The 275,741-nt window shown below is 47.2% G+C and overlaps 17 protein-coding genes, 2 long non-coding RNA genes and 6 other non-coding genes across 59 annotated transcripts in view; 9 read left to right on the top strand and 16 right to left on the bottom strand.

Annotated features, from left to right (window-relative positions):
* Positions 1-1,815, bottom strand: part of manba (mannosidase, beta A, lysosomal) — an 11,321-nt gene extending 9,506 nt beyond the window's left edge. For all 6 annotated transcript variants that reach the window (XR_009798398.1, XR_009798400.1, XR_009798399.1 and 3 more), the window contains exons 1-2: positions 1,346-1,815; positions 1,141-1,235 (exon numbers count right to left, since the gene is read on the bottom strand). Coding sequence is in view for 3 of the 6 variants with exons in the window: in XM_061843535.1 (XP_061699519.1) it covers positions 1,141-1,235; positions 1,346-1,540 (290 nt within the window). In the remaining 3 variants the exon portion in view is untranslated. The remainder of the gene's footprint in view (positions 1-1,140; positions 1,236-1,345) is intronic.
* A 687-nt stretch (positions 1,816-2,502) lies between these two features.
* LOC133513538 (ubiquitin-conjugating enzyme E2 D3-like) lies at positions 2,503-10,165 on the bottom strand. The gene is made up of 7 exons (XM_061844413.1): positions 9,725-10,165; positions 7,493-7,556; positions 6,429-6,460; positions 6,255-6,332; positions 5,474-5,579; positions 5,288-5,381; positions 2,503-3,278 (listed from the first exon to the last, which is right to left on the bottom strand). Exons 1-7 carry the CDS (start codon positions 9,746-9,748, stop codon positions 3,233-3,235), a joined length of 444 nt encoding a protein of 147 aa, XP_061700397.1. The 5' UTR covers positions 9,749-10,165; the 3' UTR covers positions 2,503-3,232.
* Positions 9,955-12,518, top strand: LOC133513539 (uncharacterized). Its single transcript, XR_009798512.1, has 2 exons — positions 9,955-10,074; positions 10,175-12,518. It is a non-coding gene; the product is annotated as an uncharacterized LOC133513539 (long non-coding RNA).
* A 149-nt stretch (positions 12,519-12,667) lies between these two features.
* On the bottom strand, positions 12,668-33,049 carry zmp:0000000662 (RING finger protein 145). Of its 6 annotated transcripts, XM_061844408.1 has the most exons (13): positions 32,929-33,049; positions 32,550-32,824; positions 24,098-24,207; positions 20,168-20,460; positions 19,005-19,113; positions 18,751-18,842; positions 17,470-17,696; positions 16,725-16,891; positions 15,907-16,047; positions 15,561-15,743; positions 15,095-15,242; positions 13,619-13,975; positions 12,668-13,055 (listed from the first exon to the last, which is right to left on the bottom strand). In XM_061844408.1, the coding sequence occupies exons 4-13, from the start codon at positions 20,334-20,336 to the stop codon at positions 12,852-12,854; spliced, it is 1,797 nt and encodes a 598-aa protein (XP_061700392.1). In that variant the 5' UTR covers positions 20,337-20,460; positions 24,098-24,207; positions 32,550-32,824; positions 32,929-33,049; the 3' UTR covers positions 12,668-12,851. The 6 variants fall into 6 exon arrangements, with proteins under 6 accessions (XP_061700392.1, XP_061700393.1, XP_061700390.1 ...); XM_061844409.1 differs by lacking the exon at positions 24,098-24,207; XM_061844406.1 differs by lacking the exons at positions 24,098-24,207; positions 32,550-32,824; positions 32,929-33,049 and adding an exon at positions 20,614-21,033.
* cpxm1a (carboxypeptidase X (M14 family), member 1a) lies at positions 22,949-35,102 on the top strand. The gene is made up of 13 exons (XM_061844404.1): positions 22,949-23,174; positions 27,489-27,598; positions 28,094-28,233; positions 28,357-28,441; positions 29,292-29,442; positions 29,928-29,992; positions 30,067-30,190; positions 30,253-30,449; positions 30,512-30,691; positions 31,288-31,582; positions 32,909-33,048; positions 33,627-33,729; positions 33,808-35,102. The coding sequence occupies exons 1-13, from the start codon at positions 22,985-22,987 to the stop codon at positions 34,140-34,142; spliced, it is 2,115 nt and encodes a 704-aa protein (XP_061700388.1). The 5' UTR covers positions 22,949-22,984; the 3' UTR covers positions 34,143-35,102.
* Positions 35,103-37,404: 2,302 nt separating this feature from the next.
* Positions 37,405-42,303, bottom strand: wdr32 (WD repeat domain 32). The gene is made up of 7 exons (XM_061844412.1): positions 41,654-42,303; positions 40,985-41,098; positions 39,974-40,171; positions 38,964-39,166; positions 38,799-38,876; positions 38,580-38,725; positions 37,405-38,506 (listed from the first exon to the last, which is right to left on the bottom strand). The coding sequence occupies exons 1-7, from the start codon at positions 42,052-42,054 to the stop codon at positions 38,135-38,137; spliced, it is 1,512 nt and encodes a 503-aa protein (XP_061700396.1). The 5' UTR covers positions 42,055-42,303; the 3' UTR covers positions 37,405-38,134.
* Positions 42,304-50,008: 7,705 nt separating this feature from the next.
* On the top strand, positions 50,009-56,883 carry akap12a (A kinase (PRKA) anchor protein 12a). The gene is made up of 4 exons (XM_061844387.1): positions 50,009-50,509; positions 52,160-52,235; positions 52,324-56,717; positions 56,878-56,883. Exons 1-4 carry the CDS (start codon positions 50,426-50,428, stop codon positions 56,881-56,883), a joined length of 4,560 nt encoding a protein of 1,519 aa, XP_061700371.1. The 5' UTR covers positions 50,009-50,425.
* A 6,862-nt stretch (positions 56,884-63,745) lies between these two features.
* LOC133513382 (uncharacterized) lies at positions 63,746-67,341 on the top strand. Its single transcript, XM_061844126.1, has 2 exons — positions 63,746-66,099; positions 66,207-67,341. The coding sequence occupies exon 1, from the start codon at positions 63,747-63,749 to the stop codon at positions 66,060-66,062; it is 2,316 nt and encodes a 771-aa protein (XP_061700110.1). The 5' UTR covers position 63,746; the 3' UTR covers positions 66,063-66,099; positions 66,207-67,341.
* A 267-nt stretch (positions 67,342-67,608) lies between these two features.
* Positions 67,609-76,053, bottom strand: rmnd1 (required for meiotic nuclear division 1 homolog). Of its 5 annotated transcripts, none has more exons than XM_061844662.1 (12): positions 75,895-76,053; positions 74,499-74,874; positions 74,326-74,431; positions 72,952-73,027; positions 72,191-72,230; positions 71,972-72,072; positions 71,783-71,889; positions 70,734-70,798; positions 70,583-70,659; positions 70,153-70,273; positions 68,556-68,672; positions 67,609-68,413 (listed from the first exon to the last, which is right to left on the bottom strand). In XM_061844662.1, the coding sequence occupies exons 2-12, from the start codon at positions 74,829-74,831 to the stop codon at positions 68,381-68,383; spliced, it is 1,176 nt and encodes a 391-aa protein (XP_061700646.1). In that variant the 5' UTR covers positions 74,832-74,874; positions 75,895-76,053; the 3' UTR covers positions 67,609-68,380. The 5 variants fall into 5 exon arrangements, 4 of the variants coding, with proteins under 4 accessions (XP_061700646.1, XP_061700645.1, XP_061700647.1 ...); XM_061844661.1 differs by having other exon boundaries at positions 75,353-76,051; XM_061844663.1 differs by having other exon boundaries at positions 75,856-76,051.
* A 942-nt stretch (positions 76,054-76,995) lies between these two features.
* Positions 76,996-169,231, bottom strand: syne1b (spectrin repeat containing, nuclear envelope 1b). 11 transcript variants are annotated; one of them, XM_061844652.1, is made up of 145 exons: positions 168,781-168,795; positions 167,461-167,629; positions 159,493-159,554; positions 155,852-155,947; positions 154,992-155,075; positions 153,079-153,171; positions 152,723-152,889; positions 152,428-152,624; positions 152,212-152,321; positions 149,937-150,044; positions 149,729-149,866; positions 149,066-149,230; positions 148,740-148,852; positions 148,496-148,664; positions 148,321-148,417; positions 147,898-147,918; positions 147,409-147,611; positions 146,757-146,921; positions 146,021-146,173; positions 145,342-145,485; positions 143,730-143,900; positions 143,508-143,666; positions 143,263-143,427; positions 142,518-142,652; positions 142,277-142,435; positions 141,998-142,206; positions 141,653-141,761; positions 141,401-141,565; positions 141,102-141,269; positions 140,858-141,034; positions 140,625-140,765; positions 140,359-140,519; positions 140,138-140,288; positions 139,194-139,421; positions 138,683-138,781; positions 138,385-138,572; positions 138,136-138,259; positions 137,887-138,053; positions 137,080-137,233; positions 135,887-136,512; positions 135,569-135,748; positions 135,290-135,440; positions 135,049-135,207; positions 134,695-134,877; positions 134,223-134,324; positions 133,785-133,988; positions 133,501-133,708; positions 133,322-133,434; positions 132,843-133,048; positions 132,508-132,657; positions 131,519-131,810; positions 131,215-131,387; positions 130,657-130,966; positions 130,140-130,304; positions 129,656-130,012; positions 129,458-129,594; positions 128,846-129,023; positions 128,351-128,533; positions 128,135-128,278; positions 127,033-127,188; positions 126,505-126,669; positions 126,046-126,218; positions 125,522-125,675; positions 124,890-125,033; positions 124,523-124,687; positions 124,103-124,420; positions 123,882-124,037; positions 123,431-123,601; positions 123,023-123,349; positions 122,644-122,796; positions 122,410-122,577; positions 122,064-122,240; positions 121,840-121,986; positions 121,575-121,700; positions 121,135-121,311; positions 120,762-121,027; positions 118,062-120,222; positions 117,635-117,972; positions 117,185-117,329; positions 116,616-116,834; positions 115,914-116,182; positions 115,490-115,655; positions 115,164-115,319; positions 114,934-115,086; positions 114,654-114,836; positions 114,147-114,284; positions 113,819-114,004; positions 113,255-113,377; positions 112,985-113,167; positions 112,768-112,911; positions 112,490-112,684; positions 112,133-112,264; positions 111,529-111,642; positions 111,292-111,453; positions 110,857-111,066; positions 110,268-110,435; positions 109,227-109,418; positions 108,877-109,008; positions 108,685-108,785; positions 108,101-108,254; positions 107,898-108,011; positions 107,484-107,642; positions 106,748-106,957; positions 106,317-106,418; positions 106,107-106,226; positions 105,730-105,930; positions 105,255-105,428; positions 105,044-105,175; positions 104,654-104,850; positions 104,450-104,582; positions 104,191-104,373; positions 103,741-103,890; positions 102,979-103,155; positions 102,750-102,905; positions 102,510-102,665; positions 102,266-102,436; positions 102,054-102,187; positions 100,815-101,019; positions 100,475-100,657; positions 100,058-100,204; positions 99,836-99,990; positions 99,355-99,502; positions 99,173-99,267; positions 98,368-98,602; positions 97,982-98,176; positions 97,654-97,779; positions 97,404-97,559; positions 96,830-96,988; positions 95,623-95,789; positions 95,129-95,291; positions 94,287-94,474; positions 94,013-94,163; positions 92,665-92,847; positions 92,293-92,430; positions 91,019-91,210; positions 90,511-90,832; positions 88,392-88,483; positions 87,887-88,013; positions 84,960-85,171; positions 84,585-84,785; positions 84,381-84,509; positions 84,039-84,251; positions 83,728-83,823; positions 81,740-81,798; positions 76,996-78,749 (listed from the first exon to the last, which is right to left on the bottom strand). In XM_061844652.1, the coding sequence occupies exons 2-145, from the start codon at positions 167,513-167,515 to the stop codon at positions 78,518-78,520; spliced, it is 26,196 nt and encodes an 8,731-aa protein (XP_061700636.1). In that variant the 5' UTR covers positions 167,516-167,629; positions 168,781-168,795; the 3' UTR covers positions 76,996-78,517. The 11 variants fall into 11 exon arrangements, 9 of the variants coding, with proteins under 9 accessions (XP_061700636.1, XP_061700637.1, XP_061700642.1 ...); XM_061844653.1 differs by lacking the exon at positions 147,898-147,918; XM_061844658.1 differs by lacking the exons at positions 147,898-147,918; positions 168,781-168,795 and adding an exon at positions 169,184-169,231 and having other exon boundaries at positions 143,508-143,900.
* Positions 169,232-170,918: 1,687 nt separating this feature from the next.
* On the top strand, positions 170,919-173,827 carry myct1b (myc target 1b). Its single transcript, XM_061844161.1, has 2 exons — positions 170,919-171,027; positions 172,906-173,827. The coding sequence occupies exons 1-2, from the start codon at positions 170,973-170,975 to the stop codon at positions 173,376-173,378; spliced, it is 528 nt and encodes a 175-aa protein (XP_061700145.1). The 5' UTR covers positions 170,919-170,972; the 3' UTR covers positions 173,379-173,827.
* Positions 173,828-174,498: 671 nt separating this feature from the next.
* tulp4b (TUB like protein 4b) lies at positions 174,499-192,195 on the top strand. 4 transcript variants are annotated; one of them, XM_061844475.1, is made up of 16 exons: positions 174,499-174,881; positions 175,349-175,563; positions 177,060-177,329; positions 177,913-178,041; positions 178,177-178,338; positions 179,251-179,431; positions 179,669-179,776; positions 180,350-180,507; positions 181,482-181,706; positions 181,814-182,048; positions 183,196-183,319; positions 183,403-183,547; positions 184,623-184,716; positions 185,253-185,396; positions 185,574-188,716; positions 189,027-192,195. In XM_061844475.1, exons 2-16 carry the CDS (start codon positions 175,546-175,548, stop codon positions 189,141-189,143), a joined length of 5,253 nt encoding a protein of 1,750 aa, XP_061700459.1. In that variant the 5' UTR covers positions 174,499-174,881; positions 175,349-175,545; the 3' UTR covers positions 189,144-192,195. The 4 variants fall into 4 exon arrangements, with proteins under 4 accessions (XP_061700459.1, XP_061700461.1, XP_061700460.1 ...); XM_061844476.1 differs by lacking the exons at positions 174,499-174,881; positions 175,349-175,563 and having other exon boundaries at positions 177,195-177,774; positions 189,027-192,194; XM_061844477.1 differs by lacking the exons at positions 183,196-183,319; positions 183,403-183,547; positions 184,623-184,716 and having other exon boundaries at positions 174,500-174,881; positions 189,027-192,194.
* A 335-nt stretch (positions 192,196-192,530) lies between these two features.
* slc18b1 (solute carrier family 18 member B1) lies at positions 192,531-201,836 on the top strand. Of its 3 annotated transcripts, none has more exons than XM_061844482.1 (13): positions 192,531-192,759; positions 193,016-193,140; positions 196,199-196,294; positions 196,394-196,467; positions 196,542-196,719; positions 197,356-197,512; positions 197,713-197,951; positions 198,020-198,111; positions 199,435-199,530; positions 199,627-199,701; positions 200,078-200,171; positions 200,349-200,398; positions 201,647-201,836. In XM_061844482.1, the coding sequence occupies exons 1-13, from the start codon at positions 192,729-192,731 to the stop codon at positions 201,699-201,701; spliced, it is 1,362 nt and encodes a 453-aa protein (XP_061700466.1). In that variant the 5' UTR covers positions 192,531-192,728; the 3' UTR covers positions 201,702-201,836. The 3 variants fall into 3 exon arrangements, 2 of the variants coding, with proteins under 2 accessions (XP_061700466.1, XP_061700467.1); XM_061844483.1 differs by having other exon boundaries at positions 192,532-192,759; positions 196,572-196,719; positions 201,647-201,834; XR_009798518.1 differs by lacking the exons at positions 200,349-200,398; positions 201,647-201,836 and having other exon boundaries at positions 199,435-199,545; positions 200,078-200,094.
* Positions 201,837-201,862: 26 nt separating this feature from the next.
* On the bottom strand, positions 201,863-215,971 carry ahi1 (Abelson helper integration site 1). 2 transcript variants are annotated; one of them, XM_061844481.1, is made up of 24 exons: positions 215,458-215,971; positions 214,806-214,912; positions 213,169-213,581; positions 212,991-213,061; positions 211,873-212,062; positions 210,613-210,805; positions 210,406-210,501; positions 209,342-209,527; positions 209,078-209,233; positions 208,721-208,853; positions 208,520-208,643; positions 207,617-207,846; positions 206,756-206,859; positions 206,440-206,558; positions 205,938-206,209; positions 205,528-205,691; positions 205,354-205,387; positions 204,693-204,721; positions 204,183-204,275; positions 203,787-203,831; positions 203,538-203,700; positions 203,397-203,458; positions 202,998-203,086; positions 201,863-202,829 (listed from the first exon to the last, which is right to left on the bottom strand). In XM_061844481.1, the coding sequence occupies exons 1-24, from the start codon at positions 215,465-215,467 to the stop codon at positions 202,646-202,648; spliced, it is 3,267 nt and encodes a 1,088-aa protein (XP_061700465.1). In that variant the 5' UTR covers positions 215,468-215,971; the 3' UTR covers positions 201,863-202,645. The 2 variants fall into 2 exon arrangements, with proteins under 2 accessions (XP_061700465.1, XP_061700464.1); XM_061844480.1 differs by having other exon boundaries at positions 215,462-215,971.
* An 811-nt stretch (positions 215,972-216,782) lies between these two features.
* Positions 216,783-223,745, bottom strand: LOC133513522 (ensconsin-like). The gene is made up of 16 exons (XM_061844385.1): positions 223,676-223,745; positions 223,479-223,593; positions 222,858-222,916; positions 222,408-222,482; positions 222,153-222,316; positions 221,045-221,144; positions 220,805-220,921; positions 220,270-220,604; positions 219,905-220,032; positions 219,632-219,840; positions 219,350-219,515; positions 219,115-219,283; positions 218,213-218,317; positions 217,469-217,519; positions 217,173-217,368; positions 216,783-216,917 (listed from the first exon to the last, which is right to left on the bottom strand). The coding sequence occupies exons 1-16, from the start codon at positions 223,743-223,745 to the stop codon at positions 216,907-216,909; spliced, it is 2,070 nt and encodes a 689-aa protein (XP_061700369.1). The 3' UTR covers positions 216,783-216,906.
* On the top strand, positions 217,206-253,582 carry LOC133513574 (otoferlin-like). Its single transcript, XM_061844474.1, has 44 exons — positions 217,206-217,343; positions 224,801-224,932; positions 227,211-227,265; positions 228,380-228,446; positions 229,337-229,454; positions 229,528-229,582; positions 230,005-230,136; positions 230,838-230,900; positions 231,007-231,091; positions 231,761-231,920; positions 232,011-232,197; positions 233,130-233,316; positions 233,983-234,206; positions 234,327-234,435; positions 235,502-235,676; positions 235,751-235,871; positions 235,944-236,044; positions 236,129-236,219; positions 236,625-236,741; positions 236,812-236,964; positions 237,650-237,857; positions 237,966-238,090; positions 238,235-238,369; positions 240,252-240,413; positions 241,185-241,304; positions 242,461-242,622; positions 243,491-243,653; positions 243,903-243,976; positions 245,057-245,083; positions 245,158-245,289; positions 245,358-245,430; positions 245,807-245,928; positions 246,001-246,138; positions 247,364-247,489; positions 247,631-247,758; positions 247,843-248,013; positions 249,200-249,360; positions 249,449-249,591; positions 249,678-249,766; positions 249,841-249,939; positions 250,014-250,255; positions 250,382-250,560; positions 250,971-251,071; positions 253,135-253,582. The coding sequence occupies exons 4-44, from the start codon at positions 228,401-228,403 to the stop codon at positions 253,313-253,315; spliced, it is 5,385 nt and encodes a 1,794-aa protein (XP_061700458.1). The 5' UTR covers positions 217,206-217,343; positions 224,801-224,932; positions 227,211-227,265; positions 228,380-228,400; the 3' UTR covers positions 253,316-253,582.
* On the bottom strand, positions 251,234-251,315 carry trnas-gcu (transfer RNA serine (anticodon GCU)). Its single transcript has one exon. It is a non-coding gene; the product is annotated as a tRNA-Ser (tRNA).
* trnas-gcu (transfer RNA serine (anticodon GCU)) lies at positions 251,596-251,677 on the bottom strand. Its single transcript has one exon. It is a non-coding gene; the product is annotated as a tRNA-Ser (tRNA).
* Positions 252,338-252,419, bottom strand: trnas-gcu (transfer RNA serine (anticodon GCU)). The gene has a single exon. It is a non-coding gene; the product is annotated as a tRNA-Ser (tRNA).
* Positions 252,671-252,752, bottom strand: trnas-gcu (transfer RNA serine (anticodon GCU)). Its single transcript has one exon. It is a non-coding gene; the product is annotated as a tRNA-Ser (tRNA).
* Positions 253,583-254,910: 1,328 nt separating the features above from the next.
* On the top strand, positions 254,911-268,901 carry LOC133513111 (uncharacterized). 2 transcript variants are annotated; one of them, XR_009798394.1, is made up of 4 exons: positions 254,911-255,288; positions 258,021-258,128; positions 265,444-265,522; positions 268,763-268,901. It is a non-coding gene; the product is annotated as an uncharacterized LOC133513111 (long non-coding RNA). The 2 variants fall into 2 exon arrangements; XR_009798393.1 differs by lacking the exon at positions 268,763-268,901 and having other exon boundaries at positions 265,444-267,065.
* trnaa-agc (transfer RNA alanine (anticodon AGC)) lies at positions 255,018-255,090 on the bottom strand. The gene has a single exon. It is a non-coding gene; the product is annotated as a tRNA-Ala (tRNA).
* On the bottom strand, positions 255,195-255,267 carry trnaa-agc (transfer RNA alanine (anticodon AGC)). Its single transcript has one exon. It is a non-coding gene; the product is annotated as a tRNA-Ala (tRNA).
* On the bottom strand, positions 255,363-263,903 carry mapre3a (microtubule-associated protein, RP/EB family, member 3a). The gene is made up of 7 exons (XM_061843498.1): positions 263,746-263,903; positions 262,222-262,349; positions 260,847-260,992; positions 260,593-260,749; positions 259,476-259,618; positions 257,575-257,727; positions 255,363-256,727 (listed from the first exon to the last, which is right to left on the bottom strand). The coding sequence occupies exons 2-7, from the start codon at positions 262,340-262,342 to the stop codon at positions 256,659-256,661; spliced, it is 789 nt and encodes a 262-aa protein (XP_061699482.1). The 5' UTR covers positions 262,343-262,349; positions 263,746-263,903; the 3' UTR covers positions 255,363-256,658.
* dpysl5a (dihydropyrimidinase like 5a) lies at positions 267,214-275,041 on the bottom strand. Of its 4 annotated transcripts, none has more exons than XM_061843495.1 (13): positions 274,885-275,041; positions 272,747-273,017; positions 271,502-271,660; positions 271,133-271,312; positions 270,830-270,898; positions 269,938-269,982; positions 269,766-269,841; positions 268,836-268,992; positions 268,237-268,378; positions 268,008-268,150; positions 267,679-267,886; positions 267,433-267,601; positions 267,214-267,365 (listed from the first exon to the last, which is right to left on the bottom strand). In XM_061843495.1, exons 2-13 carry the CDS (start codon positions 273,005-273,007, stop codon positions 267,280-267,282), a joined length of 1,695 nt encoding a protein of 564 aa, XP_061699479.1. In that variant the 5' UTR covers positions 273,008-273,017; positions 274,885-275,041; the 3' UTR covers positions 267,214-267,279. The 4 variants fall into 4 exon arrangements, with proteins under 4 accessions (XP_061699479.1, XP_061699478.1, XP_061699480.1 ...); XM_061843494.1 differs by lacking the exon at positions 274,885-275,041 and adding an exon at positions 274,410-274,533; XM_061843496.1 differs by lacking the exon at positions 274,885-275,041 and adding an exon at positions 274,199-274,354.
* Between the last annotated feature and the right edge of the window lie 700 nt (positions 275,042-275,741).

The raw sequence follows: 275,741 nt of genomic DNA, 5'->3' as shown, positions 1-275,741 counted from the left end.
TCCATTTTCTTTGCCGCTTATCCTCACGAGGGTCGCGGGGAGTGCCGGAGCCTACCCCAGCTGTCAATGGGCAGCAGGCGGGGATTTTTGAAATGTGAAAAAAATTGAAAAAACATTTTTAAGGCATTTTTGGTCTCAAAGAGCCGCACTCACAATCACACCTTGGGGCAATTTAGTGTCCAATGAATGTTGCGTGTTTTTGGAATGTGGGAGGAAACGGGAGTGCCCACCCGGAGAATGTATTCATTTTAGATTTTTCCCGAAAATATTTGGTATTTTTGATCCAATATTTCTTTCAAAAATGTTTGGATCCAATGTTTGTTGATTTATTTATAAATATCTAATGCTTGGGTATTTATGTATCTCCAATATTTTGAAACCCATTTATTTTGGTGTATGTCACAGTTTTTGTCCACAAAGCTTAACTTTTTCCTGTATAAAATATATTCAGATTTTTGAGGTGCCTGAAACTCGTACGGTTTAGCTGTAGTTCATGCGGATTTTGAGGTGAATCTTGCGCGTACGGCCGCACATCACAAATCATACGGATTGTGAACATTTCCGAGAAAAGAGAAACGTTCACGCAGAGTTCGCTCCAGAAACACTGACAGCATTATTGCAACGCAAAGTCAAGATGGAGGGATGCTGTCATTTTCGAGCCGAAGGGTCAGCATTTCGAGTTGGTGAAGAAAGTTACACGTGAATACAATTCTGACCACAGTAATGCCACTAAATAGACTTTGATAATTAGACATTAACTTCAGATATTATCATTATGGAGATCTACAACAAAAATCATTGAAAAACTTTGTGGGTTTTTTTTTTTTCCCCCCTCTGTTATTTTGACAAATAATTTGCTTCGGTATGTTATAATGATTTTTTTTTTTTTTTTTTTTGGGGGGGGGGTAGTTTATACAGGTTGGCGCTCCGAAAAGTTGACAGGTATGACTATTCACTGGATTTATTATCGCTTTGGGGTTTTGTGCGACTCGGTTTTGATCGGACTTTCTGGAACGTCTTAATCTCAAAAAAACCAAAGTTCCGCATTGACTGTTTTGTTCTCTGCCCATCTGTGAATACGTGACTGTGAGTGAGTGAGTGTTGTTGTTGTTTTGTTTCACTGGCGTTCTGTCTGCTGACCTGAGCTCTTTGGACACAGCAAACGTGGTGGCGTACGTCCAGTTGTCCAGAGAGATCCACTCGTAGAGGAGGTCATTGAAGCGGAAGTAAGGATCCTGCATCAAAGTTGAGCTTGATACATTTTAGCACTGCTCATTCTCAATTGAATGAAATGTCACGTTAACCCAAAGGTTGGGGATAAGCGGCTCCGCGAGCGACCTCTGACCTGTATGACCCCCCGCTCCTCCAGCGCCGTGTGGACGCAGCCCGGCACCCGAGCGGGGAGCGACAAGGACTTGTTGGCGTTCCACAAGTTCCACTCACCGTCCAGACTTTGGACGAGGCCAGAAACACCATCATGCCTCCAAACTCCCAAAACTCCAAACAATAAAAGCGCGGAGAGAAAGACGCGTAGACTCATCTTTTCTCCATCGTTGACGTGGGAGGGAAGACACTTACTTCCGGTTTGTCATGTGACTATTTGGTCGACTGGGAGGTTAGCTAGCTCGACGTAGCGTGACTTGCCAAGCCACCCCACGGCATTAAAAACGTCCAAAAACGACGAGAAAAAATTATTCAGCGAACCTATGCGCTTCTCTCGTTTTGTTTTTGCGACAAAGTGACGCGAAAGCGCATTTCTCGACTTCACAGGTGGCTGCGGTCAGCGGTTGCTTCCGCTGCACTCAAGAGTTGAGACTGCGCAGGCGCGAAGTCCGACCAGGCCCAAATGTGTTATTAAAAAAAAAAAAAAAAAAAAAAAACATTTTCAGGCGTTGAAACGATTAAATAAAATTTTAGAAAATGAGTTCCATTTTACTTGAGTTAATTTTGAGAGGCTCCTCTTTTCCTTCCTGTTCCGTTCGGGGTGGCAGCTCCCTGGAAACGTTTAAAAAAAATAAAATTAAAAAAAATTCCCCAAAACTTAAAAACATATTTTTAAACACTATTTCTTCCATTGTGGAGAGGAAAAAAACGACAAATAAAATAGTACTGCCGTATGACAACTGTCTAGTTTGCATTGCTACATTAAAAATGTAAAGACAAACTGGCAGAGTAATTGTACAAAAGAGAATTAGAATGCCAGTAATAGATTTTAAAATGAATTTAAATTCTAAAAAAAAAAAATCTCAAACTGAATACAGCACTTCCTTAATGACTTTATGAAAGCAGTACTAAATAAAATGACTAGATACAAAATGTACATATTGGAAAGGTCGACTCTAGACAAGTTGAACATTTTTTTTAAATAAACATTTGGACATAAGCTTTCAAACTTTGGTGGAGGCCACTATTTCTTTAAGACTTGATTATTTTTAAAGATGCACCATTATACAGGTTATTAAAATCAATTTTTTTTTTTTTTTTAAAAAATGAGACCAACAGCACTTTTATGGTTGAACTTTATTGAAGGGGAAACTAAAAACAGAGCCACAAGTTGATGATCAACTGCCAGCGTAACATTATACATACTTTGTGGGGGGGTACAAGAAGTGTGTGTGGGGCGCAGGCCAAATGCTCATCTATCTGGCTTCTAGAGATAAAAAGAGGGTTGGGGGGGGGGGGGGGGGGGGTCATCCAACGCCTCAGAGTGGGCAACCAAATTCTTCCGTGTATTGAATATAGTAGCCTAAGACTTTTTATTTTTTATTAACATGCATAAAATACAACATTGAGGTACTTAATATTTTGATCTCCAGACTGCAGTGCTTCTTCTGTACGTACACGCTTCTTCCCGCAGCTAACGGCTTCCTATGCTAATGGAACGACGCGGCGGTCTGGTCGCAGGAAGCCTGGTTCTCCTCAGGTATTTTTTTTTTTGCCAAATTAATGTCATTAATGAATCCGATTTTGTGTGCGATGGCTAAATGGTGCATGCTCAAAATGTTTGCAACGATGGAGAAGAAAAAAAAGATTCCTGGGAAAACTGTCACCATGTGTCCTGAGAGAAAACCCTATTTTATTAGTGCACGAGTGAAGGAGAGAAGAACAAATAAATGAGAAGAGGGGTGTAAAATGCTCTGGATTAAACAAAAAAATGAGTGAAAAAAAATGTTTTTTTCAGTCTGAACCAAAGAAATGCAACCCCCCCCAACCAACAGATTTTTTTCCTCCATCACATTGCATATTTTTGAGTCCATTCTTTCGCCATTTTGGTGTACCTGCAAGGAGAACAGTTTAGCATTAGCAATGTTAGCATCAGGTCTGGAAAGATGCCAACAAAAGGCAGACATTTATTTGAAATAAACATGCACGGATGCACGTCGGCAAAGACAACATCGTCACGTGACAAGAACTTTCCTGCCGTCTTGACATGCCTGCCCTCAAACTTTTGGGTTTACACGCAACATGAATCAAAATCTACCAAAACGTACAAGATGTGGCATTGGTGTTGAATGTACGCCTATGAGAGGCGTGGCCAGGGAAGTGACATCAGCAACAGGTGGTCTGTATGTGAGCACCTGGGTGTGAGTTGTGGCCTACAGCAGCGCCATGTGGGTGCATTCACCCACATGCCGGTACATAACTGCAAGCCTAAATGGTTTGGAATGTGTAAAAGCCAAGTTGGGGCACCCATAAGGCAAAGTTTTCACTGCATTTAAATGACTTGTTTAACAATTATTTTCTTGGACTCCCCCCCACATAGGCGAATTAACCCTTTGTATAACTGGACACTTGAGAATTTCAGAAGGACCTCCGACGTAACTACACAGCTAGCGGCCCGGATCAGATCACCGCAGAGCAACCTTCAAATATGCAAGCCCAAGGGATGCTGTCGTGCTCGCAATCTCTTTAAAAATAAATACATAAATAAATGATTCAGCGTTACATGTTTATACACCGAATATCATCTACACATGCACCTCTTGAGTAGCCTATTCAACATATACGCACCTTGAATGCGCCACATTGATATATTTAAACATCTAAACTTGTAGTTTGGATTTCCAGCGGATGTTTAATACATATCCAGATTGAGCTTCATTCGGTAGAAGGGCCTGAAAATGATGAAATGTATGCAATCCCGTACATTTCACCATGAAAATGTTGAGAAAAACTTGAAGCGTGCAGTGAAAACCTCGCAGATTAGTGGCATCAAGGACACTGACAGACATTCAACTCCATCCACAGATGATGAGCAAGAAAGCAAGGCACACGCCGCCTTATAAATTGGGTCCGATTTGAGCAGAAATCTCGGAAGTATCATCTTCACCGGTTATCTTGTAGTGTGGGGCGGTTGGCTGGAACAATCACACGTGATAAACCTTTTCAATATTTGATAGCGCTCCAAACAACGTCGTGACGATTCGGATTTACTTTGCGAATCCCCATCAGATTTTTTTCCATTTCAATCATAACGAGAAAAGAAGAAGAAAAAGGTTTTCCTCCCTAAAGTACGTTTGACGATGTAACCACTGCACTATTATCCAGTTTCAAAATTATCCATCCATCCATCCATCCATTTTCTTTGCCACTTATCCCCACGAGGGTCGCGGGGAGTGCTGGAGCCTATCCCAGAGGTCAACGGGCAGGAGCCGGGGTCGACCCTGAACTGGCCGCCAGCCGATCGCAGGGCACATAGAGACAAACAACCAATCACACCTTGGGGCAATTTAGAGTGTCCAATTAATGTTGCGCGTTTTTTGGGATGTGGGAGGAAACCGGACCAGCTGATCCACCGTGCCGCCCTTCAACATTATAAGTATGCTTAAATATAGAAAATGACAAACTACACGATTCAATCAGAACAGATTTCACATAAAACTTACTTTAAAAAAAAAAAAAAAAAAAAAAAGGGGTCGAAATAAATCTTTACAAACGAACAGTTCATGAACGCAAATGTATCGAAAAGCTCAAAGTTAAATACAACTCAACTGTTCACGTTTCACACGGCACACTTTTGTCTTCTCGTCACGCACGCGACGTCTCACTCTCAAAACCGAGACGGGTCAAGATGCTGAAAAAGGCTTTGTCAATCTCAGAGTGCCAGCCAAGATGCAGCCTCAACTTCTTACCCCCCACTTTTTCGGTTTTTTGTTTCGTTTTAAAGCATGGCATACTTGGCTGTCCACTCCTGAGCTAGCTTATTGTACCTGAGAGTGAAAGTTGACAATTTTTGCTTTTATATGGATGTTGCTACTCATTTTTTGGTTTTCTTTTGTCGACTTACTTGGAGGTATCTGTTTTGTAGATTCGTGCAATCTCTGGCACTAGCGGGTCGTCTGGGTTGGGGTCACATAGCAGTGAGCAAATGGAGAGAAGAACTGCAGCGAGGGAAAGAAACGGCCGTGTCATTCCGGAAGGATCTTTATGACGTGCGATTTCATAACTCAATATTGGCGACGGATGGAGTCACCTTTAGAAATGGTAAGTGCTGGAGACCACTGTGATCTGAGAATGTCCAGACAGATACTGCCGTTACTGTTAATATTTGGGTGGTAGATTCTCGTCGTGAATGCAACCTGGAAGAGAAAAAGGGAGAGACGTTGCCGAGTCATGCTACCGTCATCTTCATTTAAAAAAAAAAATAAAAAAAAAAATTGAATTGACAAATGGAATTTCAGGTATGACTTCAAGCGGCGGACGAGACACCGGGAAAAAAACGTGTTTGCATGCGCCTGCGTGGGTTTTCTCTGGGCACTCCGGTTTCCTCAAACGCCCCCAAAACACGCAACATTAAAACCCTTTCTGGGCAGGGGTTGCAAATTTGCAACAGGTTTAATATATTCCAAAATTTTAAGTCCAGAGTATCATTTTCTGAAAGTATCAGATTTTTCTCTCTGCAAAATTTGATTTGAATGGTTCAGAGAGGATTAATTGGACACTCAAATAAATTGCCCTCAAGTGCCAGTTCAGGGTGTACCCTGCCTCCTGCCCGTTGAGAGCTAGGATAGGCTCCGGCACTCTCTGCGACCCTCGTGAGGATAAGCGGAAAAGCAAAATGGATGGATGGATATACGGTGGTTAACTTGTTTCCATCTGTGGCGATCATCAAGTCTTTGTTAAGGAAAAGTCTTAACCTGCGAATGAATTATTCCACGTTTATGTTTAGAATAATGGAAAAATGGTTTTTGAATGCAAACAAAAGCAAATTAAGAGCTTGCGCTGAAAAGGTGGACGCGCAAAGGTTTGCTTACCTTGGGTGGTTTGAAGGGGTAGTCTGTTGGAAAATGAATAGTCAAGAAGAAAACGCCTCCCTGATACGGACTGTCACTCTGAGAAAACACACAAAAAAAAAAAGTCAAAAATCCTAATCCTGCATCTGTTAAAACAAAACAAAAAAATGTACATTAAAGAGGATTATGACTTACAGGGCCCATGATTGTGGCTTGCCAGTGAAACACTGCAGAAAGAAAGCAAAAATCGGTCAACTCTACATCTTATGAATGACACAAGTGGGGGGGTTGACGCCACAGACTTCCGTCTTAACATTTGGGCCGACCCATCTGTTTCAGGTCGCCGCAGCGCCTACGCCATTCGCAGATATTTGGAAAGAGAATCTCCTAGTTGACACTTTAGCACCCTCGCGGAAAAAAAAAACAAGTTGAAGTTTCGGCGATCGAAAAGCACGAACGTAAACCAGCGATGTGTACCTTACATGCATTTATCGTGCCTCGGCAGACGAGCGCGGCCCAGCTGAGCGAAATGATGAGAACCTTTCCGTTTGTATAAAAGCCACGCAAACGCAAAATATTTCAACCTATTTTCAATGAAACTTCGAAGCTTCCGAATGATTCCACGAGGTCGACTTGGAGCCGGTCACAAAGAGTCGTGCCAACCCTGCATTCAACTTACTTTTGCGGATGTGCCGCCCCAATTTCGAAACGCAACAGTAAACAGGATGGCCACACATCAGTAATTCCAATTTTTGATATTCTCACAACAGATTCAAAATATAAAAGGAAAGATGCCAACAGACGTGCATCTAATCTTCTACCTCGATTGCAAAAGTCGGACCGGAATACTGTGGATTCTGGCACAGATTACGGTCAGAATATTGCAGAAAAACGGAGAGCGTGTATATATATATATATATTTTTTTTAACCAATGCAATTTAAAACGACGGACTTCCGACTGTAAACGGAAAAAAAAAAAATCACGTCTGCGACAGATTTGAACCTGTGGCTGTATATGATGTTGAATATTGGGACGGTTCTTCGGACGGGAATGACACCATTAAATGAAAGAGGATCAACATCACATTGTCAACGTACAGTACATATGATATGACCTGTTGGACACATCGTTCATCCAAACCACCGGAATTTCCCTTTACGTGATCTTGCAAATGGAGATAAAACTGAGCTGGGCAGAAATCGGCGGCATAAACCCCAAAGCAGGAGTGAGTTGACTCGTACTTGGACAAAAACTTACTGTCATCGCCAACGGGACCCGCGGAGCACTGTGCTGGTGGGTCGCGAGCTAGGTCGTGAAGCTCCTAAAATGAGCAAAAAAATAAAAAATAAAAAAATCAATAAATTCACTCAACGCAATAAAACACTTGACACGCAAAATTGGGTACAAGTTGGTTTGCGTCTCGTCGCCTCTTTTTGTGCTGCTCTGAGCATGAAAAGTGCTGCAGACAGGTTTAATTATATATTTTAATTTTATTATCCTTGTGTTTTTATTCATACACTCGTATGACAAGAATATTAAATACTACAATGTTGCCTTTTGTTAACAGGCGAACATTTTTAATTTTTTCAATGCAGTGATTAGTTCGGCTGAGTTTTGTTTCATTACACAATTTCAGTCTTGTAAAACAACAAATAAGGGAAAGTAGTTTTGGTTTTGTATTGTACACTAGAAAGAAAGTCAGAAATGTTCAAATGTTATTTAAAAAGTTGCCTAAAGTGTTAGAGGCTGAGTTGCTGCCCATTTTAGTTTTTAGCTCTATTACACAGCATACAATTTATCTTATTTCGCAAATCTTCAGGGTTTAATATGTTAGAATTAATAAAGGAGGGAAAGGGGCGATTTTCCCATTACAAACCAAAACTACTTACTGAAAGATTAGTAACGAACTGTTAATTTTTGCTTTCTTTTTGATAAATCCTGAAACAACCACTTGTCAGTAAGAATATGGATGCCGTGTCACGTCTGTGTATTGATAACCACAAAGAAAAAACTAAGTTAAAGAAAGACAGGACTGTTTCTTGAGAACAGTCCAACTTTTATAATGAACGAACGCACTTATTAGTTAAAGCGACGTCGACTTCTGGTTTCTCGGTTGGGCACCCGAGCGGGGCATAACTTGCCGGCAGCTAAAAGAAAGCGTTGTCGGACGGATTTACTTCAAAGTATCTGACATGGCTCCTACAACGTTGCTGAAGTAATGCCAGCGTATAGTACAAGTACTTTAGAGGCATACAAAATCTGCACTTTTATCAGTAGAACCTTAAAAAAAAAAAAAAAAACACTTGTCTTTTACACAACACATTTCAGAGTTAGATTTTTTGTTTAAAAAGTAAAAGTCAAACTTCTTCTTTAACAGTTTATAGTACTGGCGGGTTTTTACATGAACAATTACAGCACAGGTTTATAGTATCATCAGTATTAGTATTGATGCATCTGCAGTAAAACTTGTCATTCTGAAGATGAGGTGCACTTAAAATATTCAACCATTGGAGTCAGGCTGGTGAAGTGGGATTGATTTATAGTACTGGTACACATTTATGATTATTATGAGTATTATATCGGTCAACAGTATTGGCACCAGGATAGGAATCAATGCATTCGAAGTTCGCTTTTATACTTGGGTACATTTGAGTTTCTACTTTTTGTTGCTGTTCCACAAGTATTTGTACTCATCTGAGCACTTTAGCCATCCTTGCCGGTGTAACCCGCCTCGTGCAAGATGAGACCAAAAGCATCAAACGCGTTTTATTTTTAGATCTTCTGCTATTTCGAAGCTAGGAGGGTGCCGGGTGGGGGTTTGCCCTCTCCACCCGTTGCCCCACCCGACCTCCTCCAGGAAACATTTTTTTTTTGTTCCTCTCGCTCTCTCTCTTTTTTTTTTTGTGTGTGAAAGAAGTTATCCTGCCTCATTAATTAAATTAACAAGGGACGTTTCGCAATCAAATATTGAGTCCTGGGGAGCGGATGAGGACATGGGCTCATCATCATCATGCCACAGCAATGTTTCACCACGACGCTATTGACGTGAAATATGACTCATGCTTTCTGGTTAAACGCCGCCTGTGCGTGCGTGTTCCGTACGGTGTCCGTGTTACACAATGAGTTAAGAACCAACCGACACGACGCTAATATTGGACATAAATCCAGCATGCGCGCGGACGGACCTGTTTATATAAGCAGTGTGCGGTGTCGGGGCCCTGCGGACTCCGCTAACTAACTAGCTAGCAGCAGCAGCAGCTAGCGTCAAACACATTTCAACAAAAATCCAAACGAAATGTTGGTCAAAAAGTGGTGAACGTGCCAAATATGCGTGTATCTATTTTCTATGTGAGAGGCGTGTTAAAAATGAAACAAAAACGATCCTGTTTCGAGAAGTTATGATAAGGAGAGAACCGGGGAAAGATGGGGGGGCTAAAGCGAGCCCGCTAGCCCGGGCGAGCTAGCGAGCAGTTGGGCTGGAAATGTTACCTTGTTAATCCGTTTCAAAGCCATCCTCCCGTCGGGTTGCTGCCGCTTGCTGGTAGTAGCCGATCCGAGCGCCGAAGGCCGAGATGCCGCTGGGGCCTCGCTCCCAAAATGAACCGCTCACGCACACAACGCGACGCCCGGGGCCTTATCTTTGCCAGCGAGCTCAAGTTAGCCGACGAAGCTAAAAGGAGAATTACGTATGCGCCAAACACAAGAAGAAGAAGACACGCAAAAAAAAAAAGAAGAAGAAGAAGAAGGAGCGAGGAGAGAGACGCGGAGCTGGGCGACTCGGAACCAGCTTAATTTCCTCGCGACCGCCGAATTGTCTCGATTGTCGTCCCCGTCAGACCGTAGGTGTCGTCGGGGTAAAGGGGGTGGTAGGTAAGGGGGGAGGGCGCGGAGAGAAACCCGGACCGCGAAGCTAGCCGTGCCGAGTCGATGTGGTTCCAGAGCCAACTGGCGGCCGGCCGCGTGCGAGGGAGCCTTTATGACGACACCCAGAAGGAGGAGCGAGGCGGGGCGAGCGGACATCCCGAACCGACACCGGGCCGGGATGGGATGGGATGGGGACGCTCCGAGCACGCCGAGCAAGCCGGACCTGAGGGCCTCTGCAGTGAATGATGTGCTCCCCATTTTAAGACCAAACAAATGAAAATACTCTATCAGACAAACAGAAAAATAACACAAAAGGCATTTTCAGGGGGAAAAAAAAACCATCTATTGAAATATTTATTCATGACCAAAAAAATCTATTCGGTAACCTAAAACAAACCCTCCCTTTGTTAAATCATGAATTAAATATGGATAGGCAGCACAGTGGGAAAGCGTTGACCTCACAGTTCTGAGGTCTCGGGTTCGATCCCGGCCCCGCCTGTGTGGAGTTTGCGTGCTCTCCCCGTGCCTGCGTGGCTTTTCTCCGGGTGGGCACTCCGGTTTTCCTCCCACATTCCAAAAATGCAACATTAATTGGACATCCTAAATTGCCCCTAGGTGTGATCGTGAGTGCGGGTGTTTGTCTCGATGTGCCCTGCGATTGGCCGGCGACCAGTTCAGGGTTTACCCCGCCTCCTGCCCGTTGACAGCTGGAATAAGCTCCAGCACTCCCTGCGACTTGTGAGGATATGCGGCAAAGAAAATGGATGGATGGATACATAATTATGGATAACTATGTTTATCAACTACAAAATCAAGTTAGCCAAAAGCTTCAACGAGCCCTAGAAAGTCAAGAACAGATGAGAAATAAAGTCTTGAACATTAACGAAAAGCAATTTCTAAAGCTTGAGGGCTCCACTGAACTATGGAGAAAATATGGAGCAGCCTACAAAAATCGCCCGAAAATCTTTTTGGGCCATCAGTTGGTAACCTCAAGCTGAGGGTTCTTCACCGGGACAACGACCCAAAACACAATTTAAGTTAACTTCATGTTTTGTTTTGTTTTTTTAAGGGATGGTTTTGACATGGCCTAGTCAAAGTCTGGACTTGAAATGTTGTGTCGTGTCTTGAGTTTGTCCAAGGAAGAGTGAAGCAAACACACATGGGGAAAATTCTCCTTGCCGGTGCCACGACAACAAAATGCTGGTCCAGGGTGGCCAAACCAGTTCTGAAAAGTTTCAGAAGTTTGGGAAACACATCAGCACTAAAAAAAAAAATGTCGTCACTTTCAATCTGAGTAGAAATGGTGACTGTTTCTCTCTTTAGGATATTTAGTAGGTACATACCAAACCGATTATGTATTTTTTTTCATGTTCACATTTACAAATTGATATACTTCTGTTTTTGTGTTGATAAATATTCCAGTGTTAAGATGGTTTATTTTGAAGTTATTTCATGCAAATCTTTTTGACATAACTGATTGGGTTATCAATAAATGCATTTAATAAAAAGAATGATAACATACACTTGCTCATTTTAACAAAAAATAATTTATCAAATTTAATTATAATAAATGAACTTGTCACACTAGGGTTTAGCATTTAAAATGAATATATCCCAATTCCTGTACTGTACACATGCATTGTTATATGGATTCAATAGCGACCACTCCAAAATGCATTTTTAAAATTATTTTTTTTATATCAGAGCCAAATTCAAGCTTTACAACAATTAGTAGCAGTGTCAATTTATTATTTATTGAAACTTCCACACAGAATGTATAATTGAGTTTGTACGTAGAAAAAGCAATCTGAATAATTTTTTTAACAAATTTTTATTTCAAAGAACCAAAATTCAAAGTCGCTCCAGATTTAACATTTACATTAGCAAAGAGATTAACAAACACATGGAAACGTCCTCACACATTAGCTGATATTTCGAGTTATTTTTGAGAGAATCAAGTAAAATTAGGAAAGGACACCGATGTGAAAATTATTGACTCTGCTCTGTTGATATGTAATGATTAACACCAAAACAATAAATCTGTCTCTAACTTAATATTTTCATAAAAATACGTTTCTCACAAAATGACACATTTTCCCTCCTTAATACGGAAAAAAGAAGCTGACTCCACATCAATATGTATCGACTCCCAAAATGTTTTCAAGACAATCAATAGCAAGCCGACTCGACAGGTGGCGCTGTCACGCCCGGAGCGAAGCAAACAATATCGACTATTATTGCACGATGGCATTCAGATGAGTGCAAATGACTCGCAAAAATGTTTGTCAGTTCAAATGTTAGCGTTCAAGAGATGCGGGAAGATGTGATTGTACAATTTTTGATTTGGGACAGGCGAGGGAACCGCTTTTAATGTTGCGCAGAAAAAAAAAAATGCCCCAAATAAAATAAAACAGTTCCACGTTTGTGTCTTTTTGTTGTTGGTTGATTAGCACGCAATAGCTTCTGATCCAGGCCTCGGGAAGCTGATGATTTCCAGTGTCAATCAAACTGTACCAAAATAATAATGGCGATAATAACGATGGATTTCTCAAATACAATTAAAAACAAAACAAAACAAAAAAAATCAGTTTTTCCGTTTGCGTGTCAGCATGTGACCAATCAACGACGAGCGCACTGCGCCGTTCGCAGTTCTGCGCGCCGCAGTCGGGTTTCAGCGTCAGTCAAACGGGCAACGAGAAAAGAAAATTTCCTCCCCGGTTTGTGAAAAACGGAAAGGAAAAAAAGTCACAAGTCAAGTCTCCTGGTCCGGGGCGTCATCGGGACCCTCCTCCGGGTCGACGTTTTCCTCCAAAGGGGCTGCGGCGTCCGTGTCCTGGCTTTTGGGCGGGATCGTCTGGTGGCACATGGGGCACGTCCCCTGCACGTGGAGCCACTTGCTCAGGCAGTTGGCGTGAAACAAATGCTCGCAGGACGTGACCACTGCCGACTTCATCTCCTGTCAACACGGACGGCATGCGCAAATCGCCTTCACACTCGGTAGAAGTGATTACCGTCATTTCTGGCCGATAAACCGCAACTATTTTTCACACGCTTTCAACGCTGTGGCTTGCGCGGTGCTGCGGCTAATTTTTGCATTTTTTTTTTCTAACGGCTGCAAGCGGGCACTGGAGCAGAAAAGGTTAAGAGTGAGTCTGGTGGAATACATGTGCCGAGGAAGTGACTTTTACCGCTATGTTTTTTTAACCGGCCCTGTTAGCGCTGTGCTAGTGTGTCGCTGCTGCGTTACTGCCACACCTCAGTGATTTTTACCGGTATGTTAGCACTGCACTAGCCTTTAGCGCTTGTGCTAGCGTGTTGCTGCCGTGTCTCAGTGATATTTACCAATGTGTGTTTTTTAACCAGCCCTGGTAGCGCCGCGCTGGCGTTAGCTAGCAAAAAAAACCAAAAAAAACGTTTTTGTGCTTTTTGTAGTCAGAAAGGCACGTTATTACATCACGAGTGCTAAGGAGCCATTCAGCTTTTTGCGGCGGATATTTTTCAATTCCAACAGGTACCGACCAGGAAGCAGATGGCACAGACGTCGTCGTGGCGCCGCAGCTGCCGCGGCGTGGCGCGAGGCAGCGAGTTGATCTTCTTGACCGCCTCCAGCCGCAGGAGGAAGCTGCGCCAAGCCGACTGCGCCCGCAGCCACACGTTGCAGTACGAGTGGATGACGATGACCGAGGCGCCCATCCAGCTCCACTCGCCCAGCAGCGATTCCCAGGCGCCGTACGCCACCACGCACAGCGCCACCGCGAACTCCAGCGCCCGGCTCACGGCGTTCACCCAGTAGATGACCTCGTCCAGGTTCTCCACCGGCTCGCCGCGGAACAGCTCCGCCATGAAGAGGGCGTAGATGAACAGCGTGCCCGTGACCTGCGCCGCCAGAACGGACGCCGTGTTTGTCAAGTACAAAATTTGGATCAAAAACCACACCGAAGAGTAGGGATGGGCTCGGCAAAGGTGCTGATGTGCCCTTCGATCGGTACGCCGGGACGACTGGACACTTGCACTGAAAATTGGAAAAGCTAGCGTTGAAAGTTGGCCCTTGAAACAATCCACGCCCCTTCGAAAACCGCAAAATGTCTAACTTCCTGTGTCTTTTTGGGGATGACCTCTTGAGACTCTTTCGTGAGTCCCCTCATGACGGACATATCCCCAGTTATTACATGTTGCTACCTTTAAGGACACAATTTCCAGAGAGGCGCTGTTGAACCAAAATGGACGCTTCCGACTTCCTGTGAGCCTTTATTCTGAGTCTGCTAAATTTGATTTTGGCTTCTGCAGCTGAAATTTCCAAGGACACTTGAGAGGCAGCTCCTTGTAACCTTCTTTCTTGACGTAATCCCGATGGAAATGTCTACGTTATCTCATGGTGCTTCACTCCAATGGCTGCAGGGGCTGAATTTGTACCGTAATTAATTTTTTGTTGTTTTTTTTTTTTTTTTTTTACATGCTTTCAACCCTGCGGTTTATGCGCTGATGCGGCTAATTTGTGCATTTTTTTCTAACGGCAGCAAGGGGGCACTCGAGCGGAAAAGGTAAGAGTGAGACCGGTGGAATATATGTGCCGAGGAAGTGACTTTTACCGGTCCGGCCCCGTTAGCGCTGCGCTAGCGTGTTACTGCCGTCCGTGTCTCAGTGATTTTTACCGGTATGTTTTTCTTTTTTAACCGGCCATGTTAGCGAGGCGCCGCTAGCATTAAACTCTCTGCGCACCGTCTTACTTTGTAAATATCCCGTGTTTCGATGTGGGCACTTGCGCCTTTCACACGACTGCGGCGTATGTACGTACCAAACGGTATTTCCTTTCGAAATGTACTGGGTGAGGCTTATAACCAGGTGCGCTCTGTAGGCCGGCAATTCCGGTATCTTAATGTCGTCCAATAGTCTTGTCCTGTATACGTGGTTCAAACTTGATCGCAATCAGACAAAATCTCCAGGAAGAGTTTGTCTTTGGAGAAACAAAGAAAAGATTTCAAATGGTCCAGCTACCTGGAGGGAGGTCAGCATGCAACCGGCCACCAAAATGAGGAGCCAGAAGTCCATGTGGAAGAACTGTGAGATCTTATAGGCCATGAACACCGGGAAGACCAGCAGAAGGAGACACATGCTGAGCCCCCGCAAGTGCTTGCACACGCTCCTGCAAGAAAAGACCAACTAGGTTGAAGTCATTTCAGGAGTTTCATTCGGACAGAAAAAAAATCGAGTTTGGTTGCTATCTTGAGGTGGCTCGCAAGGTTTTGACAGACTGCGTTGAGGAGTTTAACAAAAGTAGTGTGGCCGCGCATATCGTATATCTCAGGAACCAACATGAAGTGAGTTGAGGAGCTTCGTCGGTTGCCTTCATCAGGCGGCGACACACCCAGTCAATAAGTCGCGTTTTTGTCTACGTAGAAATTGATTGTGTGCGCCATTGCAGCACGATAGCGGAGAGACGGGTTCCGTCGGTCCGGAGAACCTGTTGCGGGAGGCGGCCAGGGCCAGGACGACCGGGTGGGTGAGCTCGCCCATGGACTGGAGCGTGGACGTGGCCACGATGAAGAGGATGATGCTGAGCAGGAAGGTCCGCTGCATGCTCTGCATGCCCAGCAGGCCCGTCTGCAGGGCGAGCAGCAGCAGCGTCACGCCTTCCGTCACCCCCCTGAAAACCACACAAGATAAGCAGGACCCTCGATCGCTCGCTCCAGTTCAACAGCGACGTTCTCTGTCGCCTCGGAGACGGCGCAGTATCTACACTGCCTTGATTACCAAAGCAGTACCGGGCTTAAAATACTAAAGATCGTTCCACAAGGCTAACGGGCGACCTTTGCATGACGTTGTCGTTGCGCACGGCGTCGTAGCCCCCCAGGCACAACTTGCAGAGGTTGAGCAGGCCCAGAGCCGAGTAGGACACCACGAAGGTCAGACCCAACAGGGAGTACGGCGTGGCGCAGCATTCGGTAACGCTGCCGACGCACAACAGAACAACTTCTACCTCAGGGACAAGTAAAACAAGTCCAAGTCAAGTAGAAATGGCTAGAAAAGAGCACGACAACCACCAAATGTTTGACTTGATAATTCAGTACACGACATTGTACTTTGTTTGCTTCAGTACTAGGCTATTTTTTTGTTCTTATCTGAAATTCTACTTAAGTGTCGAGAGTGCAAACTGATCCACAGTCACTTAGGTGCCATGGAACTACGTTGGCTTGAGTTGAGGAGATTCATTCAGACCAGAAAGAGTGGTGTTGAGGAACTATTTTTAAGTGAGGTGAGGAATTTCTTTTAAAGAAAAACAGCGCAACGCTCCCGTCGTGCGGGATTTTGGTGCTGAGGAACGATGCGGTGCGAGTTGAGGAGTTTCATTGATAGCAAAATACCCGTTTGCCACGATCTTCTTGTCAAGGAACTATGTTGAAGTGAGTTGAGTAGTTTCATTAATACAAAACTAGTTATTTTCCACCATCTTTGTGGGATCTCGATATGAATCAACTGCAAATTTGAAGTATTCGCAGCAGGGCTGTGTCTCCGTCCTACGTGAATGGCGGAGGTTTTGCTGCACTTTTGCCACATCCGTGCCAGGTACAATTTAAGTTTGTGACACACAAACACACAAATACAGAACCAACGAGCGCTTCCCCACCCTGTGAGGAGGAAGAACAGGACACCCTGATGGGCGGCGCCGGACCCCACGTTGGAGCACAGGTGGACTGCGAACAGGACCGACCAGAAGACGCTGAAGAGGACCGGCACGGCAAGCTGGCTCCACAGGGAGATACCCAGCGCCAGCAGGCGGGACAGCGCCACCACCTATGCAGTATATTTTCATATTCGGTTAAATTGAAAAAGAAAAGGATGGGGGGGGGGGGGGGGCCTCGACTTACGAATGACCCGATTTACTTACAAGCTGATATTTTGTCTGGATTTCTGAGTAAAAACTAGACGCTGGAAGGAAACGCCACAACGGGCAGCCATTCGTCAACAACTCTTCCAAAAAGAAGCACCGTGTTTAGCCAACTTACATAACTTAGCTCAATGCTAACGCAAAAGGCCATAGAGGGGCTAACAAACTCGTATCAATGTTGGATATTTAAACTCTGTTTAATGCACGTTCATAATAAATACTTGAAAAACTAAGAAATAAAAGTTGGGTGCCTGTGAGCAAAGCTCTTTTCAGAGGCAAAGTTACGTGGTTTGATTAAAAAAAAATGCATGTAATTCCTTTTATTTTATGTTTAGTTTGACATTATACCTCACTCGGGAAGGGCAATCTTGCGCCCAAATCAAGCCGGCTCGAATCTCCCAAAACGCAAAAGTGGAATCATTCGCGAGCAGAGCTACGACTCGAGCGAGCGTCAAAGCGAAAGTGAAAGAAAAACACGATGCACCTCCATCTTGAATGACAGCGCCGCCTTGGTGAGGCGGTAGAGCCCAAAGAGCAGGAAGAGGCCGACGGCGACCTCGGAGAGCGTCGCGGCGAAGCCGGAGACGGCCAGGAGGTCGGACGCGTCGGGGGTTCCTAGGCGGGCCAGCAGGGGGAGCGTTGGCGCCGAGAAGAGCCACACTTTGCGCGTTTTCATCAGGAACGCGCAAAGTGTGCTCAGGATGAGCTGAGCTGAAGGAATACAAAGTGCGCTTGTGATGATGGAAAGGCACAAGTTTGAAGACAGAAGCATGACTTGAAACTGAAATCATAGCCCTTTTATATAACCATCATTCGAAACCCTCACTTTAGGTTTGCCCTGTTTGAAACCCTGGCCGGAAACCGGAGTACCCTTGTTTGAATCGCCAACCTCGTCTTCACCCATTTTTGGGACATCCTCCATTTTTCCCCTTGAAAAATATATCCTTTAATGAGCAAGGTCCTATTTTTGGGACGATCTACTAAGAAAAGCAAAAGTACCCTCTCGTGGGCAGCGTCCCATTTTGGGGACGAGATTGTAAAGGAGTTAAGTTATCATATAACTTAACCATAAACGAACAAGAAATGTTATTTCCTTGATTGTGGCCTGTTGGGAGACTTTTATCTCAATAAGGCAAAAAATTGCCTCCCTGCGCATGAATGGGTTAAAAACCTTAAATCCTAAAAAAAAAAAAAAAAAAAAACAATCTTCAAACCCGAATTTGAAAAGCTCGACTTGAAACCCCAAATGGCTCTTGAAATCCTATTTTGAAACCCAAATGATCGTTTGAGACTGAAATTCAATATTTAACAAAATTTGAAAGCCTAATTTAAAAACTCCATAATTTGAAAGTATAACACTGTCTTGATAACATAACTCTAAACGTGACTGGAAAGCCCAATTTGAAACCCTCGCCCAGGCTTGAAACTTTTAACAATGTTTTTAAATAATAATTTGAAAACCTGACTACTCGTTGGAAACGCTGATCTGAGTTTCCAACCGTAATCGTGTTTTTTTTTTTTTTTACATTCACCTGAGTATTAATTTAATAATTCATAATAATAAATAATATTTATAATAATAATTTATTGAATTTTTATTGTATTAACTAATTGTTAAGTATTATTATTATTAGTAATATTATCTGTATAAATATTAACAATCTATTTTCAATGACGTCACTTGAAACAATTAACAGCAAACGTGACGACGTGACGCTCCAGCGGGTGGGAACGCGTTCAGTGGTGCTTGGTTCCCAGAACTCACGTATCAGCGCCCAAAGGAATCTTTCGAAGGCACCGAGGTCGTCGGAGAGCGCCCCCTGGCGCCGGGCCTGCAGCTCCCCCAGGACGTACTCCCTGGAAACGGAAGGACAAACGGCCGCGGCCTTCTCAGTACAACATCGACGCAATGAACGAATGAACCTGATCGACTTTAAAACGCACACCTCGGCTTGAGCCCTTCATTTGAAAGCCGGAACCTCGCGATCCAGTTTCGGAGATGTATTTGCACGTACGTACTTTGAGAGTTGGTGTCCCACGAAGAGCAGCATGGCGGCCAGAACGTGGAGGTAGACGCTCACGATGTGTCTCAGAGGCAGCACCAGCAACACGCTGATCAACAGCTGACCTGAACACACGTTTACAGTCGCGAGCAAGCTAAATGGAAATAATGCTCGTACACGCGTTTCCACCAACTTGCGCAGTCCAAAATCCACGGGTTGGGGGGGGGGGGGGACGACGACAAACTGTGGTTTAGAGCACCAACATTTGTTTGAAACTCTAAACCTGACTTGAAACCCTCATTGGAAAGCCCAACTTTTATTTGAAACTGGAACGCTAATTTGAGACCCGAACCCTGTGGAGACAACCAGATTTAAAATCCCAACTCATTTTATTCACAGACTACAGTCAACCCCAGAAAAAAAAAAAGTCCAGTCTGTCGCCAATAGCCAAAATCCACACTTAATTGAACCCCACAATGCCACAAGATGGTGGGAAACTCCTCACTTCACTTCGACATACTTGGCACCAATGTAAAACAAGATGGCGCCAGTGAGTTTTCAAAAAATAACGGACGAACATGCAGTATGACAAAAACGCGGGAAAATAGATGGAAAACACGAAAATTAACTTAAAAGAAAAGCAACCTATTTGCATGTTTAAAAAATATTAGATAAAGAAAGAAAAATACCATTAGAATATTAAGTAGCAGAGGATATTGGAAAAAATGTGAAAAACACAAAACTATTACTAAAATTACAACCTTGGTATTATACTATTACAAAAAAAATACACAAACAAGGAAAATAATATACATTTGAAAGAAATAAGAAATGTACAAATATTATTTTGCCATAATATTATCCATCCATTTACTGAGTTGCTTATGCTCACAATTTTGATGCGAGAGTGCTGAAGTCAAAGCACTCCCGCAACCCTTGTGAGGATAAGAGGCTCATGGATTGTGTGCTGGAGTCTATCCAGCTAACTTCAGGAAGGAAGTTCAAGTACACCAAAGTTTGACTAAAAACAAATATTAAACGAAAAGTTTTTACAACCGAAATATTAGTGGAAAATACAAATATTAATACAAAAATATCAAATGAAAAACAAATAAAAATACAACATATGAAGGAAACTGTTTGAATATTAAAAGAAGAAGAAAAAAAACATTCACTCACCAATGTAGAACATGTCGCAGATGACCCATCGGTACTTGCAGAACATGTGTTCGTTTTTGGCCCTGAGGTGCTCCGTTAAGGCCACAATATCATATTTGTATAGCATGTCCAGCACGAGGATGCACGGCACCCTTAGGGCCACGTTCGCCAGCTCTTCTAGTCGAGCCATCCCCACAGATTAAATATTTAAAAAAAAAATAATAATAATAATAATAATAATACTTTTGGGGGGAGAAGAGGAAGCGGTTCGGATGGTCACGTAGCGACCATTTCGTTCACTTTCTTTCGTTCATCTGAAACAGAAAGCAAAACTCCCGATCAACTCTACAGTTAATGCACACCGATACTTTTACATGTAATATATTACAGTCTACATTCAAAAAATACACGACGTGAGCACATCTTAAATGAGAGTTGCGAATAATCGGTTAGGAAGGAGAATTTACGTTGCAGAGGACCTACCCTCCTCGTTAGCAAGCCGAAAATAAAGAATGGGAAGGAAAAAAAAAATCTTTACATGTCGGAAGTTCACTTACAAACTCCCGGAAGTAAAAGTTTGCATGAAAAAAAGAATTATTATAGGATGATTTAAAGTTCGGTAAGCAGGACGTAAAACCAATGTTATGATTCCGGTGGTTGTCGCGGCCACTTCCTGTATACGTCAGAGCAGAACAGGCCAATCAGAAAGCGGGAAACTTGGATTATTTTATTGAAACTAAACTATTGAAAATGACTATACGTATTTATAACGAATCAAAACCACCGTAAAGTGACATTTATAACAAATAAATAAAATAAGAGCTACGAGATGATTTAAGCAACTGTGGCCACTTCCTGTAATCGTCACAGCAGAAGGGACCAATCAGGAGGTACTTGACATTTACAATGAAAAGTATTCATTTTTTTACGAATCCAACATGAATATAAGACTGTAAAGTTGTGAAAATGTAAATAAAAACACGGGACGAAATAAATGCAAGAACATCGAAGCAAAGTCATGATTGAATTTCATTATGACACAAAATATTCAATGAAGAATCCACAACTACTCAAAAGTAAAAATGTGTAATTAAATATTTAAATAATAGTTAATATAAACTTTTAGGCAATGTTACATGTATAAAGTACGAAGCAAAAACAGCCACCCACCGACTTTCTGAGCCGCTTAACCTCACAAGGGTGGCTGGAGTGCTGGAGCCAATCCCAGCTGCCTTCGGGCAGGGGGCGGGGCACACCCTCAACTGGTTGCCAGCCAATCGCAGGCCGCATAGAGACAAACAACCAATCACACTCACAATCACACCTATGGGCAATTTAGAGTGTCCAATTAATGTTGCATGTTTTTGGGATGTGGGAGGAAACCGGAGAGCCCACCCGGAGAAAAGCCACGCAGGCAGTGCAAACTCCATTCGGGTGGGGATGGGATTTGAACCCCAGTCCTCAGAACTGCGGGGCAAAATGCTCTACAGCTGCCCCACTGTGCCACCTAGGCATATAACATATAAATTGCAAATATTAGACAATATCAAACAAAAAATAATAATAGGCGAGTATTACAAATTAAATGAATTATTAGACGATATATTTGAAAAATACAATAGCATTGTAAATATCAGCAAAACAACATTAAAAGAATAAGATTAAAAATCCAAAAATGTGAGGAAAAACTTAAAAAAAATAGAAAAATATGCACATACTGGATGTAAAAATACTAAAAAAAAAAAAAAAAAAAAGAATTGTATAGAATGACAATTTTGCTCTTTACCAATTAAGCTTTTATCTCTGTGAAGCATTTTGGGTTGCAGTTTTTTTATGGATGACAAGTGTTGAAGAAATAAAACTTGATTCATCGACTGACTTTTAGCGATGCATATTTAATCATCAGCCGCAGCATAAATAAAACAGTAAGTTTTCATATTCCCAGCGTGAGTGGTATTCAAGTGCTGAGTGGGCGTGGGTGTTTGTTATTTTTTTTGTTTTTTTTTTTTAAACAGGATGTGGTCTGAATTTCGGAGAAAATTGTTGGCGGCAAGACAGGCTGCACACAACAAAGAAAAAAAAAATGAAAGGGGAAGCAACATCGGATCCACGCACAGCCGCTTGCTGACGAATCATCACACTAAAAATGCTTTTCAGGCACAAATAAACGTGACGAGTCCCGAGGATGGGAAAGTCCAAATTGACCTCTCGCTGGAATGAGTCACGACATAGTAATAAGTCATCCGATCAAAAAGACTTCCAGACACTACTTTAAAAGCTTAACCCTGAAACTCTGATCCGAAAACCGAACGCTAGTTTGAAACCGTCTTGAGGCCCCTTTTACTTTTTCATTATGTGAACCCTACTTCGAAATATGTAACTCGGGCTTGAGACCAAAACCGGGTTTGAAACTCGTCCTCCGTTTCCAACTCTGATCTGAAGGCTTAACGCCGTCTCGCCGCCCTTGAAAGTTGTGACGCCGGCTCGAAAGCGTGAACGTCCGCCGTGATGATCCTTTGACCTCCCGTTTGAACTTTTGGGCCGTTTGCCTTTGGAGGTTCTTTGAATCGACTTCATTCAAACACGTTCATTGATCGCAAATGATTAGAATGTGCTAACGTGACATCTTCGGTTTTCTTTTCGTAGCATTTTCGAGAAGACGGCACTATGTCAGTTTTCCATGTTAATCTTGTGTAATCGATGTAGATGATATCATTTTTTTTTTTCTTCAGCCCCTCCCCCTTTCTGCCTCTCGCCCTCCCCCCCCCCCCGTCCGTCTCCCCTCCTAAGCGTGCGTCCTCCCCGCTCATTCCCCGCACATGCAGCGCGCAGAGCAGGATGAAAAAGTCAGCGTCGGCCTTCGTCGTCGTCCTGGCCGCGACATTTTGGGCGGCGGGTGACGCCGGCGACGACACCGAGACCGCCGCCGGCACCACCGCGACCCCTGGGCTGACCTCCACGGCGAGGTGGACGACGACGCTCGGAGCGGAGAGGAAAGAAAACGACGAGAAGGAGAAGCTGGCGCTGGGTATGACCGACCAGACCGCGAACAACCTTGACTTAAATCCCCTAATTTGAAAGAAAAACGCTCGTTTAACGCACTAACCCTGTTTTAAAATTCTAACTCTGACTTGAAAGGTTTATATACACGAGTCCAAAACCAGAATTTAAAACCCTGACATACTAGTTTGAAACCTTAACCTTGGTCCGGAACCCCCAATCCGAAACCCTAAAGCTATCCTGGAACCTTCACCCTGGGTCGATACCCTGACCACGACCCGCTCCTCCCAAAAAGTGACCGCCAACTGTAATTTGACATCATAATTCTTCTCTCGATACCCGAAGATGATGGAAAATCCTCATTTGAAAGCAAAACTCTTCTTTGAAATGCCACCGCTGTCTTAAAACTGACTTAATTTGGTACCTTGGAGTTGTCTTGAAGCCCTGATTTGAAAGTCGAGATCAAAAGTGTCATTTGAAACCTTTGTCATGTTTATGTTGGCCGTGTTATCAGATGTGGTTCAACCCCCCCCCCCCAAAAAAAAAACAACATTTCGTTCTGAGGACAAGCTGAGCTTTATGAAACGTACAGTTGAAACCAGATGTTTGAGCTCAGTTACAGCAAACAAAATTGTTTCTTTGCCAAATGCCAGAATTTTTTTTTGGCCAGCTTTTACTTCTTTCTTAAAGGAGGTTTACGCGATGATATTACTATAATATAATTTAACAATACCCAATTGATGATGTAATTTCTTTCAAAGCTTTTCATAACTTTACTAATAACATTTGTGTTATTTAGAGGCACACCTCCAGATGTGCGTCTTTAAAATAGGCACGCATGAACCACACTATTACTTTGTCTACCAATGGAAATCAGCCAGGAGGAGAATTGTGGACTCGTCTGATTCATCCTTGGGTGCAATTTCCAGATGTCTGATGGTGCCGTGTTACCTTGTGAAGATGCCGGCTGCAGCTGCTGTGACCGTGTCATTATCCATAGTGGGAACAAGTACTGCACTTCCACGGGCTGGAAAAAGGCCGCTTCCTGGAAGAAGCCTTTACTGTAAAAGATGTCAAAAAGACAGATGACAGAAAATGGCACAGGGACATTCCTGGGGCCTTACAAAAGTCAAATTTCATTGTCAATTATGAGGGAAGAAAAGAGGGAAGCTTGCAGGCCTCTGAGAACACCCACCCAACTGTGAAATAGGAGGGTGGCAGCGTCATGTTGTGGAGGCTGTTTGGCTATGCAACATTTTAATACATCAGCCAGTAATTTCAACTCAGGCGCAAATGTGACATCCATCTATCCATCCATTATCTACCGCCTTTGCGGGTCAGATCGCAGGGGAAGTAGCTTCAGCGGGGATACCCAGACTTCCCTTTCCCCAGCCACTTCTTCCAGCTCTTCCGGAGGGATCCCGAGGCCTTCCCAAGCCAGCCGAGAGACATAAGTCTCTCCGGCGTGTCCTGGGTCGTCCTCGGGGTCCTTTTCCGGTGGGACGTGCCCAGACGACCTCGCCAGGGATCCGAATCAGATGCCCAAGCCGCCTCATCCGTCTCCTCTCAATGCGGAGGAGCAGCAAGTCGACACTGAGCTCCTCCCGGATGACCGAACTTCTCACAAATTCTCTAAGGGAGAGCCCGGACACCCTGAAGAGGAAACTCATTTCGGCCGCTAGTATCCTGGATCTTGTTCTTTCGGTCACGACGCACAGCTCATGGTTGGAACGTAGATCGACTGGTGAATTGAGAGCTCGGCCGTTCCACTGAGCTCCCTCTTCACCACGACGGACCGACACAAAGTCCGCATCTCTGCGGACGCTGCACCGATCCGTCCGTCCGATCTCCCGCTCCGTTCTTCCCTCCTTCGTGAACAGGACCCCGAGCATTACCGCCAAACTGCTTCCGAGCGCCTTGTCAGTATTTTGGAGTGACAGTTGCAGAACCTTGATCTCAATCCTCTTGAAAACTGACCAGCAGACCCAAAAAGGCGAGTCCGAGCAAGGCGGCCGACGAACTTGGCTCCGTTCCGCCAGTTCTCCCTGAGAAACTTTTGCTCTACCAGGAGGAATGGGCCAAAATTGCTGCCAACTATTACCGTGAGAACCTTGTGGAAGGGTATCCAAAACGTTTGCCTCAAGTTATACAATCTCTTAATACTAACGAAAAGTTTGCTTCCGTCTGAATCCTTCTCTCGTTATTCTGACATTTGGCAAAGAGAAACAATCCAAATTGACGCGCAACAGGAAAACTTTCGTCGGATTTCAACCGTAAATCCGTCCCCGCTGGCCGCAAGCGCGCGTGCGCTTCGACCTCTGAAGTCGAGCGAAAAACGCAGCCTCGACGTTCACGTGTTGTCGTCTTGTTCGGAAGTCCGAGCAGCTGGAGAGTTGGCTTTTACACTCGACCCCGTCTCTGGTTTCACGCACCAATCGCTTATCTGGGCTTCTTCCTCCTCCTCCTGCCGCTTGCGGGGCCGAGCGAGTCAGAAAGTGGGAAAACGGGCCCCTCCGCATCCCGCATAGCTGAGCTGAGACGCGCTCCGATTACATCGAGCTCGCAGTCGAGGACTTTTAACCCCTCGCCGGAGCCTGCGGAGCTCCGTCCGCCCCGTGCGGTGCAGATGGAACGGTAACACAAGACCCTTCTTACGTAAAGTACAGCAACAGGCCTCGTTTGTCATGTAAATTCTGGACTGAACGCAGTACGTAGGGTTCGATCACTCCGTTCAGGATCGACCCGTCACTTGGTCGCCGGTTTTGGGACAGTTCAAAATTTCAATCGCAGTTGCACGGTTCATGGAAGTCTCGCACAAAAGCACTTTTTAAATCCGGACCACCCTCGCAACGTATAAATCACTTTTTTTTTTTTTTTTTTTTTTGTCCAACCGTCCATTCCACTTTCTTAGCCGCTTATCCTTACAAGGGTCTCGCGGGGAGTGCCGGAGCCTATCCCAGCTGTCAACGGGCAGGAGGCGGGGCACAGCCTGAACTGGTCGCCAGCCGATCGCAAGGCACCCAGAGACAAACAGTGGCACTCGCGATCACACCTTGGGGCAATTTAGAGCGTCCGATTAATGTCGCATGTTTTTGGGATGTGGGAGGAAACCGGAGTGCCCACCCGGAGAAAAGCCACGCAGGCACGGGGAGAACGTGCAAACTCCACACAGGCGAGTCCGGGATTGAAGCCGGGACCTCAGAACTGGATTCTTTATAGAACTTTTACAGGTATTATGAACCTCCCCAGACTCTCCTCCCGATTGGAGGCGAGCCTTTCGAGATATCCCCCACACCACTTTTTCAAATTTCCCCCGCATCGTCTCTGGAGCAATCTTTTTTGGGTGTAATAAAAGTACAGTATAGAATACGTGGAGCCTCAAACGCCGGTAAAGTCTCAACCTTTAATGTCGCAGAGCATCCAGAGATGAAATTGCTCCATGCACCGATATGAGCCGCCAACTGTCATTTGCGCTTCAATCGGATTTGAACGCACGGTGCAGCGGGGCTAACATACGGTAACGCTCTCGTTTTTCCACCTGACATAAAGATATGTAAAGGCAGAGTCCCTTATCCCTGGCCCGTTTTGCCTCAACCTCTCCGTGGAAGGGCTTTTCGGCACATCCAGGTCTTCGTCTCGGGCAAACTGGTCAATTTTGTCCTTGGGTTTGGGTCGGCCGGCCCGCAGAATTCTGCTGCTGCCGCCGCACCCGACACATTTGAAAGGCCTCCAGCGGCCTCGTTCGCAGTGCTCTACTTTTTCGACATTTCGTTATGTCATAATGGAATCCTTTTTTTTTTTTTCCTGAGACACAGCAAAGCCCAGAAAATACTTTCCGGATGCAGTTTTCACTGGGATTAATCCCCCCCCCCCCCCCTCATTTTGTGATAGCGTTATTCCAAAATGTTAAAAAATATAAAAAATAAAGCAAGGACATATTCAAACCTTCCTATAAAACACCAAATGGAGCTTAAGGCGTAGTTCAGAACCTCCGACCCTGCCGGAGAACCCAACTTTGAAAGCATAACCTTTGTTAAAAACCCGTATTTGAAAGTCAAAGCCACTAAAAGCTCGACTTTGAAACTCAAACCTTACTGAAAAGACAAAACACAAACATTTGTTCAAAACCACAACCATGTCTTAAAACTGTCATGTGAAACTCTATCCCGGGTTTTGACATCCTAACCTTGATGTAAAACCTCAATCCAGGTTTGAAACTCTTGTTTCCAACCCTGACCCTAGAACGAAAGCCATGTTCAGAACCCAAACTCTGCCTTCAAAAGGGAATTTTGTGGCTCTCTCGTCCGTCACTGATGCCAAACGTGTTTTCTTGTTCCTCCAGCTTGTCCTCCCCTGGGTCTGGAGTCCCTGAGGGTGGACGACACCCAAATCCAGGCGTCCTCCTTCCAGAGGTTTGGTCTGGGTCCTCACAGAGGCAGGCTGAACATCCAGGTTTGATTTCCCCCCAAACAATAAAAATACCATTCTCTGTTATCGTACGTTATAAAAACTATCCAGTAATTACATCGTGAAATACAATGTAAATAATTAATACTTTTTTCGCTTCATTTCAATGGCTATTGTGCTGCTCCTTCTGGGTGTAGGATGACGGAGACATCCGGATAGAACGGCACATGGTGACGTCGCAACCATTATTTTTATTTGTGGTGGATATTTAGAAGAAATGTAGTTGGACAGAACGATATTTTGAGAGGGGACCGACAGAGGGGGCGGGGGGGAGCCCCCCCCCCCCCCCAAAAAAAAAAGCCCAAGAAAGAACCAAATAACTTTGGAACAATGGTCGTACGAAATGGTATGAACTGGGCCAGGGAGTCTGAAAGCAATTACGTGTCACTTTCCAGGAGCCAACAAGTTTGCGGTTCCTCCCGGTGGTGACCTGAGAAATTCCGTGTGTGTGTGCGCTTGCAATTTTTTTCCCCCCACCAGTCGGGCATCGAGGACGGCGACCTGTACGACGGGGCCTGGTGCGCCGACTACAAGGACCGTCACCAGTGGCTGGAGGTGGACGCCCTGCACCTGACCCGCTTCACCGGAGTCATCCTGCAGGGCCGCAACACCATCTGGAGGTCAGGAAGCGGGGCCGCAAAAGCCCCCACGCACCAGGAAGTCGCGGTGTGGTGAAAAACTCAAAAAGATTTTCCTTTGTTTGTGTTTGTCCGGGCTTGGTTTTTGTTTGTGTGCGTATTTAGACGAGACTGGGTCCAAAGCTACAAAGTGCAGCTGAGCAACGACACCATCAGTTGGAAGAGCAGCATGAACGGAACGCAAGAAGCTGTAAGACTCGCACGGACCCATTTTAGATCGTCGTCTTCAGACCCTAAATTGCAAGCTTAACCTTTGCTCGAAAAACCTAAACCTACCTAGTCTTGACACCCTAAACCGGGGCTCAGCAACCTTTTTGAGGCTGAGGGCTACTTCGTGAGCACCGATCGCACGAAGGGCTACGTGACCTGTTTGCGGCAAATTTCGGACTCAGTTCATGACGCCTACATCAAATATTTTTGTTTTGATTCATTGTATTAAATGACATTACAAATTTTAATTCACGTCAGAATTTAAAGCACAAATAATGGGAACAATTTGTGGCCTGTGGTATTTTTAGAACATCCCTCGCGGGCGCCTTCTATGGTCCTCGCGGGCTACCATTCGCCCGCGGGCACCACGTGGGTGACCCCTGCCCTAAATCTTGTTTGAAATGTGAAATTGCCCCCCCCCCCCCCACCACCCTCACGCCGGAATTCAACATTCATCGCTTCGGTATGACGTAGGCTGAATCTCCGTGTCTGGCCTCGTTTTTCCTCCCGCCGACGCCACACTGACTTCCCGACCCCTCCTGCCGTCGTGTCTTGAAAAAAAAAACTAGTCGTCGATTGCAGCTTTAAACTTGATTTGAAACGCAACCACACTTAATCCTCGCTTGTTTGGAAAGGAGCGTGAAAGAGTTAAAAGGAATTGAACGCAAAGGCGGCAGGGATTGCGTAACGCTAACCGCACGAATCATTTCTCGAAGCTGCACGGCGTTCGTTCCAAAACCCGCAAAGCCACATGAATATTTCCACCCAAGTTTGTCTTCATTTTTTGTCCCATTTCCCCCGACTTGCGACGGTGTCCCAACTGAATGCAGCTCTTCGAGGGCAACGGCGACGGCGAGACTCCGGTGCTGGCCGTGCTTCCGGTCCCCGTGGTCGCGCGTTACATCCGCATCAACCCCCAAAGTTGGTACCCCGATGGAGACATCTGCCTCCGAGCGGAGATACTCGGATGCCGCCTGGACGGTACACACACGAATTTTTCTTTTAGGGAATAGATGAGCTAAACTGGAGCCGAGATCCTAAATATTACCTTGGGGGTGTGGGGGGACCAGAACACCTCGATGCAATCCACGTTTGAGGTAAAGGGGGACCAAAAACACAAAAGTGCATCCTGGTGGAGAACAAAAAAACACCATCTAACGATGTATTTTGCTGCACAACAACCACATTTTTTGGTCACCCTACCAAGACAAAGTTTCCAGGTATGGGTTGCCCTCCAATGATTACTTTTCCATTATCATGTAAGTCTTTGGTCCACCTTCACGGGTGTTTTCTGTCCACATCTTAGGATGCACGTTAGTGTTGTTGGTCACCATCGTAGCATTCATTTTGCTCCAGACTGCAAAGTGCTAACAAGTGTTTTAGGTCCCCCGCCTATAACATAATGTTAGCGTGTTAACTGACAAGTCGTTGGATCCTTCCACTGACCCAGGAGAGCTATCTTTCAGAACCAGAAGCCAGACCAAAGGATAAGTTGGATTTCAGGCACCACAACTACCAGGAGATGCGAAAGGTGACCCTTCATGACCAGAACCTTGGATCTGATCCCGTGAAAAACTCTAACCTCGCTCTCTCCCACTGCGGAAGCTGATGAAGTCGGTGGCGGAGGAGTGTCCCGACATCACTCACATCTACACCATCGGGAAAAGCCACATGGGTCTCAAGCTCTACGTCATGGAGATCTCCGATAATCCGGGCAAGCACGAACTCGGTGAGTTCTACGTTAAATCCGAGCACACTGGACACTTTGTTACGACGACGCTTTACGATCAGGCGAGCCAGAGTTCCGCTACGTGGCCAACATGCACGGAAACGAGGTCCTGGGTCGCGAGCTGGTTCTCAACCTGATGCAGTACCTGTGCCACGAGTACAAGAGGGGCAACCAGCGCGTGGTGCGCCTCATCACCGAAACTCGGATTCACCTTCTTCCCTCCATGAACCCGGACGGCTACGAAGTGGCTTACAGCAAAGTACGTCTTCCTTCTCGACAGGGAGTGCGAAAACCCGAAATGAAACTCTTGGCGTTCCTCAGGGCTCCGAGCTGGCCGGCTGGGGCGAGGGACGGTACACCTTCGAAGGAATCGACCTGAATCACAATTTCCCAGATCTCAACACCATTATGTGGGACGCCCAAGAGGTGGCGGAGGACCCGTCCAAAGTGCCCAACCACTACATTCCGATTCCAGAATACTACACTAAAGAGGACGCCTTGGTAAGGGAACACATTAAAAACTAGAGCATGCATTGTAAATGTGGAGTGAGGTGGGGGGCTGGGGGATCAGTTAGCTTTTCACTTTGGGCCATTGTAGAACAGGGATCAAAGACCATCAAAATGCAACCAAGAATATGAGTCAAGATACACCAAAATGTTTTCTGGACGAAAAACACTGATTTAGTATACGACAGACAAGAAACAAGAAGATACCTTCTAGGAGAGGGACGATTAAAAAAAAAAAAAAAAACAAAACAAAATAATGTACCATAAATGGAGGACCGAACGTATCAAAATGGATTCTGGGAAGGTGACCAAAAACTCAAAAATGCATCGCAGGAACAGGATTGAAAAAAGAAACGGCAAAAAAAATATCCTGGGGGAAACCAAAGTCATTCCGGGAAAGGGGACACTAAAACACTAAATCCGTCTCAGATGAAGGATACAAAAATGTTAAAGGGTGGAACATACCCGTCATCCTCTCCACACGGTACAGGAAAGTCCACCCGAGAACGGGGACCCAAATTATGTGAGAGGGAGATGGGAGACTAAAGGCACCAGTAAGATGATTTGTGATCTGGTCGGCGGTCGTTCAGGTGGCCTCGGAGACACGCGCCGTGATCAGCTGGATGCAGGACATCCCGTTCGTGCTGGGGGCCAACCTGCACGGGGGGGAGCTGGTGGTCACGTACCCGTTCGACGGCACCGAGGGCTGGGCCCCGCAGGCCCACACGCCCACCGCCGACAACGCCTTCTTCCGCTGGCTGGCCACCGTGTACGCCTCCACCAACCTGGCCATGGCCAATCCCGAGCGCCGCCCGTGCCACTACGAGGACTTCCAGGTGCACAACAACATCATCAACGGCGGAGCCTGGCACGTCGTGCCCGGAAGTTAGTCTGCGCACACTTTCACGTTGCACGATGAAACTTTTGCTTGGCTCGGAAGACCGTTTTGAGAAAATTCAGCCAGTTTCCCTCGGTAACATCAAATTTGGTTGGCATGTCTTCCACGCGTAGACCATCCATAAAGTCTCAAGAAGCTATGCTATGCTATGCTATGCTATGCTAGACAGCCATTTTGCTTTGATCGATATCCCTCTCTTTTGCACTTCCTTCATGTTTCTAAGGATTCAATTCTAATTCATTTTTATTCAATGTTACGTAGAGGTCGTGCACCTACGTCACCGAAATCACGTGACTGGCCGCAAGTGGCGGTCAAACAAAGCATTGTTCGTTGCCAAGTCCGTTGAGACAAAACGAAAATATGTCTCCCAGAGTTTTGTCCGATACCGTTTAACATTTAGAAGAGGATAATAAACGAAGGAAAAATGAGAGACACTTGGCATCGAGGACCCATATTTAGTGCCAAAGTCGATGTTTGCGCCGATAAGAAATTGGACTCTTAACCCGCTTCTGCTTGTCTTGGCCAACTGGATCTACACATGGATCTGCTGAGTAAGTTTGGAAGCGTAGAAAAGTCTGGACGCATACAAATACTTTGTTGCTGGATCGGTTCTCAACGGGGAGACGGCTCGTGAAGGCGGAGGCGTGTTCGGCTACACGTTAACCATTGCCGAAATCCAGCGATCTTTTCAGCTAGCATTCAATACAAATACCGATATTTAAATGAATGACCCCTGGTTTTACACAAACTCGCATTCATTAATTACGATTGGAAAAAAAAAAAGAGGACTGGGAGTCGGCTCCTCTGTACACAGACGCGTATTGCGGCTACACACACACCTCTAAACTTCTCTGAGACTTTTTTTTTTTTTTTTTAAATAAGCATTGTTCTCAAATGAGTAAATTTGGAATTAGAAATACTTCTTCATAATTTGAGATGAAGAATAATTCCTACCTGAAACGAACCAATCGGTACACAGGCACGTTTCACCGGCGGAATCCGTCGATCTTTTCAGCTGCTGTTCCATAGAATGACCTCTTGGAAGATCGGTCTCGTCTGTTGCGACAACCAACCGCGATACAGGTCTGGGTATTGGAAATATTCTCTTCCGGTTCGATGTCGAGCAGCTCCTTTTGACCGGCAATACGGCGCCGTGAAAACGGTGACGTCACGTGCACGAGCTCTATAAGAGGTGCGCTGGCGGGGGCTGTCGGGAATTTGTCTTCCTCCTGGGGTGGGTCAAGGGTCAGAAAAGCAATGGAGAAGAACTGCTTCACACCCAGACTTGACGACGGTCGCGTCCTCGTTGTCAGGCATGAACGATTTCAGCTACCTGCACACCAACTGCTTGGAGGTGACGGTGGAGCTTTCCTGCGACAAGTTTCCTCACGCCACTGAACTTCCTGTCGAGTGGGAGAACAACAAGGAGTCGCTCCTCCTCTTCATGGAGCAGGTCGCTTAACGTCGCACTCGGGCCACAGTAGAAAATGCTTCATCGTCAGAACAATCGTTATAGCATTTATTCACGGGTTATGATCCCTTCTTGTAAATTATGGCCACAGAAAAATATAACTTGGTTATCAGATGTATTTAAAGACAAACTAAATATTCTTTCAAATATTATTTTTCATGAAAAATTAAGACGATTGATAAGATATTCTCTATATATTCTAAGATAATTCTTTTACAAATTTCTTTTTTGAATTGATTTTTTTTTCTTTTTAGGGCGTTTTGACCACAAAATAGTTTCATAAAATTATTCAGCAAAAAAAAAAAAAAAATTAACAAAAAAATGTAAAATACATCAAAACTTTGCTCTTGTTGATTACTTTATTTAAAAAAAAAATCCAACTGTGGATAATTGAATGACTAACTACTTTAGACTATTCTTAGGATTTTTTTTTTTTTTTTTAATATTTCTGGTCAAAATGAAGATTTTCTCCTCCCAAATGCCGACGTTGGAATCCTGACGTTTTTCCCTTCGGACATTTTTGACGGTCTTGAGCATTTTTCCTCTCTCGCTACGTCCAGGTCCACCGAGGCCTGAAAGGGGTGGTCCGCGACAAGGAGACCAAGAAAGGAATCCAAGACGCCGTGATCAGGGTGGAGGACCACGAGCACGACATCCGATCGGGTGAGGCGTGAAAACCGACGACGGGCCTCGACGGCGACCTTGGCGCTGACCTCCCTCCCTCCCTCCCAACTCCCCCAGCCGCCGACGGGGACTACTGGCGCCTGCTGAACCCGGGCGACTACAAGGTGGCGGCGTGGGCCGAGGGCTACGTCCCGGCCGTGCGCCACTGCCGCGTGGGCGCGGAGCCCCGCGCCACCGTCTGCGACTTCACGCTGACGCGGACGCCCGCCCAGCGGCTCAAGGACATCCGGGCCAAGGGCGGCAAGATCCCGCAGGACCTGCAGCTGCGCCTGCGGGCGCTGCGTCTGCGCAAGCTGCGCGCCAGCACCAAGGCCATCAACCGGCGGCGAGAGGGCCAGCGGACGCAGCCGCGGCAGAACCGGAAGGCCCGATCCTTGCCCTTGGCGTTCTGAGGTTCGCTGGGGGGGCCACATTAGGTTTCATCTGATGATGCTGTCCGAGTGTACGGTTACTTTTTTATTTTTCCTAATTATTAATTCATGGAGGACTACTAGGGCCAGGTTTTTCAATACTGTATTATTTAGTATATTGTAAAGGAAGAGGTTTTTAATTGAAAAAAAAAATCGTCTTGTGCGTACCATAAAAAAAAAAAAAAAAAAAAAAAACATCTTATACATAAGGACATTTCTCTAAAAACACTTTTTGGAAAAAGTACTTCGATAGGCTCAAATCTCATACGACGAGATTTCAAATTCTTTGCTTTTCTTGTAAATTCCAAATCACAGAAAACTCAACGTTTTTTTTTTCTTCAGGAAATCTCAAAAAATGAGCACACGAGATTTTGCGAAAAAATGGAATCCTACGACAATAAAGCAGTCTTTTAATCAATACAGATGAAGATGAATGTTAATATTTAAAAATAAATCAGACTCCATGCTTAATGTGAGAGTAAATATTACTATATTAGTAATTTCATGACATCTAGCCCCTTCTTAAACGATTTCTTTTTTTTTTTTATATTATTCTAAGAATAACAACGTAATCTGCATAATTTTGCAAGTAGAATCTCATTGCATAATTGTACTTTATGGCCGTAATATTCCTTCTTTGGAACTGTGACGAACGAGTGAAAGCAGACAAAGCGAACGTCGTCCACGCGTGACGTCGACGACAAACTGTATGAACGTTTCGTTGTTTTTTTTGTTTGTTTGTTTGTTTTCCCCTGTCAAAAAGTGTCAGCTGGTCTGATGTACAATTGTTGTTTTTTTTTTTGTTTGTTTGTTTTCCCCTGTCAAAAAGTGTCAGCTGGTCTGATGTACAATTGTTGGTTTTTTTTTTTTACATTGATTCACGTCTAACACGACCACACTGGCTCAAATAATAATATTAATAAAAATATTCCTTTTCACGTATTTGACTGGACTAGAATCATTTTTTGCTTTTTGGCAGCGGAACAACAAATAACAAAACCAAGCAAACTACATTTTTCATGACAAAGTACCTTTTTTTTTTTTTTTTTTTTTAATTCATAACTCAGGATGGGTTGATGTATGAATACAACATGGCCGCCCGCCCGCCCGCCCACCCGTGTACAAGGACACACGAGGAGCAAAAAAAAAATTTCCGTTGAATTCATATTTTATGCTTACTTCAGTCTTACAATTGGAGAAAAGCGGGCGAACTTCACGTCCAGTTCGGGGAAAAACCCAAAGACACACACACAACGCACACACACACACACACACACAACCCGCGCAAAAGACGACAATCGGAATTATGAAGAAATAAATAAGTCGACAAACGTTTCCCTGGCTTGGCAAGCGAATGACTTGGAAATGTACCGTGAACGCGACAACAAATTTTGCTCGTTCGGATGTCATAAATATTAGGGCCACACTGGAAAGAAAAAAAAAATGGCAGAGAATAAAGTCATAATTTTATGAGAGGGGGGAGAAAAATATTCTGGACTCCTTCAGAGCATCCCATTAGAAGTGTTATCATATATATATATATATATATATATATATATATATTATATATATATATATTTTTTTTTTAATAATAAATCGGCATATTAAAGTCGGCGCTTGACGAGAAGAAATGTCTCAGTTTTACAAAAAGTTGTAGAAATTATTTCTTTTCCAGAAACTCCGAATATGAACGTCATCGTCAATTGAAAAAGTGGATTTTTCTTCCCCTGTAAAATTGGAATCCAAACGCATTAAAGGTCACATTTTGGTCAAAATTTCTTTAAACAGAAACGTTTGAATTTTTCAGAAAGTCAAAATAGCAAAATTGTTGTTTGTCAGGAAAAGATTGCACTTATATTGTATTCCAATATTAATTCTGGGGGCAAAGTATGGATAGTTTGAGAATTTTTCCCCTTAAAAAAAAAGAAAGATTTTAATATCGCTTTTTTTTTGTTTTTTTTTTTTTTTTTTTTAAAAAAAGGAAAAATGGGTGATAATATTCCACGATTGAACTTGTATTTACTGAAAAACGTTAGCGGTGACACGATGACGATGAGTCTCAAGTCGAGAAGCTGCACGGTGACGATTTTGGATTTTCCCCCGTCCAGCGTGGCCCCGACAGCCCTTGTTGATAACCAAGTTTGGTTGGTGTGCATAATACTTCACACTTGGCTTTTATCGTTTTATTTTTTTTTTCTTCAAATCGTGATCAGTTTGGAAATCTTAATCCCCCCCCCCCCAAAAAAAAAACAAAAACAACAATTGATGGATTCGAGGGAATTTCTTTGGGTGTTTTTGTGATCGTGGATTTTAGCAGCGTGCAAAGTGTCGTCACGTTTGAACGGGAAAACCTTCGTTTGCATTGAATTGCAAAAAAAAAAAAAAAAAAAAAATGGTCTCCTTCCTTTTTCATACACACAAACACATAATTTCGTCTTTGATTCACCTAAGAAAGCTTTCTGTCAGGGAAAACATTTTTTTTTTTTTTTTTGGGTTCGGGGGTAATTTTAAGAACGTTATCGTTTTATTAATTTTTTTTCCCTCAAAAACGTTAACTTTCACAAGACGGTTGGAACATTTCCTTTGGTCTAGAAAATATTGAATATTGTGAGAATTAAATGTATTTTTTTAAACATTCTTTGGGCGGAAAAGTTTTTTTTTTTTTCAAGGGTTAGTGAAAAAGTTGGAATATTACAAGACTGAAGTCAAAGTCCCGTTTTCCATTTTTGTGTGTGAAAAACGGCATTTGAAAAAGTTGGAAGACTAAAGTAGGAGTTCGCCCGTCGGGAAAAATACATATTTCAAGGAATAAAGCTGTATTTGTTTTTATTGTTTTTTTTGTTTGTTTTTTAGAAAGTCTGAATATTTGCCATCTTTTGATGAGAAAGAAGTCGATGTATTCTGAAATTTAAGCAGAATTGTTTTCAGAATTTTGATGCCAAAGGTATAGTTTTCCCCCCAAAGATAGCCCCTTTGAGAGAATTTTTTTTTTTTTTTTTCTCCCAAAAGAAGCCCCCCTTCTGATGGCCTCTTTTTTGGAACGGGCCCGCCGGCTCGGGCAAAACCCATTTGGGGTCTTCATTCGACCGAGAAGAACTTTTTGCCGAGAACATATTTTTTGTGTATAGAAATGGCCCCCACCCCAAGCCCCTTTTTTTCCTTTTTGAAGAAAGTTTGAATGTCGGTCATCTATGTCAATAAAGTAGTAACATGATAAGTTTACATTTTTTTTTGGGGGGGGGGGTTGTAGTGTTTCAAAAAAATTTTTTGAAAAAAAGTAACATTTTTTCCACCCCAAAATTAACTTTTTTTCCAATAAAGTCAGAAGATTTAAGCGACTTGAATATTTCAAAAATGAAGTTGTTTCTCTTGAGAATTGTCCTCCCCCCACCCCAAACCCCTTTTTACCTTTTTTTAAGAAACTTTGAATGTTGGTCATGTTTTGTCAACAAAGTGGTAATATCATACGATTATTATTTTTTTTTTTTTGTATTGTTTCCAAAAAAAAAAAGAGAAAAAAGTAGCATTTTTTTCCCCCCAAAATGGACTTTTTCCCCCAATAAAGTCAGAAGATTGAAGTCACTGCTTTTCAAGGAAAAAAACAGGCATGAATATTTCAAAAATAAAGTTGTTTCTCTTGAGAACTGTCCCCCCCCCTCAAGGCGCACCCCGCCGACAGCAGGACACACAAAGACAAACCCGACTTTCCCGTTTTCAAATCATCGCCGCCGTCGTCGCTCGTGTGTGTTTTCGGAATGCGGGAGGAAGCCGGAGGAGCCGGAGAAAACCCCACGTAAGCGAGGGAGGCGAGATGAGCCCACCCCGCAACCCAGAACGCGCCGGCGGTCCGGATGAACTGGAACATCCGTCGTCGTCGCCGCTCGGGTCGGAACGCCGCCCCCCCCGCCGGAAAACAAACGTTCCCGCACAGAAACGTGTGCATAGAAGTCGCGGGCGTACCTGGGCGCGGTCCGCTAGAACTTGGGCTGGTAGAGCGCCACGCGGCCGCTGAGGCAGCCCGAGGCCAGCTGGCAGTGGGTGGGCGAGAACTTGGTGGTGAGCACCACGTCGCTGTGCGAGTAGATGGCGCGCACCTCGCGCAGGCAGCCCGTCTGCACGGGCACGCAGTCGGCCAGCTCGCCGCAGCTGCCGTCGAAGGCCAGCAGGCGAACGCCGTAGCCGTACGGCGAGCAGATGAGGCGGCCGTCCGGGCTGAAGCACAACTCCTTGATGTAGCCCCGCCCCACGTTGGCCTCCTCGATGTAGTGCGTCAGGCGCAGGGAGCAGCGCGGGGACACCGGCGGACGGGTGGGGGCGCCCTCCTGGAACTCGTACACGCAGGTCCACTGCGGGGAGGGGCGACGGTTGAAAAGCGAGACCGGGGCGGGGGCGGCGGCGGCCGAGAAGACCGGCGCTGACCTCGCGGTCGTCCATGTTGCTGGAGCAGCGGATGAGCGTGGCCCAGCCTTTGGGGTGCAGCTGCAGCGACGTGATGCAGCTGCCTCGGTCCCGCTCGCCCGGGATCTCCGGGGTCAGAACCTCCAGGCTGTTCCTGGGCGAGAGGCCTGCGGGAAACGCCGTCGAGGTCCGCCGGGTCAAGAAAACGGAGAAACGGAGGAAAAAAAAAAAGTCTCTCACCTTCTCTGTGGGGGTGCAGCTTGCCGGGCTCGTTTCCGTGGCGAGGTCCGGCCGAGCGGGACGCCAGCGCGCCGCCGTCTAAGCGAGAAACGCCAAAGAAAGGAAGGCCCGCGATTGGAAGCCAGCAACGGAGCGCCGGCGGAGGGAGGGGGCGCCGCCACCGACCTGACGTGAGCGGGGTGCGCCTGGCTCGCAGCATGCGGTAGCTGCCCACCTCCAGCGACTGCGTGAGGTCCAAGTCGTGCAGGATGAGCAGGTAGCCCGACGACGTGGAGATGAGCATCTTGGAGCAGTCGGGCGTCAGCCGCATCCTCATCAGGTAGCGCGTGTGGAAGAACTTCTTGTGCGGGCAGCCGTCCTCCGTGAATCTGCACACCGAAACGCTTTCTTTTGTTCCACTCGTTGCGCCGCTGAAATGACTGCTTACGAATATTAATTCAGTTAAACGTATGGGCCCTTCTGGTGTTTCCGTCAGGGACGATGTGCACAAATACAAAAAAAAAAAAAGGCAGAAATTTGAAACGAGGAGCGCGTCGTAAGATGCAGTAATAATTGTCGTTTTTCCACAGAGGATTAAAAAAAAAAAAAAAAAAAACATTTCTATTATCTGTACACATGTGTTGCTCCACCAATAGTGTTCAAATAGCCATCACTTAGAGGATGAACGCACAGGCACACCGACAGCATTTGTTAGCACTTCTGTGGCGTTTTCCACATTGGTATCAAACTGGGGGGGGGGGGGGGGCTTCTTCAGTACAAAAGTGTGATTACGTTTAGCACGACGTGAAACTTCAAGTGGGCGTGGCCAACAAATCAAAAAAGAAGCTTGAAGCCCTCTTTTAAAAAGTCTTCGCTATCTGCCAAGCTGCTGCTTGCTGTGAATTCAGTTTTGTTTGCTAGTAATAATTGGTGTCAAGGATTTTATACCGGTTAAGGTAATTTCTTGAATATGCTTCACTGCCTATTACCGTTTTGAATGACTACAAATACTCAAAATCTCAAGTTCCGTGATTTGTTTATGTTCATGATTCAACTCGGCTGGGTTTTTCAACGTTGGATTTGATTATTGAGATGCTTTATGCACAAATCACGTGAAAGTCCTAAATTCTCCACGGTGATGTCACTATTGAGCGGTTCGAAACAAATCAAAGCTCTAAAAATGCGAGCGCGGTCACCTGTTGGTGTCCCACGTGATGACGTTGCCGTCGAAGCCGGAGGTGACGAGCAGGCGCGTGTTGGTGTCGTATTCGATGTTCTTCACCCAGCTGGCGTGGCCGTGCAGCGAGCACACTTTGGAGTTGAGCTTGCGCAGGTCCCACAGGGCGATGGTGGTGTCGTCCGAGCACGTGGCGAAAAGGCGGTTGTCCAGGAACCTGACCGCGAGGTACCGAGGCCAGCGGGGGCGAGTTTAACCTTCATCCACACTTTAACATTTCCAGAAAATGCCCTGGAGTTAACTCCCAACAAGCTCTTCCTAAGCAAACATTACGATACAGCGACCAAAGCGTCGACGGTCTGAATCCCGTCTCCAAATGTCTGCTGTTGAAGTGCCCTTGGGCAAGACACTGAAACTTCATTTGGAAGTGGGTCCGCTGCCGCTATTCACCTGTTGCTGTCGGATGCGGCCACCGTGATGGTGTAGTTGCAACATGAATACATATACAGTGGTACCTCGGTCTTCGAACGAAAATTTCCAGATTTTTTGGGGCTTTGGTTTTCAAACAAAAATCGGCATTCGGACGGCCCGGCCAGCTGACCCGCGCCGATTAGTTATTGCGCTTTCGAAGAAGGCGAGCGGTGCGTAAAACTGTCGATTTCAAGAAGGATTTGATAGCCGAATGCAAATCAGGTGTGCGTGTTTCTGAGCTATCGAAGAAGTATGGCGTGGCGAAATCGACGATCAGCACCACTCTGAAGGTTTGGAACGCATTATTTTATTTTCCATTCATTGTAATGGGAAAACGCGCTTCGGTTTTCGAACGTTTCACTTTTTCAACTGGCCTTCTGGAACGCATTGCGGTCGAGAACCGAGGTAAATATTTCAATGAAAAAAGATACTAATGTAATACTAAATATTGACCGACCAAAGTATTGTAATGATGGGGGGGGGGCGGGGGGGGGGGTTTCAAGACTGGCTCCTCCTTTACGGGAATTTCTTTTGGCGGATCGAAATGAGCTCGAGTCACCTTATGTTGTTGACACAATCCTCGTGGGCCTCCGTCAAGGTTTTGATGTGTCGGGAGGAGACGGGGTCGAACAGGAGGACCTCGGTCTGCTCGCAGGCCACCGTCAACACAGACCTGGACATCGCACACCATAACATCAAAATACACACACAAAAAACATTCAATATGACCACTTCCTTGCATGTGTACGATGAGGCAAACATTTGTTTTTAATTTAGGGTGCATAACAAAAACGTCAAGTTGGGCTTTGAAGCCAGGGTTAGCGTTTTTCAATTTAGGGTTTAAGGATGGGTTTGGGTTTCAAATTCCATTTTTTTTTTTTTTTTTTAAACCACAACAATGGTTTCAAACTGGAAGACATTAGCACTTCAAGGGGGATTTTGGATTTGCAGCAAAGATCAGGTTTTGAGCAAAGTTGTGTGTTTCTAGACTGAGGTTATGTTTTAAATTTGGGTTTTAAGTCAGAGGTCAGGTTTTAAATTATTGTCAGGGGAAGTTCCATAAAAGGGTTAAATTAGGGCTTCAGTTCGGGCGTTGGTTTTCAAATGAAGGTCTTGAGATTTTCATGACAAATGTCACACATGGGCTGGAAAACAACCGGAATGTGTACGACGAGGCACGGAAGGCCTCCGCATCGGAAGTGGGGTGACCCGGACAGGGAGGCCTCACCCGTCCGGAGAGTACTCCAGGTTGAAGACGGCTCCGTGGGTCTTGGTGCTCAGGTTGACCGAGTCGGCCGCCGGGTTCATGGAGCTGTACAAGCTCGTCATGATCCGAAAGTTGTCCCGGACCGGGTCCACGAACACCCCCCGCCGAACGGACCGGTTCTGAAGCCAGGAGAACAGACTCTTCGGCCGGCCAGCGTCGCACCCCGAACCGCCGACAGCCGGCCGAGCCCCGGCGGCTGGCTCTCCGCGTTCTTCGGAAGTCGGGGAAGGAGGGCAGCTCCGGGGGAGGTCGCCATCGTGGTCCGAGGCGTCCATGTCGGGTTCTTTGTCGGAGCCGCCGCCGCCGCCGCCGCTACTGCTGCTGCTGCTGCTATCGGGCCTGTCGGCACCCTCCGAGCTCATGGTGGCCTCTGGAGAGTTAGCTAGGCCAAAGATAAGCGGGCTCCAAAGCGGGGCCGCCTCAACTCTGCGGCGGGGCCATAGCGGCACGAGGAGCAGCGTGAAGCGGACCTTCGAGGGGCACAAACGTCGGCGGGTGTTGGACTTGCCGAAGCCGGACGGCCGCGAGTTGAAGCGGAACAGCTCGGTCGGTCCAGAAACGGAAAACCTAACGGGAACGCTTTCACAATAAATGTAGTCAAGTGCCGAATCCCTCCGTTCCGCGTTTCAGAATGAAAATAATTACACCGGACACAAACAAAACTTATAAAATACAACATTTTATGATGGCAACTTGGTATCTTAGCCACATATATAAAACGTATCAAAAAGATGCAGTTTACTCTGAAGTACATCACCAAAAGTAGTTTGTATTCAATTGGTCAACTTGACTTCCTTTGGTCGCCGTAAACAAAAATGGCGTAATTCCGCTTCCGCCATTTTGCTTGGGCCCCAACCAAGTTTGTTGCTTCCACCTTCTGGAGGGACGCCGCCTGCCTGCACAACACTTTCTATTTTCAAATGTACTTTTTTTTTAATTGTTTTCACAACAATTGAGGGTTTAGTTCACCATTTAGATTAATTATTGGAGATAAGATCTCTTCGCACTCAACAAAATTTTATGTAGCACAATAAGTACCACAACAAAATGCTGTAAAAAAAAAAAAAAACTACCACTCAAACATAAGACAATTTAAATCAGAAATTAAATTATAAATAATAATGTACAATATATATATATACAATATGTAAATAATTAATAAATAAATTAGAAACAAAACAATAATACATTTGGAACAGTCAAATAAATAAGACAAGGAGAAAATATTAAACTATTTTACAAAATAGAATGTAATAATAAAAAAATGGGTTTGAGGTGGCTTTAAAATTGGATTGGTGGAGAGAGAGAGAGAGAGAGAGAGAGAGCGAGAGAGAGGGAGAGGGGGGTGCTGGTCTGATGTGGATTGGGAGGTCGTTCCAGTTTTGGAGCAGCAATACAAAAACTTCCGCTTTCGACTTTGGGACCGAAAGGAGCAGCTGTTCGGCTCAGCTGAGGCGCCGGGATGGAGCAGTTCAGCAAGATCAGGTGTCACAAGACTACTTTGGGCTTTGAAGACAAAGAATTATAATCTCAAAAAGAAATGTGAAGTTCACAAGCAGCCAGAGGAGCGAGACCAGAACATGACATTTGCGCTCCCTCTTACGTGTTCCAGTTGCAAGGCAAGTGGCAGAATTTTGGACTGGCTGCAGACGATTGAGGGAGGACTGTCGGAGGTGATGATAATATTCCCCAGTTTTGCTCTTTCCTTACAAGTAAAGCACATTAAGAGTACAGAGAGGTGTTCAAATAATCGGAGTGCTTTAATAATCTTTTAAAAGTACACCACACATAATTGTCCTGCAAAACGAGCGCTGACTCAAGTGACACGAGTTCGTTTGCGTGGCAGCGACTGCGCTGGACGCCGATGCCAAAACAAAAAAGGAAGGAAAGGGGAGTGAGGCTAGCCACTCCCATTCCCCTGATTTCACAATTTTTCCTTTCCAAAGGTGTGCCATTGTTATGATTTGATTCCCGTCCGCCTCAATTGGATCTCGCTAGCATGTGACACGCACGCACACACCAAAATTCCGAGGACTATTTAACTGAAACTCGGCCGACAAGGACGAAAAAGTTCCATCAAATAAACAAAAACATACCGACAGAAAAAATCAAAAACAAATATAAACTCAGCAAAGGTGATCAGTTCGACCAAGAATCTGAAATTACCGTAGTTCCTAAAAAAATCTTAATGCCGTCTCGACACCCTGATCTGAAACCGTTTTATCTAAAACCCCAACCAACCATTTTTAGCCTGCGCTAACCCCAACCATTGTTTCAAACCCAAACTGCGACTTCTGCCTGACCTTCCTCCAGGTTTGAAACTGGAGTTTGAACACCTGACTGTGGCCTGAAAGGCTCATCTGGAACCCAAACCCTTCCTTTAAATCCGAATGCAAGCTTGACACCTTCATGTGAAACCTTGTTCCCATCTTGAAAGCACAACCCTCAAACCCTCGTCTGAACCCCTCTTTCAAAACCTCAATTTGGGCTCGAGACTGTCATTTGAAACCCTAACCCTCACCTTGGCTTCAAACAGCAACCAAGTCTGCAAGCCCAATCCTCGTTTGAAAGGCTACCACACGCCTCTGGTGTTCGCTAACGTCTTGTTCCGGTCTGCAAACACGGACGACGACACAGAGCCTGACGGGAGATTTGCAGCATTTATTCATCAAAAGAGCTTTCAGTAAATTTCATAACTGATTAGTTGTTGATTCGTTGCTGCGCCTCAGTTGTTGTCCTTATTAAAAATGGATGAAACCATTTTCACGCATTTCAACAAGGAAGAGATATCGCGAGCGTCGTCGGCCACTCTAACCTGTCCGCGCGACGTATCGCGATCCACGCGGCGGTTACGGTCGCCGCCCTCCCCCACCCCCACGTGATCACGTAACTTTACAGTAATCGCCGGCGCAAACATCAGCTGCTTTCAGTTAGCCAGGCAGTGACTCCAATTAAAGCTCTCTCACACACACACACACAAGCGAAAGCCTTCTGTTTGAAAAAGTGTGTGTTCGGCCGGCAAATCACGTTACGGCCGGCGGAAAAGCTCCCGTCACGGGTTGCGCGTTCCCAAGCCGCGACGCGTCGGAGGCCTCTGAAGCGGGTCGGCGCCGAGCTACCCTTAAAAAAAACACAAACAAAAGTGGCGCGGTGCGGAGGACACACTCCGAGGTTGGCTTCTTTGTTGTTGTCGGCTGGCGTCAGAAACGGGAGGACCTCTTACGTAAGGAAAGAGATTTACAACCGGTGTCGATGTTTCGCGTACAGTGACGGGCGAAGCAAGATGGCAGAAGCCACAATCAACCGAGAAGAGACGTGACGCGGAGGTCGTGGTTCAAAGGTTCATCTTCTTCTCCTTTCGGCTTGTCCCGTTCGGGGTCGCCGCAGCGTGTCGTCTTTTTCCATCTCAGCCAATCTCGTGGATCTTCCTCTCTAACACGGACTGTCCTCATGTCCTCCCTCACCACATCCATGAACCTTCTCTTTGGTCTTCCTCTCGCGTTCTCTTCCTTGGCAGCTCCATCCTTACCAACCGCCTACCAATTTGCTCACTCTCATGTCCAAACCATCCAGGTCTGCTCTCTCCAACCTTGTCTCCAAAACATCCAACTTTGTCTGTCCCTCTAATGAGCTCGTTTCTAGTCCTATCCAACCTCCTCACTCTGAGCGAGAACCTCAACATCTTCATTTGTTCTGCTTCCTGTTGTTCCTTCAGCGCCACCGTCTCTAATCCGTCCGTCGTGGCCGGCCTCACCGCAGTTTTATAAACTTTGCCCTTCATCCTGGCGGAGACTCTTCTGTCACATAGAACACCGGACACCTTCCGCCAACTGTTCCACCATGCTTGGAATAAGGTTCGTAAGAGGTTCAAAACAGCAGTGGGCATCAGTCACAATGTCCTTCATCAACTTTTGAAACGATGATATCAGAATGAATCAGATGGGTTTTTATACCTGGTTGCAGAATTTCCAGTTGGGAGCTGAAAACTGACACGAAAATCTGCTGGAACGGAGAGTGCAGGTGGTGGTACGCACGGTGAGCAGATCGGGTGGTTTCTTGCCAATCACAGGAACACGCGCTAGTGAATTTAATTAAGGAATGTGACCTACAACTTGTCAAAAATTTCAAGAGGGAAAGTAAAAATAAACGACTGAGCTTTAAAATGGGCTCGCATGAGTTTGGTCAATTCTGAAGATCTTCAGTTATGAGAGTGTGCACACTTATGCAACCACATTAACTCTGTTGTTTTTGGTTTTCTTCCTTCCCAGACACAGAGCCCGGGACTCAAGCATCAATTTTAATTCACAACATCACTTACCGTTAAGTGTCCTACAATTCCTTACAAAACAAGTGAAATGAATTACTCAAAGTCAAATGTATTTAGTACGGTCTAGTCCTTCATCACAAAAGAGTCTCAAAGGGCTTCACAGGCGGACACTTGATGAAAATAGGCGGCATGCCCCGATCTAATACCAAGCATGGAAAAACTGAGAAAGAGCAGAAGAAGAAACCTCGAGAAGGAAATACAGATGGAGGCCTCCCCCTTCCGGGATCAGCAATGGATCCTGCCACGTAGAGAGACGAGGTGGCCTTGAAAAGGGATTGGATAGCTAGACCGATCCATCGATCGATCGATCGATCGATAGATAGTATTCTTCACATATTGTGGTAGTGTACAGTAGTGCTAGTAGTAGTACAGTGAGTCCTCGGTCTACGACTGAGATCTGTTCCGACAGTAGCGACTTAAAAGTCAGCTTCCACCATTAAAGTCAGAATTGACATCAAAATGCTTTGTATAAAAAAACAAATACGTCGAAATAAACAAGATGATGTACTTAGCGCTACTGGAGAAGAAGATGGGGAGGCTGGAACCTGGTCCTCAATCCTCTCCATCTTGTCTCAAAGAACCTAGTTTTGAACGGAACCCTACACAAGCGCCAAAATATGGGTTTTGCTTTTAATAATAGTCACCACGGTCGACCGACTGAAGCCTTGCTGGTGTTGGGGTCTCTCCTTCCTCCGATCTTTTCATGATCTTGAGCCTCGTTTCCATGGTAATGGATTGCTAAAAGACACAGCTTTCTTCTCTGGGGCGATAATGTCGAAAGGGGGGGGGGGGGGGGCGAAAAATGCGACGATACAAACACGGGCAAGCATTAGCCAGACAAAATGGCGTAAAGTCGAAAAGTCTTAGGTCGAGACCGTCTTAACCCGAGGACTCCCTGGACTTATCCGAGCAACAGGGACAACATTCAACAGGCGGGACCACTAAAAACATACTAAATGTCATATCAAAATAAAACACGTTTCCGTGTAGTTTTAATGCAAAACGTAGATTAGGAAAATCTTGTTGATTTCTTGAGGAAAATGTGGCTTCAGTCTGTGATTGCAGTCATAACATTTCCAGTCAGAAAAAGTGAAGTCACAAGTATTTGGCACTGTACTTTCAATTCAATCAACTTCCGAAGACTCGGGAATTATTATGAGCATTTATCAGAATCACCCGTAGTCCATAACAGCGCAATGTCACATTTTCAAATTCATCCCGCGGGACCAAACCGGACCCCTCAGTGGGCCGGTTTGGTCCCGCGGGCTTTACGTTGGTCACCACCGCCGTAGACCACGCACGTCAGTCACATGTTGCGGCAGAGCTTTCCGCGCGTTCATGTTGGGATGCCGTTGAACCAGAAGGAGACGTTTTTTGGACGCACGTCCGCACCCAAAATGCAAGTCAAATGACCGGCACGACGAAGCACGATTGCAGCAAAAACACATCTAACGCGATTAAATACGATCAGGAGGCCCCGCGGATGAAAAACACGTTTGCGCGGCCGTGCAACTTTGCGGGATGACGACGGCGGCGGCGTTCTCACGTGTCCCCACCGGACCGTGGCCGAACGATGAAATGTGAAAAAGAGTCTCGTGTCGGGACTCGCGCATTGACGTGAAATGCGGATTTGAAGCACCGCCGGTCGTTGTTGTTTTTCAGATCAACGCGATGAAGTACACTTGGAACACTCAAATATTCAGGGGGGGATTTTTGCAATATATTTGTTTGAGAAATCCCAAAAATAAAAGTGCAGTTTTTGCTGTATTCACAGCGACTCACTTAAAACACCAGCTGACCTTGATTTGATTTCATTCTGAGCACAGCCACATGTTCACTTCTAGGGAGGAGGGTGTGCACACTTATACAACCACAGTTATTTTTAATGGCTCTTCCTTCAAGATTGTTTTTTTTTTTTTTAATTCAGTTGTAGCGCTTATGGGTCACATTAATGGTGGAAAAAAAGCTTTGAAATCTTTTATTGTGGTTTCCTTTTTTTAATGTCACCAAAGCCTGGCATTTGTACAGGGGTGTGTAGACTTATATAGAACATTTTTGAATTTTGAATTTTTGTTTTGATAATGGCGGAACGGTGATTCAGCTGGTAAAGCGTTGGGCTCACAGTTGTGAGGTCTCGGGTTCGATCCCGGACCCGCCTATGTTCTCCCCGTGCTTGCGTGGGTTTCCTCCGGGTACTGCGGTTTCCTCCCACATTCCAAAAACATGCGACATGAATTGGACAATCTAAATTGCCCCGAGGTGTGATTGTCCCTATGTGCCCTGTGATTGGCTGGCGACCAGTTCAGGGTGTACCCGACCCGCCTCCTGCCCGTTGACAGCCGGGATAGGCTCCGGCACTCCCCGTGACCCTCGTGAGGCTAAGCGGTGAAGAAAATGGATGGATGGATGTTTTGACAATTGGGAATGTGATGCATATTTGACAGGATGTCCTGAATGACTTGAACAATTCAAAATTGGAACGGTTTGAATCGGTCAAGAAACGGAATTTATTGAACTGTTTTGGGGGAAATGGAATGGAATTTTCTAGAAGGTGTAAAATACCGTCATTTTTGGCCTACAAGCCGCGACTTTTTTTTTTCCACATGCTTTCAACGGTGCGGTTTATGCGGCGCTGACGTTAGCGCACCTAGCGTTAAACCCTTTCTGTGTATAACCAGGTGCGCTCTGTTGGCAGGGAATTCCGGTAGTTGCCCAAAATGAGGGAGGATATGTTTACAAGTTGAAATGTTTTGGGGGGGGAAATGGAATGGAATTTTCTAGAAGTGTAAAATACCGTCATTTTTGGCCTACAAGCCGCGACTTTTTTTTTTCCACATGCTTTCAACGATGCGGTTTATGCGGCGCTAGCATTAGTGCGGCGCTAACGTTAGCGCACCTAGCGTTAAACCCTTTCTGTGTATAACCAGGTGCGCTCTGTTGGCAGGGAATTCCGGTAGTTGCCCAAAATGAGGGAGGATATGTTTACAAGTTGAAATGTTTTGGGGGAAATGGAATGGAATTTTCTAGAAGGTGTAAAATACCGTCATTTTTGGCCTACAAGCCGCGACTTTTTTTTTTCCACATGCTTTCAACGATGCGGTTTATGCGGCGCTAGCATTAGTGCGGCGCTAACGTTAGCGCACCTAGCGTTAAACCCTTTCTGTGTATAACCAGGTGCGCTCTGTTGGCAGGGAATTCCGGTAGTTTCCCAAAATGAGGGAGGATATGTTTACAAGTTGAACTGTTTTGGGGGAAATGGAATGGAATTTTCTAGAAGGTGTAAAATACCGTCATTTTTGGCCTACAAGCCGCGACTTTTTTTTTTCCACATGCTTTCAACGGTGCGGTTTATGCGGCGCTAGCATTAGTGCGGCGCTAACGTTAGCGCACCTAGCGTTAAACCCTTTCTGTGTATAACCAGGTGCGCTCTGTTGGCAGGGAATTCCGGTAGTTGCCCAAAATGAGGGAGGATATGTTTACAAGTTGAACTGTTTTGGGGGAAATGGAATGGAATTTTCTAGAAGGTGTAAAATACCGTCATTTTTGGCCTACAAGCCGCGACTTTTTTTTTTCCACATGCTTTCAACGGTGCGGTTTATGCGGCGCTGACGTTAGCGCACCTAGCGTTAAACCCTTTCTGTGTATAACCAGGTGCGCTCTGTTGGCAGGGAATTCCGGTAGTTGCCCAAAATGAGGGAGGATATGTTTACAAGTTGAACTGTTTTGGGGGAAATGGAATGGAATTTTCTAGAAGGTGTAAAATACCGTCATTTTTGGCCTACAAGCCGCGACTTTTTTTTTTCCACATGCTTTCAACGGTGCGGTTTATGCGGCGCTGACGTTAGCGCACCTAGCGTTAAACCCTTTCTGTGTATAACCAGGTGCGCTCTGTTGGCAGGGAATTCCGGTAGTTGCCCAAAATGAGGGAGGATATGTTTACAAGTTGAAATGTTTTGGGCTTTTTTTTTTTTTCAACTCTGGGGAGAAATGTGGAAAGGAACGGTGAAGATTGGCAGAGTAATAAGACGTCCTTAAAGTTTTTGGGTGAGAGCAACTCATGAGCCAACCTGACGCTGATTTGCTGGTCTACCGCGCGGGTGTTTTGGGAGGTTCCGATCCAATGAAGTCCAGGTTTTCATTGGCGGTCTGGCCCTAATTGCGCTAATCGTGCGTCTCCGCGTCCACGTCAGGACTGTTCCAGCGGCAGATTGAGCGTGACGGCGTCTTCATGTGATCCCCGCGCCGCTCGTCCTCCTCGATCCCTCCCACTTCCAAAAAAAAAAAAAAAAAGACTTTTGCGCGTCCAGCGGCCACCATTTGCTCACCGCGACTCCGCCGGCCGGCCTTTGGGAATATTTTCCCCAGCGGAAGCGTTTCCGGCACTGCTTCTTGGTTTTGGCTGGGATATGGGGGACACGCAGTCGGCGTACGAAGACGACGAGCCGGGCCAGGACGCGGCGGCGTGCCGAGTGGACTGCGGTGATGACGAGGTGCCCGGTCACATCTTTATTAAAAAGGCTTTTTTTTTTTTTTTTTTTTTGCGTTCCTTTTGTACAGTTTGAACAGTGCAGACTGGTCAGCGCGTCTGCACCGCAGTTTTGCGGACCGGGTTCAAATCCCGGCCTCTCCTGGGTGTAGTTTGCATGTTCTTCCCTTGTTCTGCCTGAGTGGTTCTCCTCGCGCATCCCAAAAACTTGCACGCTAGATTAATTGAAGAGTCGAAATTGGCCATCGGTGCGAACGTGAGTGCCAAGTTTTGGTGGAGAAGAAGCAACTCAGATTACGGATGGATGACATATTTTGCCCAAAACACAACAAACAATAGTATCTCATATTTTTTTATACCACTGATATATTTACAATGGTGCATTTTAATAATTTTATGAACAACAATTCACTTTTAATTTGAATTCGAAGAAGAAACGAGCATTCCTATTATAATATAGAACATCTATCCACTTTCTGAGCTGCTTATCCTCACGAGGGTCGCGGGACAGCTAGAGCCTATCCCAGCGAGGCAGGAGGCGAGGTACACCCTGAACTGGTCGCCGGCCAATCGCAGGGTGCATCGAGACAAACAGCTGCACTCGCAATCACACCTATGGGCAATTTAGAGTGTCCAATGAATATTGGGACGAAACCGGAGTGCCCGGAGAAAAGCCACGCAGGCGGCCACAGGGGGGCTGGGATTTGAACCCCAATCCTCAGAACTGTGAGGCCACCGCTCTATCGCTGTTCCACCGTGCGCCCCCCCTTCCCCGTCACGTCCCCTCAAAATTAAGATATGCAAATAGAATCATATGCCAAATTTCCAGCACCACGCCAGAGTGCTAAGCCATATTTCTGCTTCCTAAGACAGGTGGAAATTATTTTACGCGTCCCTGCTGATTTTTGTGCGTCTCAGATGTGGGACGCACAACAAACAATATTGCCGAATATCGCTTATAACAACATGGATATGTTGCCCCACCTCCCCTTGTTCTGTCAAGCCCGCATATGATCATCGTGAAGCTGCAATTAAAAGAAAATAGAAAACAAATAAAATTATATTTTTATGGTAAATTGGATTTTTTTTCAGGAATTTTTGCATATTCTTATTAAACTATGTATTTAATATAATAAGTCATTTGAATCATATGTTTATATAGCCATTTTTGCTAAACCCTCAATCATGAATTTTCTATAATATAATAAGTCCTGCGTATGGCAAATGATACATATTTACAGGTTTAATTTTGGCAGTTGTAAAGAGTAAATAAAGTTATAGATGGAGTTTTTCTTTTGCCGCAATTAGCGATTATTAGCGTGTAACAGGATCACAAGGGTAAAAAAAAATCGTTTCTATCATTCACCAGCATGTAAAAAGCTCTTTAATCGAGTTAGCCAATATACTTTTATCCCCCCCTAAAAAAAAAGTAGCAAAGCACATGATTGCGTCTCCATTAAGATGTCAAATGATATTTATTTACTTGCATTCCTCAGCAGAAAATTCACTTTACTGTTGGTGGAATGGTATGCAGGACTCAGCTGGTTTTGTGTACAAAAAAAAAAAAAAAAGCAGAATTCGCTTTGAAAGTTCTCACTTGTGTTCAAAGTGACAATTCGCTGAAGCCTTTTCGGGTTTTGCGATTCGTTCGCAGCGTCACAAAGACGACGTTGCTGGAAAATCCGATGCCCCGCTCAATGGTGTCTGCGAAGACGACATCAGTCCTCAAGGTAGGCGATAATCCACCTCAGATTTGTCCCAACGGACACGACTTCACGCGGTTTAATGTGACTTTCTTCCCTGCTACCGTTACTTCAGGTGGGGAAATTTCAGAAAAGTCGCCTCAAGAAGTAGAAGCGCTGCTCCGAAATGTTTTAGTGAACCAGGAGTCAGTCAAAGAAACAGAAGAAGAAATATCCTTGGACGTGACTCAAGTGGAAGCCAAACACAACGACGTGAATGACGGCTTTAAGACCTTCTTCAGTAAGGTTGGCGTGAAGTTCACGCTGAAACCAGGCTCTCGAGACCACGGTGAAATCGGAAAACAAGACCCCGAGTCCACTGAGGTCAAGGACCCCGCTGACCGAATCCACGACGACCGAACCCAAGTGGACCTACCGCCGGAGGGTCAAAACAACGAGTCAACGTGTCCGAACAGGGTGGAAACAGGAGTCCGAGAAGATTCCCAAAACAAGGAAGACAGCCCTGACAACGAATGGACGCACCTCGACATGTCGTCGGAACAGGAACCTTCGTCTCTGTCTGATGCTAAAGAGGATGTGACGATGTCGCCTATTAAAAAGTTTTTTACCACGGGAATCTTCGCCGGATTGCAGAAAAAGAGCATCTCCTTGGAAGATGAGGTCATGACGAGAGAGCTGCTTGTGCAGGAAGTCGAAGAGACGGCAAAAGAAATGACACGAGACCAAGAGGAGGACACAGATAATTCTGCAGTAACAGTAGCGGATGATGACCAGAACGAAAATCCACCAGCAAACGTGGTGAACGAATCTGAAAGCCCCAAAGAGGTCGAGGCTGTTCCGTCAAGTCCTCTGAAGAGGCTTCTGTTGGGCTCAAGTCTGATGAAAGTGAAAAGACAAAAAGACACAAAACAGTCCGAGGGTGAAGACTGTAAACCATCCAGTGACTCGCACCATCTTTCGTCACCGACGGACACGACAGAGAACGACAAAAAAGAGAGTCCTGCAGAAACAACTGGAGCAGAGGAGGAGAGTCCCTGGGCCACGTTTAAGAAACTCTTATCTCCCAAAAGGCGAGTGAACAGGTCCGCCTTGAGCAATGACGACACCCAAACCCCGGTGCCCAAAGACAAATCGGAGCTAAACCAAGGAGATGAAATATTGGAGCACACCGTCGACGAGGGCAAAAAACGGAAGGATTCAGCCATATCCTGGGATGCTCTTTTATGTGGAACAAGTCATACCGCGTCAGATTCTGACCATGAAAAACCAAGTGAAAATGTGCAACCACCACAAAACCTTGACAAAAATGCTGAGCTTTTAGCTGCTACCACCAAAGGGGTTGGAAGTCCAGCTGAGGGCGATGTAGAGTCAACTTGGAATGCTTTTAAAAGACTTATGAGCCCAAAAAAGAAAGCCAAGCCTGAAGAAGAAAGACAACAAAGTCTTGAAACTGATGACGTGCAAGAAAACTTCTCATTTTCGGCAAAGATTTTCCCGACCTGGAAGAAGAGAAAGTCCCTCTCAAAAAAAGACCATGAAGCACCTCCGTGTGAGGTGGATCAGGAGCTCCTGCCAGATGACCTTAATTCACCAGCAGTTTTTCTTTCGTCTAATTCTGACACTGTTACAAAAGACCCAAAAGAAGACACTGAAGCGTCTGTAAAAACTGATTTTCAACTCAACCAAGATTTCCTCCCCGAGGCAATTGAAGCAGCTCAACCTTTGGACGAGCTGCAGATCCAGGACACCCAACGTGATGTTGATGCCTTACAAAATGAAGCCACTTATGAAGACCTAGCTGATCTCACAGAGTTTATCGGAAAACCACTGAGTGATATTCTGGAGGAAGGTGATTTTACAGAGAGCGCCACAGCAAACGAGCCCGTCGAGGTCACATCCGAGGCCGTCACTGCGGATGCCAGCCTCGGGGATGATAGTGAATTGATATCTGCACTCTCCCACCTGGCAGATGCGACCACAAGAGTTGGGGCAGAATTCCATGTCAAGAAAACAGAAGAGTTTCTGCAGCAGGTTGTTGAGAGCATCTCTACTAATCGGGAGACAGATCTGCTGTGTTTGGATAAGATCGTTTGTTCTGCCTTGAGTGACACTCTTCAAACCTTTGGGGAGTTTTCACAACTACGTGAAGTCCAAAAATTGGATCTAACTCCAACCAGAACAGATGTGGTTGTAAATGAAATGGAAGCAGCAATGGATACAACAGAGACCACAGAACTTACACCTCCAACTCCAACAAAGGAGCTCGATACCCAGAGAACTACAACTCAAATCTCGACAGAGGAACTTGATACCAGGGAAATCACAAGTTCCACTCCTAGGGAGGAGTTTGAGCCACAAGAAATCACACCTCAGATTCCACTGGAGAATTCCGGCACCAAAGAAATCTCCCCTCAGATGGCACCGGAGGAGCTTGACAAAGAAATCACAACTTTCATTCCCACCAGGGAGCTCGACGCGCAGAAAATGGCAACTCCGATTCCGACTGACAAACTTGATGCAGAGGAAATCAAAGCAACTTCTACCGAGGAGCGTGACACACAGGAAATTACCCCTCACATTCCAACGGTGGCACTTGTATCCCACAAAATCACAACTCCCATTCCTGCCGGCAATCTTGACGATGTTGAAACCATGGAAATTACAGCTCCCATTCCTGATGAACAAATTGGCAGCAAAGAAATCACAACCCTCATTCCGGACAAGGAGCTTGACACACAGGAAATTACACTGCCGATTCCTGCCGAGAAGATTGACACCCAGGAAATCACAACATCCATTTCTGACGAAAAACTTGACACAGAGGAACTGAAACCTTCCACTTGTACCAAGGAGCATGACACTGAGGAAATCACAACTGTCATTCCTACCAAGGAGCTTGACACCCCTGGCAAGGAGCTGGACCCCCAGGAAATCATGACTCCCAATCCTCCTGAGAGACTTGAGACAGAGGAAATCAAACCTATTTTCCCCGAGCAGCATGACACTGAGGAAATCACAACTGTCATTCTTACCAAGGAGATAGGCACCCGGGAAAACATGACGGCCATTCCTCCTGAGAACCTTCACGCAAAGGAAATCAGACCTGATTCTAACGAGGAGCATGACGTAGAGCAGGAACTTACACCTCGTAGTCCCACGATGGACCGTGACACCATGGACACAGAGGAACTGAAACCTGCCACTTGTACCGAGGACCATGACATAGAGGAAATCACACCTCAGACTCTGACAGAGGAGCTCGACACAAGGGAAATTGCATCCCCCATTCCTACGAAGGACCATGATACTGACGAAATCGCAACTGTCATTCCTACCAAGGAGCTTGACACCCAGGAAATTTCACCTCCTACTCCTGGCAAGGAGCTGGACGCCCAGGAAATCACGACTCCCAATCCTCCTGAGAGACTTGACACTGAGGAAATCACAACTGTCATTCTTACCAAGGAGATAGACACCCAGGAAAACATGACGGCCATTCCTCCTGAAAACCTTTACGCCAAGGAAATCAGACCTGATTCTAACGAGGAGCATGACATAGAGCAGGAAATTACACCTCGTAGTCCCACGATGGACCGTGACACCATGGACACAGAGGAACTGAAACCGGCCACTTGTACCGAGGAGCATGACGTAGAAGAAACAACACCGCAGACTCTGACAGAGGAACTCGACACAAGGGAAATTGCATCCCCCATTCCTACGAAGGACCATGATACTGACGAAATCGCAACTGTCATTCCTACCAAGGAGCTTGACACCCAGGAAATTTCACCTCCTACTCCTGGCAAGGAGCTGGACGCCCAGGAAATCAGGACTCCCAATCCTCCTGAGAGACTTGACACTGAGGAAATCACAACTGTCATTCTTACCAAGGAGATAGACACCCAGGAAAACATGACGGCCATTCCTCCTGAAAACCTTTACGCCAAGGAAATCAGACCTGATTCTAACGAGGAGCATGACATAGAGCAGGAAATTACACCTCGTAGTCCCACGATGGACCGTGACACCATGGACACAGAGGAACTGAAACCGGCCACTTGTACCGAGGAGCATGACGTAGAAGAAACAACACCGCAGACTCTGACAGAGGAGCTCGACACAAGGGAAATTGCATCCCCCATTCCTACGAAGGACCATGATACTGACGAAATCGCAACTGTCATTCCTACCAAGGAGCTTGACACCCAGGAAATTTCACCTCCTACTCCTGGCAAGGAGCTAGACGCCCAGGAAATCACGACTCCCAATCCTCCTGAGAGTCTTGACACTGAGGAAATCACAACTGTCATTCTTACCAAGGAGATAGACACCCAGGAAAACATGAGTCCCATTCCTCCTGAGAACCTTCACGCAAAGGAAATCAGACCTGATTCTAACGAGGAGCATGACATAGAGCAGGAAATTACACCTCGTATTCCCACAATAGACCGTGACACCAGAGACATAGAGGAACTGAAACCGGCCACTTGTACCGAGGAGCATGACGTAGAAGAAATAACACCGCAGACTCTGACAGAGGAGCTCGACACAAGGGAAATTGCATCCCCCATTCCTACGAAGGACCATGATACTGACGAAATCGCAACTGTCATTCCTACCAAGGAGCTTGACACCCAGGAAATTTCACCTCCTACGCCTGGCAAAGAGCTAGACGCCCAGGAAATCACGACTCCCATTCCTCCTGAGAGACTTGACACAGAGGAAATGAAACCTATTTTCCCCGAGCAGCATGACACTGAGGAAATCACAACTGTCATTCTTACCAAGGAGATAGACACCCAGGAAATCATGACTCCCGTTCCTCCTGGGAAAAATGACGCAGAGGAAATGAGACATAATTTTACCGAAAAGCAGGACACAGAGCAAGAAACTATACCTCGTATTCCTACGATGGACCGTGACACCATGGATGCAGAAGAACTGAAACCTGCCACTTGTACCAAGGAGCACGATGTAGAGGAAATTACACCTCAGACTCTGACAGAGGAGCTTGACGCACAGGAAATTTCACCTCCTGCTCCTGGCAAGGAGCTCAACGCCCAGGAAATCACGACTGCCATTCCTCCTGGGAAACTCGATAGAGAGGAAATCAAATCTATTTTCATCGAGCAGCATGAAACTGAGGAATTCACAACTGTAATTCTTACCGAGGACCTTGACAGACAAGAAATGTCCCATCCTACTCCTACTGAGAAGCTTGACAACCTAGAAATTACGACTCGCATTCTTCCAGAGAGTCTTGACACAGAGGAAATCAAACCAATTTGTATCGAGGAGCGTGACACAGAGGAGGAAATTACACTTTGTATTCCAACGATGGAGCGCGACACCCAGGTCATGACACTGCTCATTCGTACCAAGCTCAAAACACAAGAAATGGCAACTCCCATTTCTCCAGAGAAACTTGACACAGAGGAAATTGCTACTGTGCCGCCGACCAAGGAGCTTGACACCCAGGACGTTACGCCTCCTACTGTGAAGGTTGAGACCCAGGGAATCATGACTCCCATCCCCCCCGAGAAACTTGGTACTGAGAAAATCAAACCTATTGTTACTGAGGAGCATAACGTCGATGAAATTATCGCTCAAATTCCAACGGAAGATCAGGACACCAAGAAAATGACACTTTCTATTCCTACCGAGGAGCTTGACACTGAGGAAATCCCAATTCCCATTCTTCATGAGAAACTTGACAAAGAAGAACTCAAACCCATTTTTACTGACGAGCATGAGACAGAGGAAATCAAAACTGTTATTCCTACCAAGGACCTCGACACTCGGGAAATTTCACCTCCTACTCCTACTGAGAAGGTTGACACTGAGGAAATAAAACCTCAGATTCTGACAGTTGATGTCAAAACAATGGAAATTACAATTCCGATACCAAATGAGATTGACACCAAAGAAATCACAACCCCCGTCCCTACCAAGGAGCTCGACATCCAGGAAATCACAACAACCGCTCCTCCAGAGAAGCTTGACACAGAGGAAATTACACCTGACGTTCCAACCAAGGAAATGACAACACTCATTCCTTCAGAGAAGCTTGATACCGAGGAAGCCAAATCTACTTCTATCGAGGAAAATGACACACAGGAAATTACACCTCAGACTCCAACGGAAGAGTTTGACAATAAGGAAGTTTCAACTCGAATTTCTACTGAGGAGCTCATCAAAACTCCCAGCCCGACCAAGGAGCTCGACACTGACACCAAGGAGATTGGACTTCCTCGTCTTGTTGAGGAGCTAGACACCCAAGAAATCACACTTTCTACTGAGGAGATCCATACCAAGGAGATCACAATTCCCATTCATTTCAAGGACCTGAAAACTGAAGAAATCCCACCTCCTACTCTTATCGAGGAGCACTGTGTGGAAATTACACCTTCTGGTTCTACTGAAGATCTTGACATCGAGGAAACTGTATCCTCAATTATTAGAGAGAAAATTACAACCACAATTGAAAAAGAAGAGGTTGACACCGAAGAAATCACTCATCCCATTCCTACCGAGGAGCTCGAAACTCGACTTGTAATTCCGACCGGGGAGCTCCACACCAAGGAGATCGCAGATCCTATTCCTACAAAGGAGCTTGACACGGAAGAATTGACAGTTGAAACTCCTACAGAAGAGCATCACACTGTGGAAATTACACCTCCCATTCCTACAGAGGCGCTTGACACAGAGGAAATTATACCTTCAATAATTACACAGAAAATTAGAAGTCAAATTTTTAAAGAGTTCGACACCAAGGAAATCACACCTCCCATTTTTACTGAGGAGTTCTACATTGAGGAAATCAGACCTACACTTTGTGAGGAACATGACACAGAGGAAATTAAACTTCCCATTCCTTCCCAAGATCTTGACACCAGGGAATTGACACCTTCCATTCTTACTGAGACCCAGGAAATTGTGCCTCCTAGTTGTACCGAGGAGCTCAACACCAATGAAATGACAATTTCCATTCCTACTGAGGAGCTCCACATGCAGGTAATCAGACCTCCTCCACTAATTGAGGAACACGACACAGAGAAAATTAGACCAGCAATTCCCACCGAGGAGGTCGGCATCAAGGAACTCTCAACTCCCATTCCTACCAAGGAGCATCACACAGAGGAAATAACACCTCCAGTTTCTACCGAGGTTCTCAACCCCAACGAAATCACACATCCCTTTGCGAGAGAGGATTTGGACACCAAGGACATAACTTCCATAGTTACCAAGGAGCTTGACACAGAGGAAATCACACCTCCCATTCCCCCAAGGGAGCTCAATGCAGAGGAAATTAACCTTCCCATTGTTCCCAAAGAGCTTGACACGGAGGAACTGGTGCCGTCAATTTCGAGTGAAAAGTCAGACACCGAGGAAATTACACCTCTCATTCTTACCAAAGAGTTTGACACAGAGAAAATTGTGCCAATTCCTACTGAAGAGTCAGACACTGACGAAATAACCCTTCCCATTATTCCCAAAGAACTTGAAACGGAGGAAATTGTGCCAAACATTCTGACTGAAAAGTCAGACACTGACGAAATAACCCCTTTCATTCCTACCAAAGAACGTGACACGGAGGAACTGGTGCCACCAATTTCAACTGAAAAGTCAGACACTGACGAAGTAACCCCTTTCATTCCTACCAAAGAACTTGAAACGGAGGAAATTGTGCAAGACATTCCGACTGAAAAGTCAGACACTGACGAAATAACCCCTCCCATTGTTCCCAAAGAGCTTGACACGGAGGAACTGGTGCCGTCAATTTCGAGTGAAAAGTCAGACACCGAGGAAATTACACCTCTCATTCTTACCAAAGAGCTTGACACAGAGAAAATTGTGCCAATTCCTACTGAAGAGTCAGACACTGACGAAATAACCCCTCCCATTATTCCCAAAGAACTTGAAACGGAGGAACTGGTGCCACCAATTTCAACTGAAAAGTCAGACACTGACGAAGTAACCCCTTTCATTCCTACCAAAGAACTTGAAACGGAGGAAATTGTGCAAGACATTCCGACTGAAAAGTCAGACACTGACGAAATAACACCTCCCATTGTTCCCAAAGAGCTTGACACGGAGGAACTGGTGCCATCAATTCCGGCTGAAGAGTCAGACACTGACGAAATAACCCCTCCCATTATTCCCAAAGAACTTGAAACGGAGGAAATTGTGCCAAACATTCTGACTGAAAAGTCAGACACTGACGAAATAACCCCTTTCATTCCTACCAAAGAACGTGAAACGGAGGAACTGGTGCCACCAATTTCAACTGAAAAGTCAGACACTGACGAAGTAACCCCTTTCATTCCTACCAAAGAACGTGAAACGGAGGAACTGGTGCCACCAATTTCAACTGAAAAGTCAGACACTGACGAAATAACACTTTCCATTCCTACCAAAGAGCTTGACACGCAGGAACTGGTGCCACCAATTTCAACTGAAAAGTCAGACAATGACGAAATAACACTTTCCATTCCTACCAAAGAACTCGACACGGAGGAAGCTGTACCACAAATTCCGACTGAAACGTCAGACAATGACGAAATAACACCTTCCATTCCTACCAAAGAGCTCATCTCTGAGAAAAGCACAACTATAATTCCAACCAAGGAGCTCGGAAGTGAGCTTGGAATCACACCTCATGTTTTAACTAAGGAACTCAACACCACGGAAATTACATCTCCCATTCAGACCAGAGAGCATGGCAGCGAGGAAACAGTACCTCTAATAACAACTGAAGAGCTTCTCACAGAGGAAATTATGCCTCCAATCGCAACCCACGACCTTGAGTCTGAGGAAATTAAACCTCCAGTACCAACCCAGGAGCTTGTCGCCAAGGAAATCTCACCTCAACTTCGTACCAAGGAGCTCACCTCAGAGGAAAGGACCGCAGATGAAACCCAAGATGCCAACCTGTCCGAGTCAGATCAAATCCAAAAAGAATTAGACAGTATTGATGATATCTATGAATTTGTGGACTGCCTCACTGATCTAAACCAAGCAGATTCTTCAGAGCCATTGGCTGTAAGTAAAGATATGGGTACAGAAGATGATCTTGAAGACCTAGCGGGAAGTCAAAGTGAAACAGAAGCCTCCAAAGTGGACAGTGAAGCTGGAAGTGGAAGATCTTGGTTGGAACCTGTCGAGCAACTTCAGGTAGAGGATCACATTCCTGTTGTGTTGCAAAGGTTCAGAGATGTACAGGAAGACACAACACATTTACAAGATGTTACGGCGGAAACAATATTTGATGAACCAGAACAGGAAACAGTTGCCTTTTATGAAATAAAGGAAACAATTCAAGACTTTTTACAGACTGCCATCATACATATGGAGGAAAAAGAAGAAGAAGTAACATCAAAAAAACCTCCAGTACAATTTCAAGAGGAACAAGAGCTAAAAACAGAGACTTTGGATGAAGCCATCTTGGATTCTGTTGACATTTCAGAAGTGCAAACAGACGTGTTGGCTTTGGAGGAATGCACTGTTCAACTTGCGAATGATGAAATCCTTACCAAAGAGGTCGTGAGTGAACTCAAGGAGGCAACAGAACTCCTGGGTGAAGTCAGTGTGGCACCAGAAAATAAAGCCGCAGCAAAGGAGCCAGGGGATACATCCGAAGATGAACTTATTCAAGAAATACGACCTGTGCAAGCAACACAGTTTGAATCGGAGAAAGCAGAATCAGCACTTGTTGAAAAACTGAAAGAGGAGTCAGTTTTGCTGCTTGAAGTTGAGGACAAAGCAATGACTGCACCTGAAATTGAATTTGTTCAGGAGCGACAAGCATTAGTAGTAGCACAGGAAACACAGTTTGAATCAGTTGCAGTTGACGTCCAATATGCCGAACTCAAAGAAGATGAACCTTCGATGGAAGAAGTCAAAGTGGAGAACGTGCCCCTGCTGCAAGCCAACGTTGAGCCATTAGAAATAGAACAGAAGTCCGTGACCGACACCCAAATAGAACTAAGAGGAGAGGAAGAAGAGGGAAGACTAGAAGACCTGTCAGTAAAAGCTGAAGAAATATCAGAAGGTATAATTACAGAAGAAGCCGCGATTGCTGAACCTGTGCCTCTAGCTGATGATGAACCAGTGAGCAAAGACCAGAAGACCAAAGCTGAAACTAGTCCTCAACAAGTTGTACAAGAATCAAGTCTAAAACCAGATCAACACAACGAAATAGGTGAAGGCACCCATCCACAGGAAACCAGGATAGAAGAATGTGAAGAGGAGACTGTGACTCAGATCCAAACCAATATTGAGTCACCCAAAGATAACAAGATGGTTGTACATGTATCTGAAATTGAGCTGGCGAAAGAAATAGAAGGAACAGAGGCTGCACAGTCAACACAGACAAAATCGGTTGAGGCAGAACAAACTGTCGCTGCAGAAGGAAAGACAAGAGAACTCAAACAAGAGACTGCGTCTTTAACGTTCTTCCGACCAAAGAGTGACCTGCAAGCTCTGGATGTAGCCAAAACCGAGCCAAATCCAGAACAAGCTGTAGTAGAAGAGGAAGGAGCAATAACAGACAAAAATGCTGAGGAGAGAACCGTTCCAGTTGAAGTTAAAGAGGAGGCCGTGCCACAAGGTGAAATTAATGCGGAACCAGAGGATAAAGACGAGGAAGCAGGGAATAAAACGGACAGTATAAAAACTGTAAAATCCAAAGTCTTTGCATCAGGAGAAGCCGACGGAGATATACATCAAACTGAGGAAACAGCAGAATGCATTCTGGCAGAGGAAATCCTTCCCGGCAAACTCAAAGAGGAAGTGGAGCCACAACCTGAAGTCACCCCAGGGAACGAAGACAAGAAGACATTAACTGATTTGACAGACGGCGATATTCTGGCTGACAAAACAAGTGAAAATGTACAGAATGAGGCAACGAAATCCAGTGCTGAAGCAGAAGCACTACCAAGTTTAAGTGATCCAGTTCAGGAGCTGGAAGAAAATACTGTAGTTGGGACAGTAAAACTAGAGTTGGCTATATCTGGACTGGGAATCACTGAACAAAGTATCACTCGGACACTTAAAAAGGAAACATTCGTAGAAGATATTCCAAAACCAGAAACAGGGAATGAAATCCATTCCGAAGGGCAGAAAACCAAGCCTCAACTGGATCAAGTTTTAGATAAGGAGGAGGATACAGAAACAGAGAACACTGCAGATAACCTTTCCCGAGTTACTATGGAGAACGAAGAAGAGGAAGATTGTACACCACAAGTCACAGAAGCATCTGTATCTGCACACCAAGAGGAAACTAGTTGCGTCCAGATCGTTGAAAAGGTTATTTATGAAGAAATCCAAGAATTTTCTCATCATCTTGGAGACCAAGTCAAACTTACGGTTGATCCAAGTGACCAGAAAACACAAATTGAGGGAGAAAACGGCGATGTAACAGCTGCAGCAATGACAACTGCCACGGTGGAGCACGCAGTGGTGACTCAAGTGACCATGTGTCATTTCAAAGAGGTCTCAGGTTCACTACCAGATCTGAGTGCATCGCCGTCTGGGATGCGGGAACCCCTGCTGTGCTCTGTGGTAACAGAATTCACAGAAACTGCTGTAAATGAAGAGCTGCTGATGACAGATGACGTGGCAGAAATGGCAAAGACGGCCCATGAGGTCGTGATGACGAGAGCGCCGGCGACTGTGATAGGGGACGGCCACAGCATTCAAGTACAAGTTGTCGATGTGGACATCACATTGTCAGAGAGGAGCATGGATCAGAGGCAGGCGGTCGAGATGAGAGAAAAAGGAGTCCTTGAAGAGTGTACCGCAAGCCTTGAAGGGGTTGAACGCGTTTCAGCATCGATGGGGGTTGAGAAAGTAATACAGCAAGAAGACAACACGATGAGCCGTCATGCGGTTGCTCCACATCGAAGGGAGACCCAACCTGACACCTTTGAGCAAATGGTTTCAAAAGAAGCAGAAGAAGCTGATGGAAATGTGGAAATACCAGACAAGGAGCTTGCTCACAAAAAAGGGAAATCGGCAGAGGCGTCACATCGTGAAGCTGACCCACACCGTTTAGAGTTCTCCATAAATCAGGAGAGCTTAGAGGCAACTAAAGACGACTTGAGAAAATCGGAGGGGACAGAAGACCTAACACAGACAATATCAACTAGTACAGTACCACAAAATATTTACGTAGAATCAATGTCAGAGGCTGCGTGGGAAAAGGATGGGAATTGGGCCCTGGAGGCGGAGGAGCCAATGGCACCAACTGAAGGTGTTCAGGCACCAGTAGTAGTAGAAGAAGAACCCTCATCCCAAACAGGATGTCATAAAGAGACAGACCCAGTTTGGGAAGGTCCTCAAGAGGCTTTAGCCAAAATAGAGGCAGTTGATAGTCAAAAAGAAAAAGATCTGACTGAGGAAGGAGTCCAGTCACAAGCACCCTTATCCCAAACAGCTCAAGATGAGAGCCAAAACACAGAGCCAACCAAGGAGAGTCCTCAGATCCCAAAAGCAGAAGAACCACTATCCCAAACAGGTCCCTTGTCCCAGCTAGATCCTCTTGGTGATCTCAAAACAACAGAGCAAAGTGAGGTTAGTGTTCAGGGACTAGAAACAGAGAAACCCGTATCTCAATTAGATAAAGATGACAATTTGACGAAGGTGAGTGTTCTCAACCCTGAAACTAAAGAGCAACTGCATGAGATGTTAATCAAAGGTTTTCAGATGCTGGCATCAGAAGAGCTCTCATCAGAATTACCGTCAGTTGTTATCCACAAAGAGACAGTGGCCACTGAGGTTGTCATTCTGGAACTGGACTCTGGAGATTCAGTTAAGCATAAACAGACTAGGATTACTAGGCAAAGTGTTCCAGCGCAAGAAACAGAAAAGTCTTTATGTCCCAAAGAGCCAGTTGAGAACCAAACACAAACATCACAAACCAAAGACAGTCAGCAGGCACCAAAAGCAGAGGAATCGATATCCCAAAAAGAGTCCACCGGAAGTCAGAAACAGGCTGCGCTACCAGAGGAACATGATCTAACACTTCCAGAGTCCACTGAGACCCAGGAATGGACTGAGCCACTAGAGGAACACTTTCAACCCAAGGAAGAGTCCAAGCAGACTCAGAAACAGACAGACCTACCCCAGAAACATGTTCAGGGAAGAGCATACCAAGAGCCATTACCGCAAAAAGAGTCAAGCAAAAGCCCCCAAAATGTCCAACTATCAGAAGACCAGGATCAGACTTGTGAAAACCAAGAGTCGCTACCCCAGAAAGACTCCACAGAAACCCAGAAACAGTGTGAGTCATCTGTTTTGGCCCCAGAAATGGAAAACACCTCATTCCCAACAGAGCCTGCTGAAGACCAAAAACAGACAGTTCACGTTAAAGAGACCTCAGAACCATCAAGAGAATTAGAATCAATGGCGATCGCAGTGGTCACGCAGCCTCCAGTTCTTTTGGATTCTGGACTCGAAGTAATGGAGACAGAAGCAGCGGCAGAGGAAATCCTACCAGGGTTAGCAGGAGAGGAAATTCAACCAGTGGAAACAGCAGAAGAAGTTGGATCCAAGGAAAATGAAATTTCCAAGATCAGCACAACAGACACATTAAAAACTGCACAAAAAACAGAAACCGAGGCCCTTGTGAAAGAAGCAGATGAAGAACAGGACATATGGGTGGACGCAAAGGAAGACCTCGACTTTCAAGAGGCGACAGACCGGTTGCCGTCTCAAGATGACAACTCACGACATGACTGCAGCCAAGAGACAGAAACTGCAAATGAGGAAGAGTCCGAAATGGTTCCAAATCCCGAAGCCGGAAGTGACAGCGAATGTGAGAATTTTGCTGCTGCCCTCGACGATCCCTAAACGGAAAGTGTTGCAGTCCTTGAGCGGGATTAAGCAAGTCGGTTTCTCTTCTATAAAAAAAAAAAGTAGCTTGTGCGAACTTCCTAATAATAATACTGTTGTCTCCCACCCCCACCCTCACCCCACCCCACCCCCGTTTTCAAGGTTGCGGTGATGTGCAGAAAGTCATCGGAGGAGGATGCAGTGAACTACTGTAATTTCCAGTCTCATCTGGATTCGGCATCGTACCGTTACTATTATTATTATTCTTGTTATTATTTCATGCCGGTTTTGTTTGGTATCTAATCACATTTGCTAGCTATTGCGTCGGAAATTTGGGATCCACAAACTTATCTAGTCGAGGATTCAACGACTTTGTTATAGCAACACGTTTATGTGTGATTCGGCACAAAAAGTAGATCCCATGCTAATCTAGCGTGTCTGCGTGACATCACTGACGTACGAGGTTTGAATCTCGGTCCGGCCTTCCTTGTGTAGAGTTCGTGTAGTCCGGCTTCCACTCGCATTCTCAAAACATCCATCCATCCATTTTCTTAGCCTCTTATCCTCACAAGGGTCGCGGGGAGTGCTGGAGGGTATCCCAGCTGTCAACGGGCACGAGGCAGGGGCACACCCTGAACTGGTTGCCAGCCAATCGCAGGGCATAAAGAACCAATCGCACTCACAATCACACCTAGGGGCAATTTAGAGCGTCCAATTAATGTTGCATGTTTTTGGGATGTGGGAGCAAACCGGAGTGCCCACCTGGAGAAAACCCACGCAGGCAGGCACAGGGGAGAACATGCTAACTCCACACAGGCGGGGCCAGCGTTGAATCCAGGTCCTCAGAACTGTGAGGCCAACCCTTTACCATCTTATCCACCGTGTCGTCCTTCTCAAAACAGAACATGACAATATTTTAAGACACTTGTGCAGTTCCCCCAGCACGGGCTGGTTCACGCTCGTATGGACTGGCATCGGGTGGAGTGGAGGGGGGCCGATTTCCCGACCGGAAGCAATCGGCCACCGAATCGGGAGCTGATCGCTTGTGGGCCGGCGCGGTCCAGTATTGGAAGTTGGGGATCACTACAGTTTATTTCATTTTATTGCCATCAAATAGCAGTAAATGAGAATAAATTGTGTGGATAAGGAGCGGATTGACACAGTACTTCAATGTTTATGATGATTCCAAGTCAGATCTCGCCTCGCGCCGTCTACACACTTTTCTTTGTTGGCGTCAGCGACATATTTTGACACGTGTGCTGATGTCAAACGCGGTGTCCTTAATTCATGAAATAAAAGAAGAAGAAGAAGAAGAAAAAAAAAAAAAAAAGTCCAGTCTCGCCTTTGTTTGTTTGTTTCGGTGCTTGAAGAGTCACATTGAAGATTTTTTTTTTTTTTTTTAGAAAGCGCACTAAGAAAGAAAATATTGTATTATATATATATTGACCGTAGATGCGTTTGACCAGATTTAATATCCACGAGATGTTTTTAAAACCGTAAAACTCAAAACAAAAGTGTGCTCTTAGAAGGCTAAACGGAGAGATGAGATGGAGTTGTTACCATGGTGATTCATCATAATTCCTTTTATTTGACTTCATCGTTAAGTGACATCTCAGCCATTTGTTGAAACTACAGATTTTAGTTACAACTGGACAAAGTCAATATTTTCATTTGCTACATAAATCATCTTTATGAGGTAAAAGGTAGATAACATTTTATTGTAAAATAAGTTCACTTTTATATTTAGACGTCAAAAAATGAAATAGAATTAGCCCACCACCGATTATATATTAAAAGAAAAAAAAAAAATCACTTTTTTTTTTTTTTTCAGAAGAACTGCAATACAATACCTCGAAAAATAATGAAAAATGTAAATTTAAGTTGAAATTTGAAGGGCGTCCACAGAAACAGAAATATGAATATTACCTTTGCCCTTCTGAGCGCGTATTAACGTTAAATACTGTACAGTTGACAGGAACCTCCGAATTCTAATTTCATCGTGCAAGTTTTGACACATCACAGACATGATAAAAACTTGAATACTGCAAATGCAAAGTTTAGGTGGAGGCCGGCAATATTTGCAGTCAATTTCACGGCTCTCCGCGTCAACGGCAGAATTTGTACCTCGTGAACTCGTCCGGCAAAGTGGATTTGCCGCCTCCGTTGCGCCACGAACGGGTTTGGGCTCCTCGTCGGGATTTGGCCCCTCTGGCACAAAGTTCCCGACCGGTGCCTTCTCCTCACGTGTTCAGATTTTGGGGAAACCTGCGTATTTGTGCGGCAACGTCAAGACCCGCCTCTTTTCACGCAGTAGCCAATCACGCAGCGGCTGCCGCTTAGAAGATCATTCGCACCACTTCAAATAACACCTACGATCAAAACAAAGAAACAAGTGACACGCATAAAGATCTCATCTGGAGTCCCGCTAAACAAAAGAGCAGCACCAAAGTCCGAGCGGGTGTAGCGGGATGGCGCGTTAGCACGGGCGTCACGCGACGGGGCGCTCCTCACTTCGATGGTGATGAGGATGACGATCATCCACTCCAAGCGCAAGCTGTGCTTTTCGCTCAGGTGGCTCCTCATCAGGTCCGTCAGCTGAGTGCAGTGCTCCAGCTTCTCGTTGACAACCTGCGCGGGGATCATCGACAACATCAAACTGGACGACCGAGTATTATTATTATTATGATTAGAGTTCGGACTACCCGGCTAAACCTGACAGTCGCAAATGAAATCATTCATTTTCAAATAAAGTCCAACAAAAGAAAAATCCAGTCTGATTCGGTATTTGGGAACCATCTCCAGCCCTCCTGGTTAAGTCCTGGTCGCAATCCCACCGGTATAGGGTTAGGTGCTTGAGGGTGAACCCCTCCCTCTATGAGAGAGGGGAGGTACACAGGCCCTCTGACTCTGAAGGTCCCCAAAACTATGAAACCCCGTCTACAAAACAAAATAAAACATATACTTGGGGTCAACAATCCGGAGCAATGGTGTGGTAAAGAAGTGACGAAACGGGTCCAAGCGGGGTGGAACAGTTGGCGGAAGGTGTCGGGTGTTCTATGTGAAAGAAGAGTCTCCGCTAGGATGAAGGGCAAAGTTTATAAAACAGCGGTGAGGCCGGCCACGACGGACGGATTAGAGACTCCGGCGCTGAAGAAACAACAGGAAGTGGCAGAAATGAACACGTTGAGGTTCTCGCTTGGATAGGATTAGAAACGAGTTCATTCGAGGGATGACCCAGTCAAAGTTGGATGTTTTGGAGAGACCCTTAACGGGACAAGCCGAAAGGAAAAGAAAGCACCCCACCCGTCCAATTGTTCCCATCGAGTGAGCTCGCGATGCGCAACGTTTCGGCCATTCTCAGCCTTCATCAGGCCCAGCTGACTCTCCCAAATTCGCTTCGATGCTTTTAGAAGTGAAATTGGCCGACGTTCCAACCTCCTCCCGGAATGACTCGTTTTACCGACCGCCCTCCACACTTCAACTAAGGTTAGGGTTAGGTGACCTAAGGGAAGCTCCCTCCAAAATGCGGTACCGAGGCCAGCACAAGAAGCCACCCCGAGTGGAACACTTCCAGATTTCCAGATTAAATTTAATGCGCAACCATGAATTAAAGAGGAATCGATGATCAAATTCATCAGCGATTATTACTGTTCATCAGGTAATTGTTTGGAAATGTTGTTAGGCAAGCTAACCCCAACTGCTTTTGTATTTTGGCTAGCTCGACCAAACAGTTTTTCCACCAATAGGCTTCTCTTTTAGTTTCAGATGGCTTACTTTACCCGGCATCCCTTTCTTCAGGTGAAGAAGCCAACCACTTTAGCTGTTGCTGGTTGGTCAAACAGGACGCGTTGAACGGGTCACCCTCGCGGCTATTCTGGAACGGCGGCAAGTGCCTCGTTGCGCGGAGCTTGTCGTCGCCGCGTGATGGCTACTCTACGACTGCCACATGCCTTTGAGTGTACTGCGGTTCCCGTCCCCCAATACGCGATTTCACTCGTTTCCGTTCGCGATTGGAGAGTCGTTTGCGAGTTCATCCGAATCGGCGCTCATTTCCTCCTAGCGTGAATCATTCTGATGAGGAGTCTTGCGATTATGACGGCGTGGCTACCTTGACCCTGCGGTTGATGCTGAGGAACTGGCAGGTCTTGTCGTAGATCTTCTCCAGGTTCTCTCGGTCCCAGTAAAAGTCGGGCGTGAGCAGGAGGTCGGAGCTCAGATTGATGCGATGTCTGCCGACAACAGGAAGCTTCAAAATGCGGTACCCAAGTGGAACATGAAATGTAAGGCGCAACGATGAATCAAAGAGGAACAGATGATCAAATTAATCATTCATCAGGTAATCCTTTGGAAAACTGGTTTAGAATCAAATCCTCGAAATTCCAGGTTCTCTGAAATTCTGAAATATTTATATTCGATCCAAAATAGAAATTTAAATGTTTTCAAAATGTATACAGGACAATTGCACAAGTATCTATTTTATGTTTTTTAAAATTTGGAAACTGCGTGATTTTAAGCGTGCGGCTCATCCGTTCGTGGACCTCAAAGTGAAGAGCTCGCCGATCTTCTGCATGACCTCCGCCGACGACAGCTTCACTCTCGTGCCCGACTTGAGCGTCTGGGGGGGGAATCCAAATGAAGCGCTCGACTGCTCGGATCGCGCAAAATCCTAATCGTAATGGCGGCGCGCACCTCCGGGATGGACTGAATGGACTCCACAAAGTTGTCCAGCGACACCTCCCAAATGGCCAACTTGACTGCGGAAAATTTACAAAGTGATTATTCCAATTAAGACAACAAAGGAAATCCAAATGCAGTGCAACCTCGGTTCTCGACCACAATCCCTTCCAAAAGGCGGTTCCAGAAGCGATTTGTTCGAAAACCGAATCGACGTTTCCCATTACAATTAATGGGGAAAAAAATAATGCGTTCTGAGGCTAAAAAAAATTGGGCTTTTTAAAGCATTTTTTTTAGCTTTTCCTGATAATGAATTGCATAGTAGAAATACATGTATAGTTGAAATACTTTATATAATAAAATGATTTAAGAAATATATTTTTTTTTTGCTTTAAATGTATGCTTTATTAGTAGAGTAGGCTAGCCTGGGAGTGCATTGCCGTATCTGTACCGACAAATGTGTAGAATAATTTTAAACAAAATTAATGGGGGGAAGCAAAAAAAACAATATATATATATGTATTTTTACAAAAAGTAACACGAAATCATGAACTCGTAACTCCAGTTAATGAAATCTTTGAAACAAAACAAAAAAAAAATGCAGACATGCTAATGGAACCGAGCATTATTGAAGTTTTCATCAAAACTATCAAGGCCTATCAAATCTCTTGGGTGGGGGTGAGTCTAGTGTCACTTCTTTGGAGCCAGGATTGGAGGTTCATAGTCCTCGGTAGGAAGGAAAAACCGAACTGTCGGTAAACGGAGCTACCGGGACACGTCTGCGCACAGAATGCAGAGGAGCCGCGCGTGTTATGTTATTTTTTGCGGTGCGTTCAAATTTACAAGAACAAAGCGCGTCGGGGGTCACCCGATCGAGCCGAGTGCGCCGTCTTATTTCGGCGGCGTGGGAATTTGCGTCATTATTTCCAGGTTTTGCCGGGGGTGTTCGAGTACCGATTTTCATTCGAAAACAGAAGCAAAAAAAAAAAAAAAAAAAAAATCTCAAAAGCGAGGGGTGGGGGGCGGGGGGGTTTTAGATTTTCCCGACGGCGTTCGCGGCTCACCTGACAGGCACAAAGCGTTGGAAAAGGCGAACTTCTCCAGAACGCCGTCGTGCGGCTCCGGGTGCTTGCTCAAAAGGAAGTTGCCCCGCTCCAGTTTGGCGTTGCCCCTGCGCACGACGAGCGTCACCCGAAAGCCCGAACGGTCGCGGGATCCGTTTGCGGCGCGCGCCGGCTCGCTCGCTCACTCACTCGCCGTACGTGTAGTTGATCTCTTCGTTCTCCCAGTGGACCAGCGCCACCTCGTACGGTTGACTCTCGTGCCGCTCCAAAATCCTCAACACCGTCTTCAGCTGACCAGTCGCAAATACGTACGCGCTTGTCGTAAACGTTGTCCGAACTGAGCACCGTTCGGCGTTTTTGCTTTTAGGTGACGAACAGCGATCAAATAAATGCCAGCAGTTCCATTACCATTTTCTCCTCCACGTTCCAGAAAACCACCGAACCTTCCCTGAAAATTGTAAAAAGTATTTCATTCAGTTTGTTTCCGATGTGTCACGCGATCATAACGGCAAACATTTCAGTCCGGACGGAAAATCCCAAATGAGTTAGCGCAGTACAAGGGAGTCCTCGGTCTACGACTGAGATCCGTTCCTACGGTTAGGGACTTAACTCGAATTTCGACTTAAGTCGGATTCCAGCATTAAAGTCTGAAGTGACATGAAAATACTTTGTATTAAAAAAAAAAACAAATACATTGAAATAAACGAGATGATGTACTCGGCGTTACTGGAGAAGAAGAAGGGGAGGCGGCGCTGAGCTATTGGCGAGGAACCTGGTCCTCAATCCTCTCCGTCTACGCAAGTCTCAAAGAACCTCGTTTTGGGATCATTGCATCCGACATGGGAACGTGCGCTAAAATACGGGTTTTGTCTTGAATACTCGTCACCACGGTCGACCGTTAGATACCTTAGTGATGGTGGTGTCTCTCCTTCCTCCGATCGTTTTATGATCTCGAGCTTCGTTTCCATGGTCATGGATTTTCTTTTGGCTGCGGAAGCGTTGCTAAAAGACGCAGCTTGCTTCTTTTGGGGCGATAATGCCGAAAAAGGGGGGCGAAAAATGCGGACAAAATGGCGGACGGGGGAACGGCGTGGTAAAGTCAAAACGTCTTAGGTCGAGGCCGTCTTAACCCGACGACTTCCCGTACGTAAATGGCGTAAAAGTCCAACCTGAAGAAGAAGATGTGCGAGCCGTCGTCGGGTTTGGCGCTGGCGTCCGAACTGATCACCAGCACGTTGGCGGCGTCTGAAAATCCACAAAATTCCGGTCGGAGCACGACAATTGTTGGCGGCGACAAACATTTATCGTGGTCCAAAGTGTCTTTTTTTTTTTTTTGTGTCAGCGTTGGCCTCACCGTTCTGAGGTCCCGGGTTCAATCCCGGACCCGCCTGTGTGGAGTTTGCACGTTCTCCCTGTGCCCGCGTGGCTTTTCGGTTTCCTCCCAAAAACACGCAACATTACTTGGACACTCTAAATTGCCCCAAGGTGTGACTGTGACTGTTTGTCTCGATGTGCCCTGCGATTGGCTGGCGACCAGTTCAGGGTGTGCCCCGCCTCCCGCCCGTCGACAGCTGGGATAGGCTCCGGCACTCCCCGCGACCCTTGTGAGGATAAGCGGCTAAGAAGATGGATGGATCGATAAATGTTCAGAATGCCGTATTGTAATTGTATACGATATAAATGTTTAAATATTGTCACTTTAGTCTCATAAAACTGCACTCCTGCGACCCTCGTGAGGATAAGCGGCTAAGAAAATGGAGGGATGGATGGGACAACTTTTGGGTATTTTCTTATTTTCGTACATGCACATTTTTAGGGGTTTATGACAGGCTTGTTGTAACCTGAACAATTTTGGGAGGATTATGATTTTTCTCATTTTAACCTGCGCAACATTGGTTTTTTTTTTTTTTTTTTTTTGGTTACAATTTTACATCTTTTTATAATCTGCCCATATTTGGGTGTTTTAACGGTCATCATATTCGAACAGGCGTTACTTTTGTGGGAACTACGGTAACCGTATTTAAACCTGCACAAGGTCGAGGAGACTTAAAGCGCCGTCATTTCCGGCCTACAATCCGCGACTTTTTTCCACACGCTTTCAACCCTGCGGTTTATGCGCCGATGCGGCTAATTTGTGCAATTTTTCTCGGGGGCGCCCGAGCGGAAACCGGTGGAATATATGTGCCGAGGAAGTGACTTTTACCGTGACCGTTTTACCTGTTAGTGCTGCGCTCGCGTGTTACTGCCGTGTCTCAGTGATTTTTACCGGTATGTTCGGCACCGTTAGCGCAGCGCTAGCGTTAAAATCCCGTCTTTGTAAATGTGCCGCGTTTCAATGTGAGCACTTGCGGTTTTTACACAGCTGCGGCGTACTGTATGTCTGTACCAAATGGTATTTCCTTAACAAAAGTACTGCGTGAGGCTCACCGCCAGGTGGGCTCTGTAGGCCGGCAATTACGGTCGTTTAATTTCCATCCTCGAGTCATTTTTTTGGTCGCTTAATACGGGATTAAGGCCCCCCACACCCCCGGCGGCGGTTTTACCTTGAGGGAATTCCACTTCCCGGAAGCCGTGCTGTGCCAGGTCAACGCCGAGCGTGGGCAGATTGTACTGGTCTGCGGTGGCGAAGGCCATGCACTGCATCATGTCCTGGGCACAGATACAAACAAAATGAAGAACGCAATGAAGAAGATCGGACGGGCGGGGGCCGGCTCACCGTGTCCTGACTCAGGGACGGCTGATTGGCCCTCGACGGCTGTTTGGTTCTCGGTCCCTTCGGAACTCTTTTGCCAGGCGCCGTCGCCGCTTTTAAAGTCGGCTTTAACACGGACGTGACCAGATTTGATGCGCGGCGACGCTTCTGCTCGCAGCTCGGGCCGGCAAACGACACAAAGCGCCTCCTGGGGTGCGGCGCGGTAGAGGAGGACCTCGCCGGGAGGGCGGCGCAGCGGGAACGGGGCCCGGCTTGCGACTGGCGTTGAAAAAGACCAGGTGAGGCCAGGGGGTTCCGCGGGGATCCCACTTTGGCCCACAAAGTCCGCAGCAGCATTTTCTGCCCCCCTTCCCTTCCCGAGTCGGTGTTCACGCTCTCTCTACACGGGACACAAACGCATCGTGAGGCGTTCACGGAGACGCTCAAAGTTATTCAAATGACTCAAAATGCTGTGACGCGAGCAAGAATTAGCTACACGTGGGCCATTCCAAAATCGGAGTCCAACACATTTGAAAAACAAGCCATTTATTACTTTTTTGTTTTTTCATGTTTTCAAGAAACAAATTTTCCCAATTTTATTCATCGCCTTCCACCTTTAATGGTACACTTTTTTTTTTTTTTTTTTAGATTTTATACTGTATTTTTCTTGTTGCAAATATATTTTAAAATGTGTCACTGAATCACACCTCACCATTACATAAAGTTAAATATTACTAGAATCGTGAAATTATAGTTTTACTGTCGGACTTGTTGTCTTGTCTTGAACGTCGATCATTCCTGCAGAGTCATGTAACACCTTTTTTCCTGGAAACATTTTTCCTAAGTTTAGTGAGAAATGTATCAAGAAGCATAATTACCATTTTACATTTTTCTATAAGTCACCGATGGTGTAGTGGTACGCACGCCTGGCTTTGGTGCGGGCAGCGTGGGATCCGCTCAGTGATGATACTGGCGACCAGTTCAGGGTCTCGTCTGCCTTTCGCCCTAAGCTAGCTGGGATAGGCTCCAGCTTTCCTGCAACCCTTGTGAGGATGAGCAGCTCGCATAATGACATGACATTTTTTCCATCGTCACAGGGATTATTGTACACAGCTACAAAAGCAGATTTTATCCGTTATCGTGGGGTAGCGACAAGGTGTTGGCGCGCAACGGGTACTTATGAGCTCTTCTGCAGTTAAAGTAATATTTCCGAAGCACTTTTACTCCATCTAGGGAGATTTTAGTCGCAGTACAACTAGAATTGAGCATATTTTGGGAGTGGAATATGTGACAGAAAACGTCCTCCAATTGTGGAATGTCCGACGGAGCAGCGAACTGGTTAGCATGCTGTGAAAAGTGACGGAAATTGGCAAACACTGACAAAATGTTGCCCGGACTCGCTTAGCGGCTAACGGCTAACCCAGCTAATTGGCTCGCTCGACGACGAAGGCGAGCCTCCAAACGACAGTTGCGCGCTCCAATATGAACGTTGAAAAGGAACAAAGTGGTGCGGCTGTCAAAGTTGTAACTTGTGAGCACCTGGGCAGCCGCTGTTGTTGTCGTCAATAAAGTTTTGTTTTTTTTTTTTTTGAAACGAGCACCTGCTTCCTGTTTGTTTTGACGTCACATCCTCTGTCTCCCGGATCTGTGTCTCGCAGGTACAAATGAAAATGACAAATTATAAACTTCGTTGTAAAGCGATTATTTTGAAATGTTTTGTCGTTACTTGACAAGCAACGGCCTCCGTGTCTAAGGTCGTACGCGCTTTGGTGTTTAAACGACAGGTTTTTATGAGTTCCGACAGCGTTTTTCCCACAGTTTGGTTGCTACTTTAAAGCTCCGCTAAAGGTAGTGAAATATCCATCCATCCATTTTCTTAGCTGCTTATCCTCACAAGGGTCTCGGGAGAGCTGCAGCCTATCGCAGCTGTCATAAAGCAAAATGCAGCCCGTCAGTCATGGATCTGGGCGAATATTAATCCTTATAATACATTTGACCTTGATTTGACCCGGTTTTGTTTCTGAAAATGTGCAATACAGCCACTTTTATTTTATTTTTGTTCAAAATATGAGAATGACAGCGAGGTAAAGAGAATCCTACGGATGCTCGTTTGCAGTTGCCGAGTCCTTTTTGACAGCGAACTCTTGGCGAGAGGTGGGAGGGGATACGCCCACCCTGGATTGGTCGCCAAAAAAACAAACTTCACACCAGGATATTTTAAAATCTTTCATAAATTTCCCATGCATTATGTTTTTGGGGTGTGGGAGGAAACCGGAATATCCAGAGAAAAACCACACAGGCACGAGGAAAAGAGCCAAAGTTCGTATCGGGAGGCCCGACGCTGACCTGTGACCTCTGACCTGTGAGGTGCCTAATTGCTCTCATATTTATGGCAATTATTTTCGTTTATTTTGATTTCATACCTTTAACAATTCTTTTGGAAACAACTTTTTTTTACATTGTTTTTTATTTTTGATTGAACTATTCAAATCATTGAAAAATTGAATCAAATCATGCGGCCATTAATTGTGTGAACATTTTGATTACTCAACAATCGAAAACAATGTTATGTAATTGTAATTAAAATTGTGTGTGACCAATTTTTCTAAATACAAAAACAATAAAAATGCTCCTCAGTGGCTATTTAAAAATTAATTCGAAACACCATTTTAAACACTGAACGATTGTTTGTGGGGTCAACTCCATAATGCATTCTTATTTAAGATCAACTATTTAAAATATGAAATAAGAAAATAAATGTATTCATTACAAAAGTCAATTTCATTAGAAAAATGAATGCAGTACTACCCTAAATTAATCAATCTATCTATCTATCTATCTAATCACCCGCACACCAAATTGACGGTGTGTGTGATTGATAAAAGAAACACACGTCAAAATCTCCATTTTTGGCATTCATTTTTCTTCTCCGATTTCTCGCATACACATTTGTCATCAACATTATACACAGTAGACAGCCACGCCATCATCCTCGCTTTTGTTACGCGTCGGCAAGCATACAAAAAAATAAAATAAAACAATATTTTCTATCTGGCTCTGTGGTATTTGACAATGTTGGAAAAATAAACCGGCAAACGTCGCCATGACGACGACTCCCTTCAAAAAAATAATGTCGTTGCGTACAGATAAAAATCGGCGGCGGGGGCGAGCCCCGATGTGGAACTGCATGCGGATAAAACAAAAAAAAAGAAATGTCGGATTATTACTAAATATCATCATGGGGGTTAATGAACATTTCAAAGCATTTCAGCCATTGATTTTTGTACGTCGTATTCTTGTAATTCCTCCATTTGTCCACACGGAAACGTAGTAGCAAAATGTACCATAATTTCCGGCCTACAAGGCGCGACATTTTTTCACACGCTTTCAACCCCGCGGTTTACGTGGTGATGCGGCGCGCTAGCGTTAGCGCACCTGGTTGTAAGCGTCAGTACACAGAAAGAGTTTAACGCTAGCGCAGCGCTAACGCTAAACTCTTTCCGAGGCTTATAACCGGGTGCGCCGCGTAGGCCGGCAATTACGGTACTTTCACGTACGGTACGGTACGAAGTTTTAGTTCCAGGAACCGCAAAGACTGTCGGCGGACCCTTTTTGGAATGACTTGGACTTCTGCATAAACTGCTTGGACAAAGTGATCAGAACTTCATCCAAGTCGCAACGGATGATGAAAAACGATCTCCTGCTCCATTTGAAATTATGATTGACAAGGACAAAAAACAATTACTAGCGCGTTTTTGATAGGTTTTGTGGTTATTTTGTTCATTTTTGTCGCAGCACCTCCATTCCGGTCACTTTTCTTGGACTTCAGAGGTTGACGGACTTTTGGAGAAGTCAGAAACCAAGAGGATCAAATCCGTTTCCCGCACTCCACCGACGACGTCTACATGTTCCGGACAATAATTGAATTGGAAGTGTCCATTTGGACTGAGATCGGATTAGATTTTGCGACCAGTTAATGCAGAAATCCGAGCGGTCGCCGCTTCTTCCTATCAGCTAACGGCGCATTTTCGCACTTGCGCTTTCTAGACGGGAGGAGGCCCGTTGGTGTAGCTCAGCATGGGGTAGAAGGAGTGGGCGAAGTTGTTGGACTGGGCGCAGTAGTCCGCCTCGGACAAGGGCAGCAGGAAGGCGACCAGCACCAGCAGCAGGAGCGCCAGCTGGAGGGGCAGCGCCACCCGCAGGACGCGGCGTGCGAAGGGAGCCCCCCCCGGCGCGTCAGAAGGGCAGGAAGCGGACCCAGCGCCGCTGCGAAACCTGCCACGATATCAAATGTCGCATCTGTCACAATATCCGCGACGTACGCCGACCCCAAAAACCTGATCTGATCCAAAAAAAATAAAAAAATGTATTTCAAATTTTTTGCCCGTCAAAATCTTATCTTAGAATGTAAACTAAACAGCACAATTTATTTTTAAATTAAAATAATAATAATTTCAAATACTAAAAAAAAATTATGTGAATCAAAATAAATGAAATAAAAAACTTCCATGAACTATTAAAAATCATTAACAGTAATAGAAAATTATCCTATATTTGAGAAAAAAAAAACGTGTTCTACTAATGTAAAAAAAAAACGGCAACAAATTCCCAATAAATGATGTGCTGTATTATTTTGTTTCATAGCAAAAACTTAAAAAATATATTACATAAAAGTAAAATTTGAAAAAAATGCTAAAAATGCAATGCATTCACCATATTTTTAAAAATAAATGATGCGCTGAGTTAATAGTATTAAAAGTAGAACTTCATATGTCAAATGAATACATGGAATAAAACAAAAATGCAATATTAAGTACTCAACAAAAAAACCCCACAACATCGCAAACAGGTTTTTGCCTTCAGAGGCGTATGAATGACCCCCAACCCTCCCAAAAAAAAACGAGCGTGCGTGCTAAGTCGCTAATCAGCCCGACCGCAACGTCGGATGCAGACGAGGTCTCGGCGCAGCTGCAGATCGACGGCTGAGTAAAAAGCGAGGAATGAGCGGCAAAGCCAACGTTAGCGCACGCGACGGCGAGCTCCGCGCCGGCAAGACCTCGGGCAAACTTCGGGAAAGGCTCGTTCGGAACGCGACGACAGGAACGGGCTGAGGTGGACGACGGGGCTGCTTTTCCACAAAGTGCTCGTTAACACGCAGCAAAACTCTCAAATCTTACCATCTGTCCATCTTTGTCCAGGCATAAAAGTCATTTGTGCTCATTCCAGGGGTCCCGAATATGTCGGCTCGCAGTCACTCACGTTTGAAAAATGTACGGGTGTGGTCAGTCATGCCCGCGGATATAACCTTGCGGGTGTGCGTTCTGTTTCTGTTTGTAATTATGAGTGTACCCCTTTAAGAGCGAGGGGGTGGGGTGTCTGGTTAACTAGGAAGTAGAAGTGGGCTGCCTTCCGTCCGGTTCACTGCGCTGGATCGGTTTTCATGCGACAAGTGCGCAGCTTAGAGGGAACATTGGTCAAGACTACACAAAACCAGCAAAGTCTTTCAACATCCATGTATTTCTACTCGTCACAAATTTTACTGCGTGTGATTTTTCGCGGCCAACTGGGCAGATTTGCGAGTGCGACGGCGCACTGCCAAATGACAGTGACTGGGCTCGGCCATTTTGGGCAAATTTCGGGAAAAAATTTAGCCTCAGAGAACACTTTCAGCGATGGATGGGAAATTTGGTGGTCATGATGACCGCGACAGAAAGCGTATGAAAATGTCTCAAGGACGCACACGTGTCTGAAATTGAACAAAGGTATTCCTGGCTAAACAGCCTGATGCACTACCAGCAGCTAAAGCATTATGCAAAGATATCAGGCAGCCATTTTAGTTTCAGACAACGAGTTTTGGGTTAATTCCGTCTGTAAGTGAGGAAAATTGAACCCCGGACGTCAACACGGAAATTGGACGGAGGTGTTTGTCAGAAAAAGTTGCACGGGTCCAAATCTGACCAGGAAGTCGGCCATTTTGGTTTGCAGCAGACAGTTGTGAGTGAATTTCAGGGCCAACAAAGGTCACTGGCTCAACGGAGGCCCAGACTGGCATCCGATGTGTTGGATCGAAGCGAAGGAATTGCAAAGTTGATGCTTAACGTTCCAATTTCCCCAAGGTGGCCGTAAAACCATGTGACAAATTCGGGATCGTGCCGTCCAATGACAACGCAGGCTCCCCGTTGAATGGTAAGGTGCAAGCGGTAAGACTTTTGAGTTTTGCAAGAAAAACAACAACACAACAAGCAGGCTGAATTAAAAAGGGACGACAACGGGGAAGGGGGGGGGGGGGGGTCCTCACAAATGGCGAGCGGCGACGACTGGAAGGGGGCGGGGCATAGTTGGTGACAATGCAACAGAAGAAGAAGAAGAAAGGTCACAAGGGAAACGGCAGCCTTTTGGTTTTGTTCATTGCAGACATTTGCTGGCTGCTTGACAGAAAAAAGGGAGTGAGGGGGGGGGGTGCAAGTGCGCCCACTAGTGGCGGGACATTGTTGTTGTTAGCTCCAAAGGAAGACTTTTTTGGGGGGTGGGGTGGGGGGGGTGGGGGGCAATCCAGTGGATGTTATTAAGCAGCAGAAACTCGGAAGCCGCTCGTCAGTTGGCCTACCCGAGAGCGTCTAGACTTGCGGAAGATGATGGAATCGCCGATCACGACCGCTCAATTGAAAGAGGGAAAAAAAAAAAAAAAAAGGGGGATTTGAACGGGGATTCCCAACCGCTGAGCCAGGAGAAAGGAGCAATTTCACTTGGTTTGTCCCAAAAAATGTCATTTTTCCACGACAAATCCATGTTCCTCAATCTGTATTTGGGACTTCCAAAAATTATTCCCTTCCACTAGATGGCAGAATTCATTTGTGCAGTTACTTGTTGCTTTTCATATCTCAGAACAAAAACGTTGTGTTCAATTCTACGGGCCCAACTTTCACAACGTGCGAGTAAATTGAGACGGGATGGTCAATATTTCAGGACACCGGTGGTACCGACAAGGTTAATTTCTTGTTCTTCTGCTCCAACCCACTTGAAAAAGTGATTTAATGGAGAAAATTGGCATAATATTAGTATTTGCTACTGTCTCAATGAATCGATCCCCCGTTAATAGCGACGGTTCACCGTAAGCTAGTGAGTCCCGGCGCCAAAGTTTTTATTATTATTTACGCGATTTGTGCCTCGGCTCAAAAAAGGTCGGGAAACGCCGGCCTGGTATCCGTGGGGGCGACGGCTTCCATCATCTTCCGAGTGCGCTAGCAACCAACGGAACCATGTACCTGTGCTGCGGACCGCTCACGGGGCCTCCACGCTGTGACACACTACATTTGCCCCGCCGCTGTTTGCAATCAACGGGCGGGGTCGGTAGAAGGGAGGAGGGGGGAGGGAGGGAGGTATAAAAGAAAAGAAAAGTTTCAGTCCAGGCACATCAAGACAGAAACCACCGATGACGTCGACGTCCCTCCCAAGTGCTGACGAGAGGCGAGCGGCCACAAAAAAAAAAAAACGAAAAAAAAAAAACCAAAAACAAACATGGTGGCGGATTCCTTCATTCACGTGACGTCTACATTAGCGTCAGCGCGCTAACGGCCCTTTTCAGAATATTTGTACACAAAAAAGGGGTCAGCGTACTCTCGGGTGGCAGAAAGTCATCAACAACCGCGTCAAACTACGACAAGAACTTACCGTAATTCCCAGTCTACAGAGCGCACCTGGTTATAAGACTCACCCAGTACATTTGTCAACGAAATACCATTTGGTACATGCCACACCCGTGTAAAAGCCGCAAGTGCCCACATTGAAACCCACATTAAAACACGAGATATTTACAAAGAAAGATGCTACACAGAGTTTAACGCTAACGCTAGCGCCGTGCTAACAGGGCCGGTTAAACAAAAACATACAGTAAAAATCACTGCGACCCGGCAGTAACACGCTAGCGCAGCGCTAACAGGGCCAGACCGGTAAAGGTCACTTACTCGGCACATATATTCCCCGAGTCCGCTCGATTGTCCCCTTGAGGTCGTTAGAGAAAAATGCACAAATTAGCCACATGAGCCGCAGGGTTGAAAGCGTGTAAAAAAGTCGCGGCTTACAGGCCAGAAATTACCACACTTTTCAATGCAATTCAATTTTATTTTCAAGGTATACTTACACCTGTTTTGTCATTTATTTTACTTCAGTTCCAGATGAAAGCTTTTTTTTTTGGGGGGGGGGGGGGCTAGATATTAAAATTTGAGCTTTTTTTTTCACCTCACTTTTCTTACTAGCGAAAAAAATGTCGCTTTGTAATTTTTTTCTCCGTGATTCCCCCCAAAATAAACAAACAAATAAAAGTAAATCAGGTGCTTAAAAAAAAAAAAACCAAAAATTCTGTATACCTGCCTTGACAAATGTGCCATGTTTTTCTGGTTCAATAAGAAAAAAAAAAAAAAAATACAGTCCAGATATATGTGGAGCCTCAAAACCTGATCGAGTATCGCGGATATTTGGCTAGATAAAAATCCTCATTTAAGCCTTTTAAAAAAGTTTATTTTATTTTTTATCACTCTGCCTTGATCCAAAAAAAAAAAAAAAAAACATAGCGTAGCCTTTGTTTCAAAAAAACAAAAAGTCCTCGTAGTGCCATCGGAGATCGCCTGAGCTTTCGCCACCCGGAAGTACTTGTGACGACGTCACGCTCGAAAGGTCGACTTACTCGGTCGGCTCATAAATGCACATCTGCTCCACTACAAGCAAAGATTAGAGTGAGGAAACGTTCCGGGAAAGCTTCTCCGGTCAAATGAGGTTGGGAGTCAAGGAAGGACAAAAAAAAGGAAGAGCTAAATAAAGGCGGACCCGTTTTGGAAAAGCGGGAGAGGAGAAGAGGTGAGGACAGAGCCGGCGTGGGGGCGGGGTGAATTTTGGACTTTTGCGGGATGCAGGTCGGAAGCCCCTTTCACACTGCGCGCAAGCGGCTTCTTCTTCTTTTCAGGAGAACAAAAATGTATTCTGGAATGAGGCTGGAACATCGCAGAATGTCGAAAAAGTGAAGCCCTGCGACTGCATCCGGAAGGCGTTCACAGAGCTTCACTTTTAGAATGAATGAATGAAACTGAAGAAAGATTAGTGCCGGCACAGTCACGCTTTTGCTGGATTTTGCGCGAAAGTCACGACCACGTCGAATCTCCGTCTGCGGTCACGGCTGCCGCGATGACATTTTCCGCTAATTCTGTGTGAAAGAGGCGCCGGCGGGCTCGGGAGAGGAAAAGGGAGGCGTATACGTTACCGATCGGCGCCGACTCGGAGTGCTCCTCCCCGAGGCGGGACTGAGCGACCCGGAACCGGTGTCCAGATCATCCGCCGACGACCAAGACGACAGATCCTGCGGAAGCGCGAGACGGGACACGCTCAGCCGAGGGACAGAACGGAAAAGTACGAGCATTTCTGGGAAAAATGCGACGACACCGAGACCAGAGTAAAAAGATTTTTGGGGGATTTTGCTGTTTTTGTAGGTCCATTTCGGTTTATTCCGGGAACCACTGAAAATGTAAGAAATGAAAGACAAAACTGAAAACAGAAGTGAACAGCCGGCCGTACCTGCTGACTGCTGGCCAGGTCCAGGATGCGGGCCAGCTCCCTCAGGTCTCGGGTGACCTCCTTCAGCAGCAGCTTGAGGCGGTTCCCGATGACGTGGACCTTCTCCTTGGCTTCCAGGCAGTCGCCGCTCTGCGAGTTGACCAGCAACTGCAGCGCCATGTCCTGCAGCGACGCCACCTTCCGCTGAGAGTCCAGCAGCTCCTGGCGGATTTGCTGCAACCGCAAGTCGGACCTGTTACTAGGGCCTGAGTACGCGGTTGCCGGGGAGGAAGTCGCCCATTTTGAAAAATTCAGTCCCCAAAGCCAGCGCCCCACTTGGGTGTGAGGTGGAAACTTCCGTACCGTGAGCGCTTTGTGGTGCTCTTGCAAAGTGTCGCCGTCCTGGATGGGGTCGATGGGCACCACCTCGTTGCGCCGCCGGTCGATGTTTTCCAACCAGAGCAGCAGACCGTGACTCATCTCGTGGAAGTCCTGTTTGTGGGGTCGGAAGTGCCGGGAAGTAAATACTTTGTCCCTGTAGGTGTTTTTGATCTAAACGGTTCCCACCTGGCACTGCATGAGGGCCCCTTGTAGCGAAGACCGCCACTCGTCCAAGGAGGCGGCCAGCTTGTCCCAGCGGTTGTTCATGTCCTTGAGTTTGGCCTGCAACTCCTTGGACTCGTCCGTGTCCGAGTGCACGAAGTCGGCGCTGCACAGGTTGATGGACAGCACGATGCCCTTGCGCCTGTCCCAGGCCTTCTGCAGCTCCTGGATACACGCCGAAGACCCCTTTCAGCCAAGTCGCGCAATGATCACGTTGACTACGGTACAGCCAAATTCCCAGCAAAGATCACGTTTAGAACCGAAGAAACCTTTTGAATTCAAAGTCCAGAAACAAGTCCAATTGCTGAGCTGAGCTGAGCGTCTCCGCAGACGTATCACCTTGAGCTTCTTGATGCGGAACTCGATGGTCTGGATGTCGGTGCCGAGGTCCAGCCTCCGCTGCTGCTCCAGCTCGTCGCCCGCCTCCCGCAGCCACGTCCAGATGTTGTCGAGGTCCGAGTTGAGCTGCTGCCACTGCTGCTGGTTCTGCTTGGTGCGGATCTCCTTGCTGAGGTCCTGAGCCTGCAGGAGCTCCCAGCGTTCGATCACGCCTGCCGTTAAAGCCCAAACAACCTTAAGACGACCGGTTCGATTCTGATGTGCAAAGTCGCAAGTAATTCTTTAGTTCGGACCTTCGAGTTACTGTGGCAAAATCGAGCAAGTCGAGACAGTTCCTGACTTGAGTTACGCAAGTCACAAGTCAAGTCATAGAATCTTGCTCAGTCACAACGTTTGTATGCGCGTTTTTAGCCACTTTGCACTCCGTATCTGTACCGGAGGAAGTTAGCATTACCGACACGTTTTGTACCGGTACCAGCACCAATTGGAGTACTGTAAGCCCTTCAAGTCATTGATGCGCCCCCTTGAAGGTTTAGAATCGCCTAAATCTGCCAGGAGATGGTGGCAAAGCCTTACTTTTGTCTAAATTAAGCGCCTCAAATCACTTCCACATTGTTTCTTGGCACTGTGGAGCCATAAAATGGCGGCAAAGCACTACTTTTGTCTAACCAAAGCTTTTCAACCTACGTCAACAAAGTTCCTTGGTACCAAGGTGCCAAAAAGCTTTGACTGTGTCCAAATATGCCAGAAGACCTGACTTTTGTCAAAATAAAGCGCCTCAAATCACTTCCACATTGTTTCTTGGCACTGTGGAGCCATAAAATGGCGGCAAAGCACTACTTTAGTCTAACCAAAGCTTTTCAACCTACGTCAACAAAGTTCCTTGGTAGCTAGGTGCCAAAAAGCTTTGACTGTGTCCAAATATGCCAGAAGACCTGACTTTTGTCAAAATAAAGTGCCTCAAATCACTTCCACATTGTTTCTTGGCACTGTGGAGCCATAAAATGGCGGCAAAGCACTACTTTAGTCTAACCAAAGCTTTTCAACCTACGTCAACAAAGTTCCTTGGTAGCTAGGTGCCAAAAAGCTTTGACTGTGTCCAAATATGCCAGAAGACCTGACTTTTGTCAAAATAAAGTGCCTCAAATCACTTCCACATTGTTTCTTGGCACTGTGGAGCCATAAAATGGCGGCAAAGCACTACTTTTGTCTAACCAAAGCTTTTCAACCTACGTCAACAAAGTTCCTTGGTACCAAGGTGCCAAAAAGCTTTGACTGTGTCCAAATATGCCAGAAGACCTGACTTTTGTCTAAATTAAGCGCCTCAAATCACTTCCACATTGTTTCTTGGCACTGTGGAGCCATAAAATGGCGGCAAAGCACTACTTTTGTCTAACCAAAGCTTTTCAACCTACGTCAACAAAGTTCCTTGGTACCAAGGTGCCAAAAAGCTTTGACTGTGTCCAAATATGCCAGAAGACCTGACTTTTGTCAAAATAAAGTGCCTCAAATCACTTCCACATTGTTTCTTGGCACTGTGGAGCCATAAAATGGCGGCAAAGCACTACTTTAGTCTAACCAAAGCTTTTCAACCTGCGTCAACAAAGTTCCTTGGTACCAAGGTGCCAAAAAGCTTTGACTGTGTCCAAATATGCCAGAAGACCTGACTTTTGTCTAAATTAAGCGCCTCAAATCACTTCCACATTGTTTCTTGGCACTGTGGAGCCATAAAATGGCGGCAAAGCACTACTTTTGTCTAACCAAAGCTTTTCAACCTACGTCAACAAAGTTCCTTGGTAGCTAGGTGCCAAAAAGCTTTGACTGTGTCCAAATATGCCAGAAGACCTGACTTTTGTCAAAATAAAGTGCCTCAAATCACTTCCACATTGTTTCTTGGCACTGTGGAGCCATAAAATGGCGGCAAAGCACTACTTTAGTCTAACCAAAGCTTTTCAACCTACGTCAACAAAGTTCCTTGGTACCAAGGTGCCAAAAAGCTTTGACTGTGTCCAAATATGCCAGAAGACCTGACTTTTGTCTAAATTAAGCGCCTCAAATCACTTCCACATTGTTTCTTGGCACTGTGGAGCCATAAAATGGCGGCAAAGCACTACTTTTGTCTAACCAAAGCTTTTCAACCTACGTCAACAAAGTTCCTTGGTAGCTAGGTGCCAAAAAGCTTTGACTGTGTCCAAATATGCCAGAAGACCTGACTTTTGTCAAAATAAAGTGCCTCAAATCACTTCCACATTGTTTCTTGGCACTGTGGAGCCATAAAATGGCGGCAAAGCACTACTTTAGTCTAACCAAAGCTTTTCAACCTACGTCAACAAAGTTCCTTGGTACCAAGGTGCCAAAAAGCTTTGACTGTGTCCAAATATGCCAGAAGACCTTACTTTTGTCTAAATTAAGCGCCTCAAATCACTTCCACATTGTTTCTTGGCACTGTGGAGCCATAAAATGGCGGCAAAGCACTACTTTTGTCTAACCAAAGCTTTTCAACCTACGTCAACAAAGTTCCTTGGTAGCTAGGTGCCAAAAAGCTTTGACTGTGTCTAAATAATGCTCCTCAACTCACTTCAACAATGTTACTTGGCATCAAGATCCCAATAAATGGCACCAAAGCAACAGTTTTGTTGCCTAACAAGCAATAGTTGTATTAACGAATAGCCAATCACGAAGACATCTTGAGAAAAGACACTTAGCACAAATCCTAGCTAGCTTAACTAGCTACCGGTCAGCTAAACTTTTTAGTGACCGGAGCTGACGTAAGCGGTCTTTGGTTTTTAGTGACGGACGGGGTAGGTGCGTTGGGGGCGGCTCCTGTCTTGGAGTTGAAAACCTGACAGGGCCGCCCGCCGTTTTTAACTCTCGAGTTCTCAAACTGGCAACTTTAGCCTGACTGGCGAGCAAATTACGCGACTGACCGGACGTTTGGGACTCGGAGCCGCTGGGATTGGCCAACCCGGAGGTGGTGTCCTCGTCCTCTTTCAACTCGTAGCCCATCCTCTTCACCGTGGCGATGTTGCCGCGACACTCGCCCAGCAGCCTCGTCTGCGCGGCGCGCAAGAAAGGATGTCATAACAATAATAATAAGCCGGCATAAAAACTAATACGTCATGATAATGGAACGGAATATATTTCAGTTATTATTATTTAATTTTTATTCCATCACATTATCATGATCATCATTACACAGACAATAATTTGGTATATTATCTCAAATAAGAAAATACATTTTTAAAAAACCTATTGAAACAACACAATAAATAAAGTACCACATATTTTATGAAATATTCTAAATAATTATGTTAAATACTAAATGTAAAAAAAAAATCTTAAAATAATACAAAAATGAATTAAAAAAAAAAAAAACAAACCCCGATTTGATGTGAATGAAAATGAAATAATTTTAATGATAGGCAAACATACGTATCCCATGTAGGAGGCATCCGGGTCGACGGCGGCGGGCGCGCGTCCGCCGCCGCTTTCGGCGTGCGGCGAGTCCGACGAGGCCGCCTCCCCTGCGGACACGCAGCGTTCACACGCGCCGGTCATCATCACGCACAAAACTAAACGTCTACGTGGAAAGGTCGACTGCGATAGGCCCCGCCCAGACAAGGACACGCGGACATCCGTCGCTTGTCTGCGCGCGGACGCTAATTCGCCAACGCCCTTCGCCGACAGAAGTGACGTCCAAGAAACGTGCAGAGAGATTTTATCGACCTTTTCGTTGTGTTTGGAAACAATGGGTGACACGAGGGAACTTCTGGGTGGCAAAAAAAATCCCAAAATCACAGCGTCATCTTCATCCCAAACTTAACCGTAGAAGTGGCTTCAAATATGTTGTCGTAAAAAATAAATCTCTCCCGTGGTAAGCAAATTTTCCTCACGTCGCGTGTTCTGCTGACCTCGGACTAAAATTACGGCGAAAATTGTTACTGGAGACATTCAAGATGATCCCTTTGGTATGTAAAAAGATTATTATTTATTTATTCTTTTTTTTTTTTTTTTTTTTTTTGTGACCCGGTCTGCAGTTAACACAGCATCGAGCAAGGTGACAAGAGTGAAGGAAAGGACGGGCTCGGCTCCATTTCCGTCAGGTCCCGCTTTTCGCTCGGACGGCCGAGGACCGAAAGGAATGGATCGGAACAACCCGCTGTCAGAAAAAGTGTTGCCGACGGTTACCAAAAAGTGTGAATGGACGCAAATGCGAAAGCGGCGAACGCTGAAGCAAATTCCCGGAGGCATGCGAGGCGGCCTACCGGCGCGGTTAGTTTAACAAACGTTCTCTGGGATCGCGACATCTGCCGGAAACATCGTCAAGCGCACGCACGGTCAGCGTCGGCCATTTCAGACGACTAAACCTGCGGCCGTTTTGTTGAGCGGGGGGAGGTCCTTGGCCCGGGGGGTAAAGAAAAGAAAATTAGCGGGACTCGGCTGTGACTTTTTACAGCCTCTTCCCCGTCACGTGAAATTTTCATTTCTTAAAAAGATGTACGTACGCTATGCGACCGGACAAATAATTCGGGGAGAGTATTTCAAATCGGCAGGCCTTCATTCCGCTCTTGCTGTTAAACGGCCGAGAAGAAGGAATGAGGCTGCTCTTTCCACATTTTCACAATCATAATAATAATAATAATAATAATCCACTTCCCTGTGTGAATTTCAATTCATTTCTCATATATAGGAAGTGGGAAATGAACCATGTTCTGTGGACTTTAAAAAGATGCAAACGGATAAGGTCCAAAATATGAAGACATATTAAAACACCTCACGTGTTTTCAGATACTGCTACAATTCCAATTTTTGGGCTGACCAAAAAGAATACATTTTTAAAAATTCAATTGTGTTTTAGAGATGAAAAGGGCTCATTAAAGGTCAAACAATTTATTTACCTCGGTTTTATTTTTTCAAATCACAAAAATCTGCCATTTCAACACGGGTGTGAAGACTTTTTATATTCACTGCATATTTATTTTGTATCGTTTTAGGTATGCAAAGAAATTTTTCATTTTTTTTAAACGCGCTTGTGTAGAACTGATTCGTTGAATTCACGTTATTTCTTGTGAGAAATATTGTTTTGTTTTTTCTCAGTCGTTTTTCAGATGGATGACAAAAACGGAAGTTGTGCTGCACGAGATAAATATGGAAGAAACAAAAGATGACATTACGTTTATAGATCAACACCCAATGAGAAACAAACGAGCTTAAAACGCGTACTGATAAATTTGGCGTCATCGCGCAACCACGTCGTCATTTAGCGACGTTTACAGCGAGCAGCGGACCCGTAGCTCAGTGGTTAGAGCACTGGTTTGGTAAACCAGGGGTTGTGGGTTCGTATCCCACTGGGGCCTCCACTTCCCGAGAAGGGTTGCGTCAGGAAGGGCATCCGGCGTAAAAATTGTGCCAAACATATATATGCGTTCATCTGAGATGACACGCTGTGGCGACCCCGAAAGGGACAAGCCGAAAGGAAAACAACAACAACAGCGAGCAGCGGACCCACCGGCAAGAGAGACGAGCGGCCAACGCGTCTCCCGGTTCTGACCTGACAAGGGGGAGGCGGGCCGGCGCAAGAAGTCCCCCTCCTGGCCCTGCTGCTCCCGGAGGGCCCGACCGGCGCTCTCCAGCCCGCGGCTCAAGTCGTAGTCGTGGTCCCACTCCAGCGGGATGGAGTCCACGCTGGCCGGCGTGTCCCGGCCCGAGCGCTCGGTCCGCGGCTGCGCCGCCGAGCGTCCCGAGGAGGGCAGCGGCGACAGGAAGCCGTCGCCCAGACGCTCGCTCCACGGCGGCGGGCCCGACAGGTCCGCGGGCTCGTCCAGCTCCGCCTCGCGATCCCAGAGCGACGCCTCGCCGTCGTCCTCGGCCAGCTGAAGGAGAATTTGTCACATCGTCGGGTGAAGAAGCAAAATCCCCCAAACAGGTTCCTACTGTACTTGTTCTTGCCTATCTACCAGGACGACTCTAAACGTCTAAATGAAGCTCCTCAACTGACTTCAATGGTTCGAAGCAATATGGTGATTGCGCGCGATAAGAGAAGGCGTTTGAGTCCTTACGGGCAGGCGGATGAGCTTCTTGTAGTAGCGCTCGACCCGTCCGAACACCTCCTGGCAGTAGCGCTGCAGCTCCTCCAGCTCCTCCTCGATGACGGCGGCGTCCAGCGGCTCGCTCTTCTCGATCAGCGCCTCGCCCTGGTGGAAGACGGCCTCCATCTTGGCCGCGGTCAGCGAGATCTCCTGCTGGAACGACTGCGGGACCGTAGAAGGTGCGAGGCTCAGTCCGGTTGCGGCGGAACGTTCCGGATGGGTGGGAGGTGGCACCCTTTCCCGCCGGAACGGTCCTCACGACCGCGTTTGGCAGCTTTGATACCTTCCACAGCTCGCAAACCTCCAAAATGGCGACAACCGGATTTGTTTTGGCTCACATTTCGGATTCCACAAAACATTTGTTGTCATTTTGGTTAATATTGAGCAGCTCGGAAAATGGATGGATGGATTTTACATTTATAAAAAAAAAAAAAAAAAAAAATACATTTGTATTTTCCTTCATATGTATTGTTCACTGTGTGAATGTATTTTCAATGATATATTTGGTTCATATTTTGTACACTTTTTTTCTCAAAAATGTGTTTTTTCATATATTTGTGCATTTCGTTCAATCTTTTGTACTTTTTTTTTTGCAACATTTCATATTTTTCTTCCAAAATCTTTTGAAGTAGATTTTTTTGTGGTCTATTTAATTATTTTTAATTCATACAATTTTATTCAGTTTTTATTTGTGTTTCGTATGCTCACCCAAATATTTTTTGGTATTTTTCTATTTCATGCATTCTATATGCTTTTGTATAATTGTCTCATGTTGAATATAATTTTTCCACGTTCCATGTAGTATTTTCCAAGGTATTCTTCCCCCGTGATTTTTGTCTCAATTTGTTCTGTATTTTGGTCTAATATTTGGTATTTTAAATTTGTGCACTTTCATCGACACGTTCCATATTTAATGCTATTTTCAAACATTTATCTCCGTACTTTCCCCCTCCCCCAATGTTTGTATGTGTTTTATTTAATAGTTGTGTAATTTTGTGATTTCATTTCAATTACACGTTTTTGTCATATTTTGACAATCTCGGTGCAGAACGCGTGCTTTGTGGATTTTTTGGGGACGCTTTGATGAAATGCTTGTCGCGGTCCAATCGGTAAGGGCTCATTACCGCCACCCAGTGGACTGTATTGGAACAGTAACCAGCTGCTACGTCCTGATGCCTCCTCGAGCCCCCCCTCAGCAGAACTTGAGTGCAAGCAACCGCTGGAGGTCCTCGGGCCGCACTCACCCTGAGCTGCTTGATCTTGGCTTGGATGTCGCACTCCGAGAAGTGCTCGATGTTGGTGAGCTGCAGGTCCATCTCGGTCAGCCAGACCAGGATGGCGTCCCTCGCCGTTTCAAACTCCTCCCTCTGACCGATGAAGTGCTGAATGGGCAGTCGGGACGCACAGACAGACAGCTTTGTCATAGTGCGCGCTAACACGCCGATGTACAGAAAAATCTGGGACGTGCTAACATCTCTGTCCACAAATCTTAAAACGGTAAATATGAAAGGCTGCTTTGCTTCCTCGGGGCCTGGACGCAACTCGCTCAGGTTGAGGACGAGGTCACGTTTTATGAGCAATCCATCTCGTTTCAAAGGGGATGCGGGCGTGGCTACCTTGAGCCGGCGCAGGATGGCCGCCACCCGCTTCTGCAGATCGTCCCAGCGCCGGTTGGCGCTGCGAGCCATCCCTTTGAGGCCGCAGCCGGAGTCCGTCCGATTTTCTCTGGCCAGCCGACGGTACTGCTTGTTCAGCAACTCCAGCTGGGTCAGGCTTTCGTGGACCTGCCGCTGGAAGGCCTGCGGACGACGCACAGACAGATAAACGCGCTACGAGCTTCCAAAATGGACACTTCATCAGCCTCACGGTTCCGAGGTTCCGGGTTCAATCCCGGACTCGCCTGTTTGCCTCCCTGTGCCCGTGTGCCCACTGCGCTTTCCTCCCACACCCCAAAAATATGCAACATTCATTGGACGCTCTAAATTGCCCCAAGGTGTGATTGTGAACTGGCTGGCAAGCAGTTCGGGGTGCGCCCCGCCTCCTGCGCGTCGACAGCCGGGTTTGGCTCCAGCACTCCCAGCCCCCCCTTGTGAGGATAAGCGGCGAAGAAGATGGATGGATGGATAAATGTTCAGAATATTGGATTGTAATTATATCCTAGTCTTGAAATTTGTAAATATTTTCACTTTAGTCACATAAAACTGTGACTTTATCCTTTCACTTATTGTAAGAGTAGAACTTCAATTTTATTCTCCTAAATATATTCATTCTTTTATTCATGACATTTTTTAAATCATCCTTCTTGATTTTACTCTTGTATAATGATTACTGAACTTTACTCTCCTGAAATTTGAAGTTTATTCCCAGACGAACTTTTTGTTCTACAAAATTATGATTTTATTCCTTTACATTCGTTCATTCATTTTCCGAGCCGCTAATCCACACAAGGGGTTGCCGGAGTCTACCCCAGCTGTCATCGGGCAGGAGGCGGGGCACATCCTGAACTGGTCGTCAGCCAATCGCAGGGCATCATCGCATTGCCTGTATTCCTTCACATTTATTTCCATCCATTCATTTTCTTAGCCGCTTATCCTCAGAAGGGTCGTGCAGAGTGCCAGAGCCTATCCCAGCTGTCAGCAGGCAGAAGGCGGGGCACACCCTGAACTGGTCGCAAGCCACACTCACAATCGCACCAACGTGCAATTTAGAGTTTTCCAATTAATGATGCATATTTTTTTGGAATGTGGGAGGAAAGCGGAGTGCCCACCCGGAGGAAAGCCACGCAGGCACGGACGGGGGAGAGAACAAGCACATTCTTCTTCTTTTTTTCTTCACAAAAATTCAAATTCAAATTTTTGGGAATTTTTATTTTGGAACATTCCAACTTTTCATAATATTAGGGTTGAATTCTTGTCAATTTTCTCCCCGAACAAGAGAGGAAGTTTCCGCTGGGGATTCGAGTACCTCAAATTTCTTGAGCTCCTCCTTGGCTTCGGTGTACAAAACGCCGGAAGAATTGGGCAGAGCGGCCGTCCTCTCGGAAGCCGCCAACCACTCCTCGAAGCGGGAAAAGTCCTCCAGGAATTTCTGCCACAAGCGCCACGTTTCCTCAATCCTGCGTGACGACATCGGCGGCGCGGGACTCCCGTCAAGTGCGGAAAGAAGTTCGAGTCCCGCACGCATTTTTGCATTCTGCGTTTGGTGAACTTGCAAAAAAGGTGGTTTGGCGAGGCCCTACTTGAGTTTCCTTTCCACGGAGGAGGCGCAGATGCTCCTCCAACGGCGGTCCAGGCTGCGCGTGGCCTGCTGGATGGAGTCGCACTCGGCGTCGGTGGCGCAGGCGTCGCAGTCGTGCAGCAGGACCTCGCACAGGTTCAGCACCGACGCCACGCCGGTGCTGTGCTTCTCGATGTCGCTCTGAAGCTCCTGAAAAAAAGAAAAAACCCAACGGCCAATCTGTCACATTCCAATCGTGGGGACAAAAGTACTCGCGGCCAGAATGTTTGGGGAACCGGTACGCCGTTGTCTGCTAAAAAAATTCTTGACACCAGGTGGTGCCATCTTGGTGCCAACAAAGCAAACTGAAGTGAGTTGAGCGCTTCATTCAGACAAAAATGCGAGTCCAAAAAAAGTAATTCCCGGCCTGGTTACAAGCCTCACCGAGTGCATTTGTACAGGAAATACCATTTGATACCGCAGCTGTGTAAAAGCCGCAACACGAGATGTTTCCAAAAAAAGACGGTACACAGAAAAAGTTTCACGCTAAAGCTAATGCTAGCGCTAACAGGGACGGGTTCAAATAAAATAAATATATCACTGAGACATGGCAGTAACAGAGCTGCAACAGACAGGCTAGTACAGCGCTAACCACTAACAGGGCCGGTAAAAGTCACTTCCTCGGCACATGTATTCCACCGGTCTCATTCCTCCCTTTTTATCGCTCGAGTGTGAAAAAAATCGCGGCTCGTAGGCGGGAAATTATGGTACTTCATTAAGGAACGGATACCAGAAAAACAACTCCTGCAACAAAGTAGTTGTACTTGGTTACTGGATGTCAGAGAATGGATTCCTTCCACAAACCTGCTGCAGGTCGAGTTTCCGCTGAATTTCTTGGAGGTCGCAGGCGTTGTAGGCGATGGGCTGGGACAGCTCGGTCTCGATGTGGCCCAGCCAGGTCCGCAAGCTGCTCATGTTCTTGTCCAGCTGCTGCACGGCCACCAGGGTCTCCCTCAGCTTCTTCACCCTGCCGACAACAAAGTTGCCACTCGTTTGAGTATACCAGGACCACTCCCGCAGTTCAAAGTGCTTCCTCTCTGACGCGCACTCTTGACACTAACAACCCCGGATGCAAACACCGAGGGGATAGTGTCGACGAGGAAAAAGTTCTCTCGAGACTTTGCACAGGAGACCGTCTGGAAACAAAGCCGGGAAACCGAGTCCTGATTCACCAGACAATGTTCTGGATGGACCGAAGCTACTTAAATGGTAAACGAGCTCTCCTGGCAAGTGGAACAAGGTCGTCTTTCTTATAAATACACAATTGTACGCTTATAGTGACTATTACGGTTCCACACCTGGCATCGATGAGGTCCAGGAGGTGCTGCCAGCGGTCGTTGATTTTGGTGAGCTTGTGTTGGATTTCGGCAGCCTTGGTCTGGTGGCTGGCCCGGGCCAGACGCTCTCCCAGTTGGTGCAGGTGCAACTTGTTCTCCTCGGCCACCGAGATCTCCTCCTGGTAGTCCTAAGGAGGCAGAACCAAAGGCGTTCATTGCAAAGATTTGGTGGCAACACATAGAGTACACTGGACTGTGGAGGACCAGGACTGCCAAAGTCCTTTTTTTTCCCTGAGAAAATCTATTATTTCAATAACTTTAATTAAAAAAAAAAATATGCTTTAACCCAAAAGACATCATCTACTCCCAAATTTGAAGGTAGCTCCTTTTGATTGAAACCGGCAAAATTCATCTCCAGACTTAAACCCCGCAGAGCATGCATTTTACCTGTTGATTTTTGCATTGACCCATCCGGAGGCAGCGTCCCATTTTTGGGACATCATGATTTTCACGCATTACATCCTTCAGTATATCAAAATATTTAAGTGTTCTAATCTGATGCCATATTTGGCATCGGGAGAGGAGAACTCATCGCTCAAAGTTAGCAGTTCGATTTTTTTTTTTAGACGAGATTATAAATGAGTAAAGTGATCATATAACTTAACCATCAATGAAAAAGAAGTGTTATTTCCTTGAGACTTTGAAATCAATAAGGCAAAAAATTGCCACCCTGGGTTAAAAAAAAAAAAAAAAGTATTTTCAATATTATTGTAAGTCACTAACATTATCCAGTTTGAACAATAACACGCAATTTAGATGTGCAAAAAAAAAAAAAAGATACAATTAAAATGTTTTGGACATAAATCAAAAATGCATGAAACTAAATGCTTGAAAACCAAAAAAAAAAAAAAACAAAACAAAACATTTTTTTTTCTACTTCAAGTTCAATATGTACTCAAAAAATGTAGCGCACTGGCTTAAAAAAAGCCATTGTACAAAATGCAGTTTTGAATGTTTTGATGTCTCTGTGGAGCGGTTCCAACAAGACGAGACAACTTATAGTTGTGTTGTTGCCATACTTGGCAAATTAAGATGATTCATTTTCTGACTAAATATTTCCTTCAAGATTCCTTGCGTACCACTGAAGAAATGCCATGCACCATTAGTGGTAGAGCGACTTCTATCCAAAACCAACATTATTCTGATTATTATTTTTTGCGCGGCGTACCTTGCGCAGCCGCTCGATCGTCTCCTCGACGCCGACGTCCCCGTTTTGCGACACTTTGCCCTCCATGGCGGTGAGCCAGTCGCAGAGCTCCTTGTACTTGTCGGCGAAGACGCTCCACTCGTTCAGCCTGTCGGCCACCTGCTGCCCGCGCAGCGTCAGCTGCGCGGACGCAAAAGCGCTTGACGAAGGGAAGCAACACGTCGTCCGTAACGTTAAAACGCCGGCGAGCGCTTTTGCGCCTTTCCTGTCTCAGGATGCAGTGCGCGCCGTCTAAGTGCAGCTGCGTCAGTTCATTTTGCAAAAGTAAAAATACCGACATAATAAACTCAAATGATGAGATATGTTCATCGCATTTGCTTGACGTGCAAAGCGCTATTTAACGCGTCCATCTATTTTCTGAGCCGCTTATCCTCACAAAGGTCACAGGAGCCGATCCGAGCTATCGTTCACCTTCTGCATTTCCACAATTCGACAGCATTTCAGTTCAGCGGAAGCCCGTCAGCGTTCTCACACGCTGGCCGCATAATTTGCTTTATCGACTCGGAACTATTACGCCGACACGCGCGACCGTCACCTGGTGCAAGATTTCGTCCCACATGCGATGCAGCAGCTCGATGCGTTCCCGCAGCACGCAAACGTCCTCGGCGCTGATGTGACGGGACAGCGACTCCCTCAGGACGCTCAGGTGGGTCAAATCTCCGGTCCAGCCTTCAACGGCGCTCTCCAGGTCCTAAAAAAAAAAAAAAAAAAAAAAATGCGGACCCACCCTCGGAGGATAAATCCGAACGCAGAAAAACGCTCCAAATGAGGGGTATGGAGCGGACCTTGCAGCGCATCTGCTGGACCTGCAGGTCGTCGTGGTGGTCGGGAAGAGGCTGAGAGAGTTGGCGTTTGAAGGCCCGAAGCTTCTCCAGAGATGCGCCGATACCTTTGTCACAGCGGTCCCAGTCCTGTCACAAAACGGCGGAACCATTTCCAACACTTGCACCTGCTCGAACGTTCCTTTTTTTTGGACTTGAGTTCATTTTGACAAATGCGACAAATATTTTTGGGGGTTTCCTGAAAAAGTGAGCCTTTTACAGGGTGGGGGATCTTTTCTGTGGATTGGTTGATGGTAAAAAGCAAATAAGAAGAAGAAAAGCTAACCGGCACCTTCAACAAGGTGCCGAGCTCCCTCCTCATTTCCTCCAAGCATCCGCTGGCCCGCTTCCAGCGTCGCTGGACGTCGGTCAGCTCGGCCCGCAGGGCCGCCTCGGCCCGGCCGTCGGCCGACAGCAGCAGCTGCCTGCCGGCCTCCACCGTCAGGATGTAGCTGCCCTGCTGTCGCTGCAGCACTTTCTCCTTCAGCTGGAGGACGGAAGAGACAGTCGCTTCATCTGGAGAGTAATTTTTTTTTTGGAAGGGTAATGTCGTGAGTAACGTTAAAGATTTGTTGGGGTTCAATCGGCGTTTTTTTTTTTTTTTCCACCGATTTGCGGTCGGGCTCGGTCCTCAATTGTAATTGGCAGATTTGGTTTGGTTTGATTTCAGTTAGCAACCTGAACGGCATCCAGCATGGCGCGAGCTTGCTGCAGAGGAACCGGGGCCCCGGGCCGGAGACCCTCGGCCGGCAGGGAGACGTCCAGGAGCCACTTGCGCAGCTTGTCCGCCATCTCCCGGTAGCGCTGCCACTGGCGGACCAGGCCGTCGATGATGCCGCGCCGCTGCTGGGCCCGCCGCACTACGCCCTGCCACTGGTTGCTCAGGAGCGCCAGCTTCAGATTGAACTCCTTCCTGCTCACGTAAGAATATTCAGGGGCAGGCGAGGAAAAAAAGAACAACATTCAAATCGAACAAAAAGAACTCATTTTCGTCTTGAACCAATCATTCCCCCCCAAAATTATTTTTAATGCTACATATACAATCTTTCATTTCACCAATTGTATTCATATTATTTACAAATTAACTCACTCTCCAATTATTTCACGAGGAAAATGCAAATATTCTTTTGGCGAAATCTAATCTTCGAAAAATGTTAATAATTAAATTAATAAACGGTATTACAGGACTAGACAGGGTAAAAAAAAAAAAATCAGATGAATTAATTCAAGTTTTATTTATTAACACCTTCAACAAAATAATCACATTTACGCATGTATTTTAATTTCAATAATACTACAAAATACATCCCTAACGTGGCCAATTATTTAATTTGATAAGCATAAAAAAATGGATTGTCCGATTTGAGCAAAAATGTTACAGGATGAACAGATGAAAGAATGAAGCGTGCCCCACTTGGCCCACCGACGCTTTCCACATCCGTGGTTGGCTAAGTGCGAAGGATTCCAAGCCTGTGAAGTCTACCTGTCATCCACTTGACCCTGTTCCAGCATCTTTTGTCCGTCGCTGATGATGGAGTGCAGGATCTGCTGGCGACCGAACATCTCGGCCTGGAATAACTACAAGACCACAAAGGGTCGACGGATGAAAATAAAAATCCAAAAAACCCGGAGAGATCTTCAGGGAGCCTGAGAAAGCCCTCGAACCTCGTGAGCCTTCTGCTGCTCCATCAAACTCTGGTAGTTGCCGGAGATTTCTACGGCCAGATTGTGCTCCGTCTGGACCAAGAACTCCATCCAGGTCTCGCATTTCTCCAAGAAGGTCTGTTGCTGGAGCAGGAAGGACTGCAGTTTGCTGCACCGACGGAAAACACACAAACCTTTCGGCTCACGTCGCAAACGTCGAGTTTCAAGCAAGCACCAAAGGTGACACTGACACTGACACGAAATCAAAGTGAAGTCCAGACTAGTTCTGCAGCCGTTGAATAGTCTTTACATCCGAAACGGTAGAAATGAGCTAACTTTGCTAGCTTGCGTTAGCGATCACAGACAAGCTCTCACGGAATGTTAGCTGTCCGTGTGGAACTTGTGTGGAATCATCCATTGAGTCCCGTTTTAGCCAAGCGTGTTCTAATGCCGAAATGTCCTGTGACTGGAGTCCCCCCCCCGCTTCTGAGGATCTTCATACCTGAATCTCTCTGTAGTCTGCGCGGAGGCCGCCGACCAGTTCCTGTTCAGGTTCTGCATGCGTTTGATCTCAGATTCGTGGAGCGGTAGCCGGTAACCTAGCTCGTTGAGACGCTCTAACTCCGGCGCCATGCTGCTGAACTTCATCATCAGTCGCTGTCGAAAGACACAACGGTTAAGCCCGCACATCCGGAGAAGTCGCTCCAAAGTTTTCGTTGCAAACCTTCAGGTCCTGCATGCGCTCCTGGATAAGGGCCAGGTCAGTGGAGCCGTTGGGATCTTGGACCCGCAGAGCCTCCTCGGCTTCAACAACCCAGCCCGCTAAAGCATCCAGCTGATGGTTAAAGGTTTCGTAGTCCTGGACGCCGGTCTGGAGGGGTGAGGAGGCAATCACTGTAAAGTGTTCTAATTGTGCTGCTGGACTGACTTGACTGGAACAGTCACGACCATACGCATGCTTATTGTTAGCCTTGCTTTGCTGAAATTCTCACTTTAAGGAACACTTAAAACAATGGTTGTGTTGTTACGGCAGTGCAGTTTATGCTGCTATAACTCGCCACACTCAAGTACACAAGTACATTAATGACACTGAACAGCCACGGCGTTGGATGATATGCGGCTCGCTGTAAACCTTGCGCACCTGCAGAGTGACGAGTTGTCGGTTGAGCGCTTGCTCTACCGCTGCCAGCCGCTGTGAAAGCGCCAGGTGGTCCGACTGAATAGCGGAGGCAGCCGACGTGTCCACCTGCTGCTTCAGCTGATCTCCCAGCTCGCGGAGAACTTGCAGCGAGGCCTGCACAGGGACGTGGGAATGGAGAACCTCCTGCCGCAGAAAAACACAGCAGAGATTTAAGTCACAGAATATGGGAGGGGCAAAACAATAACTTTCCCTGGTCTCCAGAGCGCAGACATTCACTCATAGTTTGGAACACATCACCCGCCAGAAATTGGGGTTGACTGTAAAGCCAAGCCGCACTCACGCCACAGTGTTGAATCCAAGCGGACACATGCTCATCTGCGATATCTTCGCCGCACGCCATCTTGAGGAGTTGCTCGGCTTTCTCCTCCTGGTTCTGGATGCTGGTGCAACTCTGCTGGTGAAGATCCTTGTAACCTTGCCACAGTTGGTACAGAGCTTTGCTACTCCTCAGACGCTCAGATATCTCCTCCAGGAGACCAGACCACCTGAGGAGGAAACAACGTGGTTAAGGGCGGAGGTTACGGAGCAAACGTCCGGAAAAGAGAACGTTCATCTGAGATTGAGCGATTCTGTTCAGTCGAGGGTTCTGGTCAGCGCTCTAGCAAAGGATTGTACTTCAGACCTCTAGAGCTGATTCCTATATCTCAAGAGTGTTCTGGTCAGCGCACCAGCAGACCAATCTTCAAACTCTCTGTGATGGTTATGGTCCTTGTCCGCTGAGACTAAAAAGGGTTCTTGTCAGCACTCTAGTTATGCACACTTCCCCAAATGTTCAGAGATCCTTCTGGCCCTTGTCCACTGAGTCTAAAGAGGGTTCTTGTCAATGCTCAGATGGTTCTGGTCCTTGACTGCTGAGTCCTATGCCTTTGTTCACAGGGTCTAAGGAGCGTTCAAGGCAGTGCTTTAGTAAGCACTAATTCTGATTCCCGATCTCGGGAGTCTCTAGAACCCTCCAACCAGTGCTCCGGTAAACCATTTTTTTTCAAAGGCCCAGAGATGTTTGCTTGTCCTCGTCCACTGAGTCTACAGTCTTATGCCCATTGAAATTAAAGAGTGCTCCAGTAAAGCACGCCTCTTTAAACGTTCCCAGCTGTTTCTAGCCCTTGCCCACTCAACTGAGGGCTCTAGTCACCACTTTTGTAAAGTACTCTCCAGGTTTATCTCTGACTCTTGTCCTCAAAATCTAAAGCATTCTAGTCAGCTCTCCTCGAGCACTCTTCAAAGCATCGCAGCTAGTTTTGTTCCTAGTCATTGAGTTTATAGCCCTTATCCATTGAGCCTCAGGAGGGTTCTTGTGAAGTACTCTTTTTCAAACATTAAAACATGCTTTTGGCTCTTGTTTTCTGAGTCTATAGTTATGGTCAGTGCTCCGGAAAAGCAGAGTTCAAACTATTGCAATTTGTTCCAGTCCTTTTCTACTAGTCTTGAGGTGATTTTATTCCTATAATTTAGTAATCTCTTGGCCTTAGAGTAGAGAGTGACAGACTTTTACAATTCTACATGAAAACACATTGGACACCTTGCGTTTGCATCCTTGAGGGCATGATTGAGGGAGTCCGACACTGATGGGTGACACTCTTTCAGCAGCTGATGGGTCACGGCACCGAACCTCCTCAGACTGCTCTCCTGCTTCTCCATTTCTTCTCGCAAACCCTGCACAGGCAACACAAAGGTGAAAAGATCCACAAATCACATTCATTAAAAAAAAAAAAAAAAAAATGAACGTCATACCTGCAGACTTTGCACCTGCTGCTGAACGGCCTCCAAGGAGCCGGTGAGGAGGCGGAAGCGTGACACGGAATACCGTCCTTCCATCAGGTAGCCATTAATCTCTTCTGATGCACGTTTGTATAAAGTCCACTGATCCAACACTGATGTCAGACTGATCTTAAGCTGACCAATCTGGAAATATTTATCTCGTTTAGTTTGATTTATTAGTTAAAGAGTCTAGAAATCAAAACTTTAAGGAACATACAAAGTGGTCTAGGTTGGCCCAGGTGTGGTTGACACCCTGTAGCGTCTCCATGACAATCGCGCAGGCTTCGTCAGTTTTGTTCTGGACAAGAGCACAGCCCTGCTCCTCAACACGCTCCAGTTCTTTTTCTTTGTCCTTCACCAGCTCCTCCATTTCCTGAAAGGTTGATTGGAAATCTTAAAAGAGAAACTCCACCTCAAACAGTTTTGATGACCAAGACAGACGACAGGCGCGGACTACCTGGCAGTCCTTCAGAGCATTCTGTACCGACATCAGGTCTTCAATCCTGTGTTTCCTCTTCAATCGCTCTTCTTGAGCTCCCATCCAGGTCTTTAGGGCCTGAACGCTGGTCTCATACTCCTGCCACATCCGGAGCAAGCTCTCCAGGAACTGGATCTGCAAAACAAATCCTTCGCCTACTTTTTTCGCCCACAATGCAAAAACACCGTCCGCATTTCCGGTTTCTCACCCGCTCATTGATTCGGCCCTGCAGGATCTGCCATCGGCGATTCATGACGCCCAGACGCTCCGCAAAGTCCGTCTTGTCACTACGCTTGCTCTCCACGTCATGACCGCTGAGGTGCAGTACTGACTGGTTGACAAAGTCCACAGTAAGCTGCTTGCAGCTTAAATCCACCCTGAAACCCTGAGATATAAAAAAAAAAAAAAAAAAAAGAACCAGTGTCAATAACAGACTCTCAGGAAAGCGTCCCCATGTCACAAAGCTTTAACTGAAAACCACTTTCAGGGCAAGACACAGAATCAGGCTCCTTGAATGTCGGGGAGAAATTAGACCTGCGATTTTGGAAAGAGGAGCTTCAGGATGCCGAATAAGGGAAACATAAGTCCTAAAGACAATGTCCGAGGCCGACTAATGGTGATATATAAGTTCTGTCCTGAATCTTGTGACAATGTTCGAAACGGACCAAGGCTACAGAAAGAAGGAGCAGCTAAAGTCTTGAATCCTAGACTAGCTGCCTTGGCAAGGGGAACAAGAAGAATGATGAAAGAACATGAATTGTCCTGATTCTGAAAACCAATATTGTGCTTATTTGTATTGAGTCATCCAACTGTGTAACGATGGCACGTGTTGCCCGGTACCAAGTTGCAAATAAAGTGAATGAACCATCTGAAAATGTCATCGTCCGTTCAATGAGCTCAATACACACACACAACCAGACTTATGATCAACCATCACTGCTGTGTTGATCCGAGAAATGTGGGTCATTACCTTGTATTTCTGCAAGTAGTCCTGAATCACATGTGATCCCATGGCACTCTTGAGGTTTTCTTCATCCTCCTCGATGACATTCTCCATGAGCGATATCCAGTTAAACAGCTCCGAGATCGCGTGTCGGGAAGCCAGCTTCTCCATTTGGATCTGAGGGACAAAGAGAGATTGTGGAACCAGGGCGTTCATAGTCGGAATACGTTGGTGCCTTCGCTTTCGTTGAATTAGTTAGCTCATGACTTCGTTTTCTCAGATTTCACGTTCATATTTTACATGAAAGTGACGTTAAATGCCATCAATGTGTTCCAACTACCAAAGAACAAGAAGTACTATAATTGTTTGAGTGACGACTTTTAAATGAAAAATATTTGAAGCTTGCTCGCGACTAAGCAAAGAAATCAACCAAATAGTGAAGGTTCCGCTCTCGTCTGGAAGTGGGTGGGAAGATACCTGATGGAGCTTTTCCTGCACCACCGGAATGCGTGTGAACAGTTCACTCCACTGATTGTCAATGCGGGCCAAGTCTGAGCGTAGCGCCACCGTGTCCACCTTCTTCAACCTCAGGAGCTGGTTGCCCTCAGAGAGTACAGAGCCCTTCAGACCGGACTTGCTCTCTGCTTCCTTGGAAAACTCCTGAGATAGAGCCAAATCAACCGATAAACCGTAAGAGACACGAGGATGATGATGATGTGGTGATATGCGGCCTCACCAGAAAAGCAGAGAGGTGGTCTCTGACTGTTTCCAACTCCTGTGGCACCAAAACTGCTTGCGTGTTCCAGAATTCCAGGCGCTCCAGAGCCGACTGAAGCCATTCGGCAAGTTCTCCGCACTGTCTCTGATACCTGGCGGGTGGAATGACAATGATACCGAGCATTCAGAATCTGTAGGTTAAGGGATCTCAAAAGTTCTTGACCTTGTCCAGTGTTTGAGAATGGCCTCCAGACGCTGCAGTTCCTTGTTGACCTTGCTGGTATTGTCCAGCCAGCGTTCGCCCAAAACTGCCAGTTGATTCTCCAGGGCAGGACAGCAGACCGACACCAGGAGACGTTTGCCTTCAGCCAGCAACTGGTGCAGCTTGTGTTGGAGCTCCGTCAGCTTCCCCTTCACACCCTTTGGACCCGGTAGAAGAGAAACTAAAGTCAGGGAACTGCAAATGTGGCAAAAGTCCTTGTAATCTGTACTTTAGTAGAACTGCAGATATTTGTGTGAAACGCCAGAGTGAATAATAGGTGAAAAACTAAAACTGTGGTGCTAAGCTTTGGAGGAGACGGATTGAGTTTCTGTCACACTGCCATTGATGTACCTGATACAGTGAAATCCGGTCCATCAGTTTCTCTTCCGTCTCCTCCACCAATCCCACCGCAGGAATACCTTCCTCAACAGCCTCCAACTGGCTAACCAAGCTTTGATAATCCTGCAGCAAGTGGCGCCAAGTCTGTCGAACAGAATAAAGAGTTCCACATGTAGAAACGTTTTCAAGAGGATTTTTTTGGGGGAGGAGTGGTTTGTCTCACCTCCAGAATTCCCTCCAGCTCCACACCTTTACTGTGTGCCGTCTGGAGGATACTCCGGGCCTGGTTTAGAGTCTCCTCCAGAACTCGTCTTTCTTTGGGAAGCATTAGGCTGCAAATTTTGCCGTAGTACATCTCGGTTAAAATCATATGCGACTCCAGACCCTGGAAGAATTCCTGCAAGACATCAAGACAAGACAAGGAATTTTGAGCGGAACACCTTTCCAAACACAAGAATTTGCAGTTTTTCCGTATTTTCTCAAACATGAGCAGGAACCTGAAGACCATCCTCACCGCTTCCCAAAAATCATCCATTTGTGTATACGTATGTAAAAAACAAATGCAGCAATTGTGCTTAGATTACAGCCGTAAATGTGTTTTGGCTAGTTTGTGTCCAATTTTCACACGGGCTAAACTGTAAAAATGCCGCCAGTTCACCGTCCGGGTGTACGATCCGTGTCACTGTCGTGAATCGGACCTTGTGTTTCTCCAACTGATTCTGGACTTCCTCCGCCGAGCCTGCGACGTTTCTCTGATCGGCAGCCATCTTGCCGTTGCCCGTGTCCACCAGGTCGGCGAGGTCCTGCAGGGCGCGCTCATACCGCAGCTTTAGGGCCACGTTTTGCTTCAGCCCGCTGCGCCGAGACCCCACAGTCATCGCCAGCTCCTCGTAGTCATCCTGACCACAACGCAGAAGAGATACGGTGCACGTTGATGTCTTGACTTATGAAGTGCTCCCTTGTACCAGTTTTTTGAGTGAAAAGTTGTCGCTTGGTCGACGCAAGGGTAATCAACGGCGGCTGGTTTCGTTCACTATTTCACCTTGGCAGGGATGTGCCATTTCTCCCATCTCACCTGAAGCTTCAGTATTTTGTCTGTCGAGATCTGGTCCGCTTGCAGCGCAGCTCCTCTGCTTTTCAATTCCGTGATCTTCTGTTCAAATTCCTTCAGGTTGTCTTCTGTGCTGGCAATGAGCTGTATAAAAAAAAAAAAAAAATCAAGAGTGATCGATATATGCTGAGCAATTTGATGATGTAACCGTGCGGATACTAAATCTTGTATTACCTGGAGCTGTTCTGAGGCCGGTCTGTCTACGGCTTGGGTTAGTACTTGCAGGACCTGGCCCTTAGTCTCCATTAAAGCACTTTGGAGATGCTGCAGTTGAGTCTGTGTTGCACATAATTCCGATACATACAAATTATAACGTGATATATGGCTTCTTGTTTGGATAACGGGTCCCTTTAGCGAACGCGCAGGGATAGCGTACAAATAAAAAGTAACAAACTGTTGTCAACACAAGAACATCAATGAAAATGAGAGTTTAGGGGTAGGATGCAGTGGGAGTGGATTTTACTGATGGGAATGGGATGCGTGATGAAAAGGTGGTGCCCTAAGACAGACCCCGTAGGAACACCCGTGTTAACTGGAGATAGGTGGGAAGAGAATGATTTAAGATGGGGGAAAAAAAAAGAATACATGAACGGATGAGTAGCCACCTGGTAGGCAGTGAGTTGCTGAGTCCTGGTCCTCATGTGGTCGCAGCTGTGACCAAGCGCATTGCTCAGCGCTCCCAGTCTCTCTTTCAGGCAGTCCAGATTGTCCTCCAGCAAGGTCCGCTCCTCTTGCCTCAAGCCGGAAGACGCAACTAGCAAAGTCTGACTGAGCGCCACCTCCCCTGCTATCCCGCGGAGATCACGCTCCAACCTCTGCAGACAAAGCCAGTAGTAGTAGTAGTTAGTAGTACTTCCGCTTATCCGACATCGCTTCATGGGGGGGGGGAACAGCCTCAGCAACCGAGGCCAGACTTCCCTTTCCCCATCCCCTTCGTCTAGCTCTTCCAGGGGATTTGAGGGGTTCCCAGCCAAGGGTCTGATTTATTAAAAACCCACAAAGCGGGTGCCAAATTTCATGTTCTCTCTTACCGATTGCATAAGTTATTGGAGGGTGTGTTGCACATACATTCCCAAGACTGCACTTAGCAATCGGTGCGGAAAATACGGAAGCTTTGACGGTTTTTACCATGGAACATTGGAGCGAGCACCGCGAGAGCAAAATGAAGTTTAAAGTAATAAAGTGTTAGCGGAAGAGGAAATCTCACTGAGCTCCTGAAATAAAACCAATTGCGCTCGTAATTTGGGGGATGACACCAACCACATAAAAGCCAAGCGCTCTTTAACTGAACTCTGAAGGGCGAAATATCGACACGTATGATATTTCAGGGTCTTGGCCTACCTCCTGTTTTTCCAGCTGCGCCTCCATGTTGTCGGCCAGCAGCAACGAGTCGGACAGGACCACGTTCTCCACGCCGTCCAGCCAGGAGGAGGTGGACGACACGGCCGCGTAGAGCTGCCGCCCCATCACGGGCGCTTGCGTCTCACCACCGTTGCTGCCCTGTAGAAGGACCACACAGGACCAAGGTCAGACTTTGGGAGTAAGTCACATCGGTGCCGGTTAAATATAGTAAGCCGAAAACCTTAACCAGGTTTCAAGCTGTGGCAAAAAGTCCAATCCACCCAAAATTTTAGCCGAGTCAAGTTATTACTTGTGCTAAGCAAATCACAAGTCAAGTCATTATCGGACTTATGTGGACTCCAGTGCCCCACCTCTGGTATTTCGTAAACAGATTTGTCAATGGTAAATTGTGACCTGAGATGTCTCCATTGTTTGCCTGAAGTTTTCATAAAGACTCTTCAGTGACGACGCGTCAGCTTTGAGTCCGCCTTTTAAAAGCGGTGCCGCACACGAAGAACTGGAATAAACCTGCAAAAAAAAAAAAAACAGCAACATGTGACTTCCTGGCTTCGACAAACGACACAATCGTTTGCTTCTCGCAATACTTGGCGTCGTACTGTCTTCTTGTGGTCCTGTTGCAGGTTCTTCTGCATTATCTGCATCTTGGTTTGAAGTTCCAGCCGCAGGCTCTCCCACCTTTGCCTCATCCGCTCGCGCCCGGCGTCGCTTTCCCCCTCGGCCACGGCTGCCGTTGAAAAGGGCTCCGAGGGACTGCCGCCCGGGGCCACGCAAACAGAACTCCACTCACAATTTGTGACGGATGAGACAAAACGCTAACGCTTTTTGAGGCAGCGGCAGAGGTTGGTCGGCGTTACACTTGAGCCAATTTCAACCAAGATGGAGCTTTCATACATATCCTGGCGCAGTGAATGAACCCTTGCTGATTTGCCATTCTGCATTCACTAAGTGACTTGCTAATTGTTCCAGGAGCACGTAAGTCGCAACTATTTGCGCGTATTTTTGTGGCCTTTTGGTAAGGCCTCTCAACTACTGAGCCTGTTTTCTCAATCGTTCTGTCAAATTGATGAAAGGTACCGCTGGAGACAGACAAGTGCAAAATATGTGACAGTTTGGGCTCACTGTGCTTCCATTTTCAGACAATCAATTCTTTCTAAGAAGGGTACGACAGGATGTTCAGTACGTGTTGCTGCCCGGCGAGGCCTGCCGGATGAGGATCTCTTCTCCTCTGGTGGCGACCGACTGCAGCAGTTTCTTCTGCTCTGCGAGCTGCTCCTCCAGTTCCTCCCCCCACAAAACGACAAAATGATATTCAGACACATTTCTTCAAATGTGACCATTTGAGCGCATACTGTAATCAAAAAATGTTATTCACCCTTTGACTCTGAAGAGTGTCCTGGAGCTGTTGGGAGCGCGTAGTCCGAGCCTGAGCCACCCAATCCTGCACGCTGGAGCTCTGCGAAAGACCAGAATCTGACTCGCTGTCCTCCTGATCCTGCAGGGATCCCTAACACACAAGGACGACGAACAATGTCACTGTGGACTGGAATGCTCAAGGTATGTGCAAATGTGGCAGCGCCCAGGAATCGCTACACCATCATCGAACACAAGACCTGAACTTGTTGGGGTTATGGCAAGTCACCAAATTTTGCTACGGCAAAAACCATGTGTGTAATGTCTTTGAAATTTGACAGCAATCGCACAAATCTGGTGGAACAAAGTCACCTGCGCGTCGGCGCGCTTATCCTGCAGCATCTTCTGCAGCTCCAGCAAGCCTCCCTTCAACGTCCGCAACCTCCTGGCCAGTCGCTCGGCCTCGGCGCGCGTCTCGCCGCGACCCTCCAGCAGCAGGTTATCGCTGTGCACGGACAGCTCGGAGAGGGCCTGCACCTTCTCCTCGATGTCCAGCAGCATGTTCTGCAGCAGCAGGAAGAGAGAGGCCAACTCAAACATGACGCCGGCGCGGGTCCATTGGCGAGGACGAGGGCCTCTCGACCTGCGGCTTCCCCTGGCCGGGAGACGGCGAGGGCTTTCCTGCCGCCCTCTGACCTGGGCTCTTCTGCCACACGAGCGCTAATCCCTCACGTCGCATCGATCAAAGTGGAAATCCAGGCGCCCGACGCGAAAGAAAAAGAGCATTTGCTTTCCCGTGCGTTAGTCCTCCAGACTCTCAAGGATATACCGGCGGCTTTGTCAGCAATCCCGGCAGCGGGATCTATTCGTGGTCAGCCGACGACTCGCGAGGGACGCCGACGTAATCTTCTTAAGAGCGGCCGAGTCGGCGTCCGGCAGGAGACCAGAACACTTTTGTTCACCAGCTGATTGGCTCTGAAAGCCCTCCGTCGCCGAGAATTATTGACTTAAATCGGAAATTTTAAAAGCCACGCAAATGATTATTACGCTGAAGAGCATCTGCACAAAGAACTGCTCTCGTATTTCCCCCCATTTCTCAACTGCTTGAAATCATATAAACTTCAAAAGATTCACAAAATTCTGATCTTTTGTTCCACGTTCAGTAAATAAAAATATCTTTCCTGGATTTTCACATTGTGAGACATTTAACAGACAAGTTCACCATCTTTCAAACTCCCAACTGTTCACCGCATCAAGAACACCTTCGCAGCTATTTTAGACTTTCTTGGAACCTTCCAAATGCCACACTTTTCACAGGAAACTTTTTTTTTTAATTATAAAACAGCCCAACGTAAACATTGTTTTCCATATTTACCTCCTCTTATTTTATTACACACGCGCGAAAAAACCCACCTGGCATTCCACGAGGTGCCCGTCCGCGTCCGTTTCCTGGGCTTCAAGGACGGCGGCAGCGGAACGGCGCGCCCGGGCCAACCATCGGTCCAGTTCCTCCGCCTGCATCTGAAAGCGCCGTACGGCCTCATTCTGGCGTTGGCCTTCCAGCCGGTCGATAACGCGTTCCTGAAGCAGAATTATGTACTTCCAGTCGTGGTGTAGAAAAGTGTTTCCCAAGCTTTGCTGAGCCAAAGCACAAATTTTACATCACGGGGACTTGACACCTCCCTGCAAAGATGTTTAGAACTGCCGACACTTGAAACCAAAGGTGTACCAGAAGCTGTGATCATAACACCAAAATATTTCAAATTCATCTTATAACATTACCCTTACAATGAATAAATAGCTCACAGGTGATGTCATTTTGAAAACGGACCACAAATGCAGCAAAAAAAAAAAAAAAAAAAAAAATCTCCACAAGTTCAATGAACAATACTTCCTTGACACCAATTACTACTAGCTTATGAGACAGGGCTCATTTCACGCAGCACGCCTGATGATCTCTTAGCGCACGTGACAGCCATTGGGGATCACCGCGGTCCTTTACCTCCAAGAGCTGGCGCTTCCCCGAGGCCTTCGTGCGGATGGTGGCCATCCTCTCGGCCAGGACGGCCAGGGAAGACCGCACGGCCAGCCGGTCCGCCGCGTCCGGGTCCGGGTCCGCGGCAGAGGCGGCGGCCGAGCTCAGCTCTTCGGTGAAGCTCGTCTGGAGCCTGTCGATGTCCTCCTGTGCCCCCTGAATGTCTTGCATCAGACCCTGAAAAGGGAGCAAAGCGCAGTTGAACGGAATACGTAGAACAGAAAAAAAAAAGGATATTGCAGCACAGAATCAGAAGCTTTTATGAAGTCAATTTAAATTACCGGCATATAAAAAAATATATATAATAGGATACGTCGAGAACAGTACAGTTATTGAAGGCGTCAAACTGCTCCAGCGGTATAGCCTGCCAGGTCTGCGGATGAGGATTGCAAAAGAACCGACCTGGTGCGTTGTCACGTTACTATCGGGACTGGTGTCCGCCTCCAGGGGCTCGCTCAGCTTGGCCTCCAGAGCTTCCATTTTGGCCGAGACGGACTGCAGCGAGGCCTGATATCGTTGCTGCTTCTCCAGAGCTTCGTACAGAGTTCTCTGCTTCTCGCTGATCTGTCCGCGGGAGGACAAACGCAGCGGCTGGGAAAGCGGTCGAGGAAACGGGAGACGCGCACGACCTCGACGTACCACGTTCTTCAACGACTCCCAAGAGCGCTGAAGGTCGTCCAGGTTGGCCACAGACTCAAAAGTCGGGTCGTACAGTTCTTGGACCGCAACCCTTTTCAGTGCTCCCCTTCCGGCCTGAGAAAATATTTTTCCAGAATTATGACTTGATTTGTGTTTCTGTTGCCCAAAGATGGCCACAGCAGTCGGTACACCTTCAAAGTCTACCCAAGAAAGAGCAAGAAAATAACTTTTGGACTACTGTGTCAACACGTCTGCTTGGAACCAAAATGGAAGACTCCCTGTTGTCTTTTCAGTGACGGCTTTTTGAGACTCGTCGGTGGGTCTGTTCATGATACGCACGCCTATCAAATTTCAAATTAAAACTGCCGTCGGGGACTGAATTTTTGAAAGCATTCTCAGAGGGTGCCACAGAGCCAAAATGGCCACTTTCAAGCCAAATGGCAGACTTGCGTGTTTTGTTGGCGACGGCTTCTTGAGACTTTTTATGAGAAGCATGCCGACCAAATTTCAAGGCGTGGATTGAAACTGGCAACAAGGGATGACGCGTGGCTACCAATTTCCATGTACCGAAATGAAACGTGACACATCTGCAGCGAGGAAATACCTTCATGTCAGCGAGATCGAGCGGCGAGGGCGAGCGACACGCGGGAGGGGAGGACACGGAGCTGACGGTGCCCTCCTCGCCGGACTCCTCGGTGACGGGAGAGAGGAGGGTGTGGCAGCGGCCTGCCGTCATCTGACCGGACAGGAGAGAGAGAAAAAAAAAAAAACGGCGAGAGTGGCTTCAAAGGGCACGTGCGGAGTTCCACATTGCCGTATAGTTCTCCAATTAAGTGCCCCTGGCGACTGCCGTGAGGAAATTTGACAGGTAAACTCTTGGCCTTCTGCTGTAAATCCCCAAAACATTAGGAACAAGAGGCAGTCTTATGAATGGCTTATTTCTTTTTTTTTTTTTTTTTACCACGAGGTCCATCTTCTCCTTCCCCCCCTCCTCCTCCTCCTCCTCCTCCTCCTCCTCCATCTGGGGCAACCCCCCGTCCACCTCGCTGACGGTCAGCAGCAGCGTGGCGTGCTTGGCCTTCACCGCCAACATTTTGCACTTGGAGTTGAGCGAGGCGATCTGCTCCTGGTAGCCTTTGATTTTCTGGGCCAGTTCCTAGAAAGAGAAGAAGAAGAAGAAGAAGAAGAAGAAGCTTTTGGTGAGGCGCCAGCCGGATCCCAGCGGCAGGTGCGCTTTACTTCGTGGTGGAGGATCTGCGCCTGCAGCTCCTGGATGTTGCTGGTGGTGACGGGGCGGTCCTGGATGACGCGGTGCGCTTCCTCGATCAAGCCCTGCAGCTCCCTCACTTCCTGTTCGTACTGCTCGTACTGCACCACGGCCTCCTGGAGAGTTCACGACCTCGGATGAGCATTCGGGATCTTTCCTGCATGTTCCGTTCCCGTCAGAATTCGTCACCTGCAGGATGTTGCACTGCTGGATGGCGACGTGCTGCAAGTGGCTGGCGTCTTGCTGCAGACGCAGCGCCGTGCGGCAAACGGCCAGGTTGGGCATCACCTCTTCGGGCACCCGGAGAGAGCTCTGGCACAGCTGCACCGCCTGCACCTGCTGCTTCAAACCCTCCATGTCCGCCATCAGACGCTGACAAAAAAAAAAAAAAAATCGCTATTCAACAGCCTTCAGGTTTCACTTCTGTCTTTCTTTCGTAACCCCGGTTCTGGCAGTTACCTGTCTCTGAATCAGTTGTTCTTTGAGGGTCTGGCGCGCCAGCTCGGGCGACGTGAGCGTGGCTTGGACCTGCTCCAGAGCGACGTGCAACGCCTTCACCTCACATTCCAGCGCTTCCATACTCTGAGGACACATTCACAAGGCCATTAATCAGTTTGATCGACGACTTTGAATTGATCAGATTTATCCATCCGTCCATTTTGCCAGCAGCTTGTCCTCACAAGGGTCGCACGAGTGCTGGAGGCCATCCCAGCTAAATTCGGGCAACATATAGCAGCATGCTGGCGCAGCACTAGAACGTTGGCCTCGCAGTTCTGAGGACCAGGGTTCGAATTCCGGCACCAGCTGTGTGGAGTTCGCGTGTTCTCCCCGTGCCTACGTGGATTTTCTCCGGCCACGCCGCTTTCCTCCCACATCCCAAAAACACCCATTCATTGGAGACTCTACATCGCGAGTGTGACTGTTGCCCATCTCTACGTGTCCTGTGATTGGCTGGCAACCAGTTTCGGGTGTACCCGGCCGCCTCCTCCTCCTAATTCCCGTGAATGTGCCAAGGGCAGGGACCTTCTCTGCGTCCTCCAAGCTCTGCAGCCGCGTCTTGATGGTCTGTTGGAGCTCCTCGGTGTTCCGGCTGAGCTCGCACACCTGCTGGCTCATGGACTCCACCTGCAGGACCTCGGACAGGAGCTCCACTTTCTCCGCCATGGACTCCAGGTCTCCGTGGAGCTCGCGGGACTCTCGTAGAACAGCCTGGGGAGGAGACCGAAACGGTGAAAGTGGAGAATCCCGTTTGCATCGGGTCAGGCCGAACGAGACTCTGGGTTTACTGGACTCTTGCAAACGTAACGGGTCAGTGAGCCGGATGAAAGACTCGGTCCATCTCGCCACCCACCTGATACATGCGTATCTGCTCCTGTAGGTGAACCGAGGAGTTCCAGATGACGACTCCCCGCACTAGGTTCTTGGCCTTCTCCGACCACCTCACGATGAAGTCCAGCATCTCGTGGTACTCGTCTAAATAGCAAACGGCCTGAAAAGTAAAGTCAATGGTGAGGAACGATTTTCCAGTTCAGTTTTGACTTGCACCAAAGTATCCTGTCTATATCAAATTACGCACAAGAGATCTTTTCAATATGTATTAATACAGCCCAGAAAATGTAGTTTTTAAGTTTTACACCACTTGTTTTTTGGATCAAACAAACAAGTTGTAGTATTTAGCCGGCCTATAAGACGATCATTCTTCCGCTGTTTTATTCATTCACTGATTCAAGATTCCTCCATGACCCTTCAAAAAGCAAACAGGTCCATGTTTCTGCAGGGACCCGTATAGATTTTGTGGAAACACGGGGAGTTCCAAATGGATCAAATATGACTTGAAGAGTTAGAAAGGGCTCAAAACCTTCTTGAGCCAGTTGTTGCGGCAGTCAGCCAGTCGGGTGGTGTGATGGTGCATCTCCGACAGCTTCCCGATGGAGTCGCTCAGCTGCTTGGCCAGCAGAGGGTTACGGCGGCCGAACTCCTGCACGACTACATCCAGCTCGGACAGAGTACGACCACAGGAGTCCAAGGCCTCTGCCAGACTCTGGAGCCATAATAACGATTAAAAACAAAGCTGAAAGTCAGCCTTCGCTTATCGTTGGGGATCTGTCGATCGAACTTGGTGAAATTTGGTCGTCTACCTTGACTTCTTCTTTGGCTTGGTCAATCTCTGGAGATTTTTCCTTGAACTTGGAACCGATGGCTTTGAGTTTCTCAGAGACCTCGTGGATTCTGGAACTGAACTCCTCTTTGATTTCTCTGGTTTTCTGGATGTCTCTCTCTTTGGAAAGAACCTAGGAGGAACCAAAGCACGGGATGAAAAACACCACTACGGAGTGCGGGATCCACCTTTACAAATCTAGCAGCGCACCTGATCCTCAATGGCCCCCAGGGCCAGCGAGACCTCAGCCAGCTGCATGGAGATTTCAGATGGCAGAATGGTGAAGAGATCCAAATACTTGTTCTGTTGCTGCTCAGCTAGTTTGTCCACATTCTGCTGGTAGGTGATGACGTCTCCATGGACCGCCTGCACCCATCCAGTACGAAAGGGTTTGTAAAATATAAAAGAAATCCGCATTTAAAGGACTGATATCATATTCAGCAGAGATACAAATTTGATACGACACATAGCAAGAACCGAGACAATATTGACATCATCTTCGTCATCATAGATCATATAATCCTTTTCACTTGTACCTCCAGTTCCTGAAGCAGCGAGTCGATGTCAGGCGTGGGGTTGAAAAGAAGCTCCCTGGTCTCCTGGATCCAGGCTTTGACCACGCCGAGTTCCCGCTCCACTTCTTCTCTGTCCCTCAGTTCCTGAGCCGCCTGAGCTCGCTTGGTTCTGGACTGCGTCAGGAGGCTGCACGCAAAAAGACAGCGCTCAGTTGACTTTGCTACAGGAAGTACGCACTTGACGAGTCGCCAGTCTACCGTGGGGCGCGCAGGGACGAAGAACCACTCACACTCACGTTCGTAAATCAGAATCGGAATCAGAATGAGCTTTATTGGCCAAGTGTGTAAAAACACACAAGGAGTTTTTCTCTGGCACGACATTCAGAACATGTAGACGATGAACTCAAAAGGTACAGAACATTTTCTCCACGTGCGATGTTCCTACCTGTCCATCTGGTCCTGCGCAGCCCTGATCTCTTTGAGGCTGGGCAGCTCATCCTGCTCGCTGGTGGGCGAGGGCACCTCCACGTCGTGCAGCAGGCTGAGGGTGTATTGGCGCAGCAGGGTCAGCGACGACTGCTCTCTCTCCAGGTCTTGGCTCAGCACGTCGTGTTGCTCCAGCTGAGCTTGCAGCGTGGCCTTGGAGGCCTTCTCCACCGCGCTGTCCGGCAATCGACCCCGGAGCTCCTCGACGACCGCCCGCACCTTCACCATCTTTTGCCACGAGACCAGATTGAGTTAGCCACATGTGAGAAAATAGGAACCTTACGAAAGCCCCGCAGCGAGCAAATCGGTTGAATTAGAAAGAACCAGACACTAGTGAAAAAATGTACGGTATAACGTTACTTCTACTTTTGACATCTATATGTGCAACTACTTGACTTGATCCCATCCCACAGGTTCTGCTGTATTCATTTCGATGTTTTTTAAGAAAACCGGATAACGTCAAAGTTTTATGGAGCACTGTATCTGGTGGCACATTCCCAAATTGTCGTCGTTCTCAGTTCAGGTCAGCAGCAGCAGTCGCTCTCGTTCTGTTTCGTGAGCAACTACCCCGACGGATCATTGAGGCCACCACACAAAAATGAGTTCAACGTCTGCAGTTGTGTCGCATTTAGACTGGTCTATCCCGGACTTGTGTACCTACCCTCTCTCTGAAAGTCCTCCACTCCTGCGCTGTGTCCTCCAGAACTCGCTCCTGGCCCCGGGCCACGCTGCGCAGTCTGGTCCAGCGCTGCCACACCGTGGTCATGGAGCGACTGATGGCGGCCTTGCTGGCCTCGCTGCCCACCTGCTCCAGCTGAGCCGCTTGCGCTTCCAGACCGCTCAGCTTCTCTTGGAAGCCATTGACAAGGGAGACCAGGGTCTTCAAATTTGAAAGAAAAAACATCATATAAGATGGGAGTTGTAGAGATTTCTGGCAAGTACAGACTGTGTCCTACGATGATTTGCCGCATTCATTCAGTCTTCTCGAGTGACGCATTTACATCGGTTTTGTTGTTTTTCATCCAGAACTCGAGCTCAAGGTCATACATACGAGAGCCTACCACAGCTTGCAAGGGGCAAGAGGTGGGCTACGGCCTTCATCGGTTGCCACCCAATCGCAGGGCACGTGGAGACGGACAACCATCCACACTCACATCAACAGAGCCGGCGTTCACACCATGTTCCCATTATTGAGACTGAAATGACTTGTTTTGTTGGGGCGTTTCCTACCCGGTGACTGTGCAACTTGTCCTCGGCCTCTTGGCTCGTCGCTGCCTTGGCGGTGGAAAATTGGGTGAGCTTCTTCTCAGCTTCGTTCATGATCTCAATGACGGTCTGCCGGGCCTCCTGGTACGACTTCCACTGAGCCACGCAGCTGTGAGGAGACGTTCATTGGGAATTTATTCCTGGAATTATTTGCCAACTTGAATTCGTTCAGGGTTGCTCGATTTACGTGATGCTACGCCACAATTTATCAGAGCTTTAGTTGGCCCGAAGATAAGGTAGGGAGGACCAAATTTATTTCTCCCGCTTCTATATGCAGCTATGCACATTTTTAAACAAAACCACATCATAATTTATGACATAGCCCCAAAACTTTGGCTTACAGACCCCCAATTCAACAACCGCCGGTCGAGCAGACAAACTCAAATGGCGTATCAAGTATTTTGCGTCCATTACCTGTGAAGAACGTCTTGGTGACACTGGAGCTGATCCCGGACTTCCAGGCCTCTCTGCTTGGCCGACTCTACGCTTACTCGCAGCTGCCCTTTGGCTACGGGGTTGACCAGGTCCTCCAGCAGGGGCACCAGGCTCTCCAGCTCGTCCAAGTGGATGAGGAACTCCTGCTCGGTGGCCACGATGCCGTCCTGCTGCCTCAGACACTCCTCGTAGTTCTCCACGTCCACGCCCAAGCCGGCCTGCTGCAGGAAGGACACGGCGTCCTCCAGCCATTCGCAGGCCGCCTGCATCCGGAAGTGGTACTTCTGGCACAGCAGCAGGGCCTGCTCCAAGGTCACCTTCACAACAAAGGCAAAACAAAATGGCTCCTCAGAACCCATTTTTGCTTTGCACGAGAAAACCTAAACCCAATCCCTAGGACATGTACCTGTTTGGAACTCAGTTGTTTCTGAACATCTGCTTGCAGCTTTGCCATCTCTCCAAGACTGGCATCCACGTGGGTAGGCGCCAGCTCATTTGCGCTGGTGTACTTGTGCTTCTCCCTGCTACTCAGAGCAGCCACGATCCTCAGTCTGGACTGAACCTCTTCCTGCATGATTTGCTGTTTCCTGATCTCCTCCTGCACCTTCTCCACCCGCATGTCCACGGTCACGGCGGAACCCAGCTCATCCCGGACCTGCTGCAGCCAGGCCAACGTTCTTTGCATCTCGGTTTCAAAGTCTTTACTCTGAACGAAGCGGTTCTCGCACTCCTCGATCAGGTCACCTACGGCGGCCTGCAAAGATCGCAGCTCCTCCTGCCACAGGACCACTTGCTCCTTTGAGGCGTCGTGGGCCGTTTGGTCCAAACGTGGAGCACGAGTTCCCATCTGCTCCACGAGCCTGGATAAATGCGAGTTGGCACTCTGGAGACTCCCGGCGAGAGCGTGGTAGTTCTTCAGTCTCTCCTCCGCAGACTGAGTCTCCGCGTTGACCTTCACCAGTTGCTCCTTGGTGGCCTTTAACTCGGAGTCAACTTGCATGGCCATTGCCTTTTGGTCCTCAAATGACTCCAAGGTTTCATCCAGATGCTCCACTTTCTGTTCCACCAGCCTCCTCAGGCCGTTGTAAAGGCTCGTGAGCTGGGTCATTTCCTCAGGGCACCACGGTTGTCCGGTGCTACGGAAGCCTTCCTTCTTTTGGTTGAGTTCGCTGACAGCGAGACCCAGGTTGATCAGATCGGCTTGGATGGCTTTGTAATCGCTCTGCAGACTGAGGACTTCCTCTGTTTGCAAGCCTAGCGGCTGCGCGCCCAGATGGTTGAACTGCTCCTCGATCTCTTCCAGCGCTTTCTGCGTGACGTTTATGAACGAGGTGTACTCGTTCCTCGCGAAAATCGCTTGCTGGATTTTGTCCTGTTTCTCTTTGGCTAACGCTAGTATGTTGTTGTATTGCTGTGGGAGGACGTTGAGTTTTTCATCTAAGTAGCAGTGGTCCACTTCATTGAGGGTGGGCAAAATCTCCTGGCCTGCTCGCTGCACAATTAGGAGAAGGTTCTCGTAGTCCACGGCCTGCGCAACTATCTGCTGGTATTTGAAAAGCTGCGCTTCTAACTCAGCATCGCCAACCATGAGATTGATTTCAGGAAACGTGACGACGTCAGCTTGTTTGATCCACTGGCATATTTTCTCCAGGTCATTTTTGAAGTACTTCCGGGAGACAAAGACTTTCTCCAGTTCCTGAAGTTTCTGGCCACACCTGTGTAGTGTTTTATCAAAGATGTTTTGCAACTCCTGTAGCTTTGTCAGAATCTCGTTCCTCTCCTCTTCGTTGGCATCCCTCATCAGGTCCCTCCCCTGGGACCACAAGGACGTCAGCTCGCTCTGGTAAGCTTTTAAACTGCTTTGGATGTTCCGACAGGTACGGAGCTGCTTGTCGAGGTCCTCGGGCAACAAGGCGATGTACTCTTCGGCCTGGGCCTTCTTCTCATTCTGCTGGACCCAGGAGATGGACTGGCCGACGGCCATGAGGAAGTGTGTCCTCTCGGTGAAAGCTTTGCTGAGGTGTTTCCGGCGCTGCGCCACTTGGACGCTCAGAGATTCCACCTCGGACTGGGTGTCGGAAATCATCCGCTGCAAACGCTGACGTTCGCTGAGACCCAGGCGGGCCAGAACCCTGTCCGAGTCGGCCATGGCTTGCGCCAGCAGGAGCTGTTTTGCCTCTAACTCGCTGCAAACGCTCAGGTGGTCGAACAGGAAACTCTGAGCCAACTCCGGAGGGGGACTCATTTTCATAGCCTCAGACAAGGCGGGCTGCTGCTCCTCGGCCCAATCCCGAGCCTCTTTCAGACGAGCTTCCACCTGGCCCATCTCCTCCAGGGTGGTTACAGAGTCCTGGATTTTTCTCTCAATAAGATTCTGCATCTGAGACCATCGCTGCTCAAAGTGGCTGATCTGCTCTTTGACCAGTTCCTTGTCATCCAGGTTCAAGTGGTGGATGACCTTTTGCTTCTGCTCCTTCAGTTCCTCGAGCGTACCCTTTTGTCCTTCCAGGTCTACTGCCAATTTACGTAACGCCTCCAAATGCTGAGAAGAACTCTCAGCATCAGTTCTGCAGCAAAAATGGAAGAACATGAAAAGAAACAATAGGTATGACGCATGGAAGCGTTTTTCCTGCATTTTCCCTGCTTTTGCGTTTTTTTCCCGGCGTCTAAAAATTGAAGCCTGCTTTCTAAAACATTCTTTTGACCACCATTGGACGAAGTCGGTTGTCATTTTTAACTGCAACTGTGGTATGCCAACGTAGCGACAAGGCGGCACTATATCAGAAACAATTGGAAGCTCCTCCTAAAACTGTCGAAGAACAAAAGCACCGGCACGTGACGGATCAAGCATACATAAATTCTCTAAAAATGAAGCCAACAGTAAAGTGGTGTTAACTCCACTGTAACGTCGTGATTTCAACAAGCATTGCTTTTATTGTGTTCATCTTTTTCAAGGAGATTTCCCGACTAGCGTTTAACAGGGTCACATTTGGCCAAGTTCATTTTGATGAACGTGTGAATGATTGCAATGTGGTTTCCTCAATTTGAATCTGAAAAAAAAAAAAAAAAAAAAAACCTTGCATTCTATTTTTCAGATCGCAAATACCTGGCCAGGTTGTCCCACTCTTTGGACACCAGCTCGAAGAGTGCCTCCACCGCACTAATGCAGTCGTGGTACTCTTTAGACCTCTGCAGGTCCTCCTGCCTCTGAACCTGAAGCCCGCTGGCCTGGCGGCAAAGGTCGAGCCAGGAACGACTCAGGCGTTCCAAATCTCCGCGCTCAGGAGAGTCCTGGCCCAGGGATAGTCCGCTCACTTTCTCCGTCATCTTGGTCAGGATGCTTTCTTTGGACTGCAGCTGCTGGCCGCATTCCTGTGCGTTGTCAACAGGTCAAGTTTTCCCTCTGCCCCCCCTTTTTTTTTTTTTTTTTTTTTTTTTAAATTCGGTTGCGAGCACGAAATTTGGAATTAGTGCATTACCTTTGCTTGGGACAACATGTTTTGCGCTATCTTGGTCTCCAACTCTGCAGGTCGTCTGGACAGACTGAGGAGCTGCTGCTCCAAATCTTGGAACTGGCTGGTCAGGTCTTGCTTCTGCTCCTTGATCTCCCTCCAGCCGTCTGAGAGCTCCTGAGCATTTGACATCCTTTCCTCGATCTACAGAAAGAAATAAAAACATTTTCAATCAAGAGAATATGTTCAAAGGGACACGAGTCGAGGCGAGCTCTGTTCCTGTGCAGCCCAAAGACAAAAATCTCCGCTAAAAAGTTGTGCAACTGCTAATAAAGGCCACAAGATCACAGCAAAGCACAAGGTTTATCTCTGTGAAGTTCCTCAGAGCACTTCAACATAGATTCTTGGTGCCAGATGCCAAGAAATAGTACATTTATTGCTTTGCACATGTATTCCACTGTACTTACAGTTATCTTGACCCTTTGGACCTCAGCCGCCGTCACTCGAACGGCATCATCGGACAGGTCACATACTGAGCACACCAAGTCCAGGTAAGTGCTGGCCTGCTCCTGGAGGGCCCTGTAGTGCTTCACCTGCAAACATCCGGAAACAAACCTTGCAGCCATCGGATTACAGTGAACCCACGGATGTTTTTTTTTTATGGTCTGTCGAGCGCAGTTTTCCATGTCGTGACAAGTAAAAGCAAATGTGTGCTGTTAAAAGCAGCCGTACCTGTTTCAGTGCTTCTTGCAGACCAGACGGCTCCTGCTGGTTCAGCCGTAGTTCCTCCCGTACGGCCGCCAGCCACGTCTGGCACTGCTGGAGGGTGTCCTGGTGGTTGACGTGCCTCTGCAGTTCTCGGTCGAGACTTTGCTGCACCTGTGAGCAAAATTCAACATGAACGAGTTCCTTCCCTAAAATTTGCAGGACACCAAAAAGCTACCGGCATGACTCACGCGTTGAGCTGTACTGCAGATGGCGGAGTAACTATCTCTGGTTCCTTGCTGGTGAGCCTGGACTTGCTGGCCGATCTTAGCTTGGACTTGGTCAGTGCAGCTGGAGACCAGTTCTTCTCCTTTCTGCTTCAAGCTAGTGAGACGTTCCTCAAAACCAGCAATGTCCTCCATAATGGCCTAGAGAGAATTAGTGAAGTGGAATTATAGCTAGGAACCGAGAAGAGCTACAAAATCAAATCTTTGCTCTTAGCAGGCGTTGGGGAACTTATATTTTCGCATGATCCTGCTGAAAAAAAAAAATGGAAATGTACCACAAAATCTTTCCAACCCATTTTCACGTATTCACCTTGTGCCGGGCCAGTTGCTGGGTGGCCGTCTCCATGCTGCTGGTCTGCATGGATTCCGAGGTGACGAGCCGACTGGACATGTGCAAGAGCCATTTTTCCACATCCTGCAGTTCGCTGTTGTAATCCTCGTGCTCCTTCACGCACTCCACCAGGTTCTCGACCTGTGTCTGAAATAAAAGCACGCAAAGCACAAAGTCACGAACGGAACAGGAACTCCGGGCAAAGATCGGTACCTTGGCTAGCAAGCAGAGCTCCAGGAAGTCCGCCTGCAGGGTTTTCATGTTGTCGCTGATGATTGGGTCATGGACAGTCTCGAGCAGCGCTTCGCCCTTCTCAATCACGCATTTCACAGCAGACTCGTGTGAATGCACCACTTGCTGGATTGTCTGTGAATAGCACATCCATATATTGAAAGAGAAATATCCCCAAATTATCTAAATCTATTCTACATTTTTTTCCATTCCAATTTCTTAGCGGTAATCAAGCTCGTGCCGCCTGATCATGTATCAATAATCTGCTGAACAAGCTACTAGCATCTCAGTATCGTCGTAAACCAAAAAAAAAAAAAAAAAAAAAACCCATCTGATCAGTCTCAAAGAGGATTTCTTTGACCTTGTACTTGGCCAGCTGAGCTTTCTTCTGATAGAGCTCAGCTTTGGGCTCCACGCCGGATTCCAGCAGCCTCTTGGTTTCCGACACCCACTGGGCCTGGGCCTTGTATTTGTCCATGTAGTCTTTGGAGAGTGAGATGCGCTTCTCCAGAGCGTTCTGCTGGGTGCGCATGGCTGCCACCAGCTCCTCCAGCTTGCCCAGTTGACTCTCCGCCTCCTCCCTCAGCTGCTGAGCTACGGCTTCCTCCAGGAAGACGGCAGCTCGCTCCGTCTTCTCCCTGACTGTCTTCAGGTTGGCGTGTCCCTGCTCCACGTCTGCCTGGAGAGCCTGAGCGCAAAGACGGGATGATGAACTGAGCATCCAGTAGCGGTGGAACCACTGACCTAGACAACAATGAAGAGATCCTACCTCTAGCTTCTTCATCTTTCTTTCCATGGCAAAGCGATCCACCACGTCCGGACTTACGGCTAGGGTGCGTAGGCCGTTCTGAGCGGTGAGGAGCCAGTCTGAGAAAGTGTCGAAGACACATTGTGCCTCATCGATGCAGGTCACCTCCTCTTGCAGCTGCTTGATTGTCTCCTGAAACCAAAAACGACAAAGCCAGGAAACTATTGGTGAAGATTCTCAACGCTTAACTCCCCTGCAAAGTGAAAAGAAATCCGGTCGGTCTTGAAGGTTCGACAGACCCACAGAGAACAGTGTTGTTGCCAAACCTGCCATATTTACCGCAATCTAAAATGAGGCTTCAAAATAATCGTGAAAACTGCCGTGGGCCGGATCGTGCTGAATCCACTCCCTGCTCAACTGTCAACTTTCAAATACCACAAATAATCGACGACGGCAACACCTCGAAGTTTACCAGTAGGTGCAAGAGCAAGGCGTGGTAGCGGGCTGTGATCTGTGTTGCTCTGGTACTGATCCGGCTGCTGATGTGTGTCTCGTCCAGAACTTGCTGAGCCAAAACACTGAGGCCCTCCATCTCCTCTTGGTAAACCAACACTTCCTCTTGCCACGTCTGCACAAAGAAGGGACGTTAGCGAGGCTCAGAGAAAGCTACACAGGCTAACGGAGTGCACGGACCTCGATCAACTGGAGCTGGGCGTCTTTGGTGGCACGGTCAGAGCGGCGGTGGCCTCGCAGTTGCGCTTTGGTCTCCATGGCCCTCAGCCAGCTGTCCAGACGCTGGAACTTCTGCTCAATTTGCCGGAGTTTGGCCAGGGCGCTGTTAAGTTGGGCCCTGGTGTCGGCCAGACGGGCCTGGTACATCCTCCACTCCTGCTGCAGCGTCTCCAGAGCTCGGTCTTCGATCTGCGGCGGCCCCCGCGGAGTGACCAGTTCTCGGTTGACCAGCAGGGCGTTGAGCAGAGCCTGACCCTCGGAGCAGTGCAGCTGGAGTTCCTGGGGTCGCAATTGTCAGTTTTCAATCGTGAAGAAAAAAAAAAAATACATACAACGTCTCCTTTACAACATGGTCAAAACACTCCTTGAAGATTTTCTGACCTGCAGCTTTTGTAGCGCCTCCTCCAGCATATCGACGTCGCCCTCCGGCTGCATGTAGCAGCCCAGCTTCTCCAGTTCCGCTTCCAGCCAGCCCTCAAACGCTTGGAGGCCCACTTGATAGTCCTCGTGCGCTTTCACCAGCTCCTCCGCTTTGGCGACGGCCCCCTGATGTCAAAAGTACTCTCACCATCCAGTATTGCTAAATGCAACTCGGTCAGGTGACCATTCTTGTAACTCAAATGAACTTTACCCATCGAAATGAATGGTAATGCCATTAATCCGTTTCCAGCCCTCCCCCCAAAATCATTTTTTTGGTCATTTGTTCTTAAGAAGAAAAATAGAGCCGAACAATTTTGATGCCGCTTACCACTGCATTGTCTTTGATGATGTCGTAGCGTTCTTGTAGATCCTGCAGCTCTAGTTGGGCCACGTAGTTCTCGGCTATGCTTGCGCTCTTTTCCGTGATGGTGGCCAGCAGGTTTTCGTGGCCGAGGACTTCCTCATACAAGAGCTGCAACCGCAGCAGGGCTCATTGATTAGCAGTGGTGGGAAGTTACTTTGCTAATGTAGCTCAGTAGATAATTTAGATAACAGAAGACTTTACTGGAGCATTTGTTTTTCAAACATCTTTTTACTTTTGCACATGAAACCTTGAAAACAGTTACGCGCACTTTCAACTCTCTCCTTCATTTATTGCTCACGTGACTGGGATGAAGTCTTTCAATACTGCTTTCAGAAGGACTTAAAACCTAAAACCCATAGAAGCAGTTCGACTTGATCGATGATAGATTTCACGAGTAAAATGGAATTTGCGTATTTGATGTTTGTGTCCTTTTTTTGTCAATTTCAGCAATAATTGGTTGTGCCAGCGCAAAGGAAATAAAGTATGATACACATTTTGCCGAGTACCTCAGAAATTGAAATGAAGACAAAGAGCTGCACTGATCAATGTCGCTGACGTGTCGGGTTTTAGAGAGAGAGAGAGGAGGACGGCGTCACCTTGGCTCTGCTGAGATTAGCAGTTTTATCTCGCATCTCGGGACACTGCTTATCGGCCAGGTCCAGGTTCTCCTCCACGTGTTCCAGCCAACTTACGAACTGACGCACGTCCTCCTGGTAGCTGGTCCACTGAGACAGGGAACCCTCCAGTTGGCTGTTGGTGCAGAAGAGAAGTCAGAAACCAGAATAAGATGAAGCACAGGTTGGACAGTTGATCGATGGTGGGGAGTAACCAAGTACAAATACAAGGACTACGTTACGAGACTTTTTCAGGTATCCCTGCTCTACTTCAAATCACACTGAATAGAAAGTTTTTAATTGATATTTATCGAGTGCATATAGACCCAGCGAATCTGGGAGGATTGACAGCAGTTAGGAGATTATCTAAAGCAATCGTTGGTTGTTTGGTGTTTGTGTCCCTCAAATAATACATCAATCGGTACTTTGACTTTTTCAAAGGAGATTTTTCCATCGGCTCGAGTACAGCGCGTGAGTACTTCTACCGCCTTGTGTTGATTTCTAACCTTTTGCACTGAATGGAGGCGGAGAGCAGAGCATCCCAGGAGTCTTTCAGATCCTGTATCTGCTCCTGGACCACAGCCACGCCGTTGGCCGAAGTGTTTCTCTGAACCGATTCGCCTCTGGTGATCACCATCTTGAGCTGGATCTCCTTCTCCTGGCGAGCCGTCAGCAAGGCCTGGAATGACAATCGTGCGGGTCTTTAACCTTTTCTCCTTAATGTTACACGTAAATCCTTGCTTGCGTATTCTACAGGTTCCACTCAATTCCTTTTTATTTCTATGCCTCATATCAAATCATCTTGTGGTGTAGCATTTTAATGTAAAACCCCGAACACGGTTCGATTGAGTTCAAGCGGGTGGGAGTCAATGGCTTTCTGCTACCCGGGCGTATCCCGGCCTGTCTTGCTTACAAACATGATGAAATGGTCAACAAAAGGTTATCCATCGTCTGCACTGTTCTACCTCCAGCTTGACCATCCGGCTATCCAGCACGTTTTTGTCGGCCGTGGGGGCGCAGTAGGTCTGCAGCATGTGGCTGGTGTCGGCCACCCAGTTCTGCAGCTCCTTCAACCCGTGGTTGAAAAGCTGGTGCTCAGTCACGATGCGGTCAATCCGTGACGCCTTCTCCTGTTTGAGCGAGAATACGAAAATCTAAAACAAATGTTTATACCGACACATACATATACACAAATCTCCCAAAAAACACATCGCTATTTCAATAGGATCATCCCAATTCTTACAGCTATTTTTGTTCTACCTCGCCTAAGCACCATCCTGTCACAATGTTCTGTAATAAACATTTGGTTTCAGCGGTTTAAAAAAAAAAAAAAAATCGGGCATATGTAATCTGCAAACTGCATTTTTCTCATTATTGACTGGTATACAAAGTCAAAAGGAATGCTGTGAGAAAGGATTCCTTAAAAAAAAGCAAGTTTGTCCCCAGCCTCCTGTGGATCAGCACCCAGAGACAAGTGCAAGGTGCTACTATACCTTGGTCAGGTTGGTTAGCGCTAGGAACTGAGCAGAGAGCTGCGAGACGCGGTGCACAAAACCCTTGCCGGCCGCGTGTTCGTCCAACAGCCTCTGGGCCTTCTCTTTAAGCCTGCTCAGCTGGGCTTGGTGGGAGGCTAGATCCTCCAGCACAGACTGAAAGGGCACAAGCAGGTTATGGCAGAAAGCGTGCAAGCAGACGCAGAGACGGGAATGACCAAAGCAAGGGTTACAGGTCTTCAAAACGTGGCCGTAAAGGAAAGCGAACAGCGTCAATGCTGGAAAAGAGCAGGAAAATGCCAGCGTGTTACGGGAACTCAGCCCGAGCTTTTGGCGGTTCCTCAAAGCTGGACAGAAGCGGTTGACCGTAAGGGCTAAAGAGACCGACATTGACTTCAGACGCCAACGTTAGCGTAAATATTAGCTTCCAAAACACCTCCAACAGTACCTTCCAAGGGTCAGTGTTACTTCTAATGTCGGCTACCAATACTACTATTCTCTTCCAGTAATTCATCCAATATTAGCTTCATTAACTTACCTCTGACTTTTGGAGACAAGGAAGCTCAAAGTGAGCTTCCAAGGTTACCTTCAACATTAGCGTCCCACATCGCCACCAATATTAGCTTCTAATGTTAGATTCCAAAGTTAGCTTCAATGTTATCTCTAACGTTAGCTTCCAATCTTTGCCTCATCATTCCCACAAATCTTGACATCCATCTAAGATTCTGAAATAAGCATCAGTGTGAGCTCGAATGTCCGGGCTAAGGAAGATCAACATTAGCTTCCAACGTGGCAACAATATTTTCAAGATTAGCTTCCAACGTTAGATACTAAAGTTAGCTTCAACGTTAGCTTTAACTGTGGCTTCCAATGTTAACAGCTCAAGTTCACCTCCAACGTTACCTCTAACTTTATCCCAAATGATAGCGCTACGGAAGATCAAGATCAGGATATGATGTGAAGATGATGATGGATTCCAAAACTAGCTTTAGCATGAGCTTCTGACATCAGCTCCGTTTGCTTGTTATCCAGATGGAACGACGACCTGATGTATAAATGGTGACTGAAGACGTGTGCTTAAACCATTTCCCAGCACGCCTACCTGGAGTTTGTGGAGCTCGGTCTTCTTGGCCGGGAGATCGTGGAGCCGTGCGCTGCTTTCCTGTACCGCCGTCTCGGTGGCGCTCAGGAACTCCTGGAGAGGCTCGGCGCTTGCCTCAAAGTCCTTCATCTGAGAGGCCAGGTTCTGAAACCAAGAACAAGTTTTCCGTCAGCTTGCATCTTCTGCCAATCTCCTGGCAACGTGATCCTTGCTCACTTGTAGATTGATCTCTCTGTTGTGAAGATTGGACATGATGTTCTTCCAGTCCTCAAGAGCATTGCTGGTCTTTGTGCGGGCCGTCTCCGCTTTGTCTTTGGCCGCGATCATGGAAAGAAGCTCGCCTTTGACCACCACGCCGTTGAGCTTGGACTGACCCAGCTCGATGTCGCTGAGAAACTCCTGCGGGAGAGGAGATGGTGAGAGGACTAATCCTACTCCCACAAAGCGAGGAATACTGGCCTTTGAGCAGAAATTTCTGCAAACTTTGGGATCAAACATTAGAAGCTAATATAGAAGCTGACCTTGGAAGCTAAAATTGGAACTATAGCAATGTCAAAAGCTAACGTTATGCTTTCTTTAACTGTAGCTAACGTTGAAAGTTCGCAAGTTTAATTTCGTTTACCTGCAAAGTTTGTCCTGCAAAAACAGGCCAATAGACAATACTGAATACTGTATCGGTTCCTTTTAAGAGTGCGGAATTCCCCACATTACCTGAATCTTCTGCAGGCTTGATGAGGCCTCAGAGAGATTTTGGGGCGCGTCGAAGCATTTGGCCGTGTTGATCTTGGTGTTGACCAGCCACTGCTGGAACTCCCTGTAGGCCGAGCGGAATCCCTGCTCCTGCAACTTCTCTTTGCTCTGGCACTCCCTGGCGGCTTGGAGACTCAAACTAGTAGCAAAGAGTAAAATGCAGCATTGGACTTTTGGCCATTCTTTTTCTGTCACGCTTGCTCTCTTTAGTACTGACTTTGGGTGAGAGGCGGGATACTGTCCGCTGTACCTCCACAGTCACAAATTGGCTTATTTACAGATTTTTTTGGGCCAGGGAACCTACCCCTGTGTTTTTGTTTTTTTGGTTTTTTTTTTGGGTGAAAACCCCTGCTTCTGTTTTTCTTATCTTATCTTCTCTTAATTTTTTTTTTTTATAAAGGTTGCATGTCCTGCCCCCGCTGCACGCACACATTTCGGCTCAGTCCCTATCCCCCACCGATAGCTGGGGTCAGCTGTATTTTCAAAGCCCCCCCCCCAGCCTAACTTCGCATTGGAAATTGACTGGAAAACCTCCGGCCCTTTGTGACCTTCATTTTGCTAATATCGCAGTACCCGTTGTATTCCTTAATGAGGGCAGACACTCTTTCGGAGTGGGCGCCCACGTCTCTGGAGAAGCGGCACAGATCATTGAGTTGCGTCTTCAAGCTGTCGCAAGCGGGCTCGGCTTTGACCAGCTCCTCCAAAGTGTCCTGGGGACAAAAGAAGCTTTTTATTTCTGTGGATTTAATGCGCGACAGGCGTCAAGCTCACCTTTGCAATCTGCCAGCCTTTCACGGCCTCCTCCCCGTCACACTTCCCCTCGGCTTGCCCCAGTCGAAGACGCCAGTCGTGAACGCGGCGCCCCAAGTCCTGCACGTCCTGCTCCAGCTGCGCGGACAGACTGCCGAACTCCTGCTCGGAGGTGGTCATCTGAGAGAGGGCGGTCTCCAGACCGGCACGGGTCTGAAGCGCTGCGCGTTCCCACTGTTCCCAGCTTGATAATAGTGCCGCCTCCTCGCGCTCGATAGCTTCGTAACCCCCCGAGCCGGTGTGATCCCTTGCTGCTGCCCCACACCTCTGGACCCGCTTCAGCCTCTCTCTGCCTCGCTGCTTGGAATCCAGCAGCTCCTGCGAAACAAAACAGTCCCTGAGCAGTCCCGAGAACTCTCTCTGTCGCCATTAGATTTGCACAGATTCCCACAGATACATTAACCTGTTGGTCTTTGAAGGGTAAATGACTGTGACTGATGCCCACCTGGACTTTGGAGAGTTTTCTTTTGATGGAGGCCGAGTCCCCTGACAGGTCAGACCAGCGCTGAAGTTCCTCCTTGGCTGAGATAAGCCAGTCGTTGAAGTCTCTGACGGCATCCAGGTACTGCTCGTGCTCCGACACGATGATTTGCATGGACTGGATTTTGCCCTTTGGGAGAGAAGGAGTGGAACTTATCTTTAATATCTCCATCTCAGACCTAAATTACTCACAAATAGAGGCAAGCAGATTCGGACAGATTGGAAGAGTGACAGAAAGGCATAGAAGTGGATGTTCTTGGACATAAAAACCTGTTGTGAAGGTTTGCTTCTCTTTAAGAGAAGCGCAAGTTGCTATGAAAGAACTGAAACACGGAGCAACTGGGATGGGCACCGAACAATTTCAAGGTCAAACAAAGTTTCCCTGTGCATTTTAGTTCCGTTCCGAAATTTCGCCTGGTCCCGAAATCCCTAACCTTTTCTGTGAGGAGTGTATTCCTGTGACGTCCTTCAATCGGCATTACCTTGACCACAGCTGAGATGTCACCGAAATGCGCGGTGAGCTCCGCCCGTGACTCCGGTCCAAAAGTCGGGTCGGCGGTCTTTTCGTACAGCTCCAGGGACTTGTCCGTAAGACGGGACAAGGCGGCCGCGTGGGCGTCGACATCCGCCTGGATAGCCCTGAGGCGCTCCAGGAGAGTGGACTTCTCTTTGAGGCCAGGCTGCTGGGGTAGAGCCATCCCGACTTCCTGCTCCACCGACTCCATCCACTGCTGGAGGTGGTTCTTACTTTCCTGGAAGCTGCTCCACTGGGCCACCGTCCACTCCAGTCGGCTGGCGACAGGAATTTTGTGTAAGTAAGTAGAGAATGCCGTTTCCCGAGGAATTGTGTGTGAAATGTAAGTTGGTGGAATGGGAAGTAGACTGAACTTTTGATGTTGGACTCGTGGAAAATGGGAACATTGCGCAGTTGTGCTGAATTGTATTGTTTGAGAAGCAATTTTTACGAGGACAAAAGAGAGGCGGGGCAACAATAAAAACGCCATCTTCCTGACATCTGCGAGTAATGTCGCTTTGCTGACCTGTGGCAGCCCATGGAAGTGATCAACATATTGGCCCAGGCGTCCTTCAGGCTCTGAAGCTGCGAGCAAATGGCCTCCTGCCCTTCCATCCGGTTGTTTTTCAGCACCTGTTCCCCTTTTCCCACCGTCACGTTGAGCTTCACCTCACCTTCGCCCTTCATCAGCAGGACATCCTAGGTGGAAACCACACGACAAACGTCAAGGCTACGAAGGTGTGAAAACAGGGACTTATGCTAATCCAGTAGATCATAAATGTAGCGCAACAATCCCCAGCCTAACTTTGGGAATTCAAGCATTGCTCTACCTGTACGAGAAGAAGCCTTTTCTCCAGGGTCTCCTTGTTGCCGACGGTACTGTTGAGCAAAGCCAGACGCTCCTGGACTCCGTGGAGCCAGGTCCAGGTGGCCTGCAGCGTCTCCTCGAAGGCCCGCTGCTCCTGCAAAGTCAACTGGCAGCTCCGCAGCCTCTGGCAGCCGCGTCGCAGCAAGGCCTGATGGCGCGACTGCAGCTGAGCCGACAACCGCGTCTCGCTGCCGTCGCCTCGCCCGCCCTCGTTCAGGGCCTGCGCCTCCTGACACAAGTGCTCGAAGGAGTCTCTGCAGGGAGGAAGGGGGAAAATTGGGTTTTTCATTCCTGTCCTGTCCTGTCCTGTCCTGTCCTCTGAACTGTCAGAGTGGAAATATGTATTTTCCTGAGGGTCGAGAGTTTGAGTCTGTTGCGCTTCTCCCCTTATAGGGTAGGAAGTCGAAATACACATTTTTGAGCACAAAACTTTCCAAATTTTCACAGAATACGGAGGACAGGTTCCTGGATACAACCGACGACCAATTGGTGGACAGGACAATGCTGAACTGGGACTGATCAGGGGTTCGCTATAAACGCTGAATGTTGTTTGGTTTCCTATCACTATGATGCTATCAAACAACGTTTTTTTTTAATGTCGTGAACTATTTAAGAATACAATAAGAACTAAAACATGTTTTTATTTATTTACGACGTGTGGTCATGGAGGGAAGACGTAAAAATTACGAGTCGACAAAGTAAGGAGTCGAAAGTGCAGATAATTACAGTGAAAAGTCATACAAAACATGCAATACTCAAGGAAGGTACAAATAGCAGACAAATGTGTGTGGCGTAACGAGAGAGAAAGCAAGTCCAGCGGTGCCTCGGTTCTCGAACACAATCCCTTCCAGAAGGCGAAACGTTTGAAAACCGATTTGTACGAAAACAGAGACGTTCCAAAAGCGAGGTGCCGCCGTATTTGTAACGGGTACGGTTGACTTAAGAGGCCACCTTTCTTTGAGCACTTCCTGCTGAAATTCCTCCACTTGCTGGAGCAAAACCTTTTCAGGACCGCGTTGCTCGGCTTCGAGCACATCTGCGCTCATCCTCTTTTCCATGCGCTCCAACCACCACGTGAGCTGCTTAAGACGACCCTCCCACCTGAAAGGAGAACGTTGATTGTCACGGTTGCTTGTTTGGTTAAAATCCACGACTTAATTCTCTTTGTGTTATGTTTACTTTGGTGCTAAACTCCAACTGAGGAGGGCAAAACAAAGCAACAAGCACACTTTTCCCGGCAGCAGTTGCCAAACACCTTTGAGATGAGGACCAAGTTGTTCTCTTACCCTTTCACGAGGGACGCGCTGTCCTCCAGGATCTGTTGGTTCTGTCTGCACTGCTCCACGAAGCTGTCCCAGTCCTGCTGGATGGAGGAGAGGTGCTGCTGGACCTGGCCGGCGTTGGCTTTGGGAAGGTGGAGCAGAAGCTTCTCTCCCTCCTCGCAGACCTGCTTCAGATGCACTTTGCCTTCCTCCATGCGCTCCGTGGCGCCCTGAAGAACCAAAATAAGAGTCCGAAACGGGGACGCATTGGTGTTTGAAGGATTATCATTCACAAAAGATCTTTCAGTGAGCATTTTTCTGTTGAAATGTACAGTTTAATTGTCATTTGTCATGTTTTATGTGTCAGTTTTTCACTAAAATTCAACCGGAAGCGGCAAACTCGCCTTGCTTGTGAGAGCCAGAGATTGACAACAGTTGCTATGGAATACTTTAAAAAGTTTTGGTTTAGCAAATCCCCCGTGACAAACGGGAATTGGCCTGACCTGGAGTTTCTGTAATTTGCGCTCGACGACGTGAGTGTCTCCAGATCGGTCGCAGCATTCTTTGACGATCTCCCTCTGTTCTACGAGCCAGCGATGGAATCCCTGAACTAGATCTACGAATCAAAAGAAATGTTTTAATACTGGATGAAACCTCTCCCTCCGACAGTCTATTTTCTCACCGCTGAACTGCTGTTGAAGGCAGTTCTGCAGCGACGCCAAAGTCCTGGCCGAGACCTGGTTTACAGACTCGTAAGTCTTGATGAGCTCGGTGAGCGCCGCGCCCAAACTGGAAAGCTCCTCCGAGGGATATTTGCGACACAGGTTGTTCAGGCTTTCTCTCGTGGAGTCGATACTTCCCTGCTGATTTTGCAGTTCTTTCTGAAGTTCCTGCAAACGATAACGAAAATCAATCGACTGACACCGGAGGGGCCGTTGTTCCGAATATAGCGACGTCGAGCGTCACCTTCACTCGGCAGATGTCCTCGGGATCCGAACCAGCGGGCGAAGACACCAAGGAGTCCTCCATGCTCTTAAGCCAAGCAGACATCTGTGCAATGTAATCTTCCAGCAGTTTCTTCTGCGAGCTGAAGTCCAGCAGATTCCCTCTGGCCTGCCCGAGCAGCTTGGTCACGGCGTCCATCTTCTTCCTCAGGTCGTTCTCCAGCAACTGCAGCGTTGGTTGGAGTCGAGTTTTTTTTCGCAGGTCTTGCAAGTTGATTTGTTTAGGCACTCGAGAGCAGCAGCTCACAAACAAAGTACCTTTCGGTAGCATTTAACGGTTTGTTTTAAAACTTTCCTTGGGTAAAAACTTCACAATGCCGGTCCTTCAAATGATTGTTTTGTGTGGAACCGGTCAGTGGTGCAGGATCACCGATCTCGCGTTTTCTTTTTTGGTACCTACCTGCAATTTCGGAGGAGTTTCTTGACTTTGACTGGCCCTCTTCAGCTCTGACATTGTGCCCCGCAGGTTTTCAAGTCTCAGCTCCTTCTCTCCTATTTGCTCCTGTTGATGTCGACCGAGCACGACGACTGCTGTGGTTAGTTAGTTGGGAGGAAACTTGGGACAAAATCGAGAAAAGTGCAAGGACGCGTTGCAAGCAGTAAACATTTATCCACGAGTGATTTTATACATTTTTACTACACAGAGATACATGGATGCTCTCAATTTTTTGATACTTCTCAAACGGCTACTTTTGAATTGTTGCCACCTGCTGCACTATAACCCGCCACTCCGTTGTAGTTCACGTATCGTGGGACATTAAATCACCCGAATTGCTCCGCAGGCTTGTGATGTTTGGACACTCGCAAGATATCCTTCAACCCCGCAAGTTCATGCAGGTTGTTCCAGATACGGACGGATTCCAGAATCCTACCTGTAGCGCAGAAAGCCTCGCTGACACCTTCTGACTGTCATTGAGGTTGTTGAGACTCTCGTTCAGTTCTGCCAGGCCGCAAGTGGTCCAGCTTTCGACGTCGTCCGCAATTTGCCGTACGTCCTCCCACAGCAGCAAAGTCTGCTTCAGGCGGAGGAGATTGTCGTCCACCCGTTCCGACGCCTGCGTGACAGTCAACATCTCGTTTACTTTGGTCCAAATCTCATTGCAAACAAAGAATGGATACAAGGTGAGATAAATAATACTTTTCGGATCAGTGAAATGAAATTGGACAACTTTGGATTTTTTTGGGGGGAGTCCCTTTCTAGCCGAGGACTGAGTTCGTTTACGTACATCCAGCCACTGGTCCACGACCGTCTCGATATCCTTTTTGACCGTTTGCGAGTCACTTTCTGGCACTTTCTTCAATTCAATCACCAACTGTTTTCCTTTGCTGGAAAACTGGTCCAGTTCCTGTTGCATGTCAGCCATCTCCGTCTTCACCGCTTCATGCTAGAGATGGTGGAATGGCAGCGCACAATAAAGTGATCAATTGATTGACGGGAAATTAAGAAGAACCGGACTTTGCTCTGACCTTGTTTAGGGATCGCTTGGTGTCCTCGTGGTCCTTCAGAGCAGAGCTGATATCGAGCAGCGGTTCCGTGCTGTCCAAAACGCTGCCGATGGCGGACTTGCGCATTTGATATTCTCTCATGAGCTCAGCAAGAACGCTGCACTGCTCTTGTCTGTTGAAGAGACAAAGTCAGCCACCCTTAATCACGGCCACTCACGCTTCCCGCAGTTATTGGAGGGGGCTCAGTCCGGCCGGTCGGGCCAGGCCCGCAACCCCCACGAGCGCGGGAGTCCGCCGTACCTCTCGGCTATGAGCCTCTCGGCGACCTTCCACGTGGTCTCCAGCAGGCCGATTTCCCTCAGGGCCTCGCCGGCCAGCTGCGCGTCTCGCTGAGCCAGCTGGGCCGCCTTGTCCTTCAGCCACTGCTCCTCGTGCTGGTGGGACTGCAGCTCGTCCTCCAGCTGATTGAAGAAGCGCAACCTGACGACACAAGCCAGAAAGCCGCCGTCAGTGTCACCCTAAAGCGGGGACGTCCAAACTTTTTCCGGAAACGGGTTGTCCTGAATGTCGGACCAGGGCGAAAAAAATTCCTTGTGTGTTTTAAGCTGAGTCTGATACCTTTGCCGTAAAGCCAGAAGGCTGGGCTCTCTCAAGCTCTGCTGGTCGGCTTTTTCTTCAATGTCTTCCACAGCTTTGAGCAGCTGCTCTTTGCGCTGGCTAAAGGACGTCCACAGAGCCCCCAGCGCCTCCGCTTCGCTCTGCTTGGTTCCGAGCAGGTTCCTCACAGCATCCAGCTCCGCGCCGAGCGAATCGGCCAGCGTGCGGCACGACTCTCGAGCGCCTTCCCGGGCGGCGACGCGCAGGTGGCTTTTGCAGAGGGCGCTGTCCAGGTCGACGGCCAGCGTCTCCAGCCGGGACACGTCCGGGACTACGCCGGAAAGCTCCCGCTGCAGCTCCTCCACCCGGCCGCGATCCCAGCTCCCGGCGCTCTCCACGGTTTGCCGCAGGCCTCGCAGAACCGCCGCGGCCTCGCCGTGCGCCTGCCGGAAGCTCCCGAGCCTTTCCAGACACTCTGACTGCAGCTGGACGAGGTGCCGGGCCTCCAGGTAGGACTGGACGCAGCTGTCCGCTCGACTACGTAGCAGCTGCGCGTCACCGGGGTCGGAGGCTTGACAGAGACTCTCCGCCTGGTGATCTAAGCTCTCTTTCAAACTGGCCTGCTTTTGTAAGGCCGCCTGCATCTCCTGCCAAGGGAAAAGGATGGGTAAAAATGAGACAAATCAGTTGCGTGTTTTTAAAACTCCAGATTTTTCAAAAATATCAAAAATAAAAGGTGGAAAAACAGGCTACAAGACTGAATTTAAGGTGCAATCACATTTGTTCTTTCCATTTCCAGTTGGCAATCAAAAATCAAGATGATTTTGCTATTTGTTTGAAGAATCACACATCAAAATTGTGAAAAATGGGCCACAGGATTCCCTTGCGGACATCCGCTAGTTGCAGGGAAAAGGAGTTCATAATTGACCCCGATTATAATTGCATTGAAATTATTATTGTTATTTTTACTAAAGCAGGGATGAACTGCCAATAAATGTTTTCAGGTTGGTTATATCCAAAGAAAGGAAGGAAAAACATAATAAATTAGGAGAAAAATCAGTGAATACGTGAATTTGGAGGTGGCGCCCCCCCCCCCCCAAAAAAAAAAAGGTAAATTTTTCATTTTTGGGATCTTTGAATTGAAAATGGAATGATTGAACGACAGCCCCGTTTGGAAAATGTGTTCCCGATTCGATGTGCCACGCGTCACTTACGTTCACTCGCGCGCTGGCCGAGGACAGGTCGCCGATGCTAATTTGAGAAGCGGAGTGTAGACCGGAAAGCATGGTCTCACTCCACTGCGAGAACTTCTGAAGGTCTCGGTCAAGTTGCTCGAGAAGGGCCAAGTGATTCTGGAGCTGGTGGATTCTGGAGGGGGGAAAAAAAAGGCGGTGCGATTTCCTTAGTTGGTATTATTAGATTATGTCGATTTAAGTAAGCACATTTTATAAACGAGAGAGCTGGGGGCAAAAACACGTTTTTTTGAGAATTCCCAACTCCTGTTGGCTGATTAGTATGATACTAATATTAGTCATTCTTAGCAGATGATGAGGAAAAGGATTTGTTTTTCTCTATGTATTACTGCACCCTTTGTGTTCAATCCATTGCTTAAGAAACTATAACATTGAGCATAGACGCAATGTCAACATTCAGCTCGAGGACGAGAAGGCTGAGCTAGGTGGTTGTTTTTTTAAGACACAAGGCTAAATTCTCCTCGTTTTATCTTTAGTTTGACAGTAAACCTCAACTGAAGTTTTCCGAGAACATTTCTCTTTGTCAAAGTGCGACTTATTGTGAAGAGAGTTGAGTGCACAGCCAGCATGCAGCGATCATATGTCCAAGAAAAGAAAATCAACCAAAAAACAGCTCGTAGTCTCTTGTATCTCAAGGCGCAGCTAATATAAAAATTAAAAAAAATAAATAAATAATGTTGAGTAAAGTCTTGGGATGACAGAAGGGGGGGGGGGGAGAATGTGGTTGATTCTATGGACGTCCGTCTGAACCGGTGTGTTTCTAATGACCTTTTAGGAAGGGCTTCATTTTGGGCACGCAGCCTCCTCTGCAGTCCGTCAAGCTCTTCCCTCAGCTGGCTCGCTCTGTCATCCGGAGCAGTTTGATAAAGAGACGTCCCGGCAGACGTCAGCTCAGCGTGAGAGGGTCCGAGAGTCTGGACCTCCGAGTGCAAGGCCTGAAAGGAAAAGCAGTTCATTTATGGCCAAAAACAGACATTTGCTTTTGTGTCAAGTTAAGGGAGAACACATTTCACGTACCTGCACGTCCTGCAGCTCGTTGCAGAGTTTTGCTCTGTCGGCCGACAGACACTGACTCTCGGTTTTGACTGCAAATTCGCTCCTCTCCAGACAGGAAATGAAGTTGCAACGCTGTTTTTCAAACCTGCGGTCAGTCCATCCACACAACGGAACTCAAGGCTCAAACCGTTTCATGTAAAGATAAAGTGGCATCCCGACTTGGAAGTTGAATTGGTTTATCAAATCCATTTTCAAAAGGTCGTTTCTTACCTTTGCCAAACCGTCAGCAGGGACTCCAGAGTGGCCTGTTTGATTTTGGCTCCCCGAGCGTTTTGTTCAAAGCTGGCATTTAGCTCCTTCACAGCGCCCTCCGCTTGCTCTCGGTCTCTGAGCCGCCTGGCGCCGGCGGACAGGGAGAGCAAAGTCCCCTTCAGCCTGTCCAGTTGCTGAGAGACGTCCTGGGAGGCAGGCAAACGAGACGGACAGTCGGTCCACGTTGGCAGCTTTTGAGTATAAAGACGATGCGGGCTGTGAATCTAAACGATATCACAGCATGAGAGTCAAGTACCACGTGGTTTTGAAGGGCTCTGTAGGTGTCCGACGAGGAACTGCATGTTTTGATCGGCTCTTCCAGCTTGGACTGGAGCTCACAGAGCGATGCTTGTGCCTAGAAAAGCAGAAATTACTCTAAAAAGGAAAACCAAAAATGAAACGGAAGTCTGGCTTGACACTGCTGCCCCCTCGAGAAGACCTCGGATAATAAGCCAAAGAAAATGTTTGAAGTCGAAACGGATTCATTTGGACCAGAATTGAAAAAAATCCATCCATTATCCTCACAAAGGTGTGGTGGAGCCTAACCCAGCTGTCAATCGCAGGGCACATGGAGACAAACAACAGTCGCACCCTTGGGGCAAATTTAGTTTCATGATTTTGGGATGTGGGAGGAAACCGGAGTGCCCACCCGGACACAAGCCATCCAGGCACAGGGAGAACATGCAAACTCCACCCAGGCGGGACCTCAGAACTGTGAGGCCAACGTTCCAAACCAATACTTTTCAGAATCATTTCCGTGACTGCACCTCCCGGAAGCTCTGCGCAAACTTCTGCTGGTGTGAGGAGCTTTCCCGGAGCTGCCCGTCAAGCTGCCGCACGCTCTCCCTCAGCTCGTCCCAGTAGCGTCCGATTTGGGTCAGGCGGGACTTGATGCGGGCCCCCTCGCCCGACGAAACGAACCGAGCCACGTCCTGAGAGTCCGACTCCAGTCGGGGGAGAACCTCAGCTCGCTCCCGGAGCTCCGCCGCTACGTCCTGAACACGTGATAACACAGCGGTTCTCAAACTTCTTACACCGAGAACCACTTGACAAAAATACTTGGCTCATGGATGAACATGCTTAAAGTACTGTGATTCCTTCACATCAGAAGGGAATCGGGCTCGGTTTTTTTACAAGACACGAGGCGTCGTTTGTTCGCTTTTTACTTGACCAGTTTGTCAGATTAAATCGGTAAATGTTCGTCAAAAAAGGTGTTTCAGGCTGTACATTGCCAGGGAACGGCAGCGCGAGATGCTGATTATTGCGTTCTAAGCCTTTAGGCAACCGATATTTCAACACAAACAGTACAGCCACACGTGGAGACAATGTAAAAGTACTCTCATATATTCTTTATCCTCTGTGAAGGACCGCAAACATTACTGGCGGACGTACTGTACTGCTATGTTTTACTCGTGTACATTTACCATGTAATGAGTCTGATATTAAATATTTGTAAAAGACAAAACACGTTACAATTTTGTGAGGGAGGAGTCGGGAACACATGAAGGGCATTTCCATTCATGTCAAAGGGCGAGGATGACTTGAGCTCCAAATGTTGAGTTGAGATTAAGTGCAAAAAGTTCAACACAGCTGAACCGTGCTTAAACGGCGTCATCACGACACACCTCAAGAATCGCGTCCACGTCGTAAGGAGTTAAAAGTCCGATGCTGCAAAAGGACGCGCTGTCTGTCTGTCTGTGGATTGAAGTACCTTCACGATCTTGATCTGTTGCTCGAGTGGCAAAGCGGATCCCTTCAAGGTGTCCAGTTGCTTCTCCTTGTCAGATATCCACGAGGAAAAAGCGTCAAACTGGGCTCCGAAGCGATCCCACTTCATCTTCATTTGCTCTCCTGTTTTCACACTAGCGCGCAAGAGCAGACGTTGCAAAAGAGCTCGGGATGGAAGAAATACTTGTCTTTCAATAGGCGTACCCCTTTTTGAGGCCAGCCTCCACTTCGTCCACTTGATCGCTGAGGCAACGCCCCTGCTGCAGGAGCAGAGTCTTGTTCTTTGGGCCCAGTTGGATTTCCGTGGCTCTCTTGAGCAAAGTGTTCATGTGCGAGGCCTCAGCTCCGCATTGCTTCAGAAGCGTCTGTTCACACAAACGCATTCACAGAATTAATGACGGTGGACAAGTTCACCTCGCATTTGTGCGTACACGCTGTGTAAACTTGTCAGAGATCAAAGTTGTGCTCACTCTGGACTGGTCAAGTTCTACGGCCAGGCTTTCAGGACTCGTGAAGTTCAGGTCTCGCTCCATTGTGGATCGAGCCTTGCTGACAAACTGGCGGACTGCCTCCCGCTGGCTGTCAAACTCCTGCCAGGCCGCCAGCGTGACCTGACGGTGACAAAACATCGCTTGTGAATACGAAATAATTCCATGGAAAAAAAAAAAAAAATCTCCCTCGAGAAAGAATCCCAGTGGCCCACCTCAAGGCTTTGCTCCTGCGAATCCATATTTTGCTCCATTTTGCTGAGGGTGTTCTCCAGACTGTGCAAATCCTGCTGCAGAGTCTCCCCGAGGCCTTCCTCGGCCTGCAGCTGCTGCCCCCTGCTGACCAGCTGCTGAACGTCCTTCCTCTTCAGCTTCAGCCGTTTCACGAGTTGCTGGGGAGACCACCATTTAGACCCATCCGGACTTCCATTGTGAAAGCTCTCTAAAGCGGGACGATACCTGGTGAACGAGCAGCAGTTGCTGGGCTTCTCTCACGGTGGGACAGTCCAAGATTCTGGAGACCTCGGCCTGAGCTTCTTTCTGCGCTCGGAGGAGATCGTCCAAAGTCGTCTGCACCTCCTCCCTAAACTGCACGCAGTCACCCACGGCCAGGACCATCTTCTCAGCCTAAATCCCACCGAAGGTGTACGGATAAATTGTGTACATTGATCGTCAAGGATGTCAAGCTTCTTTTCTTTGTTATTATGATCACCCAAGAAACGTCAGGTCGGTTTCAAGTTGCAGGGAAAGTCACCCACCTCGATGAGAGACAGGAGAAGACCTTTAAAATCAGCCGAGAGTTTGCCGAGGGCACTTCCTTTGCTCTGCGCGTCGCTGTCGGCGCAGATCTCGATCAGGACGGCCATACGGGCTTTCAGCCAGTTGAGGTTCCCTTCCTGTAGCTCGGCGTGGTTGCGAAGCTCCTGCGGCAAAGCGCGGCGAGGGAGAAGCAAAATGAAAGACGCGCGTGCCGAGAGTGAAAGACAGAAAGACGGATTTTGAAAAAATACCGTGATGGCAGCCTTGACCTGACTGTATTTTCTGGGGTCGCCCGCCCGGTTTCTCAGGAGTCGGAGTTGGCTCTCTTTAGATATCAACCAGCAGGAAAGTTCGGCATATCTGTTGACATGCCACAAGTATGGAGTAGATACTGGATACTAAAAAGAACCCAAGAAGTAAAAAGCACTGAAACGTGCAGTCAAAGGATTTATAGAAGGTTCACTTGACGAGGTTCGAATGCATTTTTGGTTCATCCTGAAAGCTGACTATTGTTAACTGTCTGCGAGTACTGCAAAAGGGCGGAGGAGCGTCGTTCCTCACGTACTTTGGGAAGGCGTCATTTGAGATGAGGCTACCTTGCGTTGTAGTCCTTCCACTTGTCTGCGTTCTGCATGAGCTTCTGATGGGTGTTTTCAATCTCCTCGCTGACCTCAGCGTAGTCCTTCCTGAACTTGTCAAGGGTCTGGTGGGCGGAGTCGCCCTCGGGGAGCTTCTGACAGAATTCCTCCATCAGTTGCAGCCTCTTCTCACATAGCGACTGAGGTCCCTTTTCTCTGAAGAAGGCCTGAAAGAGGACCCGAGGGCATCCCCGGTCTCAGTGAACTCGACAGACTTTCGCAGACTCTGTCGCTCACCCGGTGCTCCTTGATGAGCCTCTCGCTGCCCGTGCTGGCAAGATGGCGGTTCTCGCGGTTCACTTCGGCCCGACACTCCTGCAGCAACGGGGCCAGCTTGCTCCCCTCCGCCTCCGCTTTGAGGTGGAGGAGGTGGAAGGGAGCGTCGGTCTGGACGTCCTGGCAGAACGAGGATACCCAAGAGTCACCAGTCAAGAGACAAACATCTCTCGTGCTGTTCACTTTCGCTTCGTGAACTCACCTTCCAGTTTTTGTGCAGCGTCCTCACGGTTTCCTGCAGCGACTGTTGCTCCTGCTCGGGCAAAATGTCAGTGAGCTCGTCGCAAGCCTTGAGGAACGTGTTGAGGACGCGCTGGTCTAGTTGCCCAAAGAACTCCTGCCAAAACCACAAAATGTTTGCTTTATGGACGTGTCAAAGGAAAATACCCGACGTGTATTTCCAATGGGAAGAACTCTTTCAGCATTCTAAGAAAGACAACGTGCAACAAATGAGCAAATTCCCTCGTCCATCCATCAACGTAATCATGTCGAATAATCAGCACATTAGGAAAGATAAAGAAATAAACATCGACTCCAAGGCAAACCCTTCGCTCAAGTAGTCAACTGCAAACCCGATAACGGGAAACAAAAGGAACGTGCTTTCCTCAAATAATCATCCACTCACGACAAACAAACTTCAAATAATCAACACCCCCCTCAAATGATCAAGTTCCAAAGCAAAACCCTCCCTCAAAATTAGCAAACTTCCATCACCAGCCACCAAATAAATACCTGAAATGATCAGACGCTAAGAAAGAAAACGGCTTCGGGTACACAGATCAGCACTTTTCTCAAGTAATCAACTTGACGCAGAAGCTCGAAGAAGAAGGCTCACAATAAGAACCCGAAAGTTCCGATGGGCCCTTTGAGGCAGAGTGGAAAGTGGACTGATCGGGTGTTGAGGTAGCGTACTCAAACTTCTTTACGTTACCTTCCCGTTTCCTCACCGTGTGCTTCGTCAGCAGCTCCTCCGGGTCGCCGCTTTCGGTCATCCAACTTTCCGCCATCTTCAGAACCTTCTCCAGCTCTGAGCGGGACTCGTCGAATCTCTTCACGAGGCTGCTGTTGGCCTCCACCTGCTTCCTCCACTCGGTCGCTTCCCCGAACATGGCCTGCGTGCACGCCACCAGGGAAGATTGCCAGATGAACCTCAAATGCACGATTGGCTTCGGGGGAGCGGAAGGACCTTTACCCGCGAGGAGGCTTGGAGGTCGGCTACTCTTTTCTCCAGGAGGCTCATGTCCATGTGCTGCAGTGTTTTACCGGCGTCCACGAGCTTCAGGATCGTCCGGTGGTTCTTCTCGATCACCAGCAGACACTTCTTGCAGTTTTGCGTGGCGGCCGCCAGCTCCTGCGACAAACGAGGCGTGAGCCCCGCGGCCAGTGGACGCCTTGAACTCTTCTTCGGGATCACCTGGCATTTCTGTTTGAAGTCCACGGCGGGCCCCTCGGAGTCGCCGCCGCTCGTGACGTGGCTGGCCTTCTCCAGGGCCTGGTAGAACCCGGTGATGTTCTTCTCCATTTCTTCCAAGGGAGCCAAGAGGGACTGAGACTCCTTCAGCAGAGGCAGACATCGCTCTCTCACCTGATGGCACCGGGGCAAAGATGAGAAAAAAGATGGCAAAACACAGTCCCGTCATTTACGAACTATAAGCCGCGACGCATCCAACCCTGCGGCTTTCGCAATGATGCGGCTAATTTACGCACTTTTGCTAACCGCCGCCAAGCTAAGAGCGAGACAGGTGGAATATGTGTGTCGATGAAGACGCAAGTTTCATGGAACTTCGCGCTTTGTGGATGAATAAAATTAGCGCGAACACGCGCAACTTTTACGTGAAAAGCAATTGAGCTGGCCGATAAAGAAGGAAACAGAGCTGCTGCACGTAAACTAGGCATGAATGAATTGATGGTGAGACGCTGGAAACGGCAGCGGGATGAACCGGAGCAATGGAAAAAGAAGAAAAAAACTTTCAGGGGTAATAAAAGCAGGTGGCCTGAAGCGTGTTGCTGCTGTGCTACTGCCATGTTTCAGTGACTTTTACCGGTATGGTTTTTTTTTTGGACCCAGCCCTGTTAGTGGTGCGTTACGACCGTATTGCTGCCGTGTGAATGCCGCGTCACAGGCACTGTTTGCAAAGAAAAGCTTATTATTATTAAAACGTTGAAAACTCTTTCTGTGTACCGTCTTTCTTTGTAAATATCTCGTGTTTCAATGTGGGCACATGCGGCTTATAGACAGGTGCGGCTTATGTATGTTGAAAAATGTACTGGGTGAGGCTTATAATCAGGTTCGGCTTGTAGTCCAGAAATTTGGGTACACACAAAAAGTTGGGGGTACCGGGCCTTCGTGTGAAATTTCAGGGCGAACCTAAAAAAAAAAATAATAATAAATAAAATAAACCAATATACTAAAACTTTCCAGGTAAACTTAACGTGACAATCTGTTAACCTTTGAATTTGTGGGGTTTTTTTTTTTTTTTGGTTGTTTTTTTTTCTTGTGGCCGACAAATGTTTTGACGACCTCCTTTGAATGGTACACTGCAGCAAGTTTAATCTTCGAAATTTCCCTTATGTGGCTAAAAACTGCAAATGCCTTTGACATCCATTCACGACCGTTTCACTCTAGGATGGCCTCCAAAGTTCCTGACAGATCAGATGCAGTATTGCAGGCACAGTTATTATGAGGAAGAAAAGTGAATAACTTTATTACGGTGTTTTTGGCGAAAACAACCTACTTGCTACTTCTTATTGGCAAGAACAGAAAATGAGAAATCTTTTTTGTGTGAAAGACGCAAGCCTGGCCTTTTTTTTTTTTTTTTTTTTTGGTACGATGCTTCTATGGGGACAGTGTAGAATATTCGGAGGGTGTTGAAAGATGCTCAATGCTCTAAAATGACTGCAGGCAATATTAGGAACTCTGATTTGAAAACAATGAGACAACTGACCCTCTTAAAATTGCTTCTTTTGTGGGGGTTTCCTTTCGTCAAAAAGTCTGAAATTCGCACATAAACCTGCCGTGGCCGCACCTTGCTGAGCTGCTCTTTGACGGAGGCCATCACTGTCGTCATCTGAGTCACTTCCTCCTGGGCGGTGTCTTTGCTCAGCAGCTGAGCGGTGCGACCCGCCGCCTTACACGCCGCCTCCATCCCCGGCATTTTGTGCTTGATTTCCTGCGGGAGGGAAGGGGTCAGGGGGCGGGCTTTGACGTGCCTTCACACCTAAGGTGCATCCCCAAAAGCTGAATGGAGGCTCATCTTGGTTGCTGAAGACGGTTCACCTTTAGCCTCGACAGTTCGACGTTTGAGGTCTAGGGTTCAGCTACTTGTGTCTCTGATGGCGTGGTCACATTAGCGTTTCTTTGTGTGAAGTCACAAAATTGCTCCTTAGCGGCTAGTCACCTTTCTCAAAGAGCGAGACGGTCTTTGGGTGAGAGATGTCAGAACATTGCTGTCCGGAATTGGGACACGCAAGCAATCTCCCGTCTTTTGAAGATCCTGGAGCCGAAAAAGGTTATACTGTGGGGTCGCATTGTCTGACCGATGTCGAGGACTCGGTCCTCAGCAACCAAAAACAGGTCAGCCGCCTCATTTCAACTCGTACGTCTTAGCGCGACCTAAATGACTTGAGACTCTCAACGGATACTTCGGATCGACAATTTGCCTTTTCCAAACAAGACTCGGGAAAAGCGCGAGCGCCTCCGTTTACCTCGACATCCTGAGCAAACGTGCGCACGTTGAGGAAAGACACTTGCACGGCAGCGTTCAACTTCTCATCGGTGGCGTCCATGAACATCTTCAAGGTGTTGATGCCGTCCTGGTAGTCGTGCCTCAACTTGTCCACCTCGTCCGCCCTCGCGTACTGCCGACAAAACAGCTGACGGTCACTCCTGGTGCTCGTTCCAGATGGATCTACGTGCCTGGGCCAGGCCTCTTCACCCCGAGTCTCGAACCCCCAAGTACGTCACAAGCTCAACAACTATCGGCGTCGACTCGACAACTAAGTGCCCGTCGTGTGACGTCCCCCCCCCCCCCCCACGACGGCAGTCATCTCTTCAACTGTGGTCAAAAACCGACCGAGCTGACGGCGGAACCCCTGTGGAGCGCCCCGGCTGATGTGGCTCACTTTCTGGACCTTGATACAGAATAACGACCGTCGTAGACGACAACAACAACGGTCACTCCTACTGTCAAGGACGAGCGGGAGTAAGTCACATTTGTGACAGTCATCGGTCAAGCGCAAGTCTAAAACCTCCAATTTGTAGTCCCAAGTCCCAGCGGAAAAAAAAAAAAAAAAAAAAATCAGGTAAGTCCAGTCGAGGCCCCGTTTGAATTTCAAGACAGTCCTAACATATCAAATGATATAATCTCGCTCGTAGTAGTAGTCATGTGACTCGGCTCCCCCACCTCTGCTTGAAAGCGTGAAAAAAAATGACTTCATTTACGTATTTGACTTTGACGAAGAGCTCCCGCCATCGGCCGTTCAGAAGGAGGAGCTGCTGCTTGAGGTCCCGCGAAACGCTGTCGTCGCAGGTCTCGATGAGGAAGTTGCCGGCGTCGTTCATGTCCATGTGCTGCTGGACCCAGTGGGACAGGTTGCGGAAGAAATCCTGAATGAAAACGGAGCAAAACGGGAAAGCACTGAGCTGGGTTCTTTACTGATTTAGTGTCCGCGCTTACGGATCCAATCTACTGACAGTCAACCTCAAGCAGGAGTTTCAATAACCATCTTGAAGGCTCGTTATTGTTGACTTATTTGATCTGCGAAACAGCTGCAGTGTCCACTCCCACCATGCAGATATCAAAAATGTCAAAAGGACTCTGACGTCACACCAATTGTTTCCACTGCATGTGGAAATACATAAATTGAGGAGTTTCATTGAGACAAAAGAAGAGATTTGCTGCCACCGCATGACACCGATAGGAAAATATAAAGCCTTTTCGTGGAGATATCGATTAGTTGTACATTTACTATTCAGACATTTCTGCTGTGGTGGGGTGCTGTTATCTTTTTTATGTAAAACATGTGCCTCGAGATTTCATTTGAACCGGGAGGGGTGGAAAAATGTTCCTTCAAGCGTCCCCCGCGTTACTTACGCGCTTGGCGCTCTCCGACTGGTTGAGCACGTGTTCGGCGTCCTCCAGCCAGGCCTGCAGCGCCGCCACTGCGCCAGCGTACTTCTCCCAGTTGGAGATGACCTCCTCCAGCATGCTACGAACGCTGCGGACCTCCAGCGCCAGGTTTTTCCACTGAGCCGTGGCGTCGCCGAGGAATTTGCTCACGCCCTCCGCTTCGTCAACTACGTGCGTGTGAGGGTATGAATCACGTTTGGTGAAATAAAGCATGCGGAAAATGTCATTTTCCATACTCCCGTTAATGTATTTTCTATGAATTGGAAACCCCGGGACTTTAGAACTCAAGAACTACATCTGCTAACCACTCGAGCAAAATTTTTTTTTGGCGTTAGTTCGGTGTCATAGAGCATGAAAATGAACAGAATTATTTGAGGTGTTAAGAGAAAAGGGGAAAAAGTGAAGCCACCCGCAAGCAAGTTTAGAGCTCGGATTCCCTTTTTTTGGACTTACCTTTGTTGCAGGTCTTAGACCCTACAACATGAAATCATCATCTGTTTACGTCAAGACCAACGACAGACAGTGCAGCGCACAGACTACCCGCAGAAGTTATGAGGATATTGGCCTTTTGGCTGAAATTTATGCATAAATGGAATATGCACTATAATATGTGAATTCAATATGACCTTCTGTAGGGTTTCAAGCCCGCTATAATATTTTTAAGTTGTGGTTTTGAGTCCGGGTAATGAATTCCAATCGGGAAGTGTGAGGAGAAAAAAAAAAAACACCGATTGTGTAGGAATTTGACAACAAACGTGAACTGTCACCATGGCAACGGTTTGTCTAGATAAGGACGAAGGGGACTGATTAGCATCCCGAAACCTCAACATCCCCAACTTTTTGCGAGCAGTATTACGTGCGATAACTCGGGCTTACTAGAACTGTCCGACTTGACGTAGACGTCCGCTGCTTGCTTGAGTGCCGAAAAGAGGATCTCGTACTGCTCGAAGAACCTGTGGCCCTCAATGAAGGTCTGGAGAAATAAAAGGTCCGGATGAAAAGGTTTGCAGGGCGCCTCCGCCGGGCCGCGGCAACGATACGCCAAACTCACAAGATAGCTCTGCAACAGGAGCTCCACCGAGTCCCGCCTGCTGTATTTAACGATCCAGGACTTGAGTTTGGACTCGGCCAGCTGCAGAAAGGCCATCAGCCGATACTTCATCTCCCAGAATTCCAGTTTGATCAAGTGGCCGTGCGACGACGCGGACACGAAATTGAACCTGGAGATTGAAGGCGTGCTCGATTTTTTTCCCCCCTCGCTTCGCTGCTCGATGGGCACACGCCAGACGTCTTACCGCTCGGCCAAATCTTGGAGCTGTTCCGGCGGAACCGGGACGCCGTTGACCGATCTGTCTCGGTGGATCTGCTGGAAGGGTTGCCTGTGCGATTCCAAGTTTTTTAACACCTCCTGTGACAGTCGAACGCAAAAGGTCCGATTTAGTAGAGAATGCTTCTGCGAAAAAGAACCGGCATGCCCATCACCACAGCGGCAGAAATGACTTGCGGTGGCTGGTTTTGTGTCTGAAAGGGAGGTTCCTTTAGAGCAATTTTGCAATTTGAGATCTCATAAAATCGTCTCCTTTCAAGTCAACCTGACGCAAAAGTCCAAAACCAAGCTGACCTTGTGCTGCTCCAGTTTCCTGTGGAGAACACCGGCCGTCTCCTCGTAAGCGTGGCGGACGGGAATGTCCTCCCTCAGGGCCATCTCGGCTCTGTGCAACCAGGCCCCGATCACGCCCAGAGGACCCGGCAGGGACTTGTCCAGGTGGATGTGCCAGTCCAGCAGCTGGAGTTGACACCCATTAAAAAAAAAAAAAAAAAAAAAAAAAAAAAAAAGATCTCACCATCAAAACAAATCCACATGTTCAAGCCTGGAAAAGTTCTGAGCTGGAGAAGTGAACAAAAGCTCCTGTTTCTATCGCTTCTGTTACACGAATGAATTCAACTTCCGCCGGCCGCCACTGAAGACGGAGGAAAATTTGATGTTCACATTGCAACAGATCAGACGGGGAAATGACGAGAAAACGATCATTTTCAACTGCAAGCTTTGGTTCGTCATACCAGAAAATGTTCACATAATCGGGAATCATCTTGGAGCAAATATGGAAATGATGAATCACGATTTAGGATTAGGGGATTAGCATCCGATTCCAACAAGCATAACTTGACGCCACGACCTCGAGGATTTTGTATTGGCACTACAAACGCCTGCGGATCCAGTACCGGGTCCCACACCCGTATGTCACCTTGAGACGGCTCACAACAGCAACAGAATCCCACCCACCCTGACGGACAGGCGCTCCCAGGCCTGCTTGACCAGAGCTTGGTCCGTGGACAGCTTCCCATCCTTGTGCGACGGCTGCAGCAGGGGATCCGTCTGCTTTTTCTTCATCTCGTACTGCACGCGGAAGTTCTTGAAGGCCTGCGGGGAAGACGGCGCGGTTCACAACCGCAGGAAGCGGCTTTCTCCGGCGTGTGCTGTGTACGTGTACCTGGTACTTGTCTGTGAGGTGGCCCTCGGCCCCCTGGGCCCTCAGCACGTCTCTCTCCAGCTGGTCCAGGAAAACCTTCAGCTCCCTCAGCATCTTGCGCTCCTCGCGCTGTCACATTTTCACATTACAGCCATTTCAGCTTTTCAGTTTTCTACCCCTCACCGGCAATCTGTTATACAGTGCACCAAGAAAGCACTCACAGTGCTTCCCTTTTTCTGCTTTTTAGGTTACGGCCAAATTTCCAAAATGGAATCAGTTCATTTTTTGAAATTCTACACAAAACAACCCCAAAATTAAAACGGAAAACGTTTGCAAATGCATTCAAAATGAAGTAAGAAATCAGCCATCTTGTTCCTCGAATGCGATCGGACAGAGACCGGCCAAAGTTGGATGTTTTGGAGAGACCCCTAACGGGACAAGCCGAAAGGAAAACAAGGAGAAGACATGTCCAATTAGACAAATTATGCGTGCCAACGTCCTTCCCGTTTAACACTAATTAGATTCCGACCCACCTCCAAATTTAGACGCATTCAATGAATTACCATCGAATCCGCCCGCATCAAATTGTTCCCGTCGAGTCAGCTTACAATCCGCAACGTTTCGGCAACTGTCAGCCTTCATCAGGCGCGGCTGACTCTCCCAATGTGTGGACAAAAAAAAAAACAAGACAAAGTTGGATGTTTCGGAGGCAAGGTTCGAGAGAGCAGACTTCGATTGTTTGGACGTGTCCAGAGGCGAGAGAGCGAGTACCGCATTTTCCGCATTCTGAGGCGCACCTAAAAGCCTTTAATCTTCTCAAAAGCCGACAGCGCGCCTTACAATCCGGTGCGCCTTATATACGGATCGATATCGAGCCTTTAGTGCAGCTCCATAACGTAACCCCGGCCTCTACTGTAACGTCTATTCTAGGCGCCTTATAATCCGGTGCGCCTTATAGTGGGGAAAATACAGTATATCGGTAGAAGGGTGCTGAGGATGGAGCTGCCGGGCAAAAGAGCGAGAGAGAGGAAGACCAAAGAAAAGGTTGATGGGTGTTGTGAGGGAAAGACATGAGGACAGTGAGGAGGACGCACGGGATAGGCTTACAGGGGGAAACACGACACGCTGTGGCGACCCCGTACGGGACAAGCCGAAAGGAAAAGAAGAAGAAAAAGATATTCATCGTAGTAATAGTAGTAATGATATAATACCTACGTAATAAATAAGTCATAAAATAAATATCTAAAATACATAAGCAATAATAAATACATAACGACTGCTTGAAGAAATTGCAAACTCCCAGTTAGGCTGCAGAAATATTTCAAGGACGATAATATGATGATGGGAACAGGATGCAGCGGAACTGCATTTTGAGATTCATGGCAAAGGCTGTGAAGACGTGTACAGTGCATGTGATTTTTTTTTTTTTCTCATTTGTTTTTAAATGTTCTTCTAAAAAAAATGTCGTCATTATGTTATGCTATGTGCAGAATTTTGAGAGGTTTGGGAAAAAAAAACAATAATAACATATAATAAGAATAGGGCTGTAATGTTACTGAGCTGTGAAGGCTTTCGGTTTGTGAATCCGGATTCCAGAAAGACCCCCCCCGGGGGGTGGCGGGGGGGGGGGAATTAGTGAGGAAACACCACACGGTCTGAAAGACTGAGAAGGTCGCGAGTACGAGCGCGGGAGCCCGACGTACCTCAAGCATTTGCTCGATGTCCGGAGGGGCAAACTATCCGGGGAAGGCGGCAAAGCACACAAAAGAGACTCCATCAGAGAAAGGAATTCGAGGAAGGCGGGCGGAGGAAAAAGACGGCGCGTGCGCGCGCTCGACTCCGCAACGCGGCCGCTCACCTGAAGCGCAAACGTCGGAACGGAGCCGAGGCGCAGCTTCGGGGTGCGCACGAGCGGATGGAGGCAAAAAAAAAAAAAAAAAAAAACAACAACAAACGACAAAGCTCGGCGGGGGGTGGGAAACAAATTTTGTTGCGCTCGTGCGGTGAGATTAAAGCATGGGGACAAGAAGGAAGCAAAGAAAAATGTCTTGCAATGCGGAGAAAAAAGGCGGAAACAGATTCCAATGATTGAGGTGCAAAAAGTGATATAAATTCATCGGCAACTGATCGACTATTGATTCTCGTTTAACTCGTAATCGTCCTCAGGATCCAAATACTCTGATTTTTGTGGTCCTCCACGAAAGGGGAGAGTTTGGGTGATTTTCAAAGGTGTTTGTTGCCTTGCTATCAAATCATTCCAATCTGTTTGCATTCGCCGCCTTTCTGCCTTTGCTACCTCCTCGTGCTGTCCGTCGGTTTCCGAGTGGCGAGGGTTCGGGTAGTGCTTGAGGAACTGGGCCACGTACGTCATGATGGACTTCTCGTCTGGCTTGTCCACGTCTACGTCTGCAGAACAATCAAAGAACAGGACCGAGCTTCAGCAAATGGAAAATTTCTTCCCCGCCCCCAAATTCAGTTCTAAAGTATCGAACGACAAGAGCGCTTCCGGCACCTTCTGGGTCCAGCAGACGAGGGATGCCCAGCTCGTTCTCCGCTAGCGCGAAAGCCTCCTCCAGATTCTCCCTGTTGCCTCTGCGCCGCACCGCCTCCATGTCGACCAGGTCGGGCCGGACGGCGTGCACCACCGACTGGAAGGCGACTCCGTCGCGCCAGCTGGGACCGAAGTCCTTCACTTCGATCCCGTGATGCCTGAGGAACGGAAAGAGACTCGTGTTCGGACTCGGATGACATCACTTGTAAACAAAACCCAGCAGGAGGATTGCGAAGAAAAATATACTTGGACATACTTGGCGGCGGTGGACTGCACCCATCGAAGCAGGGCCTTCTTGGCGTTGCCCTGAAACTTGACCACTTTTCTCTTCATGGGAGGACTTCCAGTTTCGGAACTTTCCACTGAGGAGTTGCTTGAGGACAAGGCCTGGAGGGCTGGAAGGTTGCTGGTCAACTCCTCAATCTGAGCGAGGACGAGACGGTCGGAGGCATTCGTTCATTATCGTCAGCCAAAAATGAAAACTTCTCATTGAGTCACTCGAGAATAGTCGAAGAAGAACGTTTGCGTCTGCATGATTGTATGATAATGTCTCCCGGTGACAGTAAAAAAAAAAACGTCTGTAGGATGGGGTAAAACGGGGGTTCGCCATACCTGGAAATAGAGGATAATGGTCCATATCAACCCCAGAACGATGGCGGGTCGTCCGTCGGCGACGTCCGTGGCGTGAATGTTAACCAATTTGATCTGAAACAATTACTCCTCGTAAGAAACGTCAACGGTAGCATTTGCCGCTAACATACAGCCCGAAAAATGCCTCTCGAGTTTAGCATGGTTCCAAAATATGTCGCAGGCTTTAAAGTTGGAACTTTGGTGGGCAAGACCAACAAAAACAAAGAAAACATACGAGGCGTGACGGGAACAAGCGGCGGGCAATCGGCGCAAGCTAGCAGCTCAGATCATGTCAGCGATGTACCAAAAGGGGGCAGCATGGTCCTGTTATACGCTAACTCACGTAGCACTGATAAAACTTCATTTACATCCCGGGAGTGTACGGATATTAACTTTGGAACATCTTCCCACACGTTTCCAGTATTTTAAGACTGTCGGACTCTACGTTAACTTCTTCTTCCGTGGAGTGGCACTAGCTTGTCCAGACACTTGCAAATTGTTCCTTTCAAGCTGGAAAAGCAGATGTAAGCACACTTAATTGGAAAAGTGGGACATTTGATGCAAAAATGACTTTTTTTGTGGTTTGTGTACAAATAGTTAGGTCATTACTTTGGGAGCTGCCTGTTCTGAATTTGGCTCGATTCGGGATTGGGGATGTGTCTGCTGCGTGCGCCACATACACTGATCAGCAAGTGCTCCCTTCAAAAGTGAAAAAAAAAAAAAAACAAAAAAAAGTAATTTCCGGCCTATAAACTGCGACTTTTTTCACACGCTTTCAAGCCAGCGGCTAATGCAGCGTTGCAGCTGATTTGTGCATTTTTTCTATTGGCCGTAAGGAAGCACTCGAGTGGAAAAGGTAAGAGTGAGACCGGTGGAATATATGTGCCGAGAAAGTGACTTTTACCTGTATGTTTTTTTAACCGGTGCTAGCGTGTTGCTGCTGTGTTACTGCCGTGTCTCAGTGATTTTTACTGGTATGTTTTTTTTTTTTTTTTTAACCGGCCCTGTTAGTGCCGCACTTGCGTTAGCACCACGCTGCTGTGAAGCTGTACGGCAGTTTTTTGTTTTTTTTAACCGGTATGTTTTTTTTTTTTTTACCAGCTCTGTTCGTGCTACCGTGTTGTTGCTATGTTAAGCTAGGCTAAGGTATTAAAACTCTTTCTGTGTACCGTCTGTAAATATTTCATGTTTCAATGTGGGCGCTTGCGGTTTTTACACACGTGCATCTTTTGTACGTACCAAATGGTATTTCCTTTACAAATGTACCGGGTGAGGCTTATAATCAGGTGCGCTCTGTAGGGCGGAAATTACGGTGCAAATACACTGCTCTTAATTCGGGCCAGTTAACTCAACTTAATTTTTTTTTTTTTAAAGACTCAGGGACCCAAATTATTTGTATAAAACCATCAACAACACATCAATTTTCCACATGTTCCCTTTGAAGAAGGAAAAGCACAGCAAACGTGAAGCCAAAAAAAAAAAAAAAAAAACGTTAGCATTTGGCTGAATGAATATTAAATCGCTTGAAGAAAATCATGCCGCCGTGCATCAACCGAAACGAAAGCAAACAGTTGACAAGTGCTTTGGCGAGGGGGGGGGGGGGGGTCGACTGACCGGTGATCCTTGATACCGACACTGAGAGCACACGTGATGGGGGGGAAAAAGATCATAACAAACTGTGAGCGTCCATCCCCCCCCCGGGGGGGGGGGCAAGAGAAAGTGGGACACGCCTCACTCCACGCGGCCATAAAAAGGATTCCGAGGTGGAGATTATGTAACTACGCAACGCTTTCCTCTCTGAATGTTGAGCACGTCTGCCTGCACCTTGCAGAATCTGACAAACGGCGTCGTTGCGGGAGTTCCGGGAACGGGTTCAAGAAGCGCCGGATGCTTACCTTCCTGCCCTCGAGGAATTTGAGCGCCGTGCCGATGTTGGAAACCCAGTGGATCCTCTTCAGTTGACGACCTTGCTCGGAGGGCTGGAGAAGTTCACACAGTGCGTCGGAAAGGAAAACCGCGTTAGGCTTCAGTTTTGGGTCAATCGCCGGATTTACAGCGGACGAGAACACATGGTTTGCCATGACAGATGAAAAAATATGAACATAATCGGGACCAAAATGATCACTCACTAACGCATTGGCACTATATTAAATTGCTTATCCTCACAAGGGTTGCAGGAAAGCTGGAGCCTATCCCAGCTAGCTTCGGGCGAAAGGCGGAGCACACCCTGAACTGGTCGCCAGTCAGTTGCAGGGCAGATATCAACATCGTCACAATCGATCCCACGCTGCCCGCACCGAAGGCAGGCGTGCGTACCATTACATCATCAGTGACTCTCTATATTAAATGATTACATAGAAAAAAACACAAGATCGCAGATAATCTCTGAAAATACCGTCAAATTTCATTTTTCAAAATTAAATAAACATATCATATTGGAAATAGTGGTGGGACTATATTCAAATATTAATCTAATGAATGACAAGTTTGGTTATGAATTATTTTCCTTTTGGTCAGTTTTTCTACATTTCTCCATAATAATACTTCAATTTTGGATTTTGATGCCTCTTCCACTTGAAATTGACCGAATGTAAAAAAAAAAAAAATCTGTAGCGTATTTAAAAGTTAAATGATGGCAAACAAAAATTGGGGTTATTATTTTTGTTACAACATTATTCAGAATGTGAGGTCACGGGCCAGTTTTGAAGTTTTAGCATGTATAAAAACCCAAAGTGAAAGCAGAAACCCTACTTACAAGTCTTTGGCCCGAGAGCACCTCCAAGAGAGCCAAGAGCTTCACCCCATCTTTAATGTCCTCGAAAAGGTCGTTGACTTCTAGCGCCGGTTTACGCTGCAAGAGAGCGAGCGCGCGAGCACAAGTCGGCGTCAATGCGGCACGAACGTCTTTGCGCCGTGACCGCGAGCGAGAGGACACCGGCATGCGAAGCCGCGGCCGGCGACAAGCGGGCTTGTTAGCAACCGGCGCCCCCGTGGCTCGAAAGACGGTGTCGTTCCCTTGGTGATGGCTCGACGCCCGGTCCAGGAGAGGCGCGGGCAGCTGAGCGCTGCCAGCCCAGCAGATGAGAATTTATTCGGTGGCGCTAAGCTTTCATTACGAGGCTCTTTCCTGGCCGTCGTTCGGCCGAACGAGCCGTGAGACGTGCGAAAAAGAGTGCGCTTGAATCCGTACGCGCGGCACAATCCCCCTCGGGCTGGCGCATCCAGAATTAGCACGTAGCAGCCATCCGTCCATTTCCTACGCCGCTTAATCTTATTACAGTCGCTGGAGCGCCGCAATCAACGCGACGATCAATCTTGCTCTCGACAAAACCCGCAAACAGAAAACGTGAGCACAAAGAACGACTGCACATAACGTATTGTCTTTTCTTATTTTTCCTCGTGTGGGGTCTACTGGCGGTTGGCAAACCAACTTAATTGGTCATCAGCCCTTCCGAGGCAAGAAAGCAATGTCAATGGATGCAGGCCGGATGTTGAGAACTGTAACTGGCGCCATCTACAGGTGGGGTCTGAAATCTCAAATCTTTGCTCGTACCGCGGTTTAATGTAGCGTAGAGTACGAGGAGTTTGAATTCAAGTGTTTTGGGTTCGTATTTTGGGCAACTATTCATACAGGGAAATACTAGATAAACATTTTGGGGGTGATTATTATTATATTATTATTATTATTATATTATTATAAGTTTGTTTTGGTTTCATCTGTGACTATGGGCCAGAATAAAACGACATTCTCACACCCCCCTTTGGCTCAGGCACCAAACAATATGAAAAATGATCACGCTTGAAGGTTGGAATGCAAACCACTAAAAATTAATGTTGAAACTTGTTCACAAGCAGCAAACACCTAAAGAGCACGTTTTGGGTTTACGGAGGTAGCGACAACCTTTGACCTCAGATACCTCTGAGGGTTCTCTAAAATCAGATCATCAGAACGTAAAAATACCATTTTGGAAAAGTCTTAAAGACAACGGTAATTTGAATCTCAGTCCATAACTGGGACTAGTAAAAAAGTGACATCCAAACGCGGTCACAGACCCAAAGACTCCTCCGGAAGATGCGATGCTAACGCCCACACCTGGCCAGTTAGCATGCTAGCTACTCTTCGGGGAGCGGCGGAAAAAGATGCTGCGTCATTCCAAGTGAGAGGAAAGAGATACAAAGAGATGAGCGGAAAATGCAGACAGCTGAGGAAGTGGACCTTGGAAAAGACTTTTAACTTCCCCTCCCCCAGGTTTTAGCTTCACTGGAGGAGTCGACGGTACAAGAATCCCTCTCCGATTTGCAAATTGACATTCTCATTGACCCAAACTCGCCCACTTTTTTTTTCTGTAGAACAGAACTAAAACTATTTGTCGCAAAATATACTCAATATCACCTATCTGAGTAATTTTGTACACTTTTTACATCGAGAGGAAGTACTACAGGCGGCGGGCAAGGTCCCGTTTGGGTATGACGCTGGAGAAAGTTAAGGTAGCGTTTAGCTAGCGGCGGCACACTCGTTTAAAAGTTTCAACTTGTTTGGGTTTACTCTGACAGCAAAGTTCAAATGGGAGTCGCACAGACACAGTTTGAAGTCTCTTTTTGAGCAGTTGCTCGCTATTAGTCAAACTGATGCTTAACGGGAAGTGCGTTGAGTTCACTGGCGGCATCAAACCAAAAACCGGCAAAATGACGGATTGTAAACTCGTAAGGCGGCTCACTCGTATCTCACGGCGCCACAAAAATTTGAGTATACATCAGTAGGTAAAAAACAATGAAAGGGGTACTGGAAAGTAACGTAATTTCCGGCCTGCAGAGGGCAACGGATTATAAGCCTCACCCAGTACATTTGTAAAGGAAATACCATTGGGTATATACATAAGCCGCCAAGTGCCCACAGTGAAACCCACAACCCTAACCGGTAAAAATCTATGACACACAGCAGCAACACGCGAGCACGGCGCTAACAGGGCCGGCCCGGTAAAACTCACTTCCTCGGCGCATGTATTCCACCGGTCTCACGCTTACATTTTCCGCTTGAGTAAGATCATAGTTTGGGATATACTGAGCGTTAAAACTACAATTTAGTTGTACATTTTCCTGAGGGAGACAAGCGTTACTTTCATGGCAATACAAATATTTTGTTCCACCCTTAAGATGCAATATGATTTCCGTGCGATTGACATGCAGGGAGCGCATCGCAAGCGCAGCGCGCAATTTCCACCGAGCACAGCCTGCAAATTCTTGAACTTGGACAAGGTTTGAACAAGTGCCGGCACCGCCAGCCCGACGGCTCTCGGTTCGCTCTCTCCGGCCTTATTTAAGGGTCACACTTGGGGCGAGGCGATCTGCGCACATGCGCTATTTTTTGAAGGGAATCGACGACAGCCCGCGGGGAATTGTCCTCGCCCCCGTTGTTCTCCATCTGCACCGCTCTGCGCGTTATCCTCTCGCAACGTACGCCCCCACCCCGCCCCAAAAAACCTCAAGCGCAGTCTGGCACGGACAGCACCGGCTCGTCCCAAGTTTGTAAAAAAAAAAAAAAAAAAAAAAAAGAAAGAAAGAAAGAAAGAAGGAAATCAATCTTCCGGTCACGATTCAAGCCTTCTCACAATGTGACCTTCACTCTGGGGAAGCGGATCTCCACAAGCCACCAACATAACAGCAAGGCGCAAAATCTCCAGATTTATAATCGTTTAGCCAGCGCGGTATGGAAGTAAATATGTGCCACCAGGATTTGAATTTGAAATGTAAAGTGATCACATTCTCAATAGTTTTATTTCAGCGTAACGTTAACAATTCGACTGGCTACAATTCCCTGTCTGAAATTCACCGTCTGCGCCACCAGGCGGGGTTACTTCAGGTCAGAACCGAAGAGCCAGCCAATCGCAGTTACGCCTTCTTAGTCACGTGACGTCACCTGACCGGGAAAGCGTAACTGTGATTGGCTGGCTGTTCGCTTCTGACCTGAACTAACCCCGCCTGGTGGGGCAGACGGTGAATTTCAGACAGCGAATTGTAGCGACCATTGAAAATTCAAATCCCGATGGCACACGTATTTACTTCCATACACGGCACGGCTATTAGCGGTCGTTGCAGCGACCCGCAGCGCAAAGACGTTTCTAGGAAATATCTGCATGAAAAACACACTTCGGCGATAACTATAAAAAGCGCTAATGAGTTTGTCGTGTGCTGATTGTAACCTCAAAACGTCCTGAGTTTGGACCCCAAAATTTAAAAATTGAGGACACCCCCCACAAACAATCAGTCCGCCACCGACGAATTAGGGAGGCCTACTTGTCTACAAACGGCGTAAAAGGAGCTTCCGCGGGGTTGTCGCAAAGGCGTGGGAGGCGCAAGAGTCCGCGTGCGGCGCCGATGAGTCCAGACTTGCCTCACCTTAGCCAAGTGAGAGTTGATCCATTTGGTGAAGGTTCTCTTCTGCACGGCTTCTTGCTCATCTGGAACCAGAACCACAACACACCACATGTTGAAACCGGGCAAGGCCACCACCGTTCACACCCGGATCAAAACCGCCTGGGCAAGGCGGTGCCAAGCGATCGTTCCGCTGCTGCAGCCGCTGCGACGTAATGTTATGATTGATTGCTTTGAGTTATTAATAAGGGAAATATCGGCGCTTCTCTGCCTGTTTTGCCACTTTTAGCTGAGTTGATGGCTTTGTAAAACTTCGTACGAGGTTTCCAGGTGGTTGAGCACCTTTTGACCAAAATCCAAAGCGGACCAAAGCGTCAACAACCAACCACGTGAGATGGCCGTCTTCTCTTCTCTTTTTTTTGGTTATCGAAAGAATGGAAACGGGAAGAAGGTTTATTAATAATGAAATAGCCAATCGAGCTGAGGTTCACTTTCATGTGGTCAAATTATCATAAAAGAAAATACAGTTCTGTCAGATGGGATACTACGTGCTAAAAATGAAGTCTCATTTGTGTACTTCCTGTTGTGACCTCAATTTCGAGTTCTGTTTAGATCAACAGATTAATTACTTCAGTCAACGATTGTGTTCAGACATGACCCAAAAAAAAAACGAAAAAAAAAAAACAAAAACCAAACCTGTTCCAAGGGAGAAACCGAATCTGAACCTCTAACTTTACTCCGAGTATTGATGTCAGCATTACGTTGTTCACGGTCAAACCTGATCCCTTTTGGATCAGTTTCCTGCAACCGAGCCACGCCAGAAACTGTTGGTTTGGTCCGCTTAGGTGTTTGATTGTGGGGTTCAGACCTGACCGAAAAACCGCACCAGGAGGGGAAAACAAATCCTCAAGTTCTGTATGTCCACGAAGTTACCGTAACGGTTTCAACCCTTGGGCCATTTGCAAGCTAGAGCGCTTAGAACTGGACAGACGGACCGGTCGGTCTGGCCCGTATAACCCGAGGACCTGTTTTGTTAAAGGTCTGCGTTCACAGTCCCGGCCGGCCCAATCGATGGTGTCATCGGTTTACTAGATTTAGTTACACCATCAGTACAGGACTTGTCCAGTTTGGATTTTGGACGGGATCGCGGTCGGATTGCTTTTCCGCCGCAGCCGAACCACGCCGCAGTTCGGTTCTCACAGAACCGATGGGATGAGTCAACCATCTGATCGACAAGCTTGCACAGTGCTTACATATGCGAGCTTTGCGGCTACAACACCGTGACATTATTCACAGTCAAGCCCGATTGCTTTGACTTTGGGCGAGAGGCAAGGTACACGAGGGATCGGTCGCCGGCCAAAGGCAAGCAACCCGAAGACCTGCGGACGATTTGCAGTCCTTGCGTGGTTGTTTTTGGAACGTGATCGGCCAGGCCACGCAAACTCCACACAGCCGAGACTCAAAGCCCCCGTGCTCAAAAACTGCCACGCGGCCATGCCGACCACTTGCGCGCCGGGTCGCCCCTCACCTGAACCAATGACGCGGAAATTTCCTCTCGAGAGGCAACACGTCAGCCGTCAACTTGACCGCGTCCTGGCCAAAGGCATCTTGCCTTTGATGGCGTTTTTGTCGTCGTGCGTAGCATGACGCAGCTTTATATCCCACTAGAACTACAGCGCCGAAGGACAACCCTGCCCCCCTCGCCCCCCACCCGTCCGTCCGTCCGTCCGCACACAATGCGAGATTAATTAGCTGTCAGCGAGCGCACCACCGCGCGCTGGCAGGTCTGAAAAAGAGGTCACGCCGGGAGATTAGCGGCTCGCCTCTTTTGTGGTTCCGTGAATGCGACCGCAAGACCCCCCCTCCCCCCCCCCCGCGCATTATGCAGCAGCCTCCTTTCGGACTCCGGCCCGAGCGACTCCTCCGCCGTACGAGATGCCGCCTGTCCGCCCGCCAATTAGAACGCGTCTTTTTCCCCGCGATTGCGCCGCCGCCGCCGACCGACGTGGACTCACCCCGCAGATACTGAAAGAATCCCGTGACCAGGTTCAAGGAGGTTTTCCCGGCGCAAACGTCCTTGTAGTGAGCCATTCGACAGACCCACGTGTCAAAGGGCTGACAACATCCACAGTGGGCTCCCCCCGAAACAGGAAGCGGCACAGTTAAAGAGCTGGCTGGGATGAATTCGACCCCCCCACCCCCCCCCGGCTGCCACCACCCTCTCTCTCACGCACTCCCAAACGGCTGCTTTACGATCCCATCCTTCCCTCTCGCCGTGGCGTTCCCATCCGGAGGAGCCATGGACGCGGATGCGCGCTGCCCCCGCCGCACCGGGGTGTCATCTGCGCGGCGCCGTCGGCGGCTCGGCCAATCGGCGGCGAGCGGGGGGGGGGGGGGTGTCACGTGTTTTGGTTCACCGAGAGGCTCCTTTGGATAAATCCGCCGTGACTGATGCTCGCCCCGTGAAACGCATTCAATTTAACGACAACGTCGACAAAAATCACAACCAAAAAAAAAAAAAAAAAAAGGAGATATTTCAATGTCAATGTGCGATTCATGCAAATAAAAATCGAGGTCGAGTTTCGTCAGGTTACGCATTTTAAATATATAAACAAACCTTTTTCGCAAACATTTTTTAAATTGATTATTTTTTAATCATTAAAAAATATACATGCATGCGCAACATGTATGCATATTATATTTATTATATTTAAATATTATACTTATATTTAAAATTTGGCTGAGATGTATTTAAACGTTCAGAAAGCAAGAAATCAAAGCATTTTTAAACATAATTTTTTATTTATTCGGTCCTATTCAAAATATTCAATGTTCAAAAAGGATGAGCAGCAATCATGTTATAACATATATAATAATCATTATATAATCATTTCATCACTAAAATTGATCATAATCATCAATGAAAATGTATAAAAATATGTTTTCTTTTGTCATTATATATTGCATATTTTTCCAAGGACCTTTTGCGTAGATAATGCAAAAATTATATACATTGTATCTATATACAAATTTATTAGTATTAAGAAAATAATGAATATATTAATATAGATTTATAGTTTGGATTAATGATATCTGTTTCTGAATTACTAGAAATATGCAATTATAATGTCAAAATCTAAATGTAGTAAGTAATATTCCATCAATGAGGATGAGCAGCTATCATGTTATTAGGCTAACAAAATCTATTTCATTAATCAGTAAAATTGATCATAATCATCAATTATAATGTATAAAAATAGGTTTTGAGTAAATGTTTTCTTTCATACATTTGTCACTATGTATTGCATTTTTTTCCTAGGACCTGTGCTTAAATAATGCAAAAAATTATATACATTGTATCTATAGACACATTTATTTCATCCAGTATAAGTAACATAATGAATATATTCATATAGATTTATAGTTTGGATTAATGATATCTGTCTCTGAATGACTAGAAATATAAAATTATCATGTCAAAATTTAAACGTATTAAGTAATATTCTATACCACTCATACAGGACATATTCTAATGAGTACATTTTGTTCTTCTGGCATCGATTGAGGTCTCCAGTCATTTTTTTTTTTAACTAAATTGAACTCAATAGAAAAAAAAAAAAAAAAAGAGTAAAACGCTCGATAATGAATTGTCGTCTCGTCTCGTCTCCCATCTGCTCCCGCTCTGCCATTGTGACGCCAAAGTAATCGCCCCCCAGCAAGGCCCCTCGCCGCCCCCCCCCCCCCCCCACCGCACACAATCCGCCGCGGGATTCCCACCATGCTCCGTAATTTCTATATTCTCGCTTCACTTAACATCTCGCTTGTGCATACGACACACAGAGTACATCCAGAGTACTTCGTAGCATGGGGGGGCGGGGGGGGGGGGGGAGATAAATCCTTTCTTCTTTCAAGACCACCCGTCCGCTAAAAGCTTTTCTTCTAAAAATAGATCAGAGCTGCCGATTCTATTATTGGTGCAGATGCTGCGACTGGCCCACAAAAAAAAGCAAACTACGTCCTTTTTAGAGAAGCAAAATATGGCTCGTAATCTGGCTTCCGCCACGCGCTGCAGATGGCCACCGCTTCTCCGAACACGATTGAGCCGCGCTGAAGTTACGAGAAAAAGAGTCGCTGGAATAGTCCCGCGATAAAGTTGAAAACGGTCGCAGGAAAAGTTGCAATGGCGTCAGAATCGAGTGCAACGCTGCAGGAACATTGTAATAAAGTCATTGTAACATGATCGGCAAAAAGGTTTCATGTGAGAATAAGAATAAGAGAATAAATCATACGTTATTAGAATTTTTTTGAAAATTACAAGCCATTAAAGTCATGATATTATGAGGAAGACATAATGGTCCCAGAATAAAGTCCTACTACTATTAGAAGAAATGTCTGCCCACCCCAAACAATACAGTCATCATATCCATTCATCCATTTTCTTAGCTGCTTATCCTCACAAGGGTCGCAGGCCATGCTGGAGCCTATCCTAGCTGTCAACGGCCAGGAGGCGAGGTTACACCATGAACTGGTCGCCGCACATGGAGACAAATAGCCAATCGCACTCACAATCACACCTTGGGGCAATTTGGCGTGTCCTATTAATGTCGCATGTTTTTGGGATGTCAAGAGGAAACCGGAGAGCCCACCCGGAGAAAAGCCACGCAGGCACGGGGCCGGGATTGAACCCGGAACCTCAGAACTGTGAGGCCAACGGTTTACCAGCTGAGTCACCGTGCCGCCCCGTCAACATCTCATTTTTTTGAAAATAACAACTACGATAACGACGGGGGAATTTTTGGATTGCCGCACGACATGCCACGATGTGATCGATAATGACGTCGTCGAGCCTTCGGGGCCCAGCACGTTTAATTTCATTCAACGAAGCGAGAGGAACGGACCGCCCGACGTGTTCTCGGTACAAATGAGATCCATCGTTCGATCGATCGATCGATCACTCTCTCTCTCTCTCTCTCTCTCTCACTCACTCACTCATCTGCTGCTCCATGAGGTCCTTTGTTGCCGAGCCGACCTCCGCCTCGGATGCCAAATGACCGCGCAGCCACTTGACCGACGGCGACGACGACAAGAGGTCTCGGGTTCGAGATCGGGCAGGTCAGCGCGGCACGTGTTGCTGACAGCGGAGTGATGACGTCGCGCGCACACTCCCGAGAGAGGCAGCGCATCACTTTCTCCGCGGTGGCTCCTGTCATAGATTTATTCCAACACGGATTCCATTTTTTCCCCTCAAAACATTGACAACATTCAATTCACACATACATTTTTTTTTTCAAAAAGCAAAATAAATATATAAATAAAAAATGGTGTCACTAAGGGATCGTGTGTGTAAAATTTTGAGGAAAAAGATGAGTTGATTCCATTTAAGAATAAGGCAGAAACATAAAATAGGGATGAAGAATAAATATATAGATAAAATCAAAGTATTAACTAAATGAAAGTAAGACGCGAGGCTGTCTGGTTTGGGAAACGTGATCATGTTTGAGGCGAAATACTGCCATCTAGTGGGGATATTTCTAAATTGCACGCTCAATTAGGACTCGTGATGTTTATTGAATTAATGTATAATTGCTCAGTTGTGCTCGGTGCTAACCACACAGTCAGGAAAAACATAACATGAGACGTAGAGTTCATGTTCACATGTTCCAAATCAAACCTAATTTAACTCTGAATTTGGAGGCCATCCTGTCAAATGATTTAATCGTGTTGTTCGGAAAATATATTTATTTATGCTATTTTCGGTGTTGGGTCCCCGCAAGGAAGACTCGTGGTCGGTATTTCAGTGTCACAAATATGGGCTTATAGGCTAGAATCTGAGCTCCAAAAAGTCACCTGAGGCTAACTTAAGATCTCCAAGTAGTCATCGAGATTTTATTCCTCAGTAGTACACTTATGATTCTATAATTAATTACTGTAAGCCACAAGAATCACGCTAAACGAAACCGTTCTTTAGTAATGCCGAAATTCAAATGTACTGCAGAAAAAGAAACATTTTACCTGTGCAAATGTTCAAAAAGAAACACTGATTAAAGATTTCAACTTCGATTCATTTGCGTACCACTAGAGGGCACCCGCGTGACGCCAGTGCGGCTTGTCACACACTTGTGAGGATTGTTGCTCTAAAGTGCGAACGTGGCTGGCGAACAGCCCAAGGCGGACCCAGCTTCTCTCGCCCCGTCAGCTGGGATACAGAAGGGGGCGACAAGAACTCGGGAAAACCGAAGGACGCCCGGAAAATAAGAGGGCAAAAGCTACGTTGGGACAATTCGTCCAATCCCAAAACGCGACGCCTTTGCGGGCCCCTCGCCGAGCAGCTCGGCTCGATGCCTGAAATCCGCCGAGTCGCGTTTCCCTCTCTGCGGCGTTGGCCCTTTCTGAGAATGGCGAGTCACCGTGGTGACGAATGTGAAACATTTTGCGCTGCCAAAACGTTGCCCCTTGTTTCCTGCTTTGACTCTTTCCTGTGCAAGCGCGCCCGCGTTCGAAACCGCCGCGGCCGTTGCACCTGTCACGACGGGACCACGTACTGCTCCATCGAGACAAAAAAAAAAAAAAAAAAATTGAAATTAAATTACATTCAATGGAATAGTAACGTAATAATCGGAACAGTTAAATTAGGACTTTCCAACAACTAGACCAATTTTTAAAAAGCCAAGGAACATTTTTTTTATAGTTGAAAAATCTGACGGCAAACCGACAAAACGTGCATACATGAAATAATTACTGCATGTGTAATAGAATGACCCGCTTATCCTCATAAGGGTCGCAGGGCGTGCCGGAGCCCATCCCAGCAGTCGACAAGCCGGAGGCGGGATACACCCTGAACTGGTCGCCGGCCAATCGCAGGGCACATCGAGACAGACAACCAATCGCAATTTCGAGCGCCCAACGAATGCTGCCTGTCTTTGGGATGTGGGAGGACACCCGAGTGGCCACCCGGAGAAAACCCACGCAGGCACGTGGAAGAACGCGCAAACTCCACGCGGGCGGGGCCGGGATTCGAACCCCGGTCCTCGCAACTGTGAGGAAGACGCGAACCAGTTGCTCCAACGTGCCGCCATTTTGATAAAGTTAATAAAGGCATACTGAAAATGTAAACAATTTAATTATCCATCCATTTTCTTAGCCGCTTATCCTCACGAGGTTCGCGGGGCTGAAGGGAGTGCTGGATCCCATCTCAGCTACCTCCGGCCAGGAGGCGGGTTACACCCTGAACTGGTCGCCGGCCAATCGCAGGGCACATCGAGACAGACAACCAATCGCAATTTCGAGCGCCCAACGAATGCTGCCTGTCTTTGGGATGTGGGAGGACACCCGAGTGGCCACCCGGAGAAAACCCACGCGGGCACGTGGAAGAACGCGCAAACTCCACGCGGGCGGGTCCGGGATCGAACCCGGGACCTCAGAACTGTCAGGCACCGTGCCGCCTCATAACATCATTATCAGTAAAAAGGTTTCATGTGAGAATAAGAAAGTCGTACGTTATTAGAATTTTTTTTTTAAATTGCAAGCAGCGCTAGAAAGATATTATCATGAAGAAGACATATAATGGGCCGAGAATAAAGTCCTCGTCTTATAAGAAATGTCTCCCAACCCAATCTAATAGAATAGCATTGATTTGTTCTGTCTGTCACCATGACATGAATAGATGAAAAAAATATAGTGAATATTTCTTGTTTTGCGTCAAATATTCGAATATTTCCACGCCGCACTTGCTTGAGAATCACTGCACTGGCGTGATAGCCACGAGGCCGCTCTGACGAAAACGCGACGATGAGTACGATTCTGCCGTTTGCAAAAGCGAGCACGCCGCTCCGGACGCCTCGGCGCAACTCGATGCGCTGCTTTTCGTCCGCTTTCGGCGTTATCCTGTCGTCGTCTCGTGTTGTACCGCGGCCCGGTCACGGAATCGGCGGCGCAGCAGCACACGCGCACAAACCAGCGGACGGTCGTCCACGATGAGACGCAGACACTCACCCTGCAGTTTTTGCATCACGTTGGCGATGTCCACGCGACGCCTCGGGAGGGCCATGATGTCGCCTTCGGGTGCCTGCGTCCGCGTGTCCGGCGGCGCCTCCTCCGTTGGCGGCCTGCGGCGGACGAGTGCGCAACTTTGAGGCCGTATGGAGTGACTGCAACTAATTGACTGCAGTTAGAAATGAAAATAAAAGAAGAAGAAGAGAAAGAAAAAGAAGAGGAAGAAGAAAAAAGTAGTCGACAGCTAGCCGAAGCTAAGTTAGACGACATCCACGCAAGGGTTAAATTTCCTCTCGGCAAGAGCTCGGAAAATGCCGAAGATTTCAAACTAACTGAATAAAAACCGAAATATGTCATTTGTACGATATCAAGTTCAAGTACCTTTTTGTCAGATGTGTTCTACGCACATGACATGCGACATACCTGAAATAAAATTCCTCTTAGATCAGCAGTGCTATAGTAGATTAATCTTATCCATCCATCCATCCATTTTCTTAGCCGCTTATCCTCACGAGGGTCGCAGGGAGTGCTGGAGCCTATCCCAGTTGTCAACGGGCAAGAGGCGGGCTACACCCCGGACTGGTCGCCAGCCAGTCGCAGGGCAGGTGGAGACAAACAACCAATCGCACTCACAATCACACCGAGGGGCAATTTTTGAAGTTATTAATGTTTTTAAGGGATGTCGCGTGTTTTTGGGATGTGGGAGGAAATCGGAGCGCCCACCCGGAAGAAACCGGACAGGGAGAGAACATGCAAATTCCACACATGCGGGTCTGGGATCAAACCCGGGTCCTCAGAACTGTGAGGCTTTACCAGCTGAGCCACCGTACCCTAATATTATATACAACATGCATAAAGCATAAACAAATATCTCATTTGGATACTGCAATAAATTGTTGTGTTTTTTTTTTTATTGATTCGCCCATACTCCCTATTGCCAATGCAGGAGAGTCAAATGTCTGCACAGTTATGAAAATAGGTTATGAGGATAAATAAAATATTGAAATCTTCACAAAGATTATAAATATCATAAAGTATCACTTAGTATTTAAAATATACAACTGAAGAGGTTGACTATTAAATAAGACAAGATACCATTGTTGCATAAAATGCTAAATTTGTATTTGTATAAAATGCGCTCGGAAATTATAATCACTTTCATCTTTACTAGTGTCCTATACTAGTTTATTTATTAATCATGATATTAGAATATATAGGATAAATAAATAATATTGGAAAAATATTATTCTTTAGTGTAGTAATAAAATTGATTCCCGGCCAAATGTATTATTGATCTAAGTAAAGGATTTGAATACATACTTTTACTGGAACTTGTTGGTACTTCTCCGTAAGCAGTTTTTTTGCTACGTACCGCTGCTGTACCCAAATTTTTTGTTTTGTAATCATCATCATAAAGCTCCCAGGTGCACAACTAAAAAAAAGTCCTGTAATTTTCAACCAAGTTCGCGAACAGAAAAATGAATTTAATCGAAAATGTTGAGGCTTATGTTCATCAGTGGGGAACTCGTTAGCATCCATTAAAAAAAAAAAATAGCAGTGACGTCGTTGTAGAAGTTGAGTGGAATAAACAACAAAGTAAACGACACTTGAGTGGAGGTGACGCTAACCAGTCCTAAAAATAATAATCATTAAAAAAAAAAAAAACATTTACGTGATGCCCAAAAGTGGAAAAGAACTTTTACGTGAAGGGTTTTGCTCTTACCGCGTCGGGCTTCGGTTCCAAGGAGCTTTCACACCGGAAGTGAGTGCATGTTGCCTGGTTGCCGTGGCAACACGGCTCAAGAATTCTTATTTTTTTTAAATAGAAAAAACGCCGAAGGCGCTGTGAATTTCATTTTATTTTTTTTTTTTCATTGAAAAATAATTAAGCGTGTATAGTGCAAGTCATCAAAAAAAAAATCATTAACGATAAGCAAAAAAGTCGAGAGTGGAGCTCGCCTCCTGCCCGGTGACAGCTGGGATCGGCTCCAGCACCCTTGTGAGGATAAGTGGCCCGTGGATGGATGGATATTCTTTTTAAGAAAGACATATAATATAAAACTTTCCTATGAAATTGTTTGTTGGTTTGTAAATAGTAAAATATAAATGGTCAAATCTAAAAAAAAAAAACAATTTTACATAAACTGCATATTGAATTTTATTCAGTGCTGTTTTTTCATGTTTAATTGTTAAATTCGTGATTTTATTTCCGAAAATAATGAATTCTCAATATTCAATATATTTGCTGTATATGATAAACTACTGCCGCCCTCTGCTGGATATATTTGGAAGTGCTCATATATTGGTCTATCTTTATTTTTATTTATTTTTTTGAATCCGTCGCAGAAAATAACTACATGATCTTTTTCAAGTAGGTAATATTTTTTTCATCCTTTTCCCACCATTTTTAACAGTGCTTCAAACACGGAACTGTGGCACGTTTTCGCGGAAATGATCAAACATTTCTTTGCTTGGAACCCGCCATAGATCACGTGGAACGTCACATGACTAGCGTCGCGAGCGAACTTCCTGTGTCTGCTTTTGCAAACGATCATAACTTGGACTGATGAAATTCATCTTCGAAACGGAATCTCCTTTCCTCTATGTCCGATTTATTCGGTGGATCATTGTTGAAATTTCGTGTTTTTATTTTTCTTTTTTTTTTGGTGTAAAACTCATGGCCTGGGGGCCACATTTGGCCCCCTACATAATTTTAAACGGTCCTCAAAAACCAATCATGTACATCAACTTCATAATTATTGGTAACATACCAACATTGAAAATATTTTTTTTTTTGGTCACCACTTCCTTTTAAAATGAACTGAATACTTTTATAGTGTATGAATTGAAAAACGTATCATCGATCAAGTTGCTGCGTATCTGCAATCGCAGATGTATTTTTTCTGTGTTCCAGAGAGCCGACAAATGTTGCAAAATAAATAAATGCAATGCCATGACTTTATGCACGACGTCAAATTGCGATTAAAGCAAACGGTACACATCGGAGCAGTGTAGCGCGTCACGCGGTCGTGATTCGTTTGGAGCAAAGTGGAATAAAAACAGCAACAATGGAAGGAAATCCCCGGCAGAGGCCAAACGCTCGAGCGGACGCTCGGATTCGGCAAAACATTCCCATCGTTTTCTCTTCGGGGGCTCACGTTTGCGTCGTTTTATGAGGGGAACAAAAATTAGAAAAGGAGAAGCCGAAACAATTGAGAGTAGGGCGGGCGGGGGGTGGTGGTGGGGGGGGTGTTGTCATTGTTTGATTGAGGGAGGCTATCGATCCACAGGAAATGATGCAAAAGGAAAACCAGTAGATAAGCGAGGCCCCGTTTTAAAAAGAGGGAAGGAAGCATGAGCGCAAAACTTTCCTCCACCCCGACTGGACGCGCCGTGCAAGAAACGGAAGCTCGTCTTAAGTTTGGGAGGGGAGGGCCGGGGGGGGGGGCGGGGAAACTCCCCCCCCCCCAAAAAAAAAATAAATAAAAAAATAAATAAAACCGCTTGGAAAGATGGCACATAATGGAACGCATCCCTTTTTGGAAATGCTCAAATCTTTTAATACGGGTGAGTGCGTCCATATTGATGGATTTTTAAACATTGAAGACTTTTTACTCACTTTGTTTACTGCGTGCTCAATATTTGGAGGACGGGCGGGAGGACGTTTTGTTGACCTCGACGACCGCCCAGGGCCAAAATCTTGGAGTCCTTCGCTTTATTTTATTAAATACACACAAAATAAAAACCCAATCTTTTTTTATTAACATATTGATCACCTTATTGCTCGGATTGAGTGTGAATGACAGTGTATATTTCAAAAATGGGGATAAATATGTAAAGCCGGAGGAAAAAGGATATTTTTATTCCATTGTCTTTAAATTTTTAAATGCTAGAATTTTTTTTTTTTAAATACTTTCGTAACTATGCTCTTTGTTTGTGGGTCGAATGGATGTGTTGTGATGTTTAATCATAAAAAAAATAGTTTTTAAAATGCCAGCAGTAGTTGTATTCACATCCCATTCTTTAAAAATATTCTCTCTGGATTTATTATATATACTATAGCGCAAGTTATACCAGCTTTAATGTTTCATAATAAGCAAATAATATTTTATTGGCTGTTTTTGTTTTGTTTTTAGAATTATGAAGGCTCCTTTTTCATTATTACACTATTTCAGAAGAAAAAAACATTTTTATCCTATTTTTGCTTGGTTTTTATAAACACGGGATCATCTTCGAACAACTTCATAATCATAAAACAAAATTAGATAAACGTTTTTTTGTTTTTAGAATTATGAAGGCTCCTTTTTCACTACTACTAAAACTATTTTCAGAAGAAAAAAAAACATTTTTATCCTATTTTTGCTTTTTTATAAACAGAAGGGATCATCTTCGAACAATTTCATAATCATAAAACAAAATTAGATTTTATTGGATAAACATTTTGTTATTTTTTTAGATTTATGAAGATTCATTTTTCACTACTACTCACACTATTTTCAGAAGAAAAAAAACATTTTTTTTTTATCCTATTTTTGCTTTGTTTTTATCAACGCAAGGGATCATCTTCGAACAATTTCATAATCATAAAACAAAATTAGATTTTATTGGATAAACATGTTGTTATTTTTTTAGATTTATGAAGATTCATTTTTCACTACTACTCACACTATTTTCAGAAGAAAAAAAACATTTTTTTTTTTATCCTATTTTTGCTTCGTTTTTATCAACGCAAGGGATCATCTCCGAACGATTTCATCACCATAAAAGAATCGCAGTTATGCTGCAACTGTACGAACGTATATAATAAGCGAGCGGCCGGTGCGGAACCCACACAGCAGAGGGACGTGATGTAAGGTTTTATGTAACGCGCCAACTATAGCAGCAGCAGCAGTCAATGACGGTGGGCCGCGGCTCATCCGAACCCTTCAAACCACCCCGCGGATGACAGATCTCGTCTTTGCCGGTTTAGATTTGCGACGGATTGGACGGACGAGGCTGCCGAGGGCCGCATCGGCGGTGTGGCGATTGTGATTTTTAGCGGATTTGGCCGTCCGCTCCGTTGCCAATCGGTGTCAAAGGTCTGTAACCGACCACAGCCGTTTTCTGAGCCCTTGGCGCCTATCTGGGGTGACTTCGGGGTAGACCGTGAACCGTTGGTCCCCGGCCAATCGCAGGGTAGACTTAGACAGAGGAACATTTGCACCGACAGGCAATTCAGAGTCTTGGGTGAACCCGCCGGAGTAACCGGAGAACACCCACCTAAGCACGGGGGAGGGCATGAACCCGGGCACCAGAACGGTCGTCCGGCACATAGCACGAATCGATGTTCCTTTGCATTTCCGACTTGCTTTTCTCTCGATGAACGACCGGCATTGCCCAAAACTTTAACGCTGTTCGGATGCGACGACCAGTCCCTCCTAAGACTCTGCGCTGTCTTCGTTCCAGGCGACCTGATCCTGGCCTTCTGCTTGTCGGTGCTGGTGGGCCTGCTTCTGGGGGCCCTGGTCTACGTCCTGCTGACCTGGGCGTCCCGCCGCAGGGCCACCGCCCGCATCACCCGACGCTCCCGCAAGAAACCCGGCAAACCGCCGCGGTCTCAGATCCCGCCGGACGGCCAGCTGGGCCTGTACCGGAGCACCTTCCTCGGCGTCTACCGCCAGCCCTCCCTGGAGCCGGTGGGACCTCTGGGGAGCAAACCGGGTCCGGAGACATCCACCTTTCGTCCTCTGCCCCGGAGAGGCAGCCCGGAGATGGGAGAAGACACCGAGGTCGATTCGGCCCACTCGGAGTCCCCGGTTCCGAACAAGCGTCACTCCTTCTGGCTGGGTGGTAACGGACTGAAGGGTTTTCTCCCCTCGCAGACGCCGCCGCCGGCCTACAACAGCATCATCCACGCCTTCCAAGAGTCCTCCACTTGAAAGCCGCCCCCTCCCAGTCAAGTACTCGAGACCATCAAGTCCACTCAGAAATGGGTTTTACATTAGACGCGTTTAAAGATGCTGGCTGAACACGTGCCAAGACTGGAAAAATACGCAAAATCTGGCTGTCAGGTTCTTGATTTTCCATTTGCAGATCTCGCGCCTGTGCCAAAACCCCCTCCGACCTCTCTATAACTTGTCCTCCTACGTTTGATAAATATGTATGATCATTCCCGCGCGGTTTTATTGTTTTAGTGTCCCTTCAAAGGTTGAAGGTGCCTGAAGGGAATCCGCGCAAATGTGCCGGAAACGCAGACATTTTTCACAAATTTTTCATGCTTGCTTTTGAAAATTGTTACCGCTGACAAATAAAAAGTTTTTTTCCGCAGTTTTAAGATTCTCAGCATTTTCAGCATGTGCGGACACACAACTGGTTCATCTAAAATCCATTTGAATGGATCTGGTTCACGTTTGACACGAAGGATGACAATGTAAAAAATATTGTCATTTTCATCTAGTTTCCTATCGCCCTTAAGCCTTTAGGGCAAGGGCGTCAAGCTCGTTTTTTGTCGCGGGCCACACTGACGTTCTGATTTCCCTCAGAGGGCCGTGATCAAAATCTTTCACTTCATGATATTTACAGATGACATTTATGAACTAGTTTTGAATCAGAAATCAATTGTAATCGGTTCTTCAACTATTGTTCATGTTTGGTGACACAAAAAATGCTTGAAATATCTCAACTTGATCATTTATGACATGACAATTTGAAATTTTGTTCCAGATTATCATGGAAGTCGATAGACATGATTTGCCTCGGCGGGCCACACAAAATCGAGCAGGGGGCCGGATCTGGCCCCCTGCGCCTTGAGTTTGACACCGGTGCTTGAGCGTAAAATGATGGCATTTGAGCTTGTTTGAGATTGTGGTTCGAAACTTGGGCTCAGGGTCAGTGGAACCAGTCAAAAAAAAAAAATCAAGACTAACATGAAGAAATGGATGAACCCCAAATGGAGATGAACGCAAACAAATTATGGAGCCGCCCGCTCGACTCTCGCTTGCATCTGTCAAAAAGTCCAAATGAACACTGCCAAGTTGGACTCTTCCTGCTTGTATACACAGCATCATGATGGATTGGTGAGTCCCGAATGGGAAATATTGGTTATGTCTTTTCATTTCCATACGTCACACGATGGCAGTTGCGTGAGCCGCCCCATCCCCGAGAACCAATCCCCCCTCGAAAATTCGGCCAAATCACATTTCGCCCCGCAGAAAGACGCGCCCTCGGGTGGCTCGCGCGCATCTCCGCGGCAGCATCCGTCTCCGCTGAGTCCGACTTGCAATTCGGCGTGCGTCCAAGGCGCCTAACCCTCCCCAGGGCGCAGCCCCCTTCCTGCTTGGCATAAAAAAAAAAAAAAAAAAAAAAGTGCGCAACCGAGGCGGGAGCGGACTGCACACGCTCGTTGCAGCCAGTCAGCGCCTGGACCGGGATCCGCGTCGCCGGTACGTACGACTGCAACCTGCTTTGTCTTTACGGCACATATTTCCATCATCTAAGCCATCCGTCGCCTTTATTCCACGTTAGCGTGTCCGAATACTTCCGTGCACACACATAATATGATTTTTGATTTCACAAACATGCAGCCGCATGTGGTGAAAAATGATGACGCGTACGCGAAGCTGTCAAAATGCATCGAGCAAACTGTTACCACCAACGGGAACGGCCCGGTTCTGTCAATGCGGCAGCTGTTGTTGCAGAGACACGCGCTGGTGTGATACATTTGTGTTAAGATTCAAAGAAAGAAAGAAAGAAAGAAAGAAAGAAAAATGTGACTCTCAAGGTTGATGCTGCGGAATGAAAATTATTCAACAAAAGCGACATCCCGTATCGTGTAGGCTGGATTTATTTTTCATGATTATTATTATTGGCCCCTTCCTGTCTTCTGAGTAACGATTATGCACTGCAACAGGGGAGAGACGTCAAGGGATGGGCCAGCGGGGTCAAACTCTGAGCCGAACGGTAAAGCCCGTCACGTCACGTCCACTCCGCGACTGAACCGAGTCGACGCCGGACCGAGAACGGGAGCAGAGAGCCGCCGTCCAACCGTCGGGGCTTTTCATCTGAATGGAAACATGGACGCCTTCCACGGAGGCTCTTTGACTCAACATGTCCAGAAGCTATGAGGTAGGGGAGGGGGGGGGGGGTTGTTGTCACCATATCCTGGCCACGATTCGTCCCAAAAAAAAAAAAAATCTCAAATCAACGCACATAAACTCCGCAAGATAAAGCTACGCAATCCCTTTGAATCGGTCACAAAACTAAACCAGTCCTGGATCGAGCCGGGAAGATTTTCCTCTAGTTGTTGGTTCTTCAATCTGGAAAAATCTGAACGGACGTACCTAAATCCTGCCTCTGGGTAAAAAAAGATATGCGGTCGTCTGCACGGCAATTTTAATCCCTCAGCAGTTTCAAATGGAAAAAAAAGAAAGAAAGAAAGAAATCCGGGTTCCAGGCAAAGCCACGGAAATCTAAATTGATACGCATAAGCGCGGCTTCCAAATAAAATCCTTTCAATCCGTCGGCAAATCAAACTGAAAACAGACGAGTGCAGGATCCATTGAAAGCTAAGCGACTGTTGGCGTCAATGTGTAAAAACGGTCATATTTACAACGGATAACGATGATAAAAGCTACGTACGGTCGCTTGAATAGGTCAAAAATTGAAAATGTACACAGATCAGCGGATTGTCCAGATAAAGCTATGCAGACATCTCTATGGTTTGTTGAATCACACCCAAAAAAAAAAAAAGAATAAAACCAAAGATTCACTCTACAAAAAAAACTGTGCAGTCGGCCGCATAGTCCTTTGAATCGGTTAGCGAAGCAAATGCTACGCTAAAGTAAATAAATACAAGTTCCGACAAAGCCGTGCTACGCGGCCCCCGGCGTGGCAGGTGGATTCGGTCCCCCCCCCCCCAAAAAAAAAGGAAGAAAATCAACCCGGCTCTAAATTTTGTTCCGCTTTCGTCGAAAAAAGGTTACGCGGTCGTGCACGTAGTCGACTTGTTCAAGGTATGCGGTGGAATCGGTCAGAAATGAGACAGCCGGTCCGCCCGGGCAAATGACGGCGGTCGGCGACATCGTCGCCTCCGTCCGCAGTGACTGTTGCCATGGCGATTCTTCTGTTTAGTCTTTGACTGTCACACTCGTTTGATCTCGCTCTCCATCGCCGAGTCGTTTCTCGGGTCTTTTGTTTTACATTTAGAGAAAAGTAGGGAGATTCTGATTCTCTTGTTCCCCCCCACCCCGGCCTAATTTAATGCGGAACCCAAAGCGAGCTTTGAAATTCCAATTTGAAACCTGAACTAACTTTAGTCCAAGACCCTGACTTGAAACCTTTAGCCTCGTTTAAAACCCAAACGTTGACTGTGAAGCTGAATTTCAAACCCTGACCCTGAGTTGAAGCCCTAAACTCAGTTTCCAAGCCTAATTTGAAACCCGAACCCCGGTTTGAAACCTCAACTTAAAACCCTTTTCTCGGCTTGAAACGTGAAAGGCTAAAACCTCCATCGCGGTCCATTCTGACGCAGTCCTATCGTGACGCGCAGTCAGCGGTTTTTGGCGCACCTATCGAAAGATCCGACAGTGAGCGTCCGCCCGTCCTTCCCTCTGTCCGTCCAGCCGGGCCACTCAGTAGGGATGTTGGCGGCCGTGGAACACGGTCCCATCCTGTGCAGCGACTCCAACATCCTGTGCCTGTCCTGGAAGGGCCGCGTGCCCAAGAGCGAGAAGGACAAACCGGTGTGTCGCCGGCGCTACTACGAGGAGGGATGGCTGGCCACGGGCAACGGGCGCGGCGTGGTGGGCGTCACCTTCACCTCCAGCCACTGCCGCAGGGACAGGAGCACCCCGCAGAGGATCAACTTCAACCTGAGGGGCCACAACAGCGAGGTACCGCGCGGCCAGTTTGGCGTTTCGCAGTGCACCGGGGGTGGCGGGCTACCGAATGGAACGCCAGGTTACCAGCGACGGCAAAAAACAAGCGGCGTAGCAATAACCTCAGAATGGGACGTGGAATATTCGGAAATAACTGTCGCACGGGAAAGAAAGAAAGAAAGAAACGGGAGAACCAAATTCAAAAGGGTTTCCGGGAACAGGCTGATGGTCATCGTAGAACAGGAAATGGAACACAAGTGTAACAAATTGACAATAGCCGTGGACTGGAAATCAACAGGGGCCGTACTAAACGAACAAATGTTGCTAAATGGATGTAAAGATACCAAAGATAGAAAAGAGGAACGGTGCTGCGCTAACCATAGTTCAGGAAATGGAATCACACGGTACCAATCGAGAAGGCAGCTTGACGGGCGACGAAGACCACCGGCCACCCCGTCAGGTTTGAAAGCTACAACCGCACCAAACCAGCTGAACCCCCCCCCCCCCCCCAATACACCCGCAAGCTAGCTAGCATGCAGCTAAAAACCACACGTAGATGTCAACCATTTGTGCGTCCAGTATTTGTGGTGCGCTGCAGGTGGTTCTGGTGCGCTGGAACGAACCGTTCCAGAAGTTGGCCACGTGTGACATGGAAGGAGGAATTTTCGTGTGGATTCAGTACGAGGGCAGATGGTCGGTGGAGCTGGTCAACGACAGAGGAGCCCAAGTGAGTCTTTGGGATTCGGCGTACAAAGATGTGGTCAAAACCGCGTGGGCAACTTGCCGCTCCGGTCGGGAACGCCACTTTTCGCTGGGAACGGCGACAAAGGGTCACGCGGCGGTGTTCTGGTCCGCGCCACAGGTGAGCGACTTCACGTGGTCCCACGACGGCACGCAGGCGCTGATCGCCTACCGCGACGGCTTCGTGCTGGTGGGCTCGGTCAGCGGGCAGCGCCACTGGTCCTCGGAGATCAACCTGGAGAGCCAGATCACGTGCGGCATCTGGACGCCCGACGACCAGCAGGTGGGCGCGCCACACGGAATATTTCAGTCTATATATGACAACGTTTCACTTTGTGGAGTGTGGATGAAGGCGTTTTAGCAGTGCGTGACTTGAAGAGTGACCGTAATTTATCATGTTTTGTTCCCCCCCAAAAATTGTCAAAAGTCAATAGTGCACATTATATACATCGGTATAGGGGAAAATGGGGGAAAAAAAAAAACAAAAAAAATCACATTTTCTAAATGTATGCCGCCGTCGAGAGGTTACGAAAAAGATGTCCGCTTTCGTTCCAATATGGCGCCGCCGACACCTAAAAGGTGATGAGGAAGGTGCGGTCTACACTTTCGTTCCAGTGTTACGGGTACAAATGACTGCATATACGTACAGTTGGGCTCATAAGTTTGCATTCCCAGGCAGAATTGGTGAAATGTTATTTTCAAATATGACTGAAGATCAACCACTGTTAATTTCTTTGTGGTTACGTTTTGTTGGATGATATTTTTTTTTTCCCTGAAATGCTCCGGTAATCCCGTTACAATAAAATTGAACGTGTTTTTCCGTGCCCTTCGTGTTTCCTTTAAATAACTGGACCCGTCTTACGAATTCTGCCCGGGTAATCAAAGGTGCGGACTGTCTTTTCTCATCCACTGAATAAAAGCAGGGCTGTGCATTTCAAAACAAGAGCATGTCGATAAAAAAGAAAGCATTGTGTGTTCAAATAAAGTTGTTGTTTTGTTTTTTTTTCCCCGCAAAAAAAACTAATAAATGGTTTGATCATATCGATAGAAGCAAAATCGTGCATTGTAAAAATGGACTCTACATATTTCGAAGGGTTTAACAAGTTTGGGGGTGCGCGTTATACATGGCAAATTGGGATAAATTCTTGGGATGCGCGACAGGGACGCAGTAAGCCGCATCCGAGGTGCTTTTCAGGTCTTGTTCGGAACGGCCGACGGCCAGGTGATCGTGATGGACTGCCACGGCCGCATGCTGGCGCACGTGCTGCTGCGCGAGTCCGACGGCATCGTGGGCATGTCCTGGAACTGCCCCGACTTCCTGGTGGAGAACAGCACGGAGAGCGACACCGACTCCGACGACAACTTCCTGCCTTTAGGTCCTGACCGTCACACGTTTGCCCTTTTCGATGTTCGAGAAGCAGCGCGTGGTGCATTCGCCGAGGTTTTTCTTTACGCCGTGTTGCGAGTCAATACTTTGATGTTACCGACGATGAGGCAGCCTCTTGTTCGGCGCCAGTGGGACAGCAGCTGCCGTGTCAGTCTTAAGACCTCGTGCGGCGCCGCCGGTGGCCGAATGACAAATACTGACTGCGGCTTGACGTTTTTGTGCTTAGTGCGGCGAGTGAAGCCTTTGCTGACCGTCACCTTCCTGTCGGGAGAAATCAGCTTGATGAGCAACTACGACGACTTGTCCCCCGCCGTCATTCGCTCGGGTTTGAAAGGTACGACCGCCTTCGAGCTCGACGCGTCACGCGCTCGCCGTACGGCGCCGGCGAACTACTCGACTCGGGTCGCTTTGCAGTGCAGCGGTTTGGCAGATAGTCGGCAATTTTTACCCCAGAAAAGCGGAAGCAATTTGCTGCCGATCGCAATTCAAGTTTACCGTCGAAATGAACATAAATATTTGTCATTTCTTCCGCGTATTAAGCAAGCAAGCTTTATAAATGACCCTGCTAGCTTAATGCTAACACAGGAAGCATCAGCTGTCGTTGCATTCGAAGCCTTTGAGCCGCCGCTACTTGAGTACGAACGGAGGAAGACAACATCGAAAATACTCCCGATGACATAATCTCTACTAAAAATGGGCAATATTTTTGCAGTTTCCTGACTCACAGAGAGTCGTGGTGACTCATATTTCTTTGACTCATTTTGCAGCCATTCCGGGGCAAAAATGTCCGTCGCGTTGTTCGCCGGAGAACGGAACAGATTAATAGCGCTTGACTTTCACTTGCTTTCGATGGCGAACGACGACGCGAGCGCAAAGGGAGGCTAAACCCCGTCCCGCGCGTTTCCAGATGTGGAGGCGCAGTGGTGCTCCCAGGGCGACCTCCTGGCCGTGGCCGGCTTGGAGCGACACGGGCTGGCCTCCGACGCCGGCGGGACCAGGAACGCTCTGGTTAAGTTCTACAACGTGCAAGGGGAGCACATCTACACCCTGGAAACGCCGGCGCAGGTACCGACGTTGTCAGGGTCAGCTAGCCTCTTCCTCTCTCCAGCAATCTACGTTAGTTGAGGTTGCTGACTAAGCAGCTCTCACAAACAAGCCTTTTCGTTTCCCCAAAGACTGTTTTAATATGTGCAAAACATGGCCGAGATTACTTCGTCCATCCATCCATTTTCTGAGCAGATTATCCCCAGGGTCAAAGGTTGCCAGAGTGCTGGAGCCAATCCCGGCCCATCTCTGGGCAGGAGGCGGAGTACACCCCGAACTGCTTGCCAAGCCATCGCAGGGCACATAGAAACAAACACATTCACACCTACAGGCAATTTCGGCTCATCAGTTAACCTACCTCGCACGTTACCGTCACGAAAATAATACAAGAGCTCGATCCCTTAACCCCTATCGGGAAAAGGGAATCTTCAGTCAGTGTAATAGTCTCGGTCCTTAGACTCTCATCGGTAGTTTACACCGGCGGGCGTCAAACTCAAATTTACAGTTGGCCAAAGTTGGAAACTCAACAAAGTCGTGGGCCAAGGTCGAACAAATTCAAGCTTTTAATACGGAACCAAACACGTGTGTAATACTTGCCATACCGGCGGGGCAGCTCTGGTATTAATTTGAAATCGCCTCGCGGGCCAAATCATGGAAAAGTTGAGCCCATTAAAACTCTGTTGCTAATCAAAAGACCAGCACCTATTGAGTCAGTTAGTCGCATTATCGCCACCCGCAGGACCAGAGCGGAACAGGAAGTACCAACGGTAAGACGACGAGTTTGTCACCAGTTGAAGGCTGTCACGATTATCTGTGCTATATTTGATCAGCGCCGCGGAGTGAGGAAAAGGCAAGGTAGGAGAGGGTGTTCCGCTCACCGAGTTATCGCCACCTACTGGAGCGGAGTGTGCCAGCGCCAGCCAAAACCAGATTTTTTTTTTTTTTTTGGTCTCAGGTCTTACGTTGAACCGCTAACGTTGCGCTGCTGGTTTCAGAGGCCCATCACCACCATCTGCTGGGGCCACCGAGACTCCCGGCTGTTCCTGGCGTGCGGGTCGGCCCTGTACGTGGTGCGCGTGGAGCACCGCGTGGCCAGCCTGCAGCTGCTGTGCCAACAGGGCATCGCCAGCGCCCTGCGGGAGGAGAAGGACGTGGGCAAGCTCAACATGCCCTCGCTGCTCTGCTCCTACGTCACCAGCGCCTTCATCCCCACCATCAAGGTGCCGCCCGACAATTGTCCATGAATTCGATTTTACTTCAGCGCTGTCCCCGGTGTAGACCGTGTACCCCGACTCAGCAAAGGTCGCAAAACGCATTTTTGCCGCAGCCCCCGATCCCGGACCCCAACAACATCCGAGACTTTGTCAGCTACCCCACGACGGGCAACGAGCGGCTGCACTGCACCATGAAACGGGCGGAGGACAGCCCCGAGGCAGGCGGCCCGTGCTACACCCTCTACCTGGAGTACCTGGGGGGGCTGGTGCCCATCCTGAAGGGCCGGCGCGTCAGCAAATTGAGGCCCGAGTTTGTCATCACCGATCCCAAAACTGACAGCAAAGCAGGTGACTCGGGTGCGCTTACTAAAAAAAACAAAACAAACAAAAAAAAAACAACAACAACAACAAAAATCAACAAAGTGCTACATCAGGCGTTTGTCTTCTTATTCGGAAACGCATATTCCATTGAATTTGGGATTCACTGGATTTGTACATGCATTTAAAAAGGCGGAGGAATGAAGATTAGCCAAAGTAGAACGCAATACATGTGGGTGAATGAGCGTGGCGGAGCCGGAAGGGTGAGGCTGCAGGGAGAAGAGATGGCGAGGGTGGAGGACTTGAAATACTCGGGGTCAACAATACAGAGCAACGGTGGGTGTGGTACGGAAGTGACGAAACGGGTCCAAGCGGGGTGGAACAGCTGGCGGAAGGTGTCTGGTGTTCCGTGTGACAGAAGAGTCAAGGTGAAGGGCAACGTTTCTAAAAGAGCGGTGAGGCCGGCCACGGTGGGCGGATTAGACACGCTGGAACTGAAGAGACGACAGGAAGCAGAACTGGAGGTGGCAGAAATGAAGATCCTGAGGTTCTCGCTTGGATAGGATCAGAAATGAGCTCATTCGAGGGACGCCCAAAGTCGGATGTTTTGGAGACAAGGTTGGAGAGAGCAGACCTGGATGGTTTGGACATGAGAGTGAGCAAATTGGTAGGCGGTTGGTAAGGATGGAGCTGCCAAGGAAGAGAGAGCGAGAAGAAGACCAAAGAAAAGCTTGATGGATGTTGTGAGGGAGGACGTGAAGACTGTGAGTGTTAGCGAGGAAGATGCACGAGATAGGCTTGGATGGAAAAAGATGACACGCCGTGGCCACCCCGAACGGGACAAGCCGAAAGGAAAAGAAGATTTCTTCATTCCTGATTGTCCTCTTTGGTTGTGTTGCATCCGTTTCCAACAACAACATAATTAAGAGTCAGAAAAGTCCGAATGCCTTGGCAACCTCACAGCGGTGACACAACAAGGTCGTCCCGACCCTTCCAAAAACTGAATGTCAGCTCAGGGTAGTCAAGGCGACGGAATACGAACGTCTGCCTTGGCGCTCGATCGGCTGAGCACGTTCTCGGAAAAAAAAAAAAAAAACAAAACACCACCGCTTGTCATTGACCTTGACAGAAATCCAAATTGACAATCACCCGTGTTTTTGTGCCCCCCACCCCCCAGAGGAGGTGTGCGTCAACCCCATGATCTCGTACGCCGACAGCTGCAACTGCTCCGACTCCAGCGACGTGGAGCTCAGTGACGAGTGGGGGGCCAAGAAGTCGCCCAAGTTCTCTCGGGGGAACAGGTGGGCCACGCCTTCGGACAACGTAGCTGAGGGCGGACGGGAATTGCGAGCTCACCGTTGAGCATCGTATTTTTGCTCCGTAGGATTAACTTGGAACCGCGCAAATCTCCCAAACTGTCCCGAGCCCACCAGGAGGGCCAGCGGTCGCCGCGCTTGCCGTCCAAGAAGCCCACGGTTCGATCCCCCAGCCTGACGCGTCGGGAGTTCTCTATGGACGGACTCGCTGGGGTACCTCGCACGCTACCTGGCTGCACACCACGACGGAGTTCCGTCCTGATTTGATACCAACCAACACATTTTTTATGAAGAAAATTGATTGCAGTTGTATAGTATTTTATCTGTACCGTCACATTGTCCAAAGCGCTCTGCAAAACCTCGCAGGCCGCCGTTCATACGCTCATACGACACTGCAAATTGATGCCAGGCCCACTGGTGGCAAATTAAGATTGAGTGTGTTGCTCAAGGACACGTCAACATTTGAAATGATCAGAGACGGGTTTCCGACCGGTCACTGGACAACCCGCTCTACCAGCTGAGCAACAAATGCTCAGTAGAGTAAACGTTATTTGGGACGATTCTACCACTACTTTCCGTTCTATTGGGTAAAATGCATGCTCGATTGGGTTGAAGTCGCCTCCTTTATCTCCATTTCTATTGCGCAAAACATAACGCAAATTTGTACATCTCATAGCCTATCAGCCTAAATTAATATAGTAGTAGACAGTAGTGGGTGGCACGCTGGATCAGCTCACAGTTCTGAGGTCCCAGGTTCAATCCCAGCCCTGTCCGTGCGGAGTTTGCATGTTCACCCCGTGCCTGTGTGGGTTTTCTCTCCGGTTTCCTCCCACATCCCCAAAACATGCAACACTAATTGGACACTCTAAATTGCCCCTCGGTGTGATTGCGGCTGCGACCGTTTGTCTCGATGTGCCCCGCAATTGGCTGGAAACCGGTTCAGGGTGTAGCCCGCCTCCTCCCCGTTGACAGCTGGGTTAAGACCCTCGTGAGGATAAGCGGCTAAGAAAAGGGCTGGCTGGAGTATACGGTAGTCACAACTAGCGTAAAAAGACGTGTATGGACAACATTTCTCGGGCATACCTACCAAACTTTCAAAAAATTCTTTCTAGTTGGAAAAATTGGGAGTGAGCGCATAATCTCGCCCCCACTGTGCAAACGAGTTCACCGAGCGCCGATTACGACCTTGAAATCTTGCGTCGGGGACAATCGTCGTAAAGCGAGGTTCCCCCTTTCGAGCACATTTACGCAGTTTTTCACAAGTGGCTTCTGTCGTTGCGCTCCGCAGCACAATTACCTGGCTCAGGTCACGTCCAACATCTGGGGGACCAAGTTCAAAATCGTGGGACTGGCCTCCTTTCTGCCCGCAAATCTCGGAGCAGGTAAGTGTCGTTTGGGAATTTTATGGTTGAAATCCCTCCGGATTGAAAATAAATTTGACACACCCCAAGAAAGAGCCTCGTTCACAACCCTGGTTCGATGATTGACATCGCCGGCGACGCGCATCCCGAGAGTCGGGCCAATTTCGAGTCCGAGTCCGCGACTTCCGATCGACGTCTGCAAAGTCCTGATTGTTGAATGTCTCTTAAAGGGTTGGATGTGTTAATCGGGATTTTCACAAACTGATACGCTTGACAAATAGAAACTGGATTGCGCACCGGGCGACAAGTGGAGCATTTTCCGTCACTTGCAATCAAAGTCAACGGAGGCCCGATTGTCAGACTCGTCTGAACGTTTACACACCCTAACACAAAGTAATCCGGAACCCAAGACGCCGTCACGTGGCCTTCGACGCCTTAAGTTTTAGCTGGCGTCCAAAGGCCGAGCAGAAAATGGAACGTCTGTGCGGCTTTTCGGGACAATACGGCCGAGTCAAGAGTGCTGACGATCCGGTCACATTTGCGTTTGTCTCTTTCAGTCATCTACAAGACGAGTTTGCTTCATCTGCAACCGCGTCAGATGACCATTTACCTCCCGGAGGTGCGCAAGATATCGCAGGACTTCATGAGCCTGCCCGTGTTCAACCCCAACGTCTTCAGCGAGGACGAGGATGACTTGCCAGGTGTGCTAAAAGCAGGGACCAAAACAAACTAGCCAAATGATACAGGACAAGGTAAAAGTCAAATTCAGAGTACTGACTCAATTCCTGTACTGACTTCAAGGTAAAACGAAGGTATTTCTACTGGGTTACTCCGTAGCCTCGGCTAAAAGGCACTAACCGACCTCTCCCCTTGTCAAGTGATGGGCTCGTCGTCAGGAGACAACCCGCCCTGCACCGTCAACATTCCCATCGCGCCCATCCACAGCCCGGCTCAGGCCATGTCGCCCACTCAGAGCATCGGCCTGGTCCAGTCCCTCCTGGCCAATCAGAACATTCAGCTTGACGTCCTCACCAACCCCACGACCAACGCGGCGGCGGCGTCCGTCTCCATTCCTGTTTCCGACCACAGCCGGGACCCGCCTGTTCCGGCCAGATACCCGAACCCAGGGCAGGCGATCTTCAACGGGCTGGAAATGGCTCCGCTTCTCCCTGGTACGCTGCCTCCTCCGCCGCCCCCTCACCATCTCCCGCCCCAGCCGCCTCGGCAGCAGCACCAGCAGCAGTCCAGGCAGCAGCCGCAGACGTCGCAGCAACTCCATCACCTTCAGCAGGTGCACCACCAGCGGTCTCCGCATCAGCAGCGGCACCAGGTCCAGCAGCACCAGCAGATGCCGCAGAATCCGCCAGCGGTGGCCGGGGGCCACCAGTTCCAGCAGCAGCAGCAGATCCAGCAGCAGCAGCAGCAAATGCAGATGCAACACGAGCAAATGCAACAGCAGCAGCAGCAGATGCAGCAACAGCAGCAGCAGATCCGCCAGCAGATTCAGGAGATGCGGCAGCAGCAGCAGCAGCTCCAGCAGCAGCACCAACAGATCCAACAGCAGCACCAGCAAATGCAGAGGCAGCACCAGCAGATGCAGCAGCAGCTGAAGATGCAGATGACGCTTCCTCCCGCCCCCACCGGATACCCCACCGTCTCCCTCCAGCAGATCCATCTCCTGCCTCCGCTTCCTCCACCACCGACCGGCGAGCCCGGACTGGATCGAGATCACGCGTTGAAGCCGAGCCTGCCCCGGACATTACCCCCTTCCTTTATCACCAGAGACGGCGGATCTGTGGAGATTCAGGCGAGGAAGGTGAATCCTCCTCCTCCCTACCCGGGTACGGTGGCATCTACGGCAGCCGCGGCAGAGGCGCCGATCCAAACTCTGGTCACAAACTGCGACAGCCCGAGCATCCTGGCTCCGGACGCCTGCCTGAAGAAAGATGACTTTTTGCTTCAGCCTGTGACCATACAGTACCCGACACCTCTCGGCTACGAAAGGATCACGACTTTCGACAGCAGCGGTAACGTGGAGGAAGTATGTCGCCCCCGAAGGCGCCTCATCCGGAACCAAAATGCCTACGGTGGCCTCGGCTCGGCCACGCTGAAGGTCACTTCCTCCGAGAATAAAAAGATTCATCTTCCCTACAGCTCGGCGACACTCAGCCGTCTGTCCGTCCCTCGGTATTCCATTCCCAGCGGGGACCCTCCCCCTTACCCCGATCCGGCCAATCAAGTCCCGGTCACCCTCGCTCCTCCGCCACCGAGAATGGAAAGCAGCCTCATTCACGCCACTCTGCGCCGCGACCCCCGCGACGTGATGCTCAAAGTGCCCACTATGATGGACGCCTCCAGGACGCTCCCTACCAAGGCCAAGATGAACAGCGCGGTGGGTTTGACCTACCAGCAGAGGGTGCCCACGGCGCTGTACACGTGCACGCAGTGCAGCAGCAACAGCAGCAGCACCAGTGTCAGCGTTAGCGGCGGCGGGACATCGAGCAGCGGCATCGCGGGCGGCACTGTGGTCAGGCAGGACTTCCCCCCGGAGAAAGGAATACACCACAGCACAATCATTGTGCACTCCAAAAGCCCCTCGCAGTCACCTTACAGCCTCCTGGGTTCCACGGACACCCGCCGGGATAGAACCGTGTACGTCAACTCCGCCTTCACCGAAGACGAGACTCTGAGCAAGCACTGTCACTTGGACAAATCCGTCCATCAGATGACCCTCGGTGACGTCGGCCTCACGGCGAAGCGCCCGCCCCCTTATCAGTGGGACACCTCCACCGCAGAGGAATTCTGGCTTGCCCCGGAGCAAACGATGCTGGCCCCCCCGCCGCCGCCGCCGCCGCCTCACAAGCCCCCTCCTCTCATTCTCGGCCAGACGCAGCACTTGGACGTGACCCGTCTACCGTTCGTCCTCACAAATAAGCCGCCGTCCAATCCCAGCACAAGCACCCTCGGATTCCCGTCGGCCTACCAAATATCCCTCACTCCCTTCCCTCCCGCTGTAAGCCACAGTAGACCCCCCATGCAGAGCTTACAGAACCCCCCACCCCAGTGTGCTCCAAGCAATGTGGTTCTCCCTGTCCAATTTGCTCAGCAGGACTCCAATTTGGTTTTACCGACAGGGTACTCCACAAGCTTAGCTAACTTGACATGCTGCACCCTGCCACCGATGTACCCAGGGGCCAGCTCCTGCGCCGGACTTCAGCTGCACCCTGTAAACCTTCACCCCTGGAATCCCTACCCCTGCCCGCCACCCATGCAGGACCCCCCTGCACCTCCCCTCCCAACCAAAACCCATCAAATATTAGAGAAGCCCGTTCTCTCGCCTCCCCCTCCGACCGCGCCACCTCCGCCGCCCCCTCTGCCTCCGCCACCGCCGCCCACCGAGCTACCCGCATCTAAATGCCCCGCCGAGGATCTCGCGGAGTCTGGCAACAGCTTTCCGGAGCCGTCTTCCCTCAATGAAAGTCCCGTGCCGCAGGAGTCGGACCGCTTTAACAAAAAAAGCCGCAAGAGACTGGACAGCCGAGCCGAGGAGACCAACATGTCATCGGTGTCCAGAAAGGATGGTCGCACACTGTCCGATTTCAACTCTCTGATTGCCAGCCCGCGACTGGGCAGCAGAGAGAAGAAGAAACCGAAGGGACCCCGGGAGCAGCTCAACAGGACGAAAAAGATAAGCCGAGCCGCCACCGAGTTCCAGGACAGCTCGGAGAGCGAGCCAGAGCTTTTTATCAGCGGCGACGAGCTGATGAACCAGAACCAGAGCGGCAAGAAGAGTTGGAAGAACAAGCGCAGCCTTCGCATGGCCAGCGAGCTGGAGGAGATGAAGTGCCGCAAGGCTCACGAACGGGAGGACCGCAGTTTGGGCAGCCAGGGCTTCGTCTACGTCATGGCTAACAAGCAGCCTCTGTGGAACGAAGCGACCCAGGTCTACCAGCTGGACTTCGGAGGAAGGGTCACGCAGGAGTCTGCAAAGAACTTCCAGATCGAGCTGGACGGCCGACAGGTAACTTGATGGGTTTATGAATGTCATGGCTAGCAAAAGAGTTTGTTTTTTTTTTTTTTGCACTTCTGCCCCATGGTTCGAAGATCCGGGTCTCGGTGTCTGTTCACTGGGTGCGCCGGGTATTCCGTTTCCCTCTCGTATCCCATTTGAGTCCCAGTAAACTCCACGCTTGGTTGATTTTGCGGGAAACCGGAGTACCTGGCGAACGGACCTTCGAACTCGGCTCTCGGGACTGTGACAGACATCCTTACCGCTACCCCGTCGCACTCTTTTCATCCTTTAATCCCCACCCCTGATTATTTTTTTTGAGGTGATGCAGTTCGGACGCATCGACGGGAACGCCTACATCCTGGATTTCCAGTATCCCTTCTCGGCGGTGCAGGCGTTCGCCGTGGCCTTGGCCAACGTGACTCAACGGCTGAAGTGAAATTGGTTCTGCTCGGTTCAACAGTTTCAACGGCGCTAGCTAACATGTTCTTCTGGTATCTCTTGCTTTTCGGTGGAGTCGGCGTCCGTTTATCACCATTTCAAATCGTGAGCACTTTGTCCCGGTATGATGAATGTTTGAAATATTCTATTAAAACAATCCTCCCACGAATAAGCTACTAGATGCACCTTCTGCACAGAATTCGAAAGATTTTTTGTACTGTAGTTTTGCAAACTACAGGCAGAGGATAACAATTTCCCAACTGAGATGCATTGATGCTATTTGGGATATCTTTTGAAAGAAAATATGAAGTTTTACCAAGATAGCAAATATGAAAAGGAGATTTATTTCCATGTAACTATTGTCCACGTACTATGACGAATGTATGACCGAGTATGAGAGTCTATTTTTCTATGAGGTGCTGCGTACATTGTTAATCTGAACAAAATTGTAGGACGATTACCCCAAAACTCGCTCAGCAGTTGTTGTTTTTTTTTTTTTTTTTAAATGCCCCCTGAAATTAGTTTCACCAATCGACGCGAAATTTGGTGGCTCCGTCGACCGTAACAGGACACGGGAAAAACTCTCGAGGACTCGAGCCTGAAAGCGAACAAGAAGAAACCAAAAAGTGTGCAGATTGCAGGTCTGTACCATGTTCAAAACAGGGTGGAAAAGCACACGGCGGTACTGCAGTACGACTACCAGTAGACACGACATTGGGTGGCTGGTACGGAAGTCAATTAGTGCCACCGGGATTTGAATGCGAAATGTAAAGTGAGCACATTTTCAATAGTCGCTACAATTCGGTGTCTAGAATTGACCGTCTGCGCCACCAGGCAGGGTTACTTCAGGTCAGGACCGGACACCCAGCCAACGACAGTTACGGTTTCTTAGTCACATGGTGTCACATACCAAGAAAGCGTAACTGGATCGACTGGCTGTTCGGTTCTGACCTGAAGTAACCCCGGCAGGTGGCACGGACGGTCAATTTTAGACACCGAATTGTAGCGACTATTGAAAATGTGCTCACTACATTTCAAATTCAAATCCCCGGTGGCACATTATTTCATTCCATACCCTGGCGACGACCTCAAGTAGTGCAAAATCAGGTTTTTCTGCTAATAATCAAGGTCAAGTCCGAATCAAATTGTCCACCAGCAAAACAAAACAACACACGTTTGTCTGCATAACACAGCGAAGGCGACTCGTCGTGACTTTATTTGAATATCCCCCCGTAGCGAATGTGATCTGTTCGGCTAATAATTCCGATAAAGCAACAACAACAAGCAAAAACCCCGGAAATCCAAACAAAGCACATTGCGTTCACTTGAGACGAAGGTTACTTTGCGTAAACGCTGACAATTTCCGATGATCATTTCAGCGACTAAAATTCGGTCGGGCCTGCGACATCTCGTTGAAATCGAGGTCGGCGCCATTTCGGGATCGCGCGACTTGTAACGTTCTCGTACGACGCGAGGGAGGCGAAGGTGGGACAATGTTCGGCCGAGGGTGGGCCGGGATGCGAAAAGAAAACCCGATTTGCAGTTTTTTCAGGTCGTCGGCAGGGGGTGGAAGTAAATGTGTGCCGCCGGGATTTGAATTTGAAATGTAAAGTGAGCACATTTTCAATTGTCGCTACAATTCGGTGTCTAGAATTGACCGTCTGCGCCACCAGGCAGGGTTACTTCAGGTCAGGACCGGACACCCGGCCAATCGCAGTGACCCTGTCTTAGTCACGTGACGTCACATACTAAGAAAGCGGAACTGCCCGGTCGAATTTCAGACAGCGAATTGGAGCCAGTTGAATTGCTAACCTTGAAATACAAGTATTGAAAATGTGATCAATTAACATTTTAAATTAAAATCCTAGTGGCACAAATTTACTCCCACAGGGCGGATGCGTCCATCATTGCAGGACCCCCCCAATAAAATACGGCTCAAGGACCCGCGCCTGAAACAAAACGAGAAGTCGGCCATTTTAGTTCAAAGCAAATAATCTGAGGTGAATTTTGTTTTTTTTTTCCTCTCCACCTGGAAAGTTTTATCATCGTCGTTCCCGGAGCTGTCATTTTAATGGTTGTCAAAGCTTCGTGCGTATTAAAAAAAAAAAAAAAAGAAAGGGTGTAAAACCAAGGAGTGACTTTGTGGTTTTTTTGGTCACTTTTGGCTCGTGACGCTGCTTGAAATTTGTGCTCGACTCTTCTCTGAATGTGTCAGTCAGTGCTAATTGTGTGCTAGCAACTGCAAAGTAAGATCACAAACTGCTGCTTACACCGTATTATTTTCATTTTATTTTTGTTATTTCAGTACAGTGTCCCCACGCTGTTTGTGGGTGTCGGCACAACGCCCTGCCGGAAATCGTGAAAAGCTGCCATCAATGGCCTCCCCAAAAAAAAAAAAAAAAAAAAAAAATGCCACAGGCTTGCGCAAAGCACTTTTTCCCCCCCCTTTGCTATCAAACAAGGCAAAAAAAAAAAAAATGTAATCAATCATTAAATGGGCGAATCGTCAATTTACGGAGGAAGGCTGTACAGTTCATACGCATCGAAAAATGAAAAGGCCACCAAGATGTGAGCATGGAAACATTACAACAGCTTTCAAAATGAAATAGTCGCACATTTTGAATCTTAAATCTTAGATCGGTGCTAATGTACAAAGAAAACGACGCTTATTATTTCAAAAGATTTGCTGCTTTATGGTTTTCCGTGCGTGTGTCAGTGATCGGCAATATCGCTTTATGATATATTGTTGTTAAGTTTTGAAGCAGAAAAAAACAAAACAAATGTGAGATGTGACCGTGAGGTTGATCGATTGGCTGGGCAAAATACATCAATAAAATCAATTTATTCCAAACTTTTTGCATTCCGCTTTTGTTTGACTTCATAACCAAAATTTCATTTGTGAGGGGAGAAAGAAAGAAAATAGAAAAGGGGTAATTACCACACAGTTACTTGCAGATGGAGGAAGTCATGACTAAAAAATTGCTTTTCAATTTAAATGGTTTTAATTAATTCAATTTTCATGTTTTTTTTTTTTGGTGCAATTTTTACAATTAATTCTTGTATAGTTTACATCGGCGTAATGAAAGAAAATATTATTGAGAGCGAAGCAACACGTTGCTATATGTTTTTAATTCAAATATGTTTACAAACTAGTAATCATACAGGCAGTGTTGCAACAAAAATGTTCATATATGCTTGTTTGATTTTATTTTAATTAATTAATTATTTTACCAAATCTATTATTTTTTATTTATTTTTCATTTTAAAATTCTATCAATCGATTGGCGTCCGCCTTTCGCCCGAAGTTAGCTGATTTTTTTTTTTTTTTTTTTGTTCTATGAATCCCAATTGGACACTTTTAACTTGAAATCAGCAGGCGTTTGATTTTGAAGGGGTTTCCGGAAGTAGCCGCAGAGTTTGCTCGAACTTGACCGGGGAAGTCAACGCGAAGGCGTGCGCGTGCACGTGCGCGCGTTTGTGCGCGAGAGCTTGTTCACGTCAGCCGAAGTCTCCTTTTCACTTATTATTATTTTAAAATATCGCAACACAAAACAGGCTGGAAATTGTTTTCTCAGGAGGCAAAATGGAGCCCGAGGCGGACCTTCAGCCACAAGGTTGGTCACTATTTTTTCATTTTTAAATTTTTATGACTGCGGCAGCACGTTGGTCGCGTCATTGAAGAATCCCAAATTGTCCTTCGGTGGAAATTGGAATTTCCTCACAATCATCGAATATTTTCACGCTTCAACTCGTATAACCAGAACTTTTTGAGAAAAGTGAAATAATTGTATCACTGAACCAAGTCGAGGATTCTCCACGTGTATGAATGTATTGTCGCATCTTTTTTTTTTTGATTTGGTTTGTCAAAAGAGGACTCGAGGGAGCCTCGGGCGAGGATGACAAAACGGCAGACGCTCACCTTGATATCCATGGCGTCCGTCAACTTCAGCTCCATGATCTGCTACTCCATACTGGGACCGTTCTTCCCCATAGAGGTACTTGCAGCACTACACGAAGGCCCGCTTGACTTTCCCACCCCCGAGCCCAACCCAATCGAGTACGGCGGGCTGGCTCACGGGGCCGACAACGCAGACTTGCTTTACTTGCTGTCCGAGTACCGTACCGTATTCTGAATTCCGAGATCAAAACTGCAAGCTGAAATCAAGTCACACGTATCCGAGATTAAAAAGTCACGTAGGCCTAGTTACGAAATTCCCCAAAAATTGCATCTATTTTTCTAAAAAGTATTTTCAAGAAAAAAAAAAAAAAAACAAAAACGTATTTCACATAAAAAGTCAGATACTTAGCGTTAGCGCGGTGCTAGCGTTAAACTAGCTTGCAACCGGGTGCCTTAATGCTAGCCGCGCTAACGCTAGCGCCGCATCACCGCATAAATCGCAGGGTTGAAAGCTTGTGGGGAGGAAATTACGGCACTTGTGTTTGACCCAATTTGGCAGCCGCTCGGCCCATATTTGGTGAAAGACCGCCCCCTTTCCTCTGGTTGGTTGCCTCGCCCACTTGTGGGCGTGCACGGAGACGTAGGCGCAGATCTTCGCTCATGACGGAGAGAAGCTCGGCGAAATTGCAACGCGCTGATTTCAGGCAATTTAGGAATTCCTGGATGACTTTAATTCATATTTCATGGGCTTAATGAGGCACCACAGGGGGAAAAAAAATGACATCATAAATACAAGAAATAGTTTGGCAAATTATGTCCCCTTTAGCGATATTAAAAAAAAAAAAAACGTCACGATTCAAGTCATGTGTTCAAGAGGGGGGAAAAAAGAGACATTTGTGATTTTAAAAAATAGTCATTATGTAAAAATGTATCTTTTCAAGTTTAAAGTCAAAAAGAATTATTATTATTATTTTTTTTTTTTTTTTGAGAAATCAACACTCGAAACCTCCTTTTGAAAACCAAACGAATCCTGATCTTGATTTCTCCACTAAGCCAAAAAGTCTTCACGTGGGAAGCTTTGATTGAATTTGCGCTGCGGGATAAAATTTGCCAAATGTTCGGGGGGGGGGGGGGGCAATGGATGGGATTCCCGCAATTCCCAGATGAAATTATGTTTGATAAATGTCAATGAACTCCACAAATGCAAATGTAATAGAATTTAAAGGGACTAATCTACTTATGGCTCCTGTGCAGGCCGCTAAACTTGACACACTTTACGGTCGGCTCGCTGTCACGAAGCCCCTGTACGGGGCCGGACCCAAATGCAGGACTTCGAGGCAGAGGCGTAGCGTTCAATCTAGTTTTATCCCGGAAACTGGGTCGCACATGCTGTAGAAGTCCGACAAGGCAGAGGCAAAGAAACGCTAGGCTAGGCTAGGCGGGATCCAAAAGACATACACAGCAGGGTCCGATGACTCTGGGGCAAGCTAACAAACTCAACAGGACAGGATCAAAATAACGAGCACAGAATCGCTGTGACTAAGGTTACTCTGACATACGCCTAGAAGCGGAGAGTCCCACAGGCAGTGAATGCAACTCATTAATGCAAGGCAACGAACTGGCAAACGCCTGTGACAAAAACTCCCAACTTAAATGCCCGTCTAATTACAGTCATAATCAAAGACACTTGTGAGCGTTGACAGGCGTCACCAGCCAGAGCAGTGGCGTGGCCACGCCCCTCTTGGCAGTGGCCAAGTCTTGCTCATGACACTCGTAAGTTTAAAAAAAAAAAAAAAAAAAAAACTTTCAACACCCCCCCAAAAAACCAAACCATCTCTTTAGAAAATAATTTTAGTTTCTTCGAATGCCGCTTCGCTACTTTTCGATGTACTTTTCATGTTGCGCTTTGAGCTGGTTAGATCGTCACTTTGCGGTGCGCTCGACTGAAGAAAGAAAGGCCGTCAAGCACGGGCGGGTTAGTAAGATCACCGTCTGGAGAAAATGCCGCGAAACAAAGCCCCAAAGCCGTGATTGGCCAACTTGGCCGCCGTGTGACCCCCGCGTACTAACTGGCTGCGCAGAGAAGTAATGGCGACCTCGTGCCGGCGGGCCCAATTGACAAACACGTGAGCGGCGAAAGCTCCCCTCGGCCCCACCCACCCCCCCTCCCCCTCCCCCCTCCCCCCTCCCCAGAGTCAGACGCTGCTTTCTGCTCCTCGCCTGACTGCGAAAAAGGCCGGCGGGATGTCAAACGCGCGTCACTCCGGACTTTCAAATCCATTCACGGTTTTCGAGTGCAAAAGCCTCTGATCGGTGCATTCCGTGTTTCTAATCATATAATAAATTTGGAACGTTTATTTTGGGGTGGGGGGGTTGCTTCCATCTGTCTCTGAAGACCCAAATCAGTAGCTAGTACTCCGTTCTGGCCTCCCCACCCAAAAACAACAACAACAACAAAATTGAAATATGATAAAGAAAATACCAATCTAGAACTATGTATGCACTTCTAGGTACGTTCATCCATCCGCCTTCTTAGCAGCTTATCCTCACAAAGGTCGTGGGAGGGCTGTCAACGGGCAGGAGGCGGGGCACACCCTGAACGGGTCGCCAGCCAATCGCAGGCCACATGGAGACAGAGAGCTGCAATCACAATCACACCTTGGGGCAATTTCGAGTGTCCAATGAATTTTGGGGACGTGGGAGCAAACCGAGTGCCTGGAAAAAAACTCGATCGAACCCGGAACCTCAGAACTGTGAGGCCAACGCTTTCCCAGCCGCCTCGGTACATTCATATTGGGTATTTTTTTTTCTCTCCAGAGAACAAAAGTCTGTATGCTTGTGAGAACTGGGGCATTGTCTGTCTACATGCGTTGCGCCACATTTGTGTTCAAGTAGCCATTGCTGCTTAAGGCTTATAGCGCCACTATCAGTGCAGGTTAGCATGAAGCTAGCTTTCTTCAGGCAACTGTCGTTGAAATCCATATTGCGTTATTGTCTTTGTTTGGTTTGATTATAAACGTCAACTGTGAGTGGCGTTAAACGTCTCAAAGTCTTTTGAAAATATTTCAACCGCTGCTGCTCGCCTTCCAATTTTCTCTCAACCCAAGTCGGAATCGCTCCAGCCCATGATTTCCCTTTTGAACGTTTGCGCCCAGGCAGAGAAGAAAGGCGCGTCGCAGACGACGGTGGGCGTCATATTCGGCTGCTACGCCGTCAGCAACCTGATCGGCTCGTTGATCCTCGGCCGATACGTAAGCCGCCGTGTTGGGGAACCGGGTCGGACGCACGTGCGCAGCCTTTTCATGCGTCTCCGTCCGTGTTCTTTTTTTTTTTTTTCCCCCCTCCGTCAGATCGTGCCAATCGGCGCAAAGATGATGCTGATCACGGGGCTGTTTGTGTCGTCGGGCTGCACCATTCTCTTCGGGTGACGTCCGATCGTGGATATTCAATCCACTTTTTAAAGCTTCTCGTAAATTCTTGCAATTATTTTGGTTGAAGGCCTGCTCTCGATCCCCTCCCTCCCGGCAGGCTGCTGGACAGAGTCCCGGCCGGTCCGGTTTTCATCGCCCTGTGCGTCATCGTGAGGTCGGTGGACGCGGTGGGCTTTGCCGCCGCCATGACTTCCTCCTTCGCCCTCTCGGCTAAAGTTTTTCCCAACAATGTGGCCACTGTTTTGGTGAGTGTCCCTTTGTCCTTGTCCTCGTCTCGGTTACGCGGCGCCGGTGTCTGCGAGTCCACGGAAGCACGAACGCCTGCGGCGGGTACTGCGGTACTTCAGCAAAGCGCTCGGGTCTGATCACGACCAGTCGCTGCGATTTGACGGGCGCGTATGCACCCGCGCGCCATCGCGCTCGCAAATCTGCACAGTCGAGCACCAAAAATCACCTGCGTGAAATTTGTCACCAGCAGAAATACACAAGATATTGGAAGACGTCGCTTATTTTGTGTGGTATTTTTGAAAATTAATTGAATGAGTTCAGTTATCGGAAGTAAGAGAATATTTATTTAATTAATATTTGTAAATCATTGGCTATTTATTGTAGAAATGATCAAATTACATGTGAATATTTTTACAAATGTATTAAATGAGTGTCAGGAAAATAAATCATATTCTGATTATTAAATTGCTCCATTTATTTATTTATCCAAGACAGAAAATTGTGAAAATATTATTGGCTGCTTTTAAATTAGCTATACATTATGACCATAATTTCATTTTTTTTTTTTCCATTGATTGCAATCATTTCTTGATTGATCAATTCCCCGTCCAGATGTCAACATCCGCAAGGTTGCTCTGTGTCTTTCCCTCCAGGGAAGTTTGGAAGTGTTTACGGGCCTGGGCCTGATCCTGGGACCGCCGGTCGGAGGCTGGTTCTACCAGTCCTTCGGGTACGAGGTTCCCTTCATGGCGCTGGGCTGTTTCCTGCTGATCATGGTTCCGCTCAACATCTACATTTTGCCCTCCATCGGTACAACACTTGAGCCCGTCCCAAAAGCAAATGTCCAGTTGTGTTTTTAGACTAGCCTGTACCGCTAGCGAGGCGGTTAGGGAATCCGTCGGTGCTGGGGACGGCAACTCGGCAAAGTCAGACCTTTAGCTCAGTTCATCCCGTCGGCAGACCTGTTGGGTCCGATCAGTAGGATCTGATAATGGCCCGCCACTTCTCAGACGCCGCTTCCACCAAGAGCTCCTTCCTGGGCCTTCTGCAAAACCCGCAAGTCATCCTGCTCTGCCACGTCATCTTCACCCTGAGCTCGGGTCTGGGCTTCCTGGACGCCACCTTGTCACTCTACGCCGTAGAACAGTTCCAGCTGTCCGCCGGCTACGTGGGTCTGATCATGCTGGGTCTTTCCTTCCCGTACTCGCTGGGGTCGCCGCTGATGGGCTTTTTCACCGATAAATACCCCGTGAGTATGAAAAACCGTCTTCTCTGCCGAGTCTTCGTCCTGAGCGTTCTTCCTTCGTTCCCATCCAGGCAACCAGGAGCTGGTTCATGGTGATCGGCGGCGCCACCACGGCTTTGGGCTTCCTGTTGCTGGGGCCCGTCCCTTTCCTTAACATACCAAAGTACTTGGCTACCGTGTCAAAACTCAACTCCACTTTATTTATAAAACAACCACAGCTATGACTAAATCATGTACGCTGATCAAGATCAAATTCCCGTAATTCCCGGCCTACAGAACACACCTGGTTACAAGCCTCATCCAGTACATTTGTAAAGGAAATACCATTTGGTACATACATAGGCCGCAGCCGTGTGAAAGCCGCAAGCGCCCACAGAAAAAACAGTACAAAGACTTTAACGCTAGCACCACCGTGCTAACGCCAGCGCCGCACTAACAGCAAAAACATACCAGAAAACGTCGCTGAGACAAGGCAGTAACACGCTAGCACCGCGCTAACAGGGGCGGACCGGTAAAAGTCACTTTCTCGGCACGTATATCGAATTGGAGCTACGGCTGTACTCAGAAATTCCAGAAACTCCAGGACCGGCCGGCTCCAAAATAAAGTACATTACAGTAATCCAGATAAGAAGTGATTATAGTTTGTTAATGGTTAATCATTTTGGGTACTGTGCTTCAACGCCGCTTCTTGCACAATACCCAAAATGATGAAGTAGAATTCTGTTTTGTGAGGTTTTCAAGGCAGGCTTTTTGGTTTCTCCAGGAATGATCCTTCAAGTCTTGGAGTTCTGGTTTCAAATTAGGATCAAAATTTGAGAACTGTGGGGTTGACGCCTCCCTGGTGAGGTGTTCCGGGCACGTCCCACCGGAAAGGGACCCCGGGGACGACCCAGGAAACGCCGGGGAGACCGCGTCTCTCGGGTGGCTCGGGAACGCCTCCGGAAGAGCTGGAAGAAGTGGCTGGGGAAAGGGAAGACTGGGTATTCCTGCTGAAGCGACCAGACCCGAATGGACGGACGGGGCCGATGCTTTCTGCTGTAGCACCTTAAAAGATCGGAATTATGATTTGAAATCCGACCACTTTGCCTCCGATTGCGATGACCAATTGGAACCTTTGGAATATCTCGGGCTACGTAGCAACACGGCAAAACGCAATCCATACGAGCATTAATGGGGGGGGGGGGGTGTTAAATCAACCTAATTTGAACTCCTTCCAACGCGGCAGCCGATTTGCGTATGCGGTGGTTCTCGAGGGGTTTACGATTTACCTCCACAAAGGAGGTTAAAACCCGTTGCCGCGCAGGATTACGCCGAGCCCACGCAGCCTCGTTTGGTTCCTAAATGATCAAAAGAAGTTATTGTACTGTTATAGCGGTGTCAGAATGACAGCAACAGTTTGCAGCACCCAAACTTTTCTACATTGCCGTTGATTAATTCATACAAATGCATTTGTGTGACGATAATAATCATGTATTTCCGTTCTCAGGCATCTGTGGCTGCTGGTGGTCATGCTGGGGGTCATCGGCTTTTCCCTGGCGATGACCGCCATCCCGGTCTTCCCGGAGGTCATAAAGTGCGCCTAGTGAGTGCCTCGGCCGTGAGTTGGATTTTTTTTTTTTCTCTCGAGGAAAAGGTCGAGCAACTGTCGTCTCGTGACCTCGTTCCCTTTTTCGTGCAGCGAGAACGGTTACGAGGAGGGACTGAGCACTCTCGGGATGGTGTCGGGGTTGTTCGGAGCCGTGTGGTCCGCAGGGTGAGTCCAGTCGGGTCTGATCGATGTGGACGTCGGGAAACGCAAAGTGCGGCGACTAAGCGCACCTTTTAAAAATCCGGGATTCGATTTTAGAAAGCAGGCAAACTGATCGGGTTGGATCCATCGAGAAAACCGGGACGTAAGTTACAGCGACTGCGTGACAAAGATTTCCAAACGTTAAAAATCCACATGAACTGCAAACTAGTCACGACTGATCAATTGGAGAATTTGTGACGGGAAAGCACGGAGCACGCAACAGACGTCACGTTTACGTGAAATGTGTCAAAGTTTGGATTCTCAAAGCAGCGATCCGGGAACGGCGCTAAGACGTTAAAGCGACGTCATTTCATAAAGCTCTTTTGTGTCTCGTTTCCAGGATGTTTTACGGCCCTACGGTGGGCGGCGTCATCACGCAGCGTCTGAGCTTCGAGTGGGCTGCCGCCATCCAAGGAGGCCTGGCCTTCCTGGGCGTAAGTTCAATACCGCTCATCGGAGGTTTTCCCTCGCCTCATTTCCGGCTGCCTTCCGGTTTCCGAGCTAACCTTTGCGCAGATCACCTGAGGAATTTCACAAACGGATTTACGGGCGTGAGCGTGCGTCAAATGGTTGCGCAACGCTCACCCGATGGCGTGTTGTGCTGTTCTCAGGCTTTCTTCCTGGTCCTCTATTACGTCTCGCATCCAGCGACGCGCCACAGGTAAACAACACGCCTCAACTTGAACAATTTAGTCGAACAGAAAGAGCCAAAAGTAGGTAGAAGCTTGTTTTGAAAACATGGAGCAGTGGCAGGTGGGGCGGGGCCTGGTCACCTCTCTGGGCGGGTTCACTTCTGGCACTCATCACAGCTGTTGCGCATTGGGCACGTTAATTGACCATGTATTTATGTTGGGAGTTTTCGTCACGGGCATTTGCCAGTTCATTGACTTTGCACCGGGTCACCGGGTGCGGACACTGCTTCTGAAATGAAACCCACTGGACATTATGCCTTTGCCTCGGAGTCCAGCATGTGGGTCCTCCCCCACAGTGGTGGCTCGTGACAGGACTGACTTGTATTTATCACAATGACAGTGATGAGCCATTGTTCAAGCCAATGCGGCACGCTGGCCTCACAGTTCTGAGGTCCCGGGTTCAATCCCGGACCCGCCTGTGTGGAGTTTGCATGTTCTCTATGCGCGGGTTTTCTTCAGGCACTCCCGTTTCCTCCCACAGCCCCAAAACATTCAACATTAACTGGACACTCGAAATTGCCCCTCGGTGTGATTGTGCGTGCGGCCGTTTGTCTCCATGTGCCCCGCCATTGGCTGGCGACCAGTTCAGTGTGTGCTCCGCCTCCTGTCCGTTGACCGCTGGTATCGGCTCCAGCACTCCCTGGTGAGGATAAGCGGCTAAGAAAATGGATGGATGGATGGATGTTCAACCCAAGGATGGGGCCTTGAGGTTTGGGATTTTAGCCTGGTTGGGTTTGAATTCCAGGTGTGGGTTTGCGTGTTGACCCTAAAAACCCTCAAAGTGACGCTCACCCCCTTTTAAAAATATGTATCTCCATCCATTTTCTTTGCCGCTTATCCTCACAAGGGTCGCAGGGAAAGCTGAGCCTATCCCAGCTGTCAGGAGGCGGGGCACAGTCTGAGCCGGTCGCCAGCCAATCAGAGGGCACATAGAGACAAACGGCCAATCGCACCTCAGGGCAATTTTACAATGTCCAATAAATGTTGCATGTTTTTGGGATGCGGGAGGAAACGGGAGTGGCCACCCGGAGAAAAGCCACGCAGGGATTGGGGAGTGGACACTTAAAAAGTGAAAGTGAAAAGCGACAATCGAACTTGTGGAATTGAAATTCAAGACGTTTCCCCCCCCCCCCCCCCCCCCCCCAAACTAGGAAATAGCGTCCAGTGGATGAAATGATCAGAATTGAAACCTTGCTTCTTTTGTTTCCCCTCGGCAGGCTTCCAGACAGCAGGAGACAAGCTGACGAGAGACTTCCGCTCCTGAATGAATGAATCGCTGGCCAACAATATTTTCATAGGAAGGATGTGCCGAAATGTTCGCATTGTTCTGAACTCGGCGGGCGGGACGGGACGACTGTTATTACGTATAATTAAAAGTGGGAGGAAATTTTCTAGTCAACGCAGCTTGGGGTTTTTTGTTTTTTTTTGGGGGGGGGGGGGGGGCAATAAATCTTGTACATATGTAAATGTCAAACGCTCAAGCCGGCTTCATTCTACGTTCTGTGCACTGCTTGTGGAATTTTGGAGCCATTGTAAAGGATGATAAGGCAACAAATGACGGTAAAAAGTTTCAATACTGCATGAAAAATCACTTACATTTCTCAGATTTATTTGGCCCTGAAATGTAGAAGTAATATGTACAGTGCGACCTCCAAAGGGCTTTCAATTGAGGGCGTTAAATTGTCAAGACGGCGGGCGACCGGTTACAGTGTTAGCCTCACAGTTCTGAGTACAGGGGTTCAAATCCCAGCCCCACACACACATCTCCGAAAATTGCGTTAATCGGAGAATCTAAATTGCCCCAAGGTGTGACTGTTGCCTGTCTCCATGTGCCCTGCGATTGGTCGGCGACCAGTTGAGGGTGTACCCCGCCCACTGCCCGTTGACAGCTGGGATAGGCTCCGGCGCTCCCCCGCGACCCTGGTGAGGATGAGCGGCTAAGAAGATGGATGGATGCGCACATGACTCAATTTACCAAGCAGACGTTAACCTTAATAGCTTGCGGCAGACAAATTGACGTTAAAAATTCAAAGCAAGCTGCTTTAGATGATTTCCTGTCGGGGGACCGTTTTGAAACGAAAACGCATTTTCTTCCCCTTGGGAGGTTGTACTGCATAAAAATTCAGTCTCGATAATAAATAGCTTCATCCTCATAAAAAAATAGTTCGATCAAAGTGATTGTCAACGTTCCAAAAACTTGAGCAGACGTGACCCCGTCACGGAGGGGGTCGCACAGCAACACCCGGCCTCCCGCTCGGTCTCTTCGGGAGGGGGCGGGCGGCGGGCCGGGCCGGCTCCGTTCCGACATCCGGGTCGGAGAACGCGGCCTGGGACGCCCCGGGCGGCGGCGGTGGGGGGAGCCTTTTCACGTTCTTTCTCACTTTCGGTTTCTTTTTAAGTCTGTTCCAAGAGGGAAATGACACATTTCATAATTCATACACCGGTACCTTGACATACAAGTGTCCCGACTTACAAGATTCCGGAAATATGAGCAACAATACAGTGAGAGCTGTTTCTCATCATCTGGATCCGAAATGCAAACGAGTGGAGACTAAAAGCAATACGGACCTGGCCTCCGTCAATTCTGGCTCCGTGTCGGAAACGGTGGCCTCGGACAGGAAGTGAAGGTCCCCGGAACGAGTGATTGCAGTAGAAATCTATTTTATACAGAAAAAAATGATTCAAGTTATTGAAAAAAGGAGGTTTGCCAACAAAAAAATAGTTGCAATATCTTTACAATATTTTTTTTTTTTTTTTTACATCGATGGATCATGGCCGTTCATGCAAATCATTTGCTTTTGGGGACCAGATGTGGCCCTCGGCCCTTGAGTTTGACACCCATGGTCGCGACACGGCACTACCGGAGACGGCGCTATCTTCTCGCTACACGACTTCTCTGTTTGAAAAGCTGAATTGAACATAAATGGAAAATAGCAACACGACGACTGTGACGTAAGCTAAGCTCACCCTCGTCGGCGTCGCCCTCTCCGCGGCCGCTTCTGCCGCCGTTGCGTCCTCGCCAGATTCTCCTGCACGTGCCAAACGGCTCAGTATGCACCGCCATTAAAAAGTGTCGACCGTTGCACGGGAACGCCGCATCTCACGTACTCTGATCTGCGACGTAGGCGGCGAGAAAGTAGCCTTGTTGCCCGTCCGCCAGGCTTCCGAACCACCAGTTGTCGTTGTCCTTGTAGAGCACGCGGATGGCGTCGCCGCGCCGCAGCGTCAGCTCGTCCGAGCGGTTGGCTTTGTAGTCGTACTGCGACGCGACCTGGAGCAGAAGGCCACAAGGCGGACGGTCACTGCGGGGTCAAGAGTCGCCTCGAATTAGTCGTAGATGCCGCGGTGGCCGCTCACCACGTGTTGAGACGAGTCGGCCTCAGGATCGTAACTCGGGAGTGACTGCGGAATGGCAAGATGTCGATGACAATGAATGATGTGGATGAAAAAAAAAATGACTAAAAACTCCCGTAAGATTCGGCCGACAGAGAGTTTAACGCTAGCGTGGTGCTAGCGCAGCACTAGCGTTAAACTCTTTTCTGCGTACCGAGGCTTATAAGCGGGTGCGCTAATGCTAAAGCTAGCGCCGCATCACTGCATAAACCGCAGGGTTGAAAGCATGGTTATGGTTATGGAAATTACGGTCATCAGGCCACAGACGCCTTATGAAGACATCTGCAAACATTCCAGACTCATCCACGATAGATGATAATCCGCCGGTGTCCTTGAAAACGTACGAGACGGAGTACTCACTGAGTGCAGCCTGAAGGACGACACGCCCTTTCGATGGAGCCCGACTGGACTGAAGCCGCCCAAGGGAGGAGGCAGGGAGGCGTTGGATCTTATCTGAGTGGGGGAAAGATGGCGCTGGTTCCACATTTCGAGAACACGTGTGACCTCGTTTGATAGCGCGGACTTTGTCCTCTACCCGGCGATAGCGCGCACGCAGTGAGCTCCGAAACAACAACTGTACCAAAAAGATACGCATTTCTAAAAGTAAAAACGTTTGCACGTTTCAATTGACGTTGGAAGACAATGTATGGCATTGTTTTTTCTGCGTGGGAAGTAGCTAAAATATGTGAAACATCTCTGTAGCGCCGGTGAAGTTGCAAACTACTAAAACAACGTAGTTGAATTCGGACCACCGACGGGGTCAATCGCAAGTGGGCGTCCCGGGTAAGATTGTGTGTCCCTAATGAAGTGGCCGGCGCCCTCACAATGGACTTACGACAGACGTTACGCAGTACGAATGAAAATATGTACCGTGCTGATGTCAGAAAACAGGCTCCTCCCTGTCACAGAAAGACAGAACGTAAAAACAGTTGGTCAGTCCTCAGATAAAAAACATAATTCGGGGGTTCGAGGTTTTCTGGTCCTGGGAGAAATATTTCAAAGGACTCCCCCCTTCATTGTCCGAAAACAAATTCAATAAAAATAAATGTTATAGGAATTCAAAAGTATTAAAAAACAAGACGGTAGTAGAATAACGTCTACATTAAAAAGAAGCTTAATCTTTACCAGAACAAAGATTGATTTGACTGCGGTAAAAAGTCTTAAGAATAGTTTCAAGATATGGTTGTAATCTTGACGTCAAAAGGTTAACCAGGGAAGAAAGTCGTATCTTACCAAGTCAATTTAAAAAAAACAAAAACAACTGTTTGCAGTATTATGCCTTAACCATCGTTCTAAACGCTAAATACACTTAATTCATGCAGGGATGTGAGATTTATGTGATGATACGAGCTTATAAATGTCCCAAAATTATTTTATTTTATAGGCACACCGGTTCTCCCATGTAGGCATGTGCTTGTTTAAATGATCCAGCAAAATTCTCTTGAAAATATTGTGGGCCCTCAAGCGACAGCTCACAGACCCCAAGACGCCCGAGGACCCCAGTTTGAGAAACCTTTAAAGTAAATCGTACCTGGCTCAAAAGATGAAGGCCTGCGATGCGGTTCCTTCAAAAAAACAGACCAAAAAAAAAAATTAAAAAAAAAAAATATATATATATATATATATATCTATTATTTATTTGTTAGTTATGCCATGATGTTGGACAGTCTATAATGGGGTGTGGTGGGGTGGGGTGAATATTTACAAGGACCGAATCCATTTGCTCTTTAACTCTCTGCATCCTCAACGCCAGCCTGGTGGTCTGGCCCAACTGGTCCATGGAGGCAGAGACCGGCGTGCTCTGAAGCTGGTCGGGCGTGTGCGACGCAGACCGAAGCTCCTTCGTGCCGCGCGCGTCCAATTGCGACACTGCGGATAAAAAAATTGATTGAGAGTGAAAAGTGGCAAGCTGTGCAGCGATGGAATAATTTATATCGTGATTCATGATGATGAGCAGTCAATCGCACAGAATATCGCTTCCTTCCCCCCCACCCCCAAAAAAAATGCCCGTTTCTATGTTGTTAAAGTCGTGATTTATGCTCACTGGAAACTTTCCCACCGCGGTACGCGCCGCAATTGCGCTGCTCGGGTCGACCCCAGCGCCTTGGCCCTTACCTTTGCGGTCGTGGATGTAAACGTGCACGGGTTGGCTCTCCCCGAAGGCGCAGAAGGCCACCATGTTCTCGAGCGGGTGGAAGGACACGCCGCGCAGGGCCGCGCTGTAACAAAGCTCCGAGTACGCGGCCACCTGGTCGCCGGTTTCCGCGTTCCAAACGTACGCCATTCCGTCCTCGCTGCCGGAGAAGATGAAGCTGCCGCACGGCGTGAACGTGCTGTGGATCCTCTCTCGCTGGTTGGTGGCTCCCGTGTACTTTTTCATCGTCTTACTAAAACCAAAAACAAAATAAATAATAATCATAAGACGGTTATGATTCGAGAGTCTAGCAGAGGGACCTGCCTGTCCAAATAGGCTGCAGAGGACTCAACATGCAAACAAATTCACCAACATGCAACGATAACGTGCCAGCGCTCATATTACGGTGCCTCTTTTTTTTTTTTTTTTAAACTGTCCATGTAGACATGTTTGAATCTTGGAAAGCCCAGATGACATTCCTACATTCGAAGATCCAAAGTCCTGAGGAGATTGTCTTTGGCATGAATGAGGAGGCAGCGGCCGTTCGGGTGGACCCGCAGCATGTTGATGGGGACCCCCTTGAGGTCCGCCTCGGTGTGAACCTGAAAGGACACAAAGGGAAGCATCGGATGCAAACTTTTATCCTCACTAAGCCGAAATTAAAGCTGGGTGATGAGTGAATTTGTATCAAAATTTGTTTGTGGTAAGGACTTTTTTTTTTTAAAAACAGTTTCTGGAGTTCAAACATCCTCACTGCTGACATGCATCGCTTACACTAACAGCATGGCTCGGTAAGTACCTTCTCCACACACCAGTGATGCCACGGCTCCTGCTCGCCATCTGCAACCGAGGTGTTCCACATGACGACACTTCCCGCGTTGTCCGCTGAGAACATCCTGTGCCCTGACATTTTGCCAAAAACAAAAAAAATCAATCAGAGGGTCCAAACCAAACATGATGCAAAAAAAAAAAAAAAAAAAAAAAAAAACAGTTCATAATATTTGTCAACAATGGCCTCCAAGGTATTTCCAGGTGGAAGAAGATTGGGACTGAAATGATGACAAAAAATTGTGCTTCTTTTTCCAATTTCCTTAAAAAAATACATAGTTAATCCATCAGAACTTTTGGTTAAGAAGGATTAATTAACTGGATGTTGTAAACAGAACAGAAAAAACTGTGGCATCGGAGCTATTTTTAAAGAGACTACTCCAAAAGACATTTTCTCACAGATATGTATTTTTTGTGAATTAGTAATTTTGCAAACCGTAACCGTTCGCCTTTTAGTAGACAACCGCTTCAAAGGGGAACATCCAATTATGGTTAACACAAGAAACAGAAAATTAATTAGCCAGTTCCTCGATGATCACGTTAACTACTACATGTCAACCACACGGACTTTTTTTTTTTTTCCTAAAATCACATCAACTTCCTTTTTGAAATTTAAATCATGGCCGGCGATCTGTCTCGCTTTCAAGCAGTTTATCTTGTGTCACATCATCTTTTTGACTCGCATTTCCAAAATTTGAACTGTCAAGTAGAGTACAGCCATTTGCTGCCTTTTCTCAATCGCTCTTCCTTGGTCAAATGACGTAAACGGGACGCCGCCGTTTACTCGTGGTGCCACCCGGAAGTAAAAGTGCCGTTGTGAAACGTCGCGTACCTTCCGCATCGAAACAAATGCTGTTGATGAAACTGCCGTGGGACTCAAACTCGCGGAGCAGCGAGCCGTTGACGTCGTCGACGTCGAGCCGCCACGTTCGGAGCACGCAGTCGTAGCCGCCGCTGACCACCAGGTGCTGCGCTGCCGGGTGGTACTGGGCGGAGTACACGAAGGACGGGTGGGGCAGAACCTTCCGCGCGGTCGGGAGGAAGTGCTCCACGTCCCACTCCCTGAAAAACGGTCAAGGGTGCAAAGGTCGACTATTGGGTCGTGTCTATACTTTGATTTAGTCGTGTTTCAATTAGTTGTCAGCCGTGTCGTCCATTTAAACAAAACAAAACAAAAAAAAAAACCTCACATAACATTGAGTCAATTAGTAGCTCTCCATCCATCCATTTCCTTTGCCGCTTATCCTCACAAGGGTCGCAGGGAGTGATGAAGCCTGTCCCAGCTGTCAACGTATACCCTGAACTGGTGGCCAGCCAATCGCAGGGCACATGGAGACGGACTCACAATCACACCTTGGGGCAATTTAGCGTGTCCAGTTAATAGTGCGTGTTTTTGGGATGTGGGAGGGAACCGGAGTGCCCACCCGGAGAAAAGCCACGCAGGCACGGGGAGAACATGCAAACTCCGCACAGGCTGGGCCGGGATTGAACCCGGTACCTCAGAACTGTGAGGCCGACGCTTTACCAGCTGCTCCACCGTGCAGCCATAAATGTCACACTTCAATTGATAGCCATTATACATAGTTGCTGGGCGCACTGCCCGTTTGAACAGCCGTCCATCTTCTTTGCCGCTTATCCTCGCAAGGGAATTTGAACTCCTGTGAGGGAGACGGTCCAACCAGGGGTCTACCGTGCCGCTTGTATCGTTCGCATAAGTGAAGTTGTAGAATCACACCTGACGGTTCCGTCGGAGGAGACGGACAAAAGACGTCTGTCGTCAGCGGACCAGCACAGCTCGTAGACGATTTTAAGATGGCCGCTGAAGGCCGCCAAAGGTTTCCCGGAGGGAATCTCAAACACTGCAACAAAAATCATCTTTACGTTCCTGAAGATTTGCGTAAAGAGAGGGGGAGGTAAAGGTAAGATGCCCGCTCACCTACGACGGGGTACAAATCTCTGTCGGCGCACGCGGCGGCGAGGAGCGTTCCGGCGTGAGAGAAGACCACCGTCAGGCAGCCCATTTGACCTCCACGGAACGCCAGCATGGGCTTGTTGGGGATCCGGCACATCTTTAACAGGAATTCTGAAGTCATCTTTCTTAAAAAAAACAACAACATGCTATTCTTTCTAAAATAAGGAGATTCTTTAAGGGACCCCAAGCTTTTGAACGATGGTGTACGGAGTCATCTCAAAATGGCTACTAGGAAGGGAGTTATTACCATTTTTCACTTTTAAGATTTAAGTCTTGGGATCGTCATACGTAGTCCAAATCTATCGCATTATTGACATGCACCTGGCCGGGAATTCTGCTCCACTTCACCGCCGGAGGACTCTTCTCTTCGCCGCGTGGCGTGGAGGTCCCCTTGGTGGCGCCGTCCTGCAGCTCGCCGAAGGAGGCGCTGCCTCGCTCCTCCTGCAGCGCCATCATGGAACGCACGCTCGGGTCGACCTGCATTTATTTCATAACAATAATGACACGCGTCTTCAGTTTTTGACAGTCACACTTCCATCCATCCATCCAAATGAGGGCTGTGTTTATTTTCTCCTTCTTACGTACATGCTCGGGTAGCTTGATGCCTTTCACGGTAACGTAGAGGGTGGACGCGTATTTGACGCGCGAGTAATGGCGCCACCAGTCCACCACCTCGATGGCGTGAGGCTGCCGCTTGGCCCAAGTGGGCGGGCAGTACAGCTGCAGGCGGATTTTGCTTCCGGTGTTCAGTACGCCGTTGGCACCGACGAGCTGAAAGTTCAAATAAATAAATAAAAACGGAGAGGGAGGGCCCCAAAAAAAAAAAAAAAAAATGTTTAGATACACAGTTAAAAATTAGGGCGAAATCTCATTTCCAGATGAGGATTAAAAAAAAAAATAAATAAATAAAAACCGTTAAAATAAATTTAATTTAAAAAATGAGAATTTAGAACCAAGTCCAGCCTTGTTGGCAAATTCCGGCTGGAAAAACTCCATTTGGGTTGGGGGGTAGGTCATTATGTAAATTAGCCATAATAAGATACCATAATTCCGGGCCTACAAAGCGCACTTGATTTTCAGCCTCACCGAGTACATTTGTAAAGGAAATACCATTTTGTACGTACATACGCCGTCGCCACAAGTGCCCATATTGAAACCCACATTGAAACACGGTACAAGGTTTAACGCTAGCGCCGCCACGCTAACGCTCACGCTGTGCTAATGCTGGCACCGCGCTAACACCAACACTGACGCTGGCGCCCCCCCTAACAGGGCTGGTTAAGAAAAACATACCGGCAAAAATCACCGAGACATGGCAGTTACACACTCGCGCAGCGCTAACAGGGCCGGACCGGTAAAAGTCACTTCCTCTGCACATATATTCCACTGGTCTCATTCTTACCTTTTCCGCTCAAGTGCCGCCTTGCGGCCAATACAAAAAAATGCACAAATTAGCCACATCACCGCATAAAGCGCAGGGTTGAAAGCGTGTGGAAAAAAAGTCACAGTTTATAGGCTGCAAATTACGGTACTGTTTGCATCATTCGACAGTGTTCACAGTCTGGGGAGCCAGCTCTTTGCATGCAACATATTCAAAATCAATTTTCCCCTTTAAATAGAAAATATGTCGGATGAAGTGAAGTAAATACCTTGAGGAAGGCCCAGGCTATCTTTCTGAATCCTCGTTCATGTTTCTCGACATCGACGTTGGCTTTGGCTTCCTCCATGGTTAGAAAGTCCAAGACCTTTGGACGGAATGAAGGAAGGAAGGCAACCACTGAACAATACATTCAAAAAAAAAAAAAAGGCTCTGATGTTTTACGAACGGGAATATTTCGTGTCTGTGTGTGTCTCACTTCAAAGAAAAGGACCACTCGGGGGCTTTTGGGATCCTGCCCGACAAAGTGCGAGAAGGGCTCGTTGAAGATGATCTGCTCGTTCCACTCGGGAACCACCGACTTGTTCTTCTTGAAGTCAAACGGCTGCGTCATGATGGGCAGGATGTGGTCCACCCTGTCTTGCTCATAAAACGACGACACGGGACGATGGCTGCAAAGTGTTAGATTTGATCAGTGTTGAAGTTTGTGCAAATCCAAAATATTTCCTGTAAATTTGACACAGCACAGACAGTGCAGTGCTGAAAACAATCTCGGCAAAATGTGAAAAATCAAGCCATGCTTCTCCACTCTCAAATCCTGCCGGTGTATACTACGAAAGTGTGAAACCACGCCACGCTGAAAAATGGATGCCACCTCGTCGAGCAACTTTCCTATGCCGACAGATTCAGACACGCTTGAGGCATGAAAATATACTTGGGCGATCACTCCGGTGGCCGGAACATATCCCACCGCTGGGGTGCTGTCCAAGCCGCGTCGAGAGCCGCTGTACCATGCACCAGCGAGCGCGCGAGCTTCCAAGGAATGTTCACCGCAAATAACGACGCTGAGATGTCCGTATCTTGTAATACTCAGGGGAAATACATTTTTGGGATGTAGGCATAGCTAGCTAGCTAGCTAATCGCACAGCAAAGTGGTCAAAAAGGGGCACTGATTTTGCAATGTGTCCCAAAAAAAATGTGATCAGCTGAACTGCTGAAAAACAGTTTCATGCTATGCCTCAGCAATTCAGTAGTACCGAGTTCTCAGTTTTAGGACGTTTTCAGCAATCACCTTCAAACAGCTGATGCATTTATTTACAAACAAATCTGTGATTTCAATTCACAGGGTGACAAGGTAAAAGGTGCCTGGATAGGATTCACTCGAGCGGGAGACTTCTACGCTCTCCAGGGATCCGAAAATGGCTGCGCATCCAAATTGATGCTGCAAGGAGGAATGCGCCAAATGGAGGTGTGGCAATAAATTCATAAAGGCTGTCATTGTTGCCAAAGTGCACTAGAAATGTATTGCAGAAAGGCTGCCAATACTTCTTTACCTACTATTTCTCATTTTTTTACATTTTTAATACAGTTGCAAACACGTCACAATAACATTTTCCGTTTCTTTGTTGGGGTGTGACATTTTGAGGGGAAAAGAACACACGTTTGTAAAATGTGGCAAAAGCGAAGCAGGCACTGTGGATATTTTCCGGATATCATCCAAATCGGACCCCCGTCTCACCTGTCTTGCTTCTTGACGTACTGTCCCGTCACCTCGTCCACCACGTGGACCTTCACCATCGGGTGCGAGATGCGCAGGTCCGTCTTCAGGCCGTCCGTCCGGTGCACGTACACCCCCAGCACCAGACCGTCGTTTTCGTCGGGGACGATGGGCTTCTTCGGCACCGCGCGGATGCTCCCTTCCTCCGGTGCTGAAAACATCGGTCAAAAGGATGTCATTCATGGCCAAAACATTAAGTAGATGATTTTACAAAAAGATTCCGCTGGTGCTAGATGCAATGGAGTATCCCACTTTTATGGGATTCTACACAATGACTCGTTGACATCAAAATTAAATATGGTAAACACTGCAAAGTATAATATAAATTTGAAAGTTAAAATGTGTCATTTAATATTTTTTTATTGGACTCAAGCGGTTTAATAATTGTCATTTATTTCCACACTGATGGGTACATTGAAGTACATTGCTAACTACTGAATCTTAACTGCATTTTTATTTATTTGACAATAGGATTTGTTTTAATGAGATTTGCAAATCCATCCATCCGTTTTCTTATCCGCTTATCCTCACAAGGGTCGTGGGGATTACTGGAGCCAGCTGTCAACGGGCAGGAGGCTGGGCACACCGTGGAGAGCTCGCCAGCCAATCGCAGGGCACGTCGAGACAAACGGCCGCACTCACAATCACACCTTGGGGCAATTTAGGGTGTCCGATTAATGTCGCGTGTTTTTGGGATGTGGGAGGAAAACGGAGCGCCCACCCGGAGAAAAGCCACGTAGGCACAAGGCGAACACACAAACTCCACACAGGAACCCTGGACCTCAAAACTATTTAATGGAATATTTATTTTATTTGATGTTTTGTTTCGTTTTTTGGTACCATTGGTCCTCATCTGGACCATGGGGAGCCTGGAGCCTATTCCAGTTGCATTTGAACCAGAGGCGGGTGTTCTACCCTGGACCTTCTGCCGGGTAAATCACAGTGCAAATAACAATCAACGAGCATTCCCGTGCAAATCCGCACTCGTGGTCAACTTGGAGTCTTCAATAAATCTGAAAATCATACAAACGGCATCGAGGAAGCCCAAAAAGCTCGATAGTGCAAAACGTATTATTTACATGACTTTTTCTTCTTCTTTTTCTTCCTGTCCTTGGAGTCACTTTCCGCGTCACTGTGCTGGTCGTGATCCCTGATGGAAAGAAGATAAATCAATCCATAAATGAAAACGAAATATCCGAAACAATATGAAATATGAAAATAGCAAGGTGAATCACAACCCGTGGATTAAAAACTCACCCGATGTCGGACTCGGTGGTGGCAGACTTGAGCTTATTCTTCTTGTTCTTCTTCCCGAGGGCCTCAGGCACTTGTGTCTCTTGGTCTTGTGGCGCCATCTGCTGCCGGTGCTCCCGCAGCAGCCCGTCATCGTCTCCCTCGGCGACATCTTTCCCTTTCCTACTGCTGCGTCTCACTTCCTTGGGTAAGCCACCCGCTTCCGCACCAGGGACTCCGTCGGGCAAAGGCCGACCGGGAAGCTCCCTTTTACTCTTCCGCTTGACTTTCGCTGGCTGAGAGTCGTCTTGGTTTACGCCATTGTTGACTTTTGTGGCCGTTTCACTCTCACTGCCGCCGCCGTATTCCAGGTGATGCGTGGTGTCGTCGTCGGACTCCCCGTCTCTCTTCAGACGGAGGGTCTTGAGAGTCTGAAGCTGAAAATCATTCGTCTGACATTTTCTGGAAGATAGCTATTAATATAAGCAACTACAAACAGTTTTCAGGGGGCGTCTGTTCCCCACAGATTTTCAATATTGGTGTCACGGTTGATCTTCCTCTACCAAATGTGTTGTCACCCATTATCAAAGTTAAGCTAAAGTCTTCTGTTTTACCGCAGGGGTACCCAGACATTTTTTTTCACCCCAAGATCTACTTTTCAAGCAGCCAGCCTCTCTCGAGCTCCCGACGACGGGGTGGATGATTATGCTGCTGTTCCCAAACCGTTTTCAGGTTAATGTTATGTTGCCTCCTATATTTATAATAGACAATTAGCTTTTTGTGCACTGTGTCGTCTGTGCTTTCATCCCGGATCAGGCTGTGCCAAGGTGGAATTTTAAAATGACACACCATCTCATCCTGCACTTTCTACTTTGGCTTCAGACCAGACTTTTCCCACTCGGAAACGAGAAAATCTCGTCCTGTTTTACCACTTTTTCTTTGTTTATTGACATACTCCGACAGTCATTGCATCTTAAAACAACAGCATTTCTTTTTTTAACTTTCTCCATTAATAGCAAAAGCAAACATAAGCAGCATGTCTAGCTCGTCTTTGCTCTACGTTGGCCAGACTGCGTTGCTAACTAAAGCAGCGGTGGTGGACGCCGTCATTATAAAACACATTGCTGGGCTGCGTAAGTAGTGTAACATTTGTAATTAAGAGTGTACGTCTTTAAGAGCGGGGGGAGGTGTAAGGTAAACTAGGAAAAAGAGAGTGTGGCGGAGCAACGGTCACTTGTTACAGAAAGTTCCGTGTGCTGCCTAAAAGAAACCAGCGGCTTCTTCTTTTCATTTTTTACTGTACGTATGTGAATTGTGCCATTGGATGTGACAACCAGTCATCCCTCACTCATTGAATCATATTGCAAAATGCCACAAACTGAAAAGCTGTATGTTATACTTTCAATTTGCATTGAATTGTTTTTTTTTGGGCGCGCATCAGCGGTGCACAATTGCATACACGCGCAGTTTAGAGGGAACATTGGCTTTTTTTTTTTTCGACGCATTGAGCACCCCTGTTTTACCGTATTGAGGAGGCAAACTTCTTTTTCAAAGGGCATAACAATTATTAAAGGTCGACTGCCAAGTTTCCATTGTATAACGTGCAAATTAGGTTGTATTGCAAGGAAACAGCAGTTAATTCCAACAGGATAATGACTTACCACAATGCTCTCTTTGCTTTCTTGGTTTTTCTTCTTGGACTTTTTCTTATTTGGCTTCTCAAATGTCTCGTCCAATCCGTCCTGGGTCTCCGTCCATGTACTCCCACCTGTAATGTAATCGGAGCACATAAAGTGAACAGTTAGAGCGTAATGCATGCTAAATGACTGCACGTACAAATAGACAACACACTACACTCACTTGACAAACAGGTTACTAGTAAAAAAAAAAAAAAAAAAAAAATCTAGCAAGCTAATATATAGAAAAATCTCTAAGTAGTGTGTATGGCTCTTTCTTGAACGTATGCCTCGAAGAATATGGCGAGATTTGACAAGCGCATTTCAAACCTTCGTGTAAAAAAGAAAGTATGGCAGAGAACATTAACAATAAACACTATCCAAAAGGGGAGCCCAACCATAGTCCACGTAATTATGTAGAGACCAATTTTGAGTGCTCAAACGTAGCTGTAAACACTTGTAAAAAGATACGAGATAAAAACTGGGAGGAGAATCGGAAGGCTTTTGCCATCCGGAAGTATGTGTGACGTCATGGCGAAATATAATACGTCAACAATTTCTACCCACGATGCTATTACACTTGGAAATAAATGAGGGGGTCCCCCCCCAAAAAAAAAAAAAAAAAATCAAAACTTACCTACAGGCATCACCAAAGTCTGTCATTTAGCTAGCTACGTTAGCGTGCTAACGGTAGCTTAGCAAAAAAAAAAAAAAAAAGACGGGATGGGGTCATACGTAGGGTCAAAAGCTTGACCTTTTTGAGGCTCAAAAGACCTCCCGGTGAACTCCGCCCCCGCTGACGTCAAAAATTCATGAAGCTCGCTGCAAGAAAACGCGTTGGGAAGCTAACTAACCGAGTGAATCTTGAGTTTAGTCGAACTAATCACTGGATATGAAACACCGTGCGGTACCGTCACCTAACTCCGACTTGGGAAATTGTGATTTAAAGGACACATGTGATTTTGGCCGGCTCCGGGACCGTCCCGCTCCTCCTATCCGCATACATCTCAACGCAGCTTCGTATCAGTACCATCGGCGGAACTTTTTGATGCCTTCCCCCGGACTGCGTGTGATAGTTCGGCCAAAAAGATGCGCGACAACATTAAAATCACACTAGCGTTGACATGGCTGCGAGAAAGACGCCTTCCTTTTCTTCTTCGTCTTCTCCTTTCCCCATCCTCGTCTTCCTTCTTTGTGCTAGTGCCCCCAGCAGGCCAGAACTGCAACTACAGTATAAAGCGACCCAAACAAGCTAACGAGATGGAACCAATTTAATACTTTAAAGTGTTATAGTGCTGTCAAAGAGTTATTAATTCAACAATTGACTCTACATAGACGTGTAAGTATTTGTTCAAAAGTGATTACTGCTGTGTTTTCCCCCTGTTTTGATGTTTTAACGCTTTTGACCAATCCATAATTGGTGTTCCGAATAATCATCCCATTGCATTTGTTTGTTTTTTATTAGGTTTGAAAGTTGAAGGATGGCAAAGCATTGGTAATATTCATATTCCATACAATAGTGGCAGGCATCTTGTGGGGAAGTAAACAAAGACACTGTCTGCCTTGAACAAATAGCGTAACATCTACAATATACTTAAACCTAATTGCTAACAAGCGACAAGAACTTATCATTTAAATGTTGATTTATTTTTATAGGCTTTAATGTAACAAGAATAAACTACTGTGGGTAGTGGTAAGCTTTGCATATGTTATTATTATGACCAAGCAAAACCATTACAATTTGTGCAAAAATACATTATCCAACACTTGTAAAAGCAAAGTCTTTAAGGTTCTTTAGCAGCTTGTAAATGTGTGTTTTCTTGCACTACGGACAGGATTGGATGCTATTGTAACCGCACGCAAAGCACTTAAGCAGTAACAAATACCGAGGAGTGTGTTGCCAAGTTCACAACAGCCACGTGAAGATTTGGAGGGAAAAAAAGCTGATATTCGTCGATAAAGGTGATGTGCTAAAGTGACCCCTCAACGGCGTTTTCCTTCAAACGAAACAAAGAAGAAGTTGGCCACGGTCGGAGTCCTCCAAGTGGAACGTCGACTTGATTGTGCTTGGCTGAGACGTCGCAGCTCAGATGACCTCTGAGGATAAACAGCGGTCGGGATCAAATCAGAGCCGGCGAAGATGGAAGGAAATCATTGCATTGCTCATTAAAAGTTAAATGGACTGGATCAAGGTTAGAGGCTTTAGGATTGAGTTCAGGGATTTCGCAGTTAAGGCAGTTAGGTGATAAAAATGTGACCACGTGGCTATTTACAAAGATTCAGGAGCTAAACACATACCAACGAAGGCTATTCAAGGCATTTAAGTCTTTGGCATTTGTCACGTGGTCTCACCCGCTCTTTGGTGTGTCTGAATGTCTTCCAGACCTGTGAGAGTCCGGAGAGACCGCCGCTCCTTAAAGGCCACCACTGGCACTATGTCATCATTGACGTCCTTATCACCTACGACTGTCCGCGAGGGCGTGGAAACCACCGGCTGCACAGGGGGCTCACTGTTCTCCTTCGGTAAGATAGTCATCGTTGTTGATTTCTGTGAATACAAGTAAAAAAGAAAAAAAAAAGTGAAGTCGTTTCAGACAAAGAGCTGTAATGTTTGAGAGGGTCACAAGACTCTGCGGGGTGAATCCTACCGTGTCAGGAGAAACTGTTCTTCTGGTCCTGCGCATGATCTCCTCCAGTCGCTGCAGGGACCAAAGGGCTTTGAGTGCCATGATAACATTTGGAATAACATTCAACCTCTCTGTCAAGACGGAAGGCTCGTATTATTAACAAGCGCGGCTCAGACACTAGCGACTTTGTGTCGCTATCAAAGGTAGCCAGATAAAGATATTGCGGACTTAGTGAGGGGTGAAATGTGACATGTGCATTTGGATCCATTGCGTACTACCAAAACAATAACAAGACCGTTAACAGTACTACTAGCAATACTACTACTTCTGTCCCATTAGTATACTACGATGATGAAGACAATAAAAAAAAAAAAAAAAAAAACAACAGTTCTCTCTGTGCTTGTGCGGGTTTTCTCTCTTGGGGTTGTGCGTTTATATGTTATTGTGTTGTTATTAGTAATTCTAGGACATGTAATCAAAGTCTATAGAGTTTCTATCGAACGTATTAGTTAGAAAGAACTTCATATCACATGCATGTTAGTCAACTGGTGTACGGAGTTGCTTAGCCGGCACATCAGCGAGAATGTCCCAACACAAGTGACCCGACCAGGGGGACACCCCCGAACACCCAGGACCCTTGGAGTTCCTGTGCCCAGCCGAAGTGCCTCAACCAGTCCCATGGGGAGGGGAACGGGCGCTGGACCACTGCCTCCCCCCCCAAGCCCTGAACACAGATATGATGAGGGGGGAAAAAAAAACCGTCACCTTTTTCCTGACTTGTCGCTCTGCGTCTTCTTTCTGCGAGAGGAGCTCACGCTCCTTCTGCAACTGGTCAGCTTTCTCTCGCTCTCTGGCTTGTTCCTCCTCCCTCTGCATTGTCATGTAGGAATAAGTCAGATCCGGTATGTGCAAGTTCAAAACCTTTACGTTTCAAGTCAGCGCCACGTTAATGAGGAGGGTAGTCAAGTCGAGCCTTTCGTAAATCTTCCGCATCGCACACTTTGTCTGATTTGAGTTGAGTCATGATACGAGACCCCCTTCTTTGCATCTTGGGGGTCCCCACAGAGATAATAGACGAGAGACTTCCCTCAGACTTAAAATGTAGAAAAAAAATCCATTCCTCTACGTGAAACCATCCAACATACATCAAGATTCTGGTTTTAGGAAGCATGGATGGCCCGTCTTGGCTTGATCACCCTGCCCAACCCCCCAAAAAAAGAACTGATCGATCTGATTGATGGGTCACCAGTCATGAAAATGATTCAAAAGCCACACAATTCTGAAGAAAAAAGGCCAAGAGAGTTGGCATGTAGCTGTAAATCTGGTGTTTTCCATGCAAACCGAGGTTTGTAGTTCTTGGTCAGGGGTTTAGGATTAGGGCTAGTTTTTAGAGGTTCGGGATTCGAGACTAGTGTTACACTTGTGAATTTAGGGCAAGGCGGTAAGAAAAAAATTTTAGGTTAAACCCATGATTTGCGGTTAGGGCTGTGGTTCAAGGTACTGTTTTAGCGTTAATTCCTTGATAAGATAAATTAGATCCCTGATTTACGATTAAAGCTTTGATTTTTCGGGATACGATTAGACTGCCAGTAAATTTATTGATGTAGCCCTGATTTAGGGTAAGTCTGTTCGCGTTTAGGGATGTCGGTCATGTTTTCGCTCCCCACCTTCTTGTGCAGAAGAGCCGCTTCCCGCATAGCCTGAGCTCTCTCCTCCTCTGCCCGCCGATGCTCTTCTTCCTCGCGTCTTTGCTTTTCGGCAATCAGACACTCGGCCTCAGCCTGCTGCCGGGCTCGCTCCTGAGCCCTGTGGCGCTCCAGCTCCTCGCGACTTCGCCTAGACATCCAGGACAGGGGAGATGAATTGTATGGTTCTGACTAGCCGTTACATTTCAGCACTTACCTTTCAGCTTCGACCGTTTCCAGGCGCTCCCGTTCCTCCAGCTCCCTGAGCAACCGGGCCTCTCGCCTCCTCTCCATCAGCAGGCGAGAGGCCTCTTCTGGGTCGGTGGTACCACTCTTGGGCCTCAGCTGGGCTTCGTCCGGAGGGGGAAGCGTCTTCGAGGGACCTAACAATGGAAACCAAATTCTATTATCATTGTCTCTCATTATCTCAGAGAGACCTAATTGTGGAAAATCTCTCCCATCGCATTTCATTCAAGAACCAAGTCTTGTCCAAACTCACTGCCATCTCCCGCGGTTCTGCTTTCTGTTTCCATCTCGGAGCGCAGAGCCTCAGATGAATCCTCCATCTTGTTTTCGACAGAGGTCTTGGCAGGCCTGGAGTTGCCGGGTGACAGGGCTGAGTTGCCAATGGGAACATCTTCCTCGGGAACCGACTCAAGGTCCAGTTGAAGAGGGATGGAGTGCCGGTGGCCCGATCTCCTGTGAGCCCTTCCGAAGGAGATGAAAAAGTTTCTCGCGTTGTCACCATATTACATAATTTGTTGTCACCTACCGTTCTGGAGAGGGCGAAGACTCTGTTCTGCTCATTTTAGTGGCAGCCTTATTGTTTACAGGTGAGTGAGCATGTAGACTCAGGTTTGGAGTCGTCTTCTTCGCGTTGTGCCTTGTAGTTGCTTTGGGCTAAACAAAAACGGTGATAAAATATAAAACGGACAAATATGTCATACAATAAACTAAGGATGGGACAGTATGTTGCTGCTATCAAAAATGCTGTGACTTGACAGATATCCTCAGCTACTGGATTCAGTCTATCCATCCATCCATCCATCCATCCATCCATCCATCCATCCATCCGTCCATCCTGTCCACATGTTAACTTGTCTTTGTCAAAACTTTTACTTCAAATCAAAGTGTCACCTGTACACCACCGGAGTTTCTGCTTTGGATGTGGCTGGGACTCAGGTATGTTGAGGAGCTCTGGGGCCTCATGTTGTGGGTTCTCTGCATCTGGTATTTCTGGCTCTGGAGTTTCTGCTCCATTGGCCTCTGCTTCTGCGGTATCTGAATCGGAGATTTCTGAATCTGGGGTCTTTGGTTCTGCAGTCTGTCAATCTGGGACTTCAGATTTTTGGCTCTCTGCGTTTGGGGCCTCTGGATCCGGAGTCTGGCGTCGTGGACCTTCTGCGGCGTACTGCTTGGGCTGCTACTGCTCGTGGAGTAAAAGGAAACTGCACGGCGACAAATATGAACAACTGAGTCGGCATTCATTGCCGTTAGCGTGGGGAATGTGCAGGGAATGTTAGATGGAAGAAGAGTGGACAGAATGGGAATGTGTGTGAGAAGAATGGGAGAAGAAAAGCATTAGTCATCAAAGAGCGCAGAAGATTTGTTTTTTTTTTTTTAATCAGCAAGCCATTGCCATGATTCATTGCATCCAGCTGGGGGTCGGTACCTTCTTCTCCTGACTGGCCAGTAGCACTCTTGCTCCGGGCCAGATAAGAGCTCGTGGGGGTTAGCAGGCGACACACCAGGTTCTTCTCCCATGTGCTGAGCGCTATGTGACGTGGAGCTAACGCATGGATGGGGCAGCGTGGGGTTTAAGATAAGATGTGCCAGGAAAAGTTAAGCCACGTGAGAATAGAAGTTTAAAAACACAGGAACACACAAACACGATGTTGGACACCCAGGTTACCGTTTTTTGCGGGCTTCCTGCCTCTCACATTTTGGCTGAAGCTCTGTTGGGCTCTTTGGCTCTTCTCCTGGGTCCGGCGTACAGCAGATTCATTTCGCTCCTTATTATTTGGAAAAAAAGATGTATTTATTGTATGTCATCCTGATTATTGATGCACAGGTGTTCCTTATACTGCTCTAATAAAAAGTAACGGTCTGTCCAATCGCTAGAAGCGGCCTCTACACCCTGACCTTAAATGTAGTCTGGAACCATGGGTCTACCCTTAACCGTAACCCTAGACTCATGTGCTTAATGCTATTTTTAAGCCCTAGCCCTGTATCTGTGTTTCAACCCTAAATCGTGGTCCTCACCTAACATGACATAGCCTTAACCCTAGCCATAACCCTTCCCCCAAATCCAGGGTCTCATTTAAATCACAAATCTAACCCTACCACTTCATGAGCCCGAGATAAACAAGGGCTTACTCAGGGCTCTATAACCCTAAAATCAAGCGTTTAACCTGAAATCTGGTGCCTTACACGTACATCAATACTGACCCCCAATTTTACATCCTGTCTAAATCCAAACGATTAGGATTAGGATTAGGATAAAATTTGGGAGAAAGAGAATGGGGGGAAAACTCCAAGGTTTGCAACTCAAAGAGAGGCAATTGCAACAAAACATTAAAATGAAACCAAAATGACAGCTAACCTTTAGTTAGCTTCGCAGTTGAGCTCACAGATAGCTGTTCAAACATTCACGTCTGTTTTGTTTATAAGAAAAGGCCATAAAGTACTACAATGGACAATACAGGAACCGGTTTTGTAGACCTCAAAAACAAAACAAAACGCAAATATACCTTGCGACCAGCAAAGTAGCTAATGTGCCAGATGTTTTCATGACTTGAATTATGATTTGATGAACTCGACTGGTTCTGCTTGACATTTTGTGGGGTCTAGACTTGAGTTGCTTGATCTTTGCCGCAGTAACTTGGACTCACATGAAATTGAAGGTCAAGGCCTACATATACCGCATGAGTATTTGACTCTCTCCCAACCCTGCTAGCTGTATTCCCTGCCCCCTCCCTCAGAGCTCATTCCAAAGTGTCAAAACTTTTTGAAGAACTCGCTTTCTCCTCCTTGAGGTGCTGCTGTCGCTTCTCCTCTACGGCAGCGCGCCTCCTGTCTTCCTTGAGTTTTTGCTCCTGGAGCTTCTTCTGGCGCTCCTGTAGCAGCTGCTCATAGTGAAGCTTGGCCCGCTGCTCCCGTTCAAACCTGGTGTTCACCCGCGACGCTTCAATTGGGGACCACAAATATAGAAAAGGACTCGTCACTTTCTCGCCATGGTACATAGAAGGACTTATTCAGAGTATTTCTCCACGCACCGAGTAACCGCTGTTGCTCCTCTCTCCTTTCCCGGGCAGCTTTAAGCCTCTCGTCCACATTTGTTCCACTGGCCACTGCAATCACAAACACAATGGCGTCAATACATCACTGTTGCTTAAAGGGTTTTGCCCATTTCAGGTTTTAAACCAGGGGTCCAATCCAAAGGTCTGACTCGAAATCAGAGGATTAATCCCAACCCTAAACCAGAGTACCAATCCTAACTGTCACGACCCATCGGAACGGAGGTAGGACCCAAATGCAGGAGTTGGGAGACGCAGGTGCAATTCGGGAAAAACGTTTACTATTACAAGGTCGGGGATCGGTCAGGCAGTCGGTGGAGCGGCGGTAGTCGGGACGTCGGGCGGAGAGAGCAGGTCAGCGGGCAGGCAGGAGTCGGTACACGTGAGAACGATCAAAGCAGGCAGGAGTATCGCAGGAGTCAGGCTTACGGGGTAGGTCGGAGAACGGGCGGTGGTCGGTACACACGGGTTGTCGATCAGATATATGGGAGTGCAGGAACGGGGCATGAGTTGCGACGATCTGCTGCCGGACCAGTCGTCCCCATGGTCCTATATACACCGGGGCCAATCAGCCAGCAAGAGGCGCAGGTGTGCGCCTCCCAATCAGCGCGAACGCGCGGGCACCCGCACAGCCAGGGCTGGACCGGCAGGACCATGACACTAACCCTAAATCAATGGTCTAAACTGAACCCTAAATCAGGGAACTCATTTTAAACCAGGGGACTAATCCTAACCCTAATTCTATGGTCTAGAACTAACCCTAAATGAGAGGACTCACACAAAATAAGTGGTTTAGGGTCACACTCTAACCCTAAATCAGGGATCTACTTATAGATGAGTTGACTGATGGCAACGCTAAAGTAGTGTGCTAATAATCCTGACCGGGGCTCAGTGGCCTAACGGTAACCCTAATAAGCGGTCCTAACCCTAAATCCAACGCTAACATTCTAAGAGAGATTTGACACTTGAACGTGGCTTTGCAACGCACGAGCGGCTTGCTTTAGCACCTTGCTGGCGTCGTTTATTCCACGTTGCTGTAATCACGCTCACGGGTAGATCTCGTGACGGATCGTCATCCATGCACCCACATTACTGTGCAAAACACCCTCGGGCCACCACTTGGATTGGACGCCGCCGTAGCCGTACCGACCGCGATTATTGTGGCCTGTTTGTTAGCGAGTGCGCAGTGACAACAACGTGCGGTTGTGACCTCATCGTCTGTAATGAACGAGATGGTCCGGACTCACCATCTCGTGCCGTCCTCCTCACCGGACCCTGCCACGGAGGGGTGCCGCTCTTCTTCTTCTCTTCGGGCATGCCGACTACGGAGCCTCGCATACCGACGCTGAGTCTAACTCCATCCTCTTCCTCCGCCTCCTCCTCTTCTTCTTCCTCCTCCTTTCAATTTGTGTTTGGAGAAGCCTGGGGGTCCGTTGCTGCTCCCCTGCATCAGCTGCTAAGCCATCAGCGGGCCAAACAAGAACTGCTCTTCTTCCACTCCTGAGTTACGCGACTGTACCGGGTGGGGGGTCTATAAAAAGGCTTTCCTCCTCCCTGGTGTGCTGTTCCGCTTTACTTTCGCTCGGCGAGGACGAGGCGAGGCGGGTGGGGGGTAAAAAGGCCCGTGTCACTTTAATAAACGATAAGGTTGGAAGCAGCCACAGGGATGCAGTGTTTCCCTCATCTACTTCGTCACGGGCGTTACCATGACAACAAGATTCTATGACATCAGCCCCTCAGCTGTTGAGGCGGAAAGATATGTATTTTTTTTTTTTTTTTATACCCGTGATTCTTGGAGGGTGTATTTAATTAGAATCTCGTGAGATCCAGTCTGAGGACTGTTTTTCAAGTAAAGTAAAGTTAATTACGGTGAATACTCGGTTCTCAAACGTCTCAGTTCTCAAACAAATTGTTTTTTTTTTTTTTGCTTCTATTTTTGAACGAAAATCGGCACTCGAAGGCCTGCAACAAGACCCGGAAATATCGTAACCAGCTGATCCACGACGCACATTGTTATTGTGTATAACGCAGCCTCTGTACGCAGACGCGGGAAATACCGATTCGGTTTTCGAACAGATCGGTTCTCGAACCGCCTTCTGGAACGGATTGTGGTCGAGAACCGAGGTCGTACTGTATATTGGAATATTTCACTTAAAGTAAAAGATTAGTCTCCGCCCACCCATTTTCCAAACCACTTCTCAGAATCGACTTTATCCTGTTCAGGGTCATGGTCAGCCGGACTTTCGCCCCAGGTGACTTTGGGGCAAGAGTACACCCTGGCATGGTCGCAGGCCACAAGAAAACAAGCGACTTTTGAAATTCACACCGATTTAGGTTCTCACGAAGAGGCAATGTTTTTTTTTTCTACACAGATTCCGCAAAATCCCTCACGGGTCGAATTCACGCCGGGATCCCGGACGGCGGTTTTGTCGCGCGTCATGAAGACACCCGACACCGCCGAGGTCGTGTGGCGTGCACGGAATCGGCCGAGCCGCGGACCTAAGGTAAGGTTGGTATCGAGTCAGGGAGGCCGCGATCCAACCAGGAAGGGTGATGTTAGAAAAAGAAAACAGAAAAAACTTTAAAAAGTGGTGGAAAGTAACAAAATACTTCATTACTATACTCAGTTTTAATTGTTGCATTTGGTCTAAACTTTAGTAAGTTATCCAAGTTTTTTAATTGTTATTTGACAAAATATTCAAGTTTTTTTCAGTGTACCGGTATTTAATTTTAGGCGGCACGATGGAGCAACCGGTTGCGGCGTTGGCCTCACAGTTCTGAGGATCCAGGTTCAAATCCATGGTGTCCTCGTCTTGTTAAAAGCCTCCAAGTTAAATGTAACACTTTCCCTCCTTACAATTCAGGAAAAAGTCATATTGCTAAACTACAACGATTACAGCGATGCCTCGGTTCTCGACCACAATCCGTTCCAGAAAACGGTTCGAAAAGTGAATCGTTCGAAAACCAAATCAATGTTTCCCATTACAATGAATGGAAAAAGAAATAATGCGTTCCAAGCCTAAAAAATTTGGCTTTTTAAAGCATTTGTTTTTTAGCTTTTCCTGATAATAAACTGCATTGTAGAAATAGATGTATGGTATAAATACTTTATATAATAGGGTTAGGTTAGGCGTGGGAATTCACATCAAAGCGCGTCGCAGGTGACCTGGTCTGGCCGCGCACTACATTTTATTTCCAGGTTTTGTCAGGGGCGTTTGAGTACTGGTTTCCGTTCAAAAACAGAAGCAAAAAAAAATTGCGAAATTTTCGTTTGAAAACCGATTTGTTAAAAAACGGGGACGTTCGAGAACCGAGGCTTTACTGAATTTGTCATCCGATGTAAACCGGCCAACGGCGCCGGTTCCCGAGTGAAGCCGGAGAACCTTTTGCTGACTGCTGCCTTCACCGTTCGGCGCCGTTGAATCCAGTAATTAAAACACAATCACTCAACGGCTCAACTGGAAGCAACACAAACGAGCAATAACGGCCATAAAATATCATCTTGACATATTCAGAAGCTGTTCATAAAGACCAGGGGGAGGCAATCCATATTCCCGATGTGCTAATAATGATAATCATGATTGCGTTTTTTGGGGTGTCAAGCAAGACTCAGTGTGCAGCGTGTGAATAATTAAGTGACGTTGGATTTGACACCAGCAACTTAAGACGTCCTCGTGGATGCGTAATTGATGAGGCGGCGGCCTTAAAGTTGCGCTCGCTTCTGTAACGTCACCGCCATTTTTTTTTATATGCATATTTTCCACGCATAATTGCGCAATGTTGTGTTTTCTTCCTTGCAAAATGTTGTCGCCCCCCCCCCCGTTTGAAAACATGTTAGACTCTTCCAAATAGTCTTTAATTTACGCCTGTGATGTTGTGAAAATATTTCATTACAAAATACACAATCTATTTTCTATGTACATTATTTTGTTTGAAGTGTATTTCACAGTGATGAGTGTATTTTCAATGTAGTGTATTTTTTTTAAATATAAAAATGGTGTACCTATTTTGTATGTATTTTCATTCAAACTAAAAAGTAATATTTATTTTATTGCATTTTTATGGGATGTTTTTTTTTCCGTTATATTGTACTGTTATTGTACCATTTCATTAATTTAATTAATTTCACATTTCATATTTACTATTTTTAATCATAGGATATGTACATGTATTTTATGCATATATGCATATTTTGAATGTGTTTCATAGTAAATTACATTTAAAAAAAAAAAAAACAAAACTGTTGTTATTTCTTTGCAAACGGAAAACATTTTTGGTTGTATATTATTTTTTCCAAAGCATTTATTTCCTGTATGTGGCAGTACAGTATTATTGTTTGTCATATTAATCTGGTCATTTTTTTCTCGCCGTTGTATTTTTGGTGTAAACATTCGCATTGAACTTTAGTACGTGATGTGTAATAATTTAAAATCTGTGTTACTATGTATGCAAGTATGATGATCTCAAATAATATTTGAGCGCATTCAGGATCTGAAAGTTTTTTTGTTTTTATTTTGTTTAGTTATTTATTTTTTTTTCCATCAAGTTGTCGATTGGTCGCTCGGCGGCTCCAAGTTCTACTTACCGGTGTCGAGTTCGGCGCTCATGCACTATTCATCTCGCGGGCGCGTATCACTTCGCTCCGAGCCCGCTTGTCGAGCTCATTCCGATTCTGGGTGGCGTCGTGTCCAAAAAAAAAAAAAAAAAAAAAGTCCGAAATGTTCATATAGACTTATTGTTTTTTTTTTTTTATGTTTTTTTTGTTTTTTTTTTTTATTTCAGAGGAGAGTCTTGGATTTGAGTCACCTTGGAGACAAAAGCATTACTACATTAACCGGTATGTACAGTATCATCGATTCATATGACTTGCAACTCGTAATATTTTCAGAAATATGTTTTATATCATAAATTGCTTAAATTGGAGCTGTATGGAGAGTTAAACAATCGTCAAAGTGTCGAGTTTGTGTCTTTTTTTTTTTTCCCACCTTGCTTTTGAAATGTATCCTGTGTAACGATCACATAAAGTCATTTGAATAATTCATAAGTTCTTCTCATGACTGATGCAGGACGGGCCGACCCGACTGTGGCATTTTTTTCTACAATGGGTTTCCAAGCTCAGGCACCGGGGACCAAAACAGGTCACGGGGCAATTTTTTGCTGGGTCCCTCATTTTATTTATCGGCACAGGAATTTGTGTCACAAGGAGTTTGATCACTTTTCCTTTATTATTTTTTTAAATTTTTGCATTACATAATGACGGAGAGAAAATAATCACCCAATGCATTTTGTCATGGGGGGGGGGGGGGGGGTGTGATGAGACCGATTTTTGACCAAATAGTCGTCTCACGTGACAATGTCCTCGCTATTACTAATTTGTTTCATGGGGGGAATTATGGAAGTAAATATGTGCCACCAGGTTTTGAATTAACAATGCCACTGAAAATTAACTGAATTTAAAAAGTTAACAAGCAGCCAATCGCAGTTACGCTTTCTTAGTACGTGACGTCACGTGACTCAGAAAGCGTGACTTGATTGGCTGGGTGTTGGGTTCTGACCTGAAGTAACCCTGCCTTCTTAACGCTGAATTTAGACGGTGAATTGCACACAGCGAATTGTCGCCAGTTGAATCTCAGGAGATTGAAATTATTGTGTTTGAATTTTAAAGGTTGAATTTTTTTTTTTTTTTTATATGGCGAATTTGTTAACATTGAAAAGTTAAACTGAAATACAGCTATGGAAAATGTGATCACTTAATAATTTTTACGACTTAAAATGTTCAGTGGCATTTTTAATTTAAATCCCGGTGGCACATATTTGCTTCCATACGTGGGGGGGACAAGCGCATAGCTGGGGGGGGGGGGATTGGAACCTCTAATAACTAATCTATAACCGGCACTGCATGGATCCCACTTTGAGAATGACTTTCTGATCAAAATTTCTGTCCTAAGCAGATCAAGCGCAGCGTTCGAGTCATGAAGCGCGGCAAGCAGCGTGGAAATAAGATGGACAAGAACGGAGGTAAGTCCGGCTCACCGAGACGGACGGACCAGGGGGGAACCAAAACCACAGTAGACCTGGTTTGCTTGCGTGCTGACTTATTTGCAAATTCACTAGATGACAGTTTGCCTGTGCTTATAACCAAGTTGCACAATATTTAATCTTCCAGTTATATTTGTTTATTAGGCACAGCAGAAATAGGCATGGTTTAATTTTTGTTGTTGTTTTTTTTAACCATTTAAATACAGCATTTTTGTTTTTTTAAAGAAAAACACACACATACTGACAAATTTTGTGATTTCTCTTTAAAAGCAAGTCTTTGATATCAGAGAATATAAAAAAAACCCATGATGGTCTATTTTTGAAGACAACATATATGTACATCTCAATTTTTAAAAACTTAGGTCTCCAAATTTTGTCATTTTTTTTAACAGCATATGCAAAATGTAATGATTGTGTATACAAATTTAGCAAATGTTTCAAAGCGAAAAATGTGATTTTTTTTTTTTTTTTTTTTTTTTAGCACATATTTCCCAGTTTAATAATTTTTTCAGCATATTCAAATTTGTTATTATTCTTTATCGCCAAATTTTGTGCTTTAAAAAATACATGCAGAGTATTTCCATTATCACAGTAGCAATCTCATAGTATTGCCTGCCTTTCCATTCTTCATGTCTTTTATTTTATATGTGTATCTAAATAAATATGCTTATTATATGTATAAATATTTGTAATGGTTCATATTCTCAAACCATTTCGAAGCTTGCTTAAGCAATTACACATTTGTAATTTGTAATATGAACTCAAATGTGACTGTCGACATAAAAGGAGGATTAAGAACTGAAAAGTTTTCCCACGCCAAGTAGATTTTGACCCGACTCCAAATTGACGTCGGCGTTGTCATTGTTTAGATGAGCCGGCCGTCCTGGACCTGGACCGGCAGGCCGGGTTCACGGGGGGATGCTTGGACCCGGACGCCATCTCCCTGGCCTCGGTCACCGCCGTCACCACCAACGTCTCCAACAAGAGGTCCAACTGGACGTGACGACACGCCGAAAAACCCCATTGTGGTGTTCCGTTGACCCGAATCGTTGATCCACAGGTCCAAACCTGACATCAAGATGGAGCCCAGTTCCGGCCGGCCGGTGGACTACCAAGTAAGATCAAGGATAACTCACATCTGTGCTTCCACCTTTTAATGAAATCTCTTTTGTCTGTTTTTGCAAAAATATTATTTCAGATTTTTTTTTTTTTTTTTAATCCTCACTCTGCTATTGCTTGCCACAGGTGTCAAACTCGAGGCATGGGGGCCAGATCCGGCCCGCCACGTGATTCTATGTGGCCCGCGAAGGCGGATTTTTGTTCAAATCTGTACAAAATGTCAAATTGTCATGTCATAAATGATAATGTTGAAATATTACAAGCATTTACAAGTTACCAAACATCAACAATAGTTTATAAACCATGACTGTTGATTTCTGATTCCAAAAGTAGTTCATAAATTTGAAATTCTTTTTTTTTTTTTTAACATACATTGCGATATTTTATTTTGTATTGACTTAACTGCGTACCGGCACAGGTGAGCGTGACCGTGATCGAGGCCCGGCAGCTGGTGGGTCTCAACATGGACCCCATGGTGTGCGTGGAGATCGGCGAAGACAAGAAGTACACGTCCATGAAGGAGTCCACCAACTGTCCGTACTACAACGAGGTCGGTCGGCGCTTTCGTTACATACATAAAAAAAATCAAACACATTTTTCATTTTTTTTTCAGCTCCTTCAAATGATCATTCAAAACAATTACATAGACAATATACATCTTTTTAATCATTTTGAAGAATTAACATTTCGTGCATATACTACACATTTTGTGCAATTACCGAATAATAAATACAAATAAATAAAAAAACAAAAACAACTAAATGAACCCTTGACTGTAAATTAAAAACTGGAACATTAAAAAAATGTATAGATGTTTGTATTTTTTTAAATAGATAAATGCAACTAAAATATGGAATTCTATTTACCTGTTCACAATTTTGAGCACAATAAATACATAGATTTTCATGAATACGTATCATAAAATGTAAATATAGAAAATAGAAACCAAGTCTCAGTACCTTGCAATCATTCTACAACAAATATACGGTAAAAATACAAAAATGAATGCATATACAGTATATTTATAAAGAAAGAGATGTACTTTTAATACAGTACATGGGATACTTTGTTAATACAGCACAGATCTGAACATAAAAATGACTTCCAATCACTTCACAATGACTACATAAATATATCAATAAATAGGCTAGTGACATCAACATAAATAAATGGGATCATAATCAACTATTATGACCTACGACTCAAGTCAGCGAACTTTCATATGTTAAGATTTCAACTTTGATTTTTCAGTATTTTGTCTTTGACTTCCACGTCCCTCCGGATGTGATGTTTGACAAGATCCTCAAGTTGTCTGTAAGCGCCGCTTCGTCGTCACAGTTACGCTTCTTTTCGTTCAGACAAAAAAAAAAAAAAATATATATATATATATTTAATATATAAATTTTGCCATCTCCAACAGGTCCTTCACTCCAAAAACCTCCTGCGAAGCGGAACGGTGGTGGGGACTTTTAAAATGGACGTCGGCACCATTTACTCACAACCGGGTAAGCCGCGTATGCATATTTCTATTATTATTGTTATGAAACAGTTCTTTTACACGTATGCAGTTTTATTATTCAGCACTTCCCAAGGAAGTCATTTTCACATTTTTGAAACGTCTTCTCCCCCCTACGAGTTTGCATTTTTCACGGGAAAAAAATGAAAAGAGACATTTCCCCAAATTGAACTCATTCTGTTGTTATTCAAAATTTTCCAACTTAATAATGTGCAGCTCATTTATTCCTCATCTGAGCGAAATTCCCAAATTTTTCAGCACTTCCTATTTTCCCTGCCCAACTTCCCGAATGAATGTTCAAATATTTCCGTCCTCGTTCTGCATCTCTCCAGCGCTTCCATTTTCAAATATTTCTGCAGATTGCTTGAAAGCGATCATTCGCATTCCTTAAATTACCGCACCCCAAATTCTCAAATGAGCAGCCGATTTTTCACATTCAGAAAGTCACTTTTTATATATATATATTTATATTCATATATTCCATATTTTCCATGACATAATTCCCAAATTATTGCACAAATGTTATGTTTTTTTTTTTTTTTTTTAATGTCACAACTTTTTTCTTCCGATTAGACAAGGTTATGGACTCCAGTTTCATCATCCCCACCCCGACCCCCCCCCCCTTTCTTCTTCTTCTTCTTCTTCTCTCCTCTTTTAGACCATCAGTTCAACCACAAGTGGGCGCTGCTGTCCGACCCAGACGACATCACGGCCGGCTGCAAAGGTTACATCAAGTGCGACGTGGCCGTGGTCGCCAAGGGGGACGCCATCAAGACCCCGCACAAGGCCGGCGAGTCGGACGAGGACGACGTCGAGGGGTGACCTCCTCAAATCGAACGCGTGCGGGATGTCCGCGCCGCATTCGGCCCGACCGTTTTGCACGGCTTTTATTTTTCGTCTCCGCCCAGCAACTTGCTGATCCCGGACGGGGTCCCGGCGGAGCGCCAGTGGGCCCGCTACTTCCTGAAGGTGTACAAGGCCGAGGGTCTTCCCAGGATGAACACGAGCATCATGGCCAACGTCAAGAAGGCCTTCATCGGGGAGAATAAAGACCTGGTGGACCCCTACGTGCAAGTGCACTTTGCCGGCCAGAAGGTTTGCCGTTTGCTCCTCCGGCGTACGGCGACCGTGTACTGAAGAAAAAAAAAAAAAAAAAAAAAAAAAAAGTCCGTAGTTTACCGAGAACGCCAAACACGAGAAGTTTTTTTCATTTAACTTTCGAGGGACAAAACAACGTCTATTTTGGGAGGCAGACTTCTAATTTTTTGAGAAAAAAGGTTCCATTTTTGACCGTTTAAAAAAAATTTACTTTTTGGAGGGGAGGAGAAAGTTGGAAGTTTGACAAGAAAACGTTTTTGAGGAAAAAAAAAAAAAGTCGTACTTTTCAAATTGAAATACGCAAATATCGTAAAAAAATCCATCCATTTTTTTTTTTGCCGCTTATCCTCACAAGGGAGCGCTGAAGTCAATCCCAGCTGTCAACGGGCAGGAGGAAGGCCACACCCAGAATTGGTTGCCAGCCCATCGCAGGGCTTATCGAGACAATCACACCTACAGGCACTTTAGCGTGTCCAATTAATGTAAAAAAAAAAAAAGAATAAATCATTTATTCATTAATTTTTATTACAAGTTATTAATTATTATAATTAAAATCAATTTTGGGAATGTGGGAGGAAACCGGAGTGTCTGGAGAAAATCCACGCAGGCATGGGGAGAAGACGCAAACTCCACACAGGTGGATCCGGGATCGAACCCGGGACCTCAAAACTGTGAGGGCTACGCTTTCCAGCTGCCCCACCGTGCCGCCACTAATATAAAACATAAACTATAACCCCCCCCCCCAAAAAAAAAATAAAAATAATAATAATATCCACAACTCTTTGTACTTTCAATTTGAAACCTTCATTTTTGCTTGAGCCGCGTTTCCCGTTCTGAGGTCCGCAAAATGCGTTCCGATTTCGCTCGTTTTGCGGCCTGGCGAAGAAAGCCAAAGAAAAAGTGAAAACAGCGCCTTGGTGCGTTTCCAGGGCAAGACGTCGGTTCAGAAGAGCTGCTACGAGCCCATCTGGAACGAGCAGATCGTCTTCACCGAGATGTTCCCGCCGCTCTGCAGACGCATGAAGATCCAAATCCGAGACTCGGACAAAGTCAACGACGTCGCCATGGGGACGCACTTCCTGGATTTGAGGAAGATCTCCAACGACGGCGACAAAGGTGACCGCAACATCGCAGCCGGTAGACAAAATCTCCAAATCGCGTGTTTTGAAGGACCCTGGAAATGATCATTAACATCACAAAATGGCCGCTCGAAACTCAAACGAGAACCTACCGATGCTAACGCTCGTGCTAAACGCTAACGCAGGCTTTTCGTTCCTAATTTGAACGCAAAGTACTCGTTTGAAACACCAACCGCGTCTTGAAATCCTACTTTGAAAGCATCATTTTGGTTTGTAACCTTGATATGAAACCTTTGTTTGGAGCTTTCATTTGAAAATGGAACCTTTGCTTTAACTTCACCGGAAACTAACACAGGCGGGATAAGCTAACTTTGTACTTGACACCCAAGTTTGAAACTCAAACCGTAATCCTGTCTTGTAACACTCCCTAAAAACCTTTTCTTGAAAGCCTAACGTGTAACGCTAACCCTACTTTGAAACCGTAAGATCCTAATTTGAAAGTCTTAACCCAGACTTGATAGCCTAACTAGCATAGCTTATTCTCGCTAGGATCGCATAAAACCCAATTTGAAACCGTAACGCGGACTTAAAAACCAAACCACCATTCAAAACCATAACCCTAACCTGAAATGCTAATCTTAAACCGTCAGCCCCCCCAGGCCCATGTGGGGTTTTTTTTTTTTCAAATTTTTGTATTTTTCAGGGTTCCTCCCGACGCTGGGCCCCGCCTGGGTCAACATGTACGGTTCGACGCGCGCCTACGCGCTGATGGACGAGTACCAGGAGCTGAACGAGGGTCTGGGCGAGGGCGTGTCCTTCAGGGCCCGCCTGCTCATCAGTCTGAGCGTGGAGATCCTGGACCCGTCCTCGCCCGACACCTCCAGCTCCACCGAGGTCCAGCTGGAGGGCATCCCCAACATCTCCGAGGTCCGGCCTGAGCGCTCATCCAAGGAAACACAGCCAGACCTTGACTTGTTCCAGTTTGTCCTTTTCTGGGGTTTTGGGTTTTATGTTGTGTCCCACAAGATGCGCTTGTTTGTCTTCCAGAACATCACCGGGAAGGTGGAAGAATTCTTCCTGTTCGGCGCCTTCCTGGAGGCCACCATGATCGACAGGAAGATCGGCGACAAGCCCATCAACTTCGAGGTCACCATCGGTACTGGATCGTCTTATTTCCTGCATTTGTATTGATTGCATTTCTCTGACAGTCCATTTATAGTTTGGACCATTTTAGTGACATTTGTCAAGGAAATACCATTTGGTACAGGCATACAAACGCCGCAGCTGTGTAAAAGCCGCAAGTGCCCACGTTGAAACAGGAGATATTTACAAACGAAGACGCTACACTGAGAATTTAACGCTAACGCTGGCGCCGCGCTAATGCTAGAACCCCGCTAACAGGCCCGGTTAAAAATTAAACATACCGGTAAAAATCACTGAGACACGGCAGGAACATGTTTGCGCAGCGCGAACAGGCAGGGCCGGACCGGTAAAAGTCACTTCCTCGGCACATATATTCCACCGGTCTCACTCTTTACAAATTAGCCGCATCCCCGCATAAACCGCAGGGTTGAAAGCGTCGCGGCTTGGAGACCGCAAATGATGGTACTTTTCAATGCAATTAAATTTTATTTTCAACGTATACTTAAACCTGTTTCCTTATCATTTATATTACTTTAGTTCCAAATGAAAGCTTTTTTTTTTTTTTTGGAGGCGGCTGAATATTCATATTTGATTTTTTTTTTTTTTTTTTTTTTTTTTCAAGGTCACTTCACTTTTTTTACTAGAGAAGAAATGTGTATTCATAATATGCCAAATTAACTCAACTTACTTAAAAAAAAAACAACTGTATGTTAAACAAAGTGCTATACATATTTTAAAAAATAATTATTTAATCAATTATTGAATTACATTACATTGCATTGCATTGCATTAATTAATTATATACATAATTACATACTAGGTTTAACTAAAAAGTTTACCTCTGTATAACCATAAAAAAATCAAAACCACTTTTAACGTCACGCAAACCTTTGTGAAGTTAATCCAATTCTTATGCTTACTGCTACTATAAATATTTCAAATTTAATTAACTTTGTGTCAATTCTTACATCTGTTTAATGAAATGGAATTATTACTATTAGCAGTCGGAGTATGAATATGATGTTGCGAAAACCATCAGCTCAGGACACGTTCCCGAACGCCGCGCTCACGCTCCTCAGGTTACTACGGCAACGAGCTGGACGGCGCCACGCAGCCCAAGTTTCTCGGGAAGAAGAAGAACGACGACGGCGAGGAGGAGACGGAACTCATCGGCGACTCCAGCGAGGAGGACACGGACGAGGACCCGCCGCCCGTGGCCACCACGCCGCCCATGAAACCCGTCGTCACCGACCGGTCGGCGGCGCCGAAACGCCTCGCTGGCGACTGCGCCGACCGCTTTGATCCGTGTTGTGTTTTTCCGCCGGCAGGAACTACTTCCACTTGCCGTACTTCGAGCGCAAGCCGTGCATCTACATCAAGAGTTGGTGGCAGGACCAGAGGCGGCGGCTGTACAACGCCAACATCATCGACAACATCGCCGACAAGCTGGCAAGCGGCGACCTCCACGTCTTCTCCCGAGAGAGGCTCCGCCCCGCTGAACTCGTTCTGGTTCCCCCGCAGGAGGAAGGTCTGAACGACGTGCACGAGATCATCAAGACGGAAAAAGCCTTTCCCGAGCGGCGGCTGCGCGGCGTCCTGGAGGAGCTCGGACACAGATGCAGGTCGGTACCTGCGACCCGGAAGTGACCCACAAGAAAAGAAAAGCAAAGCTGTGAGTTGACTCCGCCCCTCTCTCCTCCGTTCAGTCAGTTCCTGGTGCTGGCGAACACGGACCAGAACCTGTCGGGCAAAACCAAGCTGGACAGGGAGCGCCTGAAGCTCTGCATGTCCGAAGTGGTACTGGACTTTTATTTGATTACGTCCGATCAAACCAGATGACCTTTCAGAAAATTGGAATATGGATTTGAATTTATTCAACGAAAATAGGTGAAAAGTTTAGTTTTTATTTGCATTTACATTGATTTAATTGCAATGTGTTTTGAATTCTGAGTAAATTACTTACAAAAAAAAAACAATTTCTTGGAACTGGAAATGACAGAATTGAATTAATTGAAACTCACATTTCATTTTAATTGAAATTATTGAAATGATTTTATTGTAATTTGGAGCCACTTTAATGAAATTCAATTGCATTGAATTGAAAAGTAAACCAACTACATTTAAATTGAGCTGAATGTGATGTTATTGTCCTAAATATATTGTTATTAAATGAAATGAGCGTGGTTTTTTTTGCCACTGCAGGAAGCCGTCGGCCATCAGGCCAAAGCCATGAGGTCGCAGGTCAAGAAGAGTACGGTGCGAGAGAAGGTCAAGATGACGCACAACTTCCTCCAAAAGCTGCGATTCCTGGCCGACGAAGTAAGCGCGACTCGGACCCGTCTGCGCCGCCGCCGCCGCCTTTCGTCACGGCGTCACGTTGTCCCCGCAGCCTCAGCACAGCGTCCCGGACGTGTTCGTATGGATGATCGGCAACGGGAAGCGCATCGCCTACGCTCGCGTTCCCTCCAAAGACATTTTGTTCTCCGCCGTGGACGAGGAGCGAGGGAAGGACTGCGCAAAAGTCAAGACCATCTTCCTGCGGGTGCGCCGCAAACTTTCCTTTCATTTCCTTGATTGGGGAATGTGCCAGCAGCGGCGTATTCGTTTCGTCCATCCAACCACCTTTCCATTTTCTGAGCCGCTTATCCTCACGAAGGTCCCGGGGAGTGGTGGAGCCTATCCCAGCTGTCATCGGGCAGGAACTCCCTGAACCGGTCGCCGGCCAATCGCAGGGCACATAGAGACAATCGCACCTACGAGCAATTTACAACATTTTATTTGCCGCTTATCCTCACAAGGTGTTGCGGGGATTGCCGTAGCCTATCCCAGCTCACCTACGGGCAGTTTAGAGTGTCCAATTAATGTTGCATCTTTTTGGGATGCGGGAGCGCCCACCCGGAGAAAAGCCACACAGGCACGGCGGAGAACATGCAAACTCCGCACAGGCGGGTCCGGAATCGAACCCGGTACCTCAGAAGTGAGGCCAATGCTTTGCAACTGAACCACCGTGTCGCCTGATTTGAATTTGAATTCAATTAATTATATTACATTATCTGTAAACAGTGATGATGATGATTATTATTGTCAACATGCAGTTTTACATTTTATTTATCTATTTATTTACCTCATGAATGATCTGGGCTACCGAATTTAAAAAATAATAATAATCATTTTTTTTCTTTTTTTTTTCTCTCCATTCTTTCTTTCTTTTGTTTTCATCTTTAAAGATCCCCGGTAAGCGAGGTTTCGGCCCCGCGGGCTGGACGGTGCAGTCCAAAATCGAGATCTACCTGTGGTTGGGTCTGAAGCGCCAGCGCAAGGACTACCTGTCCGGACTTCCGAACGGATTTGAGGAGAACCGCCTCTCCAGGGGCGTCGGCGTGGCCGCCTCGCCCTTCTCGCCCTTCTCGCCGCCCATCAGCCTCACCTACACCAGTAAGACTCGCGCATTTGGGCTCCATTCCGGCGTCTTGGCGTTGCCGGGACCGGCCCGGATCGGTTCCGGCGTTTGTAAAATGTATTTGTGAAATATGCGCGCAACAGTGAAGCAGATCTTCCAGCTGAGGGTGCACATGTACCAAGCTCGCAGCCTCTTTGCCGCCGACAGCACCGGACTGTCGGACCCTTTCGCACGGGTTTTCTTCTCCACGCAAAGCCAAGTCACGGAGGTGAGCGGCCAAATGCGTTGCAAAATGGCCGACCGCGCGTCCGCGCCACGATTGGACGGCGCGCAAGATCCCGCGAAATTGGATTCAAACGAATCTTCGAATCAGTTTGAGCGTCGGTGATTCTTGAGTAACACGAACTCGTAGGTGCTGCCCGAGACGTTGTGCCCGACGTGGGATCAGCTGCTGCTCTTCGAGAACGTGGAGTTGTTCGGCGAGGCCGGCGAGCTGCGGGACGAACCCCCCATCATCGTCATCGAGCTCTACGATCAAGACACGGTGGTGAGATGTCGCCCTTTTGACACCCCCGTCGTTTTTGGAAAGTTTTGTCGTGAAGCTAGATTTTTAGCGGGGTTTTTTTTCAAATAGATATTTGTTATTATTGAGAATTGTATGTAAATATTTTTAAAGTATTTTTTTACAAGTGGAAAGTTTTTATTTGAAGCTAGATTTTTATCGTTTTTGATATTTGTTATTGTATTGTATTGTACTTTTTTGTAATATTTTACAACTGTATATATTTTTTTCAAAAATAACAAATGAATGACAAAACTATAGCGCGAACCAAATCCCCCAAAATTTAATTGAAAGATATTATTTTTACATTATTATAATATATATATATATATAAAGGTGTACCTAATGACATGTCCCGTTCTGCTTTCTAAAACGCGGATGATATCACGATGTTCCATTATTTAAATTAAATTTTTGCATCTGCATCGGTATCGAAAGGCATTTTTGATTTCGCTGACTGTTGCATTTTTTGGTTTTGTTTTTGGATTTGCTTTCCGCGCTTGTTGGGGACGACCTTTTGGGATAAGTAGAGCGTGCGACGTCTGGATGTCGTGACACTGAAGCCGGCGTGACAAAGCGAAGGCATGCAAGAGGAATAAGACGCGCACCGAGCGGCAAAAGTTCCCTCGGCCCACTTGTGCCTGTTGCATTCCTTTTCGGGGAATTTTTTTTTGTGTTGTTGTTGTTGTTGTTGTTATTTCATTTCATTTCATTTCATTTTTTTCCTGTATGTAGACGCAAGAGAACCCTTCTAACCACTGACTGCAAGAAAGAGTCCATTTCGCACATTTAGGCGGAAGTTCGCGTTGCCTTCAATTTGACCGTTTTGCAGTTTACTGGTTATTTTTTCCAAGATGTTTTTTTTCATTTTTAATTTTAATTTTTTATTTGTATTGCATTGTTAGTATCAGCCGGCCTGCAAACATGCGCATCTCGGGCCATGTTTCCTCCGAAAAGGTGGGTTCAGTACCTTATTTATCCATCCATCCATTTTCTTAGCCGCTTATCCTCACGAGGGTCGCAGGGAGTGCTGGGGCCTATCCCGGCTGTCAACGGGGAGGAGGCGGGCCACGCCCCGAACTGGTGGTCAGCCAATCGCAGGGCACATAGAGACAAGCAGCCGCACGCACGATCACCCCTACGGGCATCCATCCATGCATTTCGCTTATCCTCACAAGGGGCGCGGGCAGCGTTGCAGCCGATCTGAGCTCTCAACGGGCAGGAGGCGGGGTACACCCTGAACTGGTTGCCAGCCAATCGCAGGGCACATAGAGACAATCACACCTCGGGGAAATTTAGAGTGTCCAATTAATGTTTTTGGGACGTGGGAGGAAACCGGAATGCCCACCTGGAGAAAATGCCACGCAGACGGGGCCGGGATCGAATCCGGCCGCCCGTGATGACATTTCAGTCTTTACTTTCATCCAAATCAGATCTTGTAAGAGTTTTCCTGTCACTGCGAGTCGTCAAAATCCATTTTCTACACCACGTGCGACGACAAAAATTTGCAATTCTCCGTCCGTCACGTTTGCACAAAATTGCTCGGCTGGTTGAAAATAAAAAATGGGCGGCTCCAAATGAGCGCGTCGTGTATTTTCGGGCTTCGCTTGTCAAGACTTTTTTGGGGTGTGACCACATTTGAAAGCGACTTTTGAAATGATGTTAGTCGTGCGTGTCAGACATTCGGGCCTTCAAGTAGGCCGGCAACGGAAAAAAAATCTCGGCGGTTTTGGGGGGGGTCCCAGGAAATGCGCAAAACGACCCCTTCTTGCATCTTTTGGGGCATTTTTATTATTATTATTATTTTTTTTATTTTTTTTTTTTACGACGCGGCAACTGTGACGATTGAAGTCTTGCACCGACCCAGGGCAAAGCGGACTTCATGGGCAGAACCTTCGCCAAGCCTCTGGTGAAGATGTCCGAGGAGCACTACGGACCTCCGCGCTTCCCCCCGCAGCTGGAGTACTACCAGATCTACCGGGGGAACGGCATGGCCGGAGAGATGCTGGCCGCCTTCGAGCTGCTGCAGGTCGGACCCCAACTCGTGACAACAACAAAAAAAAGCCCAACTTCATAAATCAGATTAAATGCCATGCATAGCGCTGTAAATTGAACATAAAAACTTTCAAAATAATAACGAGGGCACATTGAGATGTTTTAAAAGTGGAAAGGGAAACATTTTGGGGGGGGTTCCTTTTAAGAATACATATCTTTTATACATGAAATATAATAACAGTCGCTCACATTTAAAAAATGTCCAGGTGTGGTGGGTCATGCCCGCAGATACACAGTTGCAGTTGTGTGTTCTGTTTGTAATCACGAGTGTACCCCTTTAAGAGCGGAGGGGGGCGGTGTCAAGTAAAATAGGCTGAGGGGCAGCTCGTGTGCTTCCGTGTTCATTTTTTTTTTTTTTAAAGACGTCAGGCTGTGTTTCACTGCGCCGGATCGGTTTTCACGTGCGCTGAGAGCGCGCGTCAAGTGCGCAATTGCACAGTGGCGCAGCTTCGAGGGAACATTGGTCAAAAGTACACAAAATAAGCGACGTCTTTCAATATCTATGTATTTCTACTCGTAACAAATTTTACGCGCGTGATTTTTCGTGCGCGACTATGCAGATGGCGCGTACGCCCCCGTCACAGTGACCGTAATAATATTACATTGCCAGTGAAAATATGGCATTTCCATTGCAGCATGTCTGAAACGTTACAAAGTGTAAACATGCGCACGCATTTGGCCTTGAACGTTTTCCCACCGTGTGGATTCATTTTTGCTTTCCAAATCATTTTTTTCCTGTTATCAGATTGGCCCCAACGGCGAAGCCGAGCTCCCCCCCATCGACGGCCCTGCGGACGTGGAGCGCGGCCCGCTGCTTCCGGTTCCCGTGGGAATCAGACCCGTTCTCAGCAAGTACAGAATTGAGGTCGTCATTTTCAATTCATTAATTTACATTTTTATGGGACCAATCCTCCGTGAGGAAAAGTTTGTCTCCTCACATATTTCCGATACTTGAACTGACAAAAAAAATATTTTGTGAAATAGCGTGAAAAAAGTTTTCCTTGTGAGAAAAATTCTAAAGTCTTAAATACCAGAAATGACAACTCGTAATATTCTTGCTGGGGTTTTTTTTTCCCCCTGCAAAACTATGATTATATTCCTTTTTTTTTTTTTAATTTTCCTTCATAGTGTTGGAGAGCCATGTCGCTGTTTTGTCATTTTTAATCATCATAAAATGTAAAAAAAAAAAGAAAAAAATGATGGCAAGTCTGAAATACCAGAAATGACAACTCGTAATATTCTTGCTGGGTTTTTTTTATTCCCCCCTGCAAAACTACGATTTTATTCAAGTTGCCTTTTCTGGTCATTTTATGATTTTTTTTTTTTTTATTTTTAATTTTCCTTCATAGTGTTGGAGAGCCATGTCGCTGTTTTGTCATTTTTAGTCATCATAAAATGTAAAAAAATAAATAAAATTATGGCAAGTCTGAAATACCAAAAATGACAACTCGTAATATTCTTGCTGGGTTTTTTTTATTCCCCCCTGCAAAACTATGATTTTATTCTAGTTTCCTTTTTTTCTGGTCATTTTATCATTTTTTTTAATTTTCCTTCATAGTCTTGGAGAGCCATTTCGCTGTTTTGTCATTTTAATCATCATAAAATGTAAAAAAAAAAAAAAAAAGAAAAGAAAAAAGTTTAGACGAGAAACTTATTTTTGTGCGTCTTCTAAAAGCTTCCACATTATGAAAAAAAGGACGGAATTATAAGAATAACCTTGTAATATTTAAAAATTGAAGAAAGAAATTGCAATTTGTATGAGAATCAATTTAAAAGTAACATTGACGTGTCCACGTTTTGATGCAAATGCCGAAAACTCACGTAAAAGTTCGACACAAGCAGCTTGTGACTTGCGAAACTTAAAAGTTGGCGGACCGGGTCAAAGTACCGCTGTGGAAGCAACTAGAAATACTTTTGACTATTTCTTATAATTGTTTTTTTTTTTTTTAATACGCTCGTCAGCGTCGGGTTGAAGTGATTATCGCGTGGTTTGTGACTGGTATCCCCCGTGGAACCTCCAGGTCTTATTTTGGGGCTTGAGGGACCTGAAGAGGGTCAACCTGGCTCAGGTGGACCGCCCCCGCGTGGACGTGGAATGCGCCGGAAAGGGCGTCCAGTCGGCCCTCATCGCCAACTACAAGAAGAACCCCAACTTCGGGACCCTCGTCAAGAGCTTCGAAGTCGTACGTTTGCGCGTTGGGATGTACCAAGTTGGGCGTTGTACAGTGGAGGAAAAGTCTCCGCATTAAATTGTCTTCATTTTACAGAATAACGTCGAAAATGTAAGAGAATCGTCAAATCTGGGTTGAAAATAATTTGTTAAAACGTCTGCGAGAATAGTGATATATAAATATTATTAAAACCACGTTTAAATGACAAAGTCGTACATTTTCCAGTCGCACTCAAATATTGTGCTGAGATGATTTTGTCAAAACAAATTGGAAATACGGCCGTGGGTTCGATCCCCGCTCGGTGACGGTGTCCGTATCTGGCCTGCGACCGACCGGCGACCAGTTCACGGCGTAGTCCGCCTTTCGCCAGAAGCTAGCCGGCAGAGGCTCCGGCTTTTCCGCGACCCTTGTGAGGATAAGCGGCTCGGATAATGGCATGACAAATTGGAAATACTGCAAAAATGCAATTAAAAATTGGGACTATTACGTTGAAATCTCAAGAGAATAAAGTCATAAATCTGCATTAAAAAGTTGAAATGTTCTGAAAACATGACAACAATAGACAATCGATTCGTGTTAAAAAGTTCATATTTTGCAACACTAAGGTTTGAATATTAAGAGAGTTAAGTTTTAAATCACCGTGGAACATAATGAAGCGTTACAAGAATGAAGTCATAAATTACAAAAGTCAGAATTTTCGATGGATAACGTTGAAATATTTCTAGCTCATGTGACAAATGTCGATTGTAAAAATGTTGCTGCACGTGCAAAATTGTGACTCCAAATATTTTGTTTTGGAAGAGCGTCAGCACATCCTGTCCGTTAGCGCGCGCGATGTCGACGCCATTCGCCGTCGTAATCCCCGTTTTGCGTCCGCCAGGATTTGCCGGAAAACGAGCTGCTCCACCCGCCCCTCAACATCCGCGTGGTGGACTGCCGGGCGTTCGGCCGCTACACCCTGGTGGGCTCAAACGCCGTCACCGGCCTGAGGAAGTTCATCTACAGGCCGCCCCGCAAGGAGGCCGGCGGCTGCTCCGACGCAGGTACCGACGGACCCGCGGGCCCGAGATCGGTCCTCGTCCCGCTAGCGTCGTTTTCCGACGGCCGCTTGTTGCCGGGCGGAATCCGTCGGAGTCTCCCCCTCGGCCAATGAAATAATTGCGCCTCGTGTCTGTTTGTGCTGTTTGCAGGAACAGGAACAAGTCAGGCACTTCATGGTTTTTTTTTTTGTTGTTGTTTTTTTTCACAAATATTGCTCTGTATTTCATATAAAAAATACAAATGTCTTACAGAGGAAATCATCGTCGTCCAAATGGAAGCCGAGGCCAATTTTAAGAAGGTGGACACTGTAGTCAAATTAGACTCGGTAAGTTTGCTTTCTTTCTTTTTTTTTTATTTTTAAATAAAAATTGAAAATAAATAAATAAAAATTAAAAATATAAAAAAATAAGTGGAAAAAAAATAATAATAAAATTTCTTTAGTTATTCTTAAAAAAAGAAAGTCACGGCTCAACAGTAGTTTACATCGAATAAAGTTGAAATATCGCAAGATTAGTCATCAAATCAACTTTAAAATGAATGCTTGAAAGGTGAAAGAAAAAAATGGAATCATAACAACAATAGTCATAAAGTGTTAAAATAAATACGCGCATTTTTATTCCCCTGAGAATGATGTCGCACGACCCTAGTAAGGATAAGCAGAGCGGAAAATCAATGAATCGTGTCATAAATCTACATTGAATGGAATTTTTTGAAAAGTTGAGTTGAAAAGTTATGAAAATGAAAGTCATACACCTGCAATAAAAAGTTGCAATTTTCCGAGACAGATTTGAATTCGTCAGTGGTGAAAGGTCAAAAGACAAAAGATGAATTATGAAATTCATCAAGCAATGTGGGAAAAGTCATACATTTTTTTTTTCAAAATAACCTTGAAATGTCAACAAAGTGGCAGCACGGTGGGTCAGCTGGAAAGCGTTGGCCTCACAGTTCTGAGGTCCCGGGTTCGATCCCGGACCCGCCTGTGTGGAGTTTGCATGTTCTCCCCCTTATGCCTGCGTGGGTTTCCTCCGGGTGGGCACTCCGGTTCCCACCCACATCCCAAAAACACGCAACATTAATTGGACCCTCTAAACTGCCCCAAGGTGTGATTGTGAGTGCGATTGGTTGTTTGTCTCTACGTGCCCTGCGATTGGCTGGCGACCAGTTCAGGGTGTACCCGACCCGCCTCCTGCCCGTTGACTGCTGGGATAGGCTCCGGCACTCCCCGTGACCCTTGTGAGGATAAGCGGCGAAGAAAACGGATGGCTGGATAAAAAGTTTGAATTTTTCCAGAAATTATAATATAATGTGGAAATATGACGAGATTAAAGTCACAGAGCAATTGATGTTCGACTCATATAAAGGCGCTATCATATATAATGTAATAATGTCTCATCTTTTCATGTAGTCCTCTGACGCCCTGGTGAAGATTGACGTAAGTGCTGCCATCACATCACGTGGAAAATATGTATCGCACGTGAACGTCAATTGCGTTTCCGCCACCAAAAGATTGACGACAAGGAGGCCAAAGGGAGGAAGAAAAAGAGGAAGAAAGCCGACGAGTCGGACGACGACGGGCCGGATGAGAGCATGCTGGACTGGTGGTCCAAATATTTTGCCTCCATCGAGACCCTGGCGGAGGTCGGTACCATTTCGCGTCTCGTTTTTCTGTACCGTTTGGACTTTCACGCGGGTCTCGGCATCCCCAGGCGCTGAAGGGCCAGGAGGGGGCGCTGTCCGATGCCGAGGACAAAGAAGACGCCGAACTGGCGGATGGTGGAGGTGAGAAGCGGCAAAAGTCGCGGGAAATTCGCTGGTAACAAAGTCAGAATATTCGAGGAAGTAGCCCAAAAAATTGCTGTGAATTTAGGGTGAAAATGCTGTCGTTTTACAATAATAAGTTGAAATTTTGCAATATCGTGGAAATAAAAGTAGTGTTTTTTTTCAAGGATAAAGTGGTCGGATTAAATGTCAAATTTGAAAAAGGAACCAGAACTTTGACTTTGGCCGCCGTTTGGGTCAGCGGCGTATCGGCGGTCCTCTCGGGTGCCGTCCGTGCACTTTTCGAGGTCGGCAACTTTCACGCTCGGAGATTCGCGTCTCTGCCTTTTCTTTCCGAATTCCCTCGTTCTGCTCGCCACCTTGGCGGCGAACTCAGACATCAAACCCGATGACTCGGCGGTAAAAGGCGGCAGGAGGGCCAAAGGCAAGAAGGACAAGAAGAAGCCGACCGTCGACCCGGCGGCGGAGAAGAGAAAAGCCAAACTGGACGAGCTCAAAGTAGGCGCCGCCGACGCGTCGCGCCCCTTTTGTCCGTTTCTTTGTTGCAACCTCTTTGAACCGTCGCAAAAGGTGTACCCCAAAGAGCTGGAGAGCGACTTTGACAACTTCGAGGACTGGCTGCACACTTTCAACCTCTTCCGGGGGAAAGGCGGCGACGACGACGACCAGAACGCCTCGGACGAAGACAGGATTGTGGGAAAATTCAAAGTAAGCCCGCTTCCAAAAACATTTGATCAATAAAAACCTTGTGGAATTTGAGCAAACACATTGACTAATATTACGAGGCTCATATTGTAGTTAATATGATGGCAATAAAGCCGTCAAATGAATGTGAAAAAGTCCAAATATGCTGTAAGATATGATGATACCATTAAAGGGCCACTGACAGGAAAAGCACGATTTTTAGTATGTTTTTAATTTTGAAAAAAAAAAAAAAAAAAAAAAAAGCAGCAGGAATCATCCGTTTTTTTTCGCAAGACAACATAATTTTGACATGTATGGCTTTTTGAAACTCCCGCCACGAAAATCCTCTCGAGGGATTTGTTTTGGAAAAGAAGCAGGAAGTGATGTTATTAGCAGACGCCCACTCAGGCGGCCTCGTGTGTTTATACCGGTTTTAGCTGCGGGAAGGTAGCTCGTTGTTCCTTCGTGTTAGCCAAAACGCCGGCTCGTTGCATTGCTGGATGTTGCTCGAACACTCGGGAGGATGGATTCACCCGGTTCGTCGTGAAAAAATGGATTGCACGGGTGCGAAGGATGAGAGCTTTCTGGGTTCCAAATGACAGGCAGGTGTGTATAGAGGTATTAAAAAAAATAATAGTTGGGGTGCGGGGCGTAATCAGAACTCTCAGAACGTAGCAAAAGATCCGCGTACGTAAGTCAGGGGTGCTAAATGTGTCGATGTGCACGGCGTTGTCGTCGCTCGCGGCTGAGTACGCTACATACTGTCGGGGAGTCGGTTGCTAGTTAGAAGTGATCCGCATATCATCTAAATATAGCGCGACGTATTGCCCCGGTCACTTCACTCGATTGAGAGATGTTCTCTTGTTCGAAAAGAGCTTCCGTGGCAGAAGGGCCGTCGGAATAATCCGAAGATCTCAGTTGTTCCTGTCCCCCTACTGCGTGTTTTCAACGGCGAACGTCCCGGTGTGACGTCTGCTGATGACGTTGCGGGCAATATGGCCGCCACTGGGACGTCGAGTGAGACTTCCGCAACTTTGCGCACGGACGTTACTTATTTTTTCGTATAGGCATTGAAGTGATTAATGTTATATGGATTTTTCGTGACAATATCTGTTTTAGAACGTTTACAGGCACGACAGTGGCCCTTTAATGCATTGCAGTGAAAATAACGAAGTTGCCAGCCGGCGTCGACGTGGCCTCAGAAGCGTTGCGATCGTTTGTGAGTGCGAACATTTCCTTTGAACGGAAGGGCTCGCTGTGCATGTACAAAGTGTCGGACGAGCTGCCCGGAGACTTCGAGCCCAACATGGGGATGTTCCAGAATATTCCGCACAACGAGCCCATCAACGTCCTGGTGCGGGTTTACGTCATCAGGGTGAGTCGCTGTCTGAGGTCCGGGGGTTCCTCTTCGCTTTTGTAACCCCGACGTCAGACCCTTACGAGGGCGACGCTTTTGCGAACGGATGATCGGACGCGTAAGGGGGTCCGACCTAACCCAAAAACTCTCCGGCGGCAGGCGACCGATCTCCACCCGGCGGACATCAACGGCAAAGCGGATCCGTACATCGCCATCAAACTGGGAAAGAATGACGTGAAGGACAAGGAGAACTACATCTCCAAGCAGCTCAACCCTCTGTTTGGGAAGTAAGGACCAAAAACCTGGGGCGGGGGGGAGAGACACCGCGTCGGACTCTGGACTCTCGCCTCCCTCCTCCTCCCCCCTTGCAGATCCTTCGACTTGGAGGCCACCTTCCCCGTGGACTCCACCCTCACCGTGTCCATCTACGACTGGGACCTGGTGGGCACCGACGACCTGATCGGCGAGACCAAGCTGGACCTGGAGAACCGTTTCTACAGCAAGCACCGGGCCACCTGCGGCCTCGGCGCCGGCTACGCCACGTGAGCGCAAGCTTTCGCTTTCTCGTTTCTCGCCAAATCCCTTTGCCGACAAAGATGCAATGAAAATGAAATATGTCGTTTTCAGAAAGTCGCCAAATAGATGACAAATATGTTGATTTGAATGAAATTTGGTTTCTGTTCATTTGCATTACTGATATAAAAAATATTAATTTTGCACAATATATTTCATGCAAACAACATCCCAAAATACTGCATCGTTTTGATTTAGTTGTTTTTTTTTTTTTTCTTTGTAATTCAGAAAATTATTATTATTATTTTTTTTTGCCAGGAAATTCTCTGACCTTCGACATAAACAAGTATAAAATCAAACATACGTCGAGATAAAAAAAATTGGCCAAAAAGATTAGAAAGATTCTTATTCCATGAAATTCTCTGCAAACATTCTCTTGACAATAATTGGCTGAAAATTCTTTTTTTTTTTTTTTTAAACTAATGTTTGACATTTTTGGTTTGAAATTTTAAAATAAAGTGAAATAATAATAATAATAATAATAATAATAATAATGATGAAAGAGGTGAAGGAATCAAAAAAGATGTTAAAAGTCAAGAAAATGAATTAAAAAAAAAAATTATTTTTTTACTTTTTGAAGCAAATATTGTTATTTGAGGACAATTTCATTTTACGACTTATTTCCTCACATTTATTTTTTTTTTAAATGTTTTTTTTTTTTTACTTTTTGAAGCAAATATTGTTATTTGAGCACAATTACATTTTACGACTTATTTCCTCACATTGATTTAAAAAAAAAAAATCTTTTTTTTTCTAACTTTTTGAAGCAAATATTGTTATTTGACAACAATTACATTTTACGACTTATTTCCCCACATTTATTTATTTTTTTAATCTTTTTTTTTTTACTCTTTGAAGCAAATATTGTTATTTGAGCACAATTTCATTTTACGACTCATTTCCTCACATTTATTTTAAAAAAAACTTTTTTTTTTACTATTTGTAGCAAATATTGTTATTTGAGCACAATTAGATGATACAACTAATTTCCTCAAGTGTATTTTTTTTTATCTTTTTTTTTTTTTTTTTTTTTTTTACTTTTTGAAGCAAATATTGTTATTTGAGCGCAATTACTTTTTACGACTTATTTCCTCAAATATTTTCCGTGCGATGCTTCCCGTTTATTGTCCGACGCTCTTCGTTTGTGCTCCGTAGCCACGGTTACAACGTCTGGAGGGACCCCATGAAGCCCACCCAGATCCTGGCCAAGCTGTGCAAGGACGGCAAACTGGACGGGCCTCACTACGGGCCGGGCGGCCGGGTCAAAGTGGAGAACCGCGTCTTCCTGGCGCCCACCGAGATCGAGGACGAAAACGGTAACGTTTTTTTTTTTTTTTTTTTTTTTTTTCCACGATCCCGCTCTCGATTGCGCGGGAAACGCTGAAGAGGAAAAACTGCGCTCAGGTCTGAAGAAGCAGACCAACGAGCACCTGGCGCTGAGCGTCCTCAACCACTGGGAGGAAATCCCGCGGGTCGGCTGCAAGCTGGTGCCGGAGCACGTGGAGACCAGGCCGCTCCTGCACCCGGACAAACCGGGAATCGAACAAGTACGCCGACGCCCGTCTGGCGCCTCGGGATAGTTTTTGCAGGGTTTTACCGAGCGGTTCCCTCTGCGGTCCGTTTGCGTCCGCAGGGAAGAATCGAGATGTGGGTGGACATGTTCCCCAAGGACATGACGGCGCCCGGTCCCGCCCTGGACATCGCACCCAGGAAACCAAAGAAGTACGAAATAACGTCGACCTCATCTCGCCCGTCGGTCCATTTTGAGACCGACGCCGTTTTCCTTCCCTTTTGAGGTTTGAGCTGCGGGTCATCATTTGGAACACGGACGAAGTGGTCCTGGAGGACGACGACATCTTCACCGGGGAGAAATCCAGCGACATATTCGTCAGAGGGTGAAACGACTGGCGTCGCGTCGGCCCCAAACGGACGGCCGTGGTTTGACTTGTCTTGCCGTCCCCCGGACCAGCTGGCTGAAGGGGCAGCAGGAGGACAAGCAGGACACGGACGTCCACTACCACTCCATCACCGGCGAGGGCAACTTCAACTGGCGCTTCGTCTACCCCTTCGACTACCTGATGGCCGAGGAGAAGATCGTCATCTCCAAGAAAGAGTCCATGTTCGCCTGGGACGAGACCCAGTACAAGATCCCGGCCCGCCTCAACCTGCAAGTGTGGGACGCCGACCACTTCTCGGCCGACGATTTCCTAGGTCAGCTGCTCCGTGGTTGATCCGTCGCCTTGTCTGCGATCGCCGACGTCAGTCGTTAAAAAGATGCAAAGGAGTGCGCAGTGAAGGGAGGGAGAGAGGTTTTTTTTCTCCCCCCGGCGTCAACAGGTGCCATCGAGCTGGACCTGAACCGCTTCCCGCGCGGCGCCAAGACGGCCAAGCAGTGCACCATCGACATGGTGAGCAACGCGGCCGACGTGCCCACCGTGTCCATCTTCAAGCAGAAGAGGATCAAAGGCTGGTGGCCTTTCGTGGCCCGGAACGACGACGACGAATTTGAACTCACGGTGGGTTCGCGGCTTCACGTTACTTCATCGGATGTGGTGTGACCTCATTGACGAAGAGATCCAATTGAGTCCCTTGAGTCTGAAGTTAGTGAATCGAAGCATGACGGCCGTTGAGATTGCGGATTCAATTGAGTCAGTGAATCGAATGATTTGATTCTGCCGTTTCCCATGGGAGTCTTTTCATCCGATTCCGCTGAATCATCGATTCCTTCCTGTTGCCAGGCGAATCATCCGAGTTTGCGAGTTTTCTACTCAAATTTGTTGACTCGCGCCAGTGAGTTCTCCGCGTTTTCGTTTCGGAACAGGATTCAAATTCTCGGTGTCGCCCGTTTTGGTGTGGTTTTTTTTTTTTTTTTTTCCTCACGTTTTCGTCTGTGCATCCCACTCTTGCCTTGCAATTTTGCAAACAGGGAAAAGTGGAGGCGGAGCTCCACCTGCTGACCGGCGAAGAGGCGGAGAAATCCCCGGCCGGCGAAGGACGCAACGAGCCGGAACCGCTGGAGAAACCCAAGTACGGCGGAACCTCTCTTTTCTCTCACCAAACAACTTCCCATCATCTTTTCTCACTACAAATAGACAACAACAGCCGCACTCTTACATAAAAACTACGACGACAATAATGAAACCAATTCTTATGCGACGCCGTCGTCTACGCGAATATAACACGAAACAACGACGAGGGAGGGATTCGAACCCACGCGTGCAGAGCACAACGGATTAGCAGTCCATCGCCTTAACCTCTCGGCCACCTCGTCTTGACGTCATGTCCCGGAACTCGTACATGCCTGCAATCATCTGAAACCGGGCCACATAATATCTTGCGGCAGGCCAGATCTGGTCCCCGAGCCTCGAGTATGACACCTGTCCAATAAAACACCAAATGGGCGACCGTCACAATGAATAAACATGAAATGATTCTCTCGATCTTCACCGCAAGAAAGTTTATCGATTTGGACGTTTTCTCGTTGAACGCACAAAGCAGGGGCAGGTTTTCAAAGTAGAGTTTGGGTCGCAGTTTCCAATAAATTGGTCCAACGACGAGGATGGGATTCGAACCCACGCGTGCAGAGCACAACGGATTAGCAGTCCATCGCCTTAACCTCTCGGCCACCTCGTCTTGATGTCATGATCTGGAACTCGTACATGCCTGCAATATCTCAATGTTATCTGAATCCGGGCCACATAAAATGTTGTGCCGGGCCGGATTTGCCCCCGAGCCTCGAGTATGACACCCGTCCAACAAAACACTAAATGGGCGACCGTCACAATGAATAAACATGAAATGATTCTCTCGATCTTCACCGCAAGAAAGTTTATCGATTTGGACGTTTTCTCGTTGAACGCACAAAGCAGGGGCAGGTTTTCAAAGTAGAGTTTGGGTCGCAGTTTCCAATAAATTGGTCCAACGACGAGGATGGGATTCGAACCCACGCGTGCAGAGCACAACGGATTAGCAGTCCATCGCCTTAACCTCTCGGCCACTTCGTCTTGATGTCATGTTCTGGAACTCGTACATGCCTGCAATATCTCAATGTTATCTGAATCCGGGCCACATAAAATGTTGTGCCGGGCCGGATTTGCCCCCGAGCCTCGAGTATGACACCCGTCCAACAAAACACTAAATGGGCGACCGTCACAATGAATAAACATGAAATGATTCTCTCGATCTTCACCGCAAGAAAGTTTATCGATTTGGACGTTTTCTCGTTGAACGCACAAAGCAGGGGCAGGTTTTCAAAGTAGAGTTTGGGTCGCAGTTTCCAATAAATTGGTCCAACGACGAGGATGGGATTCGAACCCACGCGTGCAGAGCACAACGGATTAGCAGTCCATCGCCTTAACCTCTCGGCCACCTCGTCAGATGTCACGTCGTACTCCTAGCTGGAACTGCGGGCCATATAAAATCTCGTGGCGGGCCGGATCTGGCCGCCGAGCCTTGAGTATGACACCAGTCCAATAATACGAGTGGGCGACTGCCACAATCGATAGACATGAAATGATTCTCCGGATCTTTGCCGTAAGAAGGGCCAACTTTTTTCATGGAACACACAAAACAGGGTCAGATTTCCAAAGTAGAGTTTGCGTCACATTTGGCAAGAAAGAACAACGTCGACGAGGATGGGATTCGAACCCACGCGTGCAGAGCACAACGGATTAGCAGTCCATCGCCTTAACCTCTCGGCCACCTCGTCATACAATCGTCAATACGATTCAAAAATAAAAGCGATGTTACAATCACGGCGGCCACCTCATCTCGCCGTTAGCGTTGGAAAAGGTTTCGGTTTCGGCATCCGATGTACTGGCAAACATTTTTTTTTTTTTTTTTTGTTAACGTTACAATTGACACGACACAGCGTGACAAATCTGTACGGCGCAACCCGGTACAATATGATACGGCGTATGATACGATACGGTACTTTGCAAGACGTCACGAGATAGTCAGAGAGCAACGCAGTCCAACAGCCTCAGCGCCACCCACTTCTCCGTCGTGTATGACGTCATCTTTATTTGCTTGTCGTTTTGTTACGAAGCGCGTAGTACGTAAGCGTGCGGTACGTGACCTCTGACCCGCAGCCGTCCGGACATCGCCCTCCTGTGGTTCCTGATCCCCCTGAAGGCGGCCAAGCACCTGGTGTGCGACCAGTACCGCTGGCTCACCGTCAAGATCGTGTGTGGCCTTCTGCTGGTGGCCATCTTGGCGCTCTTCCTCTACAACATGCCCGGCTACATGGTGAAGAAAATGTTGGGAGCCTGACTCTTTGTTGTTCTGGTTCAGTTTGCGACGTGATTTGTGATTTGCTGTAGACCTCTTGACGAGATTGAAATGTGGTGTTCTGTCGTCTTACTTGCACTTTGAATGTGTTTTGTCTCGGTTTCAAAACCAATATTTTGGCCCTTCAATGCAGTTTTCTAATGTTGTGCTGGGCAGGGAAAAAAGCCGGACCGCAACCGCATATGATTGTTATGCTATTTGACATTTGTGAATAAATCGACGTGAGAAGATTCACACACACCTCAAAAACCTTTGACTTTCGTGGAGGGGAAATTCCATAAAATATTGAGAATATTCATTCATTTATTGTTCAAAAGCACCAACCCCATATTTCCTTGTCACTCGATCGGAAAACAACGTACGTGATTCCGTTTGTTCTGATTCGCTAATGTTGTTTTTCGGCACTTCCGGGGTATCGACGGTTTTCGACCACGTGACTACAGCCGGCGAATGCGGCCATGTTGGATGGGTTCACTCTATGGCGGGCTTACGCAAATCTTTCCACCATTGCTAAAAGTGACGCATGATGGCTAAAAAAGTTATCGGGGCTCATGAGATGTTTTTTCAAGAAACCGTTACGACGAGAAATGCGCTTTGATCAACAATGTCGACCCAGATGCCTTGGAGAAACACAAATGGAGCAAGAATTTCGAACTGTGGGCGTCGGTAACCTATCCAGACAACTATCAACTATCTCATATTCTCGACAAGTGTTTATACCGTGGACCAACTAAAGAATTACAAAGGTCTGAATGCCTCCAACCAATTCATTAATGGCTGGGTTCAAGATGCGGCAGTATCCATTGTTCGTAACCTGTGTCTCCACCCTGCTAAGGTTAGTGTACCAATTGCAGTCACCGGTGTGTTAAATTATTTTGATTATACCAACGAAAGAGGTGTAGATTATTGTTTACATTTTTGTTACCAAGAGGGAGAGAGAGAGGCTCGACCGGGACGAGTCCCAAGTGGTGACGCAAGGGAATGACTTGGCTGCTAGGTCGGCTCTGCTGATACGAGACAGCCACAGTTGTCACCGTTTGGTTGCTAACTGCTCCGTTTTCTCGGACCAGTTCTTGATCACAGCTGGCAGTCGAAAGAAAGACGCTTTACAACGCCCAATTTCGGCTGAGGAACCGATAAAATAGCCTTTCTGAAATAACTCCTGCTTGGTTACGGTTTGTGTACTCGAAGTCACCCCACCATAATGGCGATCGCGTTCTAAACCGGAAAGTGTGTGACGGCAGTCGAAGAACATTAACGTATGTTTCCTTGCCATTTGATTGGACGAAGATTTGAGTGATGATTGGTCAATTTTAGTTGCTAACTTCCTGGCTGAAAAGTATTTTCGTTTTCCCCGAGTGATTACACACGTCCGAGGGAAAGCTTATAGTGTTGATCTGATCACTCACTTGCCTTGATTTAATATTAATTCCATTTTAGTTAAAAAAAAAAAATAATAACGAAATTTGTGGCCCATGTAAACATTTGACAGGAAAAGGAACCTCTATAGAACTTTGCCTGAAAGGCAATTGGTTGCTAACCACAGGACCCCGTTTGATTGGTCAACACAACCAGAAACTTCCGGGTAGGACGGGAATGCCTTCGTGGCGACGAGTTTAAATAAATCAGTTTAATCTTGACTAGAGGAGATAAAAACCAGTTATTAATAACAGAAAAGTGATGATGGAGGATGCGGGCATCGATCCCGCTACCTCTCGCATGCTAAGCGAGCGCTCTACCATTTGAGCTAATCCCCCGCTTGCTTTCGGTCTCTGCTTCCGAATGACGGGAAAGCTAAACCGGGACCAGCTTGTGGAGATTGGGAATTTGTCAACGTCGAAAGAAAAGAAAAGAAAATCTTTGGAGGATGCGGGCATCGATCCCGCTACCTCTCGCATGCTAAGCGAGCGCTCTACCATTTGAGCTAATCCCCCGCTGCTAGCTTCTCCGCCGAGGTCAGTCTTCTCTATTAGCTAGACGCCCATATGCTAAAATCAGATTATACTCTATAAATTATATTCGAGTACGCCACAAATAGTAAGTACAAAAATGTCAAAGCAGTGCAGTTCTGCCTAATAAGTCACATGTACTTATACATAATGATATCAAATGTCCTACTTGTATATGGAACGTAGTGGTTGCACACACGACTTATGCTAATCAGGTTTCCTCCAATATTTGGCACTATGATATTCACTCCTATTGTTCACAAAATGTTCATTTCATTCATTTCGGCTGCGCGTCCGTTGACGTGTCAAAAAATAATGGAAGCAAGCACTAGTTTCACAACTTTGTTTATTGAAAACTCAAAATGATGCGCGTTCAGTCCGTGATGATTACGCGGTGGGTGGATGTCAGTTCTAAAGCCATTTGCGAAATTAAACAAAAAACAAACCAGTGAGTAAAACGGGAGGCCGCGAGAAGAATTTGAGTGTTGTTCAGCAAAAAAGATTCTCAGAGAATGAAATCCCAAAGTATGTTTTTACACCACCCGGTGACTGACAAGAACGCCGAAAAAGTTGTCGAATGCCGGTCCAGTCCGACTTGGAGTTGACGGACCTCGGTTCTCCAGCGTTTGTGCAGTCATCGGGCGGTCCACATATCTGTTCTAATATGTGCCTCATCTGATTTGTCATAACTAAGATGGGACCACCCTAATAACAGGCTAAGAAAAAAAAAAAAAAAAAAACAGCTCGACATCAGACAGAATCTCCACATGAAATACATTTTTACAAAATATCACTCATTCACAGTCAATGTTTAACATTCTCATGCTCAGATATGTTGCTGCTCCAAGATAATCAATCAATCGATGCGCTCCGATCACATCCTTCAAGGTATTTTTGTCCCCCGTTCTACGTACTAAAAACCGGCAAGAGCGGAAACCTCAACTTTTCTCGTACAGTAGATTTCTGCTACAGGAGGTCGATCCAAAAACTATAAGTTAAATAAATAAGAGACCGCTAGCAAAAATTCGCTTGAGTTTTCGTCGTCGCGGTGCGTTTAAAAAGTGCACCCAAGGCAAAATAAATAACCCAAAAAAAAACAAAAAAAAAACAATCCAAAACGCGGTCGTTGTTTACCGACCGACCGCTCGCCTCGTCTCCTCGGCTCACGCTGGGCGAAAACCGGATCGGTCGCGTGGTGCCGTTAGCTACCCGTGATGACGTACGGCCGCGTGTCGGATGATAGCTTGAAAAAAATGAAAAACGAGGACGGGGAATGAAGATTTTGTGAGGGCCAATTTAGTAGGCCAGAGCGTGCACAGACAGTAGAACTCAAATCAAAGAAAAAGGAAAGCGCCAGTAGCCGGTGGAGGTTGGGTTCAGTATTCATCCTGGTCCAGGTGGGCTTGTTCGTCAAACTCTTCATCTTCTGGAGGCGCAAAGCCCTCCTGGAACACACACAAGAACAACAATTTTCAGATCGGAGTGACCCGACTTTTTCCTTTTTGGAGATCGTGTTCCCTTGCTAAAGTAGATCGCGGTCCGCCAGTTGTGGATTTGGCGCTTTGCAGACTTTGTTTCTCAATACTCGTATTGCGTAAAATTAGCAGTAACGTGAGATTTTGAGTGGAGGCTGTCATTTTTCCGGGTTGGTAAAAATAAACCTTAAGGGTTGTATTTTCCAGACTGGCGCAAATCTGGCACGGGACGCAGGTATTCCTGCGACCGGATTGTCGTATTTGTATTAGTATATTCCACCATATTCTCTCAGCTCATCAATACAAAACCAACCAGTCATTCTACGCAGAGGATAAGTAATATAGGTGTGGTTACATTATCTGTCCATGTGTTGCTGCAAGTTTGCGTTCAGTCCGTTTCTTCGAGGGCTAAAGGGGCGCAACGTCGACGCCGCTAAGTGTTAGCATCTAGCGAGAAGACTGAAAGGCTAAGCTATGCGCTTCTTTTAAATATGTCAAGTGGGAATGGCATCAAACAGCTTGAAGCCTCTTTTTTATTTGCAATTATTTACTAAATGTATCTGTCAGACTGACGCTTGTTCTGAAGTTGAATTTGCTGCCACCACTTAAGACAAGTCAAAGAAAACCAAAATCTTCACGTCAAGCCGGTACGAGGCGTCGTTCAGTTTTTTTGTTCTGACGTGCAAGCAAGTATTTGAAATCCGCCCGTTCGCTGTATGGCGGTAATTTGTGAGTAGGTGAGTTTTTGAACAGCAATCTGCAAAATTGCGGAGGACGTACGCAGTCTGCAAAAGTCCGAGCCGGCGGAGCGACGTACCTCTGTGGCGTAAAGGATGTCGATTATCCTGCTGAGGACCGGGTTGTTGTCGCTCTCGTGCTCCTGGCAGATGAGCTCGATGTCTCGTAGTTTACTGAAATAAAAATCTCTCTCCTTCTCCAGGCCGTCCACCGTCAACTTCAACTCCATCAACTGTACGTACCACAGAGAAGACGGGGGGGGGGGGGGGGGGGGGGGGGGAAATGGATTATGGGACTCAAGCGTGCCGCTGCAGTATCCAAATGAAATGTGTGTAAAATGTGGCTCGGTTCAACTTTGTAAACAACTTGTATCAGTTCAAATGTTTGTGGGACTCGGACTTCGGTCCCGCTACACCTTGCATGCAACTGTTTCTGCTACCCCCTGCAGTTATCTGGAGTACTTGGGCTTTTTGTTTCCCAATGGGTGATCTAAACTGGGCTTATTTTGTAAACTTGTGTCTACAGAAAGGAAAACGTCTGGAGGATCCGGACATCGGACCCGCTACCTCTCGCAAGCTATCTACTATTTCAGCTCACCCCCCACTTTTCAATCCGTCTCATCAAGCAATTTCAGTAAGTACGGAACCATTTTTCCATTTCCCCACTACTGGTCCCACTAAAAGGACAAATTCGGTTTAATCATGAAAGACGCTAAATTGTACTCGCTAACCCGCTCACGTTCCACTAGTAGTACACAAACTTCGGGGAGTGCAGTTTTGCCTCGCTGGTCACATGCACTGGAGTTATATTGTGATACCGATGTTGTCCCAGTCAATCTACGTTCCTACCCTCGCCAGTGGGCACGAGCTGTGGGTCGTGACCGAAAGAACAAGATCTCGGATACAGGCGGCCGAAATGAGTTTCCTCCGCAGGGTGTCCCGCCTCTCCCTTAGAGAACGGGTTAAAAGCTCGGTAATCTGGGAGGCGCTCAGTGTCGAGGCGCTACTCCTCTGCATTGGGAGGACCCAGATGAGGTGGCTGGGGAATCTGATCCGGATGCCTCACGGACGCCTCCCTGGTGAGGTGTTCCGGTTATGTCCCGCCGGAAAGAGACCCCGGGGACGACCCAGGACACGCTGGAGAGACTCTGTCACCCTGGATGTCTTGGGAACGCCTCAGGCATCCGAGAGGGGCTCAGTGTCGAGGCGCTACTCCTCTGCATTGGGAGGAGCCAGATGAGGTGGCTGGGGCATCTGATTCGGATGCCTCACGGACGCCTCCCTGGTGAGGTGTTCCAGTATGTCCCGCCGGAAAGAGACCCCGGGGACGACCCAGGACACGCTGGAGAGACTCTGTCACCCTGGATGTCTTGGGAACGCCTCAGGCATCCGAGAGGGGCTCAGTGTCGAGGCGCTACTCCACACATTGGGAGGAGCCAGATGAGGTGGCTGGGGCATCTGATCCGGATGCCTCCCGGACGCCTCCCTGGTGAGGTGTTCCAGGTATGTCCCGCCGGAAAGAGACCCCGGGGACGACCCAGGACACGCTGGAGAGACTCTGTCACCCTGGATGTCTTGGGAACGCCTCAGGCATCCGAGAGGGGCTCAGTGTCGAGGCGCTACTCCTCTGCATTGGGAGGAGCCAGATGAGGTGGCTGGGGCATCTGATCCGGATGCCTCCCGGACGCCTCCCTGGTGAGGTGTTCCGGGTATGTCCCGCCGGAAAGAGACCCCGGGGACGACCCAGGACACGCTGGAGAGACCGTCTGTCTCTCGGCTCTCCTGGGAACGCCTCGGGATCCCTTCGGAAGGGCTGGAAGAAGTGGCTGGGGAAAGGGGAGTCTGGGTACTCCTGCTGAAGCTAGTTCCCCCGCGACTTGACCCAGAAAATTGATGGATGGATGGATGTTGTCCTACTACTGTACGGGAAGAAGGCTAATTATCAGTGACAACTGGCAAGCATTACGGCGAGAGATTAAACCTGCTGATTGAGCTCCGAGATCTCCGCGTCGCTGCCGCCGTTTCGAGACAGGGTGGAGTTCTTCCGCAAAGCCGGGGTGTTGTGTTGGACCCTCTGCGGCGTCGGCATGTTTTTGGGCACTGTGGGCGACGTCCTCTGCGGTCCTGGCGGCGGTCGAGATACAGTTAGCGCGAGTTTTAAAGGACAACAAGGAAAAAAACTTGTAAAACAGTGAAGTGCTCATCCGCCTTCGTCGTTGTATCGGGACCAGATACAAGAACGGAACCAAGACCGAAGCAACTGAATTTGCAAAACAAGTCAAACAGCACAAGTTGAATTGCCAGCTAAAAAAAAAGCATTCAAAGTCAAGGCAAGTTTATTTTACTGTGAGTACAACAGCAGCAGCAGCAGCAGCAGCGTAAAACCGAATTGCCGGTGGGTCACTGGGTGAAACGACGCCTTGACAGGTTCTGGGATTTTACAAACCTGAGGCCTTCATTTGGGTTGTTGACATTTCAGTTTTGACAAGACCAGTTGCGTGTGCGCCAATTCTGTCAACCGGTGGACTGACCGGAACCCGACGGCGGAGTGAAGGACGGGCGGGGCGGAGGTTAGGCGGCTATTAGCCAATTTGCCAGGGGCCTCGAAGCGACCAATAGCCTGGAGTTTTTCGCTGCTTGGAGTCAGGAGAAGGAAGAGGACACCCGCAGGGACCAAAAGAAGGCTGTGGGGAGTAGTGGCCCAGCCGTTTTTGTCACGTTGTAGTACGTCATTTTACCGATTCTTCCGTTTTCTCCTCCGCGCTGTTGTCACAGTACAGGTCCGGCACAAAGTGTTGCCGTTAACTCCCAACTCAGTCCGCCACTTTTGGATTCGGACTCTTAATTTCCATCCTCAACCCAACCGCTGACAGGAACCAAAATGAAAAACCTCATTTCGTACCCCAACCCCGCGTACCGAAGCGCGTGGATTATCAAAAACCGGTCTTAGCGGAAAACGGCGGCCATTCGCTGTGCCGTTCAGCCGCTCGACGGGTGCTTTTGAGCCGGCCAAAGCTTGGCGAAGACCGTGCAGCGATGGCTGGAAACAAAAAAACGGTTACCTGGAGTTCTCTTTGCTTTGTGGCTAAAGTGATCACCTGGGTTGGGGGCGGGGGACACATCCTGCCCCTGTCTGGCTACCATCGGGTCGTACTCCTTCCCGTCGTAGTTGGCGTCAAAGAACTTCTTGAACCACTGCACGAACTCAAAGTTGTCCTGGAACTTGCCCTTGACCAGTTTTTCTACCGGGATGATCTGGAGGGTGGGGGGCAAAGACAAAAAGGATGAGCTTTAAAAACAATTCAGCCAATCACAACACCAACGGGACCAGGACCAGGACCAAGACCAAGACCTTGTCCACGCTCATCCTTTTGAAGGCCGCTTGAAGAACTTTGAAGTTGTGGATGAATTCGTGCTCCAGTTTAGCTTGAAACTTGACCTTCTTGAGGAGGATGCAGCCCGGGAACAACATGTCCATGAACTGGCAGTACGCCGCCCCTGGAAAAACACACCCGTTTCTTACCGTCTTTCATTTACCAAATAATTTGCTACATTTTTCACCCGTCTACTTCACGTGAGTATTTTTTTCCCCTGTCGACAACCGCAAGCCGCAATTTTTTTTCACACGCTTTCAACCTTATGCGGCTAATTTGTGTTTTTTCTCACGGTCGCAAGGGGGCACTCGAGCGGAAAAGGTATGAGTGAGACCGGCGGAATATATGTGCCGAGGAAGTGACTTTTACCGGTATGGTTTTTTTTTTTTTTAACCGGCCCCTTTAGCGCTGCGCTAGCGTGTTGCTGTTGTGTTACTGCCGTGTCTCAGTGGCTTTTACCAGTAATTTTTTTTTTTTGCTGCTGTGTTACTGCCGTGTCTCCATGATTTTTACCGGTATGTTTTCCTTTTAACCGGCCGTTAGCGCCGCGCCAGCATTAGCGTCGCCTGATTTAGGTGTTTTGTTTGTTTTTTTTTAACCCTGTTAGCGCTTCTCTAGCGTGTTGCTGCTGTGTTACTCCCACGTCTCCGTGATTTTTACCTGTATGTTTTTTTTCACCGGCCCTGTTCACGCTGCACTAGCATGTTTCTGCTTTGTTACTGCTGTGTCTCAGTGAAGTAAGTATGTTTTTTTTGACTGGCTCTGTTCGTTCTACCGTGTTGTTGCTATGTTAAGCTAAGCTAAGCTAAGGTATTAAAACTTTGAAAACTCTTTCTGTGTACCGTCTTTCTTTGTAAATGTCTCGCGTTTCAATGTGGGCACTTGCGGCTTTTACACAGACATGTACCAAATGGTATTTCCTTTACAAATGTACTGGGTGAGGCTTATAATCAGGTGCGCTCTGGAGGCCGGAAATTACGGTACTTAGTTTTACTTCCTCTACTTGAACAAAAAAAAAAAGTTTCTCATCCCCATTTTTTTTAATACAAACATGTCACCTTTTTCGTCCACTGCAGGTGAAATCACGAAGTAAAATATGTAAATAAAGTCAAGCGCGCTTTATCTCCCAATTATTTGAAATTTGAAGCACTTAAAAGGTGGCAAAAAGGAAATGGACCAGGACGGACTCACGAGGACAGCGATGGATTCAAGACAGGTATTTTGTACAATCAAAATAAAATGGTTACTTCAAATCAGTACTGCTTTTCCCACAGCCTTATTTTTGATGTACTTGTACAACTGCAAGTACAGAATTATGAGCAGTAGTTTCTCCAGTCGCCATCTGGGTCTCACCTGAACAGAGTTGTTCGATCTTGGTGTAGGTGAGGTGCAAGGAATCGTTGACCCACGCCAGCATGTCATGGCGGCTGAGGTTGTCGATAGACACGGACGTGGCGTACACATTCACTGCCATCCCCGACCTGCAAACGCACAGCGGAGAAGTACTTCCGTGAGCCGACGTCAAACCTGTGAACAGACACACAATTCTCCCCGCATCCCGAACTTGACCTTACCCTGGACCCCAACGCATCCTCGCTAAACCTTAGCCCGGCCGTACCCGAGTCCGGACCCTAAACCCTGCGGTCCATCACCCTGACGCCTCCGGGCTAAATCCTGTCGTCGGGAAACACCGCCGAGATTCCCCTGCGAGGCGTCTTGAACGCTGCCGTCAATCCGCACGTCAATGGCAGGGAACGGTTGGGAGCAAAATTCTCAGGCAGATCGCACACAAACATACACTGCGTGTGTGATCGCGCATCTGGCAGCATCGGCCTTCCGCGTTGCCGGTGACCTCGCTCGATAAAATATTGAGTCGTGTTACCTGGTCACCATGGTAACGGCACACGTCATAAAAAAAAGGTGAACAAAATGCAGCAAGCGTAGCCAGTTGAATATTACGCGGCATCGGCAACTTGTACACATAAGTACATAGATGCCATAAAGTTTAAGCTGTACGCAAACAGCAGATTGATTTATTATTATTTATTAATAAACAGTGTATGTAGCAAAAAGATAAACCAGTATCGATAAGTATTCAAAATGCAGGGCAGGTCGTTTGAGTACGACTAAGCGGCAGTGGAGTGACAACTATATACCGCAAAAAAAAAAAAAGGACATGTAAAATAATATCTATACATCTCTGACAATATTGCGAATATTGTATTTGCATGTGAACAGCAGCAACATTGTACGCAAATGACGTGGCTCCATAAATAGAAGTACTTGTACAATTCATAAACAGTACTAGCTGTGAACTGCAGTCGTTTCAAGCGTGATGTCGCAATAATTCCAAAATTATGAAATGTTGTCAGGCCACATAGCAGCGCTGACATTTACGGGAGGCCTTAAATGTGCCTTCCTCACGGCTGCAAATACGCACTGGAAAGGGTGTGATTTATTTATTATTATTATTATCATTATTCTCCCCACCCGGTGCAAATATCGATTATGGTGCTGAGGAAGAGGGCGTCCGCCCACCCTCGAGCAGCCGCCGGCAGGGGCCTCGAAGCGGCGGCGGATTCCTGCAGCAACATCCGGGCTGTGAAACGCCCCAAAAACCGGCCGGCCACAGAACAACAAAAAAAAAAAAAAAAAGGGCGGAGGTCTGTCGCTGATTCCACGCCGGGAAGCTGAGAACAAAAAAAAAAACCTGGAGGAATGTTTTTGTCTCTCAGTCTCCGCAATTCCCCCCCCCCCCCCCAAGCTTTCCGCGAGGCCTCCGCACCGCCGACCGCACGAGCGCTCCAACGCTCCTCATCCTCATTCTCATCGCAAATGGGAAGCGAACCCGGCCGACATTGCGGGCCGCTCACTCACTGCGTTGCGGTTGGCTTCGCCTCGTCGTGGTCGTCGCGGTGCCGTCGGAGCCTGAGCGGTGCACTGCGGCTCGCCCTGCCTGCCCGGGTGCGCTGCTTTCCGGCCGCCCTCCTCGCGTCTGGCCGCTCCGGCAGCGGCTGCGCGTGCGCCACTGGCTACGCGCTGCCTTCACGGACCGCGGGAATTAAACAAAAAACTCTCGGGCGCACATTTTTATCACCCTCCTCGAGGATTAACGCGTCCCTTCAATACTACCACAAGTACAGGTTAATATTATTATTATTATTATCATACAGTAATAGTATCCCAGGATACAAGAAATACAATGGTGCCTTCAAATCATCATCATTACTGTACTACTCATCTGTTCCAGCCCATCCACAAAAAAAGAAAATGCCGTTATTTTGTCATTAATAAAACACACAAATGACATAATACAATTCCAAAAAAAAAAAAAAAAGTTTTGGTCTTACTTTTTGCTTCAATTCAATGGACTTTGCACTGCTCCTCCTCCCGGCGCGAGTGCCGTGGCCACCGGGTGGCAGCATAATTCCGGCATATGCGCGTCGTGCCTGGAAAGGGCTCAGCTAAAACGACATCCATCCATTTTCTTAACCGCTTATCCTCACAAGAGTGCTGAAGCCTATCCCAGCTGTCAACAGACAGGAGGCGGGGCACACCCGGTCGCCGGCCAATCGCAGGGCACATTGAGATAAACATCCATACACACAATCACACCTAGGGGCAATTTAGAGTGTCAAATTAATGTTGCGTGTTTTTGGCTTGTGGGAGGAAAGCGGAGTGCCCACCCGGAGAAAAGCCACGCAGGCGCAGGGAGAGGGCCGGGATTTGAACCCGAGACCTCAGAACTGTGAGGCCAACGCTTTAGCAGCTGTTTTACTAAAAAATGAAAATGATATAACCCTGGATCTGTTTTCAATGACCAAAAGTAAACAATATATAAGCTGCAAACGACAAAGACGCGAGGTCCAAATATGGATAACGTACATAAAAAATGTCCGCATGTGCAAAAATAAGTAACTAGTCTAAATCTAAAAAGAAAAATATGCACGCATTAAAAGAGCAAATCAAAACATCTAAAGTCAATCACTGAATATGTATGAATTATGTAAATATAATTACCAAAATTGGAAAACAAACACCCAGTGTGAAAAACTGGAAGTTTTTTTGACAAACGATGAAATAATTCATATTTTCCATCGGATAAATGATGTAGAATAGTGACAACATGGTTTCCAAATCTTTCCCAAAAAAGACAAATGTGTGGTGTAAAACGAAAATATTATCAGCGACGACATTTCAGTTCCAGTTGTCGTTTATTTATTTTGCACTCCAATCACGTGACAGACGCTGCGAGAAGGAAAAGAAACCAAACGATACAAAGTGACCACAATGTTCAGCACCAGTATTTTGTCATTATTATTATTATTATTATGATTATGTTTTAAGAAACCTCAGGGTCTAAAAGTGGAACAAATGTAACCCAAAAAAAAAAGCATTTTATTGCATTACAACAACACCAAAGTCCTACATGGTACACAATAAATAATTTTCAAAGACAATTGTTCATAAATGAAAAGATACATTTATGGGGAAAATGGAAAAGTTTCAGTGCATTTGCGCTCGTGGCAGCATTTAAGAGGCCTTCAGTGCACGTCTGCTTTGGATGTTTCACAGCACGACGACGGAAGAAACGGGAACAGGAACGGGTCAGGCGCGACACGAACGGAGGAGGGGGGAAAAAAAGGCAGTTGAGGTGAGATTTTGTTTTTGTTTTTGCATTTGGCGGACAAAAACCCACCACAGTGAAGGATGCGGAACGTCGTCGGTGCTCAGCGAACCCCCCAGAAAACCGCCGTCACGACCGGGTCATTTTCAAATCTTTCTAAAAACAACTTTTGGGGAGGCGCGACGGCCGCCGCGCAAGAACTCGACCCGTCTTCGTTGCCGTCATCCGGCGCAATTGCGCGGCTAGCGAGCTGGCGACCCCAAAATGCGCTTTTCTCTTCGTTGCCGTGTATTTCCGGTGTGTTGCCGAAAACGCGCAAAGGGCCGAGAACTGACGAGTATTCCGAAGTGGAGCACGGGTGTCAAACTCAAGGCCCGGGGGGGCAAATCATGTGTATCCACTTTTATGATTTTTGTTCAAATATGCCCCAAAATATCAAATTGTCAGTCACTCAGATTTGAAAAATGTACGGGTGTGGTCAGTCATGCCCACAGATATGACGTTGCGGATGTGTGTTCTGTTTGTAATTATGAGTGTAGCCCTTTAAGAGCTGAGGGGGGCGGTGTCAGATAAGCTAGAAAGTAGAAGTAGGCATTTTTCAAGACCATGTAGTTGGATAGCAGACCCCCCAACAATCCTCACAGCTCAGGACACATAACTTTGATCTATATGCAGATTTTTTTTTAGGGGGGGGGGACAAATCCATAAACTGTTTCTGTTTCTCCCCACAATTTAAAAATTGTTTGGTTAAGAAAAAAATGTAAAAAAAAAATGCTATTATAGTGCCCGCCAATTATCTACAAATTCTCGTTCAAAGCGAGGGTCCACTAAGTCAAATCAGTTTTCCCCACTGAAATTCATTGAAATGACATGAATCCGTTTTGCCCCCCCCCGCTCAAAAAAAAAAAAAAACACAGCTCTTTTTGTACGTGCACTTCATAAAAACAAAATGGAACGCTTGTAAAATATAAATAGCTCAAAAGACCATCCATCCATCCATTTTCTCAGCCGCTTATCCTCACAGGGGTCGGGGAGAGCGCCGCAGCCCACCCCGGCTGTCGACGGGCAGGAGGCGGGGCTACACCCTGAACTGGTCGCCAGCCAATCGCAGGGCACATCGAGACAATCGGTCATGCTCCTTGCGAGTGTGTTCATTTTTTTAAAAATTATTTTTGAATACTGCGTTATTTGAGTGTCCCATTCAACGCACATCTGAAAGAACATCGGCAAACGAACCAACCCCACCCCCCCCGACCCCCGCTCGAGTCGCGCCGCAGCCGAAACTGACTTATCGTTCAAAATTTGTTGTGCGCCAGAAAGCATTAAAAATAAAAATCATCCAACTGCTAGCTTAAAACTCCCAAAAACACGTCAATTGGACTGCGTGGAAGTCAAGGTTACCGCTGTTAGCGTAACCAGGGTGACAGTAACCAGCAGTGCCGTGCGCAAACACCGCAATCAAAATAAACAGCAAAAAGTTTCAAAGCGTTTTCCTTGATACGCGAAGAGTACGTGGCCCGATAGTGCAAACGTGGCATTTTGAGAGCGTTCCTTTGACGTAAGAAGCAAGATTGGTTGATAATATTTGGTCTCCAAGGTTCTGGACAAACACGACGGATCTTGCGACCCGCGTTCTAATCAGCGTCGCCGTAAACGACTTCACTCCTGACAAACTGGGCTTCGTGAACCAAAAAGGGGGAAAAAATAGAAAACGTGACCTCTTTCTCCCACGTTTATTCTAAGTAAAACCTCGACTCGCTGGGACGGATCCGTCGGGACGGCCTCTACCAGATCCCGCTGGACCTCCCGCCGGGCGGCGCGAGGATCCTGGCCGAGGATCTCTTGGGAACCTTGTCGTCGATCTGGGCACCTGGGAAAAGGCCGTTTTTGTCAGTTCTTGGCGTTGGGCGAGGCGCGCGTTCGGTGCCGGTCCTCACCTGACAGGCTGAAACTGGACTCCTGGAGGTCCCTGACGCCGCCGTGACGGGTGCAGGGGCGCGTGGGGGTGTCCAGGTCGGAAGGCGAGACGTCCCGCTTTCCGCCGTTGGCCACGGCCGCCACGTCGCCCGTGTACGGTTCCCGATCCACCCGCTTGGCCGCCTGGCACTGGACATTCGCACAATCAAGGTTGTATTGACAGACTGTTGGTTTTTTTTTTGACCACAGAACCCCAACCCGGGTACCTTTTCTCGCTGAACCATCTTCTTGTAAAGATAGTCTGGAAAAGTCCTCATCGGGCAGAACTTGCCGGAGCCCTCGGCGCACGTGAACATGCCGTTCTCGTAGACCAGGCGCCCTCGGCTGATGGTGACCAAGGGCACCCCGTGGCAGCGAAGACCTTCGTAAAGGTTCATATCGCCGCCCTGGACTTGGTTTTCCACCGAGATGATCCTACGAGACAGAAGTAACGCCAGACCCATCAGTCCAAGAGGTCGGGGATCGGAAAAGCGGCGGCGGAGTGCGCCGCTCCACGATTCGTGATTCACGACCGGAAACGGATCGGTTTTCGTACTTGGAGCCCTCGGGATCCCAAACTACCACGTCAGCATCTGCTCCTGGGATGATCCTGCCCTTTCTGGGGTAAAGGTTGTAGATTTTGGCAGCGTTGGAGCTCGTGACGGCGACGAAGCGGTTCTCGTCTATCTTGCCCCCGATCTGTAAGCGACAACGAGGAAGTCAGCCGACAAAGGCCAGAGTCCCGGACTCTCCCCGGCCGGTCGGGAGGTGGGGAACGCACGTACCACGCCTTTCTCCCAGATGACGCTCATGCGGTCCTGAATGCCCGCAACGCCGTGCGGGATCTTTGTGAAATCATCCTTGCCCATGGCTTTCTGCTTGGTGGTGAAGGGACGGTGGTCGGACCCGACTACATTCAGGGTGTCGCTGACAGGAGGCAAGATCGCGGCGCCGTTATTTTACCCGGCTGAAGAGGCCGGGAAACTTGAAGCGGGCTACGCGCATACCGACGTTTTCACGTCTTAAGGGTTGAGACGCGACCGCGCGTGCGCGCTTATTTGCTGTACTTCGGATGACCAATGCCGTCGTACCCAAACCGACCTGTGAGAGGCAGCGTGGTGCCACGGGACATCCAGACTGACGGAAAATACAATCAAGAAAAACCAGAGGACGCGAGAGAACCGGAACGTTTACGCGAGGATTATAAAAGTTTCAAAACTAGCAAAGGAACGAAAACTTTACACAGAGATCATCCCTGTCTCAAAAAGTATTGTCAAGAATGATCCAAGAATTATGTCTTTTCTTCCTTAGATGGCAAATTTGGCCGTTGCGGGGATGCGTGCGGCCCACTTGTGCGAAATCCAAGACCGGGACGGATGCTTACTTGCCCAGCAAGCTCATCAGGTAATTGGGCGTGTTGGGTTCCAGGCGCAGCGGCGGCAGCGTGACGTGGGCCGCGGCGTGGGCCCAGTCCTGGTGGTAGTACTGGCTGCCGTTGAGCACGGCGTGGGCGGTGCTCGTCTCCCCGTGGACGACCCGACCTGTCGCCCGGTCGAGACAATTTCCGTCATCAGTGGTGGGTAGTTACCAAAGTGCAACCTCTACTGACCGCACTTGGGTACATTTTCGGGTGTCTGTTCTTTACGCAACAGATTCAGAGAAGCCGGATAACGATATTTTTCACCTGCGGCCGAATTTAAGAATTGTTTAACACGCACCGGCTTCCGACGTTGAATAATTGAGCCTTATTTGTTGCTCAATTTAAAAAGGCTGCTAAGACATTTTGCTAGCGTGTCCTTGCTAGCTAATAAAAAATGTGAACTACTTTCTGTGGAGAGTAATTTTTTTCCCCCTTCATAGCGCTAACGCGTACTGTAATAATAAATGACATTATTTTAATACCTTCAAGAGTGTATGCTTTTCATTCTCAAAGAGTTGAATAAAAATCTGTAGTTTTTAATAGGCCTACGCCTGCTAGCTTGTGAGCTAGCTGACAGCTAGCGTAGAGCCTCAGGACGACGTCGTGGGATAAATTCCGGTCAGCGAGGCTCGAAGCGCATCTGCTGTACTCACAATTCCCAAACCTGGACGGATATAAAGAAGAAATGATATCCATTGTATAGTTTGGATTGACGGTTGGACGGCACGTTAGCACGTTAACCCTTCAAATGTGCGGAGTTGTTCACGTAGAACAGGACATTTCTCGTCACTTTCCCGGAAGGAACCAAGTGCAAAGCGTCAAGTCGTTTTTTTGGTTTTTTGTTTTTTTCTTCCCCGCCCCCCTCCCCTCGTAATGATTCGGGGCAGGCGTCACCTTGCATCTTGGCCGTCGCCACCACGTCGCCGGCCGCCGTGCTCGACACGTTGACCAGGTAGATCGGACAGCGGGCCTCGTGGGGAAAGGAAACAAAACCAAAAAAACAAGCCGCACATGAGTGAATAGATTTGTATTCCAGATCCGCCAGTTTTTGCGTGTTTTGGCTCACCCTGTTGGCGATGGTGATCGCCCTGTGGGTCGCCTCGGCCTCCAACTGCCAAAAGTCGCGAAGACGTCACGCGAGACAATTAGCTACCGATGACATTTCCGGTGCGAAACGCGTCGGAACGGATTAGCATCGCGCCATTTTCCACCGAGCGTTACGATTGAGTTTCCAGTTGAACGAGGAATCAGGATTGGGGTCCCTGCTCTCGCCGGAAGGGGGTCCTCGGTCTCCGACGTGAAGGGTTTGAGTTTTTGAACGGCGGAATCAGGAGGGAGGTTCATTGTTGACTTCGACTACACTTGAACCTCAGCGTTTTTGCATTTTCGGAGGGGGATTTGCTCTTTTGCATACGCTAGGAAAGGTTTTTCTGGTGCTAAAGCTAAAGCCACGTCTAATAAAAACTTTGCTTTGGCATCATCCGGTGACATATCGGTGCCAAGCGCCGACGTAAAACCGCGAGGAGCTTCGTGCTCGCCATTTCGTGGCACCTCCTGCTGTTCATTGTACGAGATTCGATTGAATTGATTAAAAAATTACGGCATTGTACATCGCGCGGTCGTCGCTCATCACCAAACAAAATGTTTCCATTTACACTCGAATTTGACACTTTTCCATGAAATCAACCTCAATACGCACTAAAAGCTTCCCAATTTGCAAAATTTACAAAAACTGAACTCCCTCCGGAAATATATTGTGTGAATATAGCCCCTTCCAAACCATTTCCCCCGGTTTTCAGCAATGCCGACGTACGAGATTTTGGGGTCGTCGACGGCACGGCTGAACAGCAAGTCCAAAAATCAGGAAGGGGAGGGGGGGGGGGTGGTCCGTATCGCTCGGTGGGAAAGCGATGAGCGGGAGGTGGGGGGTGGGGGGGTCGCAGACGCGAGCTTCGTACCTCTTCGGGCCTGCTGATCTCGATGCCTTCCGGACCGCAGATGCCGAGCTCCAAGGCCTCCTTGGCACCCTGGGGGCACAAACGCAACATCAAAAGTTCCGATTTCGAAAAATGGAAAATCCGACAGAAATGGGGCCAAACATGAGCTTTTGAAATGTGGCCCCCTGGTGGCCGTGGCAGGGATAGCAGAGTGTTCAATCGTGATACACAAAATGCAACTTTCATGACGTTATCGCTCCCCCACCCCAACCCCCCAATGTCACGACCGGGGCCACGTCGGAATACCAAGAGTTCATCCCAAACCTCCGCCACGAGCTCCCCGTTCTCGGCGTGGACCCTGGCGACGGCGCCGATGTCCTTGCAGTGCTGCAGGGCCCGGAAGAACTCGTTGTCCCTCAGCATGTACGTGTCCTTGTAGGCCAGAAACATCTGGAAGGAATTGACCCCCTTCTCCCTCACCAGCTTCTCCATCTCAACGCGGACCTGCAGGTTGACGGCGGGGAAACGACGAGGATTTGGGGTGGGGTTGGGGGGCACTTTCACTCCATCCAAAATACTGACGGAGCTCAAATAAGTCAAGTTTTGCCAGTGCGCCATTTGGTGTGCAAGATAACCGAAACCCATTTGAACCGGGAGGGATTTGCGGCAAATGAAGAGTCGGCGTCGTAGTACCTTGGGGGCCCACCAGGTGACCCCCACGTGCAGGGCGTAGTCGCAGCAGCTTTTGCCGTCCGCCAGGCCACGGCAGCGCTCGTAGGCGTCCGCCAAAGACTCGTTCTTCTCCGGCAGAACGTGCGCCATCACCATGGTGGTGCCGCCGGCCAAGGCAGCCTGGAAAAGGAAAAAACGCAGCGCTAGCGCCGACTCGACAAGAGGACGTGTCATCAAATTCCCGCAAATGTGGAAAACACTGAAGTGCGCGTAGAGCAGATCACATTTCATGATCCATTTATGCGGAAATCCGGGAAAGTCCGACAGGTTCGTGGATCGGATCTCGGAACCGGATACATTATAGAAACCGACGGCGAGCGTGTTTTGCTTGAGACAGCATCTGGGATCCAGGGACTCTCGGAGCGGAGGATGCCCGGGTTCGTCTTTGGCGGGCGGCGGGCGTATTTATCGTGGTGGCAGTGGAGGGGCGGGGCGGGTGGGTGGGGGGTCGGGGGGGGGGGGTCTGGCAGCCATTGTCTCTGAGCACAATGGAGCGTGTGAAATGGCCTCGGGGCTGAAGTTGCAGCGAGTCCCGTGGCGGCGTTTTGTCTCCGAAGAAGCGCGGCGGTAGCGGACGAGGGGGGGGGGGCGTTTGCAAGCTCGGCTCGGCTACGCATCACGTCGAGATGGCAGCGCCAACTGGAACCCGTCAGACCGTCTTAAAATGCGGGTAGCTTTACCACGAGCTAGCTGCGTCTCTTAAAAACAAGAACCCGAAAGTCCTGCAGCACACCAAGACAGCCACGTTCGGAAACAAGAACCTGAAAGCTTTCGTCTCCTTACTTGAACTTAGTCCGAAATGGCTCCGATTGGAGCGATAGCTAAAGTCCGGAGACCAGAACCTGGAAAATTACACCCTGGGATCTGCTTCCCGAGACGAGAACCTGAAAGTTGATGCTGAGATATTCACGTCGTGAAACTCAAAAGTTTATCCCAAGTAAAAGAAATGAAAGAACCTGAAACTTTAAGCTAGCGCAATCCACATCCCAAGACAAAAAAAAAAAAAGGCAGAAAGACGTCTACGTCTTTCGACCAGAACCTGGACATTTGGATCAAAATGTAAATAACCTGAAAATTTCAACCTCGTCCAACCTCAAACTTTATGCCGTGAAACTTGCGTCTGAAAACCGGAAGCGCAAAGTTCTCAGCGAGTGCCGGAACAAGTCAAGAACTTGCAAGTCCCAAAACAAGAAGCCGGCGGCTCACCTTGGTACCGCTGTAGAAGTCGTCGGCCGTGGTGGCGTTCATGAAGGTCTCCTCCAGGTGCACGCTGGTGTCGATGCCGCCGGGCATGACCAGCTTGCCGGAGGCGTCCACCACCTTGGCCCCCCCGGGGATCATCAGCTCCTTGCCCACCTGCTGGATGACGCCGTTCTCGATGTAAACGTCCGCCTCCTGCGTGCAGTCGTCGTTCACCACCTTGCCGCCCTTGATCAGGATGCGCACCACGGCCGCGCTGGTAGTCATGGCTTTAGTTCTGCGGGGAAGACCCGGAATCATTTTCGGGGTGGCGGGAGTCTCGAGTGGCTGAATATTAACCGCCTGGCTAAGACTTGGCGAGTGAGATGCGAGACTGAGACCGAGACGGGCTGGTGCCAGGCGCCGCCCGTATCCTGACGTCCCGACTCGACGCTGACGCAACAAAAAGTCTTTTCTTCCCCTTCAACGCGACAGAAAATCTATTTCGGGAGTGTCCCGAGCTTCTCTTGCGAGGGCCGCGGACATTTTTTGAAAAATGGACGTTCTTCACTTCCAATGTATTGAACAGAAAACAAAAATAATTACCCGTGAGTGAGTGAGTGAGTGAGTGAGTGAGTGAGTGAGTGAGTGAGTGAGTGAGTGAGTGAGTGAGTGAGTGATATGCGTTACAAATATATACCGTCATTCCCGGCCTACAGAGCGCACCTGGTTATAAGCCTCACCCAATACATTTTTCAAGGAAATACCATTTGGTACATACAAACCGTGAAAGACGCAGGAAGTTTAACGCTAGCACTAACAGGGCCAGTTAAAAAAAAAAAAAACAAACATAGCGGTAAAAAAATCACTGAGACGCGGCAGTAACACGCTAGCGCACCGCAAACAGGGCCGGACCGGTAAAAGTCACTTCCTCGGCACATATATTCCACCGGTCTCAGTCTTACCTTTTTTGCTCGAGTGCCCCGCTTGCGGCCGTTCGAAAGAAAAAAAAAAAACAAACGCACAAATTAGCCGCAACACCGACCGCGTAAAACCGCGGTGCTGAAAGTGTGTGCAAAAAAGTCGTGATTAGCGAAAGGCGAGAATGAATTTTTTTCGTCTTCACTTCTCCGAACTTGCCGGGCAGAGTCAAATTGTAAAAATTAAGTGAGTCAAAATCGTACAATGGAGGGGAAAAAAAAATAAAAAAAAAACGCGGGGCGAGTCGATTGCGAGTTTTATCGATGCCGAGGGCCGCTGAGAAAACAAAATGACGGCCCTCAAACGGCCCCTGGGCCAAAGTTTGGACACCCCTGCTTTATTTCTTCCCCTTGAACACAACAAAAACATCCCCTAATTTATGAATGTATCTATACATACATGTATATAATTTAAAAGTTGCATCCAAAATGAACGCAGGTCAATGTTTTCCTCCCTAAAAAAAAGGCCCCTCGTCCGCGACGCCACCAAAATACTCACAAATCTAAGTTTAGTCTTGCTGTTGCTTTTTTTTTAAATTAAAATTTCATATCACGAGCGGAATAGTTTTCCCCATCGGCAGGAAGATGAGGGCCGTGCATGCGTCGTGGCGGCTTGTTGGCATCGGCAGCGCGTCGGTTGCATGACTCACAAACACAAAACATGCACAACATCAAAACAAAAGAAAAAAAAAAAAAAGCACAAATCATACATCATCACAGGGTGACGACGAGGGGCGGGCTTGGGGCAAAATGTGCTTTTTATCAAATATGAATTGTGATTCATGAGAAAGGGGCCACAGTATGCGTGGAAATGATGACACAAAGAAAGCGGTGACGGTCGGGCGGCTTTGCGGAGCCGACCCAGAAACGCCTTAAGGCGCTCCTCCCTCCTCCCTCCTCCCTCCTCCCTCCTTCCCACCTGCTCCTCCTGCAGCATAAACAGCCCTCTCTAAGCGACCCCATTATCGAAATACAAAATAAATAAACACGAGCAAAAATAAATACATAAAACCCGGAGGGAGCAGTTGTGTTGCTCCACGGTGAGGAGCCGGAGACTTGCAGCCTCCCCCTGGGGAGGTTCACCAAAATCCCCCTCCCCATCCCCATCCCCATCCCCATCCCATCCCTCCACTCCCGCCACCTCCGACGGGGGTGCAACCGATCTCGGTGGCCGCCCTGGCGTACCTGACGTGCCGGTGTTGCAGCTGCAGCGGGTCCGCTCGGCTCCTCCGGTTCCACAATGTGAGGCTCGGCCGGGCTTGCACAAGGCGCGCACGGACGGCAGACGGGACTCCTTTCCTCGCCGGTGCTGCACCGCCGGCCTGAATGGACCACAAGTCGTTTCCGGTATGTACTTTCGAAATAAAAGTCGGTTGACAGACGACTCCGGGCCCGTTCCTACAAATGGGATAGGAAATACTCCCGTTATGGAATTCAAAAGCTTGAAACTACACTGACTGCAGTGAAATTCCTTCGTCACAATTGACAAATGTATGACTCGCTTTGTTTTGTTAGTTTTATTTTGGTGTTTCTGCCGGTGCTTTCGGTTGTGTTGGTTGCGCCGGCTTGACGGCTTCCCGAGCAAGTCGCCTGAGCAACCAATGAGAATCGACCAGGGGCGTAGCCAATAACGGGAATTGCCAATCATAGACATAAATTTATAAATATCACCTTTTACGCTGATAGGTACGTCAAAGTCGCTGCCATATTGAATAAACACTAACCTTTGAATATGCAAACTTTAGTACGGAATCGTATTGCTGTCACACGCACATAAAAAAAAAATTAATTGGAGAGGAAAAAATAGTCCGAAAAACAGGGAAAATATTACACAAAAAAAAAAAAAATCCTTGGAGGAAAAAAATTAGTCCGAAAAACAGAGGGAAAATATTAGTCCAATAAACAAAAAATAGCCTGAAAAACAGAAATTAGTAGCCCGAAAAACAGGATGTATCTGTGACAGCAATATGCTTCCATACTTTACGTCATTTTGCAAGTAGAATTTGTTGATTTTGCAGAATGACGCTGCAGCTCCTTATATG

The sequence above is a fragment of the Syngnathoides biaculeatus genome, chromosome 15 (assembly GCF_019802595.1).
Source record: "Syngnathoides biaculeatus isolate LvHL_M chromosome 15, ASM1980259v1, whole genome shotgun sequence".
Lineage (NCBI taxonomy): Eukaryota > Metazoa > Chordata > Actinopteri > Syngnathiformes > Syngnathidae > Syngnathoides > Syngnathoides biaculeatus.
This window is presented reverse-complemented; position numbering and strand designations above follow the sequence as displayed.

Coding starts and splice junctions, on each gene's coding strand:
- LOC133513538 (XM_061844413.1), bottom strand. CDS start 9,748: ATGGCTTTGAAACGGATTAACAAG. Junction 6,333..6,428: donor AAGCCACAATCATGGGCCCT/GTAAGTCATAAT, acceptor GTGTTTTCTCAG/AGTGACAGTCCGTATCAGGG. Junction 3,279..5,287: donor TACAAAACAGATACCTCCAA/GTAAGTCGACAA, acceptor TTCTCCTTGCAG/GTACACCAAAATGGCGAAAG.
- zmp:0000000662 (XM_061844408.1), bottom strand. CDS start 20,336: ATGGCTCGACTAGAAGAGCTGGCGAACGTGGCCCTAAGGGTGCCGTGC. Junction 18,843..19,004: donor GTGGGACACCAACTCTCAAA/GTACGTACGTGC, acceptor TTCCGTTTCCAG/GGAGTACGTCCTGGGGGAGC. Junction 15,243..15,560: donor CTGGCCGCCTCCCGCAACAG/GTTCTCCGGACC, acceptor CTTTTCTTGCAG/GAGCGTGTGCAAGCACTTGC.
- cpxm1a (XM_061844404.1), top strand. CDS start 22,985: ATGAAAAAGTCAGCGTCGGCCTTCGTCGTCGTCCTGGCCGCGACATTT. Junction 30,692..31,287: donor ACACTAAAGAGGACGCCTTG/GTAAGGGAACAC, acceptor GCGGTCGTTCAG/GTGGCCTCGGAGACACGCGC. Junction 33,730..33,807: donor CGAGCACGACATCCGATCGG/GTGAGGCGTGAA, acceptor CAACTCCCCCAG/CCGCCGACGGGGACTACTGG.
- wdr32 (XM_061844412.1), bottom strand. CDS start 42,054: ATGAGCTCGGAGGGTGCCGACAGGCCCGATAGCAGCAGCAGCAGCAGT. Junction 40,172..40,984: donor GATTGTGTCAACAACATAAG/GTGACTCGAGCT, acceptor CCTCGCGGTCAG/GTTCCTGGACAACCGCCTTT. Junction 38,507..38,579: donor GCAACATGGACGACCGCGAG/GTCAGCGCCGGT, acceptor CCCTCCCCGCAG/TGGACCTGCGTGTACGAGTT.
- akap12a (XM_061844387.1), top strand. CDS start 50,426: ATGGGGGACACGCAGTCGGCGTACGAAGACGACGAGCCGGGCCAGGAC. Junction 50,510..52,159: donor TGGACTGCGGTGATGACGAG/GTGCCCGGTCAC, acceptor ATTCGTTCGCAG/CGTCACAAAGACGACGTTGC. Junction 52,236..52,323: donor AGACGACATCAGTCCTCAAG/GTAGGCGATAAT, acceptor CCGTTACTTCAG/GTGGGGAAATTTCAGAAAAG.
- LOC133513382 (XM_061844126.1), top strand. CDS start 63,747: ATGCGGGAACCCCTGCTGTGCTCTGTGGTAACAGAATTCACAGAAACT.
- rmnd1 (XM_061844662.1), bottom strand. CDS start 74,831: ATGCTGCTGCGGACTTTGTGGGCCAAAGTGGGATCCCCGCGGAACCCC. Junction 74,432..74,498: donor CGTCCCTGAGTCAGGACACG/GTGAGCCGGCCC, acceptor ATCTGTGCCCAG/GACATGATGCAGTGCATGGC. Junction 68,673..70,152: donor GCATCAACCGCAGGGTCAAG/GTAGCCACGCCG, acceptor ATCCCCGCGCAG/GTTGTCAACGAGAAGCTGGA.
- syne1b (XM_061844658.1), bottom strand. CDS start 167,515: ATGGCCCTCCCGAGGCGTCGCGTGGACATCGCCAACGTGATGCAAAAA. Junction 148,665..148,739: donor CTCCAAGATTTGGCCGAGCG/GTAAGACGTCTG, acceptor TTCAATCTCCAG/GTTCAATTTCGTGTCCGCGT. Junction 94,164..94,286: donor TCCGTGGAAAGGAAACTCAA/GTAGGGCCTCGC, acceptor GTCGTCACGCAG/GATTGAGGAAACGTGGCGCT.
- myct1b (XM_061844161.1), top strand. CDS start 170,973: ATGGCACATAATGGAACGCATCCCTTTTTGGAAATGCTCAAATCTTTT. Junction 171,028..172,905: donor GCTCAAATCTTTTAATACGG/GTGAGTGCGTCC, acceptor TCTTCGTTCCAG/GCGACCTGATCCTGGCCTTC.
- tulp4b (XM_061844475.1), top strand. Junction 177,330..177,912: donor TGAGGGGCCACAACAGCGAG/GTACCGCGCGGC, acceptor GGTGCGCTGCAG/GTGGTTCTGGTGCGCTGGAA. Junction 180,508..181,481: donor CCCTGGAAACGCCGGCGCAG/GTACCGACGTTG, acceptor TGCTGGTTTCAG/AGGCCCATCACCACCATCTG.
- slc18b1 (XM_061844482.1), top strand. CDS start 192,729: ATGGAGCCCGAGGCGGACCTTCAGCCACAAG. Junction 193,141..196,198: donor GACCGTTCTTCCCCATAGAG/GTACTTGCAGCA, acceptor GTTTGCGCCCAG/GCAGAGAAGAAAGGCGCGTC. Junction 200,172..200,348: donor GAGGCCTGGCCTTCCTGGGC/GTAAGTTCAATA, acceptor TGCTGTTCTCAG/GCTTTCTTCCTGGTCCTCTA.
- ahi1 (XM_061844480.1), bottom strand. CDS start 215,483: ATGACAGACTTTGGTGATGCCT. Junction 208,854..209,077: donor GGAGCAGAATTCCCGGCCAG/GTGCATGTCAAT, acceptor TTCCTGTTAAAG/ATGTGCCGGATCCCCAACAA. Junction 202,830..202,997: donor CCAGAATTGACGGAGGCCAG/GTCCGTATTGCT, acceptor CTCTTGGAACAG/ACTTAAAAAGAAACCGAAAG.
- LOC133513522 (XM_061844385.1), bottom strand. CDS start 223,745: ATGCCCGAAGAGAAGAAGAAGAGCGGCACCCCTCCGTGGCAGGGTCCG. Junction 219,841..219,904: donor TCTTCGCCCTCTCCAGAACG/GTAGGTGACAAC, acceptor CTCCTTCGGAAG/GGCTCACAGGAGATCGGGCC. Junction 219,516..219,631: donor CAGAACCGCGGGAGATGGCA/GTGAGTTTGGAC, acceptor TTCCATTGTTAG/GTCCCTCGAAGACGCTTCCC.
- LOC133513574 (XM_061844474.1), top strand. CDS start 228,401: ATGAAGCGCGGCAAGCAGCGTGGAAATAAGATGGACAAGAACGGAG. Junction 230,137..230,837: donor ACTGTCCGTACTACAACGAG/GTCGGTCGGCGC, acceptor TTGATTTTTCAG/TATTTTGTCTTTGACTTCCA. Junction 231,092..231,760: donor CACCATTTACTCACAACCGG/GTAAGCCGCGTA, acceptor CTCCTCTTTTAG/ACCATCAGTTCAACCACAAG.
- mapre3a (XM_061843498.1), bottom strand. CDS start 262,342: ATGGCAGTGAATGTGTACGCCACGTCCGTGTCTATCGACAACCTCAGC. Junction 260,993..262,221: donor GATCGAACAACTCTGTTCAG/GTGAGACCCAGA, acceptor GTGTTTTTCCAG/GGGCGGCGTACTGCCAGTTC. Junction 260,750..260,846: donor AAAGGATGAGCGTGGACAAG/GTCTTGGTCTTG, acceptor CCCACCCTCCAG/ATCATCCCGGTAGAAAAACT.
- dpysl5a (XM_061843494.1), bottom strand. CDS start 274,483: ATGAATCACAATTCATATTTGATAAAAAGCACATTTTGCCCCAAGCCC. Junction 273,018..274,409: donor CGTCGTCACCCTGTGATGAT/GTATGATTTGTG, acceptor TCTTCCCCGCAG/AACTAAAGCCATGACTACCA. Junction 268,993..269,765: donor GGCGACGGCCAAGATGCAAG/GTGACGCCTGCC, acceptor ACCGGGCGACAG/GTCGGGTCGTCCACGGGGAG.